Source organism: Dermochelys coriacea, chromosome 9, assembly GCF_009764565.3.
Source record: "Dermochelys coriacea isolate rDerCor1 chromosome 9, rDerCor1.pri.v4, whole genome shotgun sequence".
NCBI classification, from domain to species: domain Eukaryota; kingdom Metazoa; phylum Chordata; order Testudines; family Dermochelyidae; genus Dermochelys; species Dermochelys coriacea.
In genome coordinates this window covers 2,120,804-2,374,881 of record NC_050076.1, presented here as the reverse complement: position 1 = coordinate 2,374,881, position 254,078 = coordinate 2,120,804, and the positions used below count along the sequence as shown (strand labels likewise).

The 254,078-nt window shown below is 44.5% G+C and overlaps 5 protein-coding genes across 11 annotated transcripts; 3 read left to right on the top strand and 2 right to left on the bottom strand.

The window, feature by feature from the left end:
• The first annotated feature begins 1,825 nt into the window (after positions 1 to 1,825).
• LOC122455857 (zonadhesin-like) lies at positions 1,826 to 6,377 on the top strand. Its single transcript, XM_043492602.1, has 6 exons — positions 1,826 to 1,884; positions 2,593 to 2,723; positions 3,824 to 4,023; positions 5,134 to 5,272; positions 5,748 to 5,888; positions 6,229 to 6,377. Exons 1-6 carry the CDS (start codon positions 1,826 to 1,828, stop codon positions 6,375 to 6,377), a joined length of 819 nt encoding a protein of 272 aa, XP_043348537.1.
• A 4,466-nt stretch (positions 6,378 to 10,843) lies between these two features.
• On the top strand, positions 10,844 to 25,392 carry PLAAT1 (phospholipase A and acyltransferase 1). The gene is made up of 4 exons (XM_038416857.2): positions 10,844 to 11,024; positions 15,984 to 16,122; positions 21,966 to 22,234; positions 23,668 to 25,392. The coding sequence occupies exons 2-4, from the start codon at positions 15,984 to 15,986 to the stop codon at positions 23,767 to 23,769; spliced, it is 510 nt and encodes a 169-aa protein (XP_038272785.1). The 5' UTR covers positions 10,844 to 11,024; the 3' UTR covers positions 23,770 to 25,392.
• A 1,401-nt stretch (positions 25,393 to 26,793) lies between these two features.
• LOC119861335 (probable cation-transporting ATPase 13A5) lies at positions 26,794 to 64,760 on the bottom strand. Its single transcript, XM_043492601.1, is given in 30 exon segments — positions 26,794 to 26,842; positions 27,124 to 27,289; positions 28,354 to 28,426; positions 29,983 to 30,079; positions 30,383 to 30,492; positions 32,585 to 32,627; positions 33,941 to 34,024; positions 35,343 to 35,459; positions 36,145 to 36,301; positions 36,621 to 36,726; positions 36,728 to 36,746; positions 37,311 to 37,428; positions 39,759 to 39,915; positions 44,514 to 44,665; positions 50,096 to 50,156; positions 51,415 to 51,465; positions 51,468 to 51,605; positions 51,793 to 51,950; positions 53,471 to 53,556; positions 53,558 to 53,639; positions 54,250 to 54,371; positions 55,058 to 55,134; positions 57,183 to 57,317; positions 59,068 to 59,137; positions 59,689 to 59,790; positions 59,881 to 59,951; positions 60,144 to 60,290; positions 61,379 to 61,428; positions 61,431 to 61,545; positions 64,218 to 64,760. Coding segments are annotated over 30 exon segments (3,456 nt in total).
• Positions 64,761 to 85,102: 20,342 nt separating this feature from the next.
• Positions 85,103 to 151,642, bottom strand: LOC119861788 (probable cation-transporting ATPase 13A4). The gene is made up of 30 exons (XM_038417333.2): positions 151,123 to 151,642; positions 140,856 to 141,029; positions 138,066 to 138,203; positions 135,539 to 135,609; positions 135,367 to 135,447; positions 133,678 to 133,747; positions 131,754 to 131,888; positions 130,484 to 130,556; positions 128,697 to 128,828; positions 127,393 to 127,563; positions 124,082 to 124,239; positions 120,810 to 120,998; positions 118,673 to 118,734; positions 117,752 to 117,902; positions 113,215 to 113,301; positions 111,040 to 111,193; positions 109,299 to 109,410; positions 104,253 to 104,377; positions 102,040 to 102,203; positions 100,583 to 100,705; positions 100,153 to 100,232; positions 98,825 to 98,867; positions 98,098 to 98,207; positions 96,748 to 96,844; positions 95,725 to 95,797; positions 93,918 to 94,092; positions 92,938 to 93,158; positions 91,083 to 91,171; positions 89,127 to 89,207; positions 85,103 to 86,695 (listed from the first exon to the last, which is right to left on the bottom strand). Exons 1-30 carry the CDS (start codon positions 151,183 to 151,185, stop codon positions 86,474 to 86,476), a joined length of 3,624 nt encoding a protein of 1,207 aa, XP_038273261.1. The 5' UTR covers positions 151,186 to 151,642; the 3' UTR covers positions 85,103 to 86,473.
• A 7,626-nt stretch (positions 151,643 to 159,268) lies between these two features.
• Positions 159,269 to 244,804, top strand: OPA1 (OPA1 mitochondrial dynamin like GTPase). 7 transcript variants are annotated; one of them, XM_038415507.2, is made up of 31 exons: positions 159,269 to 159,425; positions 163,446 to 163,764; positions 164,111 to 164,207; positions 165,022 to 165,129; positions 166,623 to 166,676; positions 167,320 to 167,387; positions 176,602 to 176,712; positions 183,730 to 183,783; positions 185,731 to 185,835; positions 186,998 to 187,084; positions 188,863 to 188,976; positions 191,043 to 191,123; positions 191,674 to 191,748; positions 191,924 to 191,995; positions 192,089 to 192,188; positions 192,900 to 193,030; positions 195,620 to 195,692; positions 195,783 to 195,855; positions 196,344 to 196,459; positions 202,277 to 202,341; positions 203,077 to 203,153; positions 205,714 to 205,879; positions 206,466 to 206,618; positions 209,626 to 209,734; positions 210,099 to 210,178; positions 211,883 to 212,023; positions 213,612 to 213,728; positions 215,601 to 215,694; positions 217,215 to 217,325; positions 239,788 to 239,865; positions 242,591 to 244,804. In XM_038415507.2, the coding sequence occupies exons 1-30, from the start codon at positions 159,403 to 159,405 to the stop codon at positions 239,850 to 239,852; spliced, it is 3,039 nt and encodes a 1,012-aa protein (XP_038271435.1). In that variant the 5' UTR covers positions 159,269 to 159,402; the 3' UTR covers positions 239,853 to 239,865; positions 242,591 to 244,804. The 7 variants fall into 7 exon arrangements, with proteins under 7 accessions (XP_038271435.1, XP_038271437.1, XP_038271438.1 ...); XM_038415509.2 differs by lacking the exon at positions 166,623 to 166,676; XM_038415510.2 differs by lacking the exon at positions 176,602 to 176,712.
• Positions 244,805 to 254,078: the final 9,274 nt, after the last annotated feature.

Below are 254,078 nucleotides of genomic sequence, written 5' to 3'. Positions count from 1 at the left end.
AGTACCCCCACACTCTGGGTCACCCCTCCCGGGGGAACCCTCAACCCTCTAAACCCACCTTGCCTCAATGACCAGGGCTGGCGCTACAGTTTTTGCCACCCCAAGCAGTGAAAAAAACTGCCACCACTGCGGAAAAACAGCTGCCCCTTTCAAACTGCGTCCCAAGCACCTGCTTGGAACGCTGGTGCCGGACCTGTCAGTGGTTACTGCCAGCCATCATCTAGCCCCCTATCTCTGGGGCAGATTGCAGCCTGTAATGGTCACTTATCAATGGCAAGGCAGTTGGACTTGCTGCCTTTGCCCATCCCCGGGCTACCCCTCTGCAGCCCCAGTACCTTCTTGGGCCTTTAACAAGGCCTCAGCGTGGGGGTTTACCAGACTGGAGCTCCCCAGCTCCTCTTGCCCTTTTCCCCAGCACTGCTCTGCTCTGCTCTGCTCTGCTTCAGATACCCTGCTCCCAGGCAGCCAGCCCTTCCCACGCCAGGGCTAGAGTGAGACACTTCCAGCTCCTGGCCCCAGTCCTTTTATCAGGGCCAGCTGGGCCCAGATTGAGCTGGCCACAGCTGTGGTCAGCTACTCCCTCAGCTGCTCTCACTGCTTTTCCCAACCGCAGCCCTCTCCAGGGCTGCCTTGAACCCGTTCTGCCGTAGTGGGCAGCTGCCCCACCACAGTTAGCTTTCCCCCTTTTTTTTTTTGGTTTTTCCACCAAATGCATCCGATGAAGTGAGCTGTAGCTCACGAAAGCTTATGCTCAAATAAATTTGTTAGTCTCTAAGGTGCCACAAGTCCTCCTTTTCTTTTTGCGAATACAGACTAACGCGACTGCTACTCTGAAACCTTTCCCCTTTTGTTGCACAGCCATGTTTGCACTGGTAACCCTTACACTTGCAAGCTAGATTTCTGAGAGACAAGGTGGGGAAGGGAATATTTTTTATTCGACCAACGTATTTTGGTGAGAGAGACAAGCTTCTGAGCCACACACTTCCTCTTCAGCTCTGTGTGGCTCAAGAGCTTGTCTTTCTCACTAACAGGCATTTGGTCAATAAAAGATACTACCTCCCGCACCTTGTCTCTCTAGTATCCTGGGCCCGACACGGCCACAACTACATGGCATACAAGCTGGATTATTCAAAGGAGCCCAAGGAATTTAGGAATCCAACTCCCATTAAAATTCAGTGAGATTCAGGTGTCTAACTCTCATAGGCTCCTTTGGAAATTCCAGCTGTAATGTTTAGTGACTTGTAAAATGCAGCCTTTATGCTCCTGCCAAAAAGGCTGAAACTGTCAGTGCCACTTCTGGCCTGCACCATGCAGGCGTCTCTCAAGGACCATAGTCATTTGCCCTGTTGGCGTCAATGAGAACTTCCTCAGTTATGTTTTGGGCCTCTGCTAGCATCCTGCAGTTTGCAGGTAACTCACTTGAAACCTCTGGGGACCCCACTGATTCATCCCATCACAGGCACAGACACAGGCCTGCCAAGTCTCCTGCACTTAGCAGGCTGCACCTGCAGTTGGGATCTTCCGTCAGCGTGTAAATGTCATGGGACCCACATCGACCACAACACTGCATACACTGGATGTGCAAACACAGTTAACACCCCCCACTGTATGGCCCCTTTATGCTGCCAGAGTGGTGTGAAGGGACTTTAGTTCAAAAGAGTCAGGCCCCCTATTAATTTGCCAACGAATAATGAAACTCCTCACTCGACGCCTCAGAACTTCCCTGGATGGTCTGCTCTGTCTTCTCAGTAAGGGCCTGATTTTTAGAGGGACACCTGCCCTCCCCCCCCCCCACCTCCCCCACACACACACTGAAGTCGGAGGAATGTTACAGGCATTAGACAACTCCGAACATCAGGCCAATGTTCAAGACTATGAGGTCAGGTGACAGGGTCACAATGGATCAATGTTAATGGTGAGTGTGCATATGGGACGGGTCGGGGGGGTGGTATGAGGCCAGGTCTACACTATAAACTTAGATCAGTACAATTACATCGCTCAGGAGTGAAAAATTCACACCCCGAGCAATGTCATTATACTCACCTAACCCCCATGCAGACAGCACGATATTGACGGGAGAGTGTCTCAAGTTGACATAGCTACCACCTGTCTGGGAGGTGGATTAACTGCGCTGAAGGGAGACGCTCTCCCGTCCCGTCGGTATAGTAGCGTCTTCACTGAAGTGCTCCACTGCGCCGATGCAGTGTTTAGACCTGCCCTGAGTGTGTGTATGGCTGTGTGCTCTCAAACATAGCTGCACTAGGAAATCCTTCGCCTCCTAGCAAAATGCCACCCATTATCAATCTGAAACAGCTCTGTCACCAAACAGGAACAGAGAGGCCGAAGGAATGGCCCTACTCTGAAATACTCAGGTCCCTGCTTCTTGCGTGGGTGTATGTGCATATGCTGCATGTTAGCAGCAGCCACTGTAGAACAAATGGCCTCATCTTCCCAAGGACCCAAAACTTTTTCCTCTCTCACGCTACTCAGTCAGCCGTGCCCAGGGCGTTGTTTGCAAGGGCCCCGTGTGGAAGCAGGGAAAAAGCAGTCACTATTGTATTTGGCATGAATGCCTTCTCATGTTGCACACAGGGGCTGTGTCTTTGACCTGTGTGTGGAAGCCGAAAACAATGCTGTGCTGTGTCGGCACCTGGAGCAGTACGCGCTGGTCTGTCAGGAGAATGGGATCACTTTGGAAAACTGGAGAGCGCAGACGCCTTGTGGTGAGAATAGAAGAGCCCTTTATAGGACCCAGAAATCAGGGTTTGCCGCTGGGAAGATCCCCCTGGATCTGAGGTCTGGTTCTTTACCCGGAAGCTGCCAAGAGTCAGCTCTTTACTGGGCTTTAAAAATAACCTTAACCCCATCCTCCGCTCAGCTCTTGCGGTGTCTTTGCACGGATTCAGTGGCACAGGCCAGTTTGCATGCTGGCTCAACCAGCCCCCTCCTGCTCTCCCTCTTCTGAATTGTCTTACTGAGTCCTATGCTAGCTTTTCTCACCTAGGCCCTGTTTCAGCCAAGTACTCAACAAAGCTAGGAGAGAAACAGTTTTTCTGTCCTACAAACATTCTTAAGAAACTGTAAAATTTTCCCATCCCAAATCTGGATGAAAAGCCAAATCCTGAAAATTTTCACCAACCAAAAATCTGAAAAGAAAAAAAAAACTGTCTGGGTCAGTTGAATTCCTGCCATTTGATAATTTTGAAATGCTTTGCTTCAGTCTTGACCTTTTTTTAGTCTATATTTACTACCATTTTGGAACAGAAAGTAATTTTTACTTGAAAAAACAGATCTTTTCACTTTGAAAATCCCATTTTAACAATTTTGAAACTTTTCCCCCAAACTTTTTGGGTCAGAAGATTCAACAGAACCACCTGGGCTTTGCAAACAGGGCTGGTTTCAATCAATCCACATTTTTTGGTGAAAAACCCCATCACCAAAAAATTCCCAGCCAGCTTTAGTACTTAAGCACATGGCTGACTTTAAGCATGTGAAAAGTCACATTGAGATCACTGATCCACAGACCTGAGAGCAGGAAGCATGTGCAAGATTAATTCTGCCATTTCCTAAGTTTCGAGAGCTTGATTTCAAACTTGAATGTTCTTCTAAAACATATATGGACCATTTCACCTACCTCTGAAATGCAGCCACCTCTGGGGTAGGAAAGACAATATATAAATAACACCCAGCAGTGGTTCAGGACTGAGGAGGAAGGACGCCTTCTCCAGCTGAAAGCACAGTGGGGATTTTCACGAGGCTCAGTGTATGTCCCCATGTGTAATAGCGCCCTGATATAATTTGACTCTCCTGATTTTTCTTGCAGAGATGCAGTGTCCCCCAAACAGCAAGTACAGCAGCTGCATGACTGCGTGCCCAGATTCCTGCAGCAACCTGGCAGCCTCCTCCGAGTGCGAGTCGCCCTGTGTCGAAGGCTGCGAATGCCTCCCTGGATACATTCTCAGTGGCTATGACTGCGTGCCCTACAAGGAGTGTGGCTGCAGCTTCCTCAACTCATATTATAAGGTATGGTAGGAAGTGCCTGAGGAACGCCAGCCTGACACACTCTGAGAGGTGATCAGCACCTGGCGTCGAGCATTACTCCCCCCATTAGTGATTTCCTTTCCTTCCCGTTCTCATCAGCATGCTGCTCTCGGTTAGCAGCCAACAGCAATTCATGCCCTGACATCCTGGGCCCTTGAGAGAGGGAAGGCAAAGGAAGGGAACAGCAAGCGCTGCCAGTGTATCTCTGACACGCTGTCTGCGGGAAGCATGCAGAGCAGTGCAGTGAGAGCGTGCCCTCTGGGATCCCATGGGCTTGCCTTGTGAAGTCCATGTTCATTCTGTCCCATCATTGCTCTGAATAATTACACATGGGAATCCAAGAGTAAGATTATACCCTGGGGTTCCAAAGATGTAAAGATCCAGTTACAAAAGTCCGGATTAGTGCCCTCGCTGTGGGCCTGATCCTAATATGGGATGTGCTCAAAATCTTGCAGAACTAGACCCTGCATGAAGATTTCTGCAAATAGGCCCTGACCCTGCGATCTGAGGCACACCCTGAGGCAGGCTCAGACCTCATGGAAGCAGCTTCATGGCTTGATGTTTAAATGCTATAGCTCTGATTTGCACAAGGACTAAACCTGAACAGATCACTATTCAAGACAGCTCTCTGTGAGGATCAGAGGAACATGCCGGGTGTTTGCCAGAGGTGTGGCATGTGGCACAGAGCTACGTGGCCATACGCCCCCATAGGATGGGAGTGCAGCGGGCTGCAGCTGCTCTTGTCTCTGGTCCCAAGCTCTAATTGGACATTGCCTGGCTGCACAGGGCACTGAGCTGGGGTGAGGATCCATCTCTCATTCTCAAACCCTTGGGTGACCTTTTTACTCGGGCTCTCCTTTAGTCCTTAGGAGTAGGCCTAGGGCTTCCCAGGCTACTGGGGTTCCTAGGATGCTGGTTTGCTTTCTGTATGTACCTTACCCACCTGCAAAGGACCCACTCCTGCTCCCTCTGAAGTGAACAGGGCATTTTGGTATAGACTTAGTGGGAACAGGATTGGGTCCCTAGTGCATCCTTCATATTGTCCTGGATGATTTGATTAGGTGCCTTTACACCTTAGCTGTTCTCTTCCAGACTGGAGAAACGTTTGTGACCGATGACTGCTCTCAGACTTGTGAGTGCACAGCTAGTTCCAGCGTTGCCTGTACTAGGGCAGCGTGTTCCCGCAGCGAGATCTGTGCCATCGCTAACTTCACGCGCGGATGCTACTTACGTGAGTCAATTACTAGCCATGTTGCTTGGTCTCTGGGGCTGTGAAGTCTTTGCTGTGTGTTCATCTACCAGCGAAATGCATCACTGTGTAGGGTCTTGTAGCTGTGTTGGTCCTAGGATGTTAGAGAGACAAAGTGGGTGGGGTCATATACGGAAAGAAGACCTGAGGAAGAGCTCTGAGTGGCCCAAAGCTCATCTCCCCCACCAATAGAAGTTGGTCCAGTAAAAGCTATCCCCTCCCACACCTTGTCATGTTATTTGGGGACAGTGGCACCAGCCTTATACAGAAAAAACATTGACTGGAGCACAGGACGAGCATCCTGAATTGAGCTGAAATGGGATGGCAAGCACCAAAGGGAAGTGCCCTAAAAATACAGGGCTGGTCCAGTATGACTGGTTACTGGAACCTACAGCAGAAAGCATCACCGGGGTAGGCAATTCTGAGATGCTGACCTATTTCTCTCTCATTTCTCTAGCTGGCCCATGTCTGCAGAATCTTTGCGAGAATGGTGGGACTTGTATTGAGGATACAAGCGAATCCAACAACAGCTCTTCCAACTTCAGTTGTGCGTGCCCTGATGGATACGAGGGGCCTCTCTGTGAGGCTGAAACACCAGGTAAAAAAGCTATTTTGAATGTCATTCGAAAGTTAAGTGCTGCAGCAGCAAAAACCTTGTGCGCTGAGTATGGACAGTGTGGCCCAAAGGTCACAGAAAGACCATGTGACCAGGACATACAGAACTTGATTCTGCTCTCAGTTACACTTGTGCAAATCAGGAGTTGCTCTGCTGAAGTCAGTGGAGTGAGGGCAATGAGAGAGCAAAATCAGGCCCATGCCACGTTTTAGGGCACTAGATTTAACCACACTGGTCTAAGGGTCCAATCCTGCAAATCCTGGTTCCTGCAAGTAGTCCCACTGAAGCCCTTTAGAGTACTCCTCTGTGTAAGGGCCTGCAGGACCAGCGTCGTGGTCCCCTTGTGGTCAATGGGAGGTCTTGATGGAGGCGTTCCAGCCAAATGGCATATTCACATTAACGAATGGCTGCTTAGTAGAACGGCCTGTCGCCATTAGCGGGGCTCGCAGTGCCACACCCTGCTGGAGTTAGGAGAGGCCTTGGCACACCTATTTCTGGGTGGCATCTCAGAGACAGGGCTCTGACTCTCCCTGCCCGAGGAGCAGTTCACATCACGCCCAGGTGCCTGTGCTGCCACACTGAGTTATGCCGTAGGACAGCCTCCTGCAGCGCCCTGCCCTTGTGGCTGCAGAAGGGGTTTGCGCCAGATGACCATGGCGCAGATGTGGGTGCTCTGTTTGGAGGGAAGAAAGTTAGACCTCCAAATGGGGAACAGCTGTTAGCTCTGGTAGCTCGCTGGAGAGATGGTCCAGCCCAGTGCTGGGCGGCACTGGGGCATGGATCTGTCCCAGGCTTGCATTCCAGAAGCCCATCTGCACAATGTCAGTCAGTCAGACAGACACGTTTGCTGTTTGGATCATGGAGCTAGCAGTTCTGTAGTAAGTCTGAGATGGAATTTCCAGCACTTTTTCTTGCACTCATCTCCTGTGTACTAAACCGGGCTCGTATTTCTCACTCAGTTGTCCTACCGAAACCTGTCAGCTCTCTGGTCTACATCATTGTGGGAGTTTCAGCAGGAATCATCGTCCTCGCTGTGATCATCTCCCTAGTTGTGTGGCGATCCAAGTTAAGGTACAGCATTTCCCAACTGCCGCAGCTCAGCAGGGCTGAGGGGCATCTCCCCCATTTCAGGGTTTGTCAGCTCTCAGAACATTCACACTACGTACATCATGCCTCAAACCCAGAATAGCCAGGAGTGGGCCAGACTATTCAAGGCACCATTTTAAATAATGTCTGATCTCTATTGCACCGCCATTAAGAAGAGGAGTGCAGCTTTTTATTTCTTGTTAACTTTTCTTTACAGAATTAACAGGAAAAAGTCACTGGAATTCCCCAGAAGGAGGAATTCTTTTTTGACCCAATCAAGGGATGCACTGGACCAGAACTCACATGTGCCAGACTACAGCTCCATTACCAATGCTGCATTTGAGTAGGATGAAAATGTCACGTTTTAATTAGTGGCATTATTTTCTTCCATCTGTTTTTTTTTCCGTTGTATTATAACAAGTGTTTCTAACCCTTTCCTAATCAATAATAATTTCTAATAAACCACTGTACTTCTGAATGCTCTAATATGCTCTGTTCTTCCTAATGTCTCCTGCAAACCCTTGTTGAAGCCACTTTGTCCTGACTCACACTAGAGATCTCATTGACTTCAGGTGCACTGCTCATTTGAGTCAGGAATGGATGGAATTCACCCCACACATGGCCTAGACACCACTAACGCCCCACGTCAGCCCAGAGAGCTTAGTGCTGGCTCTGTACAATTATCCACTGACATCAGTGGGTTTCCTTGACTATGCCAGGAGGTTTTGATCAGGATCTATTTGCTAGTCTTCCATTGAATTTCAGGTTTGCTGTCAATTATATAGGGGATGAGCAATAGTTAAGTCTTTCCTTTGTTCCTGCTGGAATATTATTTACTATTACTCTAAAAACCATTACGCTGCCCCCTTATGTGTGTGCATACTCTCTTATGTGCTGATTCATTCACATCCCATCAGCAGGGCTGGATTTCCAATTAGGCACAGTGGGTTCGTGCCTAGGGACGCTGGCATTCTAGGAGCACCTTACCTCTCTGAAACGGTGTGCAACACTAAGGTCAGCTGTAGGCAGGGGGGCACTAAAGATGCTGTGCCTAGGGGCATGTAAAGTGTAAATCCGGCCCTGCCCATCAGCCAGGAGAGTATTTGGAAGCTACGTGAATGGTTGGGTGGATGAAAAGTGCATTGTTCTGCCACCGCATTCAAGAACATGGCCTTTGTCTATACATTCAGAATGTGCAGCTATTGAGGAGAGAAGTGGATGTAAATGGGGGGGTTAGGGGGGAAGGCTTTATCTTTCTTATCTAATAAAAATAAAACCAAACAGGGTTAGGGACCTGCTCTGGCAAACAAGCACTGTTGCCATCAGAATTTTGTGGCAGTTATAAAAGCCTCGTTTTCACCTGCTCCAAAACAACTGCCTGTTGATAATGATCAGACTCTTTCTCATACACACTAAAAGCCCAATTCTGCATAGTTCAGAGAGCTTCCATCAGGCGCTGAGCACACTCAGTGCCCATTGCAGCCAGCAGGATCTGAGGGAACTCAGGATCCTGCAGGATCCAGCCACAGACCTCCCTGAGCTGCCAGGCCTGTATTTGCACATTTAGAGCAGATTCCTGGGTTTCCATGGATTCGTACATTTTCCCACTTGATTGCAGTGAGGATTCCCTCACTTTCCCACTGAAAACCTTGTCAACAATTCAGGCCTGAACCGATGCCAAAATAAGCGCACAGCAGTGTTTTGTGGCATGGAATGAACTAGTCAGCATCAGCAGTGCCCCTTCAAAATGACACCATGTAAAAAGTATGATTGTTCTCCCTCTCCTACTGGTCCCATGATCCTCTGACATGAGCTGCCAGACGCTTCGTACTTGTGTCACTCCGAGCTGTTTTCTTTAATCTCTGATCACACCAGAGTGAGGCGGATGCTGGGTGCAAAGCCAGCTTCCCCCATGTAGCTTCCTGCTGTGTCTACAGGGAACCTGTTCCCATGCCACTGTCCCAGGCTGGACACGATCAGTTGAGAGCATCAGACTCATCTCACTAGTAGGACTTTAACTGACGTTAAAAAACCCAAGCACCGAACGAACATGTGGTTGCAGGGGAGGAGATTCTGTGCAGTTCCCCTGCCAGAATTGCCCCCAGATCGTTCCATCACGGGGTGAAGGGGAGGGTGGAACGGCAGCACACACGGATCCCTGGAGAGCCCCCTAGGGATTAACCCCACACCTTTTATCTCCCTGCGGCAGAGGTGGAAAGCACTGAACCATTGTCACCCTCGCTCTTCCAGGGCTCCTGAATCTCAATTCCTCAACAAGGAAAAGAGCTTTCCCCACCCCACCCAGCTGGGACAGCTGTCCCCACTCCCCACGCCTGAATCAGTGCCAGCGAGTCAGACACAGAGAGCATGCTGCACGTGTGATTGTGTCACACTGACTCCCTAAGGAGGGAATGTTTGTCCAGTGTGACATTAGGAACAGCTGAGCTGTCCTGGAGTGAATGCACAGGATCACGTGTGTGCACGGCATTGCGTCTCCTTAGATAACATCCCCTGGTGCCATGTCACTGTTTCCAGTGGAGTCATTGGGCCTTGCGGTGGGATACTGCATGTAAAAGTATGACGTGCGCAGCAAAAAGCCTCATTAAATAACCCTGGGGGGAATCTCCTCCTGGCCAACCTTCCTCAGGCAGGAACCTCCAACCGGTACAGAACAGGGCAGCCCCCCTGCTCTGCCCCGTCAGCACATCACCCCAGCCCTCCACGCCCTCCCCAGCCTCCCGGCCAGCAGACTCAAGGGCGAGGTCTGGGCCCTGATCCTGGTATCTGACAGATCCACGAAAGCTCCGGGATGGAGACCATGGGCCAGGTGTGGGGGCACCAGGGCAAAACACCCAACAATGGGGCAGTCCATGGGGCCTTGTGGCAACATTATTGGGGTGGGGGGGCGGTCTGGGATGGAGGCAGGACTGGAGCAGGGACGGGCTGTGAAAGCAAGATCTGACGTTTCCCTCCAGCTCCGAGCTTTGCCAAGGGGGCCACTCCCAGCTTGCTTCCCGCTCACGTCTGACCCACACACTGTCTGGGGGTGCTGGTCTGTCCCCTCAAGTGGCACCGGGACCACTTAGAAAGAGATTAATCCCTTTGCTCCAGCCTCGGGGAACAGCCTGTTGGTGTCACCAGTGGGGGCTCGTGCGGGTCCCAGCCGGGCATGGGCTGACAGCCAGGGCTGCGGGGCAGACTCTAAGGGGCCTGGGTGCCCCTAGACGGGACAGGGCCCCACACCCAGGGGGGTGCGGGTCACCCACACACGCCCTGTGCGAGGGCGAGCGGAGAAAGGTCCGAGCCAAGCCCCCAGCCCGGCTCCCCTGGCTCCCGGCCCAGGAGCTTCGGACCCCTCCCCGGCCCGGCTCGGCCGGCGATGGGGGGCTGCCGCCCCCCAGCTGTTTCCCCCCGGGCTCTGGGGCTGCTGTCGGCGGGGGGGGGGGGTGCACCTGGGGCACGTAGCAGCTGCTGCCGGCCACAGCCAGGTTGTGTTGCAGAGAGAGTCGTGTGTGTGTGAGTGTGTGAGGCAGCTGGCGGTGAGTGATGGCAGCTTGTGCGTGTGTGCGAGCCTGTGTGTGTGTGAGCCTGTGTGTGTGTGTGTGTGTGCGAGCCTGTGTGTGTGCGAGCCTGTGTGTGTGTGTGTGTGCGAGCCTGTGTGTGTGTGTGTGAGCCTGTGTGTGTGTGTGTGTGTGCGAGCCTGTGTGTGTGTGTGTGTGTGAGGCGGGCCTGTGTGTGTGTGTGAGCCTGTGTGTGTGTGTGTGTGTGTGAGCCTGTGTGTGTGTGTGTGTGTGCGAGCCTGTGTGTGTGTGAGCCTGTGTGTGTGTGTGTGTGTGTGTGAGCCTGTGTGTGTGTGTGTGCGAGCCTGTGTCCCTGTCACCAGCCGCAGCGGCTGCGGCGGGCCGGGCCGGGCCGGGGCTGACTCGGGAGCTCTCCGGGTCACACACGTGTCGGGGCTGGGACCGGAGCCCGGGGCCGCTCACGTGTCCGCCCCAGCTGCTCTTGGCACCATTCCAGCAGCGCCTCCCCCGGGTAAGTTCCCCGGCCCCAGGCGGACGGGGTCTGTTTGGGGAAGGTCCTGCCCCGGTGTCCCTGAGAACAGTCGCCCCGCGCCCGTGCTTTGCCTGGGGGAGGAGAGGGGGGTGTTGTGACAGCCCCGGCCCTTGACAATTGGTGCCTTGGTGGCTGCTGTGAATGATTCTCCAGCGGCCCGGGGCTAAGGCAGGACAGGGTGGTCAGGGTGCTGATCGCTACAGGTGCTGGGTGGCGTGGGTGCTGAGCACCATGGGCACTGCGTGGCGTGGGTGCTGGGTAGCGTGGGTGCTGAGCACTGTGTGCTGGGTGGCGTGGGTGCTGAGCACCATGGGCACTGTGTGGCATGGGTGCTGAGTACTGGGTGGCATGGGTGCTGGGTGGCATAGGTGCTGAGCACCATAGGCACTGCGTGGAGTAGGTGCTGTGTGGCGTGGGTGCTGAGCACTGGGTGCTGGGTGGCGTGGTTACTGAGCACCATGGGCACTGCAAAGAATGGGTGCTGAGTACTGGGTGGCGTGGTTACTGAGCACCATGGGCACTGCATGGCGTGGGTGCTGAGTATTGGGTGCTGAGCACTGTGTGCTGGGTGGCGTGGGTGCTGAGCACCATGGGCACTGCGTGGTGTGGGTGCTGGGTAGCGTGGGTGCTGAGCACTGTGTGCTGGGTGGCGTGGGTGCTGAGCACCATGGGCACTGTGTGGCGTGGGTGCTGAGTACTGGGTGGCATGGGTGCTGGGTGGCATGGGTGCTGAGCACCATAGGCACTGCGTGGAGTAGGTGCTGTGTGGCGTGGGTGCTGAGCACTGGGTGCTGGGTGGCGGGTTACTGAGCACCATGGGCACTGCAAAGCATGGGTGCTGAGTACTGGGTGGCATGGTTACTGAGCACCATGGGCACTGCATGGCGTGGGAGCTGAGTATTGGGTGCTGAGCACTGTGTGCTGGGTGGCGTGGGTGCTGAGCACCATGGGCACTGCGTGGTGTGGGTGCTGGGTAGCGTGGGTGCTGAGCACTGTGTGCTGGGTGGCGTGGGTGCTGAGCACCATGGGCACTGCGTGGCGTGGGTGCTGAGTACTGGGTGGCATGGGTGCTGGGTGGCATGGGTGCTGAGCACCATAGGCACTGCATGGAGTAGGTGCTGTGTGGCGTGGGTGCTGAGCACTGGGTGCTGGGTGGCGTGGTTACTGAGCACCATGGGCACTGCAAAGCATGGGTGCTGAGTACTGGGTGGCGTGGTTACTGAGCACCATGGACACTGCATGGCATGGGTGCTGAGTATTGGGTGCTGAGCACTGTGTGCTGGGTGGCGTGGGTGCCGAGCACCATGGGCACTGCAAAGCATGGGTGCTGAGTACTGGGTGGCATGGGTGCTGGGTGGCATGGGTGCTGAGCACCATGGGCACTGCGTGGAGTGGGTACTGCATGGTGTGGGTGCTGAGCACTGTGGGTGCTGCATGGCATGGGTGCTGAGCACCTTGGGCACTGCGTGGCGTGGGTGCTGCATGGCATGGGCGTTGCATGGCATGGGCACTGAGCACCATGGGCAGTCACTGCAGGCAAAGAGAAGAGCAGCACTTGTGAGCCAAGGGGGGCAGGAGGGAGTGAAGAGTAAAGACCAAACGTGCTGAATGTGGGTCTTCTCCACCAGAGTTACTGTTTTATCCTGGTGGCCGTCACCGCAGTACCTGGGAAGCCCAGAGAGGATTATGCGATTGCTGAGGGGGGGCCGTGGATTATTCAGCAGGCTGCTAAACAAGGTGGTAAACAGTCATGGCAAAATATTAAGGAAGGGGAAATTAGGCTGATTAGCAAGACCACCCTTATTGCTCCTGTAACTGCCAGAGCTGCTCTCCCCCGTGAGGCCTGCTTCTCAACGCAGCCAGGAGGCGCAGCTTTTCTGAAATGATTTGTGTCAAAACAGAAGGAAAAGCCCCACAAAATGGATTTGAATAATTGTTCTGCAGAAACATTTGCAAAGCTGAGCCTGGAGAATTTGACCTCCTTGTTTCAGCGAGCAAAACAGATCCAACGGGCATTGCCATTTGGATATATGTGGAGACCGCACTGCTATTACTCAGGCTTGTTCTGGGTTTGAATTCCTCCTCTTCTAGCCTTAGTCCCACCGGTCCTGGCTGGCCTCTTCGAGTCCTTTTGCTCCCCCATTCCAGTCTGCCTTGGAGCAATTCCTCAGGAACTCCACGGCTAATCAGATCCTGGCCCATGACATCCATCCATCTAATGCTGTGTCTTCCAACCCTTCTCTGACCCTCCATTCCTAAATGTAACCCTGTTTTCGGCATGTGCCCAAAGCCACCTAAGCCTGGATTTCCTCAGCCTTTCTGTAGTTGGTGCCATCTTCCCACTTCCCCTGATTTGTTCATTCTGAACGTGGTCCATCAGTGTAGCTCCAGGCATCCATGCAACTCTTTCATTTCCACTCTCTTCAAGATCTGCCCCTGATTCTTCCCCAATGCCCAGCATTCGGAGCCAAGCACCAGTACAGGCCTAATTACCACCCTGTAGAGCTTACGTTTCAGTTTGAGACATTCTTCTACTGCTGCTCACTTCTCTCCATTTAGTCCATTGTAATTGAAGTTTCCCAACTCCAAATCCATCAGGCTGCAGTGGAAATCCTCACGTCTCTGTGCCTGAGTTTCTCGATCTGTGAAATGGGGATAATGACATTGACCTGCTTTGTAAAGTGCTTTGAGATCCACAGATGAACAATGCTTGGTGGGCAGTAGGTGTTGTTATTCTCTTCATCCTGCTCGCAATCTCACCAACCCCAAATGATGGCGTGATGTACCTGGTCCCACACAATCCTGAAACTGGCTTAAGAATCATGATAGGTTAAAAATAAAATAATGTTAAGGTTTTTTTATTTGCCTTCTGAGTTTGGAGTGTTTCAGGGCCACATTTTCCAGCTTTTCTCTGCAATCATGAGGGCTAAAACTTACTTTTTCTTTTAAATAACACCGGAGATTCTCATGGAGGGACTTGAGCAGGTTTGCAGTTTTTCAACGCAACTTTCTTTTGTTGGAAAACACGGATTTGTCAAAACTGAAATTTTTCATGGCAGTGAATTGGTTTCAAGGACAAGTTCCTTGGGAAGTTCCAAGTTCCTCCTCTCAGGTTCAGGGTGAAATTGAGAGCGACACCAGAGCAGCCAGTAGCTCATTGTTCAGGGCACGTGGCTAGGATGCGGGAGATGTGGGTTCAGGGCTGGGCCACACCCCTGCGGGGTGCCCTAACTGCCTGGCTATAGTGTGCTGGGGTGGGCTCTTTCAGTGCCTCCTGATGAAGCCATTACATTGTGGATACATTAAATATTGAGGGAGGGAAGGAATAACTCTAGCCTGGTGGTTGGGGGCCACTAGCTGGCACCTGTAACCTCACAGAGCTTCCCATGTGAGAGGAGGGAGAATCTGGCCTGCAGCCACTTAGTGGTAGAAGCTACTCTTGGGGGAATTCCACATCACCGCACATGTGCAGAATTCATGTCGCCCGCAGATTTCTTTGCTTCCCTATCAGAAGTCAGATGATTTAGTTGGGGATTGGTCCTGCTTTGAGCAGGGGGTTGGACTAGATGACCTTCTGAGGTCCCTTCCAACCCTGATATTCTATGATCCTATTCTATTAAGTCATTTTTCTGTGGGGAAGCAAAGGGAAGCCCGCAAGAGTGATCATGCACCTCTCCCTGGCAGCGCAGGCAGGTTGGTTCGGGCGCCTGGAGCAGCTGGTAGAGACATAAATCACTGCTGGGATGGGGTGTGGGTGGGGGGCTGTGCAGTCGTGCGTGAGAGAGAGAGACGCTCTGTTCCTCTTGCTCGCTATCACAACACGCTCGGCATGGAGAGGAGGGTTTGGGGGTGTTTCTTAGGAAGTAGACGTGGGGCAGAGCAGAAAGTAGCAGCCTGCCTGCTCAGTGAATTGTTCCCATTGTCTTTGTGAATTCCCCCAGGAATATAAAACAGGTGTAAAAGTTTTAAGGCTCCTTTACACTGCCAGAGTGGTGTAAAGGACATCATGGCTTTAGAAATGCTTACGGTGTTTTAGAGATTAGAACTGGTCTAAATTTTTGGAGTGAAAAAAATTCCTATCAAAATGTGCTCCAGGAACTGTTTGGTGCTGACCTTTTTGGAGATGGTCAGTAGCCAATATAAACTGAGAGTTTGATTCTCCATCCCTCACTTGCTCTTCACTTGCCTGTGATGTAACACTGAGCATATGGCTGCATATATTTGTTGCCTAATAACTGGAAATAAAGGGTCAAACCGAGCTACTATTAAACAAAGGAAGTTTGGGGATTTCCTCCAATGCGCCCCACTCCAATTCTTCATCCATTGTATTGTAGTTTAAATAAATTACCAAAATAATTGAAACTGGCATGATTATATTGCATTATTTTGACAAATAAAATATGCAGAATTTTGCAGAATTTTAAAATATTGTGCACAGAATTTTTAATTTTTTGGTGCAGAATTCCCCCAGGAGTATAGAAGCTTGAGATGGAAAAGGCCCTGGATGGCATCTCCTCTAGCCCATCCCCTGCTGCAGTGACTTCTTCCCCCAGCAGGTCAATAGTGCCTTGTCCAATTCAAATTGTCCCAGCGGTGAGGGGAGGGATTGCCCTGGCAACGGCCCCCGGCAGGGTTTGCATCCCAGACCAAAGCACGAGCTCGTTGCCACCAGAGCCAAAGGAACAGTTGTATGAGCTGGTAGCAGTAGCAGGCTGTTACCCTCCAGCCACCGGAGGAAAGAAAGTCGCATGCTTTGTAAGTATGTTGCACCTTGTCAGGAATTTATGCTAACTCTCAGTCTAAATGTTCTGTTCCTCCACTGTCTCCTGGTACCTGCCTAAGTGGTTAGACCACTCCAGACCCCTCCTGCATTGTGCGTGTTGAGCGGAACAGGGAGGGACACGTTCAGAGTTGGTGTCTCTGTCCGTCCCATTGCAGATGGCGGCTAATGACAGCTTCAGTCTGGCATATCCGGGCAACCCCCAGCCCGGGGACCTGATCGAGATTTTCCGGCCGGCTTATCAGCACTGGGCTCTGTATCTGGGGGATGGGTACATCATCAATGTGGCACCTGTCGGTAAGAGCTGCCTCACGTTGATTCATTGGGGGGGAGGAGCCGTTTCCTGGCCAGCCAGAGTGGCTGCGCACATGCAGGGTGAATGCCGCGGCTCTCGGATAAAAGGGGCAGAGGGTGTGCGCTCTGGCAGTCCTGGCCTGGTCTGTCCCTCAGAAAGGGCTGTGAGTTGGGAATAGCAGGTGGCTTTGGTTGTCTTGTACAGGACTGTGATACAGATGGGACTGAGGGCAGGAAGTGGGGCCCAGTGGCTGGTGTTACGGATGTTCCTAGTTCTGCTACTGGCCACTGGGTGACCTCAGGCACATCACTTAACTTCACCTCTTTAAAATCGTAACGCTTCCTGGGGCATGGGGACTCCGGTGACATTCACAATGGGGCCCTGAGATGCTGGGTGAATGGCCGTGCCCCAGGCTGTAAACGGGGTGTGGCTGCTCAGTTCACCTGGGTCAGCGGGATCTGGGAGGTGGGAGTGGCCGTCCTGGGACTCACTGCCCTACAGGTGCTGTCCCATGGTAGAGGTAGAGCAGAGCTGCCCTGCGGGAGGCTCTGTGCCTCAGCATGCTCTCAGCAGCCGGGGCATGGCTGGGCTCCCAATACCCCTTGAGAGGGTCTCTCCAGCGCCGCTGGCTGGTGCCAAGGGATCACGTGTCCAATGAAAGAGGTACCGGGGCTCAGGCCATTTTTTTATTCAGAACTAAGGGCTGCGAGTCGTTCCCCTAGGTCACAGATTCTGGGACTGTCTGGAACCTCTGTGATTTCTGCAGCAGCCGGTGTGGCGGCCCCGGGGCCAGCTGCACCTCCCGCTGCTTGGGCGGCCACAGGCAGCTGGTCCCGGACACTGCTCTGGAGCAGTGGTCGGACAGCAGCAGTGATGGAGCCCCAGCCACCCCCCACCCCCAGGGCAGCAGCGGTAGGGCCCCGGGTCACCCCCCCCGAGTAGTAGTGGCGCCGCCCCCCACCCCCCCTCCGGAGCAGCAGCAGCAGGATTGTGGGCTCCGCCCCCTCCAGAGCAGCGGTGGCGGGGCCCCGGGCCACCCCCTCCCCCCAAGCAGGGCCAGATTAACCCATAGGCTAATAAGGCTGTAGCCGTAGGCCCTCTATTTTTAGGCCCTACTGTAGCCCTCCTTTCCATATTGAAGTAACATCTGAGCGACGATAGCGGGGCCCTCAGATATTTTTTGTCTCTTTAGATATTGCTTTGTACAAATGAATCCATCCAGATTGTGAATTCAATGGATGGTGGTTGTGATTTTGTCTTTGTGGGCTAAGGAAATGTTTGTGGGCCCAAACAATACTGAACTTTGTACACAGTAGACCTACACTGGCCAACAGAAACCATGCTGAGGAAAGGAGGACGGCAGAAATTGAAGGGGGCTGAAGAAAGACGGCAGAGACAAGACGCAGTGCGGGAAGGAACTCCTTCTCTCCTAATGCTTTTCTCTCCTACTCAGTCTGGTGGTGGGGGGTCCAGGTGAATACCAGCCCAAGTGAACCTGCCATGCCTGCCCCTGATGAAAAGGAACAGCCTCCTGTGACTTCTCTGGCTGAAGTCTCACCCCACCCCTCTGAAGACTTTCCCAGTGATCATAATACAAACACACCCTTCTGCAGCGATCCAGGCGAGTGGGACACTACTTCTCAAGAGCTCATGGCACATTGGACTGAGAAGGGCCCACAGAAATGCCACAGTCTAGCTGCTGACTTTTCATTGACAAAGCGAGAGTACACCAATCAGAATCGTTATCTGACCAAATCAATGTTTGAATATGGGAAGCCTAACAAACAGACTGGCAAGCGAGAATGGCTCATCTATTCGCCTTCTCAGAAGTGAAGTGTTTTTATTGCCACCTGTTTTCTGATACCAAAAAATGGGGAATGTTCTGCGAAGGCTTCAGGGATTGGAAGAATATTGCATACGTTACCAGTCATGCAATGAGTGAGCAGCATACATTGTCCGTTAGCAGCTACCATGCCCCAAAGAAAGTTAGTGGCAGAATGGATACCCAAATGGAAAACCAGTTTTTGGAAGAACATTCTCAGACACGTAGTTGAAACCATAGTTTTTCTTGCTGAATGTGGTCTGCCATTCCGTGGCTCGGATGAGATTGTTGGATCGAAACACAATGGCAATTACCTTGGTGTTCTAGAGCTAATCGCTAAGTTCCACCCTTTCTTAGCTCAGTACATCAATGAACATGCAGATCGTGGAAAAGGCCGTTCATCACATCTATCAAAGACTATTTGTGATTAATTCATTGCACTGCTGGGAAAGACGACGCTCTCAGCCATTGTAGATGAGATCAAAGATGTGGGATTTTTTTTCAATGTCCGTCGACGTGTGACAGGTTTGAGCCCTTTGTGATGTCACCGGATGTGCTGGGATGCCACTGAGTCAACCTCTTCTGCCAGCCTGGGTCCCCTTTGCCCGGCCTTGCTGGGCTCGGCTCACAAGCCTCTTCCTGCCAAGCACAAAGGCAGGGCCACACCCAGCTGCACAGAGAGACAGGGATCTGCTCTGGAATGATTCAGCCTTAGGGGCTTGCCCCAATACTCTGGTGCCCACTCCCTTTAAGGGGTACAAACCCAAAGGTTTTATGAAATTCGCCCCCTCCCTCAATGTGGAGGGAGATACGCACAATTTCTTGCCCCCTGAGTTCGAAATTACATAAACGGGGTTATATTAATAAACAAAACAAATTTTATTAACTGCAAAAGGTGAATTTTAAGTGAATATAAGAGATGACAGACAGAACAAAGCAGATTACTGATCAAATAAAGCAAAATACGCAAGCCAAGCTCAATATACTTTAGAAACAGGTTACAAAATGTAAATTCTCACCCTAAATGTTATTTTAGGCAGGTTGCAAAGTTTCTGTGGTTCAGAGTTCCAGTTATATTCTTTTTCAGATTGGACCCTATCTCAGTCTGGACTCTCCCGTGCCTTCCATTCAGGTGGCTTTCACAGTCTTTCTTCTTGGGCAGACAGGCCATGGAGAGGGAGGAGTCCTGTTTGCCTTCCTCCCCACCCTTAAATAGGATTTACATAAGGCGGAAATCCTTTGTTTTCCAAACTTGATCCCCCCTTCCCTACCAGTGGGAAGTTACAAGAAGTCCCAGGTAATGTTTTAGTATTAGGTGACAAGACCACCTGACTCTGTAGTATCACAGTGTCCATGAGTCAGTGGCAGTATGGAGCGTTTGCAGGAAGGCCAAGCTTTTCACAGCCCATTGTCCTTGCTGATGGGTCATCCACCCTGACTGGCTTTTCTGTTGTTGTACCTGAAGTGTTAGCAGTGGGCGTCACCCAAAGTAGCATAGTTGAAATACAGATAATAGTCAATATTCCTAACTTCAGATATAGAAATGATACAGGCATACAGATTGGATAATTACATTCAGTAAATTATAATCTTTCCAATGATCTTACAAGACTCATCTTGCATAAAGTACATCTCAATTATGTCATATTCACATCATAAGCATATAGAATATGGAGTGAAACATCACATGACTCAACAGATGGATGTGTCACATGTCTATCAGCTGACTGTCATCTTGCGTTACGTGCTACCTAGCAGAGCAGTTGAACGTTTCGTGACCTTCATAAACATCATCAGCTACACAGGGGAGAAACTTGCCTCGTACCTACTCGATTTCCTCACCGAAAATGGGATTAACATCAGCCTTTGTTGTGACCAAACCTATGACAATACAAGCAATATGAGTGGCAAATATTCAGGGATGCAGGCAAAGCTAAAAGAGCGCAATGCTTTGGTTGATTACATACCATGTGCTGCACACTCACTCACCCTTGCTGGCCAGTCTGCCGTGGATTGTTGTATTGAAGCAGTTTCTTTTTTTGGATTTGACAAGAATTTTACAATCATTTCTCTGCATCAACCAGTCATTGGACAATTCTTAGAGATTCGCTACAAAAGGGATGCCCAGTGCCCAAATCATTCTCAGGGACATGGTGGAATGCCAGCACTGAAGCTGTGACTGCAGCTGTTCTGGGATACCCCAACATCCTTGAAACGCTAGAGAGCATCAAGGATGATGAATCTCAAAAATCAGCAACAAGAAAAGATGCAAAGATCCTGAGTGATGCAATGCACACTTTGGAAATTGATATTTTGTGTGAGGTCTGGAATTATACACTTCAGCCATTCAGCAGTGCAGTCTAAGCTTGCAAAGTGCTCAGATTGACCTTTCCATTGCTGTAAATCTAAGTCTTGAAACTGTTCTTCAACAAATGCAGGATAGTTTTGATGGAGTATGAAATTCAGGGAGCTGCAAGGACTGCTAACCATGAGTTTAAGTCAGCCAAATGCCGGAAAAGACAGAAGACATGCGACGATGCAACTGCCCACTCATTCAGTGACAAGGAGGCCTCCAGAGTTAATACCTTCATCACAATCATCGACAAACTGAAGAGTTCATTAGAATATTGGACCGAGGCTTATGAAAATATTGACAAAACCTTTCGTGTACAGACACATTTTTCGCCTAACATTTCAAGTTCTGAAGTCAGTGAAGGTATCAAATGTCTGTGTCAGAAGTTCCCAGTCAATGTCCCAGTAGATTTTACTAAAGAGTTTCTCCAGTTTGTTGAATTCACATCACACCACTCTCAGAGAGAGAGAGAGAAAAGATGACGAAAGCAAATCTATTTGGATGTACTGAGTTATCACTGAACCCAAAGAGATTGAATGTTTCCCGAATGTTGAAACTGCCTTACGGCTGTATTTGTCACTAATGATCACTAGCTGTAGTGGAGATTGTTCCATCTCTTCTCACAAGGGTCAGAAATGTCCTCAATCCACCATGACTCGAGAGCTCTCAGTGTTTTGTCCCTCTTGAGCACTGAGAATGAAATCGTCAGGTCTTTGAATTATGATGACATCATTCATGACTTTGCCACAGCTAAAGCTAGGGGAAAAATTGTTTGTTTGAAGAATTGAGTGTAGTGAAAGTAGAATAAACTTGTTAATTTGACATAAATAAATAATATGTAAATATGTATGTAGGTAAATGTTTGATGACTTCATAATTGTTTTTGCAATATGTAATTCATACTTAGGCCCTTCTCTCCCATTAGCCTTCGACCCCTCATAACCTTAATCCGGCCCTGCCCCCGAGCAACAGCAGTGGGGTCCGGGGCAGCCCCCCCCACCCGTGCCACTCCCCCACCCCCTGGAGCAGCATCAGTGGCGCACCAGATCTCTCCCCTCCCCCAGCACCTGCAGCACCCTGGAACCCCCCCAGAGCACCTAAGATTTAGTCAGGGGTGTTTATAGTACAAGTCATGGACAGGTTATGGGCCGTGAATTTTTGTTTATTGCCCGTGACCCGTCCATGACTTCTACTAAAAATACCTGTGACTAATCGTAGCCTTATCCATAACTGATGTGGTAAGCCCGGAGGTGCCAGGGGTCTGAGCTGCCGGGCCCAGAGGTGCCGGGGCTCAGCCCTGGCACAAATCAAGCCCTGCCTGTGTCCCTTTCTCTGGGTGGCTCATGCAGTCCTTGTGCTCAGGTGAGAGGCCCTCCACAGTGCATGAGGGCCGAGAGGAGGATGGCCCCTTCCCCCTAGGGGCAGCCCCTTTTTGTCATTCTCGTTCAACTCGGAGAAGGACTGAGTACCAGCTGGTCGCGAGGGGCCAGATTCTGGTCTCATTTCCCCCCACCCCAGAGGGCAGCCATCCCAGGGTCAAGCTCTGGGTTCCCCCCCTTGGCCCCAGGGGAAGTACCCCTGAGTGAGCGAGTGTGGCCAGCAGGACGGCTGGTGCTGTGGCTGTCCTGCACTCCGGCCGGCCAGCTCAGCCTTGTCTCTGCTTTTCCCAGAGGAAGGGGCCGCATCGTCACTGGCGAGTGCCAAGTCTGTGTTCAGTAGGAAGGCCCTGGTGAAGATGCAGCTCCTGAAGGACGTGGTGGGGAGCAACACATACAGAATCAACAACAAGTACGACGACGACTACACACCGCTGCCCGTGGAGGAGATCATCCGGCGCTCGGAGTTCCTCATCGGCCAGGAGGTGTCCTACGACCTCCTCGGCAACAACTGCGAGCACTTTGTGACGCTGCTGCGCTATGGGGAGGGGGTCTCCGAGCAGGTAGGGGTGCTGTGGGCATGCAGCTGCATTGAGTATGGGGCAGGCAGGCTGCTGTCTCCTGCACAGGGCGCGCTACACCCCTCTCCTCCCGGGTGTCCTGCAGGATCTGCACCGTGTCCACACGGCACCAGCTTGACCAGCCCTTCAGCAAGCTCTGTGCAAAGAGGCCACCACCTAGGGCTTTTCTCGCTCAGTTTGCAGCAAGGTCCTCCCTCCGAGGGGAAGGGCTGGTGGGATGGGATACAGTGCACGCTGCAAACTCCCTGGGGGCAGCAAAGCACCAGTGCAGAGCTGCTGAGCCTTGCCTGGCTTTGGCCAGCTGCTCTGCCTTGATTGCAGGACTCGCCCGGCCGCACAGCTTGCTAAGGAGTCTCACTTCCTCTGGCTGAACCCCCGTTTGCAGCGAGTGAGGCTCTTCTCTGCTCAAAGCTGCATTATCCCAGGGGTAGCAGTTGCTCCCCAGCTGCAATCCCAGCATGCCCTTGTCCAGCAGCATATCCACGAGTTCCCAAAGCGAGGGGGGACGTTTTCTCAGTGTGGAGCTCATGCAGAATCTGGTCCTTTCTCCCTGATGCAGAGAAACTCGCGTGGACTTGGGCGAGTTTTGTTAACTGCAGGTTTTGTCAAGAACAAACCTGGTATATGGAAGTCCCAGCAATTTAAACCTGTTGTGGTGAATTCTGGGTGTGTTTTGTTGGGGGAGGTTAAAACCCCGTGGCCTCTACTGGCTTTGCACTGGGGACACTGATATCGAGCTGTGCAGAGAAACCCCTGCGCACTCAACTGAAAATGTGCTTCTTAAACCCGTCCTGCCTCTGGCCACAAGGGCGAGCGATATGCCGCCTGATCACGACCCCCACTGACTTCAGTGGGCTTTGGATCAGGCCCAGGACGGGAAGCTGTGGACCAGATTCTGATAACCATGAAGTCAATGGAATTCACTCCAGATTCACAGTGGCATAACTGAGAGCAGCGTTTGATCCCATGTACTGTCTGTGGACTGAGTGCAGAGCAGACATTGCTTTGCTCAAAGGTGAGTGACCTCCTGGCATGAGTCTTGGGCCTGATTCTGATCTTATGCTTGCATAAATCAGGAGTAGTTACTTGGAAGTCCCTGAATCCCACAGGCAGGAAGCCAGTGTCCTGTGAGATCAGCATTCGGCCTGCTCTGCTCTGTCTCGTGCATGCATCTCTTGTATCCACTGTGTTCATCATGAGAGATTATTCAAGTGTGAAAAACCCAATGTTCGTGATGTCGTCAGGCTGTTTTGTTTCAGAGTAGCAGCCGTGTTAGTCTGTATTCACAAAAAGAAAAGGAGTACTTGTGGCACCTTAGAGACTAACAAATTTATTAGAGCATAAGCTTTCATGAGCTACAGCTCACTTCATCGGATGCATTTGGTGGAAAAAAATGTTTTGTGTTTCCTTTGCAGGCTAACAGAGCAATCAGTGCCTTTGGGTTTGTAACAGCTGCTGCTGGTGCCGTCTCATTGTTGGGCTTTTTCCAGAACAAATCCAGGGAGCGGCATTATTAACCACATACCATGGTAAACTTACAGCATGTGATGGTTGGATTCCAGATTGGAATGGAACCAGCTCAGTCCATGGATAAAGCTACAATAGACGCTCGTTGCCAAGGACGTCACTGTTGCCAAGGTCACTAGCTGTAGTTTTTGTCATAGCAACTTGTATTCAATTGCAGATGATGATTTTCTTGCTAGCCCTCAGTTGACTCCCTGGCAAATTCTTCATCCTCATTGGTGGTGTTTTGCTGGCGGCTGGGCCCGTGAGCCAACAAAAGAGCTTTATACACAATTGCTGCTGACAGTGTTTTTATAGACTTGACTTGCTGGGTTTTTTCAGTGAATAATTTATATTTTTTTACCTGTTTGGAGAAACGTTTTTATGTCTTTTTAAAAAGAATTTTAATGAAACTTACAAATATTCTGAGGGGCCTTTTCCCCATCCCATGACCGGTGGGTTTTACAAGTGGAAAATCTCAACTGCTTAGATTGTGGTGTGTGCTGTGTGGTGTGGTACTGTGCACCAGGGAGTATGCTGCACCTGCGATGCTGGAACCCACAGCCGCTCTCCAGGCCACAGGAGATGGGATGCAGGAGCAGGTCCCTTCTCTTGAAGAGGGAGAGAAGGGTCCCTTTTTACTTTTAAATGAGTGTTTTGTCTTGGGTGTGATGCTCTTTTGCTTTAAGAAATAGACCGGTTTTCCACCTGTGAAATGATTCCTGCATGCTGTTCCTCCGGACCGGTCGAGTTCACTCTCAGACCATCAAGGGGAGGCAGAACCAAGAATGCGACCGCAGCATATTCTGGCTACTCTGCGCTCCTGCCCAGCCCCCACTATTTTTCTAGACTGCCCATGCTCAGACAGGCTGCTATAGCTGGTAACTGCTAGCATTGAACCCTATCTCTCCTGGTTTCTTAGTGACCCCTGGGGCTTGGACCTGCCGTGAGCCAAGATGGGGAAAAAAACTCTAAATCCTGCAAAACCAGTCCTTAGTCTGGAGCTGTTCACCTCCCCAGAGCCTCAGCCAGAAACTGAGCTTGAGCCCCTGTGTTTAAATTCAGTTCTTGGTCGTTTCCTCCTGCTGGTTGGAGGGTAGATGCAGCATTCCTGAAGTGTGTGGGGAATGTGCCAAAGAAAGCAAGTTGCATGTTTTGCAGATTCTGTTAGCATCGGTTCACCTTCCAGTCCCATGTGGGTGACACCTGGGTTTTTTGTAATGACTCTAGTTTTGTGCTTGAGTGATTTAGCAGCGTTCTCACTGGCTTGCAGCTAGTGTAACTAGCCCACTGGTTTGGAACTGTTCTTTGAAGCCTGAAAACAAGATACTAACTCCAGTGCTGGCTGCCACGCTGTGCCGCTCCATGGACTGCAGTCATGCGCAGGCCAACCCCAGGTCTGGCTCAGGGTACTTACTGCAAAGTGTTGTCTGCTGTTGAACACATCCCTACTTGAATCAGAGCTTTTTTATTGACACTTATTTCCGTGTCTGTGGGACTGAGTCTGATGTTTGGGTGTATATTGTAGTGCACTGTTGTCTAGTGTTTCCCTTTCTTCTTAAACTAAACTGGATATTAAATGCAGCAAAAAACAAACAAACACCTACTTCCTATGATACTAAATCTGAAAATAAATCTGAGCATGTGTTGTGTAGCCAAAGGCCATTTCTCAGCAGATGTTATTGGACAGTTAAGCACTTTCCAAGTAAAGGAGCTGCATTTAACCAAGGTCTGTAGGCGCTCAGCTTCTCATGCATGGATGATGTCTGAGCCCTGAACTTCACTGTTTCAACTTTCACCATCAGCGAGTTGGGTGTGAAAACAAAGAGGACCAGATTGTGCCCTAATTCAATCCCTTGAACTCAGTGGAGTGACATGTTTGTTACATGAGGGCTGAATTTGGCTCAATATGTATATATGGTTCAGTCATATGAGTCTGAGCCAGGAAAAATCAGACTCTGGACGGCGAAGTAACAGGTGTTTTCTCTCTGGTTCTGCCTCCAAATTTCCATTGCAATGGATAATTGTTTGTGGTTAGATTGAGAGATGACTAAAACTTGATCTTCCCTAGCCAGGCCTAAGCCTTATAAATCAAATTTACCATCACTCCAAACTGAAGTCACTGGGGTTGCACTGTTGAAAAGTTGTGAGGGATGTGAATGGACAATGTGTCTCATTCTCCTTAGTATAAATATAACTGTGCGTGAGTATGCCCACCCCCAGCCCAGCCCCCAGGGGAAGATTTTCAGCGTGTTAGACCTTCATCCGCTGCATTACAGTAGGCTACTCCTCATTGGTCCCATTTCTGCAGCCAGTACCTGTGCAAGAACTGGAGGTTAGGCCTTTTTGAAACAGAACTGGAGAATGCAGCTCTGCATGGGGATGACGTGGGGGTCTGGGTGGGGATAACGTCGGGCTTTGTGGGGATAACGTACGTCCCCTGTCACATCTTTAGCCTAATCTCCCTGCTCCACCTGGTTAACGCCTGTGCTCTGAGGGCAGCGATGGTAACTGGGGCACAGGAAGGGGAACCTTTCCCCTAGCAGCCTCCACATTCATTGGCAAGTGTTCAGCCATTAAAGTACAGAACATCATCAGCAATAAAGGGTCCTGTTATAGTCATAGTCCTGTTAATCAGGGAAAGTTCCCACTGCAAACCCGTGCCATATTTTCTGCCCTGAATGTGCATTTCTCCATGATGACAGGATGTAAAGGGCTCCTGGAGAGAGATTTTAAACTAAATAACACACAGAGAAGGCCTGATTCCCCACTGCATTACAACAGTTTCCCCCCTAAAGTTAATCAAATTACACTAATGTAAGAGAAGGGAGAATCAAACCCAAGGTCGTCTTATGCTCTCAGGAGAAGCCATCTCACAACAGGATACCAGGAGAGGGCAGCATGGAGGGAAGCAGAGAGCAAGAAGTGGATTTGTTTGTTAACATGAAACAGGTTTGGGTCCGTTTATCTTTTTTTCTTGCATTAGCATCAGCTTGCTTCACGGTCCTAGCTATTCACTGTTGACTACATGCATAAGGCTAATAGCAATATTCTAACTTTGGGCTAGACTCGCCATTCTGCTGCATTCTGCAGAAAGGAACAAGTTCATAGAAGAAAGGAGATGAATAGGTGAGAGGAAGAAAGTGGCATCTGGACCTGTTCCCCATACCAGGCTGCAGGCAGCCACTCCACAGCCGACTCTACAGTGTGCATGGGATGTGGAGTGTGACTAGCTGAAGGATGGAGAAGTCCTGGTAAGTGCCCACTGCCCCCAAATGCTGCAGTACTGTCTTGTATTTCAGCATGCTGTCTCGGCTGGCAGCAGGATTTTGCAAGGCGGGGATTAGAAATGGGAACGGAGGAGTTACCTGTGGGTGGCCATTTCCGAGTACCAAGGCTGCTGCTTCACAAAAAGGAAGCCATAGACCAGCTTGACTGCAGTACGGAGAATGACTGAGAGTATCAAAGGAGGAGAGATGAGCTGCCCTGGAGGTCTGTAAGGGGCCAGCTTCGGGTAGGCCTGGGTCAAACTCACTGGAAAAGAGAACACACGTTTCCTCCCAGAGACAATGCAGCCCTGACTATTCCGCTGCTAGGCTGGGTGCATGACCAGTCCCAGCCTGAGGCTAAAGCCCTTCTGCATGTACAGCACACTGACTTGGCCATGCGTGAAGCCTGCAAGGTTTGTCCAGTATAAATGGGAAAGCTGTGGCCTTATTCGCCCTGCCGTGATTGCTTCTGTGGCTATATCCTGCCCTCCAGCCCTTCAACAGATAATCTGCACCACACTGAACAGCAAAGCAATGCACGTTACTGCACCGCCACCTGCTCACTCCCATGCCCTGGCCCTCTGACACTGATGCTTAAGTACCTGCTGGGAGCCAGTGGGTTTAGTCCTATTGGCCCTTGGCCCATTGTCATTCAAAATCACCACCGGAGTCTGAACATAGCAACAGAAAACATCACACCTCAGTGCTATAGGTTGTTGCCCTCTCAAAGGGTCTCTGTAGGTCCTGCACTGTGTTTCTACGGGCCTGGTCTGACAGCCTCAGCCTGTATGATTATGAATTACTTGTTTTCCCATAGCACACAGTGGCTTCAGCCAAGATCAGGCCCTGCAATGCTACGCGATGGATACACAATAAGAGCCAGTGCCTGCACAAAGAGCTTATGATCTAATAGGCAAGGTATGCAAACAGTGGGAGAAATGGCGCTTTATTGTCTCCACTAACAGATAGGGCACTGAGGTACAGAGTGATTTACTCAAGGTCACACAGGGAGGCTATGGCAGAGCTAGGACTTGACCCCAGCTCATCAGAATTCCAGCCTAGTGTCTTAATCATCAGCCCACCCTTCCTCTTCCAGCTGCCGTAGGTGTCTGAATGCTGCATACTTTGGACAGGAGAACTGTGGTTGTACTTCCAAAAGGTTCTGGGCTAAACCCTGCTCTCAGTTCCACCCAGGTAGCCCCACTGAAGTCAGTGGTTATGGTGTAAGTATCAGCAGAATTTGGCTCACTGTTTAGATTTCTAAAAGAAAGCGAAGTCGATTGTTTACACACACAAAGACTTAAGCACACCCTTTGCTGAGCTGCTTACTTGTTAAGCAAACCAGAAGGGTGATGACAACATCTTGCATAAGGTACTGGTAGTTCCCAAATATCTGTAGTTGCTGAAAGAAAGAAAGAAAGAAAGAAAGAAAGAAAGCCCATCCAAGGTTCCCATGATAGCAGGTTTGTTAAGGTTATTTCATTATGATACACATTTCCATGGTACCCATCAGTTGAGTATCAGTCCAGACCAGTTTATCTTTGTCCTGTCTCTACGAAAGCATAATATTTAATATGACTTTAGAGATACATAATGCCACTCCCAGTACTCTCAAGTCAAAAGGCACAGCCCAGTAAGTCTGATGGACCAGTTCCACAACACAGCCGCACTGAAGTCAGTGCCAGTGTACACCAGTTAAGGAGTTGACCCTGTACAGGGTTTCATTAACTGACACAAATGACGGGGCCAATTTCAGCCCTGCCCAAAGCACATACAATTGGCAGTAACTTCAGTGGGAGTAGCCGTGCTGCCAGGCCTGTTATTGTCCAGTGTGAAGTGAACACAGACGAAGCTGTTAAACCAAAGTTGGTGGCCGTGCATATAGGGTTAAGACTTAGTAACTGGTTTCAGCTATTCTGATATGAAAACAGTTTAGTTATTTTATTTAATCAATAAGTCCTGCAGAGCTGATTTTTTTTTAATAGCAATACACTAGCTATGCACAGATTTAAATACTACAATAGCAATCTTCTGCAGTTTCTATGCTTGCACATGAACGATCTTTGCCAGCTGTGCTTGTCTGCTCTATCTGTGACATTACCAGCATCTGATGTTACTGTGTTTACTAAGGCACCAACTCTGCAAACATTCATATACTTCACTTTACATACGTGAGGGGCCCCACTGAACTCCTTGACACTATGGTACCTGTGGAAAAGGAAGCACATGCATAATTCAACAGGAGTAGAAGTTGCACAAGGATTTCAGTATTTCTCCTACATGATAATAATAATAGTCTTGTGCTCGAGCAATGACACACAGAAGAAACCCCTTCCTCCTACAGCATCTTCCTTATCTTCTCTCACATAAGAGCTTTCCCCAGCATTCCTTTGTGGGAACTGGCCCTTTAAATTTGGAAAGTGAGGCAGCTGTACCCCAAAGGAGCCATTTTGTTACCAGTCCTCCTTGCTGTGTCTCCTTCTCTTCCAGCTGGTGAGTACTCCTAACTACTCTGGTGTTTTCCCTTTCTTCTGGGGGAACCGGCCCATTTTCACAGGACTCATTCTGTTGCGCCCTAACAGTAAACGTAACTGAGTTCTGCTATTTGTTACCCCGCTCGTAACACCTTGACAATACTTTGGAGCAATGCAGAATTTTTCTTCCTAGCTATGGGTTGTTAGTAAGGATTACAATCTTGAGAAAAGAAAAGGAGTACTTGTGGCACCTTAGAGACTAACAAATTTATTAGAGCATAAGCTTTCGTGAGCTACAGCTCACTTATTCGGATCCGATGAAGTGAGCTGTAGCTCATGAAAGCTTATGCTCTTATAAATTTGTTAGTCTCTAAGGTGCCACAAGTACTCCTTTTCTTTTTGCAAATACAGACTAACACGGCTGCTACTCTGAATCTTGAGAAAGACACAGCTCATGGATGAGAGATTGGTTTTAGGCACATACCCAGTAAAGCAGAGCAGTGCCAATAAACAGAGTCAGGCCGTATAGGGTCAGGTACTTAAACACAGCAAAAGAAGCAACCAAAGCGGCACGACCTTCCCTGTTAGGAAAAAAATTCTATGGTGACTATAGAACAAGCAATTTTAAGAGCTATAGGACTCTGCCTAAGAAAAGCAACTCAGTTTGTTTGAATTTTAGTTCACAGTGTTACGAGGAAATTTACTTTGTTTTTTCAGTGAGTGTACTCCTGATTTTGCACTAAAGGTTTCAGGGTAAGTGGTGACTGTTGTGTGACTACAGATAACAGAAGTTGCGTAGGGAACAATCCTGACACAGTGCTTTGAAATTTAGCAGTGTGTAAATAACGTACTAGAGCAGAAAGCCCATGGTGAGATTGCTTTACCTGATCAGCTTGGGCACACACTCTACATTGGGGATTTGCAAGGTGAAAGGCAAAGTCACTGATGCCTCCTGCTCTGACAAAGATATCCCTACGTGGGCCATTTTCAAAGCCTGAAATACACCAGTGTATGAGCAGGACAAGACATTACTACAGAGTCCACCACCCTGTCCATGTGAACTTGCTCCTCACAGTATGTCCTGTATGTTTTCTGGTGTTTTGTCCAGTCTTGTTTCAAATGTCCTGACCAACTGATCTGCCTCCATTCCAAAGTCTAATGTAACCTCATTGTCAGGAGGTTTTTCCTTCCCTTCCTTCTTTTCATCCCATGATTCCTATTTGTATCCTTTTGAACCCTAATTCCTTGCCTGCTTTGTTTACACCCTTCCAAAATCTGTAGGTTGTTACCTCCCTTCTTAGGGCTTGTCTTCACATACAGTGCTGGAGTGGCGCAGCTGCATGGGTGAAGCCGCTACTGTGCTACACTACACCTGTCAGAGATGGTCTCGATAATACTCAGTCCTGCCTTGAGTGCAGGGGACTGGACTAGACGACCTCTCGAGGTCCCTTCCAGTTCTATGATTCTATGCCAAGAGGAGAGCTGTTTCCGTTGGCATAGTTACTCCACCTCCCTGAGAGATGGTTGACATAGCCCCGTCTGTTCAAGGGGTTAGGTCAATATATGTTCAAGGGGTTAGGTCAGGGATGTGGATTTTTCACACCTCTGAGTGACATAGTTATAGTGACACAGATCTGTAGTGTAGACCTGGCTTAAGTAGCCTCTTGGCCAAGATGTTATATCTAATCTTTTCTCTTAGATCAACCCCTCCCGTCCCCTACTCATTTTTTATTACTGTCTATGAACTCTCTTGAATTTATTAATACCTTCAAACTTCCTGTTCAGTACCCTTAGAATATGTGAGTGATTTGTGAGCCAAGCTGTGTAAAGCCAGTGAACATATTTTATAATTAGGGCCCTACCAAATTCACGGCTGTGAAAAACACGTCATGGACTGTGAAATCTGATCTCCCCTGTGAAATCTGGCTAATGCAAGGGAGATCAGATTTCACAGAGTTGGGTGACTGGAGAATAGCAGTTGCTGGCTGGGAGCCCAGTTGTGAAGGTAGCACCACTGCCAGCAGCAGCGCAGAAGTGAGGGTGACATAGTATATGGGGGGTCATCACTTTGGACTGGGGCAGGGCTGGCCTTTCAGGTGGGTGAGCGGGTGACCACCCAGGGCCCCATGGTCAGGGTGGCGCTGTGGTCACACACACCCCATACACACACAGCCAGCCCAAGGCCCCTTTAACTCCCAAGCACTGGACCTGGAGCTAGGGAGGGTCAGGGCTGGGGGCACCCCAGCCAGGGGCTCCTACTGCATGCTGGGCTACAGCTGCTAGTCCCGGACAGGCTGCAGAGGGCCAGGACTTCCCTTTCCTCTGTAGAGGCCGCTCCCAATGCCATTCCAGGAACTTCCCCCAGCTGCGGGAAGCCCTGAGGCTATCAGCTGGAAGTCCAGCTCTGAAGGCAGTGCTGCTGCCAGCAGCAGCGCAGAAATGCAGGTGGCATGGTATGGTATTGCCACCCTTACTTCTGCACTGCTGCTGGCGGGGTGCTGCCTTCAGAGCTGGGTGCCTGGCCAGCAGCCGCCCTCTGGCTGCCAAGCTCTGAAGACAGAAGCACAGAAGTAAGGATGGCAACACTGTGATCCCCCTACAAGAGCCTTGCGATCCCCCCCACGACCCCGTTTTGGGTCGGGATTCCCACCGTTACAATACTGTGACATTTCATATTTATCTGAAACCATGAAATTTACAATTTTTAAAATTCTATGATTGTGAAATTGACCAAAATGGACCATGAATTTGATAGGGCCCTATTTATAGTTAATGACTAGGCTATTCCACCATGCATCCCAGTAGATTACACTGTAAAAATATAAGAAAGGAACATTGCTATCCAATGTTTTTCATCATATGAATAACTCTAGTTGGATTTACATTTACATGAAGAATTCCATTAAAGAATGTTTCTAAAAGGGACCCATTGAAGGATATGTTGTATGTTCTGACAACTTCATTTGGACAGTGCTGTTAGAATGTTTCATGGCAGTAGATTAAGGTACTCTTTTCATGGCACTTGGCAGAATGACAAAAGGAAGGACACCATTTCAGGAGGATGAGGGATTTTTGTTTCTATGTACCCCGCAATCATTGGCTCCATCTCCGCACATACCCACATAGTAACTGAGAGGACAAAGAAAAAAAATTAATAGATGAACTTTGTACTTAACTGTTTTATCATTTAACATACTCTCTCATACACTCATTTAGGATCTTCAAATATGTCACATCAGAACAAAGAGGTGACTGACTACACTTCACCTACTGCCCTACTGTAGGAGAGTGTGTTGGTCGGGTGAGAGGTGGCTGTTTTCATATGGTACTTACTCCAATTTTGTCTTTTGTTTTTAACTTGCCTACATTTTAACTTTCCCAGATCATTTATGAATATGTCAAACAGCACAGATCTCAGTACAGCTCCTTGGGGGACCCCACTATTTGCCTCTCTCCATTGTGAAAACTGACCATTTGTTCCGACCCTTTGGTTCCTATGTTTTAGCTGGTTACTGCTCCATGAGAGGACCTTCCCTCTTATCCCATGACTGCTTAGTTTGCTTAAGAGCCTTTGCTGAGGGACTTTGTCAAAGGCTTTCTGAAAGTCCAATTACACTATACCATAGTTTTATCACTGAGTGCAGCTGGAAAGAAGCAGACCCATCACCATGTGACCAGCCAATTCTTCACAGACAGGTTTGGGAACCTCTGCACTAATATCTATACAACATGCTAGAAAGTGGTTTTGAGAGTTCAGTTGTGTGACCCATTGCTGAGTAACAAAGGAGACTGCAGTGTTCAGCATGGGGAAACCTATGCTGTCTGTCCCTGCTCTGCACTACCTCAACAGTGTATAAGCAGGGCTTTCAATCTCCAGAGTGGTCATTGCATCAGAAGCAATCATTTTACTTTAAAAAAATTACAAAAAGTATTTCTCTTGCTTCTGCATTGCAGACAATGTTTACAAACAGTGTGACATCTGGCCTTGGGAAACATTAATTTCCACATTAATGCCTGAATGAGCCAGTTTCAGTCCAGTATCATGTGCCAGATTCTGATTTGCTTTTCGCAGCCTAACTCCATTCAGCTCAGTTGGAGCTACGCTGTGGTAACTGAAATTAGAATCTGACCCATGTATTTTTATTTCATCCTGCCACTTGTGCTTAATGGTGCCTTTTATATATTATAATGTAGAGTGTAGTGGCTAACATTGGTCTAAGGCTAAAGTCACTATAGTTGTGCATAGGTAGATTAGGTGTGAATTTGGGTGGAAGGGGACCATACACTGTGAGCTCAGAGGGTATATAGAGGTTTTAAGCCTGGAGAAAGGGAGGGGGAGAAAGCTGAGTTCTGTAATCAAACATAAAGATACGCTGTGCTTTACTTCTCTGTGCTGCAGTATCTGTTGTAATTATGGTTACAAAACATTCTACTGAACCTACTTCAGTTTTTGAAATTCTTCAGTGAGGCTGGATTTCTGCCCAGGAGACATTCTAGCAAAAACAGTCCCATTCACTAGTATCTGTAGAGAGAAGAACGTTGAGGTACTAGATTGAAAAAAAAAACCCAAATATTTTTAGAGCTGTTAGGAATCCAGTGTCCCTTGTATGATATTTAGCAGCACAAGGGAGAATTCAGCCCTGCTTCATTATTGAATCAGCTGCAATAGCATCTTACTGCTTTTTATAAAACTGTTAACTTTTCATCTTTGATCTACAGACAGCATTGGACCAAACCCCCCACTCTGAACCTCGCCCCACATGTTGGAGTTTTTGGAATCTGAACCTGATTCTTCTCATAAAAAGCTTACCAAAACCCAGGGTCACAAGACCCACAAACTTCGAAGTGTTAAAAATCCAGTTCCAAAATAAGGGCATGACACCAAGTCCACTGAGGTCAATGGGAATCTTTCCAATGACTTTAATAGACTTTGGATCAGCCTGTAGGAGTTTGCAATGTGATCCCATCTCTGTGTGATCATTTTCCTGCACCATGAACATTATCCCTTTAAATTTAGCTCAACTCTTCAGGATCAAGTAGGATCGCCAGTCTATGTGATCCTTTTATCATTCACCAATAGTGCTAGTGACCAGTTTTATTAGTTACTACCACAGCTCTAGAAATGCTGATTCATGTCTGTGTGTTTCCCTAATTAGACTGTTACAATTAAATGAATTCTGTGCTTCCTCTTATCTCCTTGTGAGACAGATGAACACTGAAAATGCCCTAAATGGGCCATTTTTATATACTGGTCATGTGAAACCATAATGTTATAGTAGGATTTTCGAACTGCACAACAGACAGTGACAAATTCTCAGCTGGTGTAAATTGGTATTGCTTCATTAATGTCAATGGCACTATAATGAATTCCAACAGCTGAGAATCTGGTTCATAGATTTTAAAAGAGCACCTCTGTGGTCACTCCATGTATCATGGGGTGGGCAGCAGGAGATGAAGATTTTTGCTTTTAAGTTCAAATTTTCACAGTTCAAATGCACCCAGGTTGATAGTGGCCACTAGTCAATGGCTGTGTTGGTGGCCGACAAGAAATGAGTTGATGTTCTGAATTAAATTCTAAAGGAAAGTGGTAATTCCGCTATATAGTCACCACACAATTGTCACTCTTATTTGAATCCTCAGCAGAATGAACACTGAGACCAGCTAAGAGAAGAGCATTCAGGATAAAGTTGGGGAACATAGGGGCCATTGCATGGTCATGGTTTCTTCGTTGAGAATGAGCTGAGTGACTCTCACACCTGTTTATCAGTATAGCACCTTTGAAATTCAAAGTTTTTGTAAGAAATGGGAAAAACCAGCTCTTTGTTTCCTCGCAAACTTATTTTTGGCAGCAAACTCTTGAAATGCTTCACTATAACCTGATAGGATTTTCCATTCAAGGCAAAATGGTAATTGTTGCTTTCCCTTTCAGAAATGGTCCTTTCCTCAATATTAACACATGTCCTAGAAATCAGACAAGAGTTACTCTTAGACTGGGATCATAATGTCTTAACGTGTGATTAATGAAGGGGACAAATGTAATTGCTCAAACCACGACTGTATTGCAGTCTTAGTGGCTAGAGAAATGGAATCTAGAAACCTGGGTTCCACTGTTCACCTTGTCACAGACCTTGGAAAAGACATTTAACCACCTTGTGCCTCAGTTTTCCATCAGTAAAATGGGGAAAATATTTACCTCACCTACCACCCCTTTGTAAAACTTTGTGGCTCTGTCTCCATGTGACTACCTAGTTGTGATCTAACACTTGTTAATTACTACATGTTAACCAACGTGATTGTCAGTTATGCTATAGAAATTACACTGAAGACACAACATATGTTTGTAGTTGTATTTAACCATAGAGCCCTACTGGGTGTATGAGACATGCTATATATCTGCAGAGTATTATTATTATTTACTATTATATTTTATGAGTTGTTCTGAGCCGATGGCTATATCAAATATCAATCCCCCAGCTGATGGAAGATTTAAAAAAAATCCTTCATGTTTCTTCAGTCCCTTCATGTCACAGCAACTTCAAGCCTATTGGGCAAAGCAGTAAGAAAACCACTTTTCACATGTTAAAAGCCTCAAGGCTTCATTAAATCCCATCATCATTTGAAAAGTGACCACCACCCCCAGTTGTGCTTACAGTGATTTTGTTTGCTATCTTCCACTAGTTGCCAGGTAATGGATGCTGGGGTGGGTCCTTCTGGTTCACTTGCTTCAATGAGAATCATTTTGCTGGTCTTGGAAATCATTTTGGATTTTTTGGCCACAGTAACAGCTGTCTGAAGGTTGTCACCTGGAAAACAAACAAGTGAGGCAGACTGTGGCAACAAATCTGCTCTTCCGTCTACTGTAATTTTACTGTGCTACACACTCTGCCCACCCCCACTTTTCTCTCCCCAGTATTTTCTAGAGACCAGAGACCAGACTATTACACCAGGGGTATGCTGCTGTAACTGTTTAATTCAGTGGTGTTGCACTAATCTAGAGCTAATGTAACAGGGGCAGCAAGTCCATAGACCAGATCCTGCAAGCCATCGGCTCATAGAACTCCTACTGTCCAATGTGGGAGTTCTGTACCTGGAGGGCTACAGGATCAGGCCCAGAGATAATACCTGAGATCATAATGCTCCTGATGCGGGCAGCGCTGAGTTCTTCCAGGACAGGCTTGGTCTCTGTCTTCAGCCGATTTTCCATTATCAGAAGGCCAAGGAACGTCAGACTCGGACTGCACCTCCTCCCTGAGAATGAAGATAAAAACACCTAGTGAGATTGTTTTGATAGTGTTTGGAGGAGAGTCTCAGTGCAGCATTTGTTTTATATAGAATCCACATGGGGATGGAAATGCACCTTTCTTTCCAATGAAATGTAACTCATATTGAATTTGAAGCAAAGCTGATTCACTGAGCATTTACGTTTCCACAGACTGCCATGCCTCCACAACATGGTCGTGTGGACTAAGCAGGAAGCGTAGACAGGACACACACACAGACGCCAGATATCTGCAGGATCAGAAATCTGCTGTACCCCCTGGAAGACAGCGTACATGGGGAGGAGACATGCCTCCTTTCTGCTCCCATCCCCAGCTGCTTGCCATGCTGGGCTGGCAGCACACCAACACAGAGCTATTGCAAAGATGAAGGTCATGGGGGCTGAGTTTAACCCATTAGCTTACTTGGCAATTAGTAGTGTAGGGATCATGCTAAATGGCTTGCCTATTCCTGGATCCCTCTCCACTGGCAAGTCGTGCAGAGTTGGTGTGGAGAGGTATGCAGTAGTGAGAACAGGACATTAACAAAGCTTACCTTTCTAAGTTGTCCAGTTCCACATCCTTTCCCATGTTTAGTGCTTTATGTGCCAGTGCAATCACTCTGAAATCTTGGGTCGTGTAAACCTTAAGCTCCTTTACAAAATCAGCTGGTACTGTTTAGAGGAGAAAAGAACATGTGGGCAAGTCTTATGGTTTTAGTGACTTAAAGAACATCCAGTCTTTGGTTCTTTTCTTTTATGGCTTAATCTCTGGGGTGACAGGTTGTGTGCATATTATTTTTAAAGAAATAATGGACTTAAGATAACTTGTATTGTACAGAACATACATTTCTAGGGAAAATCTGGGACTGGGGGCGTGTTGGGATAATCCTGCAGTATAACTCAGGCTGGTGAGAGCCTGAATGTAAACACTCAGAGTGTAGCATGCATATTGTTTGTGAGCAGCCCAAGTGAGAGCTACTTCAGCAAGGCATTGTAAGGCACTTAAGGTTGCAGGAGTGACACAGTCCACGCACTCCCCCCGGGTAAGGATTGTATTCTGGCATGCCACAGTAAAACCCACCTGTGATCTTGCTTCCAATTAGCAGCCTCTTCATAAAATATCTCCCGTTTCCTGGGCCTGTCTGGCCTAATTCAGGCTTGTCAGGGCCAGTGTGGGGAGGCCACAGCATCACATAGCCCATCCTGGCAAACCCAGGCCAGCGGAGGGTGCCCATAGAAAGGAGGTAACATAAGGCCTAGCAGGTCTTGAACCTGGGCTTGCAGAGCTGCCAGGCATGCAACACTTCCAGTGGCTGCTGTAATTAGCTTGCACTCCACTACCCACAACTGCTCTGGCCACAGCCCACAAGAAGTCCCACCTCAAAGAGTCTGACATGCAGCAGCCTCATGGCTCCTGATTGGCACCCAACCCTATATAAACCCACAAGGCATTCTGGGAAGTGTTCAGGCAATAGTGTGGGTCTTCTATGCCACCATGACCACATCTGCCCTTGAATGCCTGGCTTTGACCTCGTTTTGATGTGGATCTCACCTCCTGACCTGGACCCTGACTTGGACTCTGGTCCTTGGTATTGACCTCAGCCTGAAACTTGGCTATGAACTTCTCCACTGCTCTCAGCCTCAGATCTGACCCTGCTCTGTCCCTTTCTAGTCTGATTTCTTCCACTTAAATGCTGTGTAACTTTTTGGGTGAATCACCTAATATTTCTATGCCTCAGTGGGAACTTTCTTTGATGGCAAGCAGCTGGCTTTGTGAATGGGCTGGGCTGGGCCCAGGCCAGGACAGAGACGTGAGAGGCTTCTGTTACTGCTATAATTTACACTGGTGGGGGGAAGGCCCAGGACCAAGGGAGGCACAAAGGTGAATTAAAGCTACTTTTGCCTCTTGTCCCTCCCTCAGTTGTGCAGAGTGTGAGTTGGAAGTAGCTAAGGCTCAAACCTGCAAACTACAGTTGGCTCTGATAATTCCATACAGAGATTTTAAAGGCAAATGTAACTTTAGGATGGTCTACTTATTTAACCTGGGGGAAAAAGCAGTGTTTCATAGTGTAGCTGCATTGTATAGTGCCTAATTATTTTTTATACTGTGAATCAACACCTAAACTAAAATGGCTGGATAAGAGGAGAAGTTCAGAAACTTGAAAAAACAGAACAGGAATCAGTTTAAGATGCTTTTCTTGTTTGGACTGATAGAACTGAGTGAAACTCATTTCAGAGATTTGTGTAATTAGGCTTGTGATGGCCAAGCTGCACTCTCCCATCATTCCCCAAAATCTCCCAGAGTGTCTCAGCAAAGCCATTTTTACCTGGTTTCTGTTCAGTGCCATTCAAAAGCACAAAGCCATACATTGGTTCCATCCCATGTTTGCTCAGAATCTTCATGAAACTTGGAAAATGTTTCAGTGAATCTGATCTGAGTTTCAAGTTGTTAGTGGTGTTTTCACAATAAAAAAAGAGCTTACGTTTGCTAGCAGAATGAGAATGGAAGCCCTGGTTCAAAACTCAAAAATGAAAAAAGAAAGCTGGCAGTTTTCTACAGCAGTTATTGTTAACAATAATTTACATTCACGTAGCTGCTCTTACACCGCTCAGATTGAAAGCTTCTGTGAGACAGGTCAGTCTTACAGTACTGAATGTACATCTGGAAACTGTACTTGTGCTCTTACCTCTTTTGTTAATCAAAGATATGCATGCCACTGCCCGTGCAATTACTATGACTGCATATCTAAATCAAGTATTTGGATATGCTAACATCCAGTTATGGGCCCAATCCTCCACTATGTACGTCAATGAAACTCAGATAGAGTAAATCATCATAGCATCTGACTGTACATCAAATCAGCTACCGGACCATGCAAGAAGGCCATGGTAACTGTGTCAATGAGATTTACAGGTGCACAGTAACTCTCAAGGGCAATTCCCTTTTGGACTGAGCAAAAATAAAGATATATATATTTACATACATATATACATTTCCATACCAGTTTCTGGTCTTCAAAAACTGGTCACCATTTCTGGTGCTCCTTTCATATACAGATCATATGGGTCTTTCCCAATCTGCTGGGTAATGACAGACATCCTCTGCAGCCCGGAGGAAAATGGGAACTGATGTAGGATTGCTATCCCATCCACTGGAGACTGAGGAAAGGTCAGGAACGTAAGATGTTAATTAGATATTCAATTCATTTTGCAAACAGAAAATGTATCCTTTGACTAGACTGGTATTTGTTTCCTATTGTGAGTTCTCTCTGGAGTTGAGTTAATTAGTCTGAGGGCATTTCACTTGCTACCTTTAGTGTATGGGATCACAGGGACCAGACACAAATTGCACAAAGGGATCATCTAATCTATTTCCATACACTTTCCCCTAGAAAATTCAGGACTGTTCCCTATAGCACATTCTTCAGTGCTCAGTCCCGGCTAGCTTTTAAATAGTCTCTGAAGATGGGGCTTCCTATCACTGCTGCCTGTGGCAAACTATTCCACAGCTTACAGACCTCCATGGGTTTTTTCTCCCTGATAGTCAGCCTATGCTTTCCATCCTGTTTTGTGCTTTGTTCTAGTCTGTCTTTCATTAGCCATTTTGCATTTATTTGTGTGAAACCCTTTGAGAGCTAAGGGAGAAACGCTTGGAGTAAAGTAATACCTGTAGTGTTCTGTTTGTTTTTTTTTCGGTGTGTTACAATGCACAAGTCCATGGGGCCGGATGCGCTGCATCCAAGAGTGCTAAAGGAGTTGGCGGATGTGATTGCAGAGAGTCATTGGCCATTATCTTCGAAAACTCATGGCGATTGGGGGAAGTCCTGGACGACTGGAAAAAGGCTAATCTAGTGCCCATCTTTAAAAAAGGGAAGAAGGAGAATCCTGGGAACTACAGGCCAGTCAGCCTCACCTCAGTCCCTGGAAAAATCATGGAGCAGGTCCTCAAGGAATCAATTCTGAAGCACTTAGAGGAGAGGAAAGTGATCAGGAACAGTCAGCATACATTCACCAAGGCAAGTCATGCCTGACTAATCTAATTACCTTCTATGACGAGATACCTGGCTCTGTGGATGAGGGGAAAGCAGTGGACATGTTGTTCCTTGATTTTAGCAAAGCTTTTGACACGGTCTTCCACAGTATTCTTGCCAGCAAGTTAAAGAAGTATGGGCTGGACGAATGGACTATAAGGTAGATAGAAAGTTGGCTAGATTGTCGGGCTCAACGGGTAGTGATCAATGGCTCCATATCTAGTTGGCAGCCAGTATCAAGTGGAATGACCCAAGGATCGGTCCTCGGGCCGGTTTTGTTCAATATCTTCATAAATGATCTGGAGGATGGCGTGGATTGCACCCTCAGCAAGTTTGCAGATGACACTAAACTGGGAGGAGAGGTAGATGCACTGGAGAGTAGGAATAGGATACAGAGGGCCCTACACAAATTAGAGGATTGGGCCAAAGAAATCTGATGAGGTTCAAAAAGGACAAGTGCAGAGTCGTGCACTTAGGACGGAAGAATCCCATGCACCGCTACAGACTAGGGACCAAATGGCTCGGCAGCAGTTCTGCAGAAAAGGACCTAGGGGTTACAGTGGACGAAAAGCTGGATATGAGTCAACAGTGTGCCCTTGTTGCCAAGAAGACCAATGGCATTTTGGGATGTATAAGTAGGGGCATTGCCAGCAGATCGGGGGACGTGATCGTTCCCCTCTATTCGACATTGGTGAGGCCTCATCTGGAGTACTGTGTCCAGTTTTGGGCCTCACACTACAAGAAGGATGTGGAAAAATTGGAAAGAGTCCAGCGGAGGGCAACAAAAATGATTAGGGGACTGGAACACATGACTTATGAGGAGAGGCTGAGGGAACTGGGATTGTTTAGTCTGAAGAAGAGAAGAATGGGGGGGGATTTGATCGCTGCTTTCAACTACCTGAAAGGGGGTTCCAAAGAAGATGGATCTAGACTGTTCTCAGTGGTAGCAGATGACAGAACGAGGAGTAATGGTCTCAAGTTGCAGTGGGGGAGGTTTAGGTTGGATATTAGGAAAAACTTTTTCACTAGGAGGGTGGTGAAACACTGGAATGTGTTACCTAGGGAGGGGGTGGAATCTCCTTCCTTAGAACTTTTTAAGGTCAGGCTTGACAAAGCCCTGGCTGGGATGATTTAGTTGGGGTTGGTCCTGCTTTGAGTAGGGGGTTGGACTAGATACCTCCTGAGGTCCCTTCCAACCCTGATATTCTATGATCCTATTCTATGATTCTATGAGTCGCCCATCTTCCACATGAAGACCCCGGTAGGTTTGAATGTCCCTCGAAACCTTTCTGTAGTCTGTCCCTCTTATCAGTTCTTGGAGCGAGTGAGAGGGACTCTTCTCCCATAGCAGGCTGCCCACTTTATACAATTCTTAGTTCTTTGTCTGCTAGTCAAAACCACTGTATGCAATTTCCCCAGGGGGGTGGTACTCCTATAGCCTTGTTTACCTGTCTTGGGATTTGCATTAATTACCCCCAGTGATTTTTAGTTCCTGATATCAGAAGCATGAATAGACTAAGCATCCCCACAGACATTGCATTGCTTGTTCTGTTCCAAAAAAGAAATTAACACTTTCACACCCGGCAGGTAACAAGATAAGATGGAAAACTGAGTCACAGTCTTTCATAAAAACAAGTCAGATGTTTCCCAGGTCTCCATCTCTCCTTATTTTAAAAGTGGATACAGCAAGGCTACTAGACCAGTATCCTAGGGAAGGTCATAGGCTTGTGACCTGGAAGATACATCTGCAAGTTATCTCTTATTTCAAATGTCTTTATTCATATAAAACATTTTCCTAACAAGCTGGCATACTCTATTCATTAAACAGTACAAAGCTGTTTGATAACCATCCCATATTTTTTTCTTAGTACCTACTGGAGGGATATGCAATGGGAGAGCTCTCACATGCCCCCTTAGCCATGGGCGGCGGGTATCTAGGCTGGGGGAGGCTGTGTCTCCCCAAACAGCCTGGCGTGGTTCCGCCCACACTCTGCCCCCAGATTACCCCTGCAGTTCCCAACACTCTGCCCTGGCCCATGTGGTGCTCCGGGGCTTCAGGTGCTGGGGGCACTGCAGCCGTGCCACCCAGCCATGGTGGGGGTGCTCTGGGCTTCTGGGGGGAACAAAAAGGGAGAGGGAGGGGGGACGTGACTTGGGCAGAAGGGGAGGGGCCAGGGGCTAGCCTCCCACAATGGTCAGGTCACTGGCCGTCCATGCCTTAGCCCTGCCACCCCAAAACCTTTGGGAGTGAACCTGAGACTTGGGCTTTCCACTCCTGCCTCCCATCCAGCCTCTGGAGAGTGAGGCTGGTGACCCTCTGCTTTTCAAGTGTCAGCCACTCAGCAGGGTCTTGGGGGTCCCCTCCCATTGGGTATTATAGGAAGTAACTCTTTGGGCAGGTGGGGGGAGCAAGATAAGGCTGGCTTTCTGCAAAGCTGCTCTTAACCATGCAGTGATTTTAATAGCTGAGGGATCCAAACCCTCTGCCGAGGAAGCATCTTCCCCACTGCCAATTCCTTTCTCTGCCTCACCTCCTGGTAGTCAGGGCTTGGGGACTGCTTTGGCTTCACTCCAGGCTCTCTGGGGGAGGAGGTAGTATACTGACATCCCCACCCCACTGAGTTTCCCATGTATTCCCCACATGCTGAGCTGAGCCACCCTGCTCAGGGTCATTCACAATTCAGGGATCATCAGGCAGTCAGAATGGGGGAAGAAGTCCCTCCCCTTCTTCCTGACTGTGGTTACCTCTGCTATCTCCTAAGCAGCTACTGTATACTTGGGCTTTTCCAGCCTTGGGGTGGATATCATAGGTTTGGCAATGCTCCTTAGCTGCCTTAGTTTCCCCACTTTCAGCCAGAATCTCAGCCACAACCAGGCTCTGTTCCACTCAGACCTCGTTCTCAGTGTGGGAAACTCACATCTCTCTGCAGATTTAATCCAACACAATGAATAGGTTTACACTCAAACTTATTTTCACAGCCAGCACAGCTCATCCACCTTCCTTTCTTGCATCCACCATGTGGGGAGATTTTTAAATGTCTTGTTGAAACACACTGCCAAAGCCTTCAATGCAAGCAGGGGGAGGTCGGGTTCTGCTCTGTTACACTATAGTAACTCATCTTAAATCAGCTTTGTTGCGCAAGATTCACATCAGTGTAACTGAGAACAGGATTTGGCCCAGTGACTTTAAAAAGTGCCTTGATTTTCTTTTCTTCTGATCTGGTTTTTTGTTCCAAAGATTTTGGGAAAATAAAGGTCTTTCATCAAAAGGTCTGAGAACTGAGCTTTGGTGGGTGTGAACAATCCACACACCTGAGCACTGTAGCTATGTCAACTTAACCCCTGGTGTGGAAACAGGTAGGTCAATGGAAGAATACTTCTGTTGACCTAGCTACTGTCACTTGGGGAGCTGGCATTCCTACAGCAATAGAAAAACCCCTTCTGTCACTGTAGCCTGCGTCTACATTATGGGGTTATGACAGCACTGCGTAGACATAGCATTGGAATTTCATTAGCTATTACATATTGCTCCGCCAGGCTATGTAGTTGCTTGCCTGATGATAAAGGGAACGCTCTCAAGGATTTGCATACTGTGTACATGCAAAAAGAAAAGGAGTACCCGTGGCACCTTAGAGACTAACAAATTTATTAGAGCATAAGCTTTCGTGAGCTACAGCTCACTTCATCGGATGCATTTGGTGGCAGTTAGAATAATTGTCACGTTACCCAGCAAGTGCCCTCAAACATTTTCTTGTCCAGTGGGTCTCCCTGTATCTTCTCATCCAGAGCTATGAGTGAATGACAGCTCGCCATGGCTCCACACAGCAGTCCCCAAGGCAAAGGAGTACCAGAGGCAAAGCTGTGGACGTTCTGGAAACTGATTTAAAACATAGGGTTAATGTCCAATTTCTTTACAAATAGAAATGCTTAGATTCACAGGGACAAATCCTCAACTGGTGTAAACAGGTTCCTCTCGGCTGACTTCAGTGGAGCTATGTCTGTTTACAGCAGCTGAGGATCCAGTCCATTTGATATACAGGCCTAATCTGCTCAATGAGCCAAAGGTACCTTAAACATAATTAGCATGGAGCTTTACATTTGAGCTTCATACTGTGTTATTACTGGAAAGATCATCTCTGAGGGAATCGGGTATGAATACTACAGTTAACACAGGAGCTTTAGAGCCCTGCTTGACAATTCCTGATATTATTTATTAAAAGAGAGATCTTGGAAACTTAAGACACAACAGAAAAGAGTGATGACGCTTCCTATAGTCTGCTACATCTCACTGAGCGAGACAAGGTAGGTGAGGTTATATCTTTACTGGACCAATGAAAGATAGATATTCCCTCCCTTACCTTATCTCGTTCATATCCTGGGACCAACACAGCTACAACACTACAAACATCCCACTGAACAGTTTCCTGTTGGGAGCCCGACAGAGTGTTGGTGAAGTGTCAAAGTGACACGCTTGACTTCACTGGGCCTGATTCTCCACTGCCCTGCACTATGCGTTATTATTGACCTCGGTGCCAACAGCTGTGAAGAGCCACTGCTGGTGTAAGTGGAGAATTCTGACTTGTTAACATTTTACATCCACCTAGCACAAGTGTAAATGATGACACAAGGTGCAGTGCAGAGAATTATGTCCAACCCCTTCATTTATATAAGTGGCCTGAACATCTGAGGACCTGAGACACGTCTCACTTACACCTGTTTTAAAACCTTTATTACTCCACTGATTTACACTGGGGTAAGTCAGAAGAGACTCAAGCCCCGAACATTGCAGTGTAATGCAACATTCCCTGAATATGCTTTCTCCTCCTGCCTGAGGCAGAAACGGAGCATAAATCAGTTTGGGCTGAATGAAGTCTTTGCAATTTCATCCTGAATTATTTCTCCCCCACTATAATCTTGATTCTTCTCTCTTTCCTATGGCTCTAGGACATGCACTTATTACACAGCCTAGCACTGTCTGTTTTCTTAGAATGTATCTGCTACATGGCATATTGAACTAACAGGAGGCCTATTAAGTTTTAGGTGAACATGGTAAAGAGAAGCTATAATTTATTTATCCTCCTTTACTACTAAATCAGACGTGGTGAAATGCAACCCATGTGAAGTTCAACAATGCTGAATATGGCAATATGAGATCAAAAGCAGCATTGCATTGTGGATCCTGTAGTCTCTGTGAGCCACCAAAATCTGTTCCATTTCAGGCAACTTAGATATAGCCCTTGGACTCTTATTGTAATTTGGCAAATTAATTAACTAATGCTTATAAATTTTAATTTTAAAGCAGTTAAATGCTGTATAAGCTTTCTTGCTGTTCTTTTATCTTGTTTAAAAGTACAAAAGGACATTTCACATGCTGAGTGACATTCCTTTACTGAAACTGCATAGGTTTCAAAGGGGTAACTGTGTTAGTCTGTATTAGCAAAAACAACAAGGAGCCCTTGTGGCACCTTAGAGACTAACACATTTATTTGGGCATAGGCTTTCGTGAGCTACAGCCCACTTCATCAGATGCATGGAGTGAAAAATACAGTGAGCAGTATAAATATTACAGCACATGAAAGATGGGAGTTGCCTTACCAAGAGGGGGGTCAGTGCTAACGAGGCCAATGCAATCAAGGTGGAAGTGGCCTATTCTCAACAGTTGACAAGAAGGGGTGAATATTAAGAGAGGGAAAATTACGTTTTGTAGTGACCCATCCACGCCCAGTCTTTATTCAGGCCTAATTTGATGGTGTCCAGTTTGCAAATTAATTCCAGTTCTGCAGTTTCTCATTGAAGTCTATTTTTGAAGTTTTTTTGTCGAAGAATTGCCACTTTTAAGTCTGTTATTGAGTGTCCAGGGAGACTGAAGTGCTCTCCTACTGGTTTTTGAATGTTACAATTCTTGATGTTTGATTTGTGTCCATTTATTCTTTTGTGTAGAGACTGTCTGGTTTGGTCAATGTACATGGCAGAAGGGCATTGCTGGCACATGATGACATATATCACATTGGTAGATGTGCAGGTGAACGAGCCCCTGATGGTGTGGCTGATGTGGTTAGGTCCTATGATGGTGTCCCTTGAATAGGTGGACAGAGTCAGCAACGGGGTTTGTTGCAGGGATTGGTTATTGGGTTAGTGTTTTTGTTGTGTGGTGTGTAGTTGCTGATGAGTATTTGCTTCAAGTTGGGGGGCTGTCTATAAGCGAGGACTGGCCTGTCTCCCAAGTTCTGTGAGAGAGAGGGATTGTCCTTCAGAATAGGTTGTAGATCCCTGATGATGCCTGGAGAAATTTTAGCTGGGGACTGCAGGTGACGGGAAGTGCCGTTCTGTTACTTTCTTTATTGGGCCTGTCTTGTAGCAGGTGATTTCTGGGTCAGCTGATACTCACACCTTCTTGTCAACTATTGGAAATATGCGACGTCCACCTTGATTTCATTGGCCTCATTCGCACTACAAAAGTAATTTTCTCTCTCTTGATATTCACCCCTTCTTGTCAACTGTTGAGAATAGGCCACTTCCACCTTGATTGCATTGGCCTCGTTAGCACTGACCCCCCTCTTGGTAAGGCAACTCCCATCTTTTCATGTGCTGTAATATTTATACTGCTCACTGTATTTTTCACTCCATGCATCTGATGAAGTGGGTTTTAGCCGTGAAAGCTTATGCCCATATAAATTTGTTAGTCTCTAAAGTGCCACAAGGATTCCTCGTTGTTTTTGCTGAAACTGCATAGTAACACCCAGCTTAGCCCTCCGCAAGTCTCTTTGTTGGAGGTTGTTTAAGGAGGAGTGGAGTAATGATGCAGATTTACCAATTAGATCAATGCAGACACCAATAGCCCATACTGGTATGTTGGCAAGTCATCAGCGTGTCTGCTTGCTGAGCAAAGTCTGAACATGCCTGGAGCAGGCATCCTTGCAAGGTGGCGCCAGGCGTGCCATTTAGGTAGGGCAGGAAGGCGGCATCGCACCATTCCCGTGCTCATAGGAGCTGGGATCTACAGGTCTGTGAGGCCCAGGCCAAGCCCCACTAATGTTTGAGTCAAGGCGAAACCAGAGTTTTGCTAAGGCAGGACCCAGGTTATCTGCCTAGATGTCCTAAAAGGGTTTCCATACGACCTGGAGCATAGGGTTGCAAAGCCACTCAAATTTGGCTCAGCCACTCCTCAATCATGCCTGACCGACCTGGGGTCTACAGCTCCCAGACCACTAAATATAGGGGCTCTGCCCCGGGCCTCCACTGAAATTTGCCCACTCCCCACCCATCAAAATCTGAAATGATGCCCCTGTTGGCACCTTATAGAATTTCCTAGTACATCAATGTCAATTTTATTTGCAGATAATATCTTTTACTGGATGTGACAAAGTTCCTCCTCTACCTTGGTGGGTCTTGCACTTATTGATGGATTTGCTTGCCTCTGAGATTCACGGCAGCCCTCAGTTTCGTGGTTTTTGTGAACCCACAGTCCAGGTCAACTTTTCCTGTGTCTGACCAGGAGTTGGGAGGTTTGGGGAGAACCCAGGCCTGCCTCTACTCCAGGTTCCAGCCCAGGGCCCGGTGGATTTCAGCTGTCTAGAGTGCCTCCTGGAACAGCTGTGCAACAGCTACAACTTCCTGGGCTACTTCCCAATGGCTTCCTCCCAACACCTTCTTTATCCTCACCACAGGACCTTCCTCCTGATGTCTGATAATGCTTGTACTCCTCAGTCCGTGTTCTCACTCTCAGCTCCTAGCGCCTCTTGCTCCCAGCTTCTCACACGCCCACCACAAACTGAAGTGTGCTCCTTTTTAAACCCAAGTACCCTGATTAGCCTGCCTTAATTGATTCTAGCAGCTTCTTGATTGGCTGCAGGTGTTCTAATCAGCCTGTCTGTCTTAATTGTTTCCAGAAGGTTCCTGATTGTTCTGGAACCTTTCCTGTTACCTTACCCAGGGAAAAGGGACCTACTTAACCTGGGGCTAATATATCTGCCTTCTATCACTCTCCTGTAGCCATCTGGCCCGACCCTGTCACATGGACCAATTTCTGTTGGTGAAAGAGACACCCGGTGGCCAGAACCTGAAGAAAAGCTTTGTGTAAGCTCAAAAGCTTGTGTCTCTCACCAACAGAAGTTGCTCCAATAAAAGATATTACTTCATCCACCTTGTCTCATATCCCGGGACCAACATAGCTACCAGCAACACTGAATACAAATTTATTTGCATGTGTAGCTCATTTTGTTCCCCATGTCACATGAACAGACACTGGACTGCACAGTGAACTCAAGTGAAAGAATCATGACATTATTCAGTGCTATTTTCCTTTTTATGGTTTCTGAGCTTTCTGCCAAAAAAAATGTTTTGTCTGGTGAGAATTGTACATGCAACCTCCATTGGTTAATGGCCAGGAGTCAGGTAGAGATTGTATTGCTAAATACAGGAAAATCTTACCAAATAATCCTTTATTGAGTGGCAGTTGTTAATTAATCTTATCTAATGTGTATCAGATAGTAATTATCTCTCTGCCCTGTGGGAGACTCTTAGGGCTTGTCTACAATGGCACTTTACAGCGCTGCAACTTTCTGGCTCACTCTGTCACTCATCCTGATACAATTATCTCCTCTGTGCTGAAGTACCCGATATGTTGGCAACCACTGCTAAAGTCTGGGATGTTGATATAATGCATATGCTGATCCTCTGCGAAAGATGATGGGCAGCTAAACTTTCCTCAAATGTATTTGAGCCAAATGGAATATGTGCAGTGCAATGTGGGTTTAAAATTAATTTTTATAGCCATGGTATGAACAATAAACAGCTGATTTTTGGCTGTAATAAACAAGTTGTGAAATTACACAACACTTGTCACCTCTGGCTCTCAAAAAATTTTGGAAGGGGAATTGAAATGCAATTTGTTGCAGAGGGGTGGAGTCTGAACGTTTAAGTCTGATGAGCTTGGCTGGTAAGGTATGTCTGTTCAGGGTGGTCTGCATGTTAACAGTGGCCTACGTAGTTATTTAATTTATTTTTAAAGTTGTTTGGGGGACAGATGATTGGCTAGACAGGACAGAACAACAAGGGAAGTGAAAGAGGCAAAGCAACTTGTCCAACAGGCCAGGGAATGAGCTGTGAGGAGAACCCAGTTCTCTTGACTCCCACGCCCTGTCCTAGTCACTAGACCACATTGCCCCTCTCTTTACTATAGCTGGGCATATGAGGAAGCTCCCTCATGGGTAAGGTTTGGATGAACTCTTGGCTGTTTAGACAATATATCTGAGATCTGCCAATCACTAAACACAATCCCAAAATACAAAATCCATTTGTGGACAAAGATCTTTCTTCTGAAGGGATCAGCCCCCAGAGGTCCAGTCCATCTTCTGCTAGGGTGCCAGTCTAGGTTCAAACAAACATCTGATTATTTTATTAGAAGTTCAGGCCCTGATTCTCTGACTAAAGCTAGTGTAAATCAAACTGCACTGAAGTCAGTCATGCCACTGTAAAACTGGTGTAGCTGAGAGGAGAACCAGGAATAAGACAATAAATTTACAACAAACTACAGCAGGCTGGATACTCAGTTGTGAAAATCGTCCTAGCTCTGCTGAAATGAATGGAGCTGAACTGGTTCACCCCAGCCCAGGAGCTGGCCTTGTATAGCTGAAAACATGAACATTAAATTGTATGTTCTGGGCAGAGAGAGTCAAGACATCTCAGGAATTTAGAAAAGGGTGTTAGATCACAAGCGTGACCATTGGGGATAAAAGGAAATTATGGACCAAATTCCCAGCTTACCTAAACTGGCACAATTACACACAGTGCAGGGGGATTGCGCTGGTTCATACTTGCTGTAAATCTGTCCCATTGTTTTCAGGACAGTTTCAGTGTCTGGAGGTATATTATTCACCACGTGTTAAAAGACAACAGAATTAATGTAAAAACCAAAGAAAGATCCAGAGATGAATCTGGAGGCAGTGTCCGGGGGGAACCATGGTTTGGTCCCAGTCTGGAGGCAGTGTCCGCCTGGGGGTGGGGACCATGTTTTGATCCAGTTACAGCCCTACACAGAGCCCCAGCATTGGTTGTTCCTGCCTGAGGTGGAGTGATGTGTGTGAACTCTGTGAGGTTGGGGGACTCCAAAGCAGGTCACAGCAGTTGAACCCAGCCTCTTCCTGCAAACATGCACAGGAAAGAGATTCTCAGAGACCACAGGGATACTTGAGAAACTGGGCTTTCAGGAGCTAATCTGTATTGGGGCTGGGGACAGGTGTGGAACAGCAGCCACTCCATGACCTTTGTTGTATGTGATGGTTCCTAGGCAAGCACAGATCCCAGAGTCCCTCTGCACCATGCCCCAGAGCTGGCACAGAGCATGCCTCGCTGGCAATCAGGCTGTGTGGTGGCACTCATGCCTGTGTGGCTACTACCCCCACCCCTTCAGCTCCCTGAAGAGGATTCTGCCTGGAAGGCTTTGTGCTGGTCCTGGGTCCAACATACCCAGAGCAGGCAGCTTGAATTTGACTTCTTGGCTGTGAGAGAGCAAGAACAAAAGTGCCAAGAACATTTATGGCATTAATAGAACAAAATCCCAAACCTGCAAAAAGCATTAAAATCTATTGTAGCAATCTTGCTTTAAAAGCCATAATACGTTTCTTACTTTGTCAAAGCAAACCAGGTTTATTTACCCGCATATATTGATCCTCTGGGGGGGCTGATGCAGAAAATGTTCTTATTCTTCAGTCTCTTTGGGGCATAAACAATCCCTGTTGTCAAAGCAGCTGGTATTGCAGGAGGGACAGAAACAGTGAAGAGGAGTAGCGCCATTGCCACTGTTTCAGCTACTGGTTTCTGGAAAAGAAACAAACACAACAAACCTGTTGTTGATATTTTTACTCTTTGAAGGTTCAAAAGCGTGGACTATCTGAGCAGAAGCTGTATGTGCAGCGTGATGTTCCAAACACCTGCCTCACTCAGGGTTCAGAAGAAAGGAATTTCAGTGGGGAAGGAATTCCATTATCACGTTACTAATACTTACCTTGTGCTGTATATACACACACACTGTATAGATCAGTCCAAGCACGCTGATTAATGTAAGGATTCTGATGAATTTGAAGGCATCTCTGTAGAGTTTGAAATTCATGGGCTTGGGGTAGAGGATGGATCTCGCCAGATTGCCTTTGGCTGTGTTGAACCCTATATTAAGACAATCACCACAAATTGTATATGTTATCTAATGGAATGATAGGTTGAACACAATTGAATTAGGAGATGGATAGTATTGTAAAGACTTTCTGAAGGCAATACAAAATATCTGGCCAGCTCATGTAGGGTGAAATTCACCAGCAGGCAAAGACCCTCCATGTCATAACACCCCACTTTACACCTTCATATGGGTGGTGGTAGCAGATCCCTCAGTGCACTCTGTGCCTCTGGGAGGCGGATTTCACCCCTGCTCTGAATGCACAGGCATGGATGGGAGAAATTTGGGGAAGGATCATTGTACCTATGCTTATAGGAACCCCTATACTGGGAGCACAGAGGGGAAGCAGGAGACACTATTCTGTAGTAGGGCTGGAACAGCAGCCACAAAAGACCTTGTCTGTGGGTTTGACCTTTAGTCCGTAGGCTCCGTCTACACTGCATATGGGAGCAAGCTCCCAACCTGGGCCCACAGACTTGTGCTAGCGGAGTGCGTGCTATAAACAACGGTGTAGATGTTGCTTTCACATTGTGGCTCGGGCTGGAGCTCAGGCTCTAAAGTCTAGAGGGATAGGGCAGGCATATGAGTGCAAGCTCCAGCCTGAGCTGCAATGTAAATCACCGTCTAAACAGTTATTTTTAGTGTACTAGTGTGAACCCTGCTTGCACAAGTCTGTGGGATGGGAAGCTCTCTCCCAGATGCAGCAGAGACATACCCCTAGAGCTGTGCAGTAAGATAGCTTACTCAGCCTCTGCGAGTGTGATGAAGGGAGTGGGCGAATGTCATCTGTGATTAAATAAAACTCAGACTGCAGTGGACTAACATTCTTTATTTACCAAAATAGATCAGCTCACAGACATTAAATGGGAACAGTGAGATTTCTTTCTAAAAAGCTGTCAGTAGTGGTGAAAGGTGCCAGGTTGACAGCCATGGAGATCGAGGTCCACTAGTCAGTGCGAAAGGAAGAGATACAGAACCAATCAGTGGCCGTTCACGTCCTGGCAGTGTACCTGGGTCTGGTCTGCACACAGTTACTGTGCTGCCATAACTATTTTGGATGACTGCAGCAGTTATACCTGTACAAACCTTAGTGGGAATGCAGTAACACCGGTATAAAGGTATATACATCTTATTTCCCTTCCCGTATGGGAATACCTATACTGTTATAAAGCACCTTTCTACTGATATAACTGCAGGTTGTACCACTTTCTAATGGTCTGGTTAAAGCTTTTGTCTGTAGACAAGCCCTTGGAGGGTTTTGTGAGGTAGACAAACCCAGGCCTATCTGCTGAGACTGCCGTCAAGGGAGCCCAATAACACCAGTCATCTGGAATGTGGGCCCCTGTCCACTAGGAACTAGACTGAGACCCACCAAAACACAACCATCAGATGGGAATAAATAACTTTCAGTCTCTGACATGGGCTGGATTTGAACCAGAGATGTAGCTTTACTATATGTCCCCTGGGCCATCTGGTCCCCACTGCCCTGACCAGAAAAATCAAAAATAAATACCAGTTTGCAGCGCAACAGCTCTCACTGGTCCTTTGCCTGTGAGCTTGGTCTGGACGAGCTCTGTTCCACAGAAGAGGGCGTCTTTGGTAATCCTCTGTACTATGTGTTTTCCAGGACCTGGTGTTCTCAGTATGGGGCAAAGTGGTTTTAGTGACTGGAATACTTTCACCTAAAGATCATGTTGTACAGTTCCAGTTAGAATGTATTTAAATTCCATCAGACTCTGAATATATATTAATTGCACATTTCCTATCAGCAGGAATTTTTAATAAATAAATAAATTCACTGAATGATGGCTATGATTTTTAACATCCAAGCATTTCAGACACCTCCCTGGTAGTTTTCAATCTAAAGACTTGGGTCAAACTTTGCCCTCAGATAGACACAGTTTTATAGTGGCTAAGTGTATATGTGTGACACTGCATTCTGCTGCTGAAGTGTGTGTATCATTGTCTGCCCACGCAGAGTGCATTACAACATCCAAGCATTTAAAAACAATTTTTTTGTGTTTGTTGTATTTCCTGTTCCTGACAATACATTACATAGATCTGATTTCATTTTTAGTAAGAAATTGAGTTATGCTGAGCAATTTAGAACTAATCAGAAGCCCTTCCCAAGGAGACTGCAAATTATTCAGAACACTGTCTTTCCTTATTTTGCAACAACTCATTCTGATATAGGATAAACAATTTGTAATCAGAATTGATAAAAACATATCTCCAGAGAGAGAGCAAAGAACTGCATGGAGACAAAAGACAAATCAAAATCCAAGTGTATACCTGTGAGCATGCCTTCATCTACAATAAAGCCTCCATCGATCAGGATAGCATCACATGGCAAAGAATGCTTCTTTCCTTCTAAAACAAGGATGTCTCCTGGGACCAAATAACGAGACTTCAACCTTTTGCAACCTATAGTAAAATATAAAATGAAGTGAGTGTTCACTTAGACACAGGTTATGATCCACAGGAACATATTAAGGCCTGCACTACACAACCAACCTGCTTTCCTCCATTGTTTGGTTTCGGAGGAACCACACTTATGGATCTACAGTGGCACAAGTGAAGACACTTGTCTGCGTGCCTACCTTGAAGTGATGTTCTGAGGCTTAATTAGTTAGTGTCTATACATTGCTTTGGAAAAGAGAACCTGCCTAAGGTACCTATGGGCCCCATTATTATGGTATCTGAGCACCTCACAATCCCTAATGGACTCAGCCTCACAACATCGCTGGGAGATAGGGTGTAATCCCCATTGCACAGATAGAGAACCAAGGTGCAGAGAGACAAACTGAGGTGAGGAACCCTGTAGCAGAGCAGGGAATTGAGCCCTTGTCTCACATGTCTAACATCCTAGTCATTGTACTAGAATTACTTTACCCAATTTGTTCTTGATACGGAAATACACCTGCAAGCAGATAAAACTCAGACTGCAGTGGACTAAATATTCTTTATTTACCAAAATAGATCAGCTCACGGACATTAAATGAGAACAGTGAGATTAAGTATGTCTGTGTACTTCCAAATGCAGAGTTTGACCCGCTATTGAATTAGAAGGGGTGGGGGAAGAAGGCCAACTGGACATCACTCATCTTCGTCCTTTGTGCAGGCTGTAACCTGGACTTTGTTGTGTTCTTCAACAAGATCATGCAGCTTGTCAGATTGCTGTTGATTGGGTAGCAAATTAAGTGTTGAAATACTAATACAGAACTTGTGCCAAGCAAAACATACTTTAGTGATCAAGAGTAAGCTTCATAATAGTGAAACTGAACTTAATTGGATTATAAGTGGTAAGATTCATATTCCCTATGTTTTCCTTACTAATCAGGAAATGTGGTCAAAAGGTTTCCCCCTAGTTAGACAGCAGAACAAGCTGTACAGTGTATTGAGGCCTGATTTTCCACTCATTCCAATTTCACATCAGTAAAGTTACTCCTGCTTTGCAACACTAAGAAATGAATCAGGCTTTTTTCAATGACATTTCCAATCCCCAAGTAGTGAATTTCCACATGTTGGTCCATTTTTTTCCCTGCTAGAAAGGGGCTCAATAGAACAACTGAGTGTAAATATACAGTTATTACAGAGGTTACTACTGCAAAAAAACAGAAACAGAATCTATACTTTTGGTCATTTTAGCTAGGTATCTCTACATGGCAGGTGGCTGGTTGTCATTCAATTTATCAATTTGCGTATCCAGAGTTCTAACCTGATGAGGTGAAGTATCACAGGTTTGGGCTGTGTACAGTATTGTAGCAGGGATATGTCACCTTAATTTAAAAGTTACTTATAAAATCTAGTCATAGGTTTGGGCTTCTTAATCACTGTTCTTCTTATGAAAACTTCATACCAGTTGGAAAACGACCCTGAGGCTCAAAAAACTGTCACTCTTCATGCTAAAAGCTTGGACTTTGACCTTGCCCAAGAACACTGCCTAGCCCATTGTTTGTGTTCTGGGTGCACTGGAATGCTGGATGTGCACACCAATTGAAATGCCAGGTCCCTTAAAGCAACACTGGAGCTGCTTCAACCGTATGCTTGCTTAGACCTGTGTGAGGTTTGTGCTGTGCATTTGAGCTAGGACAGTAACAAACTAGAAGTAACTCAGTGCCATAATCTACTCCAGCAAGGACAATAGATCATCTGTCTCCGGGGTGGTGGTGAACAGGACAGAACCCACTATCACTTGCTCTAGGATTCAATTCTTGTAAGTACATGACTTTAGTAATTCAGTGGAAGTCATATGTAAAAGATGTAGGGCCATTTTTCATTGGTGACTCACACTGTAGCTTGTTACACATGGTTTACAACCCATGTTTAAGTGATAAAAGCAGTGTCTCTTGCACCAAGATGACAGTCAGTTGGAAGTCTGAAAGCTGACTTTCCTGCTGCCTCCCTCTTCCACTGCCACCTCCACAATGCATTTATGTCACTCAGTTTGCAAACCACGGAATGCCAAACTGCTGAAATTAAACTGCTTTACCACCCAGCCGAACCTTGTCCCAAATGCCTGAATTGCCTGTTCCTTGAGCTTTGAAAATAAGGTTATTTTTCTTTGTGTAGTTTTTTGCAGTCGGAGTTTGCTCTGAATACCAGGAGAGAGGCTATTCTCTGTACTTTTAGCCTGACTTAAAGGCAGGAAGTGCCAGAAATGTTAGGAGTATTTGTCCTCACAAACAGCCTGGTCCTGCAAAGTGCTGAGATCCCAGAGCAGTAGGCAAGTACCTCATCGGGTTGAATTAATAAATTCTAAACGTGGTATGTGGACTAAATGAAGCAATTCAGGTACATCTTGGATAAGCATGTTAGCTTTGGATGCATAGGCCAACTCGGAACATTTTTGTGGCTTCATCTGAAAAATACAATATCCTTTTCCTCAGAGAATGACTGAGGTAAAGTGAAGTTACTGGAAGATGTGTCTAAAAGGCAGAGATGTATTAACTCATCTGAGAATTTAAAACTACTACCACATTTTTTTTGTTATGTTAAGGCCTCTTATTTGCAGGCTCTGAACCCCCTTGCACATTGGGGAAATCCAAGCTGCATCCAAAATTCATGGATGGTCTAACTCCAATCTTCAGTGAATTTGTGGAATCTGCAATAATACCAGCTAACCAAAAGCACTGAGTGCAAAATTGCTTCTTATTCTGTGTCTGAGAGAAATGAAAGTATTACTGTTGGCTGAACTGGGAAACTGATAAGAATAGCAGCCTTACCTGTCTGAGATCATACACTGTTAAGCCAATAGAAATGACTGACAAGATTATGATAGCCATGGAATACTCGATGTAACCTTGGCTCAACCACAGAGTCAGAGTGAAGGTTTGGAACACATAAAAGAGATTTAAAATCTGCAAACACAAATCTATCACACAGTCAGGAGAAATTCACAGTTTGTTCAGCTACCGCTTACACGTGGGACAAGATGAAAAGGATTCATTATAGATTTCAAGGAATCTTTTCAATGTAATTTAAAACAAAATTGTGGTGCTTGTCACAAGCCAACACTCTCCCATGGTGGTTCAGGGGACTGATGGCTTTCACCTCCATCTTGTCAATTTGATCTGGCTCAGAACTAGTTGTCATCTGGTGGCTGTGCAGTGATTTCTCCAAAATGAATTGGTGGTCTCAAGCTGCCTGGATACTAGCCCACTCTTCAGTCATTAAACTAAAGGCTCCATTCTGGAGAAGTCAACATACCCACTGAAGACAATGGGATCTTTGCCTGCATAAGGCTAGCACTGAGTAAATAATTTACTGAAAAATTTAACTCCTGAAAGAAAATTATGGGAACACACTTATGCAAATATTCACCCAGGTCTAAGGAATGAAGGGTCAGGAGCAAAACAAAGATGTACGCTCAGCCAATACGGTAGTGTCCCGGCCAATATTATCACCAGGGCATCCCTTCTCTGACACTTCCTTGTGCAAAGCACCACAGCTTTCAGAGACCCGCCCAGAGGCACAGTCCTAAAAACCATCATGCATGAGGCTGCGCACTTTGATGCAAGTGTAAAGTTCAAATTAAATAGCCTGTTTTAAAGTGCTCTCCTGGAGTTCTCTTGGGCATTACAATTCCCGCACTCAGTACTGAGTGCAGTCACTTCCACAGAGAAACAGCAACTGTTTAGCAGGGCACAGCAGTACGAACGAATAGTTTAGGATACAAAGTCAAAAATACTTTCTGTATTTCAATTGACAAGGAGAATTTAAGGAGATAGAATGTAGGACACTAGGCTAACCTCTATCCTTGCAAAACATGCTATTGGATTATTAATGATCAAACCTGAAATTGTATACCTCGTCTTAAAGATGGTGACTCCTCACACCATGATGGGTATCAATCTAGTACTGACCCCGAGGGAACAGTGACAAGTACTCAGTTACCAACACCACTTGCTGTGAAACCTATATTTTTATTGGTGGTTGGTCATGGATGGATGTGCTTATATGCAGGATAGTCCTGATTTCTTTCTTACAGAAGCTTTACACTAATGTAACTCAGTGGAGTTACTCTTGATTTATACCACAGTGACAATGAGATCAGAACAAGACCCAACAATCGCATTTTTCTTTTTTAATGCACCATCTATCTTTTTTTTTTAAACTGTACATAAAGGGTCAAATTGTCCTCTGTGTTATACCAGTATAACTCCATTGTAGTTAAAGGAATGGAACTGGCATAACTGAAGGGATGACTGTACCATGTATCATTGAGTTTTTTCTACACTGCTTTGTTTTAGTAAGGATCTAGGCCATCAATTGCTGAATTCCAAGGTAGAAAAATGAAATATTACTCTCAAAACGTTTCTGAGCTATCTCTTCAAGTTGCAGTGTGGGAGGTTTAGGTTGGATATTAAGAGACAGTATTTCACTAGGAGGGTGGTGAAGCACTGGAATGCGTTACCTAGAGAGGTGGTGGACTCTCCATCCTTAGAGGTTTTTAAGGCCTGGCTTGACAAAGCCCTGGCTGGGATGATTTAGTTGGTGTTGGTCTTGCTTTGAGCAGGGGGTTGGACTAGATGACCTCCTGAGGTCTCTTCCAACCCTACTCTTCTATGATTCCAAATAACAAGACTTAAAAGTAGAGATGCAGCTTACCTCTTTAAAAAGTAACTTCCAAATAGGCCGAATTTCAACTTCAATGGCATTGGGCCCACACACTAACCTCCTGTATGAGATCATGAATTGGTTAATATCAGAAAAACAAAGTTCCCTAGCATATGCCCTTATAGAAGGTCCCTCGCTCTTGCAGTTCAGACCTCTGATGTAACTAAGAATTCACATACACAAAAAATGACATTATAAAATAATGGTAAAACCATATCTTAAAAGTAATATCGAGAACACAGATGCTTGATTGAGACAGAAGTCTATCAAGAAGCTATTGAATCCGAGGGGGAATTACGCTGAGACCAATGTTCACTTGTCTCATGCAATTCATGCAAGTTTTATAAAAGGTTCTTTGATCTACCACTGACTCTTGCTGTGAGCCTGGCTTGGTAGACTGGTGAAACATGGATTTACATTACTGTAACTGAGGACATTCATGATTATGCTCCTCAGAGTGCAAGTTGCATTTATTTTTGTCCACCCTCTCAATGTCATCAGTGCACTTTACTTTACTACTGAAGTAAATGGCAATAAACTGATGTGAAATGTGAGTAAGGAAGAAAAGAATTGGGCCCGTATGCCTATTTAAATCTGAAATACCGAATAGACTAGAAATGCTGTGGACTGTTCCTGATATTCTGTTCTTCGCGCGTCAGACCAGTTCCAAACTGGTGATGTATGTCATAACATGAGTTGCTGTCATCTAGCAATCTAGGATAACCATGAGAGAGCTCAAACAATGATGTCCTGAAAGGAGCTTTTGCTTCTTCAAAGAACTTTGTAACAAATGGTTAAACTCACCCAAGTTTCTGGAATTGCTTCACAAAGAGATCCCAAATATACTGGATTTTCTGTACCTGGATGCTTCTGACCTGCAAAATCAAATAGCACAGATGCCATTTAGAACATCCAGATTCATTGTATTACAGGGCCAGTTCTCTTCCTTGATGCATGGATATAATTCCAGTCAAAGTTAATGGGAGCCACAGGAGGAAATTGAGATAAGAGCTTTCATCCACCTCTTCACCTAACACCACGTATTGTATACATCAACCATGACTTACTTTTAATTCTGGCTTCATTATGGCTCTGTTTATGACAGAATCTTTGTCAGCAATGAAGAGATTATCTGATGTATCTCCAACTGATAGATTCAATGTGGACAAGTCAATCCAGGTCACCTTCTTTCTGGTGTATTTTTGAAATTCATCCTGGATGAATAAAGAAAAGTTCAGTGTGCTTTGAAGGAATGACACATTCTTAGTGTAGGTCTCTGTGTAAAGCCATGGCAGAGACTGGCAGTACATAATTACAGAACTTTTGGTTAGGAGCCAAGAACAGAGAGCTTCATTACGATCTGCTTCGACTATAATGAACTCTGTCTAGGTCTAAAACATCGCCCATTTTAATCATGGAAAACATGTTTCCCAAAATGAGGGCTGCAATATTACTAAGGACTTGCTATAGTAGAAAATGAGAACCAGTGTAACTAAATTTGATCTAATTACACAAGTGCAAATGCCTAATACAGATGCACTTAAACCAGTTTAAATTGTGCTTTAATCAATATAGCTTGGTGTGGTCTGTTATTAATCACTATTACAACAATGCAGTAAGTTATGAATTGTTTTAAGTGCATCTATATTTGGGATGTAGTGCATATATTGGGGATCAAATGCATATTAGGTGTTTGCATTGATATAATTAGTGGAAGTCTAACATAACTCAGGCCTAAGATACAGCTCTCTAAAATTCAATCCTACAGAGTTTCTCTCATGATTTTAGCCACATGCATTACACAAAAGGCTCAACAATATTTGTTAGGATTGATCCCTCTGTTGTGTCCTGTCTTCTGCATTCTTTGTGGGTAGGTAGGGTAAGCAAATACAGAAGAAGTTAGCATTCTGCAGTGTTATGCAGTAATCACATTTGAATGAGACCTATTCTACCGCTAGCGGTTAAGCAATGGGGATATACAGTGTACACGAGGCATCTAATGCTCAGTGGTAAAGTATCTGGATTCTAGTTAGTGTAACCCTAACCTCTGCACAATATTTTTGAATCACTTTCCCTGAAAATGTCTGTATGGAAATGATTTGGAGTTAGTGGACTCCTCAAATGCCTGACTTCTCCCTGCCAGTCCACATCTGAACTTGAGTATTTACACTGGAAAATACTAGAAAATTGCTATTACACACTGAGAGAGTAGGACAGGTTACTTAAGAGTGTGTGTGTGTGAAAGCTTTAAATGAATTAATAAGATGTCCAGTTAAAAGTACATTTTACAGTATGCACTTACTGTTATTCTAAGCAATATGACATCTGCTTCTTGCAAGTTACATGGGATGCCCACACATCCCATGCTGGCTTCCAGGAAGACAGAAGGAGAAGAGCCCCACAGGAGAAGATATATCCAGCAATGAACATGGCTTTCCGGCAGCCTTGAGTTTTGTAGCCAAATATCTCCTGTGAGACAAAGACAAGACATTATTTTGAAATGGTTTGACATTGAGACTTGTTTTAAAGGGCAGAGCTGCAGAGACTTTCTAGCTAATACACCCCTCTAAGCAACCCCGTTTTCAGTTTGGGAGATGAAACCGTGTGTCAGCTAAACATGTCATTAAAATTAAGGCAAAATATACACCAAACCCACCAAAACCAGGCAGTATCACATATTTAATATGGAAGGAAAGGCCCATTCTCAACCTTCCATCCATGTAGTTTTGAAGAATTAGCTTGATCCTATAGTTTTCCCTGCCATAATCCAGCTGGTCTGTTACAGTAATACTTCTCGCTATCTAATTCATATCCAGTCTCAGAGACTTAAAACCCCAGCAACGCTGCAGCAATGGAGTGTATTTGTACAGGAAGTTTGTGTTATTGCGTTGAATCTACCCTGCAGAACAGAAACCCCCTTGAAGTTAGGAAAACTTTTCATGATTCTGAATAGTATATCTATGAGTTTCTAATGTGCTATCAATGTAGTATCTGGGTGCCATACACATAATTAAGGATGCAATTTTTTTTCCTGCCCGATGTCCCATAATGTGGTTCTTAATCATACACAGAACCCTGAGCACCTTTCTATGATCCTTCATTATCTTCCCTGTTTGTCCTTCCACTTTCATAACCTGGCATGCTGTTGTAGTCATAATAACATTCTATTGTTAAAAAATTATTACTGCATTTTCTAATCCCCATGTTTCTCCTCCAACTGCACCTTGGATTTTCATGTACATTAGTCTGCTTTATGTTTGGTCCACACTTCTGACAATCACCTATTATGTGTGCTGTAGCTCGTAATGCTTTTATCATGGTCCGTCCCTTGCACTCAGGACCCTGGGTAGATGTCTGTGCAATAACTCCACAACTACAAATCTGTCTAAAGTGAACAAACGTGTAGTGAAATGCTAGCCTCACTGAAGCCCAACAGGAGTTTTGTCATTGGCTTTAATAGGGCCAGGATTTTCACCCCCTGAGTCTGCTCCTTCCCCACTCCACAGTAGCTCCCAGGCTGGTGTTTTGCAAACCAACTACTGGGAAGATCTGCTGATTCACAAAGTCCCCATTTGGATTTCCACAGCCAATACTTCACTGTTGTTGACACTGAAAGGACGTTTCCAAAGTGAGTACCAATGAGATCCTTTCTGCATAGGGCGCAACCCTTCTCAGCACAGCTCTGTACGGCAGGCACAGCAGTTCCAGTGAGAGTGCATGCAGCAGCCTCTGTCTATGCAGCTCCTCAAATGCCATTTTTCCCAGATGTGAGCAAGTGAATAACTATTTTTTGCTGCCTGCCTCCACCTATCTTCACCTTCATTGTTCTCTCTCCTCCTTTTCCCTCACTGTTCTAATGTTTCCCCAGTCTGCTTTGTATCTCTCCCTATTTCTTAGCCCACTTCCTGATTCTCTCACCCCCCTTACTGTGGCTCATTGGACTCTTCCCCACCACACAAACCACAGAGGCACATTATTCCACTGTCCCATCCCACTGCCCTTCCCCGCAGATTACTCCCCTCCCTGCATCCGTCTCTACTCCCAACACTCCTGGTTCCTTTCCTCCTACGACTCTTGTCTGTCCTCTACACACGGCATCCGGGCACTCCCACAACGTCCTGTGCCTTGACTCCTCCAGCTTCCGGCCTCCCCACGCAGCCCCGTCTCTATCACTCCACTGCCAGCATAGGGCCTGGTCCCGACCCAACACACGCATCGTTCCCCTCTTGTCTCTGCAAGTCCTGTTTCCCTTCCCCCCGCCTCAGAAATCCCACCCAGGCCCTGTCTCTCCACCGCACACACAGTTCCCTTCCCCAAACCAGGGGCCGGTGTGTCCCCCACCCTCCTAGCCCCCTCCCCAATCCACCCACGCCCTCTCTCTCCACCGCACACACAGTTCCCTTCCCCAAACCAGGGGCCTGTGTGTCCCCCCACCCTTCTAGCCCCCTCCCCAATCCCACCCACGCCCTCTCTCTCCACCGCACACACAGTTCCCTCCCCCAAACCAGGGGCCTGTGTGTCCCCCCACCCTCCTAGCCCCCTCCCCAATCCCACCCACGCCCTCTCTCTCCACCGCACACACAGTTCCCTTCCCCAAACCAGGGGCCGGTGTGTCCCCCCACCCTCCTAGCCCCCTCCCCAATCCCACCCACGCCCTCTCTCTCCACCGCACACACAGTTCCCTTCCCCAAACCAGGGGCCTGTGTGTCCCCCCACCCTCCTAGCCCCCTCCCCAATCCCACCCACGCCCTCTCTCTCCACCGCACACACAGTTCCCTCCCCAAACCAGGGGCCGGTGTGTCCCCCCACCCTCCTAGCCCCCTCCCCAATCCCACCCACGCCCTCTCTCTCCACCGCACACACAGTTCCCTCCCCCAAACCAGGGGCCTGTGTGTCCCCCCACCCTCCTAGCCCCCTCCCCAATCCCACCCACGCCCTCTCTCTCCACCGCACACACAGTTCCCTTCCCCAAACCAGGGGCCTGTCCGTGTCCCCACCCTCCTCCCCTCCCTCACATTCTGCCCCTCCAGGGACCTGTCCCCCCCCGCCCCCGCACCAGGTGTGGCTCTCCCACTCCCACACACGGTGTCCCTTCTGCCCCCCCGCCCCGTCCCCCGGGTCCATCCCCCCCCCGGCTGTACGTGCTCGGCCCAGGGCTTGCTGCCGGGGTTGGAGGGGGTGGTGCTGGTGCTGGTGCTGCTGCAGCGGGCGACCAGGAGGCAGGCGGGGGACTGTGAGGCCGCCAGGGCCGCCCGTCCAGCCTGCGGCCTGCCACGCTCCGCCAGGCCGGGGAGCCGCCAGCCCCAGGCCGGCCTGCGCAGCAGGGGCCCGTCCGCGGCACGGGGGCCCCGTGCGGCTGGGAGGAGGAACCTCCCCAGGCCCCGGCTCTCCGCCCTAGGGAGAGGCAGGCCTGAGGCGCCGCGGGGCAGGCAGCGCGCCCAGCCTGGCACCCGCGCTGGCTCTCGGTGCGGAACGGCCGCCCAGCCAGCCGCCAAGCAGCCCCCACCGCCAGCCGCCCTGCTCTGCCCCCCCCCCCCCCGCGCTCCCCCCGTCTTCCTCCAGCACCCAGCCGGAGGCCGGGCTGCCACCTCTGAGGCACAAAAACCCGCCACCTCCGGCCGGAGCCTGAGCCCGCACCGCTGCCCATGTGCGCGGAGCACCCTGACGCATTTCCCAGAGACCATCCGGGGGAAACCTGGAGAGGCGGCACCCAGGCAAAAATCTACCTGCCTCTCTTTAAGAGTGGAGGGCATTTGAATCACCCTGTGACATCCAGCGCACCCCTCACTAGCAGGGCGTCTTGGCCATAGCTTGGTCGGTCGCTCCAGGGTTCCTACTAAGCAGCGTAGGGCTGGAGACACCTACATCTTGTCACTTGGGACAGGGGAGGGGAGGACTGGACGTGAGGGCCTCTCGAGATCCCTTCTGTCCTGTGATTCTATGGCTCACACAGGTGCAAACTATAGACACACACAGGTTTTAAGGTGACTGGACTCCGAGGAAGCTTAGACCCCAAACAGTCACCAAGTCCTTATGGGAAAGTCCTATGGAATTTAATAGTAGTTAAAACAACAGCATTCTCCAAAAGCTTAATCGGATTAACGAGAAAAAATATCTGCTGACTTAAACGGTGAGTGAAATCCTTTCTTTTTTATATATAGTCCCATAGCAAGAATATCATTTTCGCCTACCTCTGCAGCATGGGGCACGGGTCACTTCTGGAGGATTCTCTGCTCCTTTGAAGTCTTTAAACCACAATTTGAGGACTTCAATAGCTCAGACATAGGTGAGGTTTTTCGTAGGAGTGGGTGGGTGAGATTCTGTGGCCTGCGCTGTGCAGGAGGTCGGACTAGACGATCATAATAATCCCTTCTGACCTTAGTATCCGTGTATCTATTAATTCTCTTGGTTGGTTAAAAAAAATCTATAGAAAGCTATCATTCGCTATCAGTCTCTGTAGGGTTTGTGTAAAAGGGAAGGGTCAGCGTATTCTTCCATCTGTTCTTTGAAATATAAGCATGAAACAGACATCACAAACTTCTCGGTTCCTGCAAGGTGAATGGGAACTATATGTTCACTTCAGATCTTTGCTCTGATTAATATTGCCTGATTGTAGAGTTCAGTGATATGTCTAAATCCATAACAGGCTGGATTTTGATTGGTATTATTTCCTGTTTTACCATTTACTATCCAGTGACAGAATATACCCATGTTCACACCCTATACACTACTGTAATCATTTTTGTACACAGCATGTCTTGTAAGGTACTATTTGAATACTCAAAATTTGCTGGTCAGTATTGTCCTGATAAATGTGTGGCACCACCACATATGAAGTTATAAGATTCCCCTGGATGGTGGTGTTAACACATGTTCCAAACCCCTCAGCCCTGCTCAAACAAAAGTTGGCAAACATGGCTGTCCTAACAAAGGAATGTGTGCTCTGTTTAATTTGCATTTTAAGTAGTAAAACAGTCATCAAGCAGGAAGGGAAGACAAAGGAAGTTCAACAGATGAAAAAACCAGACGGGAACATCCTTCTACATAGACTTTGTTTCCTAGTGTGGCAGCTGGAAATGGTTTTTTCAAGAGGGAGAATAAAACTATAAAAAAGGAGGACAAACACCCCAAGGCATCCCTCTCTCTCTCTCTGCTCTGCCTATCACATTCACCACAGTTAAAGAGAAAATGGAAGCATTCACTGGACTCTGGGGGAGGGGTCCTGGCCTACAGAGTTTGGTCAGTAAAACTGCTGAAAGCATGTGGTGAGATCTTACTTGAATCTGATATAGTTTAAGTTAAGCATTAGTAACATTTTTATTTTTATTTTGCTTGTTACCATTTCTGACTTATGCCTTATCACTTGTACTCCCTTAAAATCTATCTCTTGTAGTTAATATACTTGTTTTTACTGTTTTATCTAATCCAGTGTGTTTAAATTGAAGTGCCTGAATAACTATTTGAGATACTGAACTGGTATATTATTCCCTTTAGGGAATAATGGACTTAACATATTTTGTACTGTCCAGGAGAGGGCTGGGCAGTACAGGACATAGATTTCTCCCCAGAAATGTAAGACTGGGGGTGTATTGGGGTCACCCGGCAGTATAACCAAGGCTTGTGAGAGCCAGGGTATAACCCATGTGTGGCTGGAAGGCTGCAGTTACACACAGACACTCTGGGTGTGGCATGTATTCTGGAAGGCTGTTTGTGAGTGACCCAGATGGGAGCTAATTCAGCAAGGCATTGTAAGGCACCCCAGGTCGCAGGGCAGGGGTGACACAGTCCCCCACTGCTCTGGACTGTATCCTGGAATGTCACACATCCATCCCATTTAAATTTTTAACCAGTGAAAGGCCCAAGACATTTGATTCTAGTCTGGGTTTCAAACACTCTGAATTTCTGCAGTGTGGTTCAATCTCTGTTGAGACAAGGACCAACTGCCCAATTTGTATCTTGAGCCAGATTCTGAAACATCAGACAGACATATGCACATTTTGATGCTTGGATTCATGCCCATCTTTACTCTTCATTCCTCTCCCAGCTATACACAAACTACTTACATTTCCTCTGGCATGAGCAACTGTATCTATAGACTCAAATCTTGTCTAATTCTATTGTCTGTAAAGAACAAACCACCGCAGGCAGTGGAGGAGGACTTTAAAACTGGATGGGTCATTTCCATTGCTTGTCATTATGACTTAGGGTTTTTTTTTCTTCTGCTGCACCTTTACAGATCCTTCTCTTTTACCAATATGCATTTTCCAGACTGCAAGGTCTATTCCTCTCTCTCTCCCTGGGAAAATCCTCAGAGAATTACCTGGACCCACTTTAGGATTGAGTCAGCTAAGACAAAGAAGACCCCATGTTCAGAAATGTCTGGAGGAAATTCACATGGGTTCAACACAGTGTGCTGCACATGACTATAAATCCTCTTAATTCCTCTTCCCACCTTCATAATCCCTGAAAGTAATGCCTTGCTCAGGAGAGCAAATGTCGCCAGCCACCCACATTTAAAAGGCTTTGCAAGTAATGTCAGGTTCTGAGAATCAAATTATGCCAGCAATATTGTGTCATCCACGCAAGCTAAATAAAACATAGGCGACTACTTAAACCACCCACAAGGCATTGTAGGTCCCCACTTGTTTGGAGGTATGTGAATACCCAGCTTCTGTTAATAAGTACATTTAAAAAAGAAAATTTCTATTTTATTTCATCCCAAAAGATTCTCAAACTGCTTAACAGCACTTGTAAACTTAATATACTCACTATAGTAGGGATCACATACTCCAGCACTGAAATACAATCTCTGTATGGGGTAGGGGAGGGAGTCTCAACTGCTTAATCTTCTACAGGGTAGAAACCAAAAAAGATCATATCTGGTGGAAATCATAAGGAGTTTAGGAAAACAGAATGTCATTCCACATGTTGGAACTTGGCTAGGGAAGCCAAACTCTTCGCAAATAGGTTTCACCAGTTTAATCTGAGGTGGGATTTTAAAATGATTTAGTTAAACAGACATAAAGAACCTCTTAGTTCAGTTTGAGAGTGGTTTATTTGATTTAGCTTAAACCTGTTCCTAATCAATTTAAATTAAAGCCTGGTTAAACTGAAATAAGAATATCCACATGGTCTTTAGCACTGGTTTAATTAATCTGGTTTAAAACCACATTTTTAGGCCTGGTCTATGCTGAAAGGTTATATCAGCATAGCTTTGTCAGTCAGGGATGTGAAAAAAACACACCTGAGTGATAGAGCTATGTTAAACCAGTGCAACTCTTTTTGCAGACAAGGCCCGGGTCTGCACTACAGAGTTAGGTCGACGCAAGGCAGCTTATGTTGACCTAAGTCTGTAAGTGTCTACACTAAAATTTCACTACCGCCAACGTAACTCACCTGTTACACTGACTTAACTCCACCTCCATGAGTGGTATAGTTAGGTCAACACATTGTCAGTGTAGATGCTGAGTTGCTTACATTGACTGTTGCTGGCTTTCTGAAGCCCCCACACTGAGGGGAGGCAGGAGCAGAAAGAATCCAGCAGTTCAGGGATGCTCTGCACCCACCCCCTCCTGTGATCAACAGGTGCCTCAGCTCCTCCCATGCCCCACTGCAGCATCAAAGCTGGGAAGGGAGAGGGAGAATGAAGAGCCTCTGGAGCTGACCCTCCCCCAGTCTGAGTGGGGAGGGGCCCCTACTGCAGTCCCCAGGCCTGGAAAAGGGAGATGAACAGCCCCTGGAGTTGCAGGACGAACAGAGGTGAGGATGTGGGAGCTCAGAACAGAACTGATGTGATCTCATTTTCATTTCCATAGAAAATAACAGACCCCTCACTTCTTTCAGACCACGTTGTGCATGCACAAAGTTTTCTCCACAGCCATGAGAGCTAGAGAGTTACTTTCCTCTGTAACTGAAAGCCAAGATCCTTCTGTAATCACAAGGCTTAAAGCTGGAGCTCTAAGAAAAACACCAAACAGTGTGAGCCTCACAGTGAAATTGCCAGAATTGGCCACACGGATTGCAGCCTGGGGCTTGTGCCTTAGAATCAGAAAATGGAAATAGACTAGAAACTGAAATCAGTGACTAAGCTAGGGCTAGTCACCAAGCTGAGTCCAGTGAAAACCAAAAGTAGTGAAATTTAATAATTGTTAGTTCCACTTTAATAATTGCTGGTGTTATTTGTAACCTATGTAAAGGACATGTATTTTTAAAAAGCATGTGAAATTTCACCTGTGCATCCCTTTAATGCTTACCAGCATTCAGGCCTTAGCTTTTACATCACTTCTACTGGGATGGTACTTCCTGCAGCATAGTGCTCCGTAACACGTACTGTGCATTGGTTTAGTGCCAACTCAGTGCCAGCTGCAGAGTTATCAGAGCCACTTTCTGCAGGCGCTGGGTGTCCCTCTGAGCAGTGGAGGGGTCGCAGCAGGTATTGACCCAGCCTGACCCTGCTTAGCTTATGAGATTGAATGGGATCAGAGTTCATGTGGGTATGGTTGCAGAAAATGATACTTTTGTAAGGAATCACATGTTCAAAATTTCCTCAGTCACCATCCTCCTGGGGATCATACTAGTTCTGGGTGATTATTGTGAGCATGTCAGATAAACAGTTCTGATAAACATCAAGACATCAAGCTGTTGATCCATACTCTAGAGCAGTGGCTCCCAAACTTGTTCGCCACTTGTGCAGGAAAGCCCTGGCGCACTGGGCCGTTTGTTTACCTGCCGTGTCCGCAGGTTCGGCCGATCGCGGCTCCCACTGGCACGGACGTTCGCTGCTCCAGGCCAATGAAGCTGCTGGAAGTGGCGCGGGCCGAGGGACGTACTGGCCGCCACTTCCAGCAGCTCCCATTGCCTGGAGCAGTGAAACCGCGGCAGTGGGAGCCGCGATCAGTCTGAACCTGTGGATGCGGCTGGTAAACAAATCAGCCCGGCGCGCCGGGGCTTTCCCTGCACAAGCGGCGGAACAAGTTTGGAGCCATGCTCTAGTGAACTAGTTCACTTCATCACTAGCTAATTAGGCCAAATGATGCTGAGCAATGTGAGGATGAGAAGTGAAAGGACTGACTGTCATAAAAAAAACATGGCAGCATGTCCAGCTATGTGCCTCTCTAATTCTGTGTCCCTGAAGCCTGATTGAACTATATGAACAAGTTGGACTGCAAGGAGGAGTTCACAATTGATAGTAGATAGTCATGCTTTTTGCATTTTTAAAGTCAATGTATATGTGCCCATCGCCGTGACTTCTGATCTCTGAGGCACACTCAAAAACCAAATGCTGTGCAGGACAGCCACATCCTGCCAGAGGAATGCTACTCCATGATCAAACAGTAGTTTAGGTGGAAAAAGGAGCCATGGGCATGCCCTATCTGAACCAGACTAGCAGGCTATCAGAGCATGTGTGTTCTCTCCACTGAGAACAGCCTGCCTCCCCTTCTTCCAAATAAATGGACTATGAATAACCCAAGGCTTCTGCTGACCATGTCCTTCGTGATGGTGCATAAAGAGGTGACACGCCTAAAGAAGGTCCCAAAATCTAATGGGTCCTTTATAGATTAAAATTAACACCTTTTGCTGAACCTGGAAGCTGATGAACACTAGCGTTCATCTATGCTGGTGAACTCTATGTTCTGTACTAACTGATATAATTCTTGGGGTTATCCCCTCGAAGTGCCCAACCAGGACTTTAGAACAACCAAAGAATCGACTGCCCCCAGAGATCCCATCCCAGGTTTTACACTGAACCTAGCATAGGATGAGGGTATATGTCCAGGTGCTGCACACACAGTTGGGAAATCTCACAATAAACTACTCACTGTCAAGTCTCCGTGCTTTGATTTAAGCAGCTCCCCAGTCACCTTCGACCTGACCAATGAAGCTGCTGAGCGCTCATTAGTCGAGCCCTGAGTGAGCCTTTGAAAGAGAAACGTGCGCTAAAAATCTGAAGAAAATTGAGCAGATCTCAGCTGATGAAGGTTCCTGCTGAAAGGGATATTAAAGGCTGTGAAATGGGATGGAACAGGTCCAGATTCTCCTGACTTAGTGTTGCCATAGCAGGTAAAGACTTGCTTAGCAGCAAAGCGGGGTTTGGATCTACACCTGTTGTTGCCCTATGCCCTGCATCCCTTCAACAGGATCATCGCAACACAGATCCAGCACAAGAGGAGAAAGCTGTGATAATGTATGGATAGAACAACTCTGGAAGCCGAGTGCTTAATGTTCAGGCGATAAAACGTATAGAAGAGAGGAACTGAGGGAAAAGACAGGACATTGATGATCATTTCTGCTGAACCTAGAACTGTTTGTGGCATAAATATGTTGCAGGATGATGCCACCCAAAGGCAATATAATACTTGGCAAGCAGGTGGCCATGGCTTTGGCAAGCAGGCGGCCATGGCTTTGGCAAGCAGAGTTGTGACACATTCCCGTGGCAACTCAGCCCCATTCTAGCAGTGCTTTGTCTCTTGGTCTGATAACTGGCACAGAATGTGCTGAGCTGGAGCCTTCAACCTCCTGGCACACGCTCTTCCTGCCACTGATGAGTGCAACCAAAGGGCCACATTGTGCAAGGTAGAGAGAGAGTGTGGGAGAGAGAGAGATCCTTTAATCCCCCACTGGGCCGACACAGTGTAGCTGGGAGTACAGGCCCCGTGCGAGGCTAGCACTTGTAACGATAACCTCTCAAAGGGGGTAATGAGCAGAGGAGGATTCTTCCTGCTCCCTCTGGCACTTATGAGCAGTCTGGCTGCCCCGTGTACAAGGGAGGGGAAAGGTGCAGGGAGCCTTTCACCTGTGCACCACCCAGGAAGCAGCCTGTAACTTTGTAACCGCATTGGGACCCCGAGAGGCACTGTTGCAGGTGGTCTCGGCATGTCTGTTTTTCTGACTGTACAGGAATTAGAACTTTGAGAAAGCTTTTTGTTGGCTGTGGTGCAGTTCTTTTCAGCTGCTGGCCATGTCACCAGCAAAGTCTGCTGACAGCCTTGATTTGGCTAAGAATCATTCTTCAGTGTAGCTGGATGTGTGCCCGGCTAGCCAACAAGACATTAAAACATTCCACCCCCGCCGTCTTGCCCTGTATGTGATATAGGAGCCCCTGCCATTCACCAGGGACAGGATTGAGACCCTCAGCTCTCTTCAGTGATGCTGCTTAATGCCAAAAGGCGCTGCTAAAATACTGTAATTTACAAAGCTCAGCTATAAGATTTATATTTCCTAGGTAGTTGGGGATGGTAAAAAGCTACAGTTGCATCAGGGGGAGACCAGAGAAGCAGCTCCTGGGGGCATTCTGCCTGCAGAGGACAGAGGCTCAAAGGGTAGGGAGACAGTGGAAACTGCTCTACTGTCAATGGGTGGTAGCACATGCCCCTCCCAGCAGCTGTCTGCAGTAGATGCAGAAGGGATAGGGTCATGGCAACTCTCCTTTCCTAGTCCCCTCAGGAGCATCTGGCACTGAGAATGCTGCCAGCATCAGAGCATGAGCACCAGGATTCGAGCTACCCCTTGCACAAGTGCTGAGAGGAGAAAGCCCCCTTCTCTCACTCTCCCACCACCACTCCTTTGTGCACACTGCATGAGCTGCTAAAATGTGGAACTAATTGTACTTCCAAAGCACTTCCCCCTACTCCACCTTTCCCACCTCCCCCAAATGCTGCAGTCACACAAGAACACTCACCACAAAAAAAGAGATAGGGCTGATTCTATGAACATTAACAAAAGCATCCTGAAGACGGGGGTTAGATTGGCAAGCACAATCTGAGGAGCAATGGGATTCCACCCTGGGAGCTGCAATGGCAAAGCTTAGTCACCCCCTGACTTACAGCATGGAGGGTAGGACCCCAGAAATCCTCATGCAAGATTGCAGCAGGGTGTGCCTCAGTAGGAGTGACTCAGTCCCAGCTTGGAAGAACTATGCAGGGTTGACTTCAACCAAGGAAAAAGAAAAATGTAGCCAGTTTATAATCATCTTCCCTGTGATCTGCTCACCTACAAGGTGGTGTCCCACGTGAAGGGGTGGAAGCCACATTGCTAAGGATCTTACGATTAGACTGGAAAAAGCCTGAGGAAAAGTACTGATCAGAACAGTCCTTCACTGGCAGGGGCACTAGGTCTTTTTCCTTTCTGATTTCTATGGTTTGAATCTTGATGTTCTTACTCAGGCAAAAAACCCCAACTGACGTCAGTGAATAAATGGATCTCAGGGTTTGACCCTCTGATTCAGCCTTCAACCAGAACCTATGCTGAAAACACCAAGCCACTTTGAATGCTGAATTTAGCTGTAGAAAATACAGAGAATCCATTGGAAATGGCACAGGCTGAGAGGGCTCAGTGAGGTGTAAAAGAAACCAGAAATCACCCCCCTCCTTCCTTTACTAGCTCGTTTTCCTCTTTGGGGTTGAGCAATGCATGGTGATCCTTCCAGGACTTTCTTTCATCAGTCTGGGTTAGTTTCACTCCAGGTGTTGTCTCTTGGCTGGGAAGAGAGGTCTTGGACGCTGCTACTGACTTGAACTGAGGACATCAGTTAGTTCTCATCATGGTCCTATCCACTGCCTCTAAAAATCCCGAGCATACACCTTTTGTTGTTGACCTGGCAACACAGGAAGAAAATCCATTCTCGCCTGTAAAGCTCTCAGGTATTTATTTATGCAACTCCTGCACGCCTCTCCCACCTAGTATTATTTTGCTCAGTCACATGAAATTACTATTTAAAGTGAACCACCAAAGGCAAAATGAGGGAGGGAGCAAGTGGGTCATGCCTCCCTACTGGGCCCGCCTAGAGTTCTGGGCACCTCAGAACCAAACAGGAGTTAATAAATTGAAGGGAAATCAGAGCAGATCAGTAATGACAAGGCGTTGGAGGGGATTAGTGTCCATAGAGAGGCACAGATTTGGATCCAAAGTTGGGAGATGTTGGGCTACTGAAGTTGGGTTCATTTCATTGGAGAGAAGTCTCCATTTGTGGTTCAAAGGAAGAGTTCCCTAAGTTTGAGTCTGGGATTTGGTGTGGCCCAGGCAAGGAAGCTGGGATGTGGTTCTGATCCAAATTTCCCATGGTTCAGAGGCACTGTCCAGAACTATGGTTTTGGTACAGCTGGATGTGTTATGTGCGGTCAAGCAAACCCTCAGACCTGCAAGAGGGATTCAGTGGGAAATGTTGCAAAGCAGGGACCTGGAGGGGGTTACCCTCCATGAGTTCTGCTGGCAAGAGAGGAGCAGCAGGGTGGCTCTGCATGTATCATTACAGTAACTCCTCACTTAACGTCATCCCAGTTAATGTTGTTTCATTGTTACGTTGCTGATCAATAGAGAACATGCTCGTTTAAAGTCCGTGCAATGCTCTCCTTGTAACGCTGTTTAGCAGCCACCTGCTTTGTCCACTGCTTGCAGGAAGAACAGCACCTTGGAGCGAGCTGGTGGGTCTGGAGCCAGGGTGGGCCGGCAGCCCCCACATCAGCTCCCCTAAGATCCCTGTGTGACAGCCAACCAGCAGGCGATCATTGCCGGGCATGTTCATCTGTCTTTCCCCCCACCTGCCATGTGCAGCTTCTGCCCTCTGCCCTGGAGCTGCTCCCAGGAGCCTCCTGCTTGCTGTGCAAGGGCGGGGGTGTCTCCCTACCCCCCGCTCCTGTACCCCTTCTCCACAGAGCTGTGGGGGGTGGAAGACACACAGGGCTCAAGACAGAGGGATCTTGCGGGCACAGCTGCTGTCTCAACTTGCTCATCTACTTAAAAAGGCAATGTACTTAGAGTGGCATCAGCACATTAAAGGGGCAATGCGCGTCTCTCACACAAGGTGTGTGTCTCTGTCTCTCTCTGTCATGCTGTCTCCCTCCCTCCATTCCTGCTGCTTTGTAGAGTGTGGAGGCTACATTAACAAAAATGGTGTTAACCCTTGAGGCTCAGCCGAATGCTAGTTCACCATTTAGCAGTAGGCATTCCCTGGAAATATCCCACCCTCTTACTTCACCACCTCAACCAAGCTTCACAATCACTATTGCTGTTAAATTGTACAGTGTTAAATTGTCTATTTAAAACTTATACTGTGTGGGTGTGTGTGTGTGTATATATATATTATATGTATATGTGTAGTGTCTTTTCTCTGGCGAAATAAATTTCCCTGTAACCTCACCCCCCTTATTTACATTAATTCTTATGGGGAAATTGGATTCGTTTAAACATCATTTCGCTCAAGTAGCATTTTTCAGGAACATATCTACACTGTTAAGTGAGGAGTTACTGTACTTTAAACAGGCTTGTTCCATACCTACGCTCCAGCCCCGTGTTTTGCAGAGCTGGTTATTAGGTATTCGCTTGAGGCAGGAATATAAATATTATATTACTTTGTGTTCCCTGTCCATTCTCCTTCTGACACAAGGTTTGATACATGGTTTGAAAACAGTCTTTTATCAAGGCAAAAAATCAGAGGTCTTGGGGGTTTTAAAATGTGCCAGCTTTTGTCTTGTTTCATTGTTACAAGTACAACCTTTGCATTTATTCATTAGGTGGGCCTAATCCTCCCTTGCCTGGCATGCTGGGAAATCCTTCACACTTGACTTTAGTAAGGCTTTTGATACTGTCTCTGCATGACCTTCTCATAAACAAACTAGGGAAATACAACCTAAATGGAGTACTATAAAGTGGGTGCATAACTGGTTGGGAAATCGTTCCCAGAGAGTAGTTATCAGTGGGTCACAGTCATGTGGGAAGGGCATAACGAGTGGGGTCCCGCAGGGATCAGATCCAGTTCTGTTCAATATCTTCATCAAAGTTTGCAGACAATAGCAGGCTGCAAGTGCTTTGGAGGGTAGGATTATAATTCACAATGATCTGGACAAACTGGAGAAATGGTCTGAAGTAAATAGGATGAAATTCAATAGGACAAATGCAAAGTACTCCATTTAAGAAGGAACAATCAGTTGCACACATACAAAATGGGAAATGACTGCCTAGGAAGGAGAACTGTGGAAAGAGATCTGTGGATCCTAGTGGATCACAAGCTAAATATGAGTCAACAGTGTAATGCTGTTGCAAAAAAAGTGAACATCTTTCTGGGATGTATTAGCAGGAGTGTTGTAAGCAGACACGAGAAGTAATTCTTCCGCTCTACTCTGCGCTGATTAGGCCTCAACTGGAGTATTGTGTCCAGTTCTGGGTGACACATTTCGGAAAGATGTGGACAAATTGGAAATATTCCAGAGAAGAGCACCAAAAATTGATTAAAGATCTAGAAAGCACGACCTATGAGGGAAGATTGAAAAAACTGAGTTTGTTTAGTCTGGAGAAGAGCAGACTGAGAGGGGACATAACAGTTTTCAAGTACATAAAAGGTTGTTACAAGGAGGAGGGAGAAAAAAATTTTCTTCTAACCTCTGAGGATAGGACAAGAAGCAATGGGCCTTAAATTGCAACAAGGGAGATTTAGGTTGGACATTAGGAAAAACTTGCTAACTGCCAGAGTGGTTAAGCACTGGAATACATTGCCTACGGAGGTTGTGGAATCTCCATCATTGGAGATTTTTAAGGAGCAGGTTAGACAGACACCTGTCCGGGATGGTCTAGATAATACTTAGTCCTGCCTTGAGTGCAGGGGACTGAACTAGATGACCTCTTGAGGGTCCCTTCACAGTCCTATGATTCTATGCCAGGTGAGTGCAATTTGCTGCCACTGATGGGAATGGAGAGTTCTGACTTGCTAGAGATTTACATGCACTTTGCACGGATGTCTGTGACAACATAAGATACCAGGCAGGGGGAGAATCGGGCCCAGACACTATAGTGCTTCACATCCAGAGGCCCTCTGTGCTCCCAAGGGATTCATCCTAGAACATACACAATCAACTGGCAGACACAATATCAGTGAATGACCTGTTAGAGAAGTGAAACCCATGGCCAGGTGCATCTTTCTTCTTTTTAACCAGCCGAGGGTCGGATTAGCTCCAGCTGGCCCAGAGGCCACTGCCGGATCTCACTGCACCAGTGTTCTGGAAAGATTCACCCCAGTGCAGGCTCAGGATGCTCCAGTTACTGTCCGCCCTGGAGGGCTCTGCCAGGGAGGCGGTATCCACTGGAGTGCTGCACTGCAGCAGAGATGGGCAAATTGCTTAGGCTGCTTGACAAATTGGAATTTCTTTTTTGTTTTAAAAAAACAATGACATATTTTTCTTTGATAATTTTCAATGCGGAATTTTAAAGTAAATGAAAATATTGAACTGAAATTTTAATTTAGTTTTGGTTTGGGGATTGCCCCTGACCCCCATTTCTCTCCCCTTTTCTACTTTCCTTCCCATTTTGCCACCGGAAAAGGTGGAAAGTAGAAACAGGTGAGGAAGGGGGAATCTCCTCCCCCGCCCCCCCATTCTCTCTAAATATCTGAGAACCAAAACCAAAATGTTTTGGAGTAGCAGCCGTGTTAGTCTGTATTCGCAAAAAGAAAAGGAGGACTTGTGGCACCTTAGAGACTAACAATTTATTTGAGCATAAGCTTTCGTGAGCTATAGCTCACTTCATCGGATACACGAAAGCTTATGCTCAAATAATTTGTTAGTCTCTAAGGTGCCACAAGTACTTCTTTTCTTTTTGCAAAAATGTTTTGGGGTTTGCAAACAGACACAAACCACGGAGCTCAGTGCGGCACTAAATAGAAGATTTGTTTTGTTGAGAAACTTCCCATGAAAAATTTAATCAACACTCCATTTTTGATGGGAAAATTTTTCAGCTGAAAATTCTGACCTGCTCTAGCGATGGGGGTTTCTCCTGGCTTCTCACCCCACTCGCCTTGGGCCGTGTTGTGCTCTGTCAAAGCCCGGGGTGCCGCTGCCATTGCTGGCTTGGGAATGAATCTCTCCTTTGTACTGTAGCTCAGCGCTACTCAAAGTGGTGATCCGCTGACTGCTGCCGGTCTGCGCGCACGTTGGAAAATAAATTGCCGGTCCCCCACAGTCAGATAGCTACAGCAGTGCTTCTCAAGCTAACAGCTCAGCTTCCCCAGTGATGGCAGCCAGGTGTGTCACTCAACAATAATCACGTTCAGTCCACACGTTCACCAACAGGTGTCACCAGCAAGCTCTGCCTTGATGGATGCTGCTGCTTACTTGCCTGTGTGCAACTCCCATTAGACCTTACACGACCTGACCCTGACGAGTTGTTCTCCTTGTTGAACGTATAGACACCTGTTTCCAAAAGAGGCCCGGCAAGGTGGAGAGGCATCTTCTGTCCTTCCACCAAAACCAGTCGCCCCAGTGAGTGGTCCTATTCTGAGAGCCAAAGCTCATGAACTAGGCAGAATTAAATCTACTTTAAGAGCAGGGAAGTTGCCTGTGACAAACCGAGGCCTATAGACTTTCTAAGGGATGAAAATGGAGTGTGCTGGAAGAATTCCGGAGGGTTTCAATGGATGCGAGGTGGAAGGAGAGGAGCTGGGTCTGACGTACATGTGACTCCAGAGGCAGCAGTTCGGTGTCATTCAAACTTAGACATTAATAAAGCCACATGCAGGAAGTCACCTGTATAGCTTGAAAAGAGACCCTGGAGTTAACAGGCCTGGATTACTCCCCACACACTTTCAAGAAAGTGGGCAGGGGGACCAGTGATGCGGCAAAATTTGCAGCTGACATAAGATTATTCTGGTTACTGCAAATGGCAGAAAGCTGAGGTGCATTTCCAGGGAGCCAGGGAATGGGAATCAGGGGGCAGGTGAAATCCAGTGTTAGTAAATGCAAAATACTGCATGGTGGGAGAGAGAGTTTGAACTACTCAGACCCCATACATCTTACTGGGCTCTAAATTAATTGTAACTACTCAAGAGAGGACGTGCACAGGTCAGTTGAACCTCTGCTCAGTGTGCAGGTGCAATTAAAAAAGCAAACAAAATGTGAGTGTACATAAGGATGGCAATGGAGAATATCACCATGCTTTTATATAAATCAGTAGGGCAGCTTCATCTGGGTACTGCATGCAAGACTGGCCACCACAGCTCAGTAACAGTAAAGCAGGAGAGAAAGGGTTCAGAGATAGGCAGCAAGACTGATCAGGGGCCTGGAAAAATACCATATGAGAGAGAGACTGTAAATCTTAGGACTGTGTAGAGTGTAGAGATGAATATAGGGGGAATGAAGTGGGGCATGCAAAATGATGACTGTCAGAGAAGGTGCTCGTATTTAGCCACCTCCTGATACACCATGGGGCAGGGTTAAGGAAACTGAAAGGCAACAGATTTTGCTGGTAAAAGGAATTTTTTTCCATAGCATGTAATTAGTTTGTGGAAACTCGTTGCCACTAGATATCAGTGAGGCCAAGAACTTAGCAGGATTCCAATAGGGGCCAGAGTTTATGTGGCTAAAGGAAACATGCTCAGTTACCTGAGACAGTGCAAACAAAGTTTGTAGACAGGATCTAAAGCTACAGGCTTCAGAGCATAAGGCAATTTCAAAATTGTTGGGGGTTAGGAAGAAACTATGGTCAGGTTATTTCACAGCTGTCCACTAAGGGTGTCCTGCACCTTCCTCTGAAGCAGTTGGTTGCTGGCCACTGTTGGAGGAGAGACATGGGCTAGATGTACATCTGTCTGATCTGGTAGGGCATTTCCCAATGTTCCTGTTTGTTCTCTGGCCGTGTACCTCCCTCACCCATTCCCCCGCACTTCCATGAGGTGAAAGCTCCTTACCCCTGGCCTTCCCACAGTATTCTGGCCTCATGCAGGGCTTCCCCAGCCTCCAGCTCTGCTCTCACTCCTTCTCACCACCTTCACCCTGCTTCACCACTTCCTCCACCTCTGTCTTGTCTCCTGTGCCTCCCACTGCCTGGGCAGCTGCCCCTCAATCCTGGAACACCCTCCCTACCCCTGTGCCAAGCCCCTGCCCTCCAGACCTCCAAATCCCTCTTTGAGTCACCCCGCAAGTAACATAGTGCTGACCCTCAAAACACACCGGGGACCAGCTCAGCCAGTCTGGTCTCCTCCCATGGCAAGCCCTTTGGGCAGGGACGTATTGTGGCCCTCAGTGACTAATCCAGGGTTGTAACCAAGAGCCAGGCGCCGAACGGCTCCCTCAGTTGTTGCTCAGACCCTCGGTTTGGGCCTGTCCCTGCAGCATCTGCATGCCTGTGACATTGGGAGCAAGTTGCTTGGTTCTGTCAGGCTCCTTTGGTAGCTGGGGGAAGGCAGACTCGCTGTCCTAACAGGACCTGCTGGCTTGGCAGTCAGACTCCTTGGGGCTGAGACGCATTCCAAGAAACATAATCAGGAGGTGTAGCTGCTAAAGGAATGTGAGTAACTTGGTAGTAATGAGCATTGTACAACACAGACTCAGAAACCCAGCACATCCCTCTCTGATGTGACTGGGTCGGATTATGATGGGGCTGTCCCAGGTGACAGCTTGGCCCGATAAAGTGAGCCTCAGTTCAAAGGTAACAACTAACATCAGTGGCTGTAAAATTAACAGTCCCTTCCCCAAGGTCTATTAATCTGGCACGAGTAGCTCACAGATTCATAACCACTGAGTGAGGAGAATAGATTGTTCCTCGCAAGAATTCAGGGCATGTTTCCCTGGAGAACGTCCCCAAATGAACCTGATAAATAAATGAACTCACCCTCACCTCATCACCTCCCTCTGCCAGCAATACCAGGGCACTTGAGTGGGCATTTGCCTCCAGGGAGATCACACTGGTCCCATTGCCAGGGCTGGCAGCTTTCAGTTCTGATGGGAGCCCTGCTGGGGTGGGGGACACAGCCCTGCAGGAGCCTTGTAATGAGCTCAGGACCCTAATCATCAGGGAGGCCAAGGGGCACTTGCCTCCTTAAGCCACACAAGAGCTCCCACTGCTCCCCATAGAGCATTGCCTCTAATGCCATCCAGAACCCACTGGGCCTGAGCTGGCCCCTAGATTTTAAATGTGTGGTGGCTTTAAGGCATGTCTCCATGGGGAGGTTATTGCAAAACAAGCTAGGGGTGAATTACAAGTGCACTGGCTATTCTTCAGTAACTCCCTAAGTGGGCACTGTTCTTCAGCACTGAGTGCCTTTGTGCTTAATCCACTTTCAAAGGCACTCCTAGGCCTGGCATGGCACACGGTCTGATCAGCTGCTCCGAGAGCTGGCAAACTGGTACCAGCCTCAGGCTGTCTCAGCACGGCTTTAGCTGCCGGATTGGTCACAGGTTCACAGCAGTGTTGCAAAATACACAGTCTTGGCCAGCTAAGCCAGACTCTTATTAAACGAAAGGCAAAGGGAGGGAGAGAGGAGAGAAGAAATAAGGTGGGAAAGGAAAAGGACATATGAGGGAGATGGTGACAGCGGGAACCTGAGTCTCATATCCCAGGCAGTGTTCAGGATTTAGCTGGAGGCGGTGATGATGGCTGGAGGAGGTGGGGTTGGTGACTCCTTTTGGAACACGTGCCCCAGCCTTATGAGAGGGTGCTGTGATAGCATAGGGACCATGGGTCAGATGGGACGTAACGCTGGTCCTAACCAACTGCCAGCCTTAACACCACCCTGCCTCGTTGCAGTGGCAATGATTGACCCGAAGGCCTAGCTCAGTTCCAACCGGCTGAGCATTGCTGAACATCCTCACACACCACTTTTATTTAGGTGCCCAACTTGCTTTTCCTGCCACCCCCACTGCCATTTCAATCAGTTCTTCTTCACATCCCATCCCCAGCCATTGCACCGTGTTCCCACCTTCACCTGCTCCAGGTAAGCTGCCCCATTTCACCAAGGGTACAGCCGTGTATTGGAGGCAGATAAAGGGATCTCTTCCTTCAGCTGGCGGAGCTGTGAAAGCCCTTTCAATTCCTGGGGGTGAGAGTTGATGTATGACTGTCAGTTGTGACAAATTCAGGTGATGTTGCCCAGTCTGTAGCGTTCCTGCAGCTATCTACTCACTTGATGGGGCGGGTACGTTTCTGTACATGAGTTCTTAGAATTTGTTTCTTTTGCTTTCTCAGACATTATGGAGCGGCTCTGGCCTCCAGTGAAATGATCCTGGGGTATCTAGGGATGAGATTGGAGGAAAAAGCTACACTAGCCTGCCACACTAGTGAAACCCAGAACTGTAGGAAATGCTCATAGCAAGATCTGAAACCACATGACATTTGACTGGTGTCATGGTTTGTCACTAACTAGAAACTCACACCCAGCTGTATAGAAAGATTCATGAACAAATCTGACCTGACAGAAGGGGTTTTTCCATCAGTGTTAGAACGTCACCTCTGTCAAGCTCATTCCCCACTCTGGCACTTCGAGTGCAGAAGGTGGGGGCCTGCAAGGACTTTAAAATTATACTGGCCACTCCAGGCTTGTATTAAACTCCCAAGGTTACAGCTTTTCTCTGACCTTGGATTGGTAAATGCTGCCACCACCCGAGTGCAAAACCCCTTTGAGAGAACAGGAAGGTGCACTTGGGATTCCTTCCTATGGGGTACCCTCAACCTCTTTCACGCCCCCCCTCCAGGAAAGAGCTGGGGGGGGAGGAAATCAGCTGTTGCCACCAGCTAATTAAGTAACATGTGGACAAATCTCTTAAGACACAAAAGTCCAATTCTGTTCTGAAAAAGGTAAATTTTATTAATAAAAAAGAGAAATACATCTGGGAATTTTGCTAGATTTTAAAAAAACAACTACAAGGATTAAGAATTAAGAATAGCTCTCTTGAGGTCCAGCTTAAAGGTCATAAGCAAAACAAAGCACCTGGGGGTTAGCACAGAGGAATCCACAAGCCATAAAGAAATAAAAGGATAACCTATCACATCTTCCTAGACATTTCCTGATCTGCTTACATAGCTGGGGTTTTAAATGAGTAGTTTCTAGGTATGATACTGATGATTTTCATACCTGGCCCAAGCTTCTCACAGCATAACTGCTTCCTGTCTGCCTCTCCCTGAGAACAACAACAGCAAGTCAAAAGGGAAGTCTTGTTTCAATTTTAAAAAGTTCTAGCCTTCTCATTGGCTCTTTTAGCCAGGTGCCCACTCACTTCCTTTTACTTATGCAGTGAAACTTTTTAACCCTTTACAGGTAGAGCAATTAGAGAACAGCTACTAAGAGGGATTTTATAGCTATTGGCTTGCTGGGTGTCCATAAAAGGGAGCTACCCTCCACCCCCTTCATTTATCACCACCATCCCTGAAGGTGGTAGCCCGTTGACAGAAGCCCTCTTCTGATGTGTAGCTGCATCTACACTGGGGGCAGCATAACAGTGACAGTCAGCAATTTTTCCCCACACCCCTGACCAAGGCACTCTGTCGATAGAACGTTTTCAGTGCAGACATAGGCTGGATGTGATGACCCAGCGAGAGGTCTGAATCAAAGATGACACCCAGGTTCTGGGCCTGAGTGACGGGCCAGATGGTGGTGGTGTCCACAGTGGGTGATAAAGGAGGTATCAGGGAGGGCTTAGGGTGTGTGGGGAGATTAGCTATGCTGTGGTTGAGCTATGCTGAGCTTGAGCTCAGATATACGTGAGGGGTGTCAGAGCGACAGGTCAAGATTTTAGTCTGGACCGAAGGAGACAGGTGTGGAGTAAAGAGAGAGATCCGGGCACTGTCAGCATAGAGATGGTCGTTAAATTTGTGTTTGCAGGTGTGATTATGCAGTGAGAAGGGGACCAAGGCAAAGCCCTAAGGAATCTCCACAGAGGGTCTGTCTGCACTGGGGTACAGCTTGAGTAGACCTACCCAAACTAGCTATGATAACAAGCAGAAGGAGCAGTAGGAGAAGAACCAAGATGGGTCAGAATCCTGGAACCCAAGGAAGGACAACATTTTGAGAAGAGCATCAGCAGTAGTGTTTCAAGTCGGCTGACCCGTCAAGGCGGATAGGATTGAATACTACTTCTGAGGGTTGGCTAGGAAGAATTCTCAGTACAGACTTTGGTGAGAGTGGTTTCAGGACGTGCCGGGGTGAAAGCCAAACTGGAGCGGGCTATGATGGAGCACACACACATACTCATGCTCAAGTGTTCCTTTTAGAGTGAAAGTGGCTTTTCAGTGTTTCAGATACATCAGTGTGAAAAATTCCTAGTCTCCTGAAGTGTCACAGCGAATGACAATATGCAGGGTGTGAAACCACATGAATCAGCGAACAAAATCACTCTTCTGTTGACTATTTTATCAGCTTTGTTGCCCAGCCCAAGAGAACTGGAGGAGGGGAGCAAGACTAGGTGGGAACACTTGGGATCGGGGAGACCAGTACCTGGTCATTGGAAGCCTGCTCTAGTCCATAGAACGGAATACTTAGTTTGCAAATCTCAGCAATTTTATTAGATTTTGTTTTTTTAGAAAATGGAAATCCCAGAAACATGCACTAATCAAGGAGAGACTATCTGGAGTCAATGTTTTTATATCTGGAAAATAGATTTTAATTTGAAAATAAAGCGCAGTCTCATATTACAGCTACATCATTTAAAATAACAGCAAGAGTAAGAATACCTTTGTGAGCATTATTAGAGATGGGCCTGACCCAGATTCCCGATCCAACCTCCAAACACAGAGATGGGGTATGACACTGCATTGCCTTAAGGTCCCTTTATGCTACTCTGGCAACGTAAAGAGGTGCTGAAGGCCTCAAATCTCCCATGCAGATTCTCATAGACTCATGGGGTCTGTCTATACTGCAATTAGGCACCATGGCTGGCCCGTGCCAGATGACTCGCACACTGAAGCCAGTTCCCTTGGCTCACTGGCTCTCTCCCCCCCCCCCCCGCCTGCAGTGGTACCCGGGCTTTTACCCGGGCTGCCGGTGCTGGAGGGGACGGAACCTGGGGAGCCCCGGTGCTGCTGGCAGCCATTCAGGCACCGGCTGCTGCAGCCATGTTGCTGCTCTGGTGCTGCTGGGGCCACCTCCCTGTTGGGGCTGCTGCTGCCGCCAAGGGGACCCCACATGATGGGCTTCTGCTTCCCCTCCCCCGCCCTGCATCCCCGTCTCCTCCCCCCTTCCTCTCCCCTCTGTCCTCTCCCCCAGCCCACTCTGTCCCCATTGTCTCTTCCCCCCACACCACCCTAACCCTGCCCTGCCCCCACACCCTGTGGGCACTCACCATTATACAGGAACAGGAGACACTAGGACCCAGGAGGTGACATCAGCTGCAGAGGCAGCAACCGCCCCACCACCTCTGCTCCCCACAAGCCGAAATGTGCCATGGGGGAGGTGCAGTGTGGGAAGGACAGAGCCCCTCTTCTCAGCCCCTCCTGCCCCGGCAGGCCGAGCAAAGCAAGCCCTGCATGGCAGGTTGGCGCTCGTAGAAATGAGGGGGAGGAAGTGGCACATGACTCCAGTAACCCCCCACACCTCGCTTCTGTTGGGGGGGGCAGTGCCTTCCCCACCTCCTCCAAACTACGTTCATGTGGGTTTTTAATTGCAGTGTAGACGTAACCATAGATGTCAAGGCCAGAAGGGAACGTCAGGATCATCTAGGCTGCCTCCTGCACATTGCAGGCCACAGACCCTCACCCCCCTCCCCACTCCTGTGATAGGCCCATGACCCCTGGCTGAGCTGCGGAAGTCCTCAAGATGTTAAGATTCTCCATGTGAGCAGGCTCCCTGGAAGCAGAAAGCTGGTAGAACAGCTCTGCACTGACCCTGTTGCAGCTCCGGCTGGGTGTTCTGGGAGGAGGCTCGGGCTCTGTTGGCTGTCTAAGCCCCGAGAGGACCATGTGCAGCTCAGGCAAAAATCGAGCAGCTATAAGGCCGCTCTAACATATTGCAGGAGTGAGCCTGGGCCAGAAAAGCTTCCTTTGGTCCCTCCAACTCTGTTTCCTACCCTGCGTGCATCTCAGGCCTGGGTGGGTCATCAGGTCCCCGGTTTGGGATCTGAGCTTATCTCTCCAGTCTACCACTGTGATGGGCTGAATCCAAACACCCTGAACTTCTGGGGTCCAGATTTCCAACCCCCAAGCTTCCATGACAGCTCAGACCATGCCAGGACTCAGGGAGACCTTGTGTGGCAACAGGAGGCAGCAGAAGCTGGGAGCTAGGGAACCAGAGAGTCTGTCTGCGTCCAGCCTCAACAAAGAGCCGAGTTCTGCATGCTCTCTGAGGGGCACTGCAGGCAGGAGCGTGGCTCTGCCTCTTTACCAAGATAAGCCTTGGCCTGTGCTGTGGCTGAGGATTCCTCTGACTTACCCCAGTGCCAGCAGCCACAGCTCGCTGGGGCAGCGCCACACAACCTGGGCTGCCTGCGGGGGAAACCGTTGTACTGGCTCTGTGCCACCAGAGCTGGATTTAGGGCCACGTTATGCTTCTGGTGTGTCACAAAGCGACCCTGGCATGGGGAATGTGGGCCCAGAAGTTCAGTCAGGTGTGGGGATTCGGCCAATCCCAGCTCTACCCTTACGTCTTTCAGGCCTAGTCCTTTCATGGCCAGCTGCAGCCTTGTCCTGGGCATCTGCCCTGCCACTTCCTTCAGAGCATATCCTCATTGCTTTCAAACACTGGATTCCTGTAAGCTACCCTGTTGTCCTCCAATGGTATCATCCTGGACTCTGAGAAGACGGTTTCGTTCAGAGGAGGCCAGGCTGAATCCTGCTCCAGCATCCTTTGCAGCCTCTTGTAAAGACTCTTGGACTGGTACTGGAAGCACTTTTTGAGCAGCATCCAGAGGGCTCTGTTTTCAATGACAGCCTCCTGCGAAAGTAAGGGCCAAGAGTGAACTACTGACAAGCCTAGAGCATGGCTCTCCCCCTTCAACCACAGGACAGGCTCGGTACAAGGAGTGGGAAAGCAACTCTCCTACCCTGTCCTGCTGATACACTTCACCTCACAAACCCTGGGCTGTCCACTTCAAACCATCAGCTCTAACACTCCTGTCGCTAGTTACACCCTAGCAACCCCACTCAAACCACTGGGCCTTCACAGCTCTGAAAATCAGCCCAAGGTACTGAGGGCTTCTGGCAATGTGGAGGATGGTGCTTCACTCCACACTGCCTAATTACTGGAAGGTGAGAGAGGAGTTCATCTCTCAATGTTCATTCAGTCCTGGGTCCCTTGGGATAGCTGCCAGCAATGGGTGCCAAGCAGGGCCACTGATCCACTAGGATCTGGAGGGGGATCACCAGTGCTGCTCACATGGGCTTCCCAGCATCCACTGCCGGTACACCATTTGGCTACTGCTGACTTGGGAAGGAAATGGAGCCTAAAGAGTAAAGGTTCCCATGATCAACACCCTGAACCATCCTCTCTGTGCACAGGCAGGTGTATTTCTTTTAACAAATTCTCTGTGTGGCTCCAAGGAGTTGGGAACTCTCCAATACCCCGTAGGTCTAAATTCAAGCTGCAACTCGCCTCCCTTCCCCACCAGCTTCACTGACCTGCTTCATTGCCGTGCAGCCCGTGTGTGGGGGCAAAGGAAAGAGGGTCCAGCATGGAAATAAGCCAGAGCCACATTGTCTCTACAGAGGAGGAATCTCATGCTTTCTGCATGCGCACAATTAACTTCTGTTGCTGTAAACCAGAAGGGATCGCCAGCCTATGAATAATTCCCATAAACAGCTTCCCTGAGAAGCTAAGTTGAGGGGTTGCTGGTCAATGGCCCCTCTGGATGATCACATTCGAACCTGTCTAGGTGGCCGCTGCAGTTTCAGCAGGATATGGTGTTCTTCACCACCTGCTCTACAACCGCTCTCTGCAGCGTCTCTGCAGCTCATGAAGCTGTTCATAGAATCATAGAATCATAGAATATCAGGGTTGGAAGGGACCCCAGAAGGTCATCTAGTCCAACCCCCTGCTCAAAGCAGGACCAAGTCCCAGTTAAATCATCCCAGCCAGGGCTTTGTCAAGCCTGACCTTAAAAACCTCTAAGGAAGGAGATTCTACCACCTCCCTAGGTAACGCATTCCAGTGTTTCACCACCCTCTTAGTGAAAAAGTTTTTCCTAATATCCAATCTAAACCTCCCCCATTGCAACTTGAGACCATTACTCCTCGTTCTGTCATCTGCTACCATTGAGAACAGTCTAGAGCCATCCTCTTTGAAACCCCCTTTCAGGTAGTAAACCCCCTTTCAGGTAGTTGCTGGATGTGTTCACGGTGGGCAAATGGAAAGTTACTCACCAGTAACCAGTAGTTGCTTAAGGATGTTGCCCGATGCCTACTTCTGGACACAAGCCACCTTCTGGAGGAACCGGCCCTCTGGGGCTGAGTCCCTCCTTGTGGATACGACCATTCAGGTCTGACCTCTCAATGAGAGTTGCCTTCCTTCCTTCCGCTAATCTGCAGCATTTGAGTGGAAAACTCCACAGATGAGGAAGAAAATCCAAACCCTCCTCTGGCCCTGAGAGATGGGCCAGCACCCAGCAGAAGCCGTGGTCCCAGTGCTGGCAGCTCATCTCATAAGGAAGGGTGCTGAGGCTGGCATGCAGCAGCCTACTGCCAGGTTTGGACATTTGGATCCCAGTGAGCGCTGCTTTTCTAGATGTTCCCATGCTTGGTTGAGCCGGGGCAGGGACCTCTGCCATATGGGAGTGATATGCAGAGCCAGCACCCTGGGAAAAGCATCCTTCCCCAGAACACACTGTGGAGTTTTGGGAGCCGGTTGGGCTCCCTCTGCAGAAAGAGCCCTGCCGATAAGCTACTGCAGGGAGGGGAAGAATGAAATTCTTAGGAGTCTTCCTACCAGCTCAGACCTTAGTCCCCCGCGCATCCGGTGCCTGACCTGCCCAGTGCCGGATGCCAGAGATATAGTCCGTGATTAGCCAATTGGGCATTGTGGTGCATAGGCCGGGATAGCAGAGGGGTGGAGGGTGTACACAGTTCCTCTTGACCCCTGTAGTGGTAAATGTATCCCCCAAGCACAGGGCTGCTGTAGGCTCTTCCTAGCAGCCCTACCCACGTGAGACTGTTGGTTATGAACGGGCCCATCTACAGACACAGCATTTGGCACTATGAGCCTGTGTAGCAGCGAATGCCATCTCCAATTCCACTGTGCAACCGAGTCCTTTCTTTCACCCGTTGTAAAAGCGTTTGTCATTAATTCTGCAAGTGACAAGGGAGTGGGGAGAGTCCAGACCCATTTTGCTATTTGGACAATCTTAAAGGTGAAATTAAACACAGGCTCTCACCTCTACAACAAAGGACACAGCAAATGTGACCAGCAGCATTATTACCATGGAGATTCTCCAGAAGGTGGGGGTGCACACGAGCTGGGAGAAAGGAAGATGGAAGCCCGTCAGCAATGTGTGTGCACCTGCAAGCATTTGTGTGAGCTGACATCATCAGAGCACAGCATCCTTGTTTGGCTGGATGTAGTAGCCACTATCTGCTGAGCTGACGGAGGTGAGCTTGCCCTCTAGCATGATGAAATCCTCATAAAGAAGAACTGAAATAGCCTTTAATCTCATGACTGAGCAGAGAAAATAGACCTGCAGCTTTGCAACAGGAAATCTAATTTCTCTCTTTCTTTTTTAAAGACCAAGAGTGAGAGAGAGGTCATTCCAGCTCTGAATCCAGATCCAAACTTCCCAAAGGTTGGGTGTCTTGGAATCTCTGGTTTTGGCTCAACTCATTTGAGGGCTGGAGCCCAGATCCAAAGTATGGATTGATGCTTTCACCCAGAGTTTGGGTTCCCACGTTTTTCTATTTTTCCTCACCAAATATTGAGGCTTTATCTATGATGTAAACTAAATTCCTCTCTTCCAAGCAGATTCAAATAAGATCGCTGTCATGACCATTCTTCCCAGAGCCAGTTTTAGTCCGTTATAACAGCGATGGTGAGAATGTGTTACTGTGGCTAGGGAGCTACCTGAGATAATGTTTCCTTTAAAGTGCCAGCTAGTGGCTGATTCTGTTAACTGTAGCTGTCCAGTTACAACATGCTCTGCTTGCTGGGAGTTACTCTGGAGGGAGATTTCAGAGTAGCAGCCGTGTTAGTCTGTATTCGCAAAAAGAAAAGGAGTACTTGTGGCACCTTAGAGACTAACAAATTTATTAGAGCATAAGTTTTCGTGAGCTACAGCTCATGCATCCGATGAAGTGAGCTGTAGCTCACGAAAGCTTATGCTCTAATAAATTTGTTAGTCTCTAAGGTGCCACAAGTACTCCTTTTCTTTCTGGAGGGAGAGGCATTTTCAGCATGGCTGGTTGGTAAGGAGCAGTGAAATCTCAGATCTGTTTCCTGCGTGTCCCTATTTCCTGATGCAGTTACTATAGCCCTTACATTGCTATCTGAACTCAAATGCTACTTTAGTGCACTGTGGGCTAGGCCACGGTAGACTCTGGACTGTGAGCATGTGCCACACATTAGACTACAGTTGGCTTTTCTTAGACTGTGACTCTGGTGCTGGTGCAAGGCGCTTGCTGGCAGCCGCAGGGAATGCAGTCCTCTCTCTGCTTGCAGAGCAGGGCCAACATGGAAGGCAGCCGTGCAAGCTTCCACACCCCGCCTCCGTCCCATGTTTTAACACTGACCTGGTGTGGCCACCTCCAGGTGTATCCAGTCCACAAGGGCACTGAGTAAGGTGGGTTTGGTGATGTACACACCTCTCCGGTAGGGACTGGACCGAACAATATACATAGGTCTCTATCCAGCTATCAGGTGGTAAGAGTGCCCAGATCCAAGCCAGTTTCAGTCTGGCAATGTAGAGGTGACCGAATGCATATACCCAGATCCCCAGGAACTGCTCGGTCCTTCACATCTGACTCAACTCTACTTTAAACTTAGCGTGGCTTCAGACTTACTGGAACACCCAGTGAGACTCTGTGCCTGATGTCTGATGTGATCCTAGTGCAGACTGATAATGAAATACAGTATGCAGTGGTAACTGTGCCAGTCCCAAGATTTTAGAGGGACAAGATGGGGGTTGTAATATCTGTTATTGGACCAACTTCTGTTGGTGAGAGAGACAAGCTTTCGACCTTACCTCACCCAGACCTGAGGAAGAGCTCTGCATAAGCTCAAAAGCCTGTCTCTCTCTCACCAATAGAAGCTGGTCCAATAAAAGATATTACCTCACCCGTCCGGGGTCTCTAATGAAATACAGGGTTAGAGCACAGGGAACATGTCCTAACATGATACTTACATCCATCTGTGAGTAGAGACCGTCAATGTCGGCAAACACAAAGAAGACACAGATGCCCAGCTGCACTGCTAGCACAAGTACAAATATGTCTAAGGGACAAGAGCAGTCAGATGAAACAATGTGGTTATGAGCGTCCTCAGCTGCTCACATGTACGCCTGAGTATCTCCCCCATCATTTACCATGCCATGCAAAACTTCAATGAAACTGGGAAGAGTTTGGAGCAAAAGGAAAATAAACCGAGTAAAAAAAACCCAGCATTGGTCAGTCAAGGGCACACATGAGAGGCTGAGACAAGCCTTACATGTATAGATTTTAAGGCCAGAAGGGGCCATTGTGATCTAATCTGACCTCCTGCATCACAGAGGCCAGAGAACCTCACACAATGATTCCTGGATCGAGCCTGGTAACTTGTGCTTAGAAAGAAATCTAGGGTGAAATCCTGCCCCTGTTGAAGTCAACGGGAGTTTTGCCATTGACTTTAGTGGGACCCAGGACATCACTTCTGATCTTAATTAAAGACTGCAAGTGACAAAGAATCTATCACATGCCTAGGTAAGGTATGCTAGGGGTGAATTACCCTCCCTGTTAAAGTGTGCCTCTTATTTCTAGTCTGAATGAGTCTGTTGTCAGCTTCCAGCCACTGGATCTTGCTTCGCTTTTGTATGCTGGACTGAGAAGCCCTCTGCTATCAGAAATCTCTTCAGGCAGGTACTTGCAATCACAATCAAGTCACCTCTTAACCATCTTGTGGAGAAATGTGATGCTCACGCCCTTCCCTGCCAGTGCCCCTAACCAAGAGCCAGACATGCAGTCCTCACTCTGGGTTAATTCAACCCTAAAGCAAGGAAAATTCCAAGAGAGTTTTGCCTGATTGGGAACGTTAGGACCAGCCCCTCAGAAAGGGTTATCAGCCCAATGAACACCTCCCATTGCAGCCCTTGGGGCTGGACCCACTGAGCATTTCCTGGTGGAATCTCAGAGGTGAGGAAGGGAGAGCTGTGCGGCAAGGCAAAGGCCTAGACAGCTTCCTAGGTTTTCTTCATTTCTGACTTTTGGTCGGGCCTTGTGAGCGGCCGGCTGGAGGCTCGGGAGTGCTTTCTCCCAGGTGGGCAACAGAGGCCATCAGAGCGCACTCCCAGACAGAGCCAGGGACTTTCTCCTTTTCAATTTGTCTTTGTGGGGGCCAGGCAGTGAGTTAATAGGCAGTCAGCTCTGGATTCTCATTGCTATTCTGGCCCTTGACTGGGTGATGGGGCCATTGAAAATGTTCTGGTTTTAGTTTAGTTTTTCTTTCGGATGGGCCCAGACTAATGCCCTGAATCCTAATCCTCTCAGACATTGGTTTATCAGCATGCTACAGGGGGCACAGGCCTTCTTAGAGATACCCAAAGCAAAAGCTGGTGGGTAGCAGGCACTTTCATTCTGGTTCTTCTCTTTTTGACATGTGTGTCTGATCCACATTAGCCTTGGAAAGGCCACCCACCCCACCAGCCAACCAGACACCAAATACCATTTGTTTGTAGTTTGTTTCATACCAGTTCAGGGGAGCTGATAAACAGGCTGCCCTTTTCTAGATTCCTCTCTTACTGAAATGCGCCCCAGTCACCAGCTCAGATCCTGAGCATCACAGATCCACAAAGCCTGGGCCAAATTCTGAGAGGTGCTGAGCTCCAGGAACCATTGGAGCCATGCGTCTCAATCAGTTAGATGCTTTTGAAAAATTGTTGGTCCCTTATTTTTGAAAATGTTGGCCAGCAAAGCTTTTGCCAGGGTGTTTCCTAGTGAGCTGGCTTTCTCAGGCTCTGAGCCAGGCCATGCTCTGCCTGTCACACAGAATCAGTGCATTGTACTCACAGTTAGTGTATACGGGCTGCCGGAAAGGCTTTCCCTTGGAGAACACCAGTGCTATCATGAGGCAGTTGATGGTGCTGAGGAGCCAAACTGTGGTGTTTTCATAGCTCTTGTAGCCATTGTCCACCACCTCTCTGCCATCGGCATGCTCCATCCCAGTGAAGCCGATGGTGGCAGTGGAGGAAGAATTCTCCACATGGCTTTTATTCCCGCGGAGGCAGGCACTGTGTAAGAGGAGGCCTTGTGGTCAGTAATGACAGCTGGCGCAGCTGTACCAGCTCCAACTGGGACTCCCAGAGCGTTCTCAGTCACTAATGAATGGGCCTCTGGCGGCTCTGAGAAGGAGGTACCTTTTGTTATCCCTGCTTTACAGATGAGGCAGGGAGAGGGGAATTGACCTGCCCAACAGTGAGGCAATGGCAGAGGTGGCACTAGATCCCCAGACTCCTGACATCCAGTGCCTGTGCGCAAACCACTAGACCATACTTCCCCTTCCCAGATCTTTGCCATCAGTTGTAATGGGACCCAGGTGGCATATTGACATTTACATGGAACCAAACAGGAACCTTTGCAGCAGTAACTACTGCCCAGATACTCTTCCTTTTGCTATTAGAAATTGTACCCAAGTGATGTAGAATTCCTGGACTATGCGTAACACACCAGGGCCAATGACTCATTCAAGGAAAACCCCAGCCTGTCTACACCAGCCTCCTCAATGTGGCTGCCAAAGCAGACGCATGCAGAGTGAGTCTGAGCACTGTGATGAACATCATCAGGTGTTCACCCTCCCCTTGCCCCACCTGGCCTAGCAGTACCTGTGCTCTGGGAGCTCACTTTCTGGTCTCTACTGCTCGACCATCCTGCTGTGAGTTCAGCAGAAGCTATATTACACATAATCACTGGCCTAGCCCAGTTCCCAAGCTTGTCAATAGCTACATGTATGCCAGCACCACTGTGTTTGGAGTCCTGAGAACAGGGCTTACCTGTAGATGTTGTGCTGAGCATACCAGGACTGCTTCTGGACGGTCACAAAGCCAAAAACCTGCATGCACAGACTGAACAGGATGTTTAGGACCACGGACAGCAGCAAGGGGGGTGAGATCAGCTGGCCCGGAGGCCTGTACGGGGCCAGCTTTGGGTAGGCACCGTTCAAACTCACTGATAGAAGAATGGGGTTTTTTTTACTAGTACATCCAAGATACCAGCAGCTTAACACTATATTATCAGCCATTTAGGGTTAATTAACAGCATCAGACGTCTGTGAAGTTATTTTGGAAAAATCCCAGGCCTGCTGTTCCCCTCATGTGCACACTGGGGGCTAGCTTGGCTTCAGGGGAGTTACTCCTGATTTACCCTAGCATCGGAAGAGGAAAAGCTCGGTGGAATATCCTGATGCCAAGCAGGGGGTTCATAGCAAGGAAGCTCTCATTAGGCACCAAGAGTCATGGCTGGCACTTTTAAAACTGATGTAATTGAGGTCCTTCCCCAGCTCTCTGAACCCCACCATGTGCAGAGCACTGCTGTCTGCCTTCACACATACACAAAACACTGCAGGCATAGCACCCCGTCCTTACTCTCCGTGTTCTTAGAGCTCCCCAGGGATTTACTCTTGTCTGTCTCAAACTTGTCTTTCTCTTTTCCCTTCTCTCTTATCTAGCACTGGTTTCCTCCTTCCACCAGCAGTGCCCAGCTTTCTACTCCACTGCTTCTGACATCTAGCATGTCCTTATTGCATGTCTCTGCCTTAGCTCTCCGAACCATTTTCAACCTTAAACGAAAACCACTTTCCTGCCTGGCCTCTTTTCTAGATCTGTGCGTCCATAGTGTTAGATCTTATGGTGTAAATCTGTAATCATGGTCTTTAAATGTGGAGAGTGCTATGGAGAAAATTCACAGTAAAGCTGTCTTGTTTGTCTACAGTGGCAAGATAGAGCAGAGGAGAGTGTATCCATGAGGCTATTCCTTCCCCCACTTTCCCTTATAACATTACACTCACCTCTTTTATGCACAACTGTAATGCGCTGTATGGGCATTCAGTTTATTATATGCTGTATTATGAGTGGCCATCAGCTGCAGACCCATTCTCTCCCATACAGGCTTTTATGGAGCTGACTTGTTACAGCTGTTGCAGTGAATTATAGTGACAAGAGCCAGATCTTGGAACAAGCTGTGAATCCCCAAAGGGGTTCTAAACAAATCTGTTGGGCCACTCAGTGCTGGGTTCTACATGGTCATGCTGGCTGCTTGCACAAAGATTTTACCCTGGTTCCAGGGATTTTAACCTGTATCAAGGAGCGAACGAGCTTCTCTGATTGCAGTTGAACTGGGAACTGGGAACTTTTGACCTTACTCCACTGGCTGTGGCTTACTATTGGGCCCTCCCGCAGTGTACCCCTACACTCTTTCACTTCTGCATGGCTTCTTCTGTATCTGCTGCCCCTAGGATCTTCCAGCCTTGCCTCGTGAGTAGAGAAGGCCCTGAGTTTCCTTTCCACCTCAAGTTTCTCTGCACGAGCTGCTGTTGTCTCTATCCCATAAGGAATTCTCCCAGGTACTGAGAGTCACTCTAGATCTGGCTGCCTATCAGCCTAGCCCCGAGGATTTCCCATCTGCTCACAACCCTTTTCTCTTATTGCACAGTAAGCCCGCTCTGCTGATTTAAATATACTGTACTCGCTGCAGGGTAGCTTTCTTTTTCTTTTTCAGTGTGCAGGATTATACACATCCAGAAGGAGGAAATAAGCTGAGATCTATTCTCACACCGACACAAAAGGTGACTATGGAGCTTACTTGTTATACCAATTACAGTGGTAAGAGCCAGATCTTGGAATAGAAATTGGTAATTCCCAAAGGAGTTTAGTTGCTGAAAGGAGAAACAAAAAGAAAACAGAAATCAGACATTTGCCTTAGGGTTGTTTGTTTCATAAACCCACAGTGTTTCCATAGGGCTGATAATCTGCAGTTTGTTCTGAAAGCCTCGGGAATGCTATTCAGCCAGATAATCCGACAAAGTGGGTATTCACGCACGAAAGCTTATGCTCTGATATGTCTGTTAGTCTATAAGGTGCCACAGGACTCTTTGCCGCTTCTACATATCTAAACTAACACAGCTGCCCCTCTGATGCTAGCCAGATAATGTACACCATGGGTGACACTCCTTCCAAGAGGCACTGTCGCAGAGCTTGCACTAAATACAATCATTTTGTGCATGGACATTGTGCAGGCTAATAATCCTTCCAGCTCATTCAAAAAAATGAAGAGAGACTGATCTGAAGGGCAAGTTCTTTTCTTGATACCAGATGATTTCTGAATGCAAATCCCTCCTCACTAAATGGGAAGGCTCCATCCAAAGGCAATTTAGGGCGCTCTGGCATTATTGGCCAATGCACTTTTTAACAGCTGAAAAGTTTTCCTGTGCTCATCTGCCAAAGTACCTCTCTCCTCTCCTGCAGGCCCCCCTCTGCAAGTAATCCCTTAGCCTCTTTTCTCACCCTCCCTCTCCTGAGCACGTCTTTGCCTGAGATAGCATGCTGCATCTTGCTTTCTGTGTGTGCATTTGTCCGGCCCTGCTTTGGGCCTGGCCCTTCTCCCCCTGAACTCAGTGGCAAAAGTCGCTCCATTTTACAGATGCAGAGACTGAGGCACATAGCAGTTCAGCAACTTGCCATAGGTCACACAAGGAGTCTGTGGCTCAGCTGGGAGAAGAAACCAGCTCTCCTGGCTGTGTCTTGACCATTAGACCCTCCTCCCCCTCTATGGGAGCAGTGGCCTGCTTCTGTTCTAACTGACAAACTCCTGGTCTCAGAGCCATACCCAGTAAAGCAGGAGAACACCAAGATACTGGATGGTGCTGTACAGTGCCATGTACTTAAACATACAGAATGAAGTGACGAGAGCAGCGCGACCTTGCCTGTGACGGAAGAGAAAAGATGATAATGATTAGAGGATGGCGGGGGGTGGGGGGGAGTGCAGCTTTCCTCAGTCCTTTGAAAGTCAGGTTGAAAAGTAGTGCATGAGTTATGGGATGATGAATCCCTGACAAATTATTGTCTGGGCCTGTACTTCTTAATCAGAATTCTGTAGCAATGAATTCCTTCGCTGAAATGCTGCTATGCAGCAGTAGGAAGTGACCCTGCTAACCCCGACTCATGGGAGTAGTCCTGATGCCGTTCGCCTCAAGACACTGGCTAGCTAATGTTTATAAAGTGCATTGAAAATGTAAAGTGTGCTGGGGGTGCTAAGAGTTCTCAGTAAGGCAACAATACACCAAGGGGCTCTTCCCCAAGCTTTTCAAATCAATGGAGGAACACGGCTGTCTCAGCTATGTGAAATCAGGGCCCTGACCTTCCTACAATGAAACCCAGTAGCTCATCAATTTCAAGTGCAAACAAAGCAGAGGAGTGTTCTCTGAGGCAGCAAGTCTATTAGTTAGAGCAGTACTCTAGCACTCAGGACTCCTGGGTTCTATTCCCAACTTTCCTACTAGCTCACTGTGTTGTGTAGATAGAAATCCTGTCTCTTTAAGCTGTGGTGGGTGGGTTGGTGGGAAAGGCTCTAGGCAGAAGCTCTACAATAAAGCAGTAGAGAGAGACGTGCTAAGGATAACACTGTTTTCCTTATTCTGATAAAGTTCCTTGTTCAGTGTCAGAAGAAAGTGACTCGTTCTGTGATCCTGGACCTTTGTCACATGACATGTCACCTTTTCCAAGCAGTAAAATGGGGATAATGTTATTTCCCTACCTTGCGGGGTATTGCAAGCGTTCATTATGAGCTTTGAGATCCTCAGGGGATGGCACCACAAAGTGTTATTTTGTTAGCTGTTTGCACAGTGTGGCAGGGCCCTGTGATGGAGGACACTATAGCAGTGCCCAGATTTAGCACAACAGACACGTGTGTCTCTTTCTATAGCTCCTTCTTCTTCTTCTTCCTAGTTCCCTGGCACTGAACCCATTCTTAGCCACATGCTCTGCAGCTGTGGCAGGCCTCCCACTTTGCGGCTGTGAATAGTCCTTGTAGTGAAAGCTGTTCTCTTAGACAGGAGCCGTGAAAGCGCATCCTCAGGGCCATGGAGTGTGATGTATGTTCTGCTGTGAAAGCCCAGCTGTAACGTGGAACAGGAACCAATTTCTCTGCGATAGCTGTGTGCAAAGAGTCTGCGCTCACCTGATCAGCTCGGGCACACACTCTATGCTGGGGGTTCGGGACGTGAAAGGTGAAGCCACCGACGCCTCCTGCTCAGACAACGATATCCCAGCATGGGCCATTTTCAAAGCCTGAAATACACAGCGCTGGTCAGTACCCTCCTGCCGGCAATGCACACTGACTGGCTGGCCAGCCCGCCAATCAACGCCATCTGTGTACTCCACGGGGGCACCGGGAGTCAGCCAGTGCCACCCCAGAAGTGCCCAATACAGGCTGGTGATGGGGCATGGCCAGTCCCTCTGGGAGATGCTCTAACGCATCTCCTTAGTTCCCTCTTATGGCATGTCAGCTGTATCTTCCAGCTGCCTTCCCTGGCATACACCAGGACATAGGCGCGGGAACTAGAGGTGTGGGGGGTGCTGCCCCCCATGCGCCCGGGGTCTCAGTTGATGTCCCGCATGCCCCAGGTTTCGGCTGCCAACCCTGCACGCCTGGAGTCCCAACCTCAGCTCATTGGCTTTTAGGGGAGATGGGATTGGTCTCAAAGGCCCTAATTCTGCAACGAGCTCCAACTGTGGATGGCTCTGGTCCCTGGGTGGAACTCACTATAGGATCATCGCCTAAGTCCGCTGTCCTTAATGTAGCTGCTCTGTGGAGAACTTGCTTCTCCAGAGCTACTAAATCTGGAGTATTTCCCTAGCACTGAACTACGCTTCTCAAAAAATGTTTAAGTTGGGTTTCCACTCACCCCACAGTCATTGGCTCCATCTCCGCACATGCCCACAAAATAACTGCAAACCAAACCAAACAGCATTTCAGCACGGGCCAAAGGGAGCCCTGTAGCGAGTGTGGGGGTTAGTTTAATGTTTAGATGGAAAGGGCTGCAAGGACTTGCAGGGCTGGAACCCAGGTCTGCTGGCTCCTGGGTGGCTGTGATGTCTACACCACCTCCTGACAGTGTGGGGACGTGAGGAATAGCAGCTGGTAAGCCCTACGGGTTTTAGCACCACTGGATGCTGCCCCCCACAGAGATCCTGGCTGGTGGAGCCTGCCACATTCCCTGACTGGCCCAGGCATGCTATTTAAGGCCTAGGGAAAACTGCTGGAGGCTGCCTTGGCAACTAGGCAGAGCACTGGCTTGCTGCTGCAAACAGCCTGCAGTGCACTTCTGACACCTTGCCTAGCTCCTGGTCCTGGTCCTCTGCTCCATTCCTCACATCTCACCCTTCCTAATCCCACTTTGGCTGGCTCCCTTGACTAACCCAGTGTGGCTCCTTGACCTTCACGCTGACCTGATCCTACACCGTGCCTCCCGTATGGCCTGGACCGTGTACCCTGAACTCAGACCATGTCCTCTCCAGCCTAGGCCCTGTCCTTGACCCGCCCGCCTCCCATAACTGGGGTCCTGACAGGGACTACATTAGTGTAAGTCATTCTTTATATTTCATCGGTAAAGTCCCAGCTGGCAGGCTAGGTGACTGAAATACGTCATGCCCAGGACTCTGGATTTTGTGTGTTCCTGAACTGGACTCAGCTCAGCTGTCTATACTGAAGATTTTCTGAAATTCTCCCAGTTCCTCTAGTGCTGGTGCAGACTGAGCCTAGCTGCTTGTTCCACTGTTTTCTCTAACCCCAAAATAGGCCTTGATGAGAGAGAGGTAAAAATGCCACCAACATCAGCAGAGCTGCAACTCGGGGAGATTTCCCTAAATCTTGTGTGTAGGCGACAAGCTCCTCTTTTTCTTTCCAGTGAAGCAGCAGAATAAATGTGAGATGGGTGAGACCACAGGGAAGTCTGAGTGCGGGACATGTTATGTTTTGGGCTGCCCAGCCTGCTAGCTGGGACTATAAGGCTTCACAGACCCCCTCAGTGGCTCTTCTTTAATGTGCTTAGGGGAAATATTTGCCAAGCTATATTTTTGTAGGAGACTCAGATTTGGGATTTCCCATCAGGCACACAGTTTCCAGTTCAAATTCCAAGATGCTGGATAGGAGCTGATGATTCTCATTTGACTCCCCTCCAGCCTGTGAATTAATCCAGTACTTTCAATCTTTGAATGTTCATAAAAAACTTACTCCAACTTTTGAAACTCCTCCACCAGGCTGGATTTCTGACCTGGAGACATTCTAGCAAAAACTGTCCCATTGACCAGGAGCTGAAAGGAGAAAATGATTGAAAATCCTTTAGTGTGCTTTTTCAACTCCACTTGGTTAAGAAGTCCAGCAGTGATGAGCGTGAATAAGGAGCAGCATAAATCCTAAAACTCACTTCACATGGGACTTCTGCAGGATCTGAAAATGGAATGGGCAATGAATGAACCTGCACTAAAACAAATCAGGGAACAAAGGACTGGCAGGTTGTTTGAGTCACCGGCTTAATCCTAAATATGCAATGGTTCGACTTAACTAGACTGTTGTGAGTAAAACAAGTCGAGAGCACATCTAAGAATGATCTCCCCTGTCTTTACTTGGAGCAGGACCACAGTGCAAATAGCCCACAACTTACCTTTGGAAGTAAATAGCTGAAATGCTGTGTAATGACCTGGTAGGATTTTCCAGTCATGGCAAAATGGTAACTGCTACATCCAACTTCAGAGCGGAATCTTCCCCCAACTTGAATGTAAGTCTCCTATAAATCAGGCCAGAGTTATTTCCATACGATGGACTTAAAAGATGACCTGGTGCTCTATTTTGTAGAGAGGAAAGATGTCCAGTGGTTAGAACACTAGACTAGGAGGTGGGAGACCTTGGTTCAGATCCCTGCTGCTCTGTGACCTTGGGCCAGTCCCTTAGCCCCTCAGTTCCCCATCTGTAAAATGGGGGGATAACCAGGGGTGGTGTGAAGATAAACACATGAAAGATTAGGAGGTGCTCAGATGCTAGGGGAATGGGACCAGGTAAGTAACAGAGATAGATATTGGCTCTTCTCAGGCCACAGCACTTTGGCAGTAAACTGTAGAATTAATAATACCCGATGCGGGACCTAGGATGTTAACGATGCTGCTGAAACTGGATTACAGGCAAGTGGGACCCACTCAGAACTTTGGGGACCTCTCCAAGGACACCTGCAGTCATCTTCTCCTATCTGTCTACACCCAGTAACCAGCTCTGTCAAATAGGGATCCACTCCTCCAATTGTCAGTGACTCAGATTAATATTGATCTTTGGCAGGGAAAAAGACACCATCACGGGCACGTCTCGGTGTCATTGTGTATGTGTTTTCTTACCATAATTAGCCTAACCTTGCACTTGTATATGTAATTTTTAAAAACTGATTTAATCAATGGTTTCAGAGTAGCAGCCGTGTTAGTCTGTATTTGCAAAAAGAAAAGGAGTACTTGTGGCACCTTAGAGACTAACAAATTTATTAGAGCATAAGCTTTTGTGATAAATTTGTTAGTCTCTAAGGTGCCACAAGTACTCCTTTTCTTTTTGATTTAATCAATGTTTTACTTGCACATACAGGGATTTTCCTCTCTGCTCACCTCTGTTCCATCCCTTCCAGTCAGGGCAAGGCTGTTCCCTGCCGGGCATGTTCACAAAGTCTAAAGGCCAGCTGCACCATACAACATACCATATGAAGAAACAGTCTTGAAACAGGTTTCAGCTACCATGCTGGCATTACCAGTGGGACTGGGACAAACCTTTAACATGGCTCCTGGAAAGCCATTCTCAAGTCTAGTCTAGAAGGGCTTGCAAAATCCGCGTTAACAAAGTCACATCCCAGATCATTAAAATGGCAACACACTGAAATACAAGTAAAGCAATTTAACAATCACTTTCTCTTTAAACACTTTCCCAACACAGCATGTTCTGTAGCACAGATGGGGACTAACAGGCAGTCTCTGATGTCAGGGGTACCAGAGTAACCCCAGTGAGTTACACCAGCATCACTAAGATGGCCTAGATGCCAGTGTTCCATTTATTCTCCCATCACCTGAGACCTGCCCGTTTAGCACTCACCAGGTTTCTGTAGCCATTCGGTTTGCTTTCTTCCAGTAGCTTCCAGGTGATGGATGCTGAGGGGGAACCTGATAGCTCATTTGCTTCAACGAGAATCACTTGACTGGTCTGAGAAATCATGCCAGCATTTTTGGCCACAGTAACCGCTGTCTGTATGTTGTCACCTAGAAAAATCAAGTCGGGAGGGAGGTGTCATCTGCAGTTTTGTCTAATGTGGATTTTAAACCTTGAGGCTGGAGGAAATGTAAACTTTTCCCTGAATTCCGTGTGATCTCACAGACTCTCGGTACCAGAGAGATTTCAATGGTTGCATCTGCATGTTTTTATAATACCGTTGCCTTCCATTCACAATGTACCGTTCTTCCTAAGGATACCACAGAACTTTACAATCCCTTTGATATACACAGAGTTCACTTTACCCACTGTCGAAACATTGGGGTGGAAAATGGCAGTTGTTTAACAGCACAGAAAAATGGTCCACAGCCATTTTGAATGTGAATTAATTTTTCCAGCTCAGGCCTGCCTTTAAAATTAACATTTTATCTGATCTTGTTTGAATCCAGCTGAGAAAATACTAATAGATTCCCTGTCAGAAGGGGACCTATGTACCGGTTCAGCCTGGAAGAAGGTAAAAGAATAAAAAGGAATTAACTGCTGAGTTGCTGGTGTAACAGTGACAGAAAATTCCTTGATTGTCCTGGCACAGCCCTAGGGTAGGCTGGGTACCAAAAAGGGGCAAAAACCAAGAAAGCACAAGCAAGGTAACTGTACCATGAGAAAGCTCACTCAGTCCTTCTCCTGGCATCTAGGATTGCCAACTTTCTAATTGCACAAAACTGAACACCCCTGCCCTGCCCCTTCCCCAAGGCCCGGCCGCCTGCTTGTTCCATCCCCCCCCCCCCCCGGTCACTCGCTCTCCCCCATCCTCACTCACTTTCACAGAGCTGGGGCAGGGGGTTGGGGTGTGGGAAGGGGTGAGGACTGTGGCTGGGGGTGTGGACTCTGGGGTGAAGCCAGGGATGAGGGGTTTGGGGTACGGGAGAGGGTTCCGGGCTGGGGCAGGGGGGTGGGGTGCAGGGGTGTGAGACCTCCGGCTGGGGTACAGGCTCTGGGGTGGGGCTGGGGATGAGGGGTTTGGGGTGCAGGAAGGGTCTCTGGGCTGGGGGCTGAGGGGTTCGGCATGCGGGAGGGAGGTGAGGGCTTCGGCTGGGGGTGCAGGCTCTGGGGTGGGGCCGAGGATGAAGGGCTTGGGGTGACGGAGGGGACTTAGGGCTGGGGCAAGATGTTGGAGGGATTGCGGGGAGTGGGCTCCGGGAGGCAGTTTGGGTGTGGGAGGGGATTCTGGGCTGAGGCAAGGGGTTGGGATGCGGGGTGTGTGTGTGTGTGTGCGTGCAGGGTCCCAGTGGCACTTACCATGGCTCCCAGGAAGCGGCCACCAGGTCCCTGCAGCCCCTAGGTACATGGGCAGCCAGTGAGGCTCCGTGAATTGCCCTTGGCCCCACAGGTGCCGCCCGCAGCTCCCATTGATCGCGGTTCCACCACGGGGCACAGGGAGCACGTGGCACCTCCCTGACCGCCCACTGGCCTAGTGGCCACAGGGACCTGGCGGCCAATTACGGGAGCCGCGTGGAGCGAGGGCAGGCAGGGAACCTGCCTTAGCCCCAGGCCCCTGCTGTGCCATCGACTGAACTTTTAACGGCCCGGTCGGCACTGCTGACCAGAGACACCAGGGTCCCTTTTCGACCTGGAGTTCCGGTCAAAAACTGGACGCCTGGCAACCCTCCTGCTATCCCCCCACAGCACCCCGCTCTCCCACTTTCATTGCAGAACAAGGGGGACATGGGGGAGGGGAGGCAGAGAAGGGAGTGGGACAGAGTCACTGGCACGTTACGCAGAACCAGAGATGACAGCAAGAGGCCTGATAGCCGGGGGCAGGGAGAGAGATTCTGAGCCTAAGTCAGCCCAGCAGCTGGACTGTGGAGAAAGGGGGCCTGATGGAGGAGGAAGCCAGGCCTGCATTAGGAGTTCAAGGGGCTGGGATAATTGTTTGAAGAGGCTGGGATAATTTTCAGGGACACACACACGGGGTTCAAGCAGGAGCCGCGACTCTAACACGGCTGCTTCCTGGGATACAGTTGACTGAAAATCACTATTTCTTCTACTCAACGCCAGTGACCAAGCAACAGCATAAAAGGATGTCCCTGTGTAGCTACCTGTGACCATAACACTCCTGATGCGGGCAGCGCTGAGTTCTTCCAGCACAGGCTTGGTCTCTGCCTTCAGCCGATTTTCCATTATCAGAAGTCCCAGGAACGTCAGGTTGGACTCCACCTCCTCTCTGAGAATGAAGAAGACAGAGACATGTCTTATTAATCTTTCTGGAATCGCAGTCCTATTTATGTCGAATCAGCCTATTAGCAACATGACTCCTATTCCAGTCCAAAATAGCTTTTTCAATTAACTAATTAGCTCTTCCAACACCCTCCTGAAGTATGTCTGTCAGTATTAGTAGAGAAGTTACCTACACCTGGAAGCTTTGCAGATCAGTGACACTACCTGGCACTGGTTGTATTTTGAAAGGAGACTCCCCCTTTCTCTTCCTGTTTCTCTCTGTACTTTGCTTGGTCTTGTGGCACCTTAGAGACTAACAAATTTATTTGGGCATAAGCTTTCGTGGGCTAGAACCCACTTCATCAGATGCATGAAGTAAAAGATACTGGAGCAGGTATAAATGCATGAAAGGATGTGGGTTGCTTTACCAAGTGTTTGGTCCAGTGGTGAGCTGGAGCCGTTCCCACCAGTGCGCGAGAACCAGGTGTTCTGCAAGGGAGAACCGACTCTAAAAGGGCTTCTAAATTTAACCGGCCCAAAGTGGCGCCTGGAGCACCCAAGGGGAAGGGTGCAGAGCACCCACCAGCAGCTCCCGGCCCCACCTCATCTCCGCTCCACCTCTGCCTCCTCCCCTGAACGCCTCCCCCCGGCTTTCCGCGAATCAGCTGTTCGCGCGGGAAGCTGGGGGGGCTGAGAAGCGGGCGGTGGCTTCGCACTGAGGCCCAGGGAGGCAGAGCGGAGGGGAGCTGAGGCAGGGGGGCACGAGGAGGGCTGCCTGCGCCGCACCAGGTAACCCGGGGGGCGCAGGGGAACCGCTCCCCACCCCAGCTCACCTCCGCCACCCTCGGCCTGAGCGGGAAGCCGCCGCCTGCTTCTCAGCCCTCCCTGGCTTCCCGCCGAACAGCTGATTTGCGGGAAGTGGGGGGGGGAGAAGCAGAGCGGGGCGATGTGTTCAGGGGAGGAGGCAGAGTGGAGGTGAGCTGAGGCCAGGCGCGGGGTGGGGAACTGCTGGTGGGTGCTCTGCACTCACCAAATTTTCCCCATGGGGGCTCCAGCCCCGGACACCCAGGGAGTCGGCGCCTAAGGCACCACTTTTGATGTGATCAGTGGGGGTAGTGGCCACTCCCCCTGCTCCCCCCTAGCTTCACTCCCGCACCCCTAGGAGCCAGAGGGACCTGCCGGATGCTTCCTGGGAGCTGCCCCAGGTAAGCACCGCCAGGACTCCCCACCTCGCCCCCCGGCAGGTCCCTCTGGCTCTTAGGGGTGGGGTGGGCACCCACTACGGTAGCCCATGAGACCCTCCTGCCCGGTTCTGGGGGCAGTCAGGGGACAGGAGGTGGTGGATGGGGCAGGGGTCCTGGGGGGCGAGGGTGGGCAACGACCCCCTCGTGGGGTGAGGAGGGAACTGGTTGTTAAGATTTTGGCAGCTCATCACTGGTTAGGTCAGTCTAACGAGATACATCAATTAACAGCAGGATACCAAGGGAGGAGAAATAACTTTTGAAGTGGCCTGCTACAGACAGTTGACAAGAAGGTGTGAGTAACAGTAGGAAGAAATTACTAATAGGGATATTAAGTTTAGGTTTTGTAATGACCCAACCACTCCCAGTCTCTATTCAGGCCTAATCTGATGGTATCTAGTTTGCAAATTAATTCCAGTTCTGCAGCTCCACGTTGGAGTCTGTTTTTCAAGTTTTTTTGTTGAAGAATTGCCACTTTGAGGTCTGTTATTGAGTGACCAGAGAGATTGAAGTGTTCTCCTACAGGTTTTTGAATGTTATGATTCCTGAAGTCAGATTTGTGTCCATTTATTCTTTTGCGTAGAGACTGTCCGTTTGGCCAATGTACATGGCAGAGGGGCATTGCTGGCACATGATGGCATCTATCACATTGGTAGATGTGCAGGTGAACGAGACCCGGATGGTGTGGCTGATGTGGTTAGGTCCTATGATGGTGTCCCTTGAACAGATATGTGGACAGAGTTGGCACCGGGGTTTGTAGCAGGGTTTGGTCCCTGGGTTAGAGTTTTTGTTGTGTGGTGTGTGGTTGCTGGTGAGTATTTGCTTCAGATTGGGGGGTTGTCTGTAAGCAAGGACTGGCCTGTCTCCCAAGGTCTGTGAGAGTGATGGGTCGTCCTTCAGGATAGGTTGTAGATCCTTGATGATGTGTTGGAGAGGTTTTAGTTGGGGGCTGTAGGTGACGGCTAGTGGCGTTCTGTTACTTTCTTTGTTGGGCCTGTCCTGTAGTAGGTAACTTCTGGGTACTCTTCTGGCTCTGTCAATCTGTTTCTTCACTTCACCAGGTGGGTATTGCAGTTTTAAGAACACTTGATAGAGATTCTGTAGGTGTTTGTCTCTGTCTGAGGGATCAGAGCAAATGCGGTTGTATCTTAGAGCTTGGCTGTAGACAACGGATTGTGTGATGTGGTCTGGATGAAAGTTGGAGGCATGTAGGTAAGTATAGCGGACAATTTATACCTTCAAGTCAGTGGGACTTCTATGGGTACCTGCATGGCCTCTCAATATGCCAATGTTTTTATGGCTGACTTAGAACGCTTCCTCAGCTCTCGTCCCCTTACGCCCCTACTCTACTTGTGCTACATTGATGACATCTTCATCATCTGGACCCATGGGAAGGAAGCCCTTGAGGAATTCCACCAAGATTTCAACGATTTCCACCCTACCATCAACCTCAGCCTGGACCAGTCCACACAAGAGGTCCACTTCCTAGACACTACAGTGCTAATACGTGATGGTCACATAAACACCATCCTATACCGGAAACCTACTGACTGCTATAATTACCTACATGCCTCTAGCTTCCACCCAGACCACATCACACAATCCATTGTCTACAGCCAAGCTCTAGCATACAACCACATTTGCTCCGATCCCTCAGACAGAGACAAACACCTACAGAATCTCTATCAAGCGTTCTTAAAACTGCAATACCTACCTGGTAAAGTGAAGAAACAGACTGACAGAGCCAGAAGAGTATCAAGAAGTCACCTAATCATGTGCCAGCAATGCCCCGCTGCCATGTACATTGGTCAAACCAGACAGTCTCTACGCAAAAGAATAAATGGATACAAATCTGACATCAGGAATCATAACATTCAAAAACCTGTAGGAGAACACTTCAATCTCTCTGGTCACTCAATAACAGACCTCAAAGTGGCAATTCTTCAACAAAAAAAACTTCAGAAACAGACTCCAATGTGAAGTTGCAGAACTGAAATTAATTTGCAAACTATATACCATCAGATTAGGCCTGAATAAAGACTGGGAGTGGTTGGGTCATTACAAAACCTAAACTTAATTTCTCCCTACTGTTACTCACACCTTCTTGTCAACTGTCTGTAATGGGCCACTCTCTTATCATTTCAAAAGTTATTTCTCCTCCCTTGGTATCCTGCTGTTAATTGATGTATCCTGTTAGACTGACCTAACACTTGGTAAAGAAACCCACATCCTTTCATGTATTTATACCTGCTCCTGTATCTTTTACTTCATACATCTGATGAAGTGGGTTCTAGCCCACGAAAGCTTATGCCCAAATAAATTGGTTAGTCTCTAAAGTGCCACAAGGACTCTTTGTTTTTTTGCTGATACAGACTAACCCGGCTACCATTGAAACCTGTTTCTTTGGTCTGTATATGAAGCGCAGTGTATATCTAGCTTTGGAGTTGTTACTGATTTCATTGTGGCCTTGGGGACCAAAATGGAGCTGCAGTTCCCTAGCTAGTTCTAGTCTACAAGGTAACTGTAACATTGGCATAGGGGTGGGAAAGGGGGTCACATATGTTATCTCACAGAGACACCAGATTGTATTTACTGAGTTAATAAATTAAAATATGTTTGTTTGTAACTATCAGCTCTGCAAATCCAACTTCAGATCTGAAAGTCAGGCTGGGTTCTTTCTGACTCTCGCAACATCGCTGGCAACAAAGATGCTGCAAGCTAAATTCCACCCTCCATTACACCTCTTCAGCCTCCCTGTCTTCAAACTCTGCCCTGACTCACACATGTGCAACGCCCTTGGCATGAATAGAGTTGTACAAGGAGCAGTGAGAGCAGGGTTTGGCCCTGCCTTTTGAACTCAGTTAACAATCATGTTGCTGCAGCATGGAGCCAGAACAGAATCCAGCTCTCTCCCAGATGTGGGCTGGATCCGGGGGTTGACTGGAGGGAAAGGACCAAAACTTGTTCTAGTCACTCTGGTAAGTGGGGTCTAATTCTGCAAATGCTCACAGTGAGCAGATCAGCTGAGTTGAAGGTGCCACTTTAAGGGTCACTTTTCAGAGCAGAATTGCACTTTGCAGCTTGACCCACAACTTCACAAGAAACGCTGCCAACAATATCCATATGTCACCTATTATACTAGTAATATTGTCCATAGGACAAAACAGTATTGCAAAATATGTTGCACACCTATAAGTTTGGGTGTTAGGCTGGAGAGCTCAGTTAAATTCCTGTCACAGCCAGCAGAAAAGATTCCTGCGTCCCTAGACAGGTCCACATCCTGATTTTAAATGGAGACTCTCGAAGACTGCCTCCTGAACTCATTCATTGCCTACTCTTTCCACTGCAGTGCTGTCAGATCAGCCTATAGGGTATGTGTCACTGTAGTGTTAGCCTGGGTTCCTGTAAATGGTTTTGCCCAATCCACCCCATCCATACACACAGCCGTCAAGCACATGCTTACTGCACTTTTGACCTTAAGTGTATGGCTTAGGGGATGGGTTAAAGTCTGCTCTGTGCTTTAGTTTGGGCTGGAACCAGCCTACTTTGCACTGAGGATGCAGGTAAGGTCATGTGAGAGTGCAGATAGTACGGATAGTCCTCCAAAGCCCTTCCCGCAATCTCCCTCCCCCACTGCTGGACAGCTACAGAATGCAGTAAGTCAGTGGCAGTCTGTCTGTTTCTTACCTTGTTAAGCCAGCTGCCTGCCTCCGTGCCTGCAGAATTTTGTGCGCCAGTCCGATGACCCTGAAGCCCCGTGCTGCATAGAACTGAAGCTCACTGACAAAACCGGGTGGCACTATGCAGGAGAAAACAGTGACAGGACCCTGAACAAACTGCACGGAATTAAGCTCCACCTTCCTGAATGAGGGTTAATCCTTTTGGGGCACATTAAAATGCAGTTGTGTACCTGTTGTTGTGGCATTGTACATTCCTGCTCTAGTCGGGCTGTGTGTGTGTGTGCAAATGAATGTCCTCTCTCAGCCTTTGAAGCCACCCACCGGGGGAGAAGTACATAGACTAGTTCAAACTGGATTCTCCAGGGACCAACAAAGAAAAGACTTTGGGATAAAAGCCTGGGTTGTGAACTGACTCAGGGGTTTCTTCCTGATCCAGCAAACCGACTGGATGCCGGGGCCACGCAGGGCCCCAGTCCTTAGGGGAGGATTGGAAGGACTGGGCTTACTGCAGCCGCAGAAGACTGTGTGCTTGTTCTGAGCCAAAGCTGTGCCCTTGTAACCACAAAGAAGCCCCGAGGGTGAGGAGATGCCTGGTAAACTTATTAGCATGTGCAGCTTCTCTCACTGTTTTTAATATGTTTTGTCTATGATGCTTTTTGCCTTAAGAATAAAAGCTGGCTGGCTTTGAAAGAGCTGTGTGGTAACGTATATCTGTGCCAATCCCTCTGTGATCCGCCTCTGAAGAGAAAGCAAACAGTTCTGTTTAGGCAGACTCTCTTTGCTGGGAAATACACAGTGGAGGCAGAGAACTGTGAAGCTTTGATGTACCCTGGTCAGGAAGGAAAGAGACGCAGGTCTCCACCCAAGATAGGCTGAAGTGGAGCTGGAAGCCTGAGGGAAATACAGGTGCAGTTGCCCTGAACAGTGACAAGAACAATGTGCTGTCAAGCTTAATCTGCCGTCTTTGGAGAGCTAAAGTGGTCTGGAAGCATGGGGCTGCCTTTGAACAGGAGAGAATTCCATGATCAGAGGGCCGGGGGCACCCCTCCTTCCCCAATTATTTATAAGCCTCGTGACTGATTCAGGACTAGCCTGATGAATTTGACTTGGCATAATAATAGTAACAAATCTTCCCTTTTCTATCACTGTCCATCCAAGGGTCTCAAATTGCTTTATCAATGTTAATAAACTCTCCTAGTGCCTTGCGAGGTAGGTGTGTTGTTCTAACCATTTTACAGATGGGTAAACAAGGCTCAGAAAGTTTAAGTGACCTGACTAAGGACACAGAGCAAGTGAGTGGCTCCGGCTGGACTGGAACCCAGGAGTCTTGTCTTCTAGTCCCCTGCTCTAACCATTAGCTCACGCTGTGAATCATATTGGTCATTTTAGCCAAGAGCAAAAAAACCGCAATACTACTGCTTGGTTATTGCTTGCTTGTAGGCCGGAAAATCAAGAGGGTTGTCTTTGAAATATCTGCTGTGGAGGATGCCACCAATTTGTACTGTCTGTTCATCTCTCAGCAGCATGCTTTGGCTGAGCAGGGGTTGGTTAGATCCAATCAGATCCCACTCAGACCAGCCAGAATGAGTCACTGTCGAGTGATGGCAAAGCTCTAACTCCTGTCAGTCTGGATGTAAGAGTCGGGGCTCAGAAATCAAACCCAGATCTCTCCTGTCATAGTGCATGCTCCGTACAATTTAAAAGCCACATCTCACATATGTTTGAGCATTTATAGAGATGTTACTTACTGGTTTCTGGTCTACAAAACTTGGCCACTGTCTCCGGAGCACCCTTCATGAAGACCTGCTGCTCCCCTCCGATCTCCTGAGCTATGACCGACATCCTCTGCAGGGCTGAGGAAAATGGAAACTGGTGTAAGATGGCAATTCCTTCCACTGGAACCTAGGAGAGAAGCGCAGGTACTACATGCTACAGCAGTGGTTCCCAAACTTGTTCCGCCGCTTGCGCAGGAAAAGCCCCTCGCGCGCCGGGCCGGTTTGTTTACCTGCGGTGTCCACAGGTTCGAATGATCGCGGCTCCCAGTGGCCATGGTTCGCTGCTCCAGGCCAATGGGAGCTGCTGGAAGTGACGCCCAGTACATCCCTCGGCCCGCGCCGCTTCCAGCAGCTCCCATTGGCCTGGAGCAGCAAACCGCGGCCCCTGGGAGCGCGATCGGCCAAACCTGCGGACGCGGCAGGTAAACAAACCAGCCCGGCCGCCAGGGGCTTTCCCTGTACAAGCGGTGGAACAAGTTTGGGAAACACTGTGCTACAGTAAGGCTATAACCTCAAGTCAAAGGGTTTTGTGCTGCTCCCAGGGCCATCGCAGGGTGCTGGGGCTGAGCCACATGCGAGCACAAACTGTGACTTCTGGGCTTTTGTGCAGTGTGGTTAGAGTCATAGAATTTAAGGCCAGAAGGGCCAACCAGACCATCTGGGCTGATGGGCTGTATCTCCCAGACCTCCAACAACCCCCAGCACCTGCACGATAAACCCAACAATCGGAATAAGCATCCCGGCCACAGGAGAGCAGACTGATGTGCCACAGGCAGCGAACGGGAGGGACCGAGCTTCACCAGTGCCCAAGTCCCTGCGATGGCAGGGAAAGGATGATGTGAGATGCACCCAAATGATCCTGGCAAGTGACCCACACCCACACACTGCAGAGGGAGGAGAGAAGCCCCCAAGGTCCCTGCCAGTCTGGCCTGGGGGAAAATTCCTACCCAACCTCACTTATAGCGATGAGTTAGGCCCTGTGCATATGAGCACCAACCAGCCAGCCAAGCACCTGAGAGAGAGAGAGAGAGAGACAGAATGCTTGGTGCCCCCTTAGAGCCCGAGCCCTCCCCAGCCAATGTCCCATCTCCAGCCCCGGCTGACTCGGATGCTTCAGAGGAAGAAAATCAATCATTTGATCTGTCGGAGGGGTGATAACTCCCAGAGCAGAGGGGAATGATTCAGTGAGGAGTGGAGGGGTCAGGAGCATCACGTTGAAATTCTAGGGAGGAAACCTGTAAGCTGAATTTCAGGAAAACCTTCCTGGACAGTGAGATCCAGTTTTAATACTTCACTAAACACACAAGTAGCAGGATCTGTGTGACCAGTCACTTGTGAATTAACATAGAATTAATAGACTGGTCCATATCCCCAGCTGATACATCTCTCTGATATAATAACAGAGGGCTCCTCTCCCCTCTGGTGAGTAGCCCCTAGTAGAGCCATCGATTCCAAGGAGGTAAGGGTGTCACAATCCAGCCCTTAGGAAAGTGCTGGATTATTTTCAAACCAGCCTGAAGCAGTTATGGGACATTTGCCTTTCATTTATTTTCCCTGCCCAGCTCTGCTAGCAGGTGCATGAGCCAAGCCGGACCGTTGGTCCTGCCCCCTTTGGGGGTATCAAACACCCCCAGGGGAGCTGGGACACAGCAGCCCCTGCATTCCCACAAGAATAGGGACCACGACTCTCACTGGCCTTTATACAGGCCACACAAGGAGGTGAGGAGTATCCTAGTACCCTTCCTCCTCTCAGTGCCCCCTGCCTAAGGGCCAAGCACACTCTGGCTGTGTAGAAACCTAGGGAACTTCAGCCTAGCCCCAGTGGTATGTTATCTCCACCTCACAACCCAGCCTGAGTGATGGTCTTTGCTCAAGAATGGACTAGTGGTGAAGTGAATGGCAGCACTGCAGAAATAACACCTCCCTGCTCTGTGCCCTGCAGCACCCAATCCAGTGAGAACCACATTCACAGCGCGTTTTCTTTCTAATGATTAGAGAGAAAGCTCTTTGCCGTCGATGAAAGCACAACGATGTACTGAAGAAATGTAAAGGGGCAGGGTGACCAAGGACTTCATGACAGAGCAGCTAATTATTGTTGTCTCGAATTTAACTTAATTATAGATGGTGTGTATGTGATTAAAAGCTTACATTGCCGGCTTTGGGTCCGGGTTTAATAACAACAGCGTGTGTGAATTCGCCATTCTTAACATGAACTTCACAGGAATCCTCGATCTCCTGTTTATTTAAAGACAAAGAGGACATTTTAGCTCATACACTTTAAGATAAATTCTACAATCTGCACTGAATGAAGGTCAATGGTGAATTAATAATCAAGTTCGCACCAGGAGGTTTCATCCAATACTTTCATAGTTTTTTACAGCAGACTTTTTGTGACCCTCACAACATCCCTTGTGAGGAAGGTAAATAGTATTATACATGGTGTAGGTAGCCCAACACGTCTGCTTCTAGAAGGACAGTGGAGAGAGAATACCACACAGAGAGGGAAAAGGAAAGCACAGCACAGCTCAAGTGCTAGAAGGATGCCAGCTTCATCCCCTGATCCCTCGCCTTACACCTGCTTTATCTGTGCCAAGGATTGCTGCTCGAGAATGGGGCATTTTAGCCGCTTGCGATGCTGCGGCGTAACGCAGAGCAACTGAACTGCGCTGGGGCTTACACCATTGTCATTCAAGGCGGATGGCAGTAACTTTGCCAAACTTTTACCCTTGGGTTGAAACCTCCCATGCCAGGTGTCTGCCACAGGCTGTGGTTTTTATGGGAAGATTCAGCCAAAATGATTCAGCAGGTTCTGGGGATGAGATCGGGGAAAATGTTGTTTTGCTCATGTTAACAAATTAGCTGTTAAGGATTTTTTTAGTAGCTCTAGTGCCCCCTGTGTTGGAGCAGGGTCTTGACAATTGGCAGGGGGTTGCCCAGGGTCAGGATGGTGCCTGTTGCTGCTCCTCCCATGAAAATCTGACTAAATTTGGCCAAGTTTTAAGCCTTTGGAAAGTTGCAGTTTGCACACACTCAGTAGAGATTTATTCAAGTGGCTGCTAAACTCTCCAAAGATTCCATCTAGCCTCAGCATCCTTTGGCCCTTCACATCTCCTGCGTCAGACTGGAATGTGCCTGCACCATCCCCACAGAATGGCGTATGTTGCGTGCTGACGCTACGGGGGCTGAGCTGGACTTTCCTTGTGGCTCCAGGCACCAGGACTGAGACAGCAAGGAGACTGTCCGCACTTGCTTTCAGGGCTCCCCTGACTGGCTCTAGGGCAGCAAAGAGGAGGAGGAAGCCGCTTCACTTTGAGTGCAGAAGGGTGAGGAACTGGAAAGGGGAAGGGATGGAGAGAGGGTATTGCAGGAGCCAGAGGGTGGCGAGAAGCTGGGGGGCATAGCCAGAATGGGGAGGAAGCAGTGGAAGACAGGAGCAGAGGAGGTGGGCAACATTAACATTCTTTATTAAGGGTTTTTGTATGTGGTTATGTACAGTTTACAGATGGGAAAACTGAGGCATACAATAAGTTGTCCAAGGCCACACAAGAGTTAATGACAGAACTGGAAACAGATCCCAGAAATCACGACTCCCAGGACCCTGCTCTGTTCACCAGGGAAGATCCCATCCCTACACTGTGTATCTTGGCAGTCCAAGTCCTTCTGGAGGTGACTGCTTACAAGGCAGGTTCTATTTCGTTTGTTGGTTTGTGTTTTATTTAGTTGATGCTGCCCTTTAAAGAGCACACAGGCCGTGGAAATTAATTAAGAACATAATAACGGCCAGGCTGGGTCAGAGCAAAGGTCCATCTAGCCCAGTATCCTGTCTCTGACAGTGGCCAATGCCAGGTGCTTCAGAGGGAATGAACAGAACAGGTAATCATCAAGTGATCCATCCCCTGTCACCCATTCCCAGCTTCTGACAAACAGAGGCTAGGGACACCATCTCTGCACGTCCTGGCTAATAGCCATTGATGGACCTATCCTCCATGGATTTATCTAGTTCTTTTTTCAACCGAATTATACATTCGGCCTTTACAACATCCTCTGGCAATGAGTTCCACAGGCTGACTGGATGTTGTGTGAAGCAGCACTTTCTTATGTTTGTTTTAAACCTGCTGCCTGTTAATTTCATTAGGTGACCCCTGGTTCTTGTGTTATGAGAAGGAGTAAATAACACTTCCTGATTCACTTTCTCCACACCAGTCATGATTTGATGGACTTCTGTCACATTCCCCCGAGTCATCTCTTTTCTAAGATAAACACTCCCAGTCTTTTTAATCTCTCCTCATACGGAAGCTGTTCCATCCCCTTAATCGTTCTTGTTGCCCTTCTCTGCACCTTTTCCAGTTCTAATCTATCTTTTTTGAGGTGGGGTGACCAGAACTGCATGCAGTGTTCAAGGTGTGGGCATATCATGGATTTGTAGAGTGGCATTATGGTATTTTTTGTCTTGTTCTCTATCCCTTTCCTAATGGTTCCTATCATTCTGTTCGCTTTTTTGACTGCTGCTGCATATTGAGTAGATGTTTTCAGAGAACTATCCCCAATGTCTCCAAGATCTCTTTCTTGAGTGGTAACAGCTAATTTAGACCCCATCATTTTGTATGTATAGCTGGGATTATATTTTCCGATATCCATTATTTTGCACTTATCCACATTGTATTTCATCTGCCAGTTAGTTTAAGCATTGTTGCTTCACTCTAGAGCTGCAGTTACTGCAATCGGCCACTAGATGCGAGTTAAATTTACCCCATCCCGTTTGCCTACATCATCATGAAGCCAAATGTAAACTTCCAGGATGGGCTAAATATAAGGAAGACAGGAGTTGCTGCACTGGATCAGAACAGTAATCCATCGGGTTCACAATCCTGTCCCTGACAGCGACCATGATCAGATGCTTCAGTAGCAGGCGTAAGAAACCAGACTGGAAATCAGTAACAACATGCCCTAGGGGAAGTTTCTTCCTATCTCCCGTCTTTAGTGACTGATTTAGGCTCTGAAACATGAAGATTTATATCCTTTGTAGAAATAAAGTAATCTCTCCTATCTAATATAAAGGTGGATGTTCTTTACCCACCTTTATCCTAACCCGTTTTAGGAAACCTACTAAGTCTTGGCATCAGTGAAGTCCTGTGGCAATGAATTCCATCGACTAATTATGGATTGTGTAAAAATGCATTTTCTTTTATCAGTTTCAGAATGTTGCCTTTCGATTTCGTTGACTGTCCCATTGTTTTTGACTTATGGGAGAGGGTATATAGGAACACTGATGTTTTAATGTCTCCAAGATTCAAATTTTTCTTCTCCTCCAGGCTTGTTTTAAAAATCCAGCATTCCATTCCCATAATGTGTCTCAGAAATGAAACATGAGAGGCTAGTGCTGGTTTCATCATTACATTACTGACTGACAAGGAGGAAGAGTTAATTAAGCAGCTGAAATGGTTTCTGTCTAGCTATGACTTTCAGAGTTCCAGGAGCTCGCTCCACCTTGTGATTTGCAGTATTGGTTAATGGTCCTATCCTTGAGTAAGACAGACATTCGTCTTTCAGTTTCCTGGCTCTTGAAATACCCTTTGTCGCAGAATTCAGCCTGCTTGAGGAAAATATATTGTAATACACTAGCCTTGTATGTGTGTGCTCCTACCCTCTATGGGCTAGAATTAAAACAACCTAGCTGTGTGTCTTTGCCTCTGACAACTGACGAATGTTCTACTTTAGCTTACTTCTAGCCAAGTCTAATAAGTAGCAACTCTTGGTCCATACTGTGGAATAATCTTAGCTCCCTTGGCAGTCTGTGCATCCCAAACAGGACAAAAACAAGGAGGAGTCCTTGTGGCACCTTAGAGACTAACAAATTTATTTGGGCATAAGCTTTCGTGGGCTATAACCTGCTTCATCAGATGCATGGAGTGGAAAAACAGAAGGGCAAGTATAAATACATAGCACATGAAAAGATGGGAATTGCCTTACCAAGTGGGGGGTCAGTACTATTGAGGCCAATTCAATTAGGGTGGATGTTGCCCATTTCCAACACTTGACAGGAAGGGGTGAATATCAACAGAGGGAAAATTTCTTTTTGCAGTGTTAACGAGGCCAATTCAATCACCGTAGATGTGGCCCCTTCTCAACAGTTGACAAGAAGGTATGAGTATCAACAGAGGGAAAATTATTTTTTGTAGTTACCCAGTTGGTAGCTATGAGCAACAGTAAGTAGCTAGGGTGACAGAAGCATTCTTCTGCTGACCTAGCTACGGCTGCCCAGGGGTTTAGGTCGGCATAGCTACAGCACGCAGGTGTGTGGATTTTTCATACCCCTGCATGCCAAAGCTATGTTGACCTAAATTTTAAGTGTAGCCCAGGCCTAAGGAACTAGGCTGGGAATACAGGTGGGGCTCATGAACCTACCAACCCCAATTGATCTGCATAAACGTCAGAGTAGAAAAACATAGACAGTGGAATGGTGAGAATGCTGGGCTCTTTTCAGGGAGAGCTATCCCTGCCCTCCTTGTGGAAGGGAGGACTCAGGATGGGACTTTCTTTGCCCAATATCTACTCTTTGGGCAGGGGAGGACCATTCCCTTTGGTTTCTGTTTGGGAGCAGGTTACCTGCAACAGTGAGTAAGGAATGGCCCCCACCTTGTGCCAGTACCAAGATTTTCCCCAATCTTAGAAAGACAAAGCTTACCCAATTGGTTGCCTCAAACATTTTCAGGTCCAATGGATCTCCCTGTATCTTCCCGTCCAGAACAATCAGTGAATGACAGCTCACCATGGTGCCGCACGTTGGTCCCCAGGGCAAGCTGTGACCAGAGGCGAAGCTGTGGACTTTCTGAAAGCTGGTTTATAAGAAAGCATAAAAGTAGCTGCGTTACATGGTTTAACTACAGCTCCTCTAGTCATAAAAACTACAAAACCACACCACGAACAAAGGACCGATTGAATCCCTGTCCTGTGATCAGGCCACATGAATTCTGCTCTTGCTAGAGTTGATTCTCTTTCATTTGTATCGCATGTGTCATTCGTTAACTCACGCTTCTGAGCAAGTCATCGTACATTCGAATCTCACAGTAAAGCAGACGTAGCTGCTGACTCAGTGCCTACCTTGGTTTATTTGATCTTAAATAAAAGATAAATATTTTTTCATGAAATTGGCTCCACAGATGGCAAATTGCTCAGTGGATGGCACTAGAAACGGGTGTACTCTATGCATCCCCTGAACGCGCACAGCAAGACTGCTCCATTCTGCCTTGCCAATATGCCTCAGCCATGAGAGAGGGGGAGAGGTTAGTACAGCCTCCCTGGGCCCTTCAGTCTGCTGAAACAGTCAACAGGAATGAGAAATAGTGACAGCAATGGTGGTATTCTGTGACATGGGTCAGCAGGATCTGGCTGAGACAACCAGCTCATTTCACAAGACCACTGATCAGCCACTGAAAGTAGCAAATTTCAGTCACTACTGATCGTGGCCAAATTCGGACTGTTGAATGACTCCATTAGCAATCCCCTGGGCTCACCCTGCTGCTGTGAAATGGAGGAGAACTACTGCGACCAAATCCAGGCACAATCCAACAAAACACAAGCTCCATCTATTGTCAAAGATCATTACCTGTTTCCTTCAGAAGCGATCACCCCCCATAGGTCTAGTCCATCTTCTGTTAAGGTGCCAGTCTAGGTTAAAATGGACATTTGAATTAACTTCACTTTGTAAAGACATATGATCTCTACGAGGAGTAAAAACAGGATCTGTTTCAAAAGATCCCTGTTTGGGAGCACAGGAAATGTCATACCATTTCAGAGTAAAGGGGCACTGAGCCACTGCCAGCTGCTTCAGAGGAAAACATAAAGCCCTTGATGCAGCATTTGGCACTAACAGGCCTGGGTGTGGATGGCAGAGCTCAGTCACTGCGACTGCTCACATGTGTGTAAGAGAACAGGGTCAGTCTCTAGTTCTGTATCATGCCATGGAAATGTCTAAATGATTGTAATGCTAGTAGACATTCTAGTGTGCGGATGTCTTGGACTAAGCCTATGTCTACATTGCAATTGAGGGGCTGCTTTGCAGCATGGGTAGGCATAGCCTTGCTGACTTTCAGCTAGCTAGCACAGCTCAAAATAGCGGCGAAGACCCCGCAGCATGGACTTCAGTATGGGGTCACAACGTGAGTATGTACAAGGGTCTCCAGGCAGCCTTGTATAGCCCATGGTGAAGCCCCTGCTGCTGCATCTTCACTGTTATTTTTAGCATGCTGGCTAGATTGAAGCTAGGGCACGTGTGTCTATGGTGCTGCAGATCACACCTTTGACTGCAATGCAGACGTAGCCTGAGAGTTTGAAGAGTCATTATGGGACTACAGCCACATAATGGAGTGGCCTCACTTCTTTAGAAGATCAGTGCCTAGGGGAGTGTTTGACCAGGGAGTGCACTCCTGGAGTGTTTGAACAGCCCCACGTGTCAGTAATAGAGACTCAGCCTTTCGAAATGCACATCTCACAATGCACCATGAGCACTGAATTATACCACACCGAGAGGCCACACTGTCTTGTTTTGCTTCCATATCATAAGAACATGAGAATGGCTAGGCTGGGTCAGACCAAAGGTCCATCTAGCCCAGTGTCCTGTCTGACGACAGTGGCCAATGCCAGGTGCACCAGAGGAAATGAACAGAACAGGGAATCATCAAGTGATCCATCCTCTGTCGCTCATTCCCAACTTCTGGCAAACAGAGGCTCGGGACACCATCCCTGCCTACCCTGGCTAATAGCCATTGATGGACCTATCCTCCATGAATTTATCTAGTTCTTTCTTGAACCCTGTTATAGTTTTGGCCTTCACAACATCCTCTGGCAAAGATTTCCACAGGTTGACTGTGCGGTGTGTGAAGAAATACTTCCTTTGTTTGTTTTAAACCTCTGCCTGTTAATTTCATTGGGTGACCCCTAGTTCGTGTGTTATGAGAAGGAGTAAACACTTCCTGATTCACTTTCTCCACACCAATCATGATTTTATATCACATGTATATACAAAATACTTAGAGAAAGTGCAATACAAGAAATGATACAAACAATGGGGTTTGGTTATGGTTCTATTGAGGCCATGTACTGAAAGATTGAGTTGAAATGTGGGAGAGGGTGCCTGGCAGTAATTGTAGCCATCTCATTTCACCTTGGTTTGAGTCTGAGCCCCTTTCAGACTAAATCTCTGGCAGGTGTCCCCCTCTCTAGGAAGACAGAATCTTATTTGACACAGCAAATGGATAAATAAGATAAAATGGAAAATTTCTCCCCCTAGCCGTCTGTCACAAGTGCAACATTTTCTCTTCCTGATTTCTGCAGTTTCACTTTATCCTCTGGTTTGATTCCAAGCGTTCCCAGCTTTTAATAAAACAATAACGAGTCCATCACAAAAAGAAAAGGAGGACTTGTGGCACCTTAGAGACTAACAAATTTATTTGAGCATAAGCTTTCGTGAGCTACATCTCACTTCATCGGATGCAGTGAGCTGTAGCTCACGAAAGCTTATGCTCAAATAAATTTGTTAGTCTCTAACGTGCCACAAGTACTCCTTTTCTTTTTACTGTAACCAGAATGATCACTTAAGATGAGCTATTACCAGCAGGAGAGCGGGGGGGGGCGAGGGGGACGGACCTTTTGTAGTGATAATCAAGGTGGGCCATTTCCAGCAGTTGACCAGAATGTCTGAGGAACAGTGGGGAGGTGTAGGGGGGAATCAACATTACACTCACTTTGTCAAAGCAGATGAGGTTCAGCTGACCACACACATTGATCCTCTGAGGACTGATGCAGAAGATTCCCTTTTTCTTCAGCCTGCCCTGCGTATAAATGATCCCTGTCGTCAAAACCGCAGGGAGAGCTGGAGGGACTGCAATAGTGATGACGTCCAGTGCCTTTTTCACCACTTCTCCTGCCTCTTCCTGACACAAAACAAATGCTGTTGTCAGCAAGAGAACAAAAGCTTGCACTAAGGATTGCGGACACAGGACTAGAACTTCATCAGCAAGAAGGTAATAATACTAGGGTTATGCCCAAAATCTTGACACATGTGCAAAAATCACTGCCCTGTTGCTGAAATGTAGCCACTTCTGGGGTGGAACATGGGAGCTGTTTACAAGATTCCAGCAACACCATAAAAACATTTAGAGGGCAGGAAGTGAAAAATACTTGACCATATCCTGGGGTCCTATGTGTCCACCTGCCTATTATGAAGATTATCCAGGTGGAAGGTGGGTTGTGCAGAGGTATAGAGCAGATGTAGGTGCTGATATGCTACACCCCCTCCCCTGTTGTTGGCATAGCTGGGAAAGTATAGCTACAAAAATGGGGTCTGATTGGGATAATCCTATGTGATGCCAATCCTGGGATACATTTTGGGCACCCTGGGGCCATTACAGGCTGGTATAATTCGAGCAGACCTCAGGCTGCTGTAAGACAGTGCAGGACAAAACAGCACCAGGAGTGGAGCAGTGCAAGGAATAGCTTTAAATCCCCATTTCACTCCATGCCCTGTGTGTTCTGGCTAAAGCCGAGGGCTTTGCTGACACTACTAGCTGACTCTGCAGAAGGAAATTAGGAAAACAGAAGGCAATCACTAGAAGGGCAGTTTACTAGGGCAACAGGCCTAATTACTGCAAAAATTGCCACAGCATCTTCAATGATCCTAGGCAGGCAGGTGTTTGCTTTTTTGTCTTGTCCTAAAGATGAGTTCAACTGAGACTGTCTCTCAAATTGATCATAATGGTCATACTGGGTCAGACCAATGGCCAGCCAGCCCAGTATCCTGTCCCTTGCAGTGGCCAGTGCCAGGGGCTTCAGAGGGAATGAACCGAACCGGGCAATTCTGAGTGATCCATCCCCTGCTGTCAGGTCCCAGCTTCTGGCAGCCGGAGGATTAAGAACACCCAGAGCATGGAGTTGTGCCTCTGACCATCTTGGCTAAGAGCCATTGATGGACCTATCCTCCATGAACTTATCTCATTCTTTTATTAACCCAGTTACGCTTTTGGCCTTCACAACATCCCCGGCAACGAGTTCCACAGGCTGACTGGGTGTTGTGTGAAGAAATACTTCCTTTTGTTTGTTGTAAACCTGCTGCCTACCAATTTCATGGGTGACTCCTGGTTTTTGTGTTATGTGAAGGGGTAACTAACACTTTTTCTCCACAGCAGTCATGATTTTACAGATCTCTATCATATCCCCCCTTAGTCGTCCTTTTTCTAGCTAGACAGTCCCAGTCTTTCTAATCTCTCCTCATACAGAAGCTGTTCCATAACCCTACTCATTTTTGTTGTCCTTCTCTGAATCTTTTCCAATTCCAATGTATCTTTTTTGTAGAGTCCTGTGCAGATACAAAATTGGTATCTGCGGATGCAGATACCCACCGATATCAAGAGGATATCGGCGGAGCTGCAGGGCTCTACCAGGAACTGCAGTTTAGAAAACAGCAGCCTGTCGGGCCGCTGCTCGCAGGAGCCAGAGCCCAGCATGGGCAACTCCTCTAGTGTGGTTGTACGGCTCCCAACCCTGCTCACTGGGCTAGGTGCCAGGCTCCCTGGCAGCTGTCCTTGGTTGCGCTAGAGTGTGCAAGTGGCTCACACGCTCCTGGACAGGAGATGCAGACCACTATCACACTTACAAAAGTGGCCTCTAATTTGGGCACCTCAATTTCTGAGGGACAGCTGGAGATACCTACGGTGTGAATGGCAGATGTGCTGAGCACCTGCAATGCCTGCTGCTTTCAGCTATGTTCACAGATGCTCAGCACCTCTGAATATGGTGCCCAAGAGGTCTCAAGTTGGGGCCTGCAAAACTAAGGCACTGAAAATTAAAGCCACTTTTAAAATCATGGGCCTAAGTAACTCACCCAAGACCATAGAAGGAGACGCTACAGAACTGGGATTTGAATGAGGAATTCCTAGCCCGAACCACTAAAAGGTGCCATATCTGAAGCATTACGAGTGTCCAGTCTGTGCTCACCATTCCTCCCCCACTGTTACTACATCAGACCACACGGTGCACCAATCTCACTTGATTTTTCTGTTTGTTGTAGGTAACTCAAAGGTGTCTCTCTTGTTAGTATGTCAGCACTGATGGGAGCTGATACATTCAGTATCTGACAGGACTGAATTTCAGGTAAGTATGACAATATGGATTCCCAGGTTCCTGCAGCTTTGATTGTCTCACAGTGTACGTTATGTATTCCAAGTGAGAAAGTTCAATATAGAAGGAGAAACTGTAGACCAGGACTGGGTTGCACTTTAAACACACTTTCCTGGAAAACAGCTTGAGGTAAATTCACATTCCGAACCAAATGTCTGAAGACTGACTAGGGAATATATTTTTCCCCTTTGGAACAAACTGCAGAATAAAATGTTTTGCCTCTGAGGATTTGGCCTTTTCATTGGCTTCTCCAAACATGGCACAGTTCCTAGCAGCTTACAGAAAGCTGCCTTTTCCAGTCTGGCACTTGTCTGCGTGTCACCCACACCCCGGGGCCCATTTGTGATTTTTTTTTAATACAAAAACTAGGAACGTGCAAAAGTGCAGAACATATTGCAAATACTTTCAGTGGTGTATTTGTTGCATTTCACATCACCTGCCTTCCGGCTCTGAACTGTTGCATTCATGAAATATCATAGCTATTTTTAAATGAACAGGTAAGCATTGATAGCATGCTCAGTACCGTATGAGACCCAGCTATAAAAAGAAGCTTCATCTCAGAGAGCAAGCTAAAGGACACACTGGGGAGACCTCAGAGGAAATGTTAATATAGAATATTGGTGGGGGTTTGTACCTTAGTATGAAAATGTGAGATGGTGCTTTTTTGTTTTTGTTTCTGTAAAAACAATGTCATTTTAAAATGACCTCACATTTGAAATTGCAAATTCTAGTGCAAATAAGTAGTGAAAATAAGACCAAATTTAATAAGTGCAACAAAATCTGAAGACACTCCACATTTTTGTGCCGTCTGAATTTTCTAGTGGTGATTTCTCCCACTCACCCCGTTTAGTGCAAAAACACACACTGCATAGATCATTCCAATGGTCGCAAGCACTATGAGGCACATCAGGAACCGTAAGGCGTCTCTGTACAGCTTGAAATTCATGGGCTTAGGGTAGAGAATAGACCTCACCAGGTCCCCTTTGGCTGTGTTGAAACCTGAAGTGACAAACCAAACCCACAAGACATCAGTAAATGATGGAATTGGTTCTAAAAGTCCATTAAGAAAAATGGTGGAATGAGAAGATTCATAGCTACTGTAACTTAAAATGAGAGACCCACATCTCACATTAAAGAAAAGGAGTACTCGTGGCACCTTAGAGACTAACAAATTTATTTGAGCATAAGCTTTCGTGAGCTACAGCTCACTTCATCGGATGCATTCGGTGGAAAATCACATTACAACTTATAAAAGCTACTGTATGGAAACATTATTTCCAGAAACTGTGATATTTGTCTTAAGCACCCATCAGCATGTCCAATCCTGCAAACACTCACTACATGGTACTTACTACGATGAGCAGACCCATAGGGTGACTTCGGGAGGACTAAACACAATAGTAAGTAATTGTGTGATTGGGCACTCAGTGATCAAGAAATGTTGATTGTCTAGTAGGTTTGCATTCAACTAAAGATCAGACAACATTGTACTGTAAACCTCGGGGATCCTTCAAAGCGATTGCTTGAACTAGAGGATTGTCTGTGGCAGGTGCTGGTCTTTAGTGCTGGTTTTACAATACAGAAGAAATTAAGAGCATTGTGAGGATGTTTGGAGCCTCCCGTCTGTGGCTGAGCTATGCCATTCACTGCTGACCCAGTCCTCATGAGGGCTCTGTGAAACCCGTTGTTTTGTGGGAGGACGAGTTTCAGGGAACCCTACTACTGGATCTTGGGAAAGCAGATTTTTACCTTGAGTTTCAGATTCACCTGAACTCAGAATCTCAGTCTGAAATTCGGCTAAAACAAGCACCCAGGCGAGTTGCATCAAAGGCATTGTCTGAGATCCCTCCATCCTCCAAAAGGTTTACTCTGCTGCTGCCCTCAGCTATCTTCTGTGGTGAGGCAAGTGCCTCTCTGGCTCCTCTGCTGCTTCGACTTCTTCCGTGGGTGGCGGGGTGGAGGGGTAGCATGGTCGATCTGCTCTCCTCTCTCACTACTTTTAGGAGAAAGGGAAAGACATGGAGAGGTGGACCTGCTCCTCTTTCTCCAATCCTCTGCATCTGCCATTCTCTCTCATAACCAGAAGTTGGTCCAATAAAAGATCTGACCTCACCCACCTGATATAGCATTAGCAGGACCTCTGACCTGATCTTGGAGGGTCTATAGCTTTTGGTAAAATAGTAACGGAAGTTTTTGAAGCTGTAACAGCAAGCAGAAAACCTAAAATACATGTATTAAAAATAGGCTTGGCTAGAGGTTTTAAGTATTAAGTGTTACAGGCTTAGAGTGAGGACTAGAAGTTAGCAATATGCATCTTGTGATAAACGGTATACCCACCAATGAACAGATGGTAACATCTTACGGGCTTTCTGCAGTCAGAGCTAACCTCAGTGATGTATCAAAACTATTGGGAAATGGACAGATGCAAATGATTGGTTTAACTGTCGGAAATGTCATTATGGGCAACTGGCATACCACATATGGATAACTGGAACCTTAAAATTGGGCTCCCAGAACACCAGATATGAAGAGAGGGCTGTGACTTGATCATGCCTGGTCCAGATGCATGTGGGTGGAAGATGCATGTGGGTGGAATGGAACAAGGTGTATGAAAGGTTGTCAAACCAGCCCCTAGTTGGGACACCAAGGATGACCAAATGGCCGAAGTCTGACTACAAACAAGCCCCCTGTAATGATCTCCACTTTTTCTTTTATCTTAGCTGTTACTTACAACTTTATGGAGACTGGTATGTCAACATTGGGGGATTGCTTTATGTGAAGCCAGCTTAAGGCTGTAAGCATACATGATCCATGTTTTGTTATACATATCTGGTTTTGTATAGTTATGCTTATGCTTGGATTTATTTGGATTTTAAGTACCATCTTCATGTTTTGATTTGTGTGCTTTACCAATCTCAACTCAGTGAAATTTCTCATGTAGCCACCTGAGTAGAGAACCTGTTAGTGATTTGTGCAATTTTCACCCTAAACTCATCCAAGGCTACAGCAGGATCAGAGCAGTGTAGTCTTTTGCCTGCCCTCCCCCAGTGAGGCAGTGGCAGAGCAGGTTGAGCACACTCGGGTGTTGTTCATTCCTTTACACTCTGGTGTGTCTCCTTTGCGCTGAACTCAAACTCTCAGGTTCAGACTAACTCTTGCAGCCTGGCATATCCACTGTTGTTTAAAAAGCTAGATGCTTGTGCAACACATGGACACACATCCAGAATGTGATGCCCCACCCAAGGGAGCTCTTCCCTGATTGCAAAATAAATCACCAACAATAGAAAAGCCATCCTCACTCAGCCATCCTAGCCCACCACTTGGGCACAGGACAAGAGCGTGGTCTTCCAGGATGGTGCTCAGCAAACCTGGGCTCTGTTGGACTGTGTCGGAAACCCCTTGCCAAAAGCACCCTCTAACCAGGCATCTGAACCGGAGGGACTGTTAGCTGGAGCACAGCTGCCATGGTGTCAGACCAGGAGGGTGTCAATCCCGCAGCTAGCCAGGTCCTGGAGAGGAGCTGAGTATGGGACTTTGTTTTAGCATTTAGGACTGCATTATTGTACAGTAATGGTCCCATACAGTATACCTGGGTGCTGCAGGCTTTAGGGCTAATGCTGTAGTATGCTGTAGTATTTTTTAAAGGGTTATGCTGAGCAATACAAACAAGAAATAGCAGTTTGGTGCAGACAGAGATCTTGGTCAAACGCTGCTCTCAGCCAGTCTGGGATAAATTTGGAGTAAATCCATTAACATCTGTGTGACCGGTATGACAGAGGATTGGGCTCGTAGGGCACAGCTACCCTGCAAACTCACCCACCCTCCGCCACCCTGTGGCAACGAGTTTGAGCCCTGATCACCTAACTTGGGCTTGCAGTGCTCACGCTGGGGGGCTAACAATAGCCATGTAGATGTTAGGGTTCGGGCAGGACCTTGTGCTCTGTGCCAGGTGTCAGAGCCTGGGCTCCAGCCTGAGACTGAAAGTCTATGCAGCTATTTTTAGCCTCGCAGCTTGAGCCCTGCGAGCTCGAGTCAGTTGAGCCAGGCTCTGAGACTTGCTGCCGAGCGTCTCTTTTTGTAGTGTAGACGTGCCCTTAGCCTGGTCAAGCTACTGCATTAGAGAAAAGCACCATGAGGAGTGAATTGACTGACCGGTGCTCAGCACAACAGCTCTCGCTGGCCTGTTGCCGTCCGCCTTGGTCTGGATGAGCTCTGTTCCACAGAAAAGGACATGTCTTTTGTAATCCTCTGCACAGCACATTCTCCAGGGCCTGGAGTCATCGGCCTGGGGCAAGTGGGTCTTTGTTACTGGAAGGCTTTCCCCTAGAGGAGATTGGATTGCATTAAGGAAACTGCAGTGCATTCCGAAACCTGGGTGCATCTCTTTGAAGCCTGCACAGTAGCCATTTGTAGTGCGTATTGTGGTAAGCAGCAGCTAGCCCAAGTGGCGACAAACAAGTTTGGAAAATTATTATTATTTCTATCTCTGGCATTCATGACTGTAGCAGCTGAGTGTCTCACAATCTTCCATGTGTTTGTCCTCTCACACCCCTGTGCGGCAGGGTGGGGCTGTTGGCCCATTGTACAGATAGGCACAGAGAGAATAGGTGGCTTGCCCCAGGCCACACAAGTGAGTTCATGGCAGAGCAGGCAAGGGAACCTGGCTCTCCCAAGTCCCTTAAAAGTGCCCTGACCACTGGAGCATCAAGGCCTGCATGGGTGTGTCCCTCTCAGGTGTGCATGGGGCTGCACAGGCAATGAACAAGTGTCCAGATTCTGCATGTGAATAGTCCATGCTCAAATCAAGCCTGCACCCTGACTCACCAAGGTAAATCTAAGACCTGATTTGTCCTTGCTCACTGAGATCAGTGATACTCCTCAAGTGAGTAAGGATTTCAAGAACAGGCTTTCAATAGCTGCTCACCATAAATGAAGACCTGAGTCGATGCTACCAGCATCCAGCCTGTTGGCTCCCAGGTGTCTGGCTGTTTGGAATCTGACACTCAAGTCACTAAGTTATTCCCTAGGGCAGTTTAAATATTTCATTACCCAAGACAAGAAGACAAGGGGAAGCTTTTAGTCACATGCCTGTCTGCTAACAAATATTTTAGCTCTGTCCAAGCAGAACGCACCCAGTGGGCTGCTGAGTATACCAGCTGCTTTGCATCCTAACCTGACACTGGTTTGCAGTGGGGAATGTCAGCAGGCTCCATCAGTGCAGGAGTAGTCAGGCAGCTCAAACTCTCTGATCCCCTGTCCTCAGGTAAATCCTCTGAGTTCCTTGTCCTACCCTACTGCTTATCTCCTCAGCCATCACTGCAAAGTACACGATTGTGCCCTGACAGTTTTCTCTTCAAAGACTTGCTCTCTCCAAAAAAATGTGTCTTATGCAACAGTTGCAAAGCCACAGCTTTGTGGCGTCTGTGTATTTAAGACTGGCCAGGCACCGTCCTTACCTGTCAGCATGCCTTCATTTACAATGCACCCACCGCTGATCAGGATGGCATCACATGGCATAAGGGCTTTGCCCCCTGTCAAAGCCAGCATGTCTCCTGGCACCAGATGGCATGACTCTAGCTCTTGGAAGCCTGCCAACGGTATGAGATGCAAACCTTTAGCGCTGATCTCTCGTGTAAGCAAAAAATAGTTCAAAGCACGCCCCCGACCAGGCCAATTGCTCCTTGCTTTGTAATGTTTTGTAAGTACAGATGGGCATAGTTGCCAGTCTGTCTGCGCCTCTGAGCCCCGTCCTGGTCTCTCTCTGAGTGCGCCTTCTCGGGTGTCCAGCCTGGAGCCTTTACCCATCCCACGGTGGAATTCTGCCGTTCTCCCACTCTTAGACTGAGCCTGGGGCTACAGCACCATGGGTATCAGCTGTGCTTACCCCACGGTCTGACTGGGCTTGGCGCCTGTGGTTTGGGAATCTGTGAGCAGTGGTGCACAGTGACCAGCCTGCTGAAACCAATATATTGTGGATGTAACAGTCGGAACAAAGCTTTTAGAGAAAAGGGATTGTAAAATAACAATCAGGATACATGAATGTCTATCCTACCTAAGATTTACCCTCCCCGATGGTAACTGAGGCAGGCCTAACTTCTTCGGACACCCCAGCAGGTGCCTGTGTCTTAGTCTGGTTCCCTCAAACAAATACCCCTCTCTTGAGGGAATGCCTTTTGAACCCAGCCTGGGTGTTCCTCGGCCTTTGCCTGCACTGGTATTGACTCTTAATGTCAAATGTCTGCAGAGAAGTGGCTTATCTTGATCCATTCTTTCCTTTCTTGCTTGTTTTTCCCTACAGACCCCATTAATCTAAACCCTGGGTTCTCAACTGTTGGGGTGCATCAGACTTTCAGGGAGTAGGGGGGAGTATGGCGAGCTGGTTAAATTTGAGTGAGTGGCAATGCAACCTGGGATGGCAGCACCACTCGCTCATGGGGTTAGCGTTTGGACCTCCCAGAAGACGTGAGCCTCTAGAAGGGGTTTTCACAAGGGCAGGATGAATATCCTTCCCGCTAACAGAAGGGGGGCTTCAGGTAAAAAAAAAAACCTAAGTGGGGGCATGATTTCGAAAAGATTGAGAACCCCTGGCCTAAACTAACGTATTCATAAACATCCCAATAAGCGGATCACCATGCAATGTTCATCATTATTACAGAACAACGCCTGATCTGTCACAGCAGAAGGGTCTGAACAAGGACCCTGGAAGCAAACCCCCTTCTCTCTCCCCCCCCACATCTGGGGAAAGTTTGGATCTGGATCCAAACACGGAAACTGAGACTTATCTCCTGAATGGGTCCAAACAAGAACTTTGGATCCAAACACCCTGCCACCGAGCAATCTGAATCCATCTTCCTCCCTTGGCCCTGTTTCTTGTTTCACGTCTTCTGGGAGGTTGCTGCGTGGGAATGTTCAGCTGCAGAGGTTAGACAGGCACCATTGAGGTACATGGTAGCTCTGGCAAAGACAACTCTACTCCCCCGTGCAATGGATTAGTTTTGCCAAGGCAAGGCATGGCCATTTAAACCACACTAATGATACTGTACTTATGAGATTGATGCATGAGAACACACTTCAGCTTTCTTAGTGATGTGAGCCAATTGACTGGAGTGAGAAGAAAGGGAAACCAGTCCCAGAAGGAATTTTAAGAGGTCAGTTGTTGCCCCACTTACTCTCAGTGCTGACATGAGCTGCTGTAACACTGGAACTGAAAACAAAAGAAACAGAAAAATGGAACAGGACGCACCTTTGTCTTTCCTGCACACAGTGACCCTGACACTGTTATGAGACTCCACCAGCCTGTGCAGTTTCATAGATTGCTGCAAATCGGGGAGGGAGAGATAGAATGAAGTGTTCAGTGTTAACGGCAGTACAAAAAAAGACATTAACTAGACAATAACTAACTCTTACTGTTGTTTGTTGTTGTTATTGCTGCGTCTAGCAGAGCCTCAGTCAGGATGGACTGCGCTAGGAGATGTACAAATGTATAGGAAGATAGAGTCTGTAATGTGCAGACAGTAACACCTCGTTTTAGACAAGGTGTAACAGCTGGGTGTAGCAAACCACACACTGGAATGTGGAAGGGAGGATGAGGGTAGATTGTTACAGAGATGATTAGTCTTGCCAGGGGGACTAACTAATAGTTCCAAGATACAGAAATGTTTATATATCATTTATAAAGGCTGGGATCTACAAAGGAGTCTTATCCCAGCCTACTTTCATTCATCTATATCAAGCAGCTCCCATTGAGAGACAGCCTTCCTGGTATAATCACTTCAACAACGTGAATGTCTCAGATTCCACAGCTTTTCCTCGTGCTGCTTTGTTCATGGCTGAGAGGACAGGGCCAGAATCTTCCCAAATTAAAGGAATCTACAGACCCTTGGCAATGTCTAACCATTACATTATCGTTGTCCTTATCTTGGTGCCAGGGGACTTCATCCACACCACACCCAGGGATAAGGAGGAGAATTTACTCCATAATTTAGCACTTGTTTAAGCAAAAGGAAAATCACATTTACGGACCAAGTGCCAGTGATCTATTGTACACTGTGAAAAGGCAATCTTCTCTCTAGTGTACCTTCCTGTCCTGCAGAGTCCACTTCCTGAGCAGGATTTGGGGACAATCAAAGAGCCTAACCCCAGAGAACCCATTCCAGGTTTTGCAATGGACCCACTGCATGCTGGGGCAAGATTTCAGGACCCTTGCAGGGGGTGGGTGGATACACCTGCAGTGCAGACATGGTCAGTAAGCTCCCAGCTATGTACCTCACTATTGAATCTTGGGGCTGTGGTTCCAGGCACTTTCAGTCACTGGGGCCACAACAACGGCACTGATTCAGCCTAGTTTTATTACTGAATAGTGACTGAAACTGTAACAGTGCTGTCCTGCCGCCAACGTGAAGAACTAGCTGCTTGTTCTGTACCAGGCTGTGTGTAACATGCAATGTCCTCTGAGCTGGCTGGCTGGCAGCAACAGTAATCCTTTCCCCTCTCCGCGGGGCAGGGGTTCTCACCTTTCTGAGGTCATATACGGTTAAGGCGATAGAAAGGAGGGACATGATTATGATAGCAATGGCATACTCCTTATAATCTTCAGCGAACCACAGACACACGCTGAAGAGTTGGAACACGTAAAATGGATTTAAGACCTGTTTGGAGACAGAACGGTAGCGTAGGGTTGCCAGGTGTCCGGTTTCCGACTGGAACGCCTGGTCGAAAAGGGCCATTAAAAGTCTGGTTGGCGGTGCTGTGGCCAGCAGGTCCGGGTCCTGGGTGGGGAGGCCATGGGGCTCCACGTGCTGCTCCTGTCCCGAGCACCAGCTCCACTCTCCCATTGGCTGGAGACCATGGCCAATGGGAGCTGGGGGGCAGGGCCTGTGGGCGAGAGCAGTGCGCGGAGCCTCCTGGCCCCCTGCCTAGGAGCTGGACCTGCTGGCTGTTTCCGGGGCGCAGCGCAATGCCAGGACAGGCTGGGAGTCTGCCTTAGCCCTGCTGACTGCAAGTTACCCGATGTAAGCCTGTGCCCCAACCCCCTGCCCCAGCCCTGAGCCCCCCCAAACCTGGAGCCCCCTCCTGCACCCCATCCCCTCATTCCCAGCTCCACTCCAGAGCCCATACCCCAGTCCAGAGCCTGTACCCCCTCATACATACCAATTCCCTGCCTCAACCCACAGACTCCACCCGCACACCAAATCCCTTGGCCGCACCCCACAGCTGGAGCCCCTTCCTGTACCCCAAACCCCTCATCCCTTGCCCCATCCCAGAGCCCACACCCCCAGCTGGAGCCCTCACCCCCCTCCCACATCCCAACTCCCTGCCCCAGCCCAGTGACAGTGAGTGAGGGTGGGGGAAGCAAGCCACTGAGGGAGGGGGAATGTTGTGAGCATGGGGCGGGGTCTCAGGGAAGGGGTGGGGCAGGAGGCGGGGCCTCAGGGAAGGGACGGGGCTAGGGTGTTTGGTTTTGTGCGATTAGAAAGTTGGCAATCCTACAGTAGCGGGGTGTAAAGAAGCCATATTTATACTGCTCGGGTATATTCAGCTCGCTCAATCCAATTAGAGATGGGCCTAAATCAGGGGTTCTCAAACTGGGGGTTGGGACCCCTCAGGGGGTCATGAGGTTATTACACGGGGGGTTGCGAGCTGTCAGCCTCCACTCCAAATCCCGTTTTGCATCCAGCATTTATAATGGTGTTAAATATACAAAAAAGTGTTTTTAATTTATAAGGGGGGTTGCACTCGGAGGCTTGCTGTGTGAAAGGGGTCACCAGTGCAAAAGTCTGAGAACCATGAGCCTAAATCAAAGCCCGAGCGCCAATCTCCCGTGCTAACTTTGACAGTGCTGGCTGCAACCTGCACAGCCTGGGCCTGTCTCTGTTAGCTGGATCCGATCTGGAACACTGGATCCAAACACCCTTGATCTGTGGGGAAGTACGTTTGGGTGTGAAGGTCTCAGTTTAAGCCCGTTTCTCTAAGAGAAGTGGAGCAGAGAAGGTTCAGACCGTGGAACGAGGGTGGAGTCACACAGGCCATGTTGTGCTGGCAGGAGGAGCCAGCCTAGCCAGCTGGTGCTGCTGGATTTATTTTACCAGGTAACTAAACTTTTTGTCAGTTAAAAGATTACTTTTGTGGTTAATGATACATTTCTTGTGGAGCATTCTAGATGTGCACAGCCCTTCACAAGACAAAGGGGCTGTAAAGCCTGCCCACGGTGCAGACACAAAACACAAAGCTGCAAGTCAGGCCTGGAAGGGGGTGGAGGGAGGAATGGTGAGGAGATCTGTGTGTGACAGTTACCGGGAAGGGTTTTAAGATGGAATTTGGAGGAGGGGGAGTGTGCTTAGTGGACCGTGAGCCAAAAGGCCAATCACCCATGAACTATATGTCTGCTCTTCATGACCAAATAGCCAGCAAAATGAAAGCAATGGAAATGCAGTTTACCTCTTTGATGAGTAGTTTCCAAATAGGGACAACCTGAATATCAATGGCATTTGGCCCACATATTAGCCTCCTGCATGAGGTAAGGATGGAGAGCTATTAAAGGAAAATCTGGCTTTCTCACTCATTTAACTGAAAAGAAAAGGAGGACTTGTGGCACCTTAGAGACTAACACATTTATTAGAGCATAAGCTTTCGTGAGCTACAGCTCACTTCATCGGATAACTGTGCACCCTGACAATGTGACTCAAGCAGCTGCAGCTCCCACCTCCAGTGAGAGTTAGTACTGATCCCATTTTAAAACATAAACACACAAGGCTGCAAAAACCTTGGCTCCAAAGAGAAAGAGACAAGATATAGGTTTTCCATGTGCTAGTTACATAGATGCATCAGTTCTGTGGCAGGTAGAAGCACAGACCCAGAATATCATAATTGTCTATGTGCTATCGTGTATACAAAAGTGTGAGTGCACACTTTGCACACCCAATCAATATACTGCACAAATAGCTGAAGAAACTGCACGTGCTAATCGGCAGTAAGATATAAACATGGCCAGTTGCAAGTGCAGTTATCGTAGTTGTGCATGCAATCATAAGTAAGCGCACAAATGATATGCCCACATTTTTGCACATCCAGTTGCATACAATTATAAACATCTATACCATAGATGTTAGTGTCAGAAAAGCTCTCTCCTTCCAAAAGAACTACATGCACAGCTCATCGGCATAGTATGGGTTTAAAGAAACAAATGTTTCTCTCATGGAAAAATCCCTCTTAACTGGTATCAAAAAATTCCATACCTAAAACTAAATGTTTTAAATACAAATCTCACTGTATTAGAGCAACACGATAGGTGAGGTCTCTCTCACCAACAGGAGTTGATCCAATAAAATATATTACACCTCACCCACCTTGTCTCTCTAGTAACCTGGGACTGACCCAGCTACAACTACCCTGCATACAAATCTCTCTGCATATCATTTAGAGCATTCTGAATGTAAAACTGAATGCGAACTCAGTTTAGGAGTTGGATTATTTGCGATATACAAACAAATGAATGCAAAAGTTTATTCATTTATTTTGCATTTGTACTTTAGAAACACCTAAAGACACCAGTCGGGTCAGGACCCTATTTTCCAGAAATGCATTAATTTACAGGAATAAACTCAATAGTTAGAACTCATTAATTTCTAACAATAATTTATTTACACTGAGCTCTGCTGAGGGACCTCCACTAGAAGCTAATCTGTGCTGTTTTATGGAGACTTTACTTTTGTTCTTAGTTTGCTATTTCTCTTACTCAAAAATAAATCAGACTGGAAGGCTCTGGTTACTTTTTGAATGGAAACACATAATAGTGATAAACATTCAGAGACACATTTCCAAAAGTTTCAGTAGGGAACTGAGCCCATTCTCCAGTTGTCTCTGCATAATTTGTCATGTAAAATCATTTTCATGTACAGTCCTGCATGCACTTACATCTGTGCACACAAATAATACAAACAAAAATACACTCACCAGTAACAGTGTAAATACAATTGGACTGTGCAAAATTATCAGTCACATTCAGGCAATTGCCCTTTTAAGGACCAGTGTTTATAAAAGAGGCCAGCACCAAGCACGTGAAAATCTAGTCCTAAACATCTACTTAAATCCATAGTACTAACTACTTAGGACATGTTGCAGTGTTACCTGATCTCCTGTTCCTCACATCGCAAACCAGAACCAAATTTGGTGTGTATATCTGAACAAGTGTGATTGTCTTCTAGGGACCTAGAAAACAGAGGAAAAGTTTTCCTGATGATGTCATTCCAAAAGAGGCTCCATTTCCTTAGAGAACTTTGTACCCAGCAGGTTAACTCACCCAACTTTCTGGAACTGTTGTTCAGGGTTGTTCCAAATATACCGGATTTTCTGCACTTGGATGCATCTTACCTGCCAAACCAAAGAACAACAGCAGCATTTGCAAGGTATGGAACAAAAACGTGCTCACTTCTACTCATAGTTCTATAAATACAGGGACGCTAACTAGGGCTGAATTCAAGCAAGACTGATTATACTGCTGGGGAGGGCAAAGAAAGCACTTGGAGGCATTTGTAGCCACATTGCGGTCTCCTTTGGCCGAAGATACACACCGACAATTGTAAAAAGAAAAGGAGTACTTGTGGCACCTTAGAGACTAACAAATTTATTAGAGCATAAGCTTTCGTGAGCTACAGCTCAAAACCGACAATTGTTTAATTTAGCCCGGAGTTTAGGAGCGCTCCTGAAGTTATCACTGACAATAAGCGCTCTCACGTGCACCACCACACTGTCACTTATAACTGGCTAGATGATTCTGTCCCTCCTGGTGGACAATAACCCAGCTTCAGAGACACAAACTTTTCTCACTTCCTGGCTGGACTACAGCGATGCAGTGTACCTACCTGTGGAGCCATCAGCCCCCTGGAAATTCTAACTGGTACAGAATGCAGTATCCTCTCTCCTCAGCTCCGTGAGCATCAGGCCTATGCCCTCATTGCACTGGTTTGCCATAGAATACCATGTCACATTCAAGGCCATTTGCTTTCATGAGAAGTGTGGAAGGAGAACTCTGCTCATGTGTTCTCTGATTTACCCTCTTAGGGCCCGGTCCCATGAGACAATGCACACTTGAATGGGAGAGGAAAGGGCTCAGCTCCTTGCAGAATCAACCTGTAACATTACAATAACTCTCCATTGCAATAAATAGTTTAGAAGGCACGGGGATTTTATACTGGCTTTTAGGAAGGGGCCTGTGACCTGGGATTAGAGGATTATGCTATTTGCTCTTGGCCATTTTGAAAACTTGTTTGTCTACTTAAATGTTTTGACGGATATGCAAGATTTGCTGAAAGGGTCTGTTATTTGAGGGCTATGGGGGGTTTAAAACATGATTAATTCCATCCCCTGAAGAATGTTATGAGTCACTCTCCACTTTCACACTATGCCTGTTGATTGAAGTAACTGGCACTAAATTTGCATATGGATGTTTATATATTCCCAGGAGAAAAAAAGCTTTGTTCAGATGCAGTTAAGGTTGTAAAACTGTATCAGTAGCTTCGGCTAGAAACCTTATTGGAGACATCAAAATAAATGTTAACAAGTCAGGAATGTAGTTACTGAAGATGCATATAACATCCACATGGGCTCCCAGCCCTGTGGCCTACTGGCTAGGGAAAAAGGCTGGCAATCAAGAGACCTGGACTTCTAGTTTCAGGGATTACACTGATTTACTGTATGACTTTGGGCATGTCATTTAACTTCTCAATGTGATACTTGCCCTATCTGTAAAATGGGGATAATGGTGCTTACACACATCTATAGAGGGCTTTTAGATCTCCTCAAATCAATAACTCACCTACCATCTCCCCAGACCTTGGCTTGGCTCTCCAAACTGTGTTGTTGAACCATTTGCAGAGGGAAGGAAGGATAAGGCCTTAGCAGGGACAGCTGGGTATGTAGTATCCTACCTTGGAATAACGGTTGTAAAATGCAATTTGGTGCAGCCAAAGGCAAAAAACTGAAATGTTTTCCAGAGCCAGGGACAGAGCGCAGCCATCCGGGGGTGAGGGGATGAAATAGCAGCACCGAGCAAGGAAGGAGACCAGGAAATCTCCAATTTCATTCACCCTTCAGTCTTCTCAGCTAGTGCCGTACACTGGGCCACCAGCTGAAGTCTGGGGTGAAGTGGGTCAGGATCCTGCTCCCACTCCCTGTGTTCACTGTGGTGTGGAAGCTCAGCTACTCAGTCACTTACAGCCAGTTTCTCCTCTAATGCCAGGAACAGCCCATAAACCAGTCTGTTAATTCCTGTGCCAGGGCTGGGTTTCCACTTCTGGGGCGCCTACAGCAAGATGCTTCTTGGAGGGTTCTCCACCCCATCTCTTCCCTCCTTCCTTTCCCTCTCCTTTGTAATACTGATGCAGCACCTCCCTCAGAAGGAATGACAGGTTTCTTTCCCCTCCACCTTTTTAGTGGGGAGGCAGGAATGGCCTTCCTCCCAGAGAGTGAGGGAGAGGGTCTGGCTGACAGGTCTTTTCCCAGAGAAGGCCAGTAGAGTACCCCGATCTTCACTCAGCTAGCTCTACCTGTTGACCACGGCACTCATGCAGCTGCAGGCTTCTTAATTCCATGTTAAATTCAGGCATGTCTCACAAAGAGGTTTCAACCTGTCACCCCTCCCCCCCCACACATGCATATTTTATTTATTTATTTGTTTGTTTATTTTGCATGTCCCCAAAGCAGTCTCTGATTTGTGCAAAGGATTCTGGGGCATGTCTCAAGTGGCCCACATGCAAGTCTTTGCATGTGGAGTCATGATAAGGACATGTTAACTCCTGTTATATGAATCATATTTTAAAGTCACTTACTTTTAAATCTGGTTTCATTATGGCTTTGTTTATGATGGAGTTTTCATCAGCAATGATTGGATAATCTGATCTAAACTTGTTCAGTGCAGACACAGAAATCCATGTCACCTTCTTCCGGGAATAAATCTGAAATTCATCCTAGAGAAACAGAAACCAGAAGCCATCATAAATTTGCAGGAAGAAATCCTGCACACAGGTGAGGTCCTGAAAGCATGTTTATTACAGTCCCGGGCTTAGAGAATGATAATGCTGAACTGTAATGGGCTGCTCCGTTCCCCTCAGGTAAACTATGCTAATTTACACCAGCCAAAGGTCTGGCCTGGAAACGAAACATTCAGCATGAAAAGTGGGATTTCACTTTTCATTGGCTGAGGCTTTATTCACTAGAACAAAGGTTAAAGAAGGGTTTAGAATATATAGCACTTGCATTTGTCTTTCACACGCTTCTCTTTGAGCATTTGATTCTGGTGAGCAGAATGCTGCCTGACATTTACATTTGATTGACATTTCAGAGTTGATCGGCAATACCGTGTCAATCACGCACTGTCACAGATGTTCTCCTTTTCTCCTCACTGTGTCTGTGCTTTTCAAAACAATCCCACCCTCCGGAAATACAGTAAAGACATGCAGTGCTCCTGCTCCCTGTCTGAGTATCCTGAGCAGGGGGTGGGGAAGGAAGGGATCAAAGGGAGGTGGAAGGGAAGGAATGTATTCCAGAAATCCCATGTTGTACAAGAGCAGCCCCTTCCCCTATGGGGCTGTGCTGCTGGACCCATGAAAGTGTGAATCTCACATCCTTGCCCTGGGTTCACCCTTAGGGACCATAGTGAGTTATTTGGATCAGTTGTGGAGGCCCCTCTTTTGTATACAGGGGGTGCAGAGACCCTCCTTCATGGCCATTCTGCCCACTCACCATGCAGCCCTGTTGCAGGGCTGAAGTGGTATGGAGGGCGTTGGGCAACATAGAGCATATCATGCTGTAGGCCAAGGATTCTCGACCTGAGGATTGTGATCACCCTGCCTTTCCCGTAGTGCTAAATGGAAGGTGGTTCTCAGCTAGGTGGGAAGGAGGCTCCAAGAAGGATGGGGAGGGAATGGAGAAGGCTGAGTACCACTCTTGTAAGCAAAGATAGAGGAGTAATGGTGACATCCTCCAGCAACCTCAAAATGTAGACAATAAATGATCTAGAAAATATTAGTAACCTAAAGTAATGGAAGATGAGCAAATATCAGTGTCCAAAGCATCTGCAGTATTACACAATATCAACAACTCAGGCATTCAAATCACATGTGAATACAAACTCTGGTATTTGCATGGAAATCTGTCCTCTCTGCAACACTTAGTTAAGATGCAGAACCAGGTAAATAACATTAATAGAAAGCCAGTTTCTTCATTAAAATTAGGAAAAACAACAAAAAGAATAAAAGGTTATGGCCCTTTCATCACTGTCGATGAAGCTAATACACCAGCAGTTGAGCTAGGAGGCAGAAAAGAAGAGAAGGGCTCACAGTTTGTCCAGGATTGAAACATTGTTTGATAGTCAATGTGTCAGCTAACCAGCCTCTGTGGTGATGAGCTGTAAACCCGTCACAGTGAAGCCGATGATAAATTATGAATGCTGATTGGATAAGCTGAAGAAGAGAAATCCCCCTTCCTATCCAATGACAGTAACCTAATCAGATAAACGCTAAAACACAAAAGTGCCGTTTTGATGCAAAGAACCCAGGAAGGAGCTTTTAAATTGTCTGCTGCCCAAAGCACACTTTGACAAAGGCCCCGATAACAAGAATGTTAGATATTATTCAATCCTTGTTTAATTACATAAAGGCTAATTTAGAATCTCATTTGTTTGGAAAGTACTTGGCATGGCAAATCAATTTAAAATGACACATGAGAACCCATAATTACAAATGCAAGATGAGCTCGGGATTAAAAAGGCAAGATTAGACCTCAAAGCTCAAAAGAATATTCAGGCTCAGATTTAATTCGGAGTGAAGTTTTGGGTTGTTTCTTGTTGGTTATTGGTGGCATACATGATACAAAGTTGGGGGTAATGGGGACAGTGCAGTTCCCAGTGGACAAGAATCTGGCTAATAAAACCTCCATTCTAACAGCCTGGATGGCCCTCTCATCAGAGGGAGCAAGGACTGACTTGACATGGAGCATGAGTTCCCCTTCCATCCCTAGAGATGGTCCCTTTGTGTCAGAGTTGAGGCACATTGGCAGGCAGCAATATGGAGCCACAGCTGCACCTGTGCTGTGGGTAACCAGGGGATTTCAGTCTCCAGTTCTGTCAGCTCAGCACTCTTGAGATCTGAGAAAGGTTTTGAATGGCCACTCAAACTCCATCACGAACAACAGTGGGGAGGGACAGACCCACATGGAGGCTGAAGTGGGGAGGAGTAGACATCTTAGACACCATCCAAAGAGAAGACTCAGATAAGAGACAGCTTAGATTCTGGAGCACAGTTCTGTGGCATTGGGTGAGCAAAGGGTAGATTCCCTAGCAAATGCCACAGTCATGGAATCACAAGATACATGGGGCCTCTCCCCACATTATTGTGAAGCATGCTGTCCTCGTGGCTGATGCCCTCTACTCCACATGCATTGTATGTATCTTGTAAAGCACTTTGGAGTCCTTTAGATGAAAGTTGCCCACTGTACATTGTTGTTATTTTTATTATTTTATTCAGCATCGGCAGTGTGAGAGATCCAGGTTACATGGATTCCCTCTACTTCATATTATCTATGTGCTAGCAAGTAATTTACAAAGGAAAATGGGCACCCACTGTTGTTCTGAGCAATGTGACATCTGCTTCTTGCAAGCTGCAGGGGATGCAGTTTGCCCACACATCCCACGCTGGTTTCCAGTAAAACACAAGCCGGAGAACCCCACAGGACAAAATGTACCCAGCAATGCACATGGCTTTCCGGCAGCCCTGGGTTTTGTAGCCAAATATCTCCTGTTGAGCAAAGAAAAAGAAAAGGTAATGAGAAGCATTTTATTTAAAGAAATGTTGAGAACACAACTTTATCCTTTCGTCCAGAACTCTGTGAATGCCCACAGAGTTAAAAGGTGCTGTGCTGTGCTGTGAAACTCCCAGCCACAAAAACTCACCTAGTTCCATTACAGCCTTAGGCCATATTTGTAGAAAACATTGTCAGTTTCATGAAGGTTTTTGGCAAACCTGGAGTTTTGGAGTGACCCTGGGCTGATAAAAAACCATCAGAGGAATTGGGTGCAGGTGTAAAATTCTCTCTGAAAACATAGAGGCCTGGATGGAACAAAAATATCGAGCTTTAGGCTGGAGTCAGTAGATCAGCCTCATGACCTCTGCCCTTTGCAAGTGTAGGGGAGTGATGGGCAGTTACCACCTTCCATTATGATTCTAATGTTGGGTCTCTTGAGTCTTGTCAATAGGCCATTATCTTAACTCATAATAATTAATAATCATCTTCAGCACTTGAAATTCAATGCTGCCTTATCAGACCTGTTGCTCCATCTAGCAGTGATCCGGGTTCCCCCCATTTTGTCAAGCTGCCAAGAGAACTCCCAGGAAGAAGCTAATCCCTGAGGGCAGAATCACTAACTCGGCCTCCTCTTCAACCTCTTCCAATTAACATCTGAACATGGAAAAACTAGAATGATCCTTTCTGGGAGACACAGGATTTAAATACCAGGGTGAGAAATCATGAGGCTGACACCACATGCATGTTGTCGTGGTGTCTAAAACACTCCCTTGTGTTCTTACACCCATCTGAGCAGCCAGGAAGTCAATGGTTAAAATAAGTACTAAGGGAAAGGATAGATGCCCCGGCATGTTCCTGTATGGACAGCCAATTATAGCCATCCATTGACATTTGGCAGCGGTTCCTCCCTGCTTTGAACATACCGAGCTCCAGTGCCAGGTCATATGAGGCACTATGCACATGTTTCCTCAAGCCTAAAATGATAACACAATAGAGGCAAGCAGAAGTGACTCCACCCAGTGTTATGCATTTTGGGAGACTGATTTCTTCTTGCAGAATGTCACGGTGGATCTACCATTTGGGGTGCGTCCTGTAGCACTGTGAGTCAGTCAGGCTGTTTTCGGTAGCTTTGGGACAAGGGCGCTGTAAAGTATGCAGCAAATTGAAGCACCAAATGGCAAAACAGCAGGTGCTGCTCATCATCCATGACCCACACAGATGGACATTAGAGGGGAGGTAGCCAGAGAACCATAGGGTGTGGGAAACTCTGCAGTTCATCTGCTCAGGAAGCCATTGAACCAAATACCATGACACAGATAATCCTCAGGTGGCAGGGATCTGGCCACACCTAAGTACAAAGCACATTTCCAGGCCATTGTTGTCCCAGAACACCGGCCCACAAATAAAGCTCCTGACACTGTAACTCTTAAAACACTTTAGGGGAAAGCATCATTATCCCTATTATACAGCTGAGAAAGAGAAACACTAAGCACCAGTAGAGCCAGGAAAAGAATTCAGCTCCATGCCTTATCTTCTTCCCACAAGAGAAGTTCTGTGATGCCCTCAAGCTGCTGTAACATTGATAGTTTGTCTTGCCAGGGTGCATATTTTACCTTGTGGAAATGAGCACTAACATGGGTTCAGATCCAGTTGTTTGCGCTTTGAGGCATCTGACATTCCTGAATTTGAATGTTAAGGAGTTATAAAGGAAAGTGAGAAGGGGGAAGATAAACATAGGACACCAACGACTTCTCTTTCATTTATGAGAGCGGGGCCCAAACTATGCAGCTGGGATCCAGATTCAGATCTAAAGTGATGCTTTCTTAAAGTTTGAAAAGGTCTGGAGAAGAGATTCTGGTTCAAGTCCAAAGATAAACCTGGGCTGGTTAAGTTTGGATCCAGATCCTAGTCTGAACTTTCCCAGGGTTCAAGAGTAGGGGTGGTTGGGTTGAACCCATATTTATTTTGATTTAGAATAAAATATTCCATTTCTTTTGCGGAAGAGGTTAGTGATGATGTTGGCTGATGATTCATCAAAGCTCTAGTTTGATGGACCAGAGCCATTATACAGGTTTAATAAAAGATAGTTTATAAGTAAATAGCCCTAACCTGAAACGGGCGAGTGACACCACACTCACAAACCACCTCCAGCAGTATTTGTTTCTTAGTTTTGAAAGTTAATTGACTAAGGGAAATTCTTGACACTTTTTTTCTTGCATTGCTATAATTCAAAAACAGCCAAATGCATGTTTTTTTCCCGATTTGTGGAGAAGAAAATGTCATCTTTGGGCTGAGCTCCTGCCATGCTTTAGCCCAGAAGCGATATAGCCCAGGAGCTGTGCAGAAAAGGTTCTGGGGTTACAGTGTGTCACACACTAAATATGAGTCAACAACAGAATGCTGTTGCAAAAAAAGTGAACATCATTCTGGGATGTATTAGCAAGAGTGTTGTAAGCAAGGCACGAGATGTAATTCTTCCACTCTACTGAAAACACTGGTAAGGCCTCAGCTGGAGTATTGTGTCCAGTTCTGGGGACCACACTTAGGAAAAGATGTGGACAATTTGGAAAAAGTCCGGAGGAGATTAACAAAAATTATTAAAAGTCTAGAAAACATGACCTACGAGGAAAGATTAAAAAGATTGGGTTTGTTTAGTGTGGAGATGAGAAAAACTGAGGGGGGCCATGCGACGAAGTGGGGATTTTCCCTTGTTATGTTGTATGTGAGCCTTTGTGAATCTTACTGTTTTGCATGAATGCGTATGTGTGCCTCAGTTTCCCTGTGTATTGCACCAATGTCTAGGTGGTGGGAATAAGGGGGTGTGACTTTTGCGGGAAGCTGCTCCAGCTGCCTGTACTGATGTTATAGCTGCCCTTTCATGACCTGAGATCCAGGAGTGGGATGCAACCACGTGACTCTTGGCCCAGGATGAGAGACAAAGGCTGGAGGAGAAGCAACGGGCAGGGCAGGGACCAGGCAGCTGGAAGTGAGTCAGTCTCAGCTAGTTTGGGGCATAGGGGGAGGACCAGAGCCCTGGCTCTGGGCTCCCCTCCCCCCAAGATGGACTTGGCTGAATTTACAATTCCATTTTGAGACTTCTCAGTTAGTACATATTAAATGGATTAAAAACTGGCTATGTTAATTTTATATGGGTCTAGTATTTAATCAGAATCATAGAATATCAGGGTTGGAAGGGACCTCAGGAGGTCATCTAGTCCAACCTCCTTCTTAAAGCAGGACCAATCCACAATTTTTGCCCCAGATCCCTAAATGGTCCCCTCAAGGATTGAGCTCACAACCCTGGGTTCAGCAGGCCAATGCTCAAACCACAGTACCATGTCAAACACTTACAGAAGTCAAGTATATTATGTTAACACTATTACCTTTAGCAACCAAAATTGTAATCTCATAAAAAAAATCGTTAGTTTGACAGGTTCTATTTTCCATAAATCCATGCTCATTTGCATTACTTACATTACCTTCCTTTAATTCTTTATTAATCGAATCCCGTGTCAGCTAATCCATTATCTTGTCCAAGTCGATGTCAGGCTGACAGGCCAATAATTACCTGGGTCATTCTGTTTACCTTTTTAAAAAAACTAGCACAGCATTAGCTTTCTTCCAGTCTTCTGGAACTTCCCCAGTGCTCCAAGACTGACTGAAAATCAACATTAATGATTTAGTGAGTTCTTCAGCCAGCTCTTTTAAACTCTTGGATGAAAGTTATCTGGACCTGCTGATTTTAAAATGTCTAACTTTTGTAGCTGCTGTTTAACATCTGAGATTCTAGTGGAATTGTCAAAATCTGATAAGTCACAATCTGTGTACAAGCACAATAGAAGCTGTACTGTAGACAGAGTCTAAGGCCAGTTGTATTAATTTAGATGGAATAGGTGGGCCCAAAGAGTCAAAGGAGATAACATAAACCTTTCACTGTCCAACATTAAACCATTTTAAACAAGGTTCAGGGTTTGGTATACAGAGACCTCAGCCTGCCTGGCTGCATGGCAAACACCATTAAAAATCTTTTAAACTTTTTTTATTAAAGATACAGAAAAGAAGGAAAAAAATTAAACCATTTGAAATGTGAAGTATTGAATAAGGTTTTCATTTTAACAACAACCCTTGTTCCCTTTCCTTTTAGCTGGAGAGTTTTTAAAAGGGGGGGGCACTTTGTTTAATAGTCAGTTATTGGGAGTGGACCACATCCACCCTGACTGAATTGGCCTTGTCATCACTGGTTCTCCATTGATGTAAGGTAACTCCCTTCTCTTCTTGTGCCAATATGTAGTTATGCCTGTATCTTTAATGTTCATTCCATGCATCTGAAGAAGTGGGTTTTTTACCCACGAAAGCTTATGTCAAAATAAATTTGTTAGTCTTTAAGGTGCTACCGGACTCCTCGTTGTTTTAGCTGCATCTTGGGTGCCTAAAAACCTTTGATGCCAGGCCAGTGTTTTAAGGACAGAATTTCAGACAGGAAATCCATGGTGAGAGTAGAATCCAGGTCTTTCAGGGCTCACTCCCTATCCAGCAGACCAGCCTCTCTCTCTGCTGCATGCTGAAAAAAATGACAGATGGGAGCAAAACCAAGGCGGTCAATTGTCTGAGACTCCTGCAAATGGTCCCAGGATGGATGTCATGGTTGACAGCATGAAAAGCAGCACAGAGGTCAGGAATGCTGGAGAAAGAGAGACAGATGAGACGAGATCACTTAACTCCCAAGGGATGGCAGGTTCCGCCCCAGGCTGGGTCATAGAGCAAAGGCTGCTGGGCAATTTTAACTGAAAACCATTTTGTTCGGTCATTTTTGTTCTGAATTTGAGAAAAGGAAGGAATGAGAAAGTGTCATGTAAGTATCAGATTTATTTATGCCTCAAATTCTTAAGGTTTCAGCTGTGTTCAGGCCAATTACAGAACAAAGAACAGAAACTGCATCAACAGAGTTCATAAAGTCTACGATTATTGTCATAACACCCCTCCAATCGTAGGGAGGAAGGGGGAGAGGCAGCTGGGGGTGTTAGTGGGTTATAGATTGTTGTAATAAGCCATAAATCCAGTGTCTATATTCAGCCCATGATTTTTTCATATCCAGCAAAGTTATGAATGTAAACTCTCAGGCACATCTTTTGAAAGTGTTATGCAGATTTCCTGAAATATGTGTTAACCACTTAGGCTAAATAATGATTACTTTGCTACTGCAGAGAAAGTGAATACTTAACACCAATGGGTGAGCATTCTGTAGAGGTTAAAGTAGGTGACTATGGCCCAGGACCCCTGGATTCTCTCCATGGCCCTGCTACTGACTTATTGTTGGACCAAGCATGAGTCATTTGCTCCCTCTGTGCCTCAGTTTACCTATCAGTAAACTAAGTCTCGCAATAGTGTTATGAGGCTTTACCAATTAATCTAAAGCTGTCAGACTTGCTGCTGTTGCCAGAAACTTTGCTTATACAGAGAACAGATTTGTTGGAATCAAGTTGGAAGCAAGAAGCAGAATTTGTTGTTAATCATTTACCATCACCACTCCCTCCTATCAAGGATTATTTACACAATTGTCATGTAAACCACTGTTATTTGTGGATAAAATAACTTTTTTTTATTTCCAAGTGACCTGTAAAGCAGAAGGTAAATGTAAATGCCAAGCAAATTCTGGTATCAGTCTTCTCTTCAGGGCAGAAACTGGCCTTACCAAACCATGAGGAGCCCAAACATCTGCAATCCAGTATTGCTGTTCTGTCAATCCCTTCACCAGGTTTTTTCTGCTTTGACAGCAGGAAGGTAACCTGAGAGCAACAATTTAAAAGTGCTGTTGCTATAACAACAGGTAATAGGATTAGACTTGAAAGACAGGTTGAAGGACTCACAAGGAATCTAATAGTGGAGTCTATAAGATAACAAATAGGAACTCTTTCATAAGGGTCTGCTCCAGTTCCCAGTCAATAGCAAAACTATCAGTCACTCCAGTGGAAATAGAATTGGGCCTTTCAGTGTCCATCTTGTGCGAGGATTCAAATATTTCTATGTCAAAGGAGAGAAAGCTACAGGGCCAAATACTAGTCCCAGCTGTAGCCCCTTTCCACCATTCCGGGAATGCAAAGGGGTCAAAGCTTCCCTAGTAAAGCAGCTAAGGATTCCTCCAATATGAAGGATTGCTGGAGGTAAATTGCTGATGTACCTGACTCTACATCATCCCCTTCAAAACTTTACCATAGGGATTCATAGATTCCAAGACCAGAAGGGAACATTGTGATCACTCAAGGGTACATGAACCCTTGAGGGTACACAGAGGTCTTCCAAGAGGTACATCATCTCATCTAGATATTTGCCTAGTTTTACAACAGGCTCCATAAAAAGCACTAGCGAAGTCAGTACAAACTAAAATTTCATACAGACAATGGCTTGTTTCTACTGCTCTCTATACTATACACTGAAATGTAAGTACAATATTTATATTCCAATTGATTTATTTTATAATTATATGGTAAACATAAGAAAGTAAGTGATTTTTTTCATTAATAGCGTGCTGTGACACTTTTGTATTTTTATGTCTGATTTTGTAAGCAAGTAGGTTTTAAGTGAGGTGAAACTATGTACGACAAATCATAAGAACGGCCAGGCTGGGTCAGACCAAAGGTCCATCTAGCCCTGTATCCTGTCTTCCGATAGTGGCCGATGCCAGGTGCATTAGAGGGAAAGAACAGAACAGATAATCACCAAGTGATCCATTCCCTGCTTCTGGCAAACAGGGGCTAGGGACACCGTCCCTGCCCATCCTGGCTAATAGCCATTGATGGACCTATCCTCCAGGAATTTATCTAGTTCTTTATCAGACTTCTGAAAGGGGTACAGTAGTCTGGAAAGTTTGAGAGCTACTAATGTAGTCTGTCCTCCTGCATAGCACAGGCCATGCTCAAAATAATTCCTAGGGCAGATCAGTTACAAAAACATCCAATCTTGATTTCAAAATTAGCAGTGATGGAGAATCCACCGTGACCCCTGGTAAATTGTTCCAATGGTTAGTTACCCTCATTGTTAAAAATGTACGCCTTATTTTCTGTGTGAATTTGTCTAGCTTCAGCCTCCAGCCATTGCATCATGTTATACCCTTCTCTGCTATATTGAAATCTCCTGAGTAAATATTTGTTCCCCATGCAGACACTTGGACTGTGATCAAGTCACCTCTCAACCTTCTCTTTGTTATGCTGCATGGAGTAAGGTCTTTGAGTATATCTTAGTTGTATGTATGGTAGGGGAAATGGCTGGATTTTGTTGTGCTCTGACAATCCCTGGCTGATGTAATGGCTCTAGGAGGCTGTTAATAATCTGTTGGCTGCTCTAAATTATGCCAGGAGTTGACTAAATCCATAGCCACCCTGGAGATCAGAGGGATGCAAAAGTACCGTGCAGCCTTCTTTTCCCCCTCACCCCTGCTGTACACCAAGCAAAGCTCTGAACAATCTATTAAAACCACCTTTGATCAGCAACTCTTGAAAAAAGGATAATCCCTAAAACAAACCATCCCCTTCCCTAACCCACCCACCCACCCACCAACCAACCAACCCTCTCCCACGCAAATATTGTTCTACAAAGGCTCTTCTCCTTCCTCTATCATTGTGAAAAGCAATTGGGTCTGCCAGATGCCCTGAAAGGCAACAAGCTCAGGCTCTGTGGGACCCCAGGGAAATGAACCTCAGCTTCTGAAAAATCCACTCCTGCCAGTCTTATTCAAGCAAGTAGGCTTTAATCACACAAACAGTCCCATGATGGACATGAGGAAGGGTGGACAGCTCCTAAACATATGGGCATTGTCACTTGTGCCGTAGCTAGGGCAGCAAAGAGTGGACAACGCTGGACATGTGACCTTAGAAATGTTTCACATCTCTTCTCATTACTGCTCCCCATACAGCCTCCAACAAAGGTGGATAGAAAGTTTCTCTGAGAAATGAGATTATCTTCTCCAGTTTTCAAATGAGCTGTCAACATACTTTTAAACTGTCAATGGTATTTCAATCCGAAACAACTGACATCTGCACAATGTAAATAGGAACATTATTACACCCTTTACCAAAGAGTCAAGAAATGCGTGCCAATAATTTGACTCCAGAAGATTCAATTAATGCTAAAAACAAACTTAAAATGTAATTGTCAGGGAGCCCCAGGATCAGTGCTCTGGGCCCAGCTTTAAAACGGTCTCTGGGAGGAGCCTGTCAGTGGGCCAGACCCCCTCTTCCTCCTGAGTAAGCCACTTGGCTTCACTGCCTCCTTAGACTGGCCCTCTGGGACCTTCCACATTCCTGCTTCACATCCTGAGCTCTGAGTCCCCCTAAGACAGACCCCTGAGGGAGACTGGTACAATCTGATGGAGCAATGCACTTGGACCAGTACCTGCAGTCACACTCAGCCAGCATTGTCAGGCAGTACAGTTTATTAGTTGACTACAACACAGTATAAGAAGTCCTTGGTTAGCCTAGAGAAATGAAGGTTACAGCAGAGTCCATTCTGGTTAGCCCTGAGAGCCCAAAGCTCTGTCCCTCTACTCTGTCACTTAGTCTGACCTGCTCTGTCAGATTTTCAGTTCCCCTGCTTCCGCCCCCCCCCTCCCCGCAACTCCTCCAGCAGCTAACACTTAACTCCCACCTCACACACTCAGGCATTTGTTCCAGAGCTGAAAAATGCTGCTTGGCTCCCTTCACAGAGGTGGCGCAATCCATAGTCTCGGTTGCCAGGTTTCAATGTCCCGGTGGCTGAATTTGCCATTGTCTTCACGGATTCTCCAATGATATGGGGATTAAGGCCCACTTAGTCCCAGACAGTGAGGTGCCACTCACACCTGTGTCCTAGCCTGCCCTGAGAGCAGACAGACCCTTTTCATAGATTCATAGATTCATAGATACTAAGGTCAGAAGGGACCACTCTGATCATCTAGTCCGACCTCCTGCACAGCGCAGGCCACAGAATGTCACCCACCCACTCCTATGAAAAACCTCACCCAGGTCTGAGCTATTGAAGTCCTCAAATCATGGTTCAAAACTTCAAGGAGCAGAGAAGCCTCCCTCCAGTCAACCATGCCCCATGCTACAGAGGAAGGCAAAAAAACCTCCAGGGCCTCTCCAATCTGCCCTGGAGGAAAACTCCCTCCCGACCCCAAACATGGCAATCAGCCAAACCCTGAGCACATGGGCAAGATTCACCAGCCAGATACCCAGGAAAGAGTTTTCACCCACTAGGTAACCATGCAACATATAGGGGAAACTGAGGCACACAGAAGCTCCTCAAAATATCTCAAAAAATTCCCACTTTGTCACATTAATACAATTAGAATTTTTAAAAGACTTTGCAAGACCAGTGGAGGCATTTGTGGAGCCCCTCTGCACAGCAGCCAATGGTTAAAAATGAGATGTTTTGTCCTGTTTTAGGCCCTAATCTTTCAATGAATCCATCCCTTTGTAGATTGTATACTCTTCAGAGCAGAGAAAGACCCCATTTTCTCTTTGTCTTTTAAGTGGCATGCATCTGTATAGTGCTATGTAATCATCAGCAATTGCCTTTGAAGGCTGTGTGGAGCTCTTCTCTCGCCTTGGAGCGCTGCTCTCAGGGACTCTCTACACTGCAGTCGGCCGTATGTCTGCAGCTCAGGTAGGCATCCCCGCCCTAGCTTTAACCTAGCAACACAGCTAAACACCGCAGTGAAGATGTGCCAGTACAGGCTTCAACGCAGGCTAAACAAGCCCACTGGAACCCTGGGTGCTTATTTGGATTAACAGCCTATGCTGGAGTCCATGCTGCGGCACCTTGCCTGCTCTTTATCTGTGCTGGCTTGGTTAAAGCTAGGCGGGGTCTGCCTATCTGAGTTGGAATCAAACCTCTGAGGGCACTGCAGGCATACCCTCCTTGCCAACTGATTAAAACTGATTCCACACAATTTCATTTCAATTAATTTTAATATTAATGAAGCCCTTGGCAGACTGTACATTTTCACTTACTGGCCAAAGCTAAACTCCAGGCTGTAGAATTTTGCTGTAGAACACACTAAGACTATTGTTCCAGGCTGAGAGAGAGATAAGAGGAAAGACAGTGACTTACCATTTCATTCTCCTCTCCCTTGCTGAGCAATGCATGGTGACTCCTGGCAAACTTTTCCCCCATGAAATGATGTTTGCTCTGGAGTCCTCTAAAACACCTTCAGGACAGGTCTTCAGGGTTAGTGTCACTTCCTTGAACTGAAGTGATTAATTACCTTCCATGCTAAGGAACTCCTAAGTGCACACCTTGCTTATGACACTACCAGTATTCTGAGAAGACAGATCCTCCCCATCTGTTGGGGTTTTTTTTTCAGGTGTATATGTCCCTCCTGTCGTCTCTTTGCTGTTTTTGTTAACCGAAGTTGTTGCTTGGAAGGAGACGTCCCACATACAAAGCCGGCTCAGGATGGTGGAGGAAGAAAAAAGTTAGATCTGCTGAGTGTCTGCCATGACTTGACTTCCAATCACAGCTCCAGTAATGCAGCAAGTACTGCTGGCAGGCAGCCTTAAGGGGAGGGCAAAAGGAGAATACTTCACCTTGAAAGATTATGGGATTTATTTGGGCGAGGGAGTGTGCCTGAGAGAGAAAAGCTGGCATCATTATTCTTCTGTTACATACTTAGCAACCTGTCGAAACTAAGGGCCCAATCTTGATTACATGCTATTCAGTGGGAGAACCAGGACTGGGCCCTAACATTCCAAATCATGGCCCTCCTCTGTGCAGGTGGAGCCAGAGTCTAACCATGCCAGTCAGCACGCAGGGTTGAGGCCCATATCGGGTTATCAGTAGTGTCATTATTTATTATTATTAATGCCAAAAGTGTTTCAGGTCTTACAGTGTAACTAGATGAAGCACTGGGCCCTGATCCTGCCACTGGGGACCCTGGAGTCTAGAGGGGCCCCACTGACTTCAGTGCTGCTCATTGGTGGATCTGATAGCAGCACTGGGGCCAAGCCGAGGAAGCAGGCACGGGGGCAACACAGCAATTTGCTCCCTCCTTTCCCTTTGTCTCTTGGATGGTTTTAATTGCCAGACTTGCCTCTTCTTGCCCTTCCTTTGCCTTTTGACTTGCCCAACATTTCTTCTCAGTCATCTAGGTAACTCTCGCTCATTTTAATTATTTGTCCTGCCCAGTGGTTTTTGGTTTTTTTAGTCCTTTCCCTCTTCCTTGTTCTTATGTTTGTTTTAACAAGCAAAGGATCAGACACTGTGGTGATGACTACAGCATGGAAATAGGAGGAAATAGAGATAGGAACTGAGCCATAGAAAAAAAAGCAAACATAACTCCTCTATTTATTGAAATACGGCTGAAACACTATGTAAGAATCAAGAGTTTCCCAAGATATTTTATAATCACTAGTGTTTTATTCTTATCTGAGATGGGCCCAAGAAAACCCCAAATCCAAATATCCCCAGCACTGGGCAAGTTCTGGTCCAATGTCATGCTTCCTGAAGTGACCATGACCAGAAGATTCAGAGGAAGAAAAAGAGGAGAGGTGAAGAGACGGAGGCCAGTCCACATGGAAAATTATCTGATGCTACCTGTGACAGATGGCAATTTTCTGCGACAGATGGCAATTTCCTGCAATATGCTTGAAAAACTTATTGAATTAAGTTTGTGTCTCTAGTGTCTTTTTGTATTAAATGCAAAGGTTATTTATTATTGGGAGCCAGGATTGTATGCAACTTCTCTATGGAAGAGATGAGATGTGAACCCTGGGAAGTGTTATGATGTTCAAAGGACTGCATTAACCAATGAGTCAGAAGAGTGGACTTTTGGGACAAACACTGTCAAGTGGTTTTCTTGGAAATCTCTAGAGGGAAGCGAATGCAAATTTCCATCTCCAGTTATGCAAAAACTCAGCTTTTTGAAGTTATTGCCCTGAGGAGAGAATCACTGGGTGCTGATTACCTGTTACTGGAATCTGAAGATCAAAGGCGCAAGCTGTATAAAGGAAAGATGGAACTATTCATGGATGTGCCGTTCTGAGCATAGGATGTTATGAACTTGTAAAGATAGAAAAATCCCGTGTGGGTTTGAAGGACTGACACCTATTGAGCCTTTGTTGGATGATCTCTGGTAAGCTTATCAGCATGCATCTAGGTTCTTGTATTGTTTCTAATGTTTTCTCTGTAATGTTTTTGTCTTGAGAACAAATGTGTTTCCTTAAAAATTGCTGCATGGTAACATACAAGTGCAGTTTGTTAAGCTGTTCATAGCCTCTGGTGAGAATGCAATGCATGGATGCTAGTGTTTTAGGCACTATGTCTTGTCTTGGATATCCCAGTGTAGACTGAAAGAAAAGGAGGACTTGTGGCACCTTAGAGACTAACATATTTATTTGAGCATAAGCTTTCGTGAGCTACAGCTCACTTCATCGGATGCATTTCTTTTTGCGAATACAGACTAACACGGCTGCTACTCTGAAACCAGTGTAGACTGTTCAGCCTGGAAATATCCCAGTCAGGAGGGAGAGAGAGATCCATGTCTCTGCCCAAGAAAGGTGATGTTTGGGGAGCTGGAAGCCTGAGAGTGGGTACCCTTGGCAGCCCACAGAATGGGAATACAGGTGCAGTCCCCCTGAACTGTGACACTGCCACCAATGTCTGTCAGGGTCAGATGCAGCGAACGGGCACAGGATGCAATGTAAATGCAAATGGAGGCTCTGGCAAACTGCATAGTATTCAAACCCATGTCAGAAACAATGGTTAAAATCTGCATGTAGTGGGGCCATGCTACCAGGACTTTGCCGGGCAAGGCTACCAGAGAGGGAATGGGACTTTGGATAAGATTTTTACAGCTCCAAACTGTTATCTTTTCTAATTGATTTCCATGGGCTGGAGAGGGAACCATAGGCATCTCCAACACACCACATTCCGTCCCACCTATGGTGTTGCCAGCTGTCATGATATGTGGTGTTTCTCTTTAAGGCCCCCACCCCCACATCCCAGAAGTCAAGTTATTACCCGAGAATCTCAACTTTCATTTTCTATCCCTCATGTCTGCAGAGGAAATTGAACAGGTGTCTTCTAATGACTCTAAAACCAGGAGACAAATATATGAACCTCCAATGCATCATTTTAAAGGCTCAAGATTTTTAAAGACAATCTCGTGACTTGTGAGACCTGACTTGTGATTTTTTTTGAAGGTTGGGATTGGCAAAATGATCACCCGTCCTTTCCCCGCTGCTATTCCCAGCACAGACCCTGGCTTCCAGGGTCAGGGGAAAGGGCAAGGGTGAAGCAGAGGTGGCTGAGTCACCCTTCTGTGTGGCAAGAGGAGTGTAATGCATGCAGAGGGTCCTCACCAGGCATGGCTGTAAGGGACAATTATGGGTCCATGTAGCTATTCCACTTTCTCGGCCCAATCCAACTCTGATTAAAGTCAATGGAAAGACTCTTGTTCCAGTGAAGAGTCTGTGGTATGGAGGGTTCTTTCTCTGCATTGAAAATATTGGAAAAGCAGTTTAAAAGAAATTAAAAACATTTGTGCGTTATTATATTTTTGGCAACTTGATATACTTGTATTAATAGCCCAACCCAACATGTAACTCAAAAGGTCACTGAAGTTGATGGGATTTTTCCATTGACTTCAGTGGGCTTCAGATCAGATTCATCAGGAGCAAACTTTTTTCTGGGTTTGCTGGATTGTCTTTTAGTTTGACACCCTCTACTGTTTAATGTAACTATTACATGTTGGTGGTCAATCTGCACATTTAAAAGTCTCTCCATGATAATGTTGAGTTTTCTCATCCATTTCTTTATTGAAAAGAGCATACAAAACCAACATGCACAAATATCAAAAGGTAAGGGTTAAATCAAAACATCTATAAAGCAAAGGTAAAACTAAACAATTACAAGGCCAGATGTAATAGAAACAAATCTAAAACAGAAGACGGCAAGGGTGAAATAAAAAAGGAACCGTTATGCTCTGTCACAGTTCAGCAAATTTAGTGAGCTGTAGCTTATGGTCAAATAAATTTGTTAGTCTCTAAGGTGTCACAGTTCAGGCCTACCACACTTGTATTTCTCCTCCGTGGTCCAGCAAGGGTATGCACTCTAGATATTTCAGGCCTGACTTCTTTTGGGTGGAGTCATGTGTGTCTCTCCCTTCAGACTAGAGTATTTCCAGGCTGAACAGTTCCCTTAGTCCTCAGCAAGGTATAAAGCAATACAGAGAAAACGTATTAAAACCAATAAAAGAACCTACATGCATGCTAGTAAGCTTACCAGAGATCATCCCCCAACTCCCCAAGGGCTCTAGTTGGTGATTAATCCTTCAAACACCACACAGGGATTTTTCCTCTGGTGACAAGTTCATAACACCTTCAGCTCAGAACTAGCACACAATCTGATGGGCTCCAGTACTTCCAGCTCTTCTCTTCTAAGCATTGTTGGGACCCTCCATGAAACAGTGGTCCTGTCCATTTGCTGGATCAGAAAGACTGCCCTGAATTCATTTTAATGCAGTCTTTTTCTATCAAGTGCTTTCTTTATCTGTTGGTCCCTGGAGAATCCAGTTTGAATCAGTATATGTGAGCCTCCCTCCAGCTGATGGTAACTCTTTGGAGGTGTTACAGCCTGTATGAATTTGCCCACCTGCTCCCCATTGTTCTTAGTTCAGTGATTTCCCTCTCCCATGGAATTACATACAATCCCTGGCCTACAGTGATACATAAACTTAATTCAATAAGGTTTGTCCAAGATTTTGTCACGTGTTCTTCTAATCACTCTGGTAACTTAAGCTCTAATCCTTCAAAGATTTTACACATCTATTCAACTTTATACACTGTGTGTCATCCCACTGACTTCAATAGCATGTCTCATAGTGTGTAGAGTTAATGTGTGTCAATACTGCAAAGATTTACAATCTTGTTGGTCTTTGCTTGTATCTAATCCTCCTTTCCTCTACCTAAACTTTTGGGGCTTTAAATGTGTTTCAATTAAGCACGTGCATAATTCAGTTTGGTCATTAAAGATTCTAGAGGACTTTTTGCAAGTATGGCATAGTACTGGTTGAAAACTTTCAAAGAAAAGTTGATTTTTGTGAAAAAATGGGACTTAATTGGAAAAAAGGGGGTTTTTTTCAGCAAAACTTTTCTGAAAAAGTTTGAAACAAAATATTTAAACTCCCCCCCCCCCCGCAGATATGTCTAAAATTTACATACCCACTATTTCCAAATGAAAAGGTATTTTCCCCACTTTCTCTCATTTCTTTACTTTACTTTTTAACCTGAAAACACAGGGGAAAAGAAAGTTAGGGAACAGAAGGAAAACACACCTTTTCTCTTATTTAATATTTTCCAATGGAAAAGTAAGAAAGAATTAAAAAAAGGGGGGAATATAATATTATACTTTTAAACTTTTTCCTCCTGAAAAAGTATGAAAATAGTTTCAAAAACGAGAGAGAGCTTTACTTTTCCCCACTTTTTTAAAAAAATTCCCTGCCCCCTACTCCATGCTTCCAGTAGAAAAAAGGAGGGGAAAGTAAAAAATGTGAGGGAATTGGAAAAAAAAATCCCACATTCAAAATGTAATTTTTCAAAATGAAATTTTTTTTCATTAAATGATTTTTTTTGACAAAAACAGGAAAAAATGAAAACAATTTTTTTTGCAAAAAGCTTCTAAAAATCACAACCAAGCTAAGTGGTGTTGTAGACACATTCTAAATTCTGCAGACAAGGTAGATGAGGTAATATCTTTTACTGGATCAATTTCTGTTGGTGAAGTTAGTTCAATAAAAGCTATTGCATCACCCACTTTATCTCGCGAATATCCTAGGACTGACCTGGCTACACGTACACTGCATGCAAAATTGTCAATTAGGTAATTACATTATTCTGCCTTCCATTCACCAGCAGATGCAGTAACCATGCAATTTTCAGCTTCACTTCTTGTCCTAAGACCTGATCCAAAAAAAAAAAAGTTGTGCACATGCTTTTGAAGCATGATGTGACTAAACACACTGACTGATAGGCTTTGGCACTTGGCATCTCAGTGCGAGGGCTGCCACTTCACTTCACATTTGTGGGCCAGACAAGCCAGCTTCCCCCAGTCACCACCCAAGCAGACTGATGGGTTCCAAAACCTGTTTAGGGGCCTGTGGAATGTTGGCATGTAATAATGCAACTGCTGTGCATTGCCACTGAGCAAGCCTATTGCATCAGCCCGTCACAACCCAATGGCACCAGTACAGCATCATGTCACCGCAGCATGATGCCAAAACTACCCACTCCGAGTGTTCAAGAATCAGGCATTTACGAGCCTGGCTTCAAAATCAGGAGCTCTTTTTATTGACTGTTTGTTTATTGTGAGACGTCAGAGTGCGCAAGAGACCCACTGTCCGGCTTTTCTCCTCCCCCACAGGGCTGAAAATGGCCCCCTCTGTACACAGTGAGAGCGACCTGTGGCACTCTGTACCTCAAAGCAGCACCTTGGAACCCCCATATTTGCTAATGGCCTGTAATTATGATATATTTCATACAAAGCATGCCATGTAAGATAGCATATGAAAGGTCATGATCTGCTGAAACCCATTGTTCTGTCAAAATATGTGTATCAATAGTGTGTATCAAGTTATGACATTTTCCTGTATGGTTGTTTCTGAAATATGCTGTAAATTTACTAGTGACATACACAGCAGGGGGATCGCTCAACCCTGTGACTCAGCAAAGCCCACCAGGCCACGTCTGACCTCGTATTTTCCAGACAGATGGACTGAGGGTATAAAATAGGGGACAGTGGCATCCTCCCTAGGCCTTTCTCCTCCCCTTACCTATGCTGCAAACAACAAGCACTCTGGAAAGCCAAGGAGGTGAAGTGAGCAGATCAGTCCCAGGCTCAAAGGGAAAGGCCTTTTGGCTAAGATCACGCACCGCGCCTGGGGGAGGTCGCCGTGAACTGCGCCATCCCCGGTACTGACAGCCAGTTGTGACCTGACGTGGTAGTCACCAACGAGGCCCAGAAAAAGATCATCCTCGTCGACATCACGGTCTCCTTCGAGAACAGGACCCCGGCCTTCCGAGAAGCCCGAGCTCGTAAGCTGGAAGAATACGCCCCCCTGGCCGACACCCTGAGAGCGAAGGGCTACGAGGTGCAGATGGACGCCCTGATCGTCGGAGCCCTGGGCGCTTGGGACCCCGGCAACGAGCGTGTGCTGCGGACCTGTGCGATCGGTCGACGCTACACACGGCTCATGCGGCGCCTCATGGTCTCGGACACAATCCGATGGTCCAGGGACGTCTACATCGAACACATCCCCGGCCACCGACAGTACCAGGAGGTGTGAGCCGGTACGACATCGTGCATCAACCATGGGAAAGGGACTGAGAGACTTTTTCCATTGGACCGTATGAACCGGATCCATACACTCACTGATCATTAAATCCCACCAAATGAGGGTAGCTCCGTCCTCATCATCGTACCCGCTCATTATACTCCACACCTGGACACAGCCATTAGATGGACAACATGCCCCCATGGCTCAGGGTCTGTACTTTGACCCGTTAACCTTTTAGCCCCAGTCGGGGAGACTGCAGACGATGGATTCCTTACGCCACCCGCTCCTAAACTTGAATTTCGCACCCCTGGATAATCGGTACCTTATTCCCTGATAACCAGAAACTTCTGTGCCTAAACTCCGTACCGTTTTCTTTTTACTTCAACCTCATCTTACTAACATTATTCGAACTGAAACCTCAAGTGGGGTGAGAAAAGTGCTTGGTCCAAAGGCCGCCGTGTCATGAGGCCGAGGCTCTAGGCCCGGCGCTTGGCCTTTTATTTTCTTTGGTACCCAAACCCTGACCCTTTGTGCCACCGATCACCACCTACAATCTCTCCCGCTAGCCAATAAGCCCGTTTCCCATCGGACCCAGGCCCTGTGTTTCGGTGGGCGGGCTGGGTCCCCTCTGCCCCGGGGGCGGGCAGCGAACGTGCCCTGCGCAGGCGGGTGAGTAGGGCGGACGCCCAGCTCGGGGGTGCCAGGCGCGGCAGGTGGGGGCACTGGCCGGGGCCTTTCCCTGGCTGAGTCCGGAGCGGCTCAGGGAGCCACCCGGCGCTCAGCGGGAGCGGCCCGGAACCGTTCTCGCGGGGCCGCGTTTCCGGCCGGAACCGTTCTCGCGCGGCCGCGTTTCGGGCCGGAACCGTTCCCGCGGGCCGCGTTTCCGGCCGGAACCGTTCTCGCGGGGCCGCGTTTCCGGCCGGCCGGGCTGGCGGACGGACCGCCTCTCCCCCCGGAAGCGCCGGCCGCGCGCGCTCCTGGCTGACCCGGGGCGAGGCCGCGACTCCCCCGCGCGGCGAGGGGCTGAGGCGGGGCCCGGGCGCTCCGTACCCGGCCCCAGGATGTGGCGGGCCGCGGCCGTTTGGTGAGTGCGGGGCCGAGCCCGGCGGGGGACAGGCCGCGGGGTCGGAGGCGGCCGCAGGCGCAGGCGCAAGCCCAAGCCCAGGCCCAGGGTCTCCTCCCGGCCCGCAGTAGTCGTCCTGCCCCGAAGCTGCTCTGGTCCCGCCCTTGCGCCGCTGCGGCCCCGCCGAGCGCGCTCACCGCCCGCGGCCTGCCCGGTTGCTCGCACGGCCGGCCGGCTTGGTTTTGCTTCATGACCCTTGTGTGTTTGAGCAGCGCCTTGTCCCGGAGCTTTCCCCAGGGGTGTTCAGGGACCCTTCCCTGGGGGGGGTGATTAGTTTTCCTCCTCAGACGCGCGTTGCTTTGGGTTGATCCACGTCGAATTTTATCTGTCATCGTGTAGCCCATTCCCCACCTCTGAAGTGCCTCCCAGGCTCTTCTGGACTTGGCTAATGTAAATAACCGTGTGATCTTCACATTTTGCTACTTCACTGTTCACCTCCCTTTCCCGGATTAATAATAATAAACACCACCAGGCTTTGTGCAGAGCCTCGAGGCACCCTGCTGTTTGCCATAATGAAAACTGACAATTCATTCCTACTCCCTGTTTCCTGTCTTTTAACTGGTTTTTGATTCATGACAATATTTTGTTTCTCGCCCTCTAATTACTTAGGTTCCCTTAGTAGTCTCTTCTGAAGGACCTTCTCAAAGGCCCTTGGAAAGTCTAAATAAACGTCAACTGGTTCTCTGGTTCCATTGCCCAGTCAGACACAATCTCACTTACGCACAAAGATCACACAGAGACAGATGCAAATGTCAGCCAGTCTCTCCTACCCAGCTTATTTTCACATATGGCTTACTTTCTACCATTGCAAAAAGAAAAGGAGGACTTGTGGCACCTTAGAGACTAACAAATTTATTAGAGCATAAGCTTTCGTGAGCTACAGCTCACTTCATCGGATGCACTTGCCACAAGTTCTCCTTTTCTTTTTTGTGAATACAGACTAAAACAACTGCTGAAACTCTGTCTTAATACCATTGTTTTCTCTTCATGCTTTGCTTAGGAGTTCTCTTTCACCTCAACTGCTGCTTGGCATGTATTTTAAAATTTGAAATTACATTCCCTATAGTTACTGGAAAGTTCTCTTTGGCTCTTCTCTCCTCTGCAGATCTTTTGGTTGCTGGAAAGTGAAAGGAAAGGTCTTCTCTTCTCTACCACTAGATAATCCTTCTGGAGTTCACTCACCCTGTGAATTCCTCCACTGTCTGCTTCTGCAGCCCATCCAGTAGTTTTCCCAAGCAGTAGTATGACATTAACATCTTGACTGTTTTCTGCTGCCCACTTGACTCTGAATGAATACCCTTGTTAATTTCAATCTGCTGTTCCATGGCAAAGTTTGAAATAGCAGCAGAAACATTAGTGTTGTTCAGCTGCAGACTCAGGAAGAAAATACTGTATTTATTTATATTTGGTTCACATTTGGAAGGTTAGCTTTGCAATCATATGGACTAAAAAATTGCTTAAAGCTTAAATTCTATAGAAATTGATTGGTCATGTCCTGACCCTAGATGCTGGGTTTATTATTTTTCAAACCTTGCTCATAGCTGAAAACAGTATGTTAATGACTCATGTTTTACAGTTATATTGACTTTCATCCCAGGTGCTTAGATATGATAGCAAGGGGTACTATATAAGATCAGAAAAAGTGCTTTACAGATATCCATACCCCACAACTGCAATACAGCAGTTACTGAAGTGGCAACCAGGCAGACACCAACAGTGGAATTGGAAGCCAAAATTTCTCATGAATTCAGAAGAAAACTTGAATCAGGGCCATTGAAATGTTTAGTTTCTATATCATTTGTATATTTTATAATAGATATAAGATACACTATATATCTGGAAATATAATCTATAAATATAACACACTCTTAAAATTAATGTTGTAATAATATAAATGTTGAAATAAAATTAAACAAAACAGCATTATTGAAACTAAACATTTCAACTTCTTTCCATTAAAAACCTCTGTCAATCAACAGGTTCTCACAAAACATCTTGGTTTTGAGAAAACTGCATTTTTTTTTTTTATGGACTTCTACTGTTGAGAACATTTTGACCAGTTCTAACCAAGAGTATGTGACAGCTAAGAGGATAATAAAGATCTTGGCATGGCTCTGGAATATACCCTTACTTTTATGAGAAGTGGCATGAAATCTTTACTGTATAATTTAAAGCAGAAGGGATTTGATATTTTTGGTATTATTCAAATGACAGTGTGATTGTTAACTAAGTTCTAGTTGCTGTGATATCTAAGGGAATGCAACTTGAATATAGGGCAAAAAATAAATGTGCAAGATTAAAAAATTTCATTGTCTGATTTTTATTTCAAATCCAGGTGGTGGTGGTTTGTTTTTTGGTTTTTTTTTTCAAAAATATGATTTTATCATATATCCCTTTAAGTTGGGTTCAAACTAACAACTAGAGGTGGCCATCAGATCACTATTTACTATCTTTTTCATCTCTGCTGAAAAGATTAAATATTTCTGTACACTGAATGTAGGCCCAGAAAATGAAAGAGCTAAATGCAGCCATAAGCTTCCTTATGGATTGACCATATTCAGTCTCAGTCATTGGCTCCTAAAGCAGAAGGAATTAAAATATTTCTGGTTCTGTGGTCATCTTCCATACTACAAGCACTTTCACATCAACTATTCTGAAGCCAAAGTTTCTATTAAAGTCCTAAGTGACGAGTTTTAATCCTGTTGCGTTTTCATTTCAAGGTGGTGATAGTTGGGAAGGAAGGGATTATGGGATTCCTATTGATTGTGTCCCTTGCTGGTTGGTAGATAATTTACTTAATTATTGAGGCACAGCTTCATGATTTATCAAAATAGAAATAATTGCAGGATATTGGTTCTCAAAACTACTGATTTTTAGGAATCACATTTTTTGGGGGGTGTTTGCCTGAGGCTGAATTATTCTTGGAAAATTTTAGCTAAAATTGTTCAGCCATTTCCAAGAATGAGACTAGGGTAAAATAAGTGATTTTGCCCATGTTTAATAAAAAAAAAAAAAAATAATCAACAATTTTGTTGAAAAGCTGTAGCACGTAAAACAGTATGCGACTGTGTAATTAAAACTATCATAATGCTTATTCACAAGGGGGCCGAATTAGGGTTGCACAGACTGGCATTTCCTAATGTTCCTAAGGTCTTTGTGACCTTAATAATGATCTTTTAATGTAGGGGTTTTGAATGCAGTTCTGGGTAAAGGTAGTTAGGTAAATTCTCTATTATATATGTCTTCTTGTGTGAAAAGATTTTTCTTCCTTCCCTAAGATGGGAGTGGAACAATGTAGCCGTGTTCCTGTATAGACTTTCCACTCCCGTTGAACGTGCACAAAACCAAGTTCTTGTGTTCTTACGCACTTATTCACCAATTTCAGCTGCAAAAGTTAAGTTCATAAGACAGCAGATGTCCTAACCCAAGCGTTGATACTTATTCCTGTCCTTCAAATCCTTGTTAACAAGTGAGAGGTTGCTTACCCAGTAAGTATCCTTTAAACCAAAGTATTTTATCCAATTCAACATTTTCTATGATTAGGATACAAATATTGATGAAGATGATATGTCATTTTAATATGTCAAGCTAATATATGGGGGGTTAGCCAATGTAGTGTTTAAAGTAACAAAACATTACTATATATCTATTTAAATGAAAACATTATGGAATATTTAAGAATGGATTAGATAGCCATTGCACATTTTTTGAAATAATTGCAAATGTTATTCTATTCAAAAGGCTATGAGCGCCCACAGGATCTATGTTGGCTAGTAGCAGGGAAGGAATTTCCTGTATGGTAAAGCACTGTACCTTTGGAACGATGCTCTACTTTATTTTTCATCCTCTGTAAATCAGTCTCTCTCTCTCTCTTATACTTTGTGTGCTGGAAGTAGGATACAGGATTAGGTGGACTAAAAGTGTTTTGAGTAGAGCTGTCACATAATCTTAATTTTTCTTTATTTTTATTTTTTCTTTCAGTGTTGTCTGCCAAAGTTTAGCAAATAGCAGCTATGGAGTAAAAGGAAAATCACCACTGCAAAAATTGCACCTTGTTTCCCAAAGTATTCATCATCCCCATTATACAAGTTCAAAGTTTCAGAGACTTCCATTAAGGACATCAATTCAACAGTTCTCCTCTCTTAATCGTCTTCCCTTACGGAAAACTAAACTTTTATTTGTAAAATATGGATACCTGCCCCATAGAAGTTTCTGGGTAGCTAGACTGGCTTCAAGGCTTCTAAAACTTCGCTATCTTGTACTAGGATCTGCAGTAGGTGGTGGTTATACAGCAAAAAAGGTATTTATTTGCAGAGGCCATTTTATATGTTTCATATTGTCTGACAGGCGTTTCTGAATAGTAGTTATTGCTGCAGTCAGTAAAATGTGGAATGCCATCATTTGATCAAATAAAGACAGTGGAGAATATGAGGGTAGAGAGGGACAAGTTATTTAAATTACTAAAATAGATTGTATTGGACAGAAATGGGATTGGGTTTTGATGACTGTTTTGTAGATGTTCTGTGACTAAGCCACAAAGCCAGTGTGTAAGATTGCAAGCTAGCGCAATAGATTAGTAGGTAAATTCTTTCAAGTAGAACATTTATATGCTTCTCTTACGACTTTTTTTTCTGTTTTTATATTAGACATATGATCAATGGAAGGAGATGCTGCCTGATCTCAGTGACTATAAGTGGATTGTTCCTGACTTCATTTGGGAGCTTGATGAACACATTGACTTTGGTATCACAAAAGCTAAAATATGCTTTGATTGCTAAAGATCAGCTTATGCAACTCTTGGATTTAAGAACATAGGTGTTCAGAAGTTGGTTGCTTCTATATAAATGTTCTTACAACATGATTTTAATAAGATAAGTGCTCAGGGGTGTGTCTTGGAAAGGCACACATCTTATATATGCATTCTAAGAGGAAAAGACCACATAACATTTGGTGGTGCTTATTCCAGCATCTCTCCCTCACGTGGGTGCATTGCTTGAGACTAGACGAAAAAATCTAATTATTCCATAATTCAATCATACGCTCTCAGTGATGGTATTTAAAGTATGCTGTCAGCCTGAAATCTTTTTGTTTTTGTGTTTTTAAAGGAAAGAATTAAAAGTAGCAGCAGGTGCTATATGTGGCTTGTTTTTATTATATTCAAATTTTTGTTTTTGTGAATATTTCTCTTTCTGGTTGCTGTGTGAAAGACTCATAAAAATAAAAAGGATATCTGACTAAGTATGCAGAAGGAACTGTGAAACAGCCTAGCCACAAAATGCTGTTGAATGCACCAAATAAACAAATTGAAAAATAGGAAAATATTGTCTTTGAAATGTTTATTACAGTAATTGTGTTGTACAAATGCTCTCTTGCATACATAGAAACATAAACAAACACACATTAAAATATAGAAGAGAAGCATTTTGATTCCTGACAAAGAAAAATGGAATGAGCATGTGAATGTGTGTTTTAATTTTTAGGTAGTTGCTAGATTTTACAGTGTAAATTATTCTCTCTTATAAAAAAAACCCCTCACCTTTTTATACTTTTTCCCTAGAAAAACTTAGCAAAGCCCTTCCTGATGCAGAAGACCTCGCTAAACTTCTACCTGACTTTGACAAGATTGGAGAGAGCCTCAGTTCACTAAAGGGCTTTTTCTCGCCTGGTGAGAACAATTTTTCAGCTTTGTTTTACTTATGAGAATGTGTATTGCTACAATGTGAGATCACAAACACGTATTTAAACAACAACAAGAAAAAGGTTTGTGGAAATTGTGTGCTGTTCTACGAGTATGTCAGGGGTTTTTTTAGAACTAAATTGTGGTAACAAATACTCAGTGAGAATTGAGAGATGTGAAACTGAACAGTGAATTGTAGACTCCCAGTCAAACTAAAAACAAATAGATTTAAAATGTTAATGTTTCGGTGAGGTGTAGATGCTGGACCTAAGTTGCCAGTGAAGGTGAAAGGAGAGGTCCAGCCAGTACTCTTTAACAATATATTACTGTGCTCATGGTAGGAGAAAATAATTATTTTGTTAAATGTGCTTCAGGCAGTGGGTGATTATTTTTTTTAAAAAACTACCAAAATATCTCCATTTGTGTTGGGTGTAGCATCAAGTAGGTGCAGAAAATTTGCGACTGACCTAGTAGTCTCTCGGGGGCTCAGCTGGCAATTTTCTATTTGAGCAAAACTCTGATTTGAAATTAGTGGGAGTTTTGGATGTGGTAAGGACTACAAGACAGGCTGAATGGAACAAAGGATGATGAATGAGCTCTAAAACCCAGATGCTACATGGCAAATGGATGACCATATCAAATTTGCACACTCGATTGATTGTCCCTACCCTACTGAATTTAATCTTTAACCATTTTCTCATTTTAACAAATTCTAAAAATGTATTCTGGCAGTGGAAATGAATAGATTTTAAGGCCAGAAAGGATCACAGTGGTCATCGATAGTGATTCCTTCTGGTCTTTAGAATCTGTGAATCTAGTCTAATTTAGTGCATAGCACATGCCGTAGACGTTCACCCAGCCATTCCTGCAATGGAGGGAAGTCCCCTTCCCTACTGCACAAGTGAAACATTATCAGGCCCCCTAAAATTTTGTGGCTGAACTGAAGGTTATCTTTTAGGAACACATCTAATCTTGATTTAAATATAGTATATTGTAAATTTAGACGGAGATATAAAAATGTAGATGTACATATAAAGCTTCTTAGCAATCACATTTTTTTTCATTTAAGTGTGCTTGAAAATATTGTAACTGTTCTAGTTCTATTTGCATATTCATAACAGGCTTACTTGCATTGTCTGAAACAAAACTTTTAATATTTTTAGAAAGCATAATGTATATAAAAAATGTACAGAGAGCAGATTCTAAATGGGATTCAAGTGTGAGGGTAATGAGAAGGGCAATATCAGAAACCAGAGACGAGTAGATGAGACCTCCTATGTGTTGGGGTTTTCCTAACTGGAATGTAATTTTGACTTTGGTATGAGTGACTTGTTATCCATTTTAGCTGCATTTGTTAGCATACCAAGATTGGTTATGACTGCCCGGTCCCTGAACTCTGAGACTGAAATCCCTCACATCTTTGTTTTGCCATTTGTTTGTATTTATAATTTTTATTTCCCCTTTTTGCTGGTTTTTCACAGGTTACAATTTGGTTAGTGAAGTCATAGGAGCTTCTGATCTGCTTCTCTTGTTAGGTGTGTAAAAAGCCATTTTTACTGCCCTTAACGTGCCTCTTTAAAATTAATTAATTAAACAGTGATACACTAAAAAAGGGAGTGAATAACAATGCAAATGCAATTTTATTGCAGCAAGTTAATCTTGAATTGGAAATATTTTTTAACTACTTCAAGAAAATTCAGTTCCCACAGTGCTAATGAAAAGCCAATGGCTCACTGTCAAAACACTAAACAGATGCCTATAATTCAGGCATTTTTCAGAAGTTTGCTCAGAAAAAAATTATTTACAATATGCAGGAATATTTTGTGTTTCTCAACACAAATGATGATTTAATTTATGTCCGATCATCTGATGTCTAACACGCAGTCATTTCATCAGCAAAAATGTCTTCAGAACTTAAATGGTCTAGTTGAAGTTTCCTGTTACCTTTTATAGTAGCCCATTCAGTTTGAGTTGGATGCTAGATTGGTACAATTGTTAACATCAGTTTTAAGCTGTTTCTGTACTTACTATAATCCGTAGAATGATTGCAACTTTAGAGAGGTTATTTGTATACTGGGTACTGAGTTGTACTAAAAATTGGACCTCCTATTAGACATAGTTTGGGGTTTTGAACAGGGTACTAAGGCATTTTGGTAAGTTTCTGTAATTATTTCCTAGGTTCCCAAGGAGAAACAGCGTTCAGAGCAACAGACCAGGGATATGAAAATGACAAACAATACAAAAAGGTATATTTACAGAAAATATTTAGTCATTCAATCACAAAGCTTTTAAAATGAACTGTAGATGTAGATTTAAAGAAGCTTGAGAGAGCTGAAATGTTTTAGTATATTGTAATTTATAACAGCTAGACTAAAAGTTAAAATCTTTTGTGGGGAAGAAGGGAGTAATGTAAAGTCATTAAACCTTCTGTTAAAATGATATTCTCTAAAGACTTAGGTTGTAATGGCAATGTTACTTTAGTCAATCTGTATTCATTTTAAATTTGTATGCAGCCTGAGGGACTGATCCTGCCAACACTTACTGCTTCTAACTGTGACAGTGTTGGCTGGTTCAGGCCTTAATATAAAACCCAAAGTGCTGCATCATGCACTAGCTTCAGTTATACATCTTAAAATATTGCATCTTATGATCCTTTTCTATTTAGATATGTATCAAGTTTTGGATTTAATTTTTTTCTGCTCAAAACTTACTGCAGCAATTGTTTTTATGGCCTGCTCATTTTCTAGAAAAGGAGGTTTTTTGTTTTGATCCTAGAAGATGACTTTGCTGTGTGAAATGTTATATCAGCTGGTTAATGAAATTTATTAGCATGCATGTTCGACTTTTGCCTTGCAAGTGAGGAAAGTAAAGTTTAGCATTGCACACTTCTTATTTTTATTAGTGCTGTTAACCACCAAATAGCATATCTGATTGTTTAATCTCATTTTATAGTAGTTTTTCATTTTTGCTATTGTACCTTTTGAAAATTTCTGAGCAAATCAGAATGAAATTTAATACATGCTGAGAACTTCTTTAAAAAATATTTCTCATGTGTGAATCTATCGATCAATACTGTGAATACCTCACAACTGGGAACGTTTATCATCCCAGTCTTAGCAAAACTGTAAATAACGCTCTTATTTTAAACACATTTCTGTGCATGCAGGCATGTATGCATGTGTGCTGCATTTTATTGCATGTGCATACTTACTGCACATGCCTACAGTGAAACCGGTACAAGAGATCACGTTTTATTAGGCAACCTCCTGTCTTGGACCACCTCACAGTCTCCACATTTGAAATGAGTACTGTTCTGTTTCCCCTTTATTAGAAACCTACCTTTGTTTAGCAACAGATTTTTGTCTGTCTTGAAAAGTTGCTTAAGACAGGTGTTCACTGTTCAAAAGTTGAAGTGTTTTACTCTTGGATTGTGAAGTAAAGGTCTTCTTACCTATTGTCTTAACAAATCATTTATGAAGCTAAGCCAAATTACTTGCTTTCATATATATTTGTTGAGTACCACACATGTAATGAATGCTGATTAAGCTTGGTTTCTAAATGCAAATATCAAGTCATAAAACAAAACAAGGCAATAAGTGGTTTTATAATAAATCAGTCTTAAGAAGAACTTGTTTCTTTCATACCTTTTGGTGGAAAACCCTCTGAGATTTGAATGAAACAATTGATTAACTGCCCCCAAATCACATGAAATGCTATGGCTACTCATCTGAATTCCCAGTGATAATTCATGCAAGGATCCTCTCTTCATATGCAGAGTTTCTTTACCCATGCCTGTGACTGGCTAAGCTCAATGCTATATTGCTGGGGACTTGAGAACAGAGGAAGACGAGTCTACAAATGTTTATTATTATTTATGGACTTTTCTGGGGCATTCATTGCCATAGTATTTGGGTGGTAAACAATGTTAAGATCACAAGAAAGCATTTTTAAACTTGAATTTGCTTCTTATGGGCCTGGTTCAACTGCTGCAGAAGTCGATGGGTATCTTTTTATTGACTTCAGTGGAGGTTTTATGGAAGGCATTAGAATTTGAATTTAGCTCTCCAATGAAAGGTTGTGTTACTGTGCTACTGACCCTCCTTAGTGAGTTAGCAATGATTTGTTTTGAATGTTTTAATTTTTTTTCCGAATTGCTTCCACTTGCTCTTTCCTTTTATTTGTACCCTGTGAGCAGTGGAATAATTCTCATTTTATTTTCTTGTTCACTTTGTCCTGCTTTTCTGGGCACATCCTTCCTTTGTGTCTCTGCTCTCCTGTCTCATTCTGCTTCTGAGGACTAAATTGGCTGTGAGGAAGAGGTGCTGGCTCTAGTGAACATTAAAATTGGGGCCCTGTTCATACACTTGTGGAAATGGGAGAACGCTATACTGGACCTGGTATAAAACTGTACCTCTGTTTTGTTCAGGAGCGTCAGATCTGTTTATGCCATCAGGCAGAGCAGGAGGAGCGTGCTGATAGGCAATCAGCTGTAGTGCAGGGGCAATAATCAATAACACAGTGAGTAGCTACTTTGAAGGTTTGAAATATCAGAAGAGAGAGGGAAAACACTCTAATTTTTAAAAAAGAAAAGGAGTACTTGTGGCACCTTAGAGACTAACAAATTTATTAGAGCATAAGCTTTCGTGAGCTACAGCTCACTGCATCCGATGAAGTGAGCTGTAGCTCACGAAAGCTTATGCTCTAATAAATTTGTTAGTCTCTAAGGTGCCACAAGTACTCCTTTTCTTTTTGCGAATACAGACTAACATGGCTGCTACTCTGAAACTCTAATTTTTAATGCCTTTGCATTTACTTGTGACCACAGAACTTACAGTTTGCAACAAAACTTATGGTTGTACTGCAGAAAGCATGGGCCCTGATTAAATCTATGGGCCTTCTAAAGTTAATCTTGGTTTTGTTATACTAATTATATCTAGCAGCTCTGCTAATGGAATAGCTTTCTTACTGCAGGGGAATGACTCCTCAAAACTGAGGGTTAAAAGGTATCATGGCTATTCAGAACTGTATACTGTTGTCATGGTTGTGATTGAAATAAGACGTTCACTGATGGATAATGAAGATAGCATAGCCACTTGGTTTACTGACAACCAAAATGTTTTCTAGACAATGGGTTAGATGACCTTTCTTCATTCTGTGTATTCCATTTCTGATTGGCATTAGGTTGCATTCCATTTCTAGGCTATGTTAAAGATTAATAGGTAGTATGCATACCTTAATACAGAAGTCCCTGACCTTGGTTACTACCCTGATTCTACATTTACATGTTTTTGTTCTCATAAGTCCACCTGCCTGGAGAACACACATCTGAAATGATTGTTGCTGAGGTCTCTATAAATTTCTGTTTTCAAGGGTTTAAAATTTTCAAATTGTATAGGTCTGACAGGTTGTCAGTCTTTAGGTGATTTTGATTTTATTTTTGTGCTAATTATTTTAATAAGTCCAGTGATTTCTGATTTGCTTGTCCTCTTTAAACAATTCTGACTACTTTTGCACAAAACCTTTTTTTTTTGGTCAGATCTCAACTTAATGTATTGGTCTTCTCTCATTAGGCACTGTGGGTACGATTTTCAAAGGTACTTAATGTGATTCTGGCTCCTTTGTCACTTAACTGTCACTGCTACTTAGGCCCTGATCCTGCAAAGATTTATATATGTGCTTAACTTCACCATTGTGAATAGCCCCACTGAAATAATGGATCTACTGTAGAACCTCAAGAGGTACGAACACTTTGGGAATGGAGGTTGTCCGTTTCTCTGAAATGTTTGTAATTCTAAACAAAATGTAATAGTTCTTTCAAAAGTTTACAGCTGAACATTGACTTAATACAGCTTTGAAACTTTCCTATGCTGAAGAAAAAGGTTGTTTTTAACCATCTCAGTTTAAATGAAACAAACACAGAAACAGTTTCCTTACCTTTTTAAACTTTCCCTTAGTTTTTTTAGTAGTTTATGTTTAATACAGTACTGTACTGTATTTGGGTTTTTTTTGTTTTTGGGGGGGGGCGGGGTTGATCTCTGCTGCTGCCTGATCGTGTACTTCCAATTTTTAATGAGGTGTGTGGTTGACTGGTCAGTTTGTAACTCTCAGGTTCTGTTGTACTCAAGGGAGCAAAGTTAAGCATGTGTATTTTTATGCAGGATCGAGGCTGTAGATGCTTATGAAATGGACCCAAGGTTCCTAAGCCATTATGATTCTTTTGAAAATTTGTCCCTATATAACTAAAGCCTGATAGATAAAGTTGAGAAATTTTTCTGTTAATGTAAACTACTTACTTTTGTATTATGAAGTGGAAAAAAAAAAGAAAACATCATTTGTAAAAGTTGGAAACTATGCCATGGTTCTTCATCATTCCATGTGATTGTGCATCCTCATTCCTTCTGTGCGGTTTGTACCACCCACTTTGTCAGCAAATGTGTAAAACTGTCTTGATCTTTATAACAGAAGTAGCATTTTAATGATTAATTCAGTTTTTCTCATGCAAGATCCCATGAATAGATTTTAGTGATCTTTGTTAGGAGAAAATAATGGCAAGTTCAATGGAAGGGAGAGGTGGTTCTTTGAGCATGTGTCAGTGTAGATGCTCCTGTAGGTGTGCATGCAGTATTAGTCTTTTAACTATCAGTGTCTATCTGGGTCACACATGTACCTTGGGCCTTGTGCATGCTCCTGTGTGAGGACATAAAGGGTGGAACAGCCATGAACCTCCCTCCATTCCCTCCTACTACCGAGATGAAACCCAGCACTGTCTGACCTGTTTCTGTGGTGGTGCTCTCTATATCTTATTTACAAATACATTTCATTGACTCATTCTTCTAGTCAAATTGACTAGTCATCTTGGACTTCCCCCGAACAAAAAATAAAAAAGAAGAAAAAGAAAAAGGACATCCCTCTTGTATAGCAGGGTTTGAGGGTCACTTCTGACTGACATCCCCCAAACTGGAGCCAAAAAAGTCATCCTCAGCTAGTGCCCTTTCTAGCAGACACCCCATGCCACGATTCAACAGCAAGGAGCAGAGAAAGACGCTGGCACCAGCTGTCCCAACATCAAAGCCCGGCACCAAAAAGCAGGCCAGACAGAGCGTAAGTATAGCTCCAGGCACCATACAAGGCCATCTCACAAGGAAGGACCTAAACACCAGTCCTCCAGAAACAAACCCCCTACAGTGTCAAGGGCTGAAGCTGTGAGCTCAACCACCTGCACAGCACAAGGAAGGAGTGGCCCAGTACCAGCCTTGCCACCAGTGCCAAGGTTGGTGCTGAGGAGCAGGCCCATCACGGTCCTGAGACGCGTACTGATTGAGGATTCCATATCTCCACTGTGGACCCCTTTCACACCACTACCGCTGCCAGCACTGAGGCCATGCCCACCTAACTGTGCTGCCATTTGAGGGGATGTTTTTGCTAATATTAAGCCAGGATCTGTCTCCCATACAATCAGAGGAGATCCTACTGAAAGCACTAGAAGCTTCCAGTTCAGAAACTCATCCCAGGCGAACCACAAGTGGCAGTGGGCTAGTGGTTCTCAATTCTCATTGTAAAATGCCATCTTGGCCCTACAGGCCATAGTGGGGGCTATCCTCACATGTCCTGTAGCAGAGCTCTCTCCCACATGGCACAGAAGAGGAGGAGCTCTTGCTCTCCAGTGTCACCATTAACCAGGTTTCCCATGCCTGAACCATACGTAGCTCTCCATGAAGAGGTGATATCAAAGGAATTCCAGCGACCTCCTTCTCCACCAAAAGAGCTTCCTTCAGGCTAGCATCTGATAACTACAAGGTGTTCCAGTACCCTACAGGCTCTTCAACTCCAGCCAGGCTTGCCCTCCCCATCAATAAGGATATCCTCGAGCCACTCTTTCTCTGATCAGAGAATCAAAAAGAGGCACCAGGTACCATAAAAAGGCCCTGAACATTTCTGTACCCATCCTAATTCAAGGTACAGAAAAAAATCCAAATCTGAAAAGGGCACCTCTAAAGAGGAGAACTCTAAGAAATAGAACCTTTTTGGGCAAAGGCATGTTCCTCCATCTCATTGCAGCTCTGTATCATGAACTATCAGGCCCTAGTCACAAAATACAGTTTTTTTTACATGGGAGAGAGTGGCCCTTTTCCTGACACAACCCCCACAGGATTGTAAGGAAGATTGCAGCAGTCTTTGCCTGTTCTCCTGTTTAGTCATAGTTGATCTTCTCTTGCCCAATGGTGTTGAGGTTTCTTAAAGTCTTGTTACATGCTTACCCACTGGTCAGAGACCCCAGTCCGACATGGTCCTCAGTATTGTCCTTCTAAATCTCAGGAAGCCCCCACCTCCAGCTTTGAGCCTCTTTTAGAATGTTCTTTGCACCCTAAGATCATCTTAACTTCATCCCTCAGTTGATCTCAGAGTTCCACCTGAATCAATCAATTAACTGACTTCTCTTTGTCCCAAAGCCCCACTATGCACCGGCAGAAGAAATGCTACACACTCTGGATGTCTTCAGAGCCTTACTTTATTACATTGGCAGAACCCAACTGTTACTTTAGACTATCTCCTCATTTATTTGTAGTCATAGACAGCTTGTCAGACGGTCAGAGAATTTAATCTCAGAGAATATCCAAGCAGATAACACAGTGTATCTCAACATGTTACTAGATGGCTTGTGTATCTCTCCCCTGAGTATTAAGACTCCACCACAGCTCAGTGCGAATATCCTAAATCTGTAAGGCAGAGATGTGGGTTACCCATTGACCTTTGTTAAACACTGTGTTTGGAGTTAGCTGACGGGTCAGATGCCAAGGTTGGGAGAGCACTCTGCAATCACTGTTTGACTGATGTAGCTGAAACTCCTAATTTTCACCATCCAGAGGTAGTTGCCACTCAACTACAGTGGGACTTATACTGACACACATTTGAAGCAGAAAGAACGGTTACTTATCCTACAATAACTGTTTCTTTGAAATGTTGTCATGAGTGTGGATCCCACAGCTGCCATCTGTCCCTACTTCCGGAGTTTTCAGCAGACATGGGTTTTGGATTGTTAGGGAGCCTGAGGGAGGGTTGCTGCTGCTCCACCGTTTATGCCCTCACAAAGGAGGGTGTGTGTGTGTGTGGCTCCGACGGATACTGCTGTTCAGAAGACTTCAAACTTGCGCTCATGAAGAGCATGCATACTTACAGTAGGACTCTCACAGACAACAGCATCTCGAAGAACCTCCGTTCCTGTGGGGTAAGTAACCATTCTTTCCTTTTGTTGTCTATGCCAATATAGTTGTTTTGTGTGCATTATGATATTCAAAGATTTTTCTTTCAATTGTAATGCAATCATTAAAGACAAGAGAAAGCCAGAGGAAATGTATATAAAATAATGCTATGGGTCCAATTATAAACAAAGGAAAGGAAGTTATATTTAAAACGGACTTATTCCTTACACTACTACCGTTTCTGCTTTGATATTGTACTGAAGACAATAACTTAGCCTCAGAAGGTTTTTCCTTAGATCTCTGGGGAACAGCAGGCCCAGAGAACAGGTATTGTCGCAAGTAATTACAAATTAAACAAAAACTGCGTTTTATAACATGGAACAGCATTACACACTGTGCAATGCCTGTTTAAAAACTAAAGGGCAAGCTAAAGCTTTCAGAGCAGCTTTATCTCCATATGTTCTTCCTTTTGTAGATTCTGATCCTTAACATAATTTTTAAAGGGACACTGTCAAGTCATTTTGAGAAATTCTTTACTTGGTAGCAATAACAACTTTACTCATCAGAATTCTAAAAATGTACATTATTTTTCACTCGTTAGCTTTTTTGTTCTTGTTGGGCAGTGAAACTTGATGGATCGGTTTCATTTCTGGTTCTCATGCATTAGCATGATGCATTTGTGTTTGGTTTTCCAGCAGTGCAGAGATTTTAAAAAACAAACACAAAACAAAATAAAACAACCTCTTGTCTTTGTATTTATTGAAATATAAATATGGAGCTGTTTCTCTTCCTACAAAGATGGATAAAGCTTTTTATTTTTTTCCCTTCAAACCCTCTAATTTGGGCTTTATCCTATTTGACAGTGTTTGTTTATTTTATTAAAAAGAAAAGGAGTACTTGTGACACCTTAGAGACTAACAAATTTATTAGAGCATAAGCTTTCGTGAGCTACAGCTCACTTCATCGGATGCATCCGATGAAGTGAGCTGTAGCTCACGAAAGCTTATGCTCTAATAAATTTGTTAGTCTCTAAGGTGCCACAAGTACTCCTTTTCTTTTTGCGAATACAGACTAACACGGCTGCTACTCTGAAACCTGTTTATTTTTTTGTATCCATCCATATAGTGTGTGTCTGTACTTATGTGTACATGCTTATGTATGTGGGTTTTTTGTGTGGTATATGTATAGTTTGATGATACATGAGCTCTGGAGAACTAATTTGTTTTTCTTAAAAAAAATTCAAACTTCTGACATTTGAGGCTTGTTTTTAAACAATGTAATGTCTATTTTGAAACTGGTAATTCTATTAAATGTTTTCTTTAATGAAAATGTAATGTTACATTTGAGCAGAATATTGTTCAAAGACTTTTTAGTGTTTTTTAAATAGTTAATACATTTAATATTAATCTCCAACTTTTAAAACTGGTTGTATGAGAAATTCCAATGGAACTTAATTCACACACTATTTCTGAACAAATGTGAATTTTTAAGATACATTGCTATTAATAGAATAATTGGGCAAAAGAAAATTAGGCACTTTGTTCATGGAGAAACTTGGAAATAAGATGAAGGTATTAATCATGACAATTCTGGATAGGTGAGAAGAACAATGCAGTTTAACTAGACACTGCCAATGTGCTGTAGAGGGAGATCTCTCTCTGTCTCCCTATATACCCATCCAAAAGTCTTTCATTCCTTCAAGTCTGGAGGTTGAATAGCAGGGCAAATCCTCTTGACAAACTATCCAAGCATCTGAGGTATTTAAGAACAAAAAAAAACTTGTTTATTCTCAGCAAAGTTGAACATCTTAACTTGTACATACAGCTGTATGTGTAACAACTTTGTGAAGAGCATCCAAACATCAGGTCTCTCTTATTGCACTTCCTTCTACTTCTTGTTTAAAAAAAATTGCTGATATCTGAAAATACTTCTGAAGTGAATAATTGAGGATGTGTTGCCAAAAATCTCCACAAAGTCTCTTCAAACAAGGCTAGTTTAAACCTTTTTAGCATTTGGACACTTTTTTTTTTAATGGACTTTAATTCTAAAATGTAGCTGTTTGTTCTGTATGACCTACAGGCTGGCCAGCTGTTTCCAGTCGGCCAGTAATAGCTGTTGCAAATAGGTTTCCTTTTTTGTTTGAACTGACCCATTCATTCCTGTCTTTCATCTGTTTTTATGTAACACTCTTTGGTTTAACATTGTTTTCCTCCCACCCCCAATTTTTCCCTTCCTTCTCCTTGTTGTAAACTCATGGCAGGGCCTGCTTGGTGAACTCATTCTATTACAACAGCAAATCCAACAGCATGAAGAGGAAGCACGCAGAGCTGCTGGCCAATATAACACGGGCTCTTCCCAGCAGAAGCGAAAGGTGATGGTTCAAAGGGCACTATGTACTATATTCATATTAACCAAACGCTTCAGCCTCCTTCATTTGATGTAGAAGAAGCTAATTTTAATCTGATCACAGGCCCAAATAATTATTACAAAAATCTTTTTGCAAGAGCACTTGGTGTTAAACTGGTTCTGCTTCCTGTCACTCTAACTGGGGGCCATTAAATGACTGGATATGCTGGGGACAGTCTTATAAGTAATTTAACTTCCATTTCTGAAACCTTTGTTTACTTCTAAATTGACCTGTATTTCAGATTAATACACAGTATTTCTGGAAATTGGATTTAGGGAAGACAAAGAATTCTAGTCAGCCTTAAACTGAGTAAATGCTGATTTAGCTTCCCAATTCTGACATCAGATGCAGTATTTAGAAAGTATATCTCAGACATATCCTAGTTCAATTTATTCTCAGTGGGGTGATAATTCTATATAAAACAACCTGTAACATCGTATTAAGATAAACCATAAACATTAAACTCCCCGATATAGTTGCAATGATAAAGATAGCCCATGACAAAATTAGTAATAACACAATAGTGAGCATTAGCGGGTTATCAATGTCTGATGGCTAATGTCTGGGCAAAATCTGATATTCGTAAATATAAACAATATATAGACAAACAATATATAGACAAACACCTGTCAGGAATGGTCGAGATAATATAGTCCTGTTGTTAGTGCAGAGGACTGGACTAGATGACCTCTCGAGGTCCCTTCTAGTTCTGTGATTCTATGAAACCTAGTAAATTATCTCAGTAGCTTTCTCTTGCCTAGCTTCCATCGTAAATCACAGTCCAAGCTGATTTGGTGTAGCTATTCTGTTGGTCATCTATACATTATTTTACTTGGTGCTAGAGTTGGATTTTTAGCATTAGCATGTTGCTGACATATTGCTTTCTAGATTGGGATAATTTTAGTAGCCTAGGGTACTTCAGAGCTAATTTTTGTAGCCAGTATAATTCTGTACCACTTCTGTGACTGTGAAAACACAGTTATCTGTAGTTCTCATATCCACGGAACCTACAGTTCATTCTGACTTTTCACAATTCCATAGCTTTGGAATTAACCACTGGTTACACACCTTCAACACTCTCTGCATCTGAGGTATGAGAGAGAGAGATGGAGAAGACTTGAAATAAAGTTGTATAAAGCCATGTGTTGGTTTTCACCAAAGGGCTTGAAGGGGTTTAAAATCTTAAGAGGTTGCATTTTAAATGCAAGTGCTCCAGTCTGTCTCCAGCATCCTTTGTCAAGCTACCGTTAAATGTTAAGCGAACATTCCTTGCCACATTGCAGCTCAAGAACTACCCTTCCTCCTCGTCCTCTGTACAACTATGGGAAAGATGAGTAGTGAGGGGGAGAGGTACGTTTCTTCATATTTCATTTTTTAGCTCATTTAGGTAGTATACCTTGGGGGTTTAGAGAAAACTGACCAGTCCTGCCCTCGGGAACAACATGATACATAATAAAGATGCTGGAAGTGTAGTGCACTGGAGTCTGACTACTCCGAGAAGAATTTGTCCAATAGTAGATTACACAGTCCTTCCCACTTCCCAACCAGAGCAATGTTGCTGGTAAAAGACCAGGGATACCTTTAGCAGACTAAATCTGTCTGCTTGTTTACTGATTCCTTTGCATAATAAGAGTGACTCCTTCAACTCCTTTGTCAGGTAGCATGCAAAGTCTGTATTTAAGGCAGAGCTAGGTAGTTTTTTTGTCTTGAGCTCAAGGTGTTAATTTGACTGTGCTGAAGGGACTACATTCTGAAACAGAAAGCAAGAACATTACGGAGTAATCCCCACTCTTTTCTAAGGCGTTTTTAAGAAAAGTGCCTATTTATGTAGTATTGGATATATGAAAACTTAAACAATTGCTGGAAAGGGAATACAGTACTTGATATTTAAACTTTGGCTCCATTTTTTGAGGAACTAGCAAAGAGTTTATCTTTTCAGGATTAATCTATTTCTACAGAGAATTCTCCATCATTATTGCTCTTTTGCAACTAATTCCATGGCCTTGAAATTGCAGAAAAGATTTGATGTCTATGTCAGTAAATAACTTACAATCCTGTAAGGGAAAGTCCTAAATTTATGTTCAAAATGCTTGAGCATCGTGTTCCTTGTAGAAATATCAAAGCCGATTGTAACAGTTAGATGTGCAGTTTTGTGTGCTTTGATGCATGCCAGTGGCGAGGAATGATGATGAGATTTATTTTGCAGCAACGAACCCATTTGTTGTGAAACAAATTGAATGGCCGGGTAAACAGAGCACTTGCTGTACACCTTTAAAATGAGGATGTAATGTAAAGATTCAGTCATTAGGTCAAACTCTGTCTTGGCAGAAACAGGTGCAACTCCCGTTGAAATTAACCAAGTTGGTGCCACTTATGCCATGGCCACATTTACCTCACTTTTCTTTTGCAAGCTGATATGTTATCTCTCTACTTGAAAATATGGTTGTTTCATTTCCATTCCTCTAAGCCTGAGTATTCCTGTTCCTTTCCTTTAGTATCTCATTGACGTTGTCAGAGTGTGTAATGAACAAACCAAGCAACAGAAGATTTGCATGCACCATGTTATACAGATTCTCCTCAGTCATATAAAAATAAACTGCAGAATCTAAATTTCCCAGAGTTTTATCTTAATTTGAGATTTAATCTACAATCTAAAATGTTTGTATAATGTAGATTGTCTATTTTAGATGGAAATTTATGAAAATATTACTAAAAGGGCACCTGATAACTCATTTTTTTTAATACCCTTATACGCTTGTAATTCTTTCCCTGTAGACTTTTATTACCCATTTGGCAAATACTGTATTATATTTAGCTGAGGGGTTTGTTGTATAGCAAGAACTCGTATGGCTGCATCTCTCTGTGCACTAACGTTTTCAGGATCCACTGGGAATTGTTATAGCTCTTAATGTTTAACTATGAGATGTTCATGGTTTGGGACATTTTTGTGAAATCATGTCAAAGTTGTGACAGTCACCCAGATTTTTAAGGTATGTAGGTACCTAAAGATGCCAATAGGTGCCTCCTGGGATGTTCAGAAGTGCCAGGACTTGGTCCCTGTCTGGCCCTATGGTGTTTTTTTTTTTTGCCATTTATGGTTTTTTGGATGAATTGGACTGGAAAAAAAAATGTATCCACACAGCATTTGAAATAAGATCTAAAACAAGTAATAAATGGATTTGTATGTTTTGTAAAAAAGTTGACAGTTTCTTTCGTCATGTCAGTTATTATCAGGCATGGGTGACCATGTTATTACTCTGTAATTTGCTGGCAAATAGTGCAGTTATGACTAAGGCTACATTTTAGTCATGGGTATTTTTAGTAAAAGTCACGGATAGGTCATGGGTAGTTGGAAAAAAAAAATTCACGGCCCATGATCTGTCCATGACTTTTACTAAAAATACCGGTGACTAAAACTTGGGGGTGGGGGGGCTGCCTGGGGACCCTGCTGTGGGGGGTGTGGGCATGTTGACGGAGCTGACAGGCTCCCTACCTGGCTCCCGACCCGCAGCAGCAGAGTTTGGATGTGGGAGGGGGCAGGGGATTGGGGCATGGGCTGGGGTGAGGCGGGCTCTGGGCAGCACTTACCTGGGGAGCTCCCCAGAAGTGGCGACATGCCCTTCGCTCAGCTGCTAGGTGGAGGCATGGCCAGACAGCTCTGCGTGCTGTCTCTGCCTGCTGGCACCACCCCCGTACCTTCCATTGGCTGCCTCCCAGCCAATGGGAGCTGCAAAGACAGCGCTCTGGGAGGAGACAGCAGACAGAGCTGCCTGGTCATTCCTCTGCCTAGGAGCTGAGCGAGGGGGATGTCGCTGCTTCCAGAGAGCCTCTGAGATAAGCGCCACCCAGAGCCCGTCTCACCCTATCCCATGCCCCAATCCTCTGCCCCCTCCCACACCGAAACTCTGCTACTGGGAGGTTGAGGGGGCATGGGGGCCCGAGACTGCCGCAAGGGCTGCCTGAGTTGCCCCTGAGCCAGGCACACTGGCCACTGCAAAAATCATGGAGGTCACAGAAAGTCATGGAATCTGTTACCTCCGTGACAAACTCACAGTCTTAATTATGACCAGTGTAGAAATGCTTGGGAATATTGTTGTGAATGAAATATTCAAAGTGAAAAATATGAAGGTGCTAACTACAGCCAGGCATAGAAACGCAAAATAAATGAAACCATGCTTAAAGCACATGAATAGCTCCATTGAAATCAGTGGGACACACAGACTTGGTGGGAAATCAGTGGGACTGCAGATTTCACGATAGTGCATATTAGGCTTTGTCTACGCTACACAGTTAAGTCCACCTAAGGCAGCTTATGTTGACCTAATTATATCAGTGTACACACTACAGTCTTGTCCCATCAGTGTAAGGGTTCTGCTACACCAACATAAAAACTCCACCTCCACAAGAGGTACAGAACTTATGTCGGTATAGTTAGGGTGATGCAGTGTTTGTGTAGACACTGTGTTACTTACATCAGCCGTTGACTGCCTTGTTGTCAAGAAAGCCAGGAAGCTAGAGCCCAGCTGCAGGGAGTTGAGAAGGGCGGGGCTGGGGTAGAGAGGAGCAGCTGTGTGCCCAGCTAGGAGCTGAGACCCTGACTCTCAGCCTCCCATACTGCCCCTTTTCAGTTGGTTGGACTCACTCCTTGTGAGGACACGCACCACTGACAGAAGAAGGGTAGTGTGGACATCCGCCCCCGCAGTAATTACTGTGGTGGCTGTAAGTCGACCTAATGTTGGTTGATTTAGGGCTGTAGTGTACACATGTCCTTAGTTCTGACATAGTCTGTACGTTACTGCTAGAAGTGTCTCAATGCTGCGTATTTCCCTGCCGTATATTGTGGCACATCGTTAGAGGGCTGCTTTCTAGGAACTAGAATAAGGCTACCACAATCCCCTCCTTTGTGACTGACAGCAAATTTCATCCCGCGTCTCCTGAGAAGAGAGATTAGTGCATTATCTGCCCATCTACTCCTGAAGTGTAAAATGGCTTAGTTGGAGAAAGGAGAGTTGTGCCCCACTTTGAGAGCATTCTTAGGATTCCAAAAAAGCATTGTTTGTTTTTCCTAAAATTCCTTGGGCATTTTCAGTAACCATTTCGGGGGGGAGAATATTGAGAATATTTGTCTAGATATCAGCGGTATATTTATAGTGAAGAGAATGAAAACTGGTATAATCCCCTTCACTATTTCATTAAAGATTTATCAAACCTCCAGGAAATACTATTAAAAAAAGCTTTCTTAAATGCTTTTGAGAAGAGGGACATAGCTGTTCTTTGGATGTCTGCATTGCCCAGAAACATCTTCTGTATTCCTTTTTTTGTGTTTTCCTCTTTTCTTCCTTCACTGTTTTCTTTGCTTCCTATCCTGGTCTCCCCCATTATATCCCTGCTGTGCTTTCTATTTGGGTGTGTGGGTGGGTAGATATATCTCTGTTTGTTTGTTTAGACATGCTGTGTATTACTAAAGGCATGAAGCCACCTTTCCTGTGCTGAACTCTTCTTAGTGTCTGTTACCTTCATGTTTCCTGTGCTGCTGGTCCACTGGTGGAAACAGAAGGTGGCCTGCTTCCAGCACTTCGTCTTCAAGGATCAGCTAATGAATAAGAAAATAATTGGCTATAGAGAGGATTGTAATTTGGCATTGCTTATTGCAAAGTAAATACATGGGCATGTGTATCTTATAGATTAAGTAGCTCCAATAACCCAGTTCTTCATGGCAACTGTTAAGCTGCCAACAGTTACTATGAAATTAAAGAGTGACTGTATTGGTTGATGTCCTAAAATGACATGTTATCCATGCATTAAGTTGATGTTCTCTCACTTCAAGCTAATTTGTTTGAATTGCAAATATTTAGAGTGACTTCATTTTAAAGTTGAGTTGAATTTCTTTATATTGGTATTATTACTTAATTATCTTTTCATTAATCATTCCTTCTTAATTGTCCTTTATGCTTTATCTTAGTTGTAAAATACTTGCATGATGTCTATTTTTGGTATTTCATATTGAACTTGTGATCTTAATTACATTTCTGAAGAAACAGATTGAAAGTTCCATCTGTTTTCACTTTCTTTTTTTAGATCTACTTTACTTTACAAATTCATTTTTGAAAGGATTTGACTAAAAATCCCTTCATGTTTGCACAACTATAGTGAGATCACACTTGAATTCACCGGACACTGAAAAATGTTACATTATGATCACTCTTCTACATTGTTTCCCACATTTTAATACTGTCTGAGTGACTGTGCATGCTAATGTAAAGCATCCCATCAAGATTGCATACTGACAAAATAATGGAACAGTAAAATATACTTAATATTTTTGCAGAGTACAGTGTTCCTTTTAGAATTTGGCTACATAAATAAATTAATATGGTGCTCAGCTGTATACAAGACACACAGAATGTGATCCCTAACCTCTGGCATTTATAAATCTTAAATATAAACACCTGACAAGAAAGCACTGCACAATCTAGAGGATGCTGATAGTTTAGAAGATTTTATGTATTGGCATACATTGCGGGGAGTGGTGTTGAACCAAATTGATACGAGTTTGTGTTTGCATCTTCAAAGTGCCGTACTAATTAAACAAATAAATATTTAGGCCCAGACAATTCGGCCACCTGACTTTGTCAGTCCCTCGGTGGGGGAGAAATTCTCTGAGGAAGCTATTGAATTTTATTTATCTTTAAGCCTGATTTCTGATATCTGGTCCTGAAGGTGTTAATTTTTCTACTGGCTTGCACAAAGATTGACTTCATTTTATAGAATCTTTCTGCTTTTGGCGGAACCTTTAGCCACTTTAAATGCCAAAGGATGATTTGATTTAAGAACTTGTTTTGACTGGAAATGCATGCTTAATCAGTTATTTTATGTTTAATAAAGCTTCTGGTTTGGGATTCAGTTGCACACTGAGGATAAACTAAACATATGTGCTGTATAACCAAGCAATGGCCATGATTATGTTTCTTAATGTTATAGGTCTCTGATAAAGAGAAGATTGATCAGCTTCAAGAAGAACTTCTGCACACTCAGGTACGTAGTCCAGGTAACAAGGAAACAAAATTCAGAGGACCATATGTGCAAAACATAAATTTACTGAACAAAAATATACCTCAAATATGACATCTTGCAGAAATTGAAGGAATTTTTTAAAGATTATGCGTTATACTTACCTTTTTTGATTTTAGAGCTTTGTTGATTTGTCTTGATTTTTAATGTTTGCTTAGCTGGCATACTTTTGTTATAGAAAGAAAACTGGATTATACATAACAAGATGACATTTTAATCTCTTAATCCATGAAATGACATTTCTAGGAGAGACACAAAGCTCTTAAAATGCATTAGACAGTCAAGCACTGGGGATCTGAGTGTGGAACAAGAGAAAGTTCTGTAATATTAAAAACCACAGAATGTGGTATGCTATTCTGTTTATAGTCACAGTAGAATTCACAAGAACCAGTGTTTCCATTTCTTCCAGAAGAAGAGTTGCATTGTTGGCATAGGCACAATTAGAATATGTGGTTCTTTTATCAGACAAGTTTACACCAATCAGTAACCATTTCCCTCCCATTTAAAGCCATTTTTATAAGAGGTGTAGTGATATCCTTGCAGTGTGAAAAGCTGCTAATGGCAAAGTTACAGAATGTTTTCCTTGGGATATTTTTGTCCATTTATCGATGGACTTTAGCAATCTGAAGCTAATAGAAGTGCTCAGGAAACTATCTTACAACCTTGAGCCATGCTGACAACTACTGACAGAGCTCTTCAATTTTCCACCTTTTTCAGATGATCAGCCCTTTTTAATTTTTTTTTAAACTATAAAGGCTTGAAAAAGGCTCAAACACCTGACACTTTACAACTTCTAAAACTTTTTCCCCCTTGCGCTGTAACAATTTAAAATAGTCTGCCTTTCATGTAAGCCAGGAGTGAATTGGAACAGTTGTTCTAGAAACTCTGACGGGCAGTGGGCACAAAATTCAATTATGGACCTAAAGCAGGCTTCTAAATCCACATGTAGACGCTGATATAAGGAACTTTTTCTTGGTAATGGTGAGCACCCACAGCTTCCACTGATATATTAGTGACATCTGTGGGAATTGTGGGTGCCCAGCACCTATGAAATTCAGGCTGCTCATTTTAGGTGTTTAAATATTAATTTATATGTTCCAAGTTTGAACATTTTGGCTTAGTCCCATAGTTCTAAAATAGTCTGATGCTGGAGGTACCCTTTGCTTCTGATAGCTGAAAAATATACTGTCTGAAGCAGTGGTTTTCAACCTGTGGTCTGCAGATGCAGGGGTCTACGGACTGTGTCTAAGGGGTCTGTTAAAGGTTGTCGTTACCGTAGAATAGTGGTTTTCTACCTGTGGTTCACGGACCCTAGGGGTCCGCAGACTGTCTGATATTTGCAAAGGGGTCTGCACCTCTATTTGAAATTTTTTAGGGGTCTGCAAATGAAAAATGGTTGAAAACCACTGGTCTAAAGCATTTTTGTAAAGTGTACACAATTTGTAGAAGAAATATCATTGAATGATATTCCTGTCCCTCCTTCCCTCACCATGAAATCCTTCATGGACCATAGTTTGATAACTTCTGGTTTAGGCTCTTATTACATCCTCTATATCTAGATTCACTAAGAATGGAATATCAAATGAAAAGACATTTTTAATAAGGTTTCTTTTTTTGTTCTCTCCTATCCCTGACTTTTGATGTATTTCAGGTGTTTTTCTGGTGGTTTAAAAATGTTCATTTCATTCATGATAAAGGTATAGTCAAGTTGGTTCTTCCATCTGTCATTTTTGAATAGTTTTCACTTGGTTATGTAGGATTTTAACAAGCTTTCAGTGGTTAAATATTTTCTGTGGTTTGGAAGGACTTGTTCGGAGAGTGATTTTTTTTTTCCATATAATAAAATTCTTAGATAGGGGAGACTTTGCCAATCTGTGCACACTGTTTTCTATTTGTGCTACTGTCTTGTAGCTGAAATATCAACGAATTCTTGAGCGCTTAGAGAAGGAAAACAAAGAACTAAGAAAGCTGGTGTTGCAGAAAGATGACAAGGGTATTCATCAAAGGAAGCTAAAGGTACTGTATCATATAGTTGCATGGTAGTCCCTCAGAAGTGTGAGACCAGAATTAGTCCAGGAGCGCTACAGTGCTTCATTAATACTTATTTAGCAATTAATCTTTTAGTATCATAAATGCATCTGAACGTTTTTAGCTATTGATGAGTGGACTTTACACTTAAGGATACTGGTTAAGCAATTTTAATGAACCTCATTTCTAACTGTGCTTTAACTGTATGTAATTACATGTGTATAACAAGAACACAACTGAAGTTACTAAGTCTATCTTGAAGATTACATAAATTAAAAAGTTGGATTTGTAGTTTGTGCAGCATTATGTAACTAAAATCTACATTATTTTAATTTAATTACAAAAATATTCTTCTAGCTGTTTGTATACAGTTCTCTAGCACCTCCATGGTTTGAAACAGAACCTTGAAACTTGGCAGAGAGGTAGTTCTGAGATCAAGGAAGTATCTTTTGATCTTTTATAAATCCATGCAGAATTAACGAAATAAAGACTTGTTGGAAAAAAAATCATTATTTTCAAGTGTTTTGCAAAGTATGGTTTGTTCTTCACTTGCTGTCTCAAGCTCTGAGCATTCTATCAAAACTGTGCATGCACCACCTCTTTTCAGTCTCCCTCATGTAGAGTACTTCCAAATGAGGCACAGACAAAACGGATCTTCCTCCTGGGAACCAGGAGATAATGAGTTTGTCACACTTGTACTGACTGAGATTATTAGTTATTGGATTCGCAACTCTGGTGATCGAGCAAACCCTCTATACAAGCTGGAAATTGAACCGAGATCTCTTGTATGGGAAATCCATCATTCAGCCACTTTACTACACTATTTGAGTATCTGCCAAGCCTTAGTACTCGGCTGTGCTCTCTGTAAAATTGGGCATGACGTGTATATGCACCCCATTGTTTCAATAAGCTAGAAATCCTTCTGCACAGGATAACAGACTACTTCTGCTGCCAGTTACTGTAGTTAATACTTTAGCTAAAATGGAAGTGGTCAGTGCCGCAGCTCAGAAGTTTTAAGGCTCAAACCTTGATGAGAGTGTAAGCACACAATAATCTTCTCTTATAGGACCTCAAGATGAAAACTGTTAGCACTTGGTCTTAGCTCTTTTAACCAGTTGAGTTTTCACCCCTGTATTTCAATTCTTTTTAGAAATCTTTGATTGATATGTACTCTGAAGTTCTAGACGTTCTGTCTGACTATGATGCCAGCTATAATACCCAAGATCATCTACCTCGGGTAAGTCAGTGAACTCTTAAAGGGTTATGTAACTTTAAGAGAAAATATTACTTCCTGGAGTGAGTACTATAGTATACCATGAATGAAAAAGTTGTAAGTGTTGGTTTGCAGAACCCAGATTAAGAGTTAGGGATGATTTTAATCTTACATGCAGAAAAAACAGCCTAGATATTTAATATAAAGACCTTCATATATCTCAGAATGATAAAAATTAGAGCTAGTCCATTTGCTTGATAATGCAGGACTTTTCCCTATAGTGTAGTTCTGAATGTTTTGTCCATTTCACTTTTAAATGATTTGTCAAAGCAGCAGCCTTAATCATAGAATCATAGAATATCAGGGTTGGAAGGGACCCCAGAAGGTCATCTAGTCCAACCCCCTGCTCAAAGCAGGACCAAGTCCCAGTTAAATCATCCCAGCCAGGGCTTTGTCAAGCCTGACCTTAAAAACCTCTAAGGAAGGAGATTCTACCACCTCCCTAGGTAACGCATTCCAGTGTTTCACCACCCTCTTAGTGAAAAAGTTTTTCCTAATATCCAATCTAAACCTCCCCCATTGCAACTTGAGACCATTACTCCTCGTTCTGTCATCTGCTACCATTGAGAACAGTCTAGAGCCATCCTCTTTGAAACCCCCTTTCAGGTAGTTGAAAGCAGCTATCAAATCCCCCCTCATTCTTCTCTTCTGCAGACTAAACAATCCCAGCTCCCTCAGCCTCTCCTCATAAGTCATGTGCTCTAGACCCCTAATCGTTTTCGTTGCCCTTCGTTGTACTCTTTCCAATTTATCCACATCCTTCCTGTAGTGTGGGGCCCAAAACTGGACACAGTACTCCAGATGAGGCCTCACCAGTGTCGAATAGAGGGGAACGATCACGTCCCTCGATCTGCTCGCTATGCCCCTACTTATACATCCCAAAATGCCATTGGCCTTCTTGGCAACAAGGGCACACTGCTGACTCATATCCAGCTTCTCGTCCACTGTCACCCCTAGGTCCTTTTCCGCAGAACTGCTGCCGAGCCATTCGGTCCCTAGTCTGTAGCGGTGCATTGGATTCTTCCATCCTAAGTGCAGGACCCTGCACTTATCCTTATTGAACCTCATTAGATTTCTTTTGGCCCAATCCTCCAATTTGTCTAGGTCCTTCTGTATCCTATCCCTCCCCTCCAGCGTATCTACCACTCCTCCCAGTTTAGTATCATCCGCAAATTTGCTGAGAGTGCAATCCACACCATCTTCCAGATCATTTATGAAGATATTGAACAAAACGGGCCCCAGGACCGACCCCTGGGGCACTCCACTTGACTTGAATATGAACCCTTTTGAATGCTGGGTCCTGGTGTCATTTTTGGTTTTGAATTTCTGCATTCATACATCCCACTGCAGTTTGGTACTAATTCAGATCTAGATTGAAAAAGGCTAACTTTCCAATTCATATGTGACCAAAATCTTGTGAGAACAGATCATGGGCTTCATCACCGTTGAACCAAACCCCGAACTGGCCTTGAACCATAGACAAAGCCTGATCCAGATCCAGACACTGTTACTTTGCCCTGTCTCTAGTTTTAAATGGCCTAAGTGGAAAAACTTTTGCATGAATAAAATCAGTTGTTTATCTATTAAGCAATTCATTATTTGTTGTCAAAACTAATCAAATGTAACCAGCTCTAATATGTGTTCTCAATTGGTTGCTACAGTGTATCGTTTAACTAAGCTGTCCTACTGAAGAAACTGCCTTAATTATGAAAAGCCAGTGACTACTAATACTTTCATTTAAGGTTGTAGTGGTTGGAGATCAGAGTGCAGGAAAAACCAGTGTGCTAGAAATGATTGCGCAAGCCCGGATATTCCCTCGAGGGTCTGGGGAAATGATGACACGTTCTCCTGTTAAGGTAAGAAACAGTATCCTAACAGTATTCAAAATATTGTAAAGTATCCAAGTACTGTACATTCACTTAATCTAAGCTAAGTTATCTTTGTTTGAATATCTGCTTATATTAAAAGCATTCATCATAAATGTGCTGTTGCATTGTTTCTACTGATGGGCTAAATCCTACCAGTACTTATTATCAGGGTGTAGCAGTTACTAATGTGAATGGTCCCATTGATTTCAGTTGGGGTTACTCACACAAAGTAAACACTATGCCTAGATGTATTTGAAGAATTGGGAATTCAATTTTTAAATGAGGAATAATACATAAATATGTGCTGCTTATGTCTGTTCACATTAATTCCGCCTCATCCTCCATTTTGATTAATAATATTTCCCTAACTCACGGGGTGTTGTGAGGAGAAAAACATTGAAAAGATTGTGAAGCGCTGTGCGATATACTGATGAAAAGTGCTATATCAGAGCTAGGTGTTGTCATAGTAGCTCTCTGCACAATAATAATACAACTAATAACATCAGTGAAGGTGAAAATCAGTTGTGTGCCTGTGCATTTTAGGTAGGCAAGGTCTAATACTATCTGCTTTTGGATGAAATGCCACTAATATGAAAATAACTCCCATTTGACTGTTGGGAACTGGCCCAGAGACCAACAGACAGGTGTTAACACTTATCAGCACTCGCACCAGAGTCACCCGCTGGTTGAATGAGTGCAGAGACTGAACTAGCCTCTTAGTCCTAGAGGTAGTCAGTGCAATCATTGCTGAGACACAGAACTGAAAGCTTATACAGCCATTGTCCATTCCCAAGCCTACAATTTTGGCACAGAAATTTTTAGTGAATGGCGCAGTAGAAGTGCGGGAAGAAATCTAAAAGGCACAGAAAGATCACCAAATAATGTATTTTTACCTGCTGTCTTTAACAAGGAAAAGCAATAATTTTTCCCCTTTTAAACAAACTGAATCAGATTTATCAAAAATGATGTTTTAATCCTTGTTACTACTAAGAAATATTATGTTAATGCTTTCCTCCTCCCAAAAAATAATTAAAACAGTAACTTTTGTTGTTGGTAGTATGGTTGGTTACAAAAGAAAAGAACTGATACGAAAAAGGGGACTGTTTAGGGTGGGGGTGGGTGGAAATTACTGTGGGTTATATAGTGGGGGTGCTGAAAGATGAGGCCCGGGAGAGTGGCAGGGAAGTTGGAGAGAGAACCTACCCCTCACTGACCCTGCAGCCGTGGTTCCTGTCCCGCAGGGCTGGGCCCATCTCCCCAGGCCAGGCATTGTGAGCTGACATACACAGTCACAGCACTCCTCCGTCTCCATCTGGGGGCTCCAGAATGACCCCACCAGCCTGACGCTCTGCCTCCAGCACCTGCTGTCGCCACTCATACAGGTCCAGCCTTCCTGAAGCCCCTGATTCCCCTTCCCCCTCACCCATCCCTCTCTCCCCCACTCTCTTTACCTTACCATCCCTGCTGGCTAGCCCAAGGCCCTTGGATGATGGATTTGTCCAGCTTCTTGGACCCGACTGGTCACCAGTGCCAAGAGTTGCTGCCGCCTTTGTTTTGGCAGGTAAAGACCTGGCCACCATCATGCGGCACGATGCAGAGTGCATCCCAGCTGGCACATTGCACATGGCATAAAACAGAGTGGGTGCCAGCCTGTAGGGCTGGACCATGGCATGCTCCCTCCAGCCACATTTTAAAAAGTCAGGGAAGAGGATGGCCCTTTGGTTCCCCCATTGCTGGTGCCTATACCAGGCCCGGCCCCACAAGACAGGAGCTGCTGCTGTGGGATGGGCTTGTCACGGACTTTATTCAGATTCATTATTGCCATGAACTCCATGCCAAAATCATAGCTTTTAGCAAATTTGAAGAATGTCTAAAGGATTTCTATTTAGAGAGCTGTCAACCAAGCACCTTTCTTAGGTACATTCCTTTGAATAATGATGGTAAATATTAAAAACCCTTATTTTGTTTGTTTTGGGGGCGTGGGGGGTTTCTGTCTTGTAAATCTTGGCTATTAAGATTTTATTAGTTACACGTCTCCTCATCCTAAATATTAGGTAACACTTAGTGAAGGTCCCCACCATGTGGCTTTGTTCAAAGACAGCTCTCGGGAGTTTGATCTGACCAAGGAAGAGGATGTAAGTACAAGAAATGTCTTGAGATGAATGTAATCTTGATCACATTTTTGTTTGAAAAAATAGATGTCTATACTGGCTGTTGCCCACTGAGTAATGGAATTAGAAGACTGTTGAGCAAAGAGGGGTACTTTGTTAAATGTTACAATGTGTTTCAGTGTCATTGCTATCTAGAGTTGAATGGCAATGAAGTGGACATAATAGTTAGAGCAGGAGACTGAGTGTAACAACTCTTGCTCCCAGGTACGCTACTGAGTTTTGAGAGTCCTTGGACAAATCAGTAAACCTTTCCGTGCTTCAGTTTACCAAACTATAAAATTGATATTCTGCTTACCTGCTTCTCCCGTGTGTATTGATGCCTAGTCAATGAGTGTAACAATGACCTTTGGATAAAAGGTGTTATGTAGCTGCTAAGTCATCTTGTTTTCCAATGTTGGTGTCTGTTATTGAGTATTCAAGTAATATTTGCCCATAGAATCATAGAATATAAGGGTTGGAAGGAACCTCGGGGACCCCATGATTAATATCATCTGATATCTTTGTGTCAAAACAGCTTGCAGCCTTGAGAAATGAGATAGAGATCCGAATGAGGAAAAGTGTGAAAGAAGGATGCACTGTCAGTGCTGAGGTAAGGCTCCCCATTCATTTCATGCAGAGTCTCATTTGTACTTGTCCCATCAATTATGAGGCTATGTCCAATCAGTTTGTAGCTATTTCAAGATCTTGTACTGACCTTTTTTTTTTTTTTTTTAAAATAAGTCATACCCCATGGTGAGAAGTTTCAATCCAGCTTTGTTTTACAGACCATCTCCTTAAATGTGAAAGGTCCTGGTTTGCAGAGAATGGTGTTGGTAGATTTGCCTGGTGTCATTAGTGTAAGTACAGAGCAGTCAGTTAATACACTCTTACCAAAGGAAACAATCTTTCATTCTCTCTTTTTTTTAAAATATATTCTATTTTTTTTAAAGACTGTGACGTCCGGTATGGCTCCAGATACTAAGGATACTATCTTTAGCATCAGCAAGGCCTATATGCAGAACCCGAATGCCATCATCCTTTGTATTCAAGGTAAATTAGGACGCTAGACAATAATCAAAATGGCATTTGCTTGTGCTAATTAAAACCTTGCAGTGTATTCTTTAGATCTTTCATCCAGATTTCTAGAAAAATGACCCTGAACAGAAGTCAGTTCTTAATTTCTCAGTGCAGTTTTAGGAAATGCTCTCTAGGTAGGTCATCTGAAATATTGTGGGAATTTGCACTGTGGGCCCCACAGTACACTCTGTGATGACTTTCTTTTTTTCTTAAACTCATGGCATTGTTTGGCCCTTTTGCCACTAATACAAAGAAAGCTTACAATTTTATTACTTTTAAAATATAACCAAGACAGTGGTAGTACTATTTAAACGCAAGATTTCCCCAAAATAGTGTTCCTAAGCTAAGAGACAATGGTAGAGAGATTTTTATACTGAGAATTGTCATGTACTCTTTCCAAACAAAATTTTGGTGAATAGTTTAAAGCGTAGGTGTATTTTAGTTTTAGTGGAAACTTATTTTTATCGTTAGTCACCAGGGGACAATAATTTTCTGATGCAAAGAACATATGCAAATTCTCACTGCTTGTGCCAAAAGCTAAATAATGAGGGACATGCTATCATTAATATTTTTAACTTAAACAATTTGCTAAAAAATAACTGTAGTACCCACTGAATAGTCAGAGTTCAAGTGCTGTGTATCATACAATAGTTCTTGAAATGACGTCTTTAAAAATCTTTTCAGATGGTTCGGTGGATGCAGAACGCAGCATTGTCACTGATTTAGTAAGCCAAATGGATCCTCACGGGAAAAGGACAATCTTTGTTTTGACTAAGGTGGACCTTGCTGAGAAAAACGTGTCCAGCCCAAACAGGGTGACTATATAAGCCTTCTGTTCTTAGGCCGCAGCATGTAGAGGGACAGTTGTGCAGAAAATTGTGGTGCAAATACAAACATGAAAGTGCATCTAACTTTTTGGGAAGAAAGAAAATTTATTTAAAAGAAAATAAAAATAAAAATATGTCTGTTAGGGTATCCAGTATGAGGATTTTATTATTTTTAATCTGTGCAAGTTTTTGCTTTTACTGATTTCTGCTATATGACCTTGGTTAAATAATTTCAACTCTGTGCCTTACTTTCCCCATCTGTAAAATAGGTATAATGATATTTACCTTCCTTTGTAAAGTGCTTTTTGATATATGGGAGTAAAGTGCTAACCAACTTGCAATTATAATTTATTATTATTTTAAGTAATATCCAAGACAGTCAAAACATTTCTTAGTTATAGGTTTATAAAAAGAAAAGGAGTACTTGTGGCACCTTAGAGACTAACAAATTTATTAGAGCATAAGCTTTCGTGAGCTACAGCTCACTTCATCGGATGCATTTGGTGGAAACAACAGAGGAGAGATTTATATACACACACACAGATAACATGAAACAATGGGTTTATCATACACACTGTAAGGAGAGTGATCACTTAAGATAAGCCATCACCAGCAGCAGGGGGGAAAGGAGGAAAACCTTTCATGGTGACAAGCAAGGTAGGCTAATTCCAGCAGTTAACAAGAATATCAGAGGAACAGTGGGGGGTTGGGTGGGAGGGAGAAATACCATGGGGAAATAGTTTTACTTTGTGTAATGACTCATCCATTCCCAGTCTCTATTCAAGCCTAAGTTAATTGTATCCAGTTTGCAAATTAATTCCAATTCAGCAGTCTCTCGTTGGAGTCTGTTTTTGAAGCTTTTTTGTTGAAGTATAGCCACTCTTAGGTCTGTGATCGAGTGACCAGAGAGATTGAAGTGTTCTCCAACTGGTTTTTGAATGTTATAATTCTTGACGTCTGATTTGTGTGGATTCATTCTTTTGCGTAGAGACTGTCCAGTTTGGCCAATGTACATGGCAGAGGGGCATTGCTGGCACATGATGACATATATCACATTGGTAGATGCGCAGGTGAAGGAGCCTCTGATAGTGTGGCTGATGTGATTAGGCCCTATGATGGTATCCCCTGAATAGATATGTGGACAGAGTTGGCAACGGGCTTTGTTGCAAGGATAGGTTCCTGGGTTAGTGGTTCAGTTGTGTGGTGTGTGGTTGCTGGTGAGTATTTGCTTCAGATTGGGGGGCTGTCTGTAAGCAAGGACTGGTCTGTCTCCCAAGATGTGTGAGAGTGATGGGTCGTCCTTCAGGATAGGTTGTAGATCCTTGATGATGCGTTGGAGAGGTTTTAGTTGGGGGCTGAAGGTGATGGCTAGTGGCGTTCTGTTATTTTCTTTGTTGGGCCTGTCCTGTAGTAGGTGACTTCTGGGTACTCTTCTGGCTCTGTCAATCTGTTTCTTCACTTCAGCAGGTGGGTATTGTAGTTGTAGGAATGCATGATGTTGCCCCCCAATCTGAAGCAAATACTCACCAGCAACCACGCGCCACACAACAGAACCACTAAGCCAGGAACCTATCCTTGCAACAAAGCCCGTTGCCAACTCTGTCCACATATCTATTCAGGGGATACCATCATAGGGCCTAATCACATCAGCCACACTATCAGAGGCTCCTTCACCTGCGCATCTACCAATGTGATAGATGCCATCATGTGCCAGCAATGCCCCTCTGCCATGTACATTGGCCAAACTGGACAGTCTCTACGTAAAAGAATGAATGGACACAAATCAGACGTCAAGAATTATAACATTCAAAAACCAGTTGGAGAACACTTCAATCTCTCTGGTCACTCGATCACAGACCTAAGAGTGGCTATACTTCAACAAAAAAGCTTCAAAAACAGACTCCAACGAGAGACTGCTGAATTGGAATTAATTTGCAAACTGGATACAATTAACTTAGGCTTGAATAGAGACTGGGAATGGATGAGTCATTACACAAAGTAAAACTGTTTTCCTCCTTTCCCCCCCTGCTGCTGGTGATGGCTTATCTTAAGTGATCACTCTCCTTACAGTGTGTATGATAAACCCATTGTTTCATGTTCTCTGTGTGTGTGTACATAAATCTCTCCTCTGTTTTTTCCAGCAAATGCATCTGATGAAGTGAGCTGTAGCTCACGAAAGCTTACGCTCTAATAAATTTGTTAGTCTCTAAGGTGCCACAAGTACTCCTTTTCTTTTTGCGAATACGGACTAACACGGCTGCTACTCTGAAATCTGTCATTATAGGTTTATGTAAGTCTAATTGTTGTAAAAACCTGCAGTCCAGTCAACATTAAATTTCAAGTGGCTTTCCATCTTCTAGCTATGTACTGTGCATTTTGGTATTAAGTTTTTCCTGTATTTGTGTCTTTCCTTTAACTACAATTTTCAGAGTGCAGTAAAACCTCTGTGTAATCTCCTAAAAAAGTGTTAATCCTGCATAATCTATCTTTATATGTTGTTTGAGACGTTTTAATATTGCATTAATGAAATGAGAGAATGGATACAAGATCAACATATTTTTGTACTTATTTGTATAGATACAACAAATCATTGAAGGTAAACTCTTCCCAATGAAGGCTTTGGGTTACTTTGCAGTCGTTACAGGAAAAGGTAATCATAGTTCTATGTCAGGTTCTTTTTCTGTTTGTTGATACAGAATCAATGTCTAAATGGAATTGTGGCACTCTCTCCTTTCTCTAGGAAACAGCAGTGAAAGTATCGAATCTATTAAAGAGTATGAAGAGGAATTTTTTCAAAATTCAAAACTGTTGAAGTATGTTGATATTTATACTTTATATTAAAGTGAATCTCATTAATAAATGCTAGCATACATTCCTAGAGCTTAACTTTGTTACAGACTTCTAGTGTGAAAGCACTGTGTATATGTTGCAATGTCTGCTAATCCCCAAAGCTTTGGGCGGCCCACCTTCAGTGAAGTGAAGAGATTCTGCTGATGTAGCAAACTTACACTTTATCTGAGGAAAAAAATATGATTCATGCTGCTTAGACATTGAAATCCCAAACTTTCCCTCCAGGGTTACAGGGTACAGGTTTTTTTTTTTCCTCATAATTCAAGGAGAACTCCAAATACAATTATGTACACTGGATATTTTGTGGAGAGAGTCAGTGTTTTAGGATGATGCACGTTCTCGTGTTAAATTGTTCTTCAGCATAGAAAGCAAAGATTTATTCCGGGAGTAACAGACCTGAAAAGACAATTTAAAAATACTGCTATGTACATACATATCCCTTTCTTTACAGGACATGTATGCTGAAGGCACACCAGGTGACAACGAGGAACCTAAGTCTTGCTGTGTCAGATTGCTTTTGGAAGATGGTGAGAGAGTCGGTGGAGCAGCAAGCAGATGCTTTTAAAGGTAATATTGTTTAATTTAATACCCCTGAAGGCAAAGCCTCATAGTATTGGCTAGCGTTAGCCATAATGTGTCCAGGAACCTTGCAAGTTTCCATTGCACAGCTCTGTGAATGATCTGTAATTCCAGTGTTTGGCATCCTCTGGCCAGCACATCTCTCCATAACGCCTTGTATGTAATCATTAATAAGAAATTGCCATGTCATGTTGCCTGGGGGATCTCAAGTGAAGGATAGTTCGTGGCACAAAGGTCCCAACTTCTATTTAATAAACAACAAGAACGTAAATAAGTGAAGGAGAGAAATGAATATAGCTGCTTGGCCAGAACATGAGCCTCCCCTCATTCTGATTAGCAGATCTAAAGCTCAAAATAGCTTCCTGGCAAAAGACTCATCAAACCCACCCAGGACTGGACATGTGTCTTGCACCAAGCCACGCTGCTAGGTGGGACAGAGTCCAAGTGTTCTGTGCCAGTGAGCCTTTCGATGAATCCCACAGTGCTGGGAGACATCCTATTTCTGCACTGATTGTCCCAGCCCAAACAGCCAAAAAAATGTATCTGCCTCCAAAACCTGCATCTGCTTCAAAGACATGACATGATGTAGTGGAACCGGTGGAAACCTGACCATAGTTCCGGCTTGACCTGAACAGAAAAGAGAGCACAATGGAATGTTAACCTCTCGACATCATACCTTCAGCAATGAAATGCCAAAACAATTTCCCCGAGAAGAGAACCTCTGGGCATATGCCCTGCCCTTGTTAATGGAGGGATAGGAGGGAAAACCTTGGTGCAGTAGGAGAAGAGATTGAATGGCCCAGCTCAGCTAAGAACAGGAACTCTGTCCTTCCCAGCCAATAGCTGTCTGTCTGCACTGCAGCTGGCAGCAAGCCTCCCAACCCAGGTAGACAGACTCAAGCTAGCCCGCTAAAAATAGCAGTGGGGTCATTGCAACTTGGCCTGGAGCTGTGTATCTCAAGCTTACACAACTCCCTCAGCTTAAGAGGTTGAACTCCAGTCCAAGTCGTAACATCCATACTGTTTTTTTAGCATGCTCGCTTGAGTCCCTCTAGTGCAAACCGGTCTGCTCAAGCTTGGGAGTCTCACTGTCAGCTGCAGTGTAGACATACCCTAAGAGGGCTCCTTAGAGCCAGAGGAGCAACCTTTGGCACAGCCTGACACCACACTGGGCTGTGATAAATCAGGTGTGGTGAGACACCCCTGGCCTCCACACAGGAAACCTTCAGGAAACCCAGCTAAGTCTCCACTGCCCTAGGAATCTGAGGAAGGTGGAGATCTAAAGGGGTAATGGCTGAGCCAAATTCATACTATGTTAGCTAGGAGTCTAAATGTTTGTTGCGAAACACATGTCATCACTCTAACAAATGTATAGTGCTCTTAAATGATCTTTCCCCTTCTTGAAATTCTGGTGGTCATGTGTTCCACAAAGCTCCATCCACAGTTAACTGTAAAATCCTAACTAAATCTCATCCTCTCATTGAAACAGTTTTACTAGAATTTCTAAATGTACTGCATGTGCTACAGCTGGATCTCCTTTTTTCTTGGCCCTATCATCTTCGCAGTGCCATCTGGGTTTTTACATTTGTTACCATGGCTTTTGGAGAGTCCTTACTGTTTGATTCTGAATGTTCCAAATTAGAAGTTGATTCTTTTTCTTTTTCTGAACCGTCCAAATTTTCCTCCTGTATAGTTATAATGGTCGGGTCTCGTGTTCCTTTTTATTTAAAGGAACTGGCATCTCTCAAGTTTGGACAGCCTCTACAGTGGACAATTTGATAAGTAGCAACTTTAGCCACAAGGAGAACTGAAAAGAAAGATGGAACCTGTATGTCCTTAAAATGACTGAATTCACTCAGTTGCCAATTTGATAAATGTAACACAACAGGGATATGCATAAATTGTACTTGATTGATTAATACCCCTGGTAGAGGCATAGCAATGAGACCACTAGCAGGGCCTTCATGTAAAACGGGACTTTCTTCATGGTCCTGCAAATTATAATCCTTTTCCACTACTATTGCCTGTATTTCTACTTAATTTGGATACAGCTTCATATTCCCTTTCATTTTCTTAATCTAGGTTATATATGGTCAATGCTCTGTCTTTTACTGAGCTTTGACATTTGTTTTTGTTTTTCCATAATCCATATGGGATTCTATCATTTATTGTTGAAGATTTACCTCCAGTTGTAACATATGTTTTACATCTTCTTCCCCCGCTCCTTATTACCTAATTAAGGGAGAGATTATTTTCCAATCTACAAAAGGCATTTGCTCATTTTTTTTCTATGTTATGTGCAAGAACAAGTCTCTCACCTATTGCTCCTTTAACCTTTCTATAAAACTTGTTTGAGTGGTTGGAAGAAGTGTTTGACTGACTGTTTTTTGGAAAATAATGCACGTAGCTTCCAAGTTTTTAGACCTCAAATGGAAAATCTTACCACAATACAAACTTTCACTTATCCTTTAATCCTAGCCGTAACCCTAATTTATGCAGACCTGACATGAATCTGTATCTTATGTGCTTTCAAAGTTTTGCTATTAGTCCATGCAGTAAATAGTGTTTTATCCCAAGACTTAGTTATAAATTGTTGCTTTGCTGGTTGACAATCCCATTCAAAGAAAACTTTATTTGAAATACGTGGTGTTATTTCCTTCAATCCTTGATACTGGCTTATTCCTTGTCGTGTCCAGGTCACTGTAATCATTGCATCCTGAGCCTCTATAGGCAAGTCTGAGTCTTTTCAGGTACTACTTTAATTGACTGACAAGATAGAATTTATCTACCTTTTTTTCCTGTTTGATCCTAATTCTGTATATAGAGGAACTGAGTCTATCCACATTATAGTGTGGCCCAGTCCATCAGTTACATAAATTGTGTTTCAGTACAACACACGATAGGAGCATAACCTGATCTCCAGTTTCCCAAGCGTTCTCTCTTTGGTCTTTATCAAAATAGGCTTTTGCCTTCCATTTATACTTTCCCAATTTAACAGCTACCTGCAAGTGAATCTGATTAAGATGTTTCTGTAATGCTTGCTTATAGGTTTCCAGTTTTAACCTCTTCTAACTATGTGCTATTGGTATTCCACAAAAGTCCTCAGGCATTCACGTAGTTTGCCCATTCACCACCTCAAAGGGTGTATGATCTGTGGAGGCAGCTGGAGTTGCCCTGAGTGCCAGTAAAATGAGTGGAATCAGGGTCTCCCAATTGCATCCATTAGCAACTACCAGCTTCCGCAGCATTAGTTTGATGGTGCGATTTGTTCGCACTGCGATCCCTGACGATTGGGGCCTGTATGGCATGTGCAATTTTTGTTGCACTCTCAATATTTGTAAACACCTTTAGAACACCTGCCCGGTAAAATGTCTTCCTCTGTCTGACTCTATCTGAGTGGGGAGTCCCCAACAAGAGAAGAAGTGTTCTACCAAGATTTTTGCCCAGAGTTAAAGCAGTATTTGCTTTTAAAGGAAATTCTTCCACTTATTTAGAGAACTGGACAATAATAACAAGAAAATATTGGTTTCCTCTTTGAGTTTTTGGTAAGGGTCCCACAAAATCAATTTGCAAAGATTGCCAAGGACTCTCGTACATTTGAGATCTTAAGGGAGCATTTCTCTTTGTGAGGGTAGGATTATTCTGTGCACAAACCAAACAATTCTCACAGTACTGTTCCACATCCATCCTCATGCCCGACCACCAACCATGGAGGTAAGTTGTTGCATGGTTTTGTCTACCCCTGAGTTTCCTCTTGATTGTGTGTCACGCACCAGGTAGATCGGTTCCCTGTGCAGCTGAAATGGTACAGCCCACACTGGGAAATGCTCTCCAAGGTACATCAACACTCCATCTATGTACAATTCTAATTCATGCCTTTTATTTGGGGAGCTCTGTCAGTGAAGTCCAGGTTCCTTGTTTGTCATCCTACTTAGACAGCTGCCTAATTACCTTCACTATTTCTTGATCCTTTCCCTGCAAAGCTTTGAAATCTGGAACATCTATGCTATTCTTCTGTGCTAAGTTGTTCCTTTGCTGTGCCTACTAGGACCAGATCTGGGCTTGCCATGGGATCTGTTTTCTTGAGTTCTTCCCATAGAATCCCACTACAAGCTCCTTAGTTAGCCAAGAACTCGGCATGATGGTTTTCCTGAGCATATGGTTAAAGTTTGCTATGGGCTCATGGATATGGGCTTGCAGAACTTTCTGGACCACGGATCGTTTTTCTGGAGTGGACACTTGTATAGCTAATTTGCCAGTAAACTGCAAAAGTGATTCATACTTGAGTGGAGCCAGGTCTCAGGATGTAACTGCATAAGCATCCCATACTGGTAAAAAAATTCTGTGAGTTACACACCCAAGCTGAATCTGTCAAAATGATAGTAGGTGGCACTCAAGTAAATGGATGATAACACGAACGAATTGGCTACATGTTACAATACCATTTTTGAAACAGGTGACATTTGTTTAGAAGATATTAAATCAAGCTATAACTGAGCATTAAGTGTTGGTTAATTTCCTTCTATTATAGTAGTAAGTGGGGTACGTTATAAAGGAAATATTTTTCTGCAGTGAGTCGGAGCAGACAGTGGATTGGTTGAGGAACTTTGAATGTCTTTGACAAACATTCTGTTAGCTGAATTTTTAATTAGACAGACAATAGATAGTTTAGGCCTAATATTTTACCTACCTTCAAATTGTTCCTGTCTGGCAGTCTGCCCCAATGATTAAATATTTATGCATTTATAGAATAGTCCCCTCAAACACTGGTACATTCAAACCAACAATGCCCGTTAATAGTTCTGGGTACTATTGTGCTGATTCTGTGCCAGCAGTTCACTGTAAAGCTCTCTTCCCAAAGCTGGGTTACCATAAGTGATGCTAGTGCACAAACAGTTGCTACCGTGATGTTCATTTTAATTCTGTTGAAAGTCCAATGCTTGCCTAGTTGGGGCAGGGGTGAAAAGGGCTTTGGTGGGGCTTAGGGTCTTCTGCTTGCCCTCTGTTGGAGTGAATTTCACCCCGTGTTAGGATCTGATCCTATTGCCATTGAAGTTGGTGGGAGACTTTTCCTGGACTTTAATGAGAGTTCGATTGACTCTCTAGCTAGGGAATAGAATAGAAGATAAGAAAGCACTACCAACAACTTAGAGTTAAAAACAGTACTGTTTAATAGCTCCTGTTGAAAATAAGATCTTACAACATACATTTTGAAATGTTTATAAGCTTCTTTAGATCTTCTGAATCATAAATGATGGGTAGAAAGAAAAATTATAAAACTACGTTATTGTGAAACTTGCATTTTGATCTTGTGCTTTTTCTTTTTTTTCATGTTCCATAACTGTTGCAATTAGTAACTTTTTGTAAATGGATTGAGTAATTATGAAATGATAGTTAAAGACACAGAGAAATCATCTGCTAAATGTAAAGTTTCAGAGAAATGCGTTTGCTTAACATGAAAGCATGGAAGTGAAGGACAAATCTTAGCACAGCTTTGGATAATGGACTTGTGAGTTGTCATAATGTAACCATTGGTCACTAAAGAGCTTTATGGTCAAAAAATGCCAAAATGTATTCCCTTTCTGTTATGGCCTTTCAAATTTGCCTATGCCTGAAGAATAAAATGTATGATTTTTCTCAATCACTTGGTTTACTTGAAATGTCAAATGCAAGATTGATTTGTCACAAATAAGTTTCAATGGAATTTAAAGAACAGGTGAGTCCTTAGAATAGCCAGGCATTCTGAACAGATATAAAGGAGTCTTAATAAATGTGTGTCTCTGATTCTTCTTTTTCTTTCTATAGCAACACGTTTTAATCTTGAGACTGAGTGGAAGAACAACTATCCCCGGTTACGAGAGCTTGACCGGGTAAATTCCATTACACGTTTGCTTGATATGTTAGAAAATGTTTAAGATTATGGGTTAGAAATTATGAGTCTTATTCTCATTTATACTATGGCTCCTTTGCTGCACTCTGGCATTGTAAAGGGACCTTAAAGATGGCATAATTTACATTTACATCACTTTTAAGGCCTCTTTCAGCTACCAGAACTATGTAAATGGACCTTAGCATAAATGAGAATCAGGCCTTATGTGATATGAAATCAGTCACTTCAAAAATTCAGTCATTTGAGTTTCACAAAACATAAGTCTCAGTTTTCAAATAGCTGCAGTGCTGTTAAAATCCTATAATTGCTACAGAGTTGATCTACTCGCCAAAATAACAAGGAATGATGTTTCTTTGTAATCATATAGATTATTGTTCTGTCAACTCTTCCTGTCTTCCCTGTTCTTGTAGGAAGACAGGATATTGAAATAATGATCTTTTTCTCTGAGTCCTTTGTAAAAGTTCTTGGATATTTTAATACCCAGCTTGCTCACAGGAATGGAGCAGCTGTGCAGAAGAGCATAGCATGATACACTAGGATAGCATGTTACAAGCATAAATGTGGGCCAGAACACAACTGGAAGGTTTTGTTTTAGGTTTACAAGCCATGAAAAAGTATTCCCTTGCCCCGCATAGAAAATTACAGTCTTGACATGTTCAAGGTAAAGTCATCATCACAGAGTCTTCACTGACTTTCATGCTTATCTTTTGCATAGAATGAACTGTTTGAAAAAGCGAAGAATGAAATCCTTGATGAGGTTATAAGTTTGAGCCAGGTCACACCAAAGCACTGGTACAGTAACTATTTAGTTTCAAATTTATGCTATATATTCCTCTTCCAAAAACAGATGAGGGTTTTTTGTTTATATTACAGATTTTGTTTAGATTTAAAATAAAAAATAATAATTATTGCCTAACCTTCTGATTGAGTGATTTCCTTTGTCCACCTTTCCACTATAACATGTTTCTTATTCTAGATCACCAAACTTGTTTGTAGTCTCTGGTCAATATAGTAAATTTTTCTGCCACCTAAGGAAGAATTGATATAACACACACTAGACAGTTCCAGGAGTGAACATGAACATGCAAAGCAAGGATGCTTTTAAACTTTGATAATGACTCAACAATTGGTCATGTTCTCATTAAATATGAATTTTTGTAATCCCTTAATCTTCCTAGTTTGGGTTACCACCAGATATGCTGAGATAACACACGTGTGCGTGTGTGTGAGCGCGCATATATGCAACCTTGAAAATATTAAGTTCTGTATCTTCTTTAGAATCAGAGATTTGAGCGTTGAAAGACGAGATAATTCTAAGCCCTAAAGTTTGCTTAATGGTCCCTGTGACAGAGTGATAGGTATGAAACCCTGAGTCAGCACTCTGTTCACAGCAGCTCCAATCTGCTATGCCTGATTGGAGCTGCTGTGAACAGAGTGCTGACTCAGGGTTTCATATCTAGCCCTCTGTTCACAGTCCCTTTTGAGGATTCCTTCTACGCAGAGGACTCCTTGGCTAGCATAGAGTTACTGTGCTACATCCTATCCATGTCCTGTCCCTGTAAGACTGGTGTAGCCAGGTGAAAAAGAGCATATCCCAAACATTCCTACATTCTAGCTTCAGCCACTTTTGCACCTTTTACCTCCTGAACTGCAGCTTGGTCACAGTTTAGAATCTGGGCCAATACTAAGATTCCAGTTCATTAAAGAAAACAATTCCCTTAAAACACATCTAGGCCCATGAATGTTTTCTGTGCAGAAGATTTTTCTGAGTTCATATTCTGGCCTACAGTCTCAGAGTTCAGTGCATTCCTTGGGTATCTAACCCATCACTTAGCTCCTCTGTTTGACCCAGTGTATCACGTGTGTGTGCACTATAGATGATAGGGAAACTTGAAACCTGGGCCATAAAAATATCCTTGTGGGAGCCATTGATTTCAGAATGATATGCAGCAAACGATCAGTGCATCTGACATGATAGTGACAAGTTGCTGAGGACTACACGTTTTTCTATCGTATGTTAAAAATTTCCATTATGTCCTGGGTAGGGTTGATTTGTTGATCTGATGAAACTGGCATGACAATAAGGAAGATCTTGCGATTGCATTTGCTCATAGTCACAATATCCTGCCCCACTCTGTGGCTTATTGTAAGGAACAAACGCCAGACCTGGTGGTTCCAGCATGGGCCTAAGCAAAAGTCTCATGCAATGTCATCACTCTCAGTAGTGGTGGTGTTCTTGCTCAAATAAATGAGGTTGTGTGAATGATGAAGCAATTACCTTGTTTTGAACAAAAGCTTTTAAGGAAACCAACATTTTTGCCATAGACAACAGTAATTTTTATTTACTGATGGTAAATTTTCCAGAATTCTTTCCTGGTTCTTAAATACTTGTTCTTTTTAGGTTCCTATGAATAGTTTTACAAGCTTTGAAAACCCATTTAAACCAAAAGCCTTTTACAGCTTTAAAGAGTTAAATGACTTCAGCCCCGTCTATATTGACTTGGCAGGTAGACAGTTTTGAAGTTACCACAGCTTGGGGAGAATAGGGATATTTAATAACAGTGAAGCAAAGATTTAACTTATCATTATGCTAGTGAGATTGAAGGAGCTGAAGTGACACTTCTGAAAAGTTCCTCGGTCATTCCTCCTGAGTCGGCATGTCAGCTGGCCTTGAGACTGGTGTGTCCTGAATATTTTAATGACAACTCTGCCCTCTTTAGCCCATATAATGTTAAATCTTCCAAAACATTTTAATACAGTATCATTGTAGCCGTGTTAGTCCGAAGATATTAGAGGGAAAAGGTGGGTGAGGAGCTGAATATGAGCTCTGAGTACACTCGAAAGTTTGTCTTTCTCATCAGCAGAAGTTGATCCAATAAAAGATATTACCTCACCCACCTTGTCTCTCTGAAATGTTTTAAAACCATATTTTAAAAAAATTAATATGGGGGTTGAATCATCACTAATAAAGCCTATATTTTATTTAATCGTATATTAACGTCTGTACTGCAACACAAATAGGAGAAATGGTTGTTAGCTCCATAGCGACATGAGAAGCTAATTTGACAGGTGAACTTTGACATACACTCATGATGAGATGGACTTGCAGGTTGGAATTCTCAGCTAGTTTCATCATTCAACAAGCCTATGTATTATGCGTAAAAATTCCAGATACCATCTTTGTTCATTTAGCAGAATGAAAGTAGGGAGAAGTTCATGGTTTGGGGGTTGGTGTTGGAAATAATGAAAGTACAAGAAGACATCTGTTTTGTCAGTCTGTTAAAGTACTGGCCATATGGATTAGAACTCTATAGACCAGAAGTTATCACATATGTTATACCTTTCAATTTAGGGAGGAGATTCTTCAGAAAACATTGTGGGAAAGAGTATCTACTCATGTGATTGAGAACATCTACCTGCCAGCAGCACAGACTACGAATTCAGGGACATTTAACACCACTGTGGACATCAAGCTGAAGCAGTGGACTGACAAACAACTGCCTAATAAAGCAGTAGAGGTTAGAACTTAATTAGCTGAATGCATTTTAGTTTTATAAATAAAAACATCTCCTTGCTTTCATATTTACAGCTCTTTTTATTTTTCTATTGGAAACCTGTTAAAAGGAAGGTTAAGAGTTATAAGTAAATGGCAGTAGTGGAGCAGTTCTTCTGATTCCAGATGTCCATGCTCCTGACGATTGCAGCCAGTCACTAGAGAATGGCGAGCTATTGTTGTCCAGATGTATGCGCCACAAAAACCACTGGCAATATTATTTGGCTGTCTCACTAAATATTTTCCAATAAAAATCCCTCTTAAGTGGCAAAAAGTTGGAAGCTAACTATGTCCATATTTCCCCTCCTCCCAGCAGAAGAATTCCCCTTCGTGTTCATCTGTTGTTGCTGCTCAGTGAGCAAAATTTAGTGTTAATTTCTTTTATATGTGAGCCACAAAAGCAAATCACTGAATTCTAATATCTTCTGTTTCTTGGTGAGTGAGGATTGCTGTCTGTATATTTGTAAGGTTATATTAGTGACTCTAATACATACAGCTATTCAAAGTAATGGACTGCTTCAGAAGGTAACTTTCTCTTGTTAATTTTGTAGGTGGCGTGGGAGACTCTGCAGGAAGAATTTTCTCACTTCATGACAGAAAAGAAAGGAAAAGAGCATGATGACATCTTTGATAAACTGAAACAAGCTGTCAAAGAAGAAAGTATTAAACGACACAAGTGGAATGAGAGAGCCGAAGACAGCCTGGTACAATGTGGTATTTGTTCATGTGGCTGCCAAACAAGTTGCCTTTGAAATCATTTTGATTTAAGATGAATGTTCATTTTGCTTGCATTTTTTTTTTGGTTAAATCCCTAATAGTGTTGGAAGAAGTCCTAGGAAATGTATCTATCTCTGCTTTGGAATGTCATGATCTGAATCAGTGGTTCTTTGGTTTATTATTTTATTTCATTTTTTTATTTTATTTTACTTTATTTTATTCTTTATTACCTTTTGTGGACCAACTTACCCTCCAAGTACCCAATAATCTCACTGTTTGGTTCTCAGAGGTTTTTTCTTTGCCCATGGACCACAGCCTGAAAATCATATCCACAAATAAAATGAATTGATAATATAAAGCCTAGAAATGTAGTAAAGTAATAGCATTTGCCTGTGCCTCTGGTAGGCTGGTTCCATGCTCCAGTGAGATTCCTTGTTGACATTCTTGACGTATGCAGTGTTGTAGCCATGTTGGTCCCAGGATACTAGAGAGAAAAGGTGGCTACGGTAATACCTTTTATTGGACCAACTTCTGTTGGTGAGAGAGACAAGCTGATCCGTGGGTTTCTTGTGTATAGTTGTCTGATCAGCCTCAATAATGCAACCCTACAGACAACTATATAAGAAACCCATAGATGTCCACACCTACCTTCACAAAAAACAACAAGGAGTCCTTGTGGCACCATAGGGACTAACAAATTTATATGGGCATAAGCTTTTGTGGGCTACAACCCACTTCATCAGATGCAACCTTGATTGCATTGACCTCGTTAGCACTACAAAAGTAATTTTCCCTCTCTTGATATTTACCCCTTCTTGTCAACTGTTGAGAATAGGCCACTTCCACTTTAATTGAATTGGCCTCATTAGCACTGACCCCCCCACTTGGTAAGGCAACTCCCATCTTTTCATGTGCTGTATATATATACTGCTTACTGTATTTTTCACTCCATGCATCTGATGAAGTGGGTTTTAGCCCATGAAAGCTTATGCCCATATAAATTTGTTAGCCCCTGTAGTGCCACAAGGACTCCTTGTTGTTTTTGCTGATACAGACTAACACGGCTACCGTTCTGAAACCTGACACCTACTTTCATAGATACAGTAACCACCTCAAACACAGCAAGAAATTAGTTATCTATAACCAGGCACCCAGATATCACAGAAGATGCTCAGAGGAGAAAGTCTGGCATATACACCTTAACTCACTCAAAACTACCTTCACCAAACAAGGACCCTTCACCAGAGAAGTAGATCACATAATGGAATGATCCACTCAAATACCCTGAGAGAACCTGCTTCAATACAGAAATAAAACACCCTCTAACCTCACACCTCTAGTTGTCCCCAACCACCCCTCACTGGAACCCATACAGAGTTCATCAAACAACTACAACCCATACTCCATGAGGATCCCATCCTGAAAGAAATCTTTCTTGAACCTCCTCTTCTGGCCTTCAAACAACTCCCTAGCCTCTCCAAACTTATCATCAGAAGCAAGCTCTCCACAGACTAGGACACACCAATTCAAAGCGGCGCCAAACCTTGCCAGAGCAACAGATGCAAAACCTACAGACATGTCTCCACTGCTACAATGATCAACACCCCCCACAACACACCTTTCAAGATCCATGGATCCTATATATTCCTATTACAGCATGTGGGGTATCTCATCCAATGCCCCAATAAACTGTAGGCAAAACCGGACAATCACTGTGTTCTCGAATGAACTCGCACAGAAAAATGATAAAATACAAAAATGCCCTATCTCACCCGTGGGTTAACACTTTTCACAAAGCGATCACTCTATCAGTCCTCATCCTCAAAGGAAACCTGCACAACGTTTTCAAAAGACAAGCCTGGAAGCTTAAATTAATTACTCTGCTAGATGCCAGAAATCATGGACTGAATAGAGGCACTGGAGTTATGGCCTATTACAACAATTTATAATCCCTCCTCATCCAGTTCCTTTCCCCCCTATGACTGGGCAGGTGTTAACAGTCCACTTCACCTTAAATGGTCCCTTGAAATAGGTCTTAACTACTTATACCAAACAATCTGTTCCACTTTGTATTTCATAGAATCATAAAAAGAAAAGGAGTACTTGTGGCACCTTAGAGACTAACAAATTTATTAGAGCATAAGCTTTCGTGAGCTACAGCTGTAGCTCACGAAAACTTATGCTCTAATAAATTTGTTAGTCTCTAAGGTGCCACAAGTAGCTGTAGCTCACGAAAGCTTATGCTCTAATAAATCTGTTAGTCTCTAAGGTGCCACAAGTACTCCTTTTCTTTTTGCAAATACAGACTAACACGGCTGCTACTCTGAAACCTGTCATTATGCAAGGCATAGAATCATAGAATATCAGGGTTGGAAGGGACCTCAGGAGGTCATCTAGTCCAACCCCCTGCTCAAAGCAGGACCAATCCCCAACTAAATCATCTCAGCCAGGGCTTTGTCAAGCCTGACCTTAAAAAACTTCTAAGGAAGGAGATTCCTCCACCTCCCTAGGTAACGCATTCCAGTATTTACCTGTGACGCGCCGAGTATGTTTCCCAGACCTGAGGGAGAGCTCTGTGTGGCGTGAAAGCTTGTCTCTCTCTCTCCAATAGAAGTTGGTCCTCACCCATCTTGTCTTTCTACTACTTGATATTCCACATATTCACTTCCTGTCAGCAAGACACAGCAACATAAAGGGCTGAATTGCATGGCAAAACATTGTTAGGTGATGTGCAGAAAGTTTCCCTTACTGGAGTAACACACAGGGTAAGTGCTGTGTCCATAGAGATTTTCTAAATAGCATATACTGCTAAAACTGAGCTATTTTCAAAAAATCACTTTTGAGTGGGGCATATATTCATTATACGAAACAGTGTTCTAAGTTTGACTTTTTGTTTGCTATTTTCTGTCCTGAAAGTAGGTTCTAAATCATTAATTTATTTGGCAACTAAAAAGATGGGCTGTAAAACCTAAGATTTGTTTTCTGCTTTGCCAGCGAGTGATACAGCACAATACTTTAGAAGATCGGTCAATATCTGATAAACAGCAGTGGGATGCAGCTATTCACTTCATGGAGGATACTCTCCAGAGTCGCCTCAAGGACAGTGAGTGCTCACACTTCATATTCTATGATAGGAAAAAGTTTTCTGTGCAGTGATGTATGAGTATGTAATCTCAATTACATTCTGTGTGTAGTTCATTTCAGACTCCTCACTGCTACTATAGTCCTAGCACAGTTAGTTAAAAAATTGATGAAAGGTATGTCTAAATCCCTTAGACTGCTTTGAAAATTTCAATAATTTAAAAAGTGAATGTGAAAACTTTATTATTAAATTGTTTTGAGGGTCCCATAAAAGAGGAGTTAGACATCTACTCTTTGATCATACTTAAGGTTTTGGTTCAATAGACGTCTTTCCTAGTAGCATGTATTTTACTGAGTTATATCTAATTTTTTTTTTCCTTTTCTAGCTGAATCTGTTATTGAAGACATGGTAGGCCCAGACTGGAAAAAAAGATGGCTGTACTGGGTAGGCCGCACTAAAGAACAGGTAAAAGCAAACAGAAATACTGAAAGTCTTGCATAGTCTTGTGGTGAGCATGGTGATTATTAATGACTAGATTTTAAAATTATGGACCTGTGCACTCTCTTGCTATTGCACATGCCAAACAGATAATTGTGTATACAGTTTGCAGTTTCCCAGGGATCATTTCTAAGCTTTGTAAACGTTAGCCCAAAGGAAATTATTTCTTTTGGAGACCTAGTAGGTGCAAAATATAAGAGATTGTAAACTTGTTTCCTTTCAACTTCATTGGAATTATGTCTTTTACTGTTCAGTCGTTAAACTGAATGTTTGTAGTAAAGAGGAAAGTTCTTCTCTTGGTAGATAAACCAATATGTAAGCAGGATGTTAATTAATTTAGTCTTTTGAATCACACAGTGCAGTATCCCACCATGGCTAAATGGGGTCGTTTCAGTAATGAACTACAGTATTATAGCTGGCATGTTATGGATAGCTTTAGTTAATGTCACCTCAGTCATTTCTATTCTAGGCCACTCTTCCAAGTTATGAGCAAGTGAGAAAGTTTCTCCCAATGAATTTAATGTGTCTGTTGGGTCTCTGCCCAAAAGGGAGTTATTTTTAGAATACCTGTATACAGTTGAACCTCAAAGTTACGAACGCCAGAGTTCTGACTGGTGAACTACACACCTCATTTAGAACTGGAAGTATGCAATCAGGCAGCAGCAGAGACCAAAAAAAAAAAAAAAAAAGCGAATACAGTACAGTACTGTGTTAAATGTAAACTACCAAAAAAATAAAGGGAAAGCATCATTTTTTTCTGCATAGTAAAGTTTCAAAGCTGTTTTAAGTCAATGTTCAGTTGTAAACTTTTGAAAGAACAACCATAATGTTTTGTTAGAGTTATGAGTATTTCATTGTTGTGAATAGCCTCCATTCCCTGGAGTGTTCGTAACTCAGAGGTTCTACTATAGAAAGACCTAGGAGGAAGGACCATGCTATAACATAGTACAGGTAGGAGACTGAATCATGAATAATATTTAACAGCAGCAAAATCAAGATAAAGATTGAATTCTGAAGATTTCCCAAAAGGGGTAACAGAATTACTTGATGCATTTTCTTTCCATTTCTTACTTTCTCTGGCATTCAAGATCCAGCATGATTCAAAGATAGCTGGTTCTGTGAAAAAAGTTAATACTGAATAAAGAGAGACATGGTACTTTGTCTAAGGAGGAGATACCAGGCTATAAAGTTACAATGCAGCTAAGAGCTGATTTGAGATTAGACAGCCAAGGGTGAACAGAGAAAAAGTTGAGGGACTTGTTGAGTTGGGTGGCAGCCATGTAGAAGTGATGGTCAAGTGATTGTGTCAGCTACGTGGAGTTTTAAATGCAGACCTTAATTAAAACCATTATTGTCAAGCAGTCTACACTTCAGCCTTTTTGTCCATATTGAGTATGTGATATATTTATTATTACGACCTATACTACTACTACAAGGGTTTTTGTAAACTAGGCTAATGGCATAGACATGGTATGCTATGCAAGTTGAGTGACATAAAGCTAGGATTCTTACCATTGTGGCTCTTCCCACGAATGGTGGTGCTGGGAAACTACTAACTATAAATAATGTGTCTGTGTTTGAAAGTGAGCTGTAGCTCAAAAAAGCTTATGCTCAAATAAATTTATTAGTCTCTAAGGTGCCACAAGTACTCCTTTTTCTTTTTTATTTGAGAATATTCGCAATGAAACAAAAAATGAACTTGAGAAGATGATCAAATGCAACGAAGACCATGCAGCTTATCTTGCAAATGATGAGGTGACAACTGTCCGAAAGAATCTTGAAGCAAAAGGGGTAGCAGTGGACCCATGTTTGGTAAGATGTAACTTTGTAGCAGAACATATGGAAGCGTTTGTATGCTCTTTCTAGCAATCATAAAAATAACTATCTAAACTGAATTTGTAATCCAGATGTTTCAGAATAAATTATTAAATGAATGCTTGCATGCAATGCACACATTTTTGTAGGGCCTTATTTGTTGGCTGTCAGACAACTGTAGTACAGCACTTTTGGATTTGACAGTGGAATCAGAATCTGCTAAGTAGATACGTTGCCTGTGATAGAGGCCCATATTGTGGCATGTCTACCCCTAACGTAGTAGTATCCATACAGTGTGTAGTGGAGGCAAATCTCCCACAGGGGCCAGAGGAATGATTAAACCTATTCTCTGTTATTTACGAAGACTTTGTGAATTGTATTTAATTGTATGTGCAGTTGACTTTGATTGAAGTTCATCTGTTTATATCCATGAGATGAATCAGCCAAAGAGGTTGAAGTTAACTCTATCGAAAGGGAGCATCTTTCTTCAGGGGACTGTCACCAGGGTGAAAATCTTTTGGAAAGTGGTTTACAGTTGTAACCGTGTAAGGTCCTTAAAGTAACCAGGCCCTTCATTTCATTAAACATGCAGTTTAAAAAACTAGTTATATAAGAAAATTCAAATATTGTCAATATTAGGTACATGGAGATTTTCTTTAGTGCTGTGTTGTTTTTGTAGTAACTTTGGCCCCAGTCCTACAAAGACGTATGCACCTACTTAACTTTACTACCATGAATACTCAAGCTAAGTACATAATAATAATAATAATTAATAATTAGCTTTTATACAGCATTTCTTATCAGAGGATTTCAAAGCACTTTACAAAAGGAGGTAGTAGCATTATCCCCTGTTTAAAGATGGGAGAAACTGAGGCAGAGAGGTGAAGTGACATGACTTGCCCAAGGTCACTCAGCCAGATAGTGGCAGTCAAGAACAGAATCCATTTCTTTTGAGTCTCAGAACAGTGCTTCATCTACTAGAACGCGCTGCTCTGATAAGAAAGCAGAGTACATGCATAAGAGTTTGCAGGATTGGGGTCTAAATAAACCTAATTAAGAAAAGTTCTAAAGACATATAGTTTCTTCATAAAACTAAGACCCACTAATATACTTCCCTGTGCCCTTTTCTGTCTAAACAGCAAGTTAACTAATGGCATTCGTATGGCATTCAAAGTGCTTGATCTGTTGTGCTCAAACGACAGTCTTTGCAGAGTGTGACCTGTAACTTGCATGTAACTCAGAATAACAGTGTGCCATTTACAAATGTCTGCACTCAATAATTTAAACTTCTGAGAGGATGCTGCAAACATTGAAGAATAGAAATGTAAACAAGCTATTTGACAGAATCCTTTTTAATGTTTGCCTTGGATTCAGTTAAGATGTTGATTATATGTTGTATAGCTTTCATTAATTCACCAGCTGATAACCGCATAACAGCTAATGTATACAGGGAAAGGGATTGTGCAAATCAGTTCTGCACTTTTTTCACGTGCTTAAGGTGAAATGTGATTATTAAAATACGTAAAATATTAACTGGAGAATGCCTGTGTAGTTTATCCATGAATTTTAACCACTTTCTTTTTAGATTAAAGACACATGGCACCAAGTTTATAGAAGACATTTCTTGAGGACAGCTTTGAGCCACTGTAATCTGTGTCGAAGAGGCTTTTATTACTACCAGAGGCATTTTGTAGACTCTGAGGTAAATTGAAGAACACATGGATACTGCAGTTTGGGGAATGCAAACAGCCTCAATGTCTATAGAGATCTAGCCAAAAAGAAAGCAACCATTTTTAAATTAATCTGTTCCTTTATATGCTTTTAAATATTCAATAATGGAATTTTGTCCATTGAAAGCAGACATAGCCAGCTGGGATTAAAAATACCATAAAGTGGTAATTACATAAAATGTCCACTAGATGTCAGTCATCAACTAAGCATCTCTTTACCTGACTCTAACTCTTCAGCCTGTTATGACAATGTAATGTTACGACAGCCCTCATGGACTATTGGCGTCTTCATAGAATCATAGAATATCAGGGTTGGAAGGGACCTCAGGAGATCATCTAGTCCAACCCCCTGCTCAAAGCAGGACCAATCCTCAATTTTTGCCCCAAATCCCTAAATGGCCCCCTCAAGGATTGAACTCACAACCCTGGGTTTAGCAAGCCAATGCTCAAACCACTTGCTGGTATCCACCTATTTGCCCCCACTTCTCCCATTAATGTCTGTTTTCCGTGTTGACTTTTAGATTTCAAAGCTGTAGTAGAGGAAAAGCCTTAGTACTAAGGAGAGTGGCTTTTGGGCGAAGAGGGTGGAGCTGTAGTGTTAGAAACAAAAATAAGGTTTAATATTTGGCACAATAAAATGTGGGCCATATGTAAGTAATTTTCATTTTTAATAATCAGCCACAGAGCTAGCAATCAGACCTCCTCTACTGAACCTTTTAGTATATCGGTGGAGCCTCCAGTATTTGTAAACGGAAGGTTTAGAGAGAAATGGCAGCTTTGTTCTGATGCAAACAGTGTTTTGGAAATCTGTTTTTGATCCTGATAATGGACGTCATCCCTTGAGATATGGAAATGGCTCAACGCATATCACGGATTTATACTTAAAATTATGGGATGATAAAGATGAAGAAAATGTCTGACATGTTTAGAGAGCCACCTTTTGTAACTTCATGTATGATTTGTATTTTAAACTGTTGGAAGTTTGATGATTGCAGTGTTGCCTGCAGCAGTACAAAAGGAAGGGGTTGCTCTTTAATCAGTATGTTGAGGAAAAAAAAGGAGAAACTGCCAAAAAAGCTAAAATGAAAGAGTCTCACTATGATTAAAGGGAAAGAATCAATGAACATAGTCTGAAATCTCCTCGTCCCTACTACAGAAGCCTCTCTACAGGACTGCTGTTGTCAGGGCTCTGTGGCACAGGATGGGGTCTCAGAGACGAGCTTGGGAGCTGCCATCCTATGGCACCAGGCATGCAGTCAGGAATACAGGCAGCAACCCAGCTCAATCAACTCCTCCTCTGTCTTATACCCTCTTTGGTAACCCCTCTATGAAGCTGGAACTTCCCATGGGCCTCGGGTATCTCCTGTAAGCACTTGTGCAAGCCCCTAACTCCCACATGATGTTCATAAGCTTTCGTCAGGCAGCAAGACAAAGTTTAGAGTTTGCCTGTCTCCTTCAGGCTGGTATAATACAGCCTTGAGAGCACCATGTGCCCAGTACCAGTTTGTATGTAGTGCCTGCAGGTCGCTTTCCTGTGCTGACCCTTCATAGCCCTTTCCACTGGAGAAAGGTGAACAACTGGATGCAGGGGGAGTGGGAGAAATATTTAACAAGAATTGAGAGTGGCCTTTGGCATAGGCATTGTGAATATGTTTCTTCATCTGCACAGCACATCTTTTCTATACGTCTTTGCATAAGTTAATGTGTATATGCTATAGTCAGTGTGTTCAAGAGTGTATGTCAGAGCAACCTCAGTTTTCTATTCAAGGGACTACACAGTTCATTGAATCCCCCTTGGAGAAGGAAGGAAAAGAAGCGCTAACACCTTCCTCTACCTGTTTCAGCTCGAATGCAATGATGTGGTTCTGTTCTGGCGCATACAGCGAATGCTGGCGATTACAGCAAACACACTGAGGCAGCAGCTTACTAACACTGAAGGTGAGGCTTATAGCGACTGACCTGTTTGCAACACATTGCTAAGGTTAATAAGCTTCTGTTACTTTCTAGTTCGTTAGAATAGAAGGCTGGCTTTGGTTTCATGTTTTGGTGTGCAACAAGAGGTGTCAAATATTAAACTGGGTTTAATGTAGGTAGTATGTTAAATATTTTAAACCTGTGAACAACTATTTTCAGGTGCTAGCTTGATGAACAATGCTGAAAAGGTTGAAATTTGTTCTGAGCAAGCAAGGAGGATGCAGGAAGAAATGAGCACAAGTGTATGTGATATAAAAAAAATGCTCAGTAAGGAACACAAGGAGAACCATGACAAAACCTGAGTTTGGCCTGAGGAGATTATCACAACGCTAAATTACTTGGTTCCAGAGCTGGAGTTCTCCTTCCACTGATTCTTCTCGGAAAGGACATCCTAAGGCTACTTGTTTAACGTGTTTATTATTTCTGATGTTGGTGATGTATATATGAGGCTCTTAAAGCTGAACTGCCATCATCCTGCTGATATCACTCAGCTCTTGAGCTCTCATGTTTCCTACACCAGAAGTTCTCTTGGCTTCCCAAGCATCTGGTCTAGATGAGAACTAATCAGCTAAGATTGTGTCCATATAAAACAAGAGAGCCTGAGGAAATGGTGCAGGGAACAATGGACCCCTACACTTCAGGAACTTTTCTCAAACAGTTTGCAATCTAGTCGTTCTTTTGGCTCTTAGGCTCCTGTTGGATGCCCAGATAACAGTGGTACCCAAGAGTACTTTTGTCCACCTTCACTGATTAAAAGAGATTGAGGCTTTTTCTTCTGGGCATTTCATACACTCAGCACAATATCCTTATGCTCCACAGGATTCTAACAGCCTTCCTTGGGGGAATCCAAGTTAGAGTCCTTATGATTAGCTCCTGTGTATTTTAGAAACAACCTCTCTTTATGCTCCAAGCCAGCACTGGAGATCAGCTGAGCTATTGGAAATGACAGTCACTAGATTTGTCCATCTAGGGATAAGGTCTGCTATGTTTAGGGTCTGTTGATTTTTTCAGGGCAAATGGCAGGGTTTATTTGTTTGCTCAGGCTTTCCCTGAAAAGCTGTTTGAGGGAAGCCTGTGACTCATGGCCGGAAGTTCATTATTAGTAGTTGTCATGGTATTAATTTATTAATGCACAAATGTGAGCTTCTAGGGAAGACCAGGGTTTGTAACTGTGTCTAGATATCACGTTTCATACACTAGAAATTAAGTGCAGTTAATATTTTAATACCAAATACGTAGGTTTTATGAAACTTCTGGCAAGATCAGCTTAGGAAGCTGAATGCATTATTTAAATTGTCACGTGTGAACTCAGCTTGCCCATACCTCCCCACAAACTTCACAAGTCCAAAAAACCAGGAATTTTTCTTTTCTTTTTTGGAGGGGATGAAAAAAGTAGTGTTAGCAAAGAAGAAAGTACATTCCTTTGATTTTAAACACTTCCCTATCAAAGAATTCACTAGTCTTTTAACATGTATTTTTCACAGTCAGACGTTTGGAGAAGAATGTAAAGGAAGTGCTGGAAGACTTTGCTGAGGACAGTGACAAGAAGATTAAGTTACTAACGGGCAAAAGGGTCCAGCTGGCAGAGGATCTCAGTGAGTAGCTGTTCTACTAGTATTTCACATAGGACTTGAAAGAAAATAGATCATGCAGCTGAGCCCTTTATCACATGAAATTGTGATGCCTATTTGCTGACAATACTAAATGTTAGTACAGATCCTTACCTGTAGGCCAGAAGGTCTGGGTCTTACCCAAAGTGCTGACAACACCATGCAGTGCTGGAGGACTGGTGTGTTGCTTAAGGTAGCATCCTGCTGATGAAACTGTAAACCTAGATCCCATATATATGTGCCAAGGGGGCTGTCAGGATGGAAGGTTTAAGATCTGGCTTTTCTTATCGGGGAACAAAAGCTGCCTCTACTTTTAGGCTGCTTAATGCTTCAGATAATAATAGATTCTTGGAACCCTTTCTGAAGCACTCTACACTCTATTATTGCAGCAGACCTTTCAGATATGGTATGGGGATGGTCCTGGTGTCAGGGAAGTGTGTTTTGCTGGCCTCATGAAAATTTGCTCAGACTTGGCAAACTTATGAAACTTGCCATTGCCCATCTGTTTTTTACACAGCACAGCTTGGTTTTTTTAGCACAATACCAAAATCCTTCAACATTTCATGAACACTGCGCTCACCGTGCCCCCATATCTCGCTCCAGCAGCCTACAAGCAGAGCAAAACCTCCAGAAGAGAGGAAAATGTACTGTGCAATAAAAGTCTGATCACATAATTGAAGACTGTCATAGTGCACATGCACAAGGGGGCCAAATTCAGGTCACAGGAAACGTGAATTCTGGCATTTCCTAACTTCACATGCTGGACTTCGCAACTTCATAACTCTTTTTTAACATAGCTTTTGTGTAAGTAGTGTAGGATATCAAGCGTGGCCTAGTGTGCTGGTCAGTGTTCCCTTAGTCAAGCAGTTCTAATCTCATAGATAGCTGAGCATATAATGGCTGCCATATTTTCCTAGTATATATACGTTGTTTTTCTTTAGCAAAAGGTTATGATAGCTGACAATGCTATATAAAAACAAATTCTTTATGCTTATTGTAAACTGTAGGCTAATAGAAGGACCTGCTGTTGACACCACCAGTCTGTATGATTACATTGAGAACCTACAGTGTTGTCTTTAAATTAAAAGTGCAGATAATTGGGAGGGAGGGGTATTCTGTAGGTGTTGCTATAGTATTTTAGGATTACAGAGAATGAGAACTTTTATTGGATATTGAAGTGGCCTAGTCAAGATCTTTTTAGTCTATTTCTTTTTCTTAGCATCTATGTGAAATAGCAATGATCTGAAGATGCATTCTGGTTGTTGGCACCTGGCTATCAACACAAAGTATCAGTATTGCTTCAGAAGTCCCCTGTCAGTCCTGCAGTAATGTTACTCTTAAAGTGAAATGGGCTTTATCCAAGGCTTGCCCAGGTTTCAACTCTTTGTCATCAAGCTGTGTAAAGAAAAACTGATTTCAGAGAAGCAACCGTGTTAGTCTGTATTCGCAAAAAGAAAAGGAGTACTTGTGGCACCTTAGAGACTAACAAATTTATTTGAGCATAAGCTTTCATGAGCTACAGCTCACGAAATGCATCCGATGAAGTGAGCTGTAGCTCACGAAAGCTTATGCTCAAATAAATTTGTTAGTCTCTAAGGTGCCACAAGTCCTCCTTTTCTTTTAAAGAAAAACTAGAAGCTATTTGATGTTTAAACAAAGAATAGAGTATGAGTGTTTAATGAAGAAATTATCTTCTTTTTTAGTGAGGAGTCGTATTCATTTTCTGTTGTTAAATGTTGTCCTTTTAATACTCATTTTGCTACTTTAATACCTATACATTATTTTTCTTTGCAAAAGCTTCAGATCATTGCATGATTCTTTGTTAGCACTGATTTATCCTTCAGTATTCCGAGCTGTAAAGCTGATATCATTTTTAGAAAATAAACTGTATTTATATAAAACTATAATGCTTAGGTAGTTTGGTAAATTAATGCTGCAAACAAGAAGAAAACTGAAGTCTTGAAGGTGTGATGCTGGCAAAGACCATTGTGTATCTCATGGAATTAAGAGAAGATGACTGTTAATGTTAAAAATATTACTGGGGGGAAGCAGACCCTGCTGTTAGAAATTCGTAGACACAAACTTATGTACTTTGGCCATGTGAGGTGCAGAGATGGAAATAACCTCAAGAAAGTGACCAAGGAAGTAATAGTGGCAAGTCATCGTAGTCGGAAACAACCAGCAAGGAGATTGATGGATAGTGTGTGATATCACGGGAGGCCAGCTGCTGTGAGTGCTCCAAGCCTAGCGAGAAGTCTTCTGAAAATTCTGCCCTGATTCACCAATATTCAGTGATGAATCAGTGGATTTTTGCTCACTTACATAATGTTTAGAAGTGAAAGCAAGATATTATGAAAGCTAAAAACTTGGTACTTAAGACAGCTATGTAAGTGTTTAGTACTTTAAAATATCTCGGACCATCCTGGTTTCCAGTTCCATTCACTGAAGGAGACAGCCTTAATAGACTGATGTTTCTTGCTACAAGATATCTGTAGCAGAAAGCAAGACTTCCAGAGAGAGAAGGATGAATTGTGGCCATAGCAACTTCTATATAGGGCCCTCCCAAATTCATGGTCCATTTTGGTCAATTTCATGGCCAGATGGTTTTAAAATTAGCCAATTCACAATTTCGGATCTTTACATCTGAAATTTTACGGGGTTGTAACCGTGGTGGTCCTGATCCAAAATAGGATGGGGTGGGGAAGGTTGCAAAGTTGTTGTGGGAGGGGGAGGTCACAGGATTGCCACCCTCACTTCTGTGTTGCCTTCAGAACTGGGCTCTGAAGGCAGTAGCCACTGAGCTTCCTGTGGCTAGAGGAGGTTCCCGGAGGTGGGTCTAATCCCTCCAGAGCTGCTGGGAGCACCTCAGCTGGAGGCGCCTAGCATCTAGTCCTGGCCAGTGGCGGATTAATGCGGGGGTCCTGGCAAATTTGAGGGGCCCCTGGAAAAATGGGGGCCTGAGCCCTGGCTGGAGATATGGGGGGCAGAAGCCCCGAGCCCAGTTCTGGGTTTGTTGCAGTGCAGAAATGAAGGTGTACTACCCTCACTTCTGTGCTGCCTCTGGAGGTGGTTCTGATCTCCCCACCGAGAGCTGGGGAGGGGCAACTCCTGTCCCTCCCCTCCCCAGCCCGGCCCATACTAACAGCTAGGAGCCCCAAGCTGGGGTACTCCCAGCAGCATGGGGAGATGGGATTTCAGGGGCAGGGCTTATTTCACGGTTCGTGACACGTTTTTCATGGCCTTGAAATTGGTAGGGCCTTACTTGTATATTATTAATTAATGAATATCAGTGGGTATCTAGTAGTTTATATTCAATAAAATGTAGCAACAAAAGATGCCCGTGTTTCTTGCAGGTCACAGACACTAACCGCAGGTGGGTTTTTTTATTAACTAATCCTCATCTAGTGCACAGTTACAGTGAAAGATGATGTATGCTGACATGTTCTGTTTTATTGTACCTTTGGGAAGATTTTAAAACCATCAGTGCTTGGCTCCGCAGTCAATTCAGAAACATTCTCCTCACTCTCTTGTGCATGTTTTATTGCTAAGTGGTACTAATTTAGTGAGCAGATGATTGAGAGAAGATTTCTTGGCTTTCTCCTTAGTGTACAGAGAATGCTTTTCTTTGTTACAATTTTCATACACCTGAGAGATCCTTTCTGATAACACCAGGCATTGAAGTCTCAGTAGGACCTACAAGTAATCTCCTCCATAAGCATGAAGTGGCAATTAGAACTCCACTACTTCAGGAAAGGAAATGCTCACTCTCGCAGTCCACACTCATTAAATGTTTGGATTTTAATTCACCAGTTGAGATTTAGCTTCCTAGTTTGAAGCTCTACTCGTAAAGGAAGTCTAGATTATTTAAATACCCTTGACATGTCAGGATTTGTCTCCTGATAACAAAAGTCTAGCAATGTTGCTATGCTACCTCAAATTTTTAACACCAAAGCATTGGAAGTGTTTTATTTGATTTTGGTTTGGTTTGCCCTGAGATGCCAGTTGATGGCATGTTTAGTATTCTAGCTTGGATGACACAGCCTCATAATGAGACTACATATAAATCACAAAATTCTCATTTGATGCATGTTTTTATTGCATGTATTCTAAATCCTGGAGTAGAACTTCTAACTCTGTGTGTTTCATTAATGTCACTCAGGCCCTGAATCTAACTTTAACTGTATGTTACTTTCCACATTTTATTTATAGACATTCCAAAGCCTGTTCATAAACTGATTCCTTACACAGCTTAGCACAAACTGTATAAAATATAGATGGTTCTGAAGGTTGTACGGAAGATCTTTTGGGGGGGGAAGTGTGTGTGTGTGTGTGTGTGTGTGCGCATTCATTTCAGAGAAATGCCAAATAGTCGTATTATTATTGGGACTGTAAATAGTGTTAAATAAATAACGTGAAGTCCTAGGACCAGAAACACCTGGAAGAAGGGGACAAAGAGGGAGAAAAGTAATTGACTGGGGGGAAATGTGATTCAATATAATGTCTTTAAAAAGTGCCTTGCATATAGATGGACTTAGAAGTTTGACTTGTGTTACCTTGAACAAAACACTAAAATTATTTGCCACCGGAAAGCTACAGATGTTTACCTGTAAGTACAGATTTAGACATGCTCATTATTTTATGTAACATTTGCAAACAAGGCGCTGCATGGGTCATCTAGGTCTGTCTTGTTCCCTGTCTAATTGGGCACTTACAACGCTTCTGGATTACAAATTCAGCCGTTGGTGGGACCTGTTGTCAATTCGCTTGTCCCCTAGCTCCTTAGCCACATGATTTCAGTTTGTAGTATAGATAGGACCATACCTGTGTTTTGTAGCTTGACTAAAAACAGTTCCAAATCTTTAGCCTATCTGTAGGATACTGTTGAAGTCCCATGTGTGTTACCAAAAATGCAACTGTCTTGTAATTGAGTCCTCTGACTTGTTTGTATTTGTAGTTCAGATGGAGCCCAAGTGGCACAACAGTAAGTTTCACTTATGAAACTCGGATTCCATAACAACCCTGAGAATCACACCAGACAGCTCATTAAATATGTACTCTATATGCAGGATCTACTAGCATTGGTATGGAGGAGTAGGAATGAAAGCAGTAATGTTTAAAAATGTTATATAAAGTATATTTTGCACTCATAAAAGTGCACCTTGTCAGTCTCTTTCTCCCTCCCATTGTCGCCTTCATTTTTAAGTCTCTGCTTTGGGCACAAAAGGAGTCCTGTAGCATCTACTGATAGCAAAGTAAAATCCATACTAATGCCTAAGGCCACAGCTGCATAGAGAACTTTTGTGTATATTGTTAAAGTTCTAGCCTGATTTCTGCTGTTTAAATGAAGGAGAGCTGATATACTGTTATCTGTATGGTTACAGCATGGAAAAGGGCTAGTCTATGAGTCTCCTTGAATGGCATATATAATCTTTTATTATGTTTTACCTATACATAGTGATTTCTACTGCATTTCTGCCTTATTTTACTTTCATCAAAGTAGTTAATGCTGTACACTTCAGTTTGTTGTTTCTCCATTGGTCTTATTGAACATTGTTAAATTTAAAAAGCGAGCAAATAACTACTCAAAATGTTAAAACTTGTAGGTTTGCTAGTGTATTTTGTCGTCGGGGAGTTGTTAGTGGTTGGTTACTGGGTCTTGTTGCCATCAAAAAGCTTGGTGCAGGCTTTCAGACCTTTTCTGCTGGTTTAGTTAGAAGAACTTGTTTCTGTGCAGTGCTGTTGTCCAGAATCAGACTACAGATTTGTATCCTACATGGTAAAGAAAAGAATGCAGATGAATGATTTTGATCTTGCACTGAAATGCAGAATTCCCTTGATTTTGTAATTTGTTTCCTAAAACAAAATAAATGACAATTACTTTAGCCGCAAACTGGACACCATTAAATTAGGCTTGAAAAAAGACTGGGAGTAGATAGGTCATTACACAAAGTAAAAACTATTTCCCCATGCTGAATTTCCCCCCTACTGTTACTCACACCTTCTTGTCAGCTGTTTTGAAATGGGCCATTCTGATTATCACCACAAAAGGTTTTTTTCTCCAGCTGATAATAGCCCACCTTAATTAATTGGTCTCGTTACAGTTGGTATGGCAACACCCATTTTTTTCATGTTCTCTGTGTGTATATATATCTTCCTACTGTATTTTCCACTGCATGCATCTGATGAAGTGGGTTTTAGCCCACAAAAGCTTATGCCCAAATAAATGTGTTCATCTCTAAAGTGCCACAAGGACTCCTCATTTTTTTTGCTGATATAGACTAAAATGGTTACCACTCTGAAACCTGTACAGAAGATTAATGCTGTGAGGGTGGCTTTCATCTTCCAACAAAAATCTTCCTGACATAGATGCTCTTTGCTGTTGAGCTTCCCAATGAAGTGGGCCCCAGAAATATTTAACTGTTTTGAGAGTTCCGCTCTGTCTGACTGATTTTCTTTTAGAATTTCAGTCAAAATAATTCAAAATATAAAGGGCCAAAGTAAATTTCCTGTATAACATGAACTTCATGCTGTGGCTAAGTTGCCGTACAGCTTTCTAACACAAGATGGCAACATCTGGCCTTTGTGGCAGCACTGAGAAAGATCAGCAATCAGGAGTCGTGCTATGCCAGGTGTCCAGTCTCTGTTTACTATTCTTTACTGTTTGATGCCTACACATTGTCCAGGCAGCAAGCATTTGTTTCTTGGATGCCCAGGCAGCGAGCATGTGTTTCTCGGATGTTAAGTTTGTTTCCTTTGGGAGGATGCAGCACTTGTCTGGGCTTGCCTCTTATTTTCTACTCTTTTACTCTTTCTTACTCAGCAGTTTGCACTGCTTAGATATGACTGTGAAGCTTTTTCTCTATCTTAGCTACATGGCTAGATTATTAACCATAGCTGTATTTCAAGGTTTGGCTTTACAAAGCAATTTCAATAAGTAACTATTATTATACATCAAAAGGAAAAAAATCTTGCAAATCATTTGGAAAATAACCACACAGAGCAGTTCATGAGGTCTTTTTCACTTCTGAAGCTCCATAAGCAACTATGGACGTATATTATAGGAGCACCCACAACAGGCTAAGAGCTGTCAATGCAAACATGAAGATATGGAATGAAGCCCTGTCCCCATTGAAGTCAGTGGGACTCTTGCTATTGACTTTGGTAGTGTAAAGATTTCAGTCCGGTCTCTGCTCCAAGAAACTTAATATAGATCTCAGGGTGTCCTTTCTTTTAAAAAAGAAAATGAGTACTTGGGGCACCTTAGAGACTAACAAATTTATTTGAGCATAAGCTTTCTTGAGCTACATGCATCCGATGAAGTGAGCTGTAGCTGTATTCTCAAATAAATTTGTTAGTCTCTAAGGTGCCCCAAGTACTCCTTTTCTTTTTGCGAATACAGACTAACACAGCTGCTACTCTGAAACCTTTCTTTTAAAGAGCTTAACTATGAATGCTGCTTAAAAAATCCCAGACCACTTTTCTTCAAAATCCAATGTCTGCACAGTGTATGCGCATGTAAGAATTATTTAATATGCAAAGCATCTTCCCACAGTTCTGTGTGTGCTATTCATCCAACATACTGCTCCCTCATAATTCAGGTATTGTAACAAACAAACCCAAAAACAGAAACAAAACTCCATGCAGATCCTATTTGTGGGGTGGGAGTAGTTGGCAGGGAGCACAGTAGGAGGGTGAGGGATCAGCAGAATACTGAGGGAAACCTGACTCTTAAATAACTAAGTGGTCAGCCCCCAAATCGGTTTGTCAGCACATAAGGTATTGACACCTGTGCAGGTGTCACAGACTAGTCAGGACTTCTTTCTACACAAAGGCCTATTGAAACAGAGGAAGGCAGTTGAATGTGCACAAAAAGAAATTCCTACCTTAGGGCGATTTTCTTAAATTCTGTCATAGTTCTAAAATGTAATCTTGATGCACAGAATTAGCTGTAATTATTTTCTTCTAAAGGTCAAAGTGTATCAAGACTAACTAAACTAGTATTCCAAAAAACTCTTCTGCTTTTTATTTCTAAGGCTAACACTGGGTTTTGTTACCTGTTGAAGTCACTGTATGAAATTTTTAGTGTGTTATGAATTCATTAGAATTGGATTTAAGCCTCTGTTGCATTTTACTTTGGAAGTGTCCTTTTAGCGTGCCTGATTTATGTTGGTTGAATATTGGGCATCCTTAGCACGCCATCGTAGTTCAGTTGCACATCTGTGTACAGTTTCTCCCCAGATTAGACTGGTAATTGAAATACAGAGAGTGTTGTGGAGCCAGTATTTGGAGTTTCTGGGTAATATGCAGCCATTTGTTAGATTCCACTTAAACAAGGGAGTTCCTGGTGTCTGTGGAATGTCTGCGTAGAACAAAGGGTGGTTAAAGACACACCAGTTTTTAATGTCATGCATTTAAGTGGATCTTGGTGCCAGAGTCCATTAGCAGTAATTTGGGGGCAGCTGTAGCATAGTACTGCATGGTGACATTATTTTCTTCATTGTTATGAGCTGCAGAAAGAAAATGCTGCATGAAACTAAATTTATAGTGTGGAGCTGACTATCCCATATTTGTATTTCACTTCACTGAGATGACTATAAGGTTTCTAGTGACCTCTTCCTGGTCAGATCCCATGACCTGTTGACCACATATGTTCCTTAAAATCCTGTCCCCCTTTGGCTTTCCTGACTCCATTTGCTCCAGATTATTTTCCTTCTAAATCGGAACTTTTAAACATAAGGACTGATAAAACTCTAGCAGCTCTACTGGTCACAACCATGGGTGAGGAGTAGTCTCTCAGGGTGGAAGGGTCCAGATCATTAGGGCAAAACCAACACCTTAAATTCCACCTGGAAACCGATAGATAACCAATGCCGATTAAATAGAGTTGGCCACAATTACTTTTATTTTATATTGGTGCTTAAAATATTTATTTATTGCCAACAATATGTTTGGATTCTGCAAGACTGAGGTAAAGGGTCTAATTCTGTAAGCACTTACTGTGGGGTCCCAAAGTCCCCAGAAGGGACTCTAAAAGATGGACATGGAGAAGATGTGGACTTGGAAATCCAGAGAAAGGAAGCACATACAGGGATCTTTAGAACTAATTATTATCATGGAAGAAGTGAGCTTTTAAAAGAGATTTGAATGAAGACAGGATGATAACTTTGCAACCAGTGAGCTACACCATTTAACAAGGGGAAGCTACATTATGTACAGGTTTCCTAATGGCCCTCAGATATCCTCATAAGGAGCACATTGCTGTAGTCTAATCTTGAAGTGACAAAGGCAAGGATAATAGTAGTGAGATCTGCATCTGAAGGGTTTGTAACCTTCTGAACAGGTGCAGATCCAACAGCAGTCCTGGCTATCCCTGCTATTTGATCATCTAAAGCAGCTGAGGAACTAAAAAGACCTGCAAAAAGAAAAGGAGTACTTGTAGCACCTTAGAGACTAACAAATTTATTTGAGCATCCGATGAAGTGAGCTATAGCTCACGAAAGCTTATGCTCAGATAAATTTGTTAGTCTCTAAGGTGCCACAAGTCCTCCTTTTCTTTTTGTGGATACAGACTAACACGGCTGCTACTCTAAAAAGACCTGCAAATTCAAGTCAGTATATGCCCTCAGTTACGGTGGCTCTTATCGTCCACTCGTTCTCCCTCAATCTTCTCTGGATTTGTTCCTTATTTAGTGCACTCTCATCTATGCCCCAGTCTCAGCCAGAAACTGAATGCTCACCTACACCATCTGTATCTGATAAGGTGGAAATGTTAGAGGCAACATGACATGCTTCCTCACAACCCTCCCCTGATGCATGCTGAATTGTGGGGAGGGTGTGTGTGTGAGAGAGAGAGACAGCATATGTATAGTTTGTACATGCACACTGAATATGATTGTTATCATTAGGATTAAAATATATTCAGCTATTTTTGTTTAGTGTTCCTACTCTGTTCTAGTCAGTTATAGAGCAAATAGCTATTATTTTTATCTAGTCACCTTTGCCTTATTTTTAATTCAGTGTAGCCCAGTGCATGAGACCAGCTAAAGCAAATGTACTTTGTGGTAGTGGAGGCATCTTGAATTTAACAGTTCTTTGTTTTGGACAGCTGTGTGAAACTGACAAATTAAAGCAGTTGCTAGAGGAATGTGTAGGATTGTTTGTGTCAAAGTGCAGATAAGGTAGCTCCTGCTTTGTGTCATGGCAGAAAGGGCTTTAAAGAGCCGCGTCTTCTCAAAGAGGGAAGTAATCCTCAAGGGAGAGCATACATCAATTGTAAGCCTTCTCTGATGGAGCGATGGTTTTCTTAACTTCAAAATCCCAGATGGCAAAGATTGGAGTGCTGTGGTTTCTTAATGTTATTGATGAAGAGCCAGGCACTAATATCCAGGTTCAAAAACGGATCCTCACAAAGTTTAGCACATTCTTCGCAGACCAAAACCATCATTTAAAGTCAACATAGAAAGATAATGATAAATCGGTGTAGGACCGAAGGGATGCTTGCTGCCTATTAATCTTGTCTGAGTCCAATGATCTACCCTTTGATGCATGTTGTTCTGGTGTTATGTTTACTAAATTTAATCTCTTCCTGAAATGTACTGCACGTTACAAGGATGGAAACAGAATGTTGGGTGCTAGTTTTAAAAAAACCCGATCAGTTATATGTACAGATACCATATACATCGTTAATTGGATTTTCACGTAGAAGTAGTAGTGTTTGTAGAAATGCAAAATTATTGCGGGTGGATGAATCAAAAGAAGATGAATCAACCAATACCAAGCTGTGAAATATATTAATCAGACCCTAAAAGACCTAAGAAATTAGTGTCATCAGTGTTTCTTTACCAGCTTAGTTAGTATTGTGACGGTGATTTTCCACCTAGCTTCCAAGATGGAAGGCAATATAAAATAAAAGAGAGAAGTATAGTAATTAATATGAAAATGAAGAATAAAGTAACATCTTCTCTTTCGGAGCAGGAAGACTTAAGGAATTAATCTGTATTCCTGACAAGCAGAGATGAATCATGGTATCAGTCCTATCTCTAAACATGTCTCTTGTTATAATTTCAGACAGACATTTTCTCTTTTAATGATGAAATTTAATATAAATGTTGTGGTAGATAGACTTTACTGGTTTGTGGTCCAAGTAACTATTGAGTACAATCCTCCTTTGGTTTGAGGACCAAAATGTATCAAGTTCTAGCACTTAGTTTTTATAAAGATCAATATTCACATTTCTGCACTGGGATTTACACAAGTAATGGCCTTTCATAATATGGTTAGTCACAGAAGTTGTCTGTGCGTCAGCTGGAGGAATTTAAACCGTTTATGTATTTGGATGAGTCATCACATAGTGTTCATGGTCTGCTTTCAGTTTGTTTTTCACCTACTCCCTCCCCAGTTAACGGGCATGTTGCTCTGATACAGTGAATGAAAACGACAGGTTTCCTTCCACAATTAAATCTTTGCCTGATTGTAGAGCTGATTCAAGACATTTCTATTCTGTGTTAGTTCCTCATCACTGTACATCTGGGCACCTTCCAGGCATGCATTAAGCAATGTGACTAACATTTATTGTGTGCTCCATTCTGTCTCTCGTTTTGGCAGTTTTAATTGGAAATCCGATACTTAATGAAAATTTTGAAACATGTGGTAGGCTCTGAGCGCTGTTTATGGTAGTGCTGTGGCATTAATTACCTTCCCTTTTACAGGGATGTGGGACCTGACAAGTTCTCAAACGTAACTAGTGTCAGGTCAAAAGTCTCAGTAGTTGTCATTTTCACCTCTGCCTAGCTATCTCAGCTTTGATACTATGCTCCTGCATTGTCAGATATGGGGCGATAACTTCATGTTTGCCAGTCTGTAGAGCCCTGGGGACTACTCTGAGAAATACAGTCAGCTTCTGTTCTATTTGATTGGGGAGGGGAAAATGTGTTGCTGGAAACAGTTTCATTAGCTGAGTCGGGCTCATGTGCAGACCTCAGGCCAGTGTGGGTCAAGACATTGATTAATTAGTAGCCTACACTTTCATCAGTACAATGCACAATTCATGTTTTATGGGGGGGGGGGTTCCTAAGAGCATTTTAGCAATGTTAAAATAAAATGGCAATGCTAAGTACTTGTGAAAGTATCTTTAATGTCTTCAGACAAGCTGGCTTTCTGACTGCTGGTTTTGCTCCATCCCCTAGCATGAAGTAAAGGTGGGGCTCTTAAGTGGCGGTTGATAACTTTTTGCTCAAATATGATTTGAGGATGAAGTATCATTAGTGCTGGTAGCTAGATTGATTTAAGCGATGATGATTATACATCTTCTATCCAGACTCTGTTCCTAGCATCAGTTTCTTGCAGTGTTTGACCTGGTGTCATGGTTCTGGCTTATAGCATGTTAACCATATAAGCTGGGGTTTCTAAATTTCCTTTGGCTGAATCCTCCCCTGAAACAGGAAGGAAAAGAGAGAAAGACCGACAGGTTCTCTGTCTATGGTGGGGAAGCAGGCTCCCCTGATGTTTCCTGTTGTGGTCTAGTTAAACAAAGTACTTGGTCAGTTCACTATCAGGAGGTCATAGAAGAGCTCATGTCCATAAAACTAGGATGTGTTAAACCAACTCCTGGAGATCTGGCTGTATTTGGAGATATATAAAATGGATGTGCTAAATATTTTGTTTTTGTTTTAGAGTTCTGAGAAGATGCTAACCTTTGAAAGTAAGATCAATATCCATCATTATAATAGCATCTCACTTGTGCTATCAGCCATGCAGAGTATCTCCTTGCACCACTCCCCATACCACCAAGAATACCAGCATTCTAGCAGCACCCAAAATGAACTGCCTGTTTTCAAGGGCTGGAAAAGTGATTTAGTGCAAACATGCTTAAGTTTTGCCAGTAGCTCTGGGCTCCAGCTAGTAAAACATCACAGTGCTGTTTTTATCTTCCTAGCTCTGTAAAGCAAGTCTTATACATAGATGTGATTAACGCTTTTGTGTCATGATTATCCAATCCCAATGAATATACTTTGAAGTTCAAAATTTACAGAAAGTATTCATTTAATCTTGCCATATATTCGCATCTCTTGCATGGTACAGTAGATTTAAGAAACATATTTGATAACCGTAAATGTTAGTTTTACTATGATGTTACCTTGGTTAGCAGCTTTGTTCATTCTATGTTGGCTACCAGTAACGAAGTGGTATGCTAGCTTTTCTGCAAGCTTGCATTTTAAGTCTGTATATTTTTAATGATTCATGGATTTACTATATGAACTATTATAAATTCCATTTAAACTTCTCCAGTACTGCAGTGCTTTTATTACACTAATGAGCTAATTGTTTAAGAATCATTCACTTGATTCATCCTCCTGTTCTGCCTTTTTTAAAAAACTTCAGCCACTGAAGGGCTTTTGACAAACCAATATTTATAACAGTTTGACAGCAGGATGAGGAACAGCGTTTGTCTTTGTAACAGCTTGAAGAAAGGGCCTTTCCAGCACCCAGCCATGCAGTTACAATCTTGACCTCTTTCTTATGCTGGGAACATACATACAGCAGACAAGCAGCACCTCCCATGTGTTTTCTTGACCCTCTGACTGTCCATTCACTTCCCATCTGTTTTCCAGTCTTAAAGGAACAGAGGGGGCCCTCTTCTTATAAATCTGTCTTTGCAGGTGATAAATGATGTTCTGTCTCTTTAAGGGCTGCTTGGGTGGTTTTTCCTTTTTTTCTTAGTTTTAGCTTTCCCGTCGGACACATCTAGAGCAAAATATGGTATGTGAGCAAGAGGAAACTGGCAAAAAAATGTGATGAGCCAATGTCAAAGGATTTTTTAACATTCAGCAGGACATGACCCTGCAGTGATCAGTAAATTATAGTATTTACTCTTCTTAGCCTTTTGAGATTTGTGAGGTGGGAGAAGGCATGTTGATGCAAGTTTTGTAACTTGTGGGTGTAGGGGTTGTTTTGGGAGTTGACTTTTTTGGACAATCTTTAGAACACTTTCCCCACATTGTTTTAGCAAGAACTGGAGTTTTCTATGGTCCTATAGAATATGGAAGAACTTGGCACAAAGGGCTGAACCAAGAAGAGATTGTTTCACTTAGCCCCCTTTATATTTGTTCAGTGTGATTTTGTATATAATCGTGATTTTTGGAATAACGTGCTAGTTAGTATGATGCTTGGCGTTCTAATCAGTCTGACTATAGACTGTATTTTCTGCTTACTGAAGGAAAGATGTGTTCATAACAGCGAATCAGAGATTTTCATAAAGGAGTTGTAGCAAACTAACTTCTTGTGTAGAAGGAATTCAGGGAACAGAATGGAGAAAATTGACTTAGGGGAAAGATTTAAAAGAACTAAAATATAAGCGCCAGATAAAAGGAAGGACGGATCAAAACCTACGAATATCAGAAGGGTGTAAACACTCAAAAAGGAGAGGAATTATTTAACAAAGTACAAGAAGCCAGAACTTATAGGGGTTATAAGTGTTGTTTTATAGTGCACCCAGTCTACTAAGGTGCTTGGTCGAAGTTTATAATAGAAGATAGGTCTCTATCGTCAAGGAGTTTATAATCTCAGACCCCGATCCTGCAATTCAATGTCTATAAATGGGCGCCATTGACTTCGGTGGGGCTCTATGCCAATCAGACTGTAGACTCAAACCTTGAATGATAGACTGACGGACACGTGAGGATGCAACATACACCAAAAACAGGAGGGAGGAGGGCAAGGAAGCGCAAAGGTCAGAGGCCTGCCTTTTGTGATCACTCAGTTAAGGCATGCATATGTCATGGCTGTGCAAATATTTCCTCTTCTTTTTAAAGAATAAACTTCTTTTGTAGGTAATGATTTGATATTGAGCAAAAGTTTCAGGCTGAAAGGCAGGAGAAACTTTTGACAGAGAGATGTGTTGGTCTGCAGAGTAGATTCCTACAGCGTGTTCAGTGCCCCAGTTTCTTGGGTTGTTTAAAAGTAGCCCGAACAAAGAACCAGAGACCATCCTGCTGGGAGCAATCCTGTATAGGCAAGGAAATGGACTAATGACCATCTCCCATTGTCTAACTTGTGAGACTGGGAGGCAGCATATCTTAGTTGCAGAGAAGACATTAGAACTCAGAAGGTTTTCTGCCAACCTTGTGCTCATTCCTCTAAGGCCCTGAATGAGAAAAGTCTTTATGTAGGAAAGCACTTAAATATACTTAAATGCTTACCTAAACAGGGATCTAAATGTGTGATTTCTGAGCAGATTACTTTACCTCTCTGCTTGAGTTTTCCTATCTGCAAAATGGGAATACTAACTGCTTCCTACAAGACAGGGATGTTTGTGTGGATTCCTTCTTGATGTTTGTAAAGTCCTAAGTATTATGATTTAGTTCACTAAGTACAGACAACTCTAGCCCCTTCCCTACAATGTAACTGTCCATCTGTAGACTAAAAGAAAAATAGTTTGAGGGTTTTTTCCCTTCATATTCATCTCAGAGTCAGGGAGCAGAGGCGTACAATAAAGAGTAAGGACATGTCTACACAGGAGAACTTTCCTAGTATAGTTACAGCAGTATAACTATGTCACTTTAACTCGTTGTGTGGACGCTGTCTTATTCTGGAATAAGAGTGGCTTTTTTCAGTTTTGCTTAAACCCCTTCCAAAGCAACTAAGTTTTGGAAAATGAGAAAAAATGACTCTGTGTGTGTGCGTGCGCTGAGAATGGGTGACTGGCTGGATCACTTGAGGATTACCTGTTCTGTTCATTCCCTCTGGGGCACTTGGCATTAGCCACTCTTGGAAGATGGGATACTGGGCTGGATGGACCTTTGGTCTGACCCAGTATGGCTGTTCTTGTGTTACGTTCTTATGACACTGTTGTATTTAATGTCCACATGAGGAGTTTTAAAGTGCTTTAACTATAGCAGTTTAAATTCACACTTTATCAGAGAACAGTATAACTTCCCCCAGTAGACAAGCTCCAGGAGGTTTCTTGAGTCCTAAATATTATTCCGAGGCCAGGATGACAACCTTCTTCAGAAACTCATCCTACTGCTGCCATACGGATAGTCTAGTAGTAAAGGTTTTAAACTGATCCTTTGAGTTAGTTGAAGGGGAAAGGTTACCTGCAACTCCTCTTGCTGCTGCACTACTTGATATACGTACATACGTGTGTGTGTGTGTGTGTGTGTGTGTGTGTCTGTGTATTGTGACAGACCCAGACCAGTGGGGTACAGTAGTCTGGTCGAAGGCAAATATACGGGCCACTGGATAAATAGTTTTCTGTTCCCTGAGTGACCAGAGCAGGGGCTGCCCTAGAGCAATCAGAAACCTGCTAGAATCAATTAAGACAGGCAAGCTAATTAAGACACCTGGAGCCAATTAAGCACTTACTAGAATCAATTATGGCAGGCAGCCTAATCAGGACACCTGGTTTAAAAAGGACCTCCCATCAGTTAGTGAGGGGGCATGCCAGGAGCAGGGAGTGAGAAGGCGTGCTGCTGGAGGACTGAGGAGTACAAGCATGATCAGGCTTCAGGAGGAAGATCCTGCAGTGAGGATAAAAAAGGTGCTGGGGGAAGGCCTTGGGGAGTAGCCCAGGGTGTTGTAGCTGTCATGCAGCTGATACAGGGAACATTGTAGACAGCTGCTATCCACAGGGCCCTGGGCTGGAACCCGGTATAGAGGGCAGGCCTGGGTTCCCCCCATCTCCCCAACTCCTGATTGGACACAGGAGGAGTTGACCTGGTCTGTGAGCAGCACCAGAAGGGAAGGTCTAATTTGGAAAGGGATCTGGCCTATCCCCGACCCACTAGGTGGGACACAGAGACTGCGGGAATTGTTCTCCATTCCCCCCGTGCTGGCCAGCGATGAGGTTAGCTGAGTGAACGGCAGGTTTGAGCTTCTAGCAAAAGCGGCCAAACTGAGGGCTGCCGTGAACCTCTGGGGCGAGCAAATCTGCCAAAAAGCGCAGGACCCACCAAGGCAGAGGAGGAACTTTGTCACTCTGTGTGTCTGTGTGCGTGCGTGCACGCCCTGAGAATATTCTGTGCATGCGTATGTTTTTTTGGATATAATTCGTAGATCTGTCTTCAGATTGCATTTCTCCATCTAGGAGTTTGTGGCACACATCACCACAGCATTTAAGCACCTATTATTCTGAAAAGGCAATCTCATTACCAGTGATGGATTGCTGTGTTGCTTTTAATGTTAGATTAAGACAAAAGTGATCCTATATTTAGTCAAATATATGTATTTTGAAAAACTAAACAAAAATATAGATTTATATCATCAAAGAGAAGAATTAGTGAACAGGACATCTTTGTCTACAGGGATACCTCTGTGGAAAATTTTGAGCTTCTGAGGAAACTTTTACACTATTTGTTTTCAGTCATGACAGGAATGTCTTACACTGGAAAGCTAAATTCCTCTTTTAAGAAAAGTCATTTGATTATAAAGCTGATTATTTTTCTTACTCTTACAGAATTATATGAAAAGTTTCTTTCAGTTTTATTGCTTTAAGTTATTCACCCCACCTCATCAGCTTTGCTTGGAAGGTAACTGACTTCAATTTTAACAGCACTGCTGTTGCACTCTGTGCAGTGCTTTTACTGGTGAGGCACGTTAATAATGTAGCTATAAATTTGGGACCAGTAAGTAGACAATCTGTCTTTATGAGACTGAATATTTTTTGGGGGGAGGGGGGTTGTTCTCCTTCCTAAATTGATGTTAACAGCAAAAGTAAACCTTATCCTTGGCTGTGTCTTTCTTTATTCACTGTGTATTCAAATCCTAATTATGGATCAATTAGTCTGGTTTTGAGCCTTTTAGAGTCAGTATTAGAGGATTAATGAAAAGAAAATGAGTGGGCAGTAGTATCATTTCATGTGGAGATAAAGAGGGAACAAGCATGAATGGGTGTCTCAAGCCACCTGAATAAAGAATTTCTTCATTCTGTGTCAGTGGAGGTTTATGGGATATTGGGAAAAGATTATGGGAATATTCATGACCAGATCAGGAGACGTAATGAATTGATGTATAGAATAGCTCATCTTTTAGGTAAACATTGGGTAAATGGAAAGTAGAATGGGCATTCATTGCCTGTAGGCCTGTGTGTTTCATTGTTCCAAAGCTAGAAACAAGGGGTTTGTTATATGGGTTCCTACGCTGGTTTCACTTAAGTTTTGTTTAACAGGTGGTGTAAGAATCATGCATTGATAACTCCACATCTGTATTAAAACTATCAGAGTTCTGAGCAACAGTCTAAATATAAACTTCAGAAGTAAATTATAACAGAACTGTAGCACTTGGAAGCCTGATGTGATATTGGACATTGGATAGTAACTCTGGAGAAAGTTCAGTATGTTAGAGAAATGCATACTTGTTAGCAGGTTAAAAGTTTATCTCGTAGTCTGCGGGTTATTTTTAGAATAATACAATATTGCAACATAAATACCCTCAATATGTCATAGCCATCTCCTTAATGTGGACTCATGTGAAGAAGTGTCCTGGTTTGAAATCCAAAAACGTATTGGATTTTGAGAAAGTATTCATTTGCAATATAAAATGTATTGCAATTGGGCTGTTTAATTGGAGATGGGTTCAAGCCAAGAAGCTTGGACCCAGATTTGGAGCAGAACCCCTGGAAAGTAAGTGTGTGTGTTTGTGTTTTGGGGAAAGGGGTAAGTGTTAATCTATCTCATAGCAAAGTGTGTTGGATCCAGAAGCAAACAACCCCAAACGTTGAGGCAGTTAACATGTATTGTTTCTGTTTGGGTCATTTATAGTTACCATCCCGTTGTTTGAATGTAAATGATAGGAAGTACTGACATACTACCGTGAAGTATTCAGTCACTGCACTCTGTTGCTCATCAAAATAAGTATCTCCAAGAATTTCAAATTACCATTGTATTAACCATAGTTGTATCAATACGCTTTCTGCTGTTATGCTAAATGAAAAGCAAACTAAATAGCAGGGCACGATTACTGTGTGCTGCATTGTGGGTTTTAGAAAAAAATATATCTTACCTGTTGATTAGTATCTGTTTCAGTGCAATAAGCTGTATTCCTACCGTGAATACAAAGCTTAGTATGAATATATTATAACTTCTTGACAGACTTTTTAACTGTTTTATTTAAGAAAATTTTTTTTCAAAGTGTTAAGTTACTTAAAGACCTCATAATTATTACAGTTAAGGAGTCACTTCAATTCTATCCAGGTGTAAAAACTGATAAAGTGCTTATGATAACTATGGAGGCAACTTTAGTATGTCTGTTCTCTAAACAAACACAACTGCTGAACTGCATTCTGGTGGAATAAACATTGGCTATCCTGGTACTTTAACATGCCTTGATTGAAAAATTAAAGTAGGTCTTGTTGGCACAAACCGACCCCCCCACACACACACACTCACTTTTTTTTTTTAAGGGTGAACTCATAAATTATGGATTTTGTTGATGTTGTGAATTTCCAGCACTGGACTATTTAACTAACCAAGGGTTGAACAGGAAAAATATTTGTATTTAATGTTGTTAAATCTGTCTGCTTTCAATGAGACTAATAGTTTGATCAATATAAAAATCATACTTGAGGAAAGAATGTTGGACTGAATAAAGCAACCCAAACTAAAAATTAGTTCAGAATTACATTACTCCCCAAAGCAAGAAGTATACATCATAATTACAAAAATAATTGTGATGCGTTTCTCAAATATAATACAGAATTAGCCATTGAAAGGTATATGGGTTGTGCACCGCGCCCCCCTGCCTGTAGAAACAAAAAAATCTTTAACCAGCTTTGAATCCAGCAGTAGCATGTTGTCTTTATCAACATGGTTTTACTGAGGGCTCATCTCCAGTCATATTTTAAGTCTTAGGGATACAATCCTGATCCTACTGGAGTCTATGGGACCAGGAATTTACCCTCTGTCTGTATCTGCAAGACTAGAAATTATCTGGACCCAGGATAGCTAAAAGACTGTCTCAAGCTCCAAGACTTTGGTCGCCTGAATAGCACTACTCCTGAGGGATGCATATGAATGCACTCAGATTAACAAAACAAACATGCATGTCATGTCCCAGGCAGGGGGCGGGGGGGATTGGAGAAAAAGCTGCACTTGAAAACCATACATCTCATTATTTAATTTTTAGCTTTGGAAAACATTCAGACACCCATGTTCATCACTGTGTATAAGACGAGTATAGACTAAGATCGCCTGAAGTCTTTAATGAAATGCTTTTTGGTAGTTTTAGCCCAGTGTAGGGTAGCCAGGAACACAGGTCAGCGCACACTATCATTAAGTTCACTCTGGTGTACAGATCCTTTCTTTGCTCATTAGAATGCCCCATGACAGAGTTGGTCAGGAAACTAAACTACGTCTGGTCTTCAAGAGGTTGGTCCAGCCAACTTGAGGTTGTGGTCATGGAGAGACCGATGCAAGAGCTTACCAGGCCAGGCTGTTAACAGAGTACCAGAAACCATGAAATAAAGCTGACTGCCTTGTTTTAGTGTATCTATTTCAAATGCTAGCCAAATAACGTTAACAGCTTTGTTTCAGTTGCAGAATTTTTCTTTATTATTAGAGTATATTTTATAAAAAAGAAAAGGAGTACATGGGGCACCTTAGAGACTAACAAATTTATTTGAGTATAAGCTTCCGTGAGCTACAGCTCACTTTGTTGGAATGAGCCATAGCTCACGAAAGCTTATGCTCAAATAAATTTGTTAGTCTCTAAGGTGCCACAAGTACTCCTTTTCTTTTTTGCGAATACAGACTAACACGGCTGCTACTCTGAAACCAGTATATTTTATATCACTCTTAAAAATCTGGTCCGCTGAAATGTCCTTTTATTCCTACAATGATTAATTTGTTTTTATTTCTGAAACACGCTTTAGTGTAAAGTATGAGGATTAGGTCATTTCATTGCTAGATGAAACTATTATTTTTCCTAGCTACCTCCGACAAACACTCCCTTGGGTGATCACACTTGTTGCTTGCTCCCAGCTGCACACGTATCCTGTTCAGTTATGGCTATGGTGTACTTCGGTTTTTTAAAATGTAATAAGTAGCTGTGAAAATGAAGAAAACTACTAATGGAAGAAGATAACCAGAACCGTCCCTTGTAAGCTCACAAAGGGAATTTGGGGCTTTATCCCAGATATTCTTAGTTTGCTAAAACTAGATTTGAACATTTGCACACACATTGTACCTTTTATTAGGCCGAACGCTTGATTTCTGGATTATTCTAAGTGCAGTGATCCACTTCTTCCCTTTCCTTCACCCACTTAAAAAGGAGTAACTGGCTCTACATAGGTTTACAACAGGGGGTTCTCAAACTGGGGGTTGTGACCCCTCAGGGAGTTGGAGCTGTCAGCCTCTACCCCAAACCCCGCTTTACCTCCAGTATTTATTATAATGTTAAATATAAAAAAAGGGTTTATTAATGTATATGGGAGGGTTGCACTCAGAGGCTTGCTGTGTGAAAGGGGTCACCAGTGCAAAAGTTTGAGAACCACTGGTTTGCAAGAAGCATCTTCAAGCAGGGGGAGAAAAGCATGCAGGCTTTTCAATCCCATTAAGTTTTAAAGTCTGTTCTGTAAGTCACTGCAGTTTACATGTAGTATGTAACACTACAGTGAAGGGTGTTGCACAAGATCTTGAGGGGGAGAGAGGGACACAGTGATGGTTTAAAAAAAAATTAAGGGTTTGGGTTTTTTTTAATTTCCTACTGACATTTTATTTTCAGTAACTGCATGTAGTTTTGTCCTGTTAGGTGTTTTGCTGATGGGGAAAATGATTCCAGATTTAGAGGTTTTGCAGATTATAATTCTGACTGCATCCTTTTGGTCAGTGCTGAGATGCAAGGGACCAAGAGTAGATATGTAATTGAATATTCAACTCAGATAGGATTCTTCACTCCAAGCACTGTGTCTTTTGTACCAGGTGTGTTGCACGTTGAGGTCTGATTGCTTGAAATTCTACCTGTTAGGTCACTAGCTTTTAACTGTTTCTTGAATGATTAATGGTGTTAGTGCTACTAATGTGGAAAATAATGATATTGGGCTAAAAGAGAGAGGGATTAGCGCACTTTACTTAATGGATAACAACTCCCACTGTATAACAACAGGAGCACAGTTGACTTGATGTGTGTGAACCAGTGGAAATCTGAGCTTTTCAAAACATAGCTATTTCAGTATCAGATTGCTTTGCTGCATTTTGGAATTATTAAATTAGCATTTATGGTAAAAAGGTATATACTTGGAAAAGTTCTTTAAAGAAAAAAACAGCCTGAAGAGATAGTGTATTAATTTGTCTGATGCAGAAACTGTTCACAGAGGCATTCAATGCATCAAACATTTGATTGCTTACAGATTGCTTACAGAATTGGATTTTGTTGTGCTTTATAGTTGAGGTTTTTTTGTATCTATCCTCAATAAAATAGCAAGAAATTTGAATGGCAATCTTTTTAATCTTTCTAGAAAAAGTTCGGGAAATCCAGGAAAAACTTGAAGCCTTCATTGAAGCCCTCCATCAGGAGAAGTAGATTGTTCAAGCAGGTACAATGTTCTTACACAGAACAACCCATCACACACAATGCTGAAGGAATTGTTTCCTGAAAATCCATTTCATTTTACAGCTTTCCCTTGCTTCTTTCCTTTTTGATTTCAATTATCAGTGCTATGATTCTAGTCTTTATAACAGCAAAAGAATGTGAAATATAATGTAAGTGCTTTTAGGTTAAAGAGACAAGGTGGGTGAGGTAATATATCTTTTATTGAACCAACTTCTGTTGGTGAGAGCGACAAGCTTTCGAGCCACGCAGAGCTCTTCTTCAGGTCTGGGAAACATACTCAGAATGTCACAGCAAAATGCAAGGTGGAACAGATTGCTTAGCATAAGGAGTTAACACGTATTGTAATGGACCATTCGAGGTAGAGTGGCCTGTAAACACCTCTGTAGTCATAGGACAAAAAGAGAGGGTTAGTGGGTTACAGATTGCTGTAATAAGCCATAAATCCAGTATCTCTGTTCAGCCCATGATTTTTGGCGTCTAGCAGAGTAATTAATTTAAGCTTCTGGGCTTGTCATTTCAAAGTATTATGCAGGTTTCCTTTGAGAATGAGGACTGAGAGGTCAGATATAGAGTGATCACTTTGTGAAAAGTGTTCATCCATGGATGATAGGGTGTTTTTGTCTTTTATCATATTCCTGTTTGAGTTCATTCGAGGGCATAGTGATTGGTTTCACCCACATCCTTGTTGTTGGGACATTGAGTGCACTGGATGAGGTACACCATGTGATGTTAGGCATGTGTAGGATCTGTGAATCCTGAAAGTTGTGTTGTGCGGGGTATTGATCATTGTAGCAGTAGAGATATGACTACAGGTCTTGTATCTGTTGTTCTGGCAGGGTCTGATGCCACTGAGTTGGTGTGTCCTGGTCTGAGGGAAGCTTGCTTCTGATGATGAGCATGGAGAGGTTGGGAGGTTGTTTGAAGGCCAGAAGTGGAGGTTCAAGAAAATAGAATATCCGTTGTAGTTGTTGACACCTTGTATGGGTTCCAGTGTGGGGTGGTAGGTGACAACTAGGGGTGTGAGATTGGAGAAGGTTTTATTTCTGTATTGAAGCAGGTTCTCTTGGGGTATTTGGGTGGCCCATTCCATGATACGATCTACTTCTCTTGTGGTATGTCCTTGCTTGGTGAAGGCAGTTTTAAGTGTGTTAAGAGTATATCCCAGACTTTCTCCTCTGAGCATCTTCTGTGTTATCTGAGTGTCTGGCTGTAGATAACTTATTTCTTGGTGTGTTTGAGGTGGTTACTGGATCTATGAAGGTAGGTATGCTGATCCATGGGCTTCTTGTATATAGTTGTCTCTAAGGTTCCATTGTTGAAGCCGATCGTGGTGTCCAGGAAGTTGATGCTCATGTAGAAGTGCTCCAGAGAAAGGTTAATGGGTGGGTGGTAGTTGTTGAAGTTGTGGTGGAAATCTATGACTGAGTTTTAAGCTGTCTGTTCAGAAGATGAAAATATAGATATATCTCAGGTATATCATTTGGTGTCATGGTGCATTTGTTCAGAAATTCTTCAAGTTGGCCCATGAAGATGCTGGCATATTGGGAGTCATCCTAGTACCCAAGGTTTGGACAAAATATTGGTTTTGAATGTAAAATTGTTACGGGTGAGGATGAAATGAATGAATTTGGTGATGTGTTTGGAGAGGATATGTGAGGCTTTTCCATTGTCTTGTAAATATTGGAGGCAGGCAGTCATGTCGTCATTGTGAGGGATATCGATGTGTAGGGAATGACATCCATCGTGGTGAGGATGGTGTGCTGAGGGAGCCTGTTAATATTGTGGCGTTTGTGAAGGAAGCTGGTTGTACCCTGGAGGAAGCTGGCCCTTTGTGTGGTGATGGTTTGAGGTTGGTTGTATGAGTCCCAGTATTCCTTCAGGTTTCAGAGTAGCAGCCGTGTTAGTCTGTATTCGCAAAAAGAAAAGGAGTACTTGTGGCACCTTAGAGACTAACAAATTTATTTGAGCATAAGCTTTCGTGAGCTACAGCTCACTTCATCGGATGCATTTGGTAGAAAAAAACAGTATTCCTTCAGTAAGAGTATCATGGCAGATACGATGGGTCTGCTCTTGAATGTAGAAGGGGTGGGTATGTGGGGAATGAGTTTGTCTTGGAGGTGTTTGAGGAAGGATTTGATGATATCCTTAAGTTTCTGGGTAAACTGTGGTATGGGGTCATCTTTGAGTTCTTTATAGTAGGTGGAGTCGGAGAGCTTTTGCTGTGACACTGTATGTTCCTTTCCCAGACCTGAAAAAGAGCTCTGTATGGCTCGAAAGCTTGTCTCTCTAATAAACAGAAGTTGGTCTAATGAAAGATGTTACCTCACCCACCTGGTCTATCTCATATACTAGGACTGACAATTCTAGGTTCGTTATTCAGGTCTCATGAAACAGCTCTAAGATACACTTTGAGTGCACAGTTTGTATCAACATTGAAATGTGAGATCAGTTATAGCTCATTGTAATCAAAATGTGACGATACCTCTGTTTTTGTAAAGGATTTTGAGATCCTTGTATGAAAAGTGCTAGATAGTGCACGTGAAAATTATTATTGTCAGTACTCAGATCTGAGTGTCACTTTCAGATTTCATTCATGGCCATCACCTAATTCTTGTGTTAATTCTCAGAGTATATAAGGCATCATGACTGAACTGTATAATATAATTGCACCCGCTTTTAATTACATTGATTGCCTTTTTATATTTCAGCTGCACTTTCACCATAAGAATGCAGGCCTTTACCAAAATGCATTGCACAGAGAAGACTGAATGAAATGGCTGTTCTGTCCCATTCTTCTTCCTATCGTACCTTTTTGAAGCATCCTGTGATGTCAAAGGGGTGAGGGAAGTAATTTCTCACATTGGATTGAGAAGTATTGAACAAAACCTCCCATTTGAATTTTTGAAGCAAGACAAACATGACAGCAGAATCCATTTTTTGTTGTGTTGAAATGACAAGATGAGGGAATGCCAAACTTGTCCAATTAAGTTCTGTTCCTGAGAAGGAGAGGCTTTTATTTCTTGGCTGCGGTCTAGTACGGCAGTACTGGAGCAGATTCATAAAGTGGTTTTATCCAGTGTCAGTTTCTTGCCTGCAAATAATCCTGGGAGTTTGAAATAAAGATTTATCATTTGTACATACATGAATTAATGCCCTTCTAACTAATATTGTTTGTATCTGTATATGGTATGTGAAGCATCCTCAATCACTAGGATATACCTCTAAATACATTGTGGTGAGAAGGGAGATCTGAGAGAGAGAGAGAGAGAGAGACTTTGCTTAAGCACTTGAGCTATTATCATCCAAGGAATTCTGCCAGTTCCTGTATTTTGAAAAGTACAGGCTGTCATTCATTGACTCCTTAAAAAGTTTGGCTCAGGAAATGATGTCAACAGCTGCTCATTTTACGGCTGCTTTCCTAGTAGATGATGATATGCTGAATCATAGCCAATCACATTTCATTTTGGGGGTTGCCTGGACACTAACTGGGTTTCCTGTTAACTTTCCCCATATCCTGTTGGAAAGTAAGCTAATTATGTGTGTGGGTAATACAGTAAAATAATTTAACAGTGTAACTCACTTGTTTGACCCTCTCAAATAAACATTTCAGAAAAAAATGTCAAAACCAGATTTTTTTTTATATATTTTCTTTTTACTGGGGACTTTAAGGCCAAAATTGCTTTAAAGTCGTGTAATACACAAGATCCCTTCATAGCCACTTGCATTGTGTAGTTTAGACTGCTATAAATGTTCAGCGGTGGTCATTCCTTCAGTCTGTCAGATTGCCCCCAACACAGTCTGCAAATGACATACAGGAGCTTGGTGGATTAAACAAATATTCACCAATTCTTTGAGGTGTCGCATAGAATTTTGCTCACTTGATTTTACTTGTTTCTTCTGTTATTTCATCTGCCAGTTATACATTTTGTATAATATAAACCCCACATAAATGAACGTAGTCTTTTTTTACATATCTCAACTTAGCTACTATTGCTGTTAAAATTGTCAGTGAGACAGATTTAAGAAAATGATCTAAATACAATTTCACAGATGTCTGATGACTTTTAAAACCCCTTTTTATTTTTCTCCAGACACTCTTAATACAAGTGTAGTAATCCAGCTAGAATTGACAAACGGTGCTGAATACTTGAATACTGCCCTGGAAGAGGATCAAAACAGTTCATTGTGCAATTACCCCAAAATGTAGGTTAGGAAATTGACATAGCCTTGTATTCTTCCCTCTGAAGGAGGCAAATGGTTTGAATTACTGGTAATTGAGAATAAGAAGGAATACGTATGTAAGAACATTTATCGTTTTGATTCTCAGACACAGAGAGCAATTGGAACAGGAAACCCCTAACATTTGATATTCAAAAATAAAACTTTAAGCACCACTGTGTAAAAAAACTAATGTGTAGTTTTTCATACAATGGTGCTTAAAATTAAACATGCCAAAATAATCTAACAGATTGAGCATTGGGGCTTCTTTTTACTAAAAACCACTTGATTACAGGAAAACGAGTGCATTTTAGAAAAAAGGTAAATTGGTTTATATGATCTTTGGCACAGACTGTGGGTAACTTCAGAAGTTTAAGTTGTTTCTACAACTGTGAAGGAAAGCAGATTCCCTAGATTGTCTGTCATATGAATGAGTCTGTACTTGTATGAAATCCCTCGCTGTACAAAAACCCTTTTTCGTTTACTTGACAAGGTCACTGTTTGAAATCTCTGTGTAGTGTGAATGTTGCAAAATGTCACATCCAGTGGTCAGTATGCACCTTTTCTCCAGCATGATACCAGTATGCTTTTTGCTTGTAATTTATTGCTGATCTGAGACTTAGCATCATGTGTTCCTCGAAAGCTGGGTATTTATTGAATGCAGATGTAATTGAAGGGAAAATAATAAAATTCAGGCTTTGAACGCTAAATGTTCATGTCGTATGCACAGTTGAAAAGTTACTCAACCACCTTGTGGTTGTTTCCTCATCTGTAAAACAATGATAAAGGTACCCCACCTTTGTAATGTGCTTTGAGATCTAGGATCATGGAGCGTCATGCAGTTGCTGAATATGGCTACTCTTTTAATGTATAAATAACACCCTTTGGTTCTGTTTTTTATCAGATTTTCCTGAAAAATTCTCGGGTTTTGAAAAAGTCAGGATTTGGGTTTTATCAGTTTTAACCCACATTCTGCCCCCTCAGAGTCCCCACTGGATGGCACGGCCCAGCTGCAGAGAGGAGGGTAAAGGCCATTTGGTGGCTGCTGCTATGCAGAGGAGGAGTGAGAGGCAGAGAGCTGAGAGGGGCTTCCTGCCTAACGCTCCCCTATCACCAGCTCCCTTCTGGTCTCGCTCCCCCAGAGATGGGCAGGGAGCCAGGTGACTACCCCAATCTGCTCTACCTGCCAGACAGAGCCCCCTCCTGACTTTTAGCATGGCCCCATGCATAGTGGCAGGGAGTCGGGTCCTGGCAGCCAAGAATGCTTGACAGCTGCAGAGCCAGGCCCACAGGAAGTGGAACAGTCCCCTCACCTCTCCTGCCTTCTGGCCCCTCCTTTCAGTTTTTTTACCGATTTTTACCTGTTTTTAATTTTTTTATGCAAACTGATAAATTCCCAGGAAATTGTAAATAAAATAAAAACCAAACCCAATGGGCCTTATATATAAACTACAGTATTTCACCGGTAGTGTTAATATAGCACTATATATAGGCATAGTGCTTTACAGATAAACCAAACATGGTCCCTGCTTGAGAAGCTTATCGGCTTTCTCATGGTTTGGTAGTGCATAGATCTTTTTCTCAGTGTAAGTGAAATTCTCACAGGCTTTCACACTAGATACCAGGCTTTAATGTTTGTTAGATTCTCTTCTACCACACAGATGTTTAGTAAGACAATGGAATTGGGAATTATGATGAAATGGAAGTCAGCTTATCAACAGGTGCATTCTGGAGTGCTAAACCATGCCTTGAAGATTCAGGAAAATGTTACAAAAACAATTAAAAAAAAAAAAAAAAAAAAAAAACCCCTGACAAGTAAAATAGATATTAAAGATGTTGCTTACCTGTTTTGCAAAGCCTAAATCATAGACACAGGAGTACCGGTACCAATAAAAGGTAACATCTTTTACTATTTTGATTAAATGTCAGGCTTCTACTAACAAAACCCTTTGAGTGCTTGCTCATGTAGATTCTATTCTAAGTGTGCGCATGCCCACGCACGCACAGACGTTGGAGTTTTTTGCCTTAGTGGTATCCGAAGGGTCAGCAATGGCATCCCCTTGAGTGCCGCGCTCATGCGTTGCTATATCAGACGCCGCCAGCCCTACACCCTCTAAGTTCCTTCTTACCGTAATGGTTAGCAGGCAGACTCAGGTGTCGATGGCCCCATCACGGTCACTGGAAGGGGATTCTTCTGGCATGGAAGGGCAGTTCAGCCCCTCGCCCAGATCCCATCGTCGTAATTGGGCACCCGAGGCTGCGTCGACATCAACGGCGCTGCCTTGGCAGCACGGCCAGTGGCCAGCACAATGGCCTTATTGGAGTGTGTGGGGTGTGCTTGTCATGACGATGCCCCCTTTGCACCGTGCATCTGCCGCCACCTCAGAGCAACATTTGACGGCACCAACGGCACCTGGCTCGGAGGATGAGGCAGAGGAGACTGCACCCACCCCTAAACCTCCGTCCCCCACGGTGGATGATGCCCTGGGGCCTCCCTCGGTGGTACAGTCATCATCTTCGTCCCTGAACGAGATGGTCACAGGACCCTTGAGGCCAGCCCGCCAGACGATTTTAAAGAACACCAGGCCCTGCTTTGACGGGTGGCCAAGAATTTGGGCCTAGAGGTGGAGGAGATGGCCGAGCAGGTGGACACCGTGTACAATGTCCTTTCAGCATCTACCCCGCTCGTATCGCACTACCCCAGTGCACATGACGGGGTCCTCAAAATTGCCACAACCCTCTGGCATACCCTGTCGTTCATCCCTCCCACCTTCAAAAGGGCCGAAAAGAAGTACTTTGTCCTGGCCAAAGGGTGTGAGTATTTTTATCCTGACCCTTCCCCAGGCTCACTAGTTGTCTCTGCAGCCAATGAAAAAGACAAGCTGGGACACACCAGCTCAACTCCCAGAAACAAAGAAGCCAAACAACTGGACTTGTTTGGGAGGAAAATGTATTCAACTGCCAGCCTGCAATTCCGGGTGGCAAACCATCAGGCCCTCCTAGGCAGATACAATTTTAACTTGTGGGACTCCCTTCATAAGTTCAGGGAGTCCCTCCCACAGGGTTTGGCCCCTGGTGGAGGAGGGTACCATGGCAGCTAGGTGCTCCCTCCAAATGGCGTGGGATGCGGCTTACTTGGCAGCTAGAGTGGTCGCATTGGCTGTGGTTATGAGGCGCAGCTCCTGGCTTTAGACCACCAGCCTCTCACAGGAGATGCAGACCTCGATCCAAGACCTTCCATTCGATGGGAATGGTCTTTTTTTTGAAGCAGACTGATGCGAGGCTGCATAGTTAAAGGATATTCAGGCCACCCTTCACTCACTGGGTATCATACTCTGCAGTCTGCACGGAAGCAGTTCTGGCTGCCCTCGCCACCAACGCCTTGGCAGCCTCATCTGGGGTATGCAAGGAGAAGGGATGGGGTGTAAGTTTCAACTGCTGCTGCACTTCCTCCTCCCGCTTACCTGTGCAGCCCGGCCCAGTCAAGTCCCAGGATCCACCTCGTTCTTTCTTTGGCCCTACCATTCAGCCTGGTCGTAGTCACCTTGGACTGCTGGGTGCTGGACATAGTGTCAGAAGGCTACACCCTGCAGTTTTCAGCCGTATCTCCCTCCCACCTCCCCTCTTCCCCATCATTCTTCAGGGACTCTTCTCACAAGCAACTCCTCGTTCAAGAGGTCGAGAACCTCCTGCACCTGGGGGCAGTGGAGGAGGGTCTTCAGGACATGACATGATAGGAAAGGGGTTCTACTTCCATTATTTCCTAATCCTGAAAACAAAAGGGGGCCTCAGACCCATTCTGGACCTGCAACACCTCAACAAGTCTCTCAAGAAGTTGAAGTTTCGCATCATCTCTCTGGCCTCCATCAACCCCTCCCTGAATCCGGGAGACTGGTACACCTCCCTTGACTTAAAGGACACTTATTTCCATATTCCAAGGCCCCAGGTGTTTCCTCCATTTTATAGTGGGCGGATGCCATTTCCAATTCATGGCACTCCCTTTTGGCCTCTCATCAGCTTCAAGGGTCTTCACAAAATGCATGGTGCCAGTGGCCACTTAACTGAGATGTCGAGGGGTCCAGGTCTTCCCGTGTTTCAACAATTGGCCATCAAGGGCAGGTCTCGGGAACAAATGCAGAGAAGCCTATATCTGGTGCATTCCATCTGCCACGACCTGTACCTGTCGGTAAAAGAGAAAAAATCCACCTTAAAACCAGTCCAGTGAATAGAGTTCATTGGGGTGGTTCTCGACTCCACGCAAGCTAGAGCCTTCCTTCCGAAGGTGTGTTTTTTCAGACCATGTCAGACCTGATTTCCCATATGAAGAACTACCCACTCACCACGGCTCACAGCTGCCTGCAGGTGTTTGGCTGCATGTCCATACGTGGTCAGCTATGCCTGGCTTCATCTCCCACTTCTGCAAGTGTGGCTGGAGTCGGTTTACATCCTCAACAGGCATGACCTAGACCCTAGTCAGGGTGCCGGATCACATCCTATCGTCCCTGCATTGGTGGATGAACCCTAGGTCGGTGTTTCAGGGGGTTCCCTTCGTGGCCCTGGCCCCGTCACTGACCCTGGTTTGTTATGCTTCAGATCTGGTAGGCTCAGCACACAAGGCCACTGGCTGTGAGATGATCTGGCCCTCCATATCAAAGTCAGGGAACTCAGGCAGTCCGCCTGGCCTGCCAGGCTGTCTTGTCCCACCTGTGGGGCAAGGTGGTGCAGGTCCATCCTTATGGACAATACTGCCGTGATGTATTACATCCACAGGCAGGGTGGAGCCAGGTCTTCGGCCCTTTGCCAAGAAGCTTTCCGCCTTCGGGACTTTTGTATGTGGCATGCCATTCATCTGGTGGCCGCGCATCTGCCCGGCACCAGGAACATTTGCAGATCGCCTCAGCAGGACCTTTTCATCTCGCCACAAGTCATCGCTCCATCCAGAGGTAGTCAGTATTATCTTCCGGAAGTGGGGGTCTCCCCAGGTGGACTTGTTCATGTCCCGTGAACAGGAAATGCCACGTGTTCTGTTCGTTCCGGGGGATGGACAGGGGCTCCCTGTCAGAGGCTTTCCTGCTCCCATGGTCGGGGGCCCTGATATACGCCTTCCCACCTCTGTCGTTGATCCACAGAGTCCTCCTGAAGATCAAACAGGACAAGGCAAAGGTTATCCTGATAGCCCCTGAGTGGCCTCACCAGCAGTAGTTCAGCACGCTGCTGGACCTTTTGGTAGCCGCCCCACTGCGGCTGTCTCCCTGTCTGGACCTGCTGTCCCAGGACCTCGGCAATCTCCTGAACCTGATGGCGTTGCACTTGATAGCATGCTCAAGGGGGCGCCACAGCTGATCTTACAGATACCACTAAGGCAAAAATCTCCGACAGTACACGTGGGTGTGCACACACCTAGAATGCAATGGACATATGAGCAACACATCTTGAAGACCAACAGTTACGAAAAGGTAGGTCACCATTTTTTACCTCTCCTCACTGAAGTAGTTTAACACGCTATGGTATATACAAGGCCCTTCACTGTCAGTTTGTGCTGATTTTTACTGAAAAATTCCTGGGTTTTATAAAAACTATTATTTTGTTTTTACTGATTTTTTTCACCCAAATTTTGGGCACACTCAAGTACATCAAAGTACTGATTAAGTTGGGAAACTCCAATCCCTTACATTAGGTAGATGTGTTTATGGTAAGGAGTTAGTCTAAGTGTAAATGTGAGGCTGTCTGTTAAAGTAAGGCAGTGTAGTGGAAGATACACGTATGTGTTATGTGCACAGACTGTTAGTGTACAGTTTATTAAATAAAACCTCAGCATAAAACTGCTTTTATTTTCAATACTCTGACTTTTCTCCATTTGTTGCTTTTTTTTTCTGTCCTCCTGTCCCAAAATATTAACCTCAATATTTACCTAGAAAACTGTGAAGTTAGTTTTTTGCACTGATTTTCTTCCACTTTTTATTTTTTGTAATAAACACACATAAATTCCTGATAAATTTTAAACAAAATAAAAACTGCAAATGAAGGGCCTTGAGTATACAGTACAGGTTAGCAGCTCCCTCTGATAATTGAGAGGGCATGTCAATTATATTAAACAGATTATACCTTGCTAAAAATCTCATTGTAAAATTAAATGACCAGTTGAAATACTGAAACGTTCAGAAAGCAAAACAGAAGTGAAGCATGTACTTCCTGATCTGTGCACGTTCACCAGTTGGTTTTATGTGTTCCTTCCCCTTTAAAGTTCTTCTTGCCTTAAGGAAGGTGGTGGTTTGTCTTCTTTCAGGAAATTAATGTCGTTCAGAGGAATTCTCACGCAAGACAGTAGAAATTTGAAAGGGGCAGAATTGTGCCAGTTATTACATTAATATGCAATTTTAAACAGATGAGAGAATGACCTAGATCTGAATTCACTGAAAAGATGTTATCTGGTTGGTCGTGCCAGTGTATTTTGTGTCTTAGCCAATCAGAAACCAGCCTACCTGTTCACCAGAGCTGATTTTATGTTGATATTTTGTTAGTGGTTTTTGCCTGGGAAAGAAGTTGGTATTTAGGGGGAGGTTGTGCTTAACTCTTCAGTAATTAAAGATTAGCCATTCAACAACATAACCAGACGAGACAGATTACAGTTGGTAAAATACCAGAAGTTAGACATTTATGAAGATGTTTGAGTGCAAAGAAAATGCTTAATGGATTTTTCCTTTTAATTATCTAAAACCAGCATAATGAGAGAGATTTGCTGCCTACATTTATCTTGAAACTATATTAAAATAATATTACTTTAATTACCACTATGATTTGTACAAGGAAAAGAGCAAATTATCCAAAAAATCATTATGTACTTTAAAAAGTCAAGCTAACCAGCACAATATATTTTGTGACTAGTAAAACCAGTATGGCAAAGACTTTAGCAGATAGATGGGAAACGACCTTAAACTGTGACCTTTTACATCCCCAGCACTTTATATTTATGATTGCACTAGACTTGTAAAAGCATATAATGTTTTTACATTAAACATGTCGCCTCTCAGAAGCAGTGTAATGTAATTGTAATTTCTGTATACTTCAAGCAGTAAAGATTAAGCCATAACATTAGTGCAGCTTTGTGAGACGTGATATAGTTTCAGTCTTGATCCCTCAGCTGTCCACAGTAGGGGTGATTTCCCTTCCAATGCATAGTGTTTGCTATCCTGTAAACATATTACCTGGCATTGACGTTTCCCATTCATGTAGTGGTGAATGAATGTACCCAAGCTTTCTCGGGAATTTCTTCAATGAAAAAGTAACAAAAGCATTTCAGAAATGTTGCTTATTTTTCAAGTACACTGACTTCTTTCGTCTAGAGATTGTTATCTAGAGGTTCAGATACAGGACAGTTAAAAGACCTAGAAATGTGCTGAAAGCAAAGCATTCTGAGCTAGAGTGTAGTCAGATTTGAAAAAGAAGAAACAAGTTGATCTCTTAGCCGGCGAGAGGTGTGGTGTTACATATTTGATCACCTGGGCATTTTTATTCGCTATTACTAGTTGCAATTCATCTGATAGTTTAGGTGAACATAGCTATGGCTGAAAAATACATAAAGTTCATGTAATATATTTCTAGAGGGTGAGATGTGCAGAGTTTGGGACGCATAAATCTTATAAGGATATTCCTCACATGTTCAAGTGTATAATAAAGCTCACTAATACATTTTCATTGGTCTCTTGTTGAGAATGCCAGGCCTTCTGGAATGCCAGGCCTCTGGACTTCATTCAGAGCCTTTGAAATCAGTTCAGAATTACGGACCTCATTGTGCTTTGAGTCAGGCCCTTTTGGTGATTGTTATGGAATCTTTTTCTGTAACAGAATTCGTTACCCTAAACATCTCAGTTGTGATGGTCCCTCTGTTTTTGTGAATGTGAAGTGTAGAATGGATTTAGCAGCAGGAATGTGCTTTCTGAATGATCAAACCTGTCCTGTTTACAGCTGGCCCCACATCCTCACCCAACTAGTCTGTGGGGTCTTGGGATCACTGTCAGGGAACCTTATAATCCCGGCACTAATTTGTAACTGACCAACATACTGACCAACAGTATGCTGCCTCCCCGGGCTTACTTTTCCTTTTCTCAGGAAGCAACAGGCTGCAATACTTCATAGAATCATAGAATCATAGAATATCAGGGTTGGAAGGGACCCCAGAAGGTCATCTAGTCCAACCCCCTGCTCAAAGCAGGACCAAGTCCCAGTTAAATCATCCTAGCCAGGGCTTTGTCAAGCCTGACCTTAAAAACCTCTAAGGAAGGAGATTCTACCACCTCCCTAGGTAACGCATTCCAGTGTTTCACCACCCTCTTAGTGAAAAAGTTTTTCCTAATATCCAATCTAAACCTCCCCCATTGCAACTTGAGACCATTACTCCTCGTTCTGTCATCTGCTACCATTGAGAACAGTCTAGAGCCATCCTCTTTGAAACCCCCTTTCAGGTAGTTGAAAGCAGCTATCAAATCCCCCCTCATTCTTCTCTTCTGCAGACTAAACAATCCCAGCTCCCTCAGCCTCTCCTCATAAGTCATGTGCTCTAGACCCCTAATCATTTTTGTTGCCCTTCGCTGTACTCTTTCCAATTTATCCACATCCTTCTTGTAGTGTGGGGCCCAAAACTGGACACAGTACTCCAGATGAGGCCTCACCAGTGTCGAATAGAGGGGAACGATCACGTCCCTCGATCTGCTCGCTATGCCCCTACTTATACATCCCAAAATGCCATTGGCCTTCTTGGCAACAAGGGCACACTGCTGACTCATATCCAGCTTCTCGTCCACTGTCACCCCTAGGTCCTTTTCCGCAGAACTGCTGCCGAGCCATTCGGTCCCTAGTCTGTAGCGGTGCATTGGATTCTTCCATCCTAAGTGCAGGACCCTGCACTTATCCTTATTGAACCTTATTAGATTTCTTTTGGCCCAATCTTCCAATTTGTCTAGGTCCTTCTGTATCCTATCCCTCCCCTCCAGCGTATCTACCACTCCTCCCAGTTTAGTATCATCCGCAAATTTGCTGAGAGTGCAATCCACACCATCCTCCAGATCATTTATGAAGATATTGAACAACACGGGCCCCAGGACCGACCCCTGGGGCACTCCACTTGACACCGGCTGCCAACTAGACATGGAGCCATTGATCACTACCCGTTGAGCCCGACAATCTAGCCAGCTTTCTACCCACCTTATAGTGCATTCATCCAGCCCATACTTCCTTAACTTGCTGACAAGAATGCTGTGGGAGACCGTGTCAAAAGCTTTGCTAAAGTCAAGAAACAATACATCCACTGCTTTCCCTTCATCCACAGAACCAGTAATCTCATCATAAAAGGCGATTAGATTAGTCAGGCATGACCTTCCCTTGGTGAATCCATGCTGACTGTTCCTGATCACTTTCCTCTCCTCTAAGTGCTTCAGGATTGATTCTTTGAGGACCTGCTCCATGATTTTTCCAGGGACTGAGGTGAGGCTGACCGGCCTGTAGTTCCCAGGATCCTCCTTCTTCCCTTTTTAAAGATGGGCACTACATTAGCCTTTTTCCAGTCATCCGGGACTTCCCCCGTTCGCCACGAGTTTTCAAAGATAATGGCCAAGGGCTCTGCAATCACAGCCGCCAATTCCCTCAGCACTCTCGGATGCAATTCGTCCGGCCCCATGGACTTGTGCACGTCCAGCTTTTCTAAATAGTCCCTAACCACCTCTATCTCTACAGAGGGCTGGCCATCTCTTCCCCATTTTGTGATGCCCAGCACAGCAGTCTGGGAGCTGACCTTGTTAGTGAAAACAGAGGCAAAAAAAGCATTGAGTACATTAGCTTTTTCCACATCCTCTGTCACTAGCTTGCCTCCCTCATTCAGTAAGGGGCCCACACTTTCCTTGGCTTTCTTCTTGTTGCCAACATACCTGAAGAAACCCTTCTTGTTACTCTTGACATCTCTTGCTAGCTATAGCTCCAGGTGCG

Bases quoted from the DNA above. Each gene is read 5' to 3' on its own strand.
- LOC122455857 (XM_043492602.1), top strand. From the start codon at position 1,826: ATGTTACAGGCATTAGACAACTCCGAACATCAGGCCAATGTTCAAGAC. The intron at 2,724-3,823 runs GTGAGAATAGAA...TTTTTCTTGCAG, and splicing joins GAGAGCGCAGACGCCTTGTG to AGATGCAGTGTCCCCCAAAC. The intron at 5,273-5,747 runs GTGAGTCAATTA...TCATTTCTCTAG, and splicing joins CACGCGCGGATGCTACTTAC to CTGGCCCATGTCTGCAGAAT.
- PLAAT1 (XM_038416857.2), top strand. From the start codon at position 15,984: ATGGCGGCTAATGACAGCTTCAGTCTGGCATATCCGGGCAACCCCCAG. The intron at 16,123-21,965 runs GTAAGAGCTGCC...TGCTTTTCCCAG, and splicing joins CATCAATGTGGCACCTGTCG to AGGAAGGGGCCGCATCGTCA. The intron at 22,235-23,667 runs GTAGGGGTGCTG...TTTCCTTTGCAG, and splicing joins GGGAGGGGGTCTCCGAGCAG to GCTAACAGAGCAATCAGTGC.
- LOC119861788 (XM_038417333.2), bottom strand. From the start codon at position 151,185: ATGGGGGAAAAGTTTGCCAGGAGTCACCATGCATTGCTCAGCAAGGGA. The intron at 133,748-135,366 runs GTAACACTGCAA...TACCTCATGCAG, and splicing joins TGTGAGGAACAGGAGATCAG to GAGGCTAATATGTGGGCCAA. The intron at 104,378-109,298 runs GTAAGAAACAGA...CTTCATTCTCAG, and splicing joins CAGGCAGCTGGCTTAACAAG to AGAGGAGGTGGAGTCCAACC.
- OPA1 (XM_038415507.2), top strand. From the start codon at position 159,403: ATGTGGCGGGCCGCGGCCGTTTG. The intron at 209,735-210,098 runs GTGAGTGCTCAC...TTCCTTTTCTAG, and splicing joins CCAGAGTCGCCTCAAGGACA to CTGAATCTGTTATTGAAGAC. The intron at 210,179-211,882 runs GTAAAAGCAAAC...TTTTTATTTGAG, and splicing joins TAGGCCGCACTAAAGAACAG to AATATTCGCAATGAAACAAA.